The sequence below is a fragment of the Aphelocoma coerulescens genome, chromosome 3, assembly GCF_041296385.1.
Source record: "Aphelocoma coerulescens isolate FSJ_1873_10779 chromosome 3, UR_Acoe_1.0, whole genome shotgun sequence".
Classification (NCBI taxonomy): domain Eukaryota; kingdom Metazoa; phylum Chordata; class Aves; order Passeriformes; family Corvidae; genus Aphelocoma; species Aphelocoma coerulescens.
This window is the reverse complement of record NC_091016.1, coordinates 62,337,861-62,610,008: the sequence shown is the minus strand read 5'-3', so window position 1 is coordinate 62,610,008 and position 272,148 is coordinate 62,337,861. Positions and strand designations below refer to the sequence as shown.

Here is a 272,148-nt window from a genome sequence, read left to right as displayed (position 1 = left end):
CAATATTAAATGCACCTCAAAATATATGTCAGACATCTCCCTGTGTCTGTTCCACTTATTCTTCACAGCAAGACACCATACACTTAATTCATCAGTGGCTGCAGAGTAACAGAATAAAGAGCTGATGGTGGAGGTTCTTTCCTGCACCACACTCGCCAAACAGTCTTCTGGAAGACCGGGCTTGTTATTCCCATTTTGCAAATATTGAGCCAATATCCACTTTCCATCTGCAGCACTTAGGCAGCATCTATTATTATAGCATGTGAGCACCTCTCACTGGTCCTAGGGAAGTGTTATTATCCCCAAGGTAGGATTTCCACATTTCATTTGGGGTGATGGGAGGAGGGAGTGTGCTACAAAAGGTGTGAGGGAATCCTGCTCAGCTGCACTCCTCGTTGGCAGACTCTTTCTGCTATCTTTGGTCTGCTTCTTCCAGTTGCTCCAAAGCAGTTGGCCTGGTCCTGGACAGTTTTTCATCAAGGAAAACCTCCTTAGTCTGCTCTGGTGAGACCCCACCTGGATTACTGTGGCTCACTCTGGGGTCCTCAGCACACAAAAAACATGGACCTGTTCGAGCAAGTCCAGAGAAGGGCCATGATTAGAGGAATGGAGATCCTCTCCTATGAAGACAGACTGAGAGAGCTGGGGCTGTTCAACCTGGAAAAGAGAAGGTTCAAGGAGACCTTCTAGGACCTTCCAGTATGTAGAGGGGGCCTACAAAAGAGCTGAGAGGGACGTTTTACAAGGGCACGTGGAGATGGGACAAGGGGGGAATGACTTGAATCTGAAAGGAAGTAAGTTTCGATTACATATCCTGAAGAAATCCTTCATTATAAGGGTAGTGAGACACTGGAACAGGTAGTCCAGAGAGCTGGTACGTGACCCATCCCTGGAAATATTTAAGGATGGACAGAGCTCTGAGCAACCTGATGTAGCTGAAGATGTCCCTGTTCATTGCAGGGGGTTGGACTAGATAACCTTTCAGAGGTCCATTCCAGCCCAAGCTATTCCACAATTCTTTTTGAACCTACCATAATTACAGCTGTGGTGCTTGGCCTACATTTTTGCTGATCTATAAGAAAGCCCACAACCAGTTACAAGTGTCCAAAACAAAGGCATAAAATGCTTTTGTGCAGACTGTCTTTCCTGCAGATTTGAGGCTTTTGCTCACAATTCTTGAGTCCCAGTAAAATACAAACATTAATTGACACTTTTCCCAGGACTGGGGCTGGTGGAGCATCTCTCTTTCCACCTGTATTCCCCAGAGGTTTAACAGGAAAGCCATGTCCCCTCCCTGCTGGCTCTGTCATGGTCTGGATGGCTGCAGAGACACACCAGCACCAGCAGAGCACTGACTGAGGCTACTTCTTCTTTGTCTGGTCTGGCCCCAGCTCCCCACAAAGCTCTTTGTAGGGAGGATCTACAGGGTTCACAAAGAGCAGCCACAGGCAAGCAGGCGGGACTGGCAAAGCTCGCAGCCTGCTCTGCCAGGGATTCCTAACACCTCCGGAACGGGAATGTGTTCTGTGGGCATTGGCCTTGGTGGCTGGGCACTGTGCTTTAAGTGGCAATGTCAGAAAGGCGTGACTGGTTCAAAGATACCATCAGATCCAATTTCATGCTAACATGCACACCACACACCTCTCTCCCCTCCAAGCACTTGTTTGGGGTTTTGTTTTGGACCTTCAGAATCAGCTGCTTTCATTCTCGTAAGTGGAGGTAGCTGTCTTTGCAATAGGTTTTACACACCACTTGTTTCTAAAGCCATCCTTGATGCTGGGAAACATGTCATCCTTTTTTAGCTTCTATATGACCAAGTCTGCATGGCTGTGTATCAGGAGGGCTAAAAAGGGTTGGGTTTTGCACCCTTGCCGGTGTGCTGTAGCAGAATTCTGATCTGGTAACCTGCTAGCATCTCCCTGGTGAGGGCTGCCTTTAACGAGGCAGAAAGCCTGGCGAGCTTTGCCACCAGCTCCTCCTGTACACGTGGCATTTGGTCTTTAGATGGTGATTGTAGAAATCAAGTATCAACCTGTGAGTCTCATTTTGCTATTTAAATCCTCGTGTGTCATTCTTTGACTTGCTGGTGGCTAGGGGAACCATCATGCTTTAAACGTGCTAGTCCTGGGGGTCTTTTTTGTCCTGATTTAGCTCAGGTTCATTCAGTTGCAAACCCACACATAAGGAAACTAAAACAATTATATGAAATAAAGCAGGAGTGGTTCTTGAGAAAAGTGCTTTTACCAAGACTAAGCATCAATATCACACTTTTTTTCTCACTACTTTCTTAGTACAGCAAATTGTTAATGCAGCACATTTAGTTAGTTCAAATGAACAAATTTTACTAAATTAAAATTCAGCAACATTAGAGCCAGATGGGTTGCAGGGGCAAAAATGCAGAGACTTTTAAAGCTAATGTAAATGTAATATTATTTTTTTTCAGCTACAGTCCAATTAAATTGGGCTGGCAGAAGAAATGCCCAGGAAGATAGCATCTCTGTAAGGAAAATCCATTTAAAAGAAATAGTACGTCAGATGTTTTCATGGTTCTGTGGCTCACTGATTTACATTCCAGTACAGAAGCAGCAAAGCTGATGTGGGAGAGCCACATCGTCTTTACTGGTATGTCACCTACTGGGAGAAAAAGGACTTAGTGTTACAGTGCATTTTGCAAGTATTTGACTGTAGAAAACATTAACTCAAGAAGACCCCTTGTGAAAGGAAGAAAATACACATTTCTGAAAACACAGCCTGCTTGGGGAGCCCTCATGGCCCCTTCTGCAGTCCCTGGCAGCACTGGGAGCCAGGCAGCAATGCAAGGCGCAGTCCCATGCCACACAGAAATTCCTTCATGTGCACTGCAAATAGCTTGTACTGGGCTCTCTGGATGGAAGGCAAATGCACTTGGTTGTGGGATATGACCCACAAAATCCAGCTTGGCATTCTGCTTCAGTATTTTCTGTGAAGTCACTTGGAGAACCGTGCTAGCTGGTGGAAAAAAAAAAAAAAAGATACTGTACATAAGACACCCACACCATTTCTCTTTTTAAACAGTTATCCTTTCCAAAAAAGCTGAGACATTTCCTTGTGTGCTAGCTCTGTGCAGTAAATAGTTGTTTTTCCCCAAAATCAGTAAGCAGAAGTCTATGTAAAGTCTCACCTACGCAGGTGATGGAGCAGGACAAGGGGTGCTCCCAAGCATTCCCAAGCACAGAACCCACTCACTTAAAACTACTAAAATATAACACAAGATGTCTTTAGAGCTTTCCCATGAACTGCACAGTAATTATAAACCACAACCTTGACTCACACATGGTGATAAAACCCAGCGCTGTAAATCTGTGAGTGTAGCTGGCAGTCATAAAGTAAATTATGTGGAGGTCAGGTCGATGGTCCCTTCTATGTTTATTCCTCTTATTTAATGGTCCATTGCTGGAGACAGACTGAGAACTTTCAGAATGTTTTACAATGTATTTATGCGACCAAGAAGTGTGTCCTGTGCTTTCCATCCCCATTATCCTGACGTGCTGAATATAAATCAAAGTGCAGTATGCAGAATTAACATTTGGGGAAAGAACAGAGCACTTTTTAGGTTTTTTAATAATGTATACAGAGAAAATACTTCTCCTTTCTAGAGAGCCCTTAAGAGAGATCATCACCTTTTGGTTAAGGGACGAAATAGGGCCACCTTCATTTCGTGCAGCTGAATTTCACAAAAGCCCAATGTCCCAGCATGGGATATTATATCTGGATCCAGACAGACTTCATTCAATTCAAGACAAAGTGTGGTTAAAATAACATTACATTGTCAGGGGTCAGATGGTTGCAGCGCAAGCTAATAAAAATCAGCTTTTTTAAAGGTATGGAGACCTTGCTCAGCACTCAGTACTAACTCCTGGCCTCACAAGGCATGCTGTGTTTAAGTAAAATAATTCATAAAGTGAATGCATTTACAATTATGCATATATCCATGTATAGATATGTGAAACGGGTGCAAGTCAGTTGCATGCTGACCCAGGTAAAAACATACACATTTTCCTGTGTGGCCAGCATCACTGGAAACTTTCTCAGTGCATAGACATTTGTGTTAAAGCATCCTATTAATCCTATTAATTTTTAGAAGTCTGAATAGGAGTTTCAGCAGTGAGACCTCCTGCAGTTCAAATTTATGGACTGTAAGAGTTATAGAAAGGAAGATGTATCAAAGGTGTGTCTTTACCAGTCTAATAGAAAAAAATTCCGCTTTTTAAGGTATTTTGTTATTAAACTAGTAAATGAAACACTTTAATAACACTAGTAGTGTTCTTAAACTAGTATAGTGTGACAACTTACTCAAATCAGGCATTTCCTTATGATAAATATTAGGTGGTTTTATAAATAATTTGGCCCATCAAAGTAACTAATATGAGATAACTGGATCCACAACTGAAGGCATTTTTTGTTTGTATAAGTTGTCTAGCAACATTGGTTAACTAATGGACTATAACACCTTATTAAGAAAAATCCATACATTTTCTCAAGTTACTTTAGGCTTGTGTGTGTGTTAATTTTTACACGGAACACAATTTGTCTGACTGCAAACTGTTCCAAGTGACATGACATTTTGTACCTCTCAGGTTATTGCTTGCTAAAAGCTGAGTCAGTCTAAAGGACAAAAGACAACTGAGAACATGGGGGAGGGTGACCTTCTCCACAGACAGAACATTTCCGTGCCCACCTCACGAGTCTGCTGCCCATCGCGTGGTCCTGAACTGCCAAAACGAGTCATCGTTCTGCTCCTCTTTGGTGCTGTTTCACTCAGGTCACTACAATGTATTTTACTGACAGTAAGTTTGATATCTAATATGTTACAAATTTGCTGGTGCAGTAAATACCTCTAATGCTTAAGCACATGTGCAATGAAGCAGCCACATAGGAGCTCTGGGACTCCTTGTTCTCCCTGGCAAGGCGCTCGATCAGCATTCGGACTGGCTCAAATACCATGCAAGGCCCCAGGCCGTGGATTTTTCATGCACACGAAAACCCTACCCCCATTATAATTGCAATCAGGCCTTTATAAAAGCTCTACTGCCAACACCAGGCTATGCAGTTTTAGAGAGGAGATATATCAATATAATTGACAAGTTATAAAATAGCAGAAAAGAAAGCAAACATTGTGTGTCCTTAGGTATAAAGTACATTTCTTCCAGGAAGTTTCCAACTTTTGAGAGTTACAACAAAATTCTGTGTGCTCCATCTTATCAAATTCTCCTTCTTGTGCATTTTTATCAACGCTTAGAAAGCTGGCACATTTTATTACATTGGAATTCAATCTAAGAAACCTGAACACATGCTCATGCTTCACTGCTCAGTGGTTATTAGAATAATCTGCAGGAAACAACATCACAATAGGGCATTGTTTGTGAATGTGAGTAAAAGGTTACAAGAAAAGTCTGCATCCAGAGCTGACTCCTTGACTCCCATTCCCTTTGCTGTGAAGAATGCACATGTGTGTGGTGGCTATTTCCATCACAGTCAGTCCTTTCTGCCAATTGTTTCATCCCAGGAGAGAAGAAGGTAGAGCAAGAGCACATTTATCCTGAAAACATGGAGTTGCTGGAACAGTGTGCTCAGTGGGAGGTGACCAGCTATGGCATAAACCAAACCTCAGGCCCCTCCTCATTGCAATATTTGAGTACCCCACAGCACCCAGCAAACAGATCTGCAACAGGCATAATATAGGCATAGCTCTGTGAGGAATTTCTTCCTTTAACTGAAATTTGCTTGGATGCACAAACCCTCAGTTCCACAGTCCTCAACCCCTTCCTTCATTGCTGCTCAGCCACACAGGCAGCAGAATGACCTGTGCACTGGAGCTTTCATCCTAAACATCCCCCTGGGAGTACCACCACAGCTGACGGCACGACAGCAATGCCCTGCTAGCACTCACGCTGGTGGAGAAATGGTGCCCAGTCCCTTTTGGAGAGTCCCGCAGAGACTGTGCTTGTTGAGGAGCCTTTTCAAGTGACTTGGGGCTGTGCAAAGAAGACATGTTTGGAGAAAAAGCTTATCCTCTCTCCTAGGGTCCCCATTCCCAAGAGATGAGCTTAGATACCCTAGTGGCTGGGTAGTGAGTCTGACTGTCATCTCTGTTACAGGGGCTCTATTTCCAGACTTAAGCACACACACAACACCAGCATTTAGAGGGAAAGACCCTTTCTATCCATCCATGCAATAGCTTGGGCAGGAAGAAGAACAGTTTTGGGGGTGGTTCTTGACTCAATCTTATTTTCTGCCTGAAGGGATTAATTCCTGCTTCTCTGACTTTCCAATGACAGAAATAACCTGATCTTTTTGCTGGTGTAGTACCAGTATTTGAGGACTTTTATCCTGCCAGCTGGGATTAGGGGGAAACACAGGTGGTGTTTTTGCATGGAGACTAAAATATGTTAGCATAGTGGCATAGGGCTGGGCTCTTGTTTCTAGTCCTCCTTCCAAAAAACAAAAAAAAGTTCTTCTACATTCATTTTAAGTAGATGCAGAGAAGGACAGATGAGGGCCCTCATCAGCAGGCTGTATTATCATATACATAGTCTATTCAAGGCCTAATGAACTGCCTGTTATTTTAGGCACTGTGGAGTTTGCAGACACTGTCTGTGTGCTCCAAAGACAGTGTTCACCCTCACCACAACCTGCTCTGCTGCTTCCAGGTCTTTTGTCCCAGGAGGCATCTTCTGGCAGAGGTGCCCTGTGGTGTACAATTCTTAGCTGCCACACAAAGAATGACATCAAAAACTGAAGGACATGATTTAAGTGACTTGATTTAAATAATAATAAAAAGAAAATAAGAAAATGATCTCACTCTGGAGTACACAGGAGAAAGCCACAGCACCTGCGCAAAGCAATGGTAGTAAGACTGGAAAGTGTTGCCTTGCATTTTGAAGAGCAGCACCAGTAACTTGCCTCCTAAAAGCCAGGTTTAGCCAGTGAAACCTTCCTTCTAGGTGTAACACCAGGCAATGTTTAACCATGGTCTTCTCTGCAGCCATGTAAGAGTTCCAGCTACACTGCCAGGCTGACAGCAGCACTGAGAAATGAGGGTGGTGTCTGATTTCAGAGATGCTGGAATGATGCCCAAATCTGCCCCTCCATTGGAGTGAGTGGATATAAATGATGTAATTGGTTCTGCCTTACCCCGACCTGCCCCTCTGGTTAGCACTTACCACCTGAAAGGAACATGAGTTAATGCTTTGTACAGGATCTCTGGCTGGTGCTGACTTTGGGGTGATGAGAAAGAATCAAACATCTTTCATTTAACTACCTGAGCACTGAAAAACAGTATAATGGACATTATTTCAACAAGCTTTTCTGCTGCTGAGAAGGCAGGATAGCCAAAGCTTGTATGTGCCAGTGATGCCATTCCATTGTGTTTGACAGCTGGCAAATAAGGCTGATGCAGCAAGATCCAGTGGAAACAAAGCCTTTGTTAAAACTAGAAGGAGAAATTCTGAGTGTTCATTAGGAAGCATCTTGCTGGAGTCTTTCTGACACCCTCATATCCAGCCTTCTTAGCAGTCTGCCTGATGTAAATTTTGCAGTATTGTTTTTCACTTGTGCTACTTAATAGTCACCTTCCTTTTTCCAATCTGAAATACATTCAGCATCACCCATTACTAATATTTTAATCTAATATATATACACACACGCATGTTAAAGTATACATATATTATGGCTGCCAACAACATACATCTACAGAGACTTGGTGATATTTATTCATAAGTGGGAATTAAGAGGTCCAAATTCGTATTTTCCAGTAAGAAACGAAGGAACAGTTTTCTTTGTAGGATTTTTAGAGTTAGAAAGCTGCAAAGGGATATAGGGTGAGGCGCAAAGGAGATTCAGAATTAGGAAACTTTCTTTTACAGTAGCTCAGACTGAATAGCTGCAAGGCTTCCTGAATCATCCTGAGATTTTTGTGTTTCAAGGAAGACATGGGACACCAAAGGTTACTTAATATCCCAGGAGCAGTCACTCCAGTGCTCCAACTAGAGCAAGACAGCACCTTTCAATGTTGCAAGTACATGTAAGGAGTGTCTCAGATCTCTGAGACAGAGCTCATCAGCTGAACACCTGCTTCCAGCGTAACGCTATCATGCAAGTATTTTTGAAAACCACTGCCTCTCAACACTGAGCCTCCCAATATGTAACTATGATCTAATTGGTCTTGTCCCTGATTATGTAGGCTTTCTTTTGTCCATACTGAATGCATTCATTTCTTGCCTAAATATCATTTTATATTTTCTTGCTAGTCATTGCCAGTAGCACCATACAGCCTGGAGCAAAGGACCAGTTCTTGCTGGATACCTCCTGAATCACACCTGATGAGTGACAATAATTCCCAAAATACACTTGTACTTTGAAACCTGGTATTTGGGCAGTGAAGAACCCGTCTGATACATAGCATATAAGTATTGTATCATTTTAGGTTCTACAAAGCAGAATCAAGCCAAGCATCTTCTCATGCAGCAAGATAGATTTATGAAATATTTCTCTCAAACCTGTTTTTCTTCCAACCCATGTTAATTGAAATTATTTGAATTCAATCTCTTAATTCTTTCTGGCTCAGTCTCTGTATCATCTGTTTCACATTTTTGCCTGGGACTGATGTTAAACTCACTAGCTAATGCTTATGAGTCTACCTCATTTACGCTCTCTAAAAATTGTTGCAAGGCAGATTAATAATAATTTCTTCAAGAGCATGCAGTTCTCTCACAAGGGAGACCCAAGGGATACGTTGTCAACCTTACCTGGTAAACTTCAGAATGTTCCCGAGCCCAGGCAACTCGTTGCCTTCCCAGATCACAAGCAGAAGGCCAGAAAGCTGTGCCAGCTCCATCTCTGGGCTACAAAATAAATGCCAGCTCTGTGCCTTCATGTGGCCAACTGTTTGCAGCTCTTTTGCAGTACTCTTCCTACTCACCACTACTATAGACTAACACATATTGCAGCAGTCTGGGACCACCCTGCCTCTCTACCATACCTGCCTCCCTCCTATACACACAGGAAAGATGCACCTAGCCCAGCATTCCTTCTCCAAGTGGCTGAACGTCACCCATGCAAGTCAGTCCTCCACATGCTGAGGAGTGTGCTGGTGTGCTTGGGAATCATTTTTGTTCCTTTGTGTTTGCAATGTCTCTTGACCTGCATAAAGCACGTGATGCAGCCATCCATAAATATCATGAGAACACAGCTCGTTCTATAAATGAACACATAATGGAATTTGATTTAGTATCACGAAATAGGAGGAAAAAGTTGGGAGCAAAGTGGAAGTGTTGATGTGCTTAAGGATGGTAAATATCTTCTTGGACTAGTCACCTTTGACACAGCAAAAGCTGGAATAGGTTAGAGACCACTTCTCAGCTATGGGAAGTTAGTTCATACCTGTGTAAAGAATCTCAATTTCCGACATTTGGGTCTAGCCAACGTGACCAGAGAGTCGGCAAGCAGGGAAATCATGTGAAAATTTTCTTTGCTTTTTCCCTCAGCTGAGAGGAAGCCTGGTTTGATACAGGTAAGTGTTTTCTTATCATTTTGTTTCTGTTCCTAGAAACTAAGTTGCTGTTAAGATCTCCCCTACTCCCCCTTCCAAGTAGTATGAGACAACCAATGGCTGATCCCTGTTGGAAGCCATCTAAATCAGCGATCTAAATCACTGTCTTACCAGGCCTAGAGCTGAACTCAGAAGACTCAGACAAACCCCAGATTTGAGCACAGCAGCCTACTTTCATGGCATCAGTTGCAGAACTGGAGCTCTGGCGCACAGCAAGATAAAGGGAAGTACAGAACATAAGCACTCCAAACTCCTCTGCAAAGCCATGGGAAAGCTTTGTGGTTGCCAAGCTAGTAATATCATCAAAATACTTTTTTCCTTTTTCATTCTGCCCGTAACACACTGCAACTGTGAAAATGGGCTGAAGAAAAAAAAAAAAACAACAAAACCAAACACCAGCCATGCAGATTCACACAGAGCATGCAGACCAGCATGAGAATGTGAAAGTGAAGGGGACCACAGGAGTTATCAGGACCAATCCAGTGCAGTAGCAGGCACTAGATGCTTTGCTGAAGGAAGCACTGCTTTTGCATCCTGTGGACACTTCCTGAGAAGCTGTAAAAGGCAAAGGTGTAAAAGACTAGTGCAGCATGCCAGAAGCAGAGAAGAGGAAAGCCTGCAGTCACACAACTCCATCCACAATATGCCAAGAAGTTTATTTGTGGTACTTTTCAGGCAAGCATATATAGGCTGTCATGGTGGCAACCCTCTTCTGCATTAGCAGTCTGATCTACTGCATGAGATAGCACCTATTGCCCTGAGGGAAAAGCTTTAAGGCAGAGCAGAGGAAAAGGAGATCATGGCAAGAGGCAGTGATGGCACAAAAGCGTGGTTAAGTGGTAATCTCGGAAGTATTCTGATTCCTGCCTTCACCTTGATCACCCTGCAGGTGCTCCTCTGAAATGGATGCACAACTGGTCTGCATCTGAAAGATGCACACAATTTTTAACACTTGGCAGCCATCTGCTCTACAAGGTGAAAAAAGCTGAATTTGCCCTCAGAATTTCAAATTTTGCTTAAAAAAACCCCAAAGAAATCTAGCTGTGATTGCAAGCAGGGATGAGGAAACTTATCTCAGGACAATCTTTACCTCAGACAAGCGTTTCATGTCCCCAAATTTGCAAGCCATTCCATGAAGCAGCTAACAACGTTTCTCTGTCACAACAGGCAATGGAACTGCAGGGAGAAGCAGACTTCCAGACTTCACTGATGCACACATGGCATTACTACTGCAGTGAAAAAACACTACTCTCAGAAAAGTGCTCTTAAACCATAGCCACACAAGCTGCCCCCTTGGCTTAAGTGGCATATCACTGGCTTCTTCACCTGCAGTGCAGAGTAAAGAGGTAGCCTCCTGAGAGAGGAAGAGGACCCCACAATAATCCTTCTTATTCATCCATGGGAGAAGATAACATTTTGGGAAATAACTCTGGCTCTACTCTTTCTCCTCCAGCAGTTCAAAATAAGACTCTAATGGTGCTGAGCAGTACATCTACTTTGCCAGTATTATACCTTCCCACTCGTCTTTGCAGTCAGGCTTCCTGAGGTGCAGCATTAAAGAATATACACAACACTTACAGAACCTGAGGGTTTGCAAACGTGGTGGAAACTTGTGTGAAAATTAAGAGCTATGCGGAGAGCTACTCCATCTTGTCTAGTACTTGAGTTGAAGAATCAACACCTGCAGCTAAAATAATGAACACTGATAGGTATTACAGTATTTTTAGGACAATAAAATAATATAATGCACGGGTCATCACCCTTAGATGTTGCAAAGTAAGTTGTTCATCTTCAGAGACCTCAAAATCTTTCTCAAGACTTCATCACATTTAATTTCACCCTAGAACCTCCCACATGTAGGTTAAAAAAAAAAGCATTTCCCCCCCACTACCCAGACTATCTAACCCCAGCTTCTAAATAAGACAGGTAATTCATCAGAGTGGATGGCTCCTCCAAAACTGTGGGCAGGGGTAGGCTCTGAGGCCTGTTTCCATCAATTAACAGCACATCATTGAAATATTCTCCAGCTAGAACTAGAACAGCTGTGTCCTGAGCTGGATGCTGTGCAGATGTAAGGCCCTGCATCACATCTAACCCCAGCTGCCTCACCAGTCGAGGTCCAGCAACCAGAGCTGATGTGACCATGCTGTTTAGGGGCTCAGATTAATGTCTTCTGGGCAAAAGGTACTGCACCATATCAACATGCTCAGAGCTGCCTCAAGGAACTCTGGCACCGCTCGTGTTCACAGCGTGGACATGGTCTTCGTGGGGTGCCAAAGGAGAGAACAAACAAACAAAAAACCCCATTGCTGAGTTTTGTAGAACTGAGAAAAGCAAACTCTACCGTGGCTTCCCATTCCTCTTTTTAACCCCAAAGCCATCCTTGTTCCTTAATTCTGTGGTGCTTTATGCCCCTTGAAGCCACTCATGCCAAAGTAAACAGCTACTTCAACCTCTTGCAGGCATCTCAAGCTGTTGTGTAGGAATGTTTATGCCTTACAGAAGGCATATAATACCTTACAATCACTGTGCTAAGTGATACAGACTGGGGAACTTAAAAGTTATGTTTGGCAACCTGCCCTTACTGTGCTCTAATTATTCCTTAATATCCCAATTTAAGGGCAGCATATTGGCCCCATTTATAAAGTGTCTGGCTTTTATGAGTTTGTGTCACAGAATTTATGTTAAACAGTTTTCAGATTCTTTATTGAAAACTGCTGATTGTGTATTGCCTGACAAAGCAAAATGTCTCCATTAGAATAATGATTTATTGTAAATATGGTAGTATTAAGGCTGACTGTTCTGGGTATTAAAAATGCACGGAAAAAATCCATTGTAAAAAGTGTTATGTGAGCTGTCATAATTTGTCAGTTTAATATCTTTGTCATTTGCATTTCTTTTTAAAATGCCAAGAGCAATTAAACCTTATCTCACTAGTAGAAGTTGCCAAATTTCACTTGAAATTAAACCAGGATAATGTATCATGTTAGTTTTTTTAATAATATTAAACTATAAAAATAGGAACAGAAAAGAGAAGGAAAAGGAGACATACAACAACTGCAGCTACAAAAAAACCCAGCTAAAAAAACAAAGCAGCCTGTTTCTGCGATAGAATCACACTTGTGAACTCCATAGGCTTCCTCCATCAACAAACCATTTTCCCTGACAGGAAGGCCATAGCAAAGTCTTGCTGAACTATGATTTAAATGTCAATAAACAGCTCCCAGTAGCACAAATTTCATGCCTGAGATCGCCATATTTTCAGTTCATCTCTCCACATGGTTTCCAGGCAAACCTCCATAATGTAATACCCCTTGTTTTTTGGACTGACTCGAGTCCCAGTGAGAAAAACAGAAGGGACTTGTGAGTCAGCAGGAGCTGGAGCTAGGACGAATTGATCACAACTTTGTCTCCTGTGGAAATACCAGCTGCTGTCATATCTGTATTGGAACTGCATTGTGTATGCCTGCTAGCAATGGTCAAGCCATGGGTGAAAAAATTGTTTCTGGGATTGTCTCCTACTGTGTCTGCCTCTCTACAGAGACATAGGGTTGCCTTTATCATTGTCATTAAATATTCTGTTGCTTTTCAGAAATACACTGAAAGGGAATTTCCTGTTCAATACGTTGTAAAATAAGCAATCTCTGATAGTTACATTACAGGAACGGTGCTGCAGAGCAAACTAAGATTAAGCAAATATTTGGCCCTGGCCAACTCATTTTCTCCAAGCCTTTTGTTTTATTTGAAAATTGGATGCTAAGAGGGACCTAATTCCTCACTCAAATCCACTATTTGAGCCATATGTTGCCAGCAACTCAATACCTCATTGCTGACAAGTCTGGGTTAAGTTCATCTCGTCTATGAGGAAAGCAGACAAATCGCTCCTTGTCTTCTTTGCAGGAAGTCCTTCTGCTGGTACCACTGCCCCCACGAGGTGCTTGGAGAGGGTGCTTCTGTACAGGTGTCAATACAAGCCCAGTATCTGCAGTAAAGGTGATAGATCTGTTCAAATGAATACGTCTACTTCCTTCTTCTTGCGTCTCCAGCAGCACATGGGACATCCCTTCTAGTGTTGAGCTGTTCCCAAGTCATGCACACAGAGCTCCATGGGTGTAGGATAACAAATCCAGTTGCCCAGTCTTGTCCAACACCCTGCCTCTCCACAGGGCACTGGCTGGGGACACTCACTTTGGCCTTGAGGCCTCCACACTCACCCAGGGACTGCCAGGCCCCACTTGCCAGCAAGAGCTATTAGAGACAAACTCAGCAGTTTTATTTAGGATTTACTCCTGTCTGCTGGGAGAAAGTTGCTAGGTATTCTTAGAGTCCTAAGCTACTTATATTTTCCAATTATACTTCAGGAGGAAGACTCGTAAACGTTTTATGTGAAAATATAAAAAATGCTTAAATAGTAAGGGAATAATAATGCTTAAATAGTAAGGGAAAAAAATAGAGAAAGGGAGGATTTTTTGGTAAAATTCCATCCAGTCTACTTTTTGAGCCCAAAGAAATACCCGTGCAAGTCACCTCAAAAATTAAGTATCACATTTCATAAAAGACTCACTGTTAGAGACAATGAATGATGATGAAACAGCAGCAGACTAGATCCTTATTATCAGCCACCTGCTCTTTGGTCATGCAATCTTGCTTCCCCCCTTGTCACTCACTTTCAGCCCCTTCAATCTGGGGTGTGCAAAGCCCCTGGAACACAGGCTGGTTTTCTTGGAACAATTTGTGCCAGTGCCTCTTAATACGACCTTTCCTTGTCTGGACTGATTTCTTGTAATGTCAAAATAGTTGGCTCCTGCAATTTTGGTTTCCTCCTTGCTAGAAGCCTATGGGGAAGTGCTGCCTCTCAAACTTGGGTTACTACTTCCATACACTACACTTGCTTCTTCACCATAGGTGGCAGTGATGATCCAGAGTGCAGAACAGGGGTCTGAAGGCAGCTGGCCAAAAAATGCCACACAACCAGCAAATGTAAACATAAGGCAGGAACTTGGCATCTGATGGTTGGATGCTTGCCAGCTTTTACCAGGAAAAAAGAATCAGAAATTACTAGTAAGTAAAATCGGTGTTACACCATCTCTCCAAACCAGCTAGAGTTCATGGTGCTTCTCTCTAAGAAGCACTGCAGCAACTGGAATCATTGCTTAAAATATCATGAGTGCGTGTCAGCCCAGTGGAACCACAGCATTTCTAGCTAAAGACAGCCATTTGAAGCAGGGTGGGTGGACTATCTCCACATAGGAATATGCTCCATCACTTCAGTTCTACGCAGTATTTGGCTACTTCTAGTGCAAGTTCCTAAAGTCATCCAGGGCCATGTGTATACAAACTCGAAAATAACACGGGGAGCAGCAGCATCACAAGGAAGTCTAATCCTCACAGAAAAGTTTTCCAAGGTCATGGATTTATAAGCACACTGTTCCAACTTCTGGGTAAAGGGGCATAAACCATGAATATTATTCTAAAATTACAACAAGAAGAAATTCAACCTTCCAACAGAGAGTGACCTGTGATACACTAGTGTTCACTGCAAACAAGGGCATGGGTGCAAATATGAGGCAAATTAGAATGCACTATGTAGTATAAAAGAGTTGCTTATTGCTTTGTATTTCCTTGTTCGTGAGCAAACCATTTTGTGGTCTATAGAACACGGCATACGGACCCAATAAAAGACAGCATGGCATCATGGATAGCTCCATTTACATATGTGTAAGAGTGGGACAGAGAAAGGAGGCGCTGTTGCCCCTCTTAAAACACCTTCACACTTGGGGAGAACATGGACAAAGTACCATCAAAGATCAAAACAGAAGCTGCTGAAGGATGTGACTGATTTTGCTGCTGGAGTTTGGAATTGTCTCAAGGGCTCAAAAAGCTGTGGCAACACTGCTACTGTCTCCATTGGAAGTGGTTTTGTGTTAATGGGTTTCCAGATTCATAGGGACAATTCAGATGAGCTTAAGCCTTAGATGGCCAAAGGATTTCAGAGCCCTTTATAGGCAACAAATGAACCTAACCTTTGAGATTGTTATCTAGCCTAATTCTGCACACAGATCAGCTCAACTGGTTAGAAGTTCTTGAACTCTATGAGTTGATGAGAAAGCAGGATCATAATCTGAAGTCCACCTCCCAGTTTTGTTCTTCTGCCTGTTATTTTTTTCCTCCTCCTTTTAGAGAGATGTCTCGAAATCAGGTAAGACATAACAAAGCATCTGTAAGGTCAAATCCTCAACCAGCATTCGATCCCAGCAGTCTTATATTTAAAGAATGCTAAATAAGTCCTATTGACATACGGAAAGACAAAAACGACCTGCTACTTCAAAAGCAAGGGAATTTCCATCTCCAGTTTCCTGCGTCTCTTACTCTTCCTGTGAACACACGATGTCATGCAGAACACTGAATTGACCACTTGCTATCATCCCCATCCCACAGCATTTCAGGCTTTAAGTTAAAGTCTTGCTTCAATGGAAAGTTCTAAGTTTCACTATAAGTCAAATATAAAGTTTGATGTTTTTCACTGGATATTCCTCAGAGATAGGATGTACAACAGACAAGACCTCCAAGTCCCTTTAAAACACATTTTTTACTTGAAGGCATAGCCTGCAGCCACAGCTGCAGAACCTACATAATTCAGGGTAACAATTAACCACAGCTAGCTCATTACTGCTAAAATAATATTCCAAGTGCAAAGAAGTCATCAAAGTAAATCCCCAAGAAACATGAAACAAGGCCTCCTGGTTTTGTGCACTGCTGGTATGGTATGCATGACACAGGACCTCACTATGGTGCCATTCACCTCCACGAGATCCTTCCCCCAAGCCTTTGGCACATCACACTGGCATTCTCCTTAGTAAGAACAAGTGAATAAGACTTGTCTGTTTTAAGGTGAGATGCCTGTCTGAGCACAACACAGCTGACTAGGAGCTCTGGGGGAAGGGATGTTGCTGATCTCACTCCTTCTTACAGGAAATCCCCCCCAAAAGCATCACTTGGGAGCACTTCTGTTTCCGCAGCTTCTTTCTTCCTGCTACTGCAAGTTTCTTGCTGCTTTTATATTTGCGTTTTTCCCCCCACAGGTTATTTCCAGACCTTCCTAGTTTTTTTAAAATGAGTTTTGTTACATCACTGCTGTCTCCAGGTTTGATGTGTTTAGCCCAAAGTAGACGTGTGCAGCAAAGCCAGAGCCCAGGACCTGCCAGTAGTGGAAGGCAGGGGCTGCTGGCTGCCCTCCCCTGCCCAGAGCAGCAGGCAGCCTTGCAGCTGAATACCTGCAGACGGCCTGTCACAAACAGCTGATGCCAAAATAGGCAAAAAATACAACTAGAACTGTCCTGTTGTGCCCTACACAGATGGATGAATATTTTATTGTTATTCCAGGAAAGGCTTTTAAAAGAACACACGAGACAACAATTATGTGGAGCTGTCTCTGTACACAGAATAAAAATAAAAGCAATCTAACACTAAAGGAAAGAACTTTAAAAATGAAGACATTCTTTCTAAACCTCACAAAATGGCATCAACAGCTAAAAGTGTACACAGGTGACCTATTAGCAACACTGATCTTTTTAAATGATGGTTTTGGCCAGAAAATAATTTTAATGATGGAAGAGGAGAAGAGTGACAAATTACAGAGATATTTCTGTTATGTGGAGCAGAAGATGGAGTTTTGCCCAACAATTATCCATGGTCTGACTTTGGAAGTCTCTTCGGCAGCATGATGAGTTTAATAACAGAGGCCTGATTCACTGACACTGATACCAAACTGTTATTTCTAACACTCAGTAGCTAAAACACGCAGCTTTTCTAATATTCTGCAATTCTGTATTGCCAGAAATAGCATCTCTCCAGGAAGAATTCGGGCAGGTATCCAGTTTATATACATCAGCGTGTTTACATTTCAATTGGCAGACTGCTGAAGAACAAATCAATCAGGAGGTTGGGCTTAGGGATGAAAATAATCCTGCTCTCTCTGATCTCATAAGCGCCCAGATGACACTGCAAGGGTTTTCAAAGGTGCTCTCCCATCCTTGTAGAAGTCAGAGGGACAGGCCAGACATACAGAGGTATTCAGCTGCACAGTCCCCATGTGGGCATCCCAGTTAGGGATCATGATCCCTAAACATTCCTCTACAGATCCGGGTGTGTTTACCCAGCACCCTGTAGGCTCTGTGGAAATGGTTGTATTCCCTATCCTGCTCAAAGTACGGAAATGGCTGGACTCTTAGAAGAGCTGCCTGGAGAAGGGAACATGTCCATGCCACGCGTGCAGCTGAAGCCCTCTGGGGGTTTGGAGCAAGCTGACCACAGGCAGCAGGAACATCACTGGTAACCACAGAAGAAACTGGATCACAGCCTTACCCTCTGCCATGATGTCTTCAATATGGCTTCATTTCATCTGTTGTTGGGTTGGTTGGGGCTTTTTTTTTTTCCAACTAGATTTTAATTTTTGCCCAAAAGGATTATTTTAACCAATTTCAATGGTATATAGGTTGTTTTATAAAAATGGAAAGCATCAATCACTGTTTCTTCATGAGAAAAAAAAATATCTGGAGTTATTCAGCAAACTAATGTTATAAGAAGCTGTGAGAATAGTTGGCAAGTTGTGCAGACATCAAGTCTTACTTATTTTAACTTTTTGCAGATAGTAACCAAACTGGAATCTTCCTTAGAACAACAAAACCAACCAAACAAAAAAAAACCAAACCAAAAAACCAACCAAACAAAAAACCCAACCAACCAACCAACCAAACAAAAACCCACACAGAGGAAAATCTGTTTCTATGGCTTTCAGACACAAGCTTCCCTCTTCATCCCCCCAAAACTGGCCTTTAAAAATAAATGTGACTCTTTCCAGAACAGATTCTTATAGCTGGATTAAAGTGGTATCTCCATCAGGACTTCAATAGTATTAGTTGTTGATGCTGAAGTGTAAAAACCTGGAGGAATTAGCAGCTCTGCCTGCCAGGGTATCTCTTGCCCACAGGCATTCTGTGTTGGAGAGCAGGAATCCTTCTCCTCCAGCAGAAAATTCTGCCTTGTCATGCAATATCAAATACAAGTCATTATCATTTATTATGTTAAGGCTTCTTAAAAGCTTGCCAAAGCACCAAGTGCAAAGAGTATTGCTAATCTTATTTATATCCAAAAATGAATATTTTACTAGGACCATGTCAGGTTTTTTTAGATGCTGGTGATGTAATTTTCCATGATGTTACATTTTTAATTCTAGAAAAACTTTTTTTTTTTTTGGTCTTGGGCTTTATAGAAATAAAGGCAGCAAGACCCTTTTATCTGTTTGTGACAGAAGTTCATAACAATACATGTGAGATGAGAATGACCTGGACAGCTTAGCAGACATGAGCAAGAGTTCTGCTTCTACTGTAAAAAAAATCAAACCAAAACACCCACAACCCCCTGAAAATCACTGAAGCCTCCTGTAGAATAATCTTTGCCACACACAGTAGAGGTGATCATCACTTTTAAGGTCAACATTAGACAAATCTGATGATCTGAGCAGTTTTCAAAGGGCACTGAATCTACTGCAGATTGTATCTCCTAATATGTATTGCACTAGTACCAATAAATCTGTGAGATCTTGACATGTTCAAGTTTCACAACAGTCAAAGCAGCATGCAAAGTATCTGTCCCAAAAAAGCTCTCTTTTTCCTCTGTCTTGTGATACAAGGTAATGCAAAAGGGAAATGCAAATAATGCATTTCATCACCGAGGTAATGATGTGTGCACCTCCTTAGAAACCATGAAGTGCATTATTTGGGATGAAAATGCATGATCTAAAGTTGGAACATCAAAGAAAATAAAAAGTGCAAATATATTCAGTATTTTATGTACTAAATATGAAAGAGAGTAAGTCATTATACAGAGAAAATAGAGGCAGCTTAAAATAAGACAGATAGGAGCTAAGCACTATCTACTTTTTGTTAGCTTTATTAGTTACCTATCCACACCTATTTCAAACTGGGAGAGATATTTCTCTCTGAAGTACATGCATTTTCCCTTCCTGCCACATTTCGTGCATATAGCTTCCAAAATAACACTGAATACCTTAAAAAGGCAGATCCTACATTACAATTTAGGTTCACATTTCCAGGAAACAGACTTAGAGCAGAAAAAAACCAGACTGTTAAAGGGTTAACAACTTAAGTGTGTCACATTTTAGACATAAAAATTTGCTTTAATAAAGGACATTTAAAAGGAAGAAGCCACAAAGGGTAAAGAAACACATCTCCTGCAGCAAATGAGAGAGGATACAAACGAACCCCGTAGCTCCACTAAGAATGAAGATCAGTTTTATTTCACTTACCGGCATTATCCATTATTCCCTCTCGGTATTCAAAAAGCACAGTTCCCCAGAAAAGCAGCCGGTACAGTCTCAGGCTCGCTAATGAAGCTGGCTGCCCTTCTCCTGGTTATTAGACCTTGCAGGCAGTCAGAGCAGACTTCATGTACTGACTGCAGTAGACATCACCAGGAAATTTATATCTCCAAGGATGACAAACAGCCATTAGCTCCATTATAGGCTGATTAAGATTGTGTGAGCCTATCAAGTAGATACTTAAATCCCCCAGGGTTTTACATCTATGGGGGGAAAACAAAAGAACTCCTAGCCTATAATATTGAATATATGTTTCTGAAAAGTAAAAGTAATGCTGATGAGGAGAGGTTTAATGAGTAGGAAGGCAAAACCTTAAATACAAAAGGGATATATTACCAAGCAAAGGGCTGTTATTTATCAGTGACGCAACAGCAAAAGTTTTAGGGAGGAAAAAAAAGGGGGAGGAATCTGTGGCTGAGAAAGTGTTATGTTAGGCTACAATTTGCAGCCATTAGCTTTGGCTGTGCTTTAAATCCTGCAAGTTCTGCACCTGATGTTCCCTACATCAGGTGTTCTCCTTTTTGTGAGAAACACAGTAGGTGTGCTTATCTGTAAATGCATATCAATATATTAACTGACTAGAAACATTCATTATTATAGTGATCTTAGCTGAATGTAATGAAAGGGTGAAAAGTAACTACAGAGCTTTACTTCTTTTAAAGTCAAAGTAAAAAACACTGGATGCTGGAGGGATTGGACTCAACAAAATCTGAGTGACATATGCTGAAATGAAGAGGTATCATTTCTAAATTTTCCATACTACCTGAGACTTTGATGCACAGGCTTTTCCCCCAGAGAAACAAACAAACAAACAAACAAACAAACAAACAAACAAACTCAGTATAGGCTCGTAAACATTTCTGGAATATTAGGGTTCTATCCCCCATTTTGGCACTGATTTGCTGTGTAACCCTTAACCAGGCATTTTGTGCCACAGTGTTTGCCCATTTGTGACAGGGGCACCATTACACACATGGCCTTTGGTGAAAGACAATGTCACCAAGTACTGACACTGCATAAATGTTGCACAGTATTTTCTCAGTATTTGTACCTTCCATTAGATAATTCACTCCAATCCTCTTTATTGCAATGGAGAAGGAATACAGTTTTTTTTATATCTGCATTATATTGACCCTCTGCCCCACAGCATCACATGAGCAACAAAACATGTTTTCTATTCATCACCCTGTCCCTTTGATCTTATTTGTCTTTTTAAAAATTTAAATAAAAAGACGGTTGCAGCACTGAGCTATTTACATTGAGTAAGAAGTGGAAAGAATCAATGAGAGCTAAAGTCATCAGCAAGAATGGAGAATATCTAGGGCATACTGGATATATTCTGTATTTCCAGAAAGGAAGTGCTTAGAGGGCTAAGGAGAGAGTAAAGATTAGAGATCTGTCACACTTCATATTAAGCTTCTATTTATAAGTGGCTTATGAAGAGCTTATAAAAAATAGAAGTTAGCATAAGCATGTTGCATTAGTACATGTCACAAATAGCTACAACAACACTCATACAAAGGGTTAAAGATGACCAATAAGGAGCTTATTCATTTGCTAGATTCTGTATCACTTAATGACAATTGATTAATGTGCCAATTTGGGTAATTGGTTAATGTGCATTTGGTGAAATCTAGTTGCAGAGGAGCACTAAACTGGAGGCTGTGCGATGACCATCTGATAAAGGCAATCACTTTTCTCCAGCTCCTCTGTGGGAGAGAGCTGCCTGGAGAATGCTGGGTTCCTGCAGAAAAGAGAGAAAGCACAGGCTGTTGCTCTGTCTTTAAAGCCCCACATGTCCTCGAGTGAGCTGGGGGATGTGCTGCAGCACTGGCAGACAGGAGAGAAGGGCAGAGGATTGTGCCTTCGTGCTGGGATGCTACTGCTCTACTATGGAGCCAACCAAGGCAACATCAAGCTGCCGGTGGGAAAAGAAGAGATGGCTTGGTTTTGAGACGGGGCTCTGCAGAGCTGCAAATCTACAGGTGTCTGAGCTCAAACAGCACTGAGGGATGGTGACAAAGCTACTGCAGGGCAAAAGGATAGATGCATATCTTAAATCCCACAAAGTATGCAAATGTCTTGGGCTGACTAAAACTAAGAGAGACTGGTTTTGAATCCAACTTGTTTGCTTTGACTTTCACTGAAAGCTGGAAATGGGGAGCTCTGCACTTGAGAAGCCACCAGGCAATGGTGCAGCTATTGGAAACTAGTTCCTACCCTTGTGTCTGGGGAATACAGGTGGGCAACACCCTCTGCCAGAGAGCCCAAGGGAAGATGCAAAGCTGCCACCTACTTAGACTGGAAGTGAAGAACTCCAGATAGTGACTATTTTTATGTGCAGAGCAGTCCTAGTGTGCATGCCATGGCTGAACCTCATCTGCAGGGCAGATGGGCTTCATGGTGTCCTTCAGGGTGCTGGTCCCCCAACCACACAGCTGAGAAGACCTACAGGAGCACACCACAGCTCCCTTCCTGCCCTCATGCACAGGTTTCCTTCTGAAGATGCCCTGGAAGATGTTAATGTGTACCCAGGCCCCTGCCTGACATGCAATTCAGATTCACAGCTTCAAGTCAGCTAAGGATCAGGATTATAAGGTGCTAACTAGAGTATGGGAAGTCCCAATTGCAACAGCTTGCTAAGCATTGAGTTTGGGTGCTTCATCATGGCTGTGTGACAGGTGGTGTTAACGAAATTAACTGTTATTGGAATTTATTAACTCTTGCAAGCTAACTATAAATGGAAATTTCATATGATGTGATGTAAATCTCCATTTGAACAGAAAGCATCTCATCAGGAAACTTTGAAAAAGAGAAAGCTTTACAAAATGCATTCGTTGAGGTGGGATTTTTTAAAATTGTAGGTAATTCGATCATTGCATAGAAATCAACAGATGTGTATGATCAGATGCCCTTATTACAGGGTTAAAGCAATGTCTGCCTGACTGAACATGGGGGAAAAGAAAGATACAGGTAATAGATGGGGTTCAACAAGAAGACTGTGATTGTTATTTAGAAGTAAAATATACATATACTCCAGGCATAAATTTGCTTAATTTGTGAGTACAGAGCAACCCCGTCAAAATACGCAAAATGACTAAGTCTTTTAAAGGAAAATTTTTGGTAAGGACTAAGAAGATCAGATCTGTGCAGGTGTAAAACTCTCTGTACATCTTGCAAAAATCTCATACTCCATCAGACTGTATCCTGGTTTTCTTCACCTATGAGGTGGTCCTGTATCACAATCCATTTCAGCCATAGGCACTTAAGACCTGGGCTCAATTCCTTTCATCCACAGACTTCCTGATTTTGTGCAGGCTCCTCCAACATCTGACCTAGGAACAGCTTGTACTGTGCTCGCCCACACACCTCAGCTGTGTGAGGATAAACACACGGGAGGTTGTGTGAGACCCCAGTGCAGAGTTAGGAGCTGGTGAAGTCACTAACCCAGATAACCAGGGCCAAACCCCGGAGAAGAAAGCATTACAGGGTACATTAGTAGCACTGCTAATTACACAGAACCCTAATGATCCCGCTCTCCAATACACCTGATTTACACAGCCTGCTGCAGTAATGACATTTCACTCCCAGGAAAATCAATGACGATTCACGGAGGCACAGAAATCTGCCCAGGTAAGCATCAGAGAAATCAGGGTAAACAGAGACCTCAGTGCCCAGCCATCAAAAACACTTAGAGCTGACAAACCTGCAGAATCGATGGACAGCTTCAGCTGTGGTGTTTCCAATCATGACAAAGATGCCTAAGAACACATTCAGAAAATGTGAAATCTGGCTCTGTTCAGTGCACATTTGTCACTGCAAAGATCTGATTCTGTAAGATGCCATTTCAGGCAAAATGTTTCGCTTCCCTTTCACTGTGTCTGTTTCTTCCCACACAGAAATCATCAGGCAGGTGTCTCTGGGATAAGCTATACTTGTTTTTAGATGCTGTGGGTTTGAATAGTCAACGTCAATACTCTAAATAGACAACTTCATGCGATTCTTGTAAGTATCCACCAAGTCCCAGGGCAATGACTGTGCTGAATACACAGGATCTGTAGTGCTCCAGAAGGTATTTCCTTCTCTGAAGTACCTTTCCATCCACCAATAGTGAGGTGCTTTCACTGGGAGAGAGGGAAGGACAATCTGAGAAGGCACGGGAATGACAGCAAAAGATCTGAACTCTGCTACAGACATATCCCAGTATTTCAGTCGATAACAAAGATTGCCACTTGTTACAGAGTGGCTTTGGTGCTTATAAACTTAGCCACCGCAACACTGCACCAAAATCTGGAATTAGTAACATGTCTATAAATACAAAGTTGTTAGATACACATTCTCCAGGCTTTAGGAATATTAAAACCCTCTCTCCTCTGGCACGTTCTTGAAAGTTGCTAGGCAAAAGGGAAAGCCTGTTGAGGATGTGCTGAGCAGTATGCATGGAATAGGCTTCCCAGGGTAAGAGCTGAGGGTTCAGCAAAGTGCAGAAGCAACCTCCAGTAGAAACCTTCCCTAAGCCTCACCAAAAATTCCCAGCACTGATGGGAAAAAGTTTTGACAAAGGTCTTTTCCCTGCCTTACAAAGGCAGAAGAGTTTGAGAGCCGGACAGTTACAAGGATGTTCTTTTCCTGGGAAGAAGCTCCCGTTCAACCTGGAAGTATTGCTAGTACACAGGTGTAAGTGCAGAGGGTGCTTTGTTTTGCTGAGCAAACAGCAGGAACCTCTTGTTCCCTGGGAAGACTTTATCCTTGAACAGCCTGGGCAGATGCAGTGGTTCTGACTCTTGCTGAAAGCTGCAAGGGGAGAAGCAACACCTCTGAAGTCAACAGATTTAAACTGATAGAAAACAAGGAGAGAGTGGGATCCAGACAGCAATATGCGGTCGATGTAGGTGGGGAGTTTCACAGCACAGATGGGTTTTCAGAGGGAGCAGGAAGGGGCTGGGCATATGATGAGTTCAGTGCAGAGAGGGTGGCAGGGCTGAGTGAGAGGAGGGACAGGCAGTGGGAGGGGAAAGCAGGGACACGAGGAGAGGTCAAGAAGGAGGTTTCAGCATATCATGAAGAGGGGGAGCTCAGCAGGAGATAAAAGCATGGACAAGAAAAACATCTCTAAATACTTGATTATTTAAGAAAATTGTAGCTTTTTTCTGAATCCTGGATTTTAGTGAACTCATATCTATTAAGCAGCATGGTACGTATTCAGTTTGAAATGCCTGGAAAAATAAACACAAGGTTTTGGTCTTTAGTTTTCTTACCAATTCCTTTATGAAGGCTTTGCATGTGCCTAACTGCCTACCTAGCCCCAGAAACCTTTAGAGGATTTCTAGGATTTGGATATGCCTGAAAGAATTGTGCCTGGCATGACCAAAAGTAAATATATATTAACTATGTGCTGGTGTCACCATGAGCACAGCTGCATGGCTGGCAATGGGAGCCTCACAAACAAGATGTCTAATGACTTCAATCATTTTTACTACTCTTAAACCAGCCCAGAGCTATTGGCAGGCTGTCTGCCTTCAGAAGACAATTAAATCTACTCAGAGTCAGGTCTAATTGACATGCTGGTAAAAATGCCCTAAGTGGCAGACTTCTGTGCTCCATTGTCCCTCTATCCCGCCATTTCTTCTGTATTGCTTGCCCTTCTTCCCTCGTCCTGTCCTCTCCTGAGCACATGCTCGCACACAGCCTAGGCTGTGGTTATTGCTCCATGTTCTGCCCTTACTGTAAGTCAGACTCTCAGACTGTGTCATGTACCTGCTTGTGCAGAGCCAAGTGTGGCTGCTACAGAGGGAGCTTCTACAGATCTGAAACTGCCACACGTCTTCCACTGAACTGCCAAGCATTTGCTGTCAGAAGCAAAATATGCCCTTCTGTTTGCTTTTTACAGTCTCCCAAAATTGGAAATTACTTGGGAAAGCAAATGGCTACTAAATGGATTAGGGCTATGATTTGGGAAGGTCCAGAAGATGTATTTTCCTCTCTGTCACAGAAAACTGGGTAAGTGTTCCAGGTGAAAGGCTACAAGGCCTGGGCTGCCGTTTACAGTGCCTGGCGTGGGTGTTCATGCATTAATATAACATATTGCTCACATAAATGAATTCTGTCAAGCAAACTGAAATAACCTCTCTCCTTTTCTCTTTAAATATCACAAACAAATGCTCTGAAACAAGTTACTATTCCTATGGAAACAGAGATGAGCTCCAACCAAAACCTTACCTCAGAGCATGGCCTTTGTTACCTAGAATGCCAAGCTAAATCAGGTATAGAAAACAGGGCAAATCAGTTTAAAATAAGACTTTTTAGTATCAGGTAAGGTATCAGACTACTATAATCCTCAGTATTATACAATAATAACAAGGAATAGAAAAATTGCTTCCACATGTCCACTGAAATAAAGTTCCAGACTCAAACTCCATTTTATGGGCTGTGGGCTTTTCACACCTGAGCCAGACAGTTACAGAGCCTATTACAAGATGTTCTGAGTTTGAAAATCTGATAACATCTTTGAATGTTCTGAAACCATCATGATATTTGACTAGATCTCGTATTTGTATTAGAACAGATTTTCTACAAAGAGGCCAAACTGAAGCTCTGCATACAGGGACAGCCAGTTTTGGATCCCAGCTTGTCTCTGTCTCAGTCATATTGAGGCTGGTGCAGTGACACTTCCATCTCAGTATTTGACTTCACCAGGATGGTAGTACAAGCAAAAATACTTCAGCTTTTTATTGCAATCTGAAAAGTGAACACACTTTTTAAGTCATAGGGACCAGAGCACCAAGAAGAAACAAAATGCCTTTTACTCTGTCAGTGAAAGTTACAATAAAAAACAATGGTTGAAAACAGAGACTAGGCATGTACAAGTAAAAACATGGAGCTATTGCAACAGCAAATGTGATTAAGCTCCCAAGGCTATCAGTGGATTTTCTGTCTCTGGAGGTCATCACATCAGGACTAGATGTCTTTCTGGATGACAACAATAAAACACAAGTTACTGAGATCAACAAAAGTGTAAATGGGCGTAATTTAAGGGCTTGTATTGCACAAGTCAGACCTAATAATCCCTCTGGCATTAGTGCCACGAATCTGTGTAAAAAGGCCAGTCTTCATTATCCTTGCTGAAGTGAAATGTCAGACTTTTATCATGCCTTAATGACTGCATATAATAGATTTGCAGAACATTTTATCCTGCTATTTATCTCGGGACCTTATTCTTACCTTCTGCCCACCACTTTTCCTCTTGTGTCTTCTGCAGATTTTTCTCTTGCAATCTTATGTATAATGAAAAAAGAGGGAATTTAACCTCACTGAGAGGCATAAGCATAATTCTCTTTCTATTTTCCCTTAAAATATGCTAACAGATAATCCAGTAAGGAAAAAACATGGAAAGGCAATATATCCTGATCTGAGGGTCTGAGGTGATACCAGCTTATGGTGAAGCCAACAGTTAAACTTTCACTTCAGTCATGCCAGGACTTTGTTTCTGAACATAAAACACGTGGCCAGACTTAAATTAAGGATAGGGGAGATTCTGGATGTTTCAGTTTGGTTTAAGTAGTGTGGGTGAAAATATATTAATAAAGTCTTAGGTAATGGAATAGAAGACTTCATTTAAGATATTTATCTGCATTTGTCTTAACCCTGTCTCCCAGCTGAAGTAAAATTTAGGCAAGTAGGAGCTAGATAATGATCACTTAAATGTCAAATGCCACCCTTAGGAAAATGAACAAATAAATACCAAAAAAGAGAAAGCTTTTCAGACTCCAAAAGCTGACAAACAACTGCCAGTGTGCAGTTGTGTGCTGTACATGATGCACTGTACATTTAGCCAGACAAACCTCTTTGGAGGTTAATGTTTTGTAACTTGATTCATGAGACACAGATCCAAGCGGATATAAACTGCAAACAAACAGAGGAGACATTTGACAAGATGCACTACAGAGAGGTATAACTTCAGCTTGTTACCTCGCTGTCTCTTCCCTTCTGGTACTGCTAGTTTTCATATAGATCTCGCCACTAACCTGTACTGCTTTTGAACACCATAGTGCACATTATTTAAGTAAAATCCATCATCCAGAAGTGACCATCTAATCAAGGATCACTCTTAGGTGCGCCAGATATTCTGCAATAGCTGGAAAGGAGAATGACAGGAGAGTCTAACTAAAGGAGAGTGAAAAACACTACTTGAGTGTGTTTTAGTGAATGATTTTTAAAAATATCTATTTATCTATATTTATCTGTGAATTTACTCTGTATTTTACCATACTGGGACTGCATTCTCACTTAATCACCACTTCTGTTTCATATAAAAGGGATTTTCTTTACATACCCATAGTCCAAGCTGTGCTACCCATTTGAGCAATTGGTATCTGTACAAGGTCTGATGGAATTACATCTCAATTCTTCAAGCTCAGGGTTACTATTACTTCAGTCCCTGGGTTTCCTTGGAGTTGCAATGATTACTTTCCTCCTTCATTGGCAGGAGCTCAAGCTGAATGGGCTGTGTAACTGTGAAGAGTGCCCAGCATGCCTAAACAGGGTCCATGCTCTGCAAGTAGAGACCCCTGAAACAAAATACTCATTTTTTTTTTCACCTATCTGTTTCACCTGCTCTTTCCTGACTCAAAGGGAGAGATTTATGATTGAGAAATTTGTCTGCATGATCAACCTCCTCAAGGGATCCAGCTAGACTAGAATCACAGCTCCAGCTATTGTACAAGGTGCCTCTACTTGCACCAAAGGATATTTCTTTTTAATGACTAACAGTCAGAGGTTAACTTCACGTATTCAAGTGCAGAAACTGTGGTGAATTGGTTGCTGGTGGATGTGTAACTTAACTCTCAGTACCCTGGTCAGACACAGGAATGTCTGATCACTTTGACTTCTGCTAAACGCCTGTCTGAACTGCTTTAGGTGCCACATACAGGATCACTTTAGCTTGTGCAGCTTGATGATATTGTAATATCAGCAACAAAACAGATGTTCAAATGCACCTCAAAGGTATTGAAAGGACGGCTATATTTTAATTATTATAAACACATATTTTACCTGCAGAGGCTTGTTAACAACACCAGTTATTTTAATCTGATTTGGTAGCTAATATGCTTGCCACAGCTTTCTGGAAAATGTGTGGGGCAAACACAGATCCTAGCTGGTATCAGCAAAGTACATCAGGCAAACTGGCAAGCTGGAGATGTGCCACATGCAGGTGTTGGGAAAACATGCATTAGAAAGAGTTTGCTTCCGCTGAATGAAGAGACAAGGTAAATATTTTCCATTTCAGGATGTAACTGTGTCAGCATAGGCTGTACTTTTGTTAGGCCACAGCTGGCCAGTATAGCAGAAGTGAAATCCTGGAGTAATTTCAGGTAACAATGCTGATAATTCAGCAGCCCAAACTTTTTTGCTCTGAGTCAAAACTCCAACTGTACTCCAACGTAGCATGGAGCCAGAGGATAAACTGCTGTCTATACAACATAAAAACTTCCAGTGCTGAGAGGTGTATTATGATGAAATCAACAACATGCTGTAAATCTGGTTCAAACTGCTTGGTTGCCTTGCACAGAAGTGTGCATATCTGGGGAAGAAAGGCAGAAAGACCAAAGAATTTGACCAAAGAGGCAACAAGGAAGCCAGGGGAACTCTAGAAATACACCCTAAGGAAAACCTAAGACCAAACACCAGCTGAAAAAGACTGTGCTGCTAAACAGTGAAATGATGCCCTTTTGTTTAACTCCTGCTGTCTTTGGGAAACAGATTTGGTGTAGTAAAAGATGAAGAAATCGAAGACATTTCTGTTTCTATTATCAGTTTGTCATCCTAAGTGAAACAGCACATAACATTGTGTGAAAGTTCAAAAAGGTGTCAAACCCACACGGCAAATAGGTTTTTTGCAATTTCTTCCCTTCCTCAGCTGTTACCCAAAATATCCTGTTTGTTGTAACATGCCTTTCACCTAGGCATCCCTTCCCAGGGTGTCATGCAAGGCCGTTTAATCCCCCTTGTGGCAAACAAGTCAGCGCTCTTTTCCTGGGGTGGTAATCAGCTGTAAAGAGAACTCCAAAGTGACATTTGTATGGCATTGTTCCTTTTCTTTTCCCCTTACAATAGCACCCACTGGCAGTTGCAGTGCCTGTTTTGTGCACAATCTAAGATGCTGCAATTAAGTTCTGAACACAGGTCCTTCTATAAAAGCATCAACAAAGGTGTAGGAGGGGAAATTATGTATCCTGCTTCATTTATTTCTAAAAATAACAACATTTCATCAAGAACATGATGTTTGAATTTATCTGGAGAGCATATTTAGATAATGGAGGGAAAGGTGCCCTCTTGAGAGCAAGAAAAAAAACTCACTAAAGCTATTACAAAAGGTGGTTGGGTACTTCCGAGCTATGTTGTCTTTCTCTTTGCATTGCACAGTGGTGAGAAGTATAAGCTTCTTTCCTTCAACGAGAAAGAGAATATTATAGAAGGAAGCTGACAAAAATATATTTGAAATATTTTTATTTGCATTATTAATAGTGGTTTGATTATTAAAATGTAATGAAACAGCAAATTATTTTACTACAGGTAGCTTTTTCTTTTGCTACTGAGATCAGCCTGGACAATGGGATTACAATGAAGATTGTTTCCTCTTTGGTTCCCCATTTTCCATCTTGGTTTTGAAGCACAGATATGCTGTCTTTCAACAATTTCCTTCCTCCAATTTGCATTCAGTTTAGCAGTATGGGTAAATGGCATAATCATATGTAGTCTTAACCTGACAACTCTTCTGCGCTCTATTTTTTCTCTCAGGTTGCAGCTTTCAAGTCTGACAAGCCCCCCAAACTACAAGTATTTTGGTGAAGCCTTGAAATGGTACATTTCTTGTGGTAGTTTCAGCATTTCTCCAAAGCAATTTTTCAAATATCTTTAAGTCCTTGCAAAACTTTAGTATTGGACATAAATTACGTGACAGTGATTAACCTCTCAAGTGCCTTGGAATTTTACCTGGATTTTGATAATGCTTTCTTTGTGCACCCTAGCTATATGAAAACCAAACCAAAGGAGGGGTATGCCAATCAACAGACACCTGTATTACCTCTTTGCTTGAATTTTTCAAGAGCATTTTGACTCCTCTGTTCTCTCCAGTGCTTGCAACTTTGCTGGCTTGACAATATCTGCAAAATTTGCAAGGATATTCTGTAATCCTACATTCCTACATTCAAATCAGAACTGAAGCTCTGAGTAAGAGCTGGGCCAGGGACTTCCCCATGAAATATCCTGCAGGATCTTTTGGACTGACAGAAAACTACTGATACATGTTTTTGAGAGCAGTTTATCAAGCTATTGTACACCTACTTCATGAAGATAACATCTAGGCCATGTTTCCATGGCTTAAGTGTAAAACACAGTCCTGTGGAACAGTCTCAAGACCTTTTTGATGTCAAGGGATGGAGGCAGAGGAGACAGCATGGAAACACTCACTCATCCACCCCCTGCCAGCCAATCCTGGGAAAGGGCCTCCAAACAAATGGTTGTGTTGGAACACCAGAAGGAAAAAGCTTCTTCCACCTGCATCAAGGACAATCCAGGCCAAGGCAGCTGCTTGGCTGAGCAAGGGCTGATGATGCAGCACTACAAACAAAGCACAGGAATGCATAGAGAGGCCCAGCAATTGCAGGGGGAGAAAACAGCAGTGAAACAAATAAAAATCAGTTGCAGAGGTACTTGCTTTCAGGATGCTGCCACATGGTTTAAGAGATGAGATGGCAGAGATGAAGATGATCTAAAAAGAAGTTTGTGCTGGCCCCACATGACTCAATGTTTCAATGAGCCCATTTAAATTAAAGGAACAATCCTGTGAATGCCTATCTCTGGGAGAAAACAGCCGTGCAGCCCAGTGGTTCTCTTCACAGTTACACAAATTCTATAGCATTCTAGTAATTTAACATTTTTTGTGACTATGTATCCTCTTGCCATGCCCCTCTTGGAAAAAGATGATGTTTAAAGATAACTAAGCAAATGACATTGATTTCTAAACTAGATCTGCCCACAAAGACAGCCCAAGTTTAAAAATCAATGGAAATTGACATTTCCATTTTATAAAGGAAAAGTCAATTGAAATAGATAAACCTTGTAATGAGCTTAGCCAAAACCTGAAGATTCTCTGCTATATATCTCCCACGGGCTTTTAAGTCCAAATCAGAAATGAAATCCCTCTGGAAGTGGGCTAAACAGTTAACGTGAAAGGAAGAATTCAGATATTATATTGTTCTAAGCTTGCAACAAGCAGCATAGTAGGCCACCCTATTTATTGTATCTTTAGGTCAAAGTTGCATCTGAATCTAAACCAGATTAGTGCATAATTTACAAATTCATAAAAAAACCCAGACTAAACAATCAACCAACCAATGAAAAAATCTAAATAAAAAACTCTGTGTTTTTCACCCTGACATAAGAATATTATCTATTACACATTTCAAGACCTGGATGGAATTACACCATGCTTGCTCCCCCAGAGTCCAGGAATAATGAATTTCTTCCACCCTGCTCTAGCAAAAGAGTCTGCCCCAAAGCTTTCAGGAAACCTGCAGCAGTCCTGCACATTCTTGAGCCACTGGGGCTGAAACACACCAAGCGTTTCTTGGCAATGCTGTGAAGGAGCTTTGGCTCTTTAGTCTTGCAGGTGCTGCAATGGTTGCTCAGGTGTGGCAGGAAGAGTTTGGCAGCTCAAGGCTTGTACTCATCTGGATCTGGCTAAGATCTACTGTAAGGGCTTTTTTTTTTTTTCAGTTTCTCTCTCTCTCTCCTTATTCATCTGCACATATACGTGGGAGATGGCCAGGACTTACAGATGTAATTTCCTGGACATGGTTTACATTCTATAAAATGACACAGTCATTTTTCACTGAGTCACTTTTTATGATCATTTCAGGCACTATTGAATAAATAACAGAGAAATGTTTTGATAAGTTAGTAAGAGTGTTCTTGTCATGTTTCATTTGGTGATATGTCATGGGAAAACCACTTTAGCTTACTTTTAGTCATATATCTACTTTATAATTTTTATTATTTCATGTAGGAAAGAATTTCTGTTGCAGATGGACTGGTACACCAGAAAGCTTTGATGATATCTTTGACACTTATCAGCTGTATATGAACCACTTAACATTACTGTGGGGTTATTTTTCATGAAATACAGTCCAAAAGCAAAAATCTACCAGGCCCTCCTCCTCTAGGAATAAAAGAAAAGAAATTAAAAAAAGAAAAAAGGAAAACAAAAGATTTTTCCTGCCATAAAACTGTTCTGAGGTTGGAAAGAATGAGTGATGTCTCTCTTTTAGGCTTCTGAGGAAAATGGTTCCAATGCTGGAATTTTCAGGCTGGGAGAAGGAATTACTATTTTCAGTCTCGTCCAGTCTAGTCAAAGGATTCTGCATCTGCTCTTAGAGCTGCATACACCAAATCTAAATGTCTACTGGGCCAGGAAAACATCAGGGTACTTAAGTGCACAATGCTAATTGAGGCCTAGATGTTTATTTCTGAATTTTATATTACATTTTATATAGATCCAACTGAATTTTGATTTAGAAAAGACTGCTTCAGCTTCAGCCCATACAAAATTTTTAGTCCAATTATTTTAATGATTTCTTTCTCAGAAGACTGCGTAATAAATGTGTAACTCAGCCTGAGAGTCTGCCTTTGTGAACTTGCTGTGGACTAGGGTCAAAACCCTCTGTACAAATACTGGAAAACCTGGTATCTAATTAAAGCCAGATTCCCTCATAATGGGTCAATATCCAAGTGTGCAACAGGCTGCTGGCAAAGAATAAGAGCTCCTGTTAGCTCCCAAACAACACAGACAGCAGATCTTGCTCACCCACTCCTCAGCAGTTTCTCTGACAGATCAATATAAAACGCACAAGTGCTGACCAAAGTACATCAGGATCAATACAACGAGGAGATCCAATTTCACCAGCACAACCAATAATGCCAAGCTTGCAGCATTATCTTGGCTGAGGGAAGAGCAATGGCTGATAATAATATTTTGTGTTGTTTAAATATATACTTTATAGACTAAAAGAAAAAAAAGGGGGGAAGGGGGAATCAGGAAATTTAAAATGCTGACGCAGCATCCCCATCCCATCCCACTCCAGCTTAGTGCCTTTAAAGGCACTTAAGGCACCAAAACTAAGGAAGACCCTGCTGTGAGTTCATCTGAGAGGGAGCAGAAACCACGCAAAACCAGCTCAGGGCAATCTGCTGCTGATCACTCCATATAACAAGCCTATATTTCAGATCCTCTCTGGGGGCAGGTGCGCGATCCAGGCAGAAATCCAGCGCCTGAGTCGGGTTCTGCTGATCAGCATCACAACCACCCCATCTAGTGTATCGGCCTCACACAGCAGCACCTCCCTGAGGCTCAGAACCTGCGCCCAGCCGAGTTTTCCCCAGCAGCCCCTGGCAGCCCGCTGGGCAGCCGGGAGGTTCAGGCACCGAACCAAGCTGCGGAGGTGAGAAGTGATGCGAGGCACAGCAGATGGGTGGGAAGGCAGAGGGGGCACTTGGGAGCACATGGTGTGAGGCATTCAGGGTATGTGGCTGGGCTCCCGGGAAGCTCTTTGGGTGGTGACAAGGCAAGATGCTGCAGTAATTACAGTACGGATGCTCTTAGCACTGAAGTTCTATCAAAAATAACTGGAGTAAGGAAGAGGTAACAAAACAGGAGGTATAAGGGGGTTAATTCTGCCTCATGGCTGGGCAATATATTCCGTTTTGACCATACATTGATGAACCTAAGCATATTCACAAAACTCAAAATCTTGGCTTTTCCAACTTTTTTCCATTTCCCTCCTCCTGCAGGAAGGTCACTGAAGCCATTGGGTCTTGTAGGGCAGGAAATAGCACAAACAACAGCAGAAGAAAGCTCCATTACCTTATACCTTCATTACACAGGGGAAAAAGAAGAGATTGCTCACATAGCTGAGGCTTTCTTCAGGCAATTACTACAATGCAAACAATTTTTTTAAAGCCACCAACCTATTCATTTGCTGTTTTCTGTCAGTATTTTCAGACTCCTCCACAGACCTGTTGGAAAATCTGTCTATGGACAATTCTCCTCATATCTATGGCAGAGTAGAGCTGGAGCTGGTAAGGGTCCAGCACATCATCTCTGCCGACCACCACAGGCAGATGGACTCCTACAGTAACTGCTGCTAGATGGAGAGCATCCCTACTTTTCCCACACTTGGTAGGCATCATAGTACAAAAGACCTAGAGAATAAAGATTTCCACTGAATAGGAATCAGAGATGCTGAGCCAAAAGTTAGTTTGTTGGAGATAAAGTGAAAGAAGCAGAGCAGAATCAACAGATTTTTCTAGATAAAAAAAATAATTTACTCTGTTTGTGGACATAATGGCAGACTAACATAAAAAAAAGGTATCAAAAAATTTCAATGAAGTAATTTCTTTTGTTTCTGATGGGGATCCTTTACATTTTAAACCATTTCCATTTTCCTTTGCTATCTGAGTCAGTGCTTCTTTCGCCTTGATTTCTCCTGGCCCTTCCTATTCCTCATGGTACTATAATAAAAGGCCTAGCTGTGTGGAGGGAGATAATATCACTCACACTAGAGAAGAAGAGCTAACACAATCCTCTCTCCCACTCACATGCAGCAGAGAAAGAGAGTCATAGATAATCATGGACAATCCCATCCTCTTTCTGCCCCTACCAGAGTAACAAGGAACCCAAGCAGGGCTCTCCTCCCGTGAGGAGATCCTCTTCTGTGAAGGTAGGCTGCCTGCAGACTTCCACATCATCAGGTGTACCTTCATAGGGCTTTCACAGGATAAAGGTAGAGGTTGCTGTGTATTCTTACCTACTATGGAATTGCTGTAGATGCTTTGTACTTGCTCTTTGTTTAATTTCCTTTAGAAAACAATGTCGCATCTATTTTGATCACTATTGACCCTGGCCAATCACAAAACCTGTTAATGCATCTCATCCCTTCTTGCATCAGGATTTTCTTAAGAGGCTGGAACTAAAAAAAAAGCCAGTCTGCTCCCAAAGGGACTTTTTCCTTCTACAGGATTGTGATATTTGACTTCAGGCCACCTCATCTTTGTAAAGTGTTGTAAAGAACCCTTCCTGGGATAAAAGCTGCAGCAATCTATTCCAGCCCGAGCCACAGCCCTCTGAAGTTAATAGCAGCACTGCCAACCACAAGTGCACCAACATCATGAATCAAGCCCCCAGAAACACAGAGACGCCGTAGAAAGCATATTGTAACTTCTCTTGGAATAAAAAAAGAACAGTAGATTTTTCTGCCTCTTTCTCCTAACCCCTGAATGCCTGGGCAGGGGAGAACTGTGTTTTCAGAAGTTTTCAACACCAAAGAAGTCCAGCAGCCACTGGAGGGGAAAATACCATAACTGAGGATGTGACTGTAAGAGCCAAAACAAAAAATTGTTAAGCACTGGAAAGTCACAATGAAGTCACAAGCCCAGAGACACAGCAGTAGCTTCACTGGCAGTGTACTGCTGCATTCCAAAGGGGGCTGCACAGCACCTGACAGTGAAGCTTGGGTGGGATGCAGTCACAGCAACGGCTTGGCTGGACTGCTCTGACTTAGCCTGGGTGGCACGCTCTACTGGAAGGTTCTTGGTCTACTGGAATTGCTGGGTGTCCTCCCTCCTCCCTCCCTCCTGGTTCTCAAAGCCAATGCATTTGATGAGAGATCAAAATGTCTGTATTACCTACTAACACTACCTCAAATCATAGAAATGGGAGGGAAAATGACAGCACAAACTGGAGAGGGAAAGGAAAGGGGTGCCCAGCCCCTTCTTCCACGGCAATCTCAAAGTGCAGTGACTGAAGCCTCCCTGTTCAGAGCAAGGGTCCATGTGGCCAGCATTCAGCATTCCTCTTGGAGATACTCAATAGCTATCAAGCAGTTCCTTCCCTCCTGGTGATGTGTACCTATATTTCCTAGCAGAGAAACCAAGGCCCCACCAGTCTGATGTTTATATTTCAGTGGTTTAGAAAAACATCACTTAAATGAACTGGACTGAAGCTGGGTAGCTATTTTTTCATATGTACACACGTTATCATAGCCAAGAGCTCTTCAGTGCCTATGTACAGGGCACCCTTGACATGCTCTTCTTCCTTGTGTGTCATGAATTCCCAGCAGAAGAATCTGTACTGCAATTTTACAGAAAAAAAATACACAGGCTTAACAAAAACTGCCCTGCAGTTCTGTGGCAGCATTTATTTCAATGCCTGCTATCCACATGACTCAGCCAATGTTCACTCCTATTACAGAAATTCCAGGGCTCAGAGAAATCCACTTAGGGATGTTACATCCCTCAGACCGGCCCAAAAGGAAAGTGTTTCATTAAAAGACAAACAAGGAATTTTGGTTCCTTGAACCATACCAGCCTTTATCCTACAGGAGTCTTCAGCATCAGAGTGAATCCCACAGGTATCTGGCATCTATCAAATGCCATAGAACTTGGCTTCTGATTTTTCCTTGGTATAATTATTAGACTGGCCAACTTTTATGGGAATCCCAAAAAAAAAAAAAAAAAAAAAAAAAAAAAAAAAAAAAAAAAAGTTACTCTTACAATTCTGCTTCTAAAGATTAAGCTCACATGAACAAGTGGAGATTAGGACTACTGCAAAGTGCACATATTTTGGTAGCTTTTATTGACGTGTAAAAGGATTAGAATCCAAAATCATTTGAGTGTATTTTTAAAACTTTGGTCCTTCCTATCAATGTGCATAATTTGAAGCATATAATTCTGATTCTGAGAGAGATGCATACTGCCATTTGCAAAGTTCCTTCTGGATTTTTTCCCCCTCTTTCCTGTTATTATGATAATCAGTATTTGTATAAAAACATCTTGGATCGAATATCACTTCATACATGCTATACATGGAGTTTAGTTTTCTGGGATTTTTTTTCTCTATGGGGCATATATAACTGAGAAAAGTTCATTGAAGCAGAAGCAAGGAGTTCTAATGAATATTAGAATTCATTAATTAGTGCCTGAATTGAAATCTCCTTGATATAATTTCTTTAAAGAAGGTGATTGTCTTAGAAAGCAGACTAAGCTTATTTGAGGTACTTCTCACTGTCAAAACCCTATTACCTAGAATTCATCTAAATATTCTAAATATATACTTATCTTAAGCCTATGATAAAACTGTGTAACACAGCTCCTCTTCAAAATACTAAGGGCAAATTTGGCTTTGCCCTTTCATTTCACTTATCTTACTGTGAGTTATTTGTTTGCTGCTTGGGAGAATTCCTTCCCATCTGTTTCACTTCCATCTCTTTTAAAGGAGGTAGAGAGGACACCCTGCCACTGAGGTCATGGCTTCTGATTTTTCCTTGGTATAATTATTAGACTGGCCAACTTTTATGGGAATCAAAAAAAAAAAAAAAAAAAAAAAAAGTCATGGGTCATGGATGTGGCTCTTCCATCCACTGAAAAAGCAAGATCCATCTTTATTTCCTTGGCCCCGTGAGTCTGGCAGATGGATGGCTTGTATACTCAGTCCTCTGTCCCTCTGCTGTCATTCCTAACTTGGCCTAAACACAGCAATAAAAAACCAAACCAAAAAACCACTCACAACTGCAGAAGACCCTGCTCATTGTTATTGTAAAAAGTTTCTTTTCACATACTTTTCTGTGTGTTTCCAGCTCTGGTTTTAAGCGCTTCCAGCACTTGAAGGAGAGCAGCTTTCACTGTTCCTCCTGGGAGACCATTCCCCAGCCCAATAAATCTCACTCCCAAGAAATCTCTTTTACACATCCCCTCCTGTGCTTACAGCACTTTTCCAATCTTGGCTTATCATGAGTAGAACAAATAACTTATTCCCCACAGAGTTTATATAATAATGCAATAAAGTTGCAAAAGCTGTGTGCTCCACTGAGTTACTTCCACTCACCAGAAATTTATGTGATAACAACTTCTGTATTGCCAGCAAGGCATAATTCTAATTTCAATAAATCACAAGATTTCTATGGAAATGCAAAGCCATCCAAAACAGACAATATTTTTACAAACTTCATAGAAGACATAAGAAAAGAAGCATGGAAGATCTTTTAACTGCTGACACCAAGGCAAAGTCTGATGGGTCTTTCTCCCCCTAAATTCAGCAGACTGGTTACAGATATCTTGCCAGCACTCACTCTGTCCATGATGTTTTGTTTCTGCTTTCAAAAGACTGGCAACTGAGATATTTTAGAAATTATAAAATAAAGTACTTTTTTTTCCATTTTACTTAACCCAGCTTGAATTAAAAGTGATTTCAAAGTAATGCCGAAGATGCAATTACCTTGCTATTTGGGACAGTGTGTCATCTTCCCTCACCCAAGTGTAAGCAAGCCTGTGGAGCTGCCTGGCACTGCCTCCACGGCAGGCACTGAGTGAAAGGCAAAAAAAAAAAAAAATCCCCATGGAAATTGCAAGGGGGAATCTTTATTCCAGTGTCTGGTGACCATCAGGAGAGCTATCTGATACAAAGCCAAAAAAGGAGCAGGCAGCACATTTGAAGTCCCGAAGTCTTTTGCCCCTGTAGCTGAAAGTTATTCACTCTGCTGGCTCCCTCCAGGTCTGGCAAGCGCTGCACTGCAAAGGTGCAGCTTTCAGAGTCTGTTTCAGATAGACCACTAAATGCATGAGCATGCACAGTGCTCTCATTTACTATGTGTCCAGGGATAAACATCTGCACCACAGAGCAGCTCTTGGCTTGTGAGCCGAAATCGCCAACAAAATTACACAGACATTCACCAGTTTGCCATAGGAAGATCCCATTAGACAAACTCAAGATGACCACCTAAATATGAGAAAGGTCTGAAAATTACTGCATTGATTTTTTGGTAATCTTTCCCCAAAATGATTTTTGCTATTTGTAGATCAAAAGCCATTGTTTATCTCAACTTCCAAAGAATAAGGCAAAATTCATAGCAGATGTGTCTCCAAATACTAAAATAGCTGGGTGGGAGACTTTCTTTATTTGCTATTCACTAAAATAAACATGATGTGAAATTTGCCATTCAGTTTTGTTTGCAGGAAGGCATAACAGGAAGGCACCATGATTTTTAAAAAAATGTTTAGGGCTCAAATGTCAGACAGCTGGAAGAAAGATGCCATGCCCCTGGGGAGGTGTAATTCTCCCTCTTGGCTCACTCCTAAGGATACAGAATTGAGAGTCTACTCAGAAACACAGGCTGAGGTGCCTATAAACCTAAGTAACAAAGGCAGCATTGCCATGCTTCATCCTTGGGGCTAGAGCAGTTCTTGTTGTGGTTGAGGATGTCCACTAGTCCCTGATCAATTACCCTGGCTCTGGCTGTGCAAGCAAAATAACATATTTCAATTCCAGTCTTTCTGATCTTGCCTAAACTGCTTTAAATCAGAATAAAAATCAGAATTATATCTTGCAGACACTGCCTTTTCGTGCTACACATTGGTACCACTCATCTTTTTTTCAGATAAAAAAGTCACGGTTTCATTGGTGGTTTTAACTACTAACATTTACTGGCAGCCCTGACACTGGGCAAGAGAGGAATTAAATTAAAAAATGGCAAGCAGATGACTCCTAATTATCTCTTCACTCATAGAGTTCAAATATAGCTGCCTGTGTTTGAACACAAAGAAGGACTGCAATTAGGGCACATTCAATTGCAAAACCACCATGCCCCCTCTTCACTGTGCTTGTAGATGATGCAAAACAATACCTCAATACCAATGCTACTTAGTGGCTGTAATTTTCTTCAATAATGTATGTATTAGTCACAAATATATTCTTGAAAGCTGTGATTCTACCCCCAAAAACAGAAAAACCAAACACACATGCTCTGGAGGGAGAGCTTTGCTCAACATGCTCTTTTTATGGTCTGGTTCTCTGATATACTCAACATCCTTATTCTGTCAAGAAGGCATTTGCACCATTTGATATCCAATGATTTGTAAAGGAATCTGGCAGTGGTTACCCTTGCCTTGAAAGGGTGTACACTTGGTGGACAGGGTCCTTTAGGACAATCACATTTCTGTGGTGGGGAAATTCTGGCACTTCTCTGCTGATTTAATTCCTGGTCCTGGTCCCCAAACTTGAAGGAAAAAAGCCCTACACCAAATTTCTGTATGGTGAAAAGTTATTGAAACCTCAGTAAATTTTTTGAAGTGACTATCTAGTAAAAATACTATAATTATTTTAAAAAGAATTTTTTTTTGTATTTTAGCTTATGTGAAGCATTGCCACGTTGCCATCTGTGGTTGAATGCTTCCTCTTCCACATTTCCCTCCCAGCCCCACACTGTTAGGTCCTGTATTTCTCTCAATAGAGAAACAGAGCCAAGCATGAGAACTGTGAAGGGCAATGCAGGATGTGTCAGAATTTTGTAAGAAATGTGAGAGAAATGGAAGAGGGTAGAAAAGTGTCTCATCACCAAAGGATGTGGTGGTTTAAGCTGCTCTTTAGCTCCTCTACGGAGCACTCCCTCCATCTGAGAGCGCGGCAGACTTGCAAAGCACAGCAGCTTTGCAGCTTCAGGCTGTATTAAAGCAGGGCCAACACTTCTGAGCCCATTATACTAAATACTTGATGCTGATAAAATTTACTAATATTTCACTGTTTCAAAACTCAAAAATTGTGACAATATCAAAGGCACTAACATAATTTATGCAACACAACCTCTTAGAAGTCCATTTCTGCATCAAATCATGATGGGTAACAGGTTTTCTCAGCTCACCACCAAGGGAAGTGTTGACTGCCTGCAAACTCTGCTTGCATTTCAGGAAGATCACAGTGCTTTCCACATGAATGAAGAGCAAGGGTATCCCTTGTTGTGGTGGGGTTTAAGGCTGACAGTTTCAAAGATGAAGTGAGAAGGGAATGAACCCAGAATGCTGAAATCACTATTTTCTATTTTCTTCTGGATATTTTTGCTTTTGTTCCACTTGGTTTGTACATGAGAAAAACTAATTTCTGCATCTGTTAAAATAGTAGCCACATGCTAGGTAAAATGCTAGGGGGAAAAAAGAGAAAAAGAAAAGATTATCCCTAAAGATATGTTTGCCTTATGATAAAACATATTCAATGAGAGTTAGTAAAAATTCAGTAACATTACTAATACTGGTGTTATTGAAAACTGAAATCTTACAGGATTTCTGGCACTGAAAAGATTCTGGTTCAAAAAGCATAAATAAATAAAAAATGTAAATTCTTCACCAACCCTTGAAAACCTGCTAGTTCTCCCCAGCCTTTGGACCATAAGTTGAGTCTGCTTTTTCAGGAAAAAATAGCAAAAAGAGGAGGACATGCAGGAGTGGGCTGGGGAAGGAAGATAAATTATTCATGCTAATGATGGATTTAGCTAACGAAACATTTAGATTTTAAAACCAAAACAAAAGCTTCTTTTGAACAAGTTGCTTACATTCAGTAAAAGAAGAAGAAAAAATTTTCTTCAGCTACTCTTTGAATCACTTCAGCCTTCGTACTTGACGTGTGGTCTGATATTAAATGGTTACTTGCTAGAAGCCACAGAGGAGCAGGAAGTGCTAAATGCCAAAGGGCCTTGAGAAACTAAAACACGCTCGGCAGCAAACCACTGAGCAGATCTCAGCCTCAACTACTGGTCTGGCTGATGAAAAACATGCATCAAATCCTATGCTGAAGCTGTTTGGAGTTTACTTTCTACTTAGCCAACCATGAAGATTGTCATCACATGTAAAAAAAAAAATTTTTTTTAAGCCTGAGCCCAAGTATGAATATATTATTGTAAAATTTTTGTCTCAGAAACTATGCCATGTATAAATGATATGTAGAATACATGGTTTGTATTTATAAACCATGGTATTCCCAGGGTTTCCCCTTTCATGCTTAATCAGGCTGGGCTAATAACAAGAACCTACTCCAGTTATTCTGCAAGAGTTGGTGGGGAATAATGTCTTTTAGTCCAGTATAGAACAAGCAGGTTCTTATTTTGCATATATTTCGGTATAAACTCAGATTAGAAATGGCTGACTATATTCTGACACATGCTTCTTCTCCACATGCCCATCTATTTTATAAACTGAAGTGTTTTTCAGGCAGACTTAAACTTTGTCAATGTATTCAGTACAAATGATTCCTATATTTTTCCTCAGCATCATTCTGAAACTACAAGTTACATGTAAGGCTGACCAGGATGGGATCTAACATTATAGGATCATGGCCTAAATAAATTATTACAAAGAAGTAGATGCTTCAATTCTATGAGCATAAGTCAAATTTCATTTGGTTATGCTTGCTGCCTCTTCCTGATATTTTAAAATTTTTAATTGATGCAAAAATATTAATGTGAACCTAGGACAGGATGCACTAACTCTTGGAAATGACACAGTCATGCTGAGTTGAGTTTCTAAATCCCACCAAATTATTATTTGTCTTAACTTCTACTATAGATTTCTACCACAGATCATCTGCCTTGGGCTTCTTGCAAAATTCTGTACTAAAATCTATGTTGTAAACAAGTCCTGCTTAAAACGATGGAGAACCATGTTTTCCCATAACTCCCATATTTTCATAAAATGTACCAGAATCAGCTGCTTTATTTATGGTGTTCTCCCACAGCATGAATATTCTCCCTCATCAATCCCATCTTAGGACTGAAAACCAACATTTTTCTAACTCCCAGAGAGCTTGGTAGGACTCATGCTTGGTGTATATGGAAACTGGAATCTGTAGTCATTTGGGGAAATATGAGTGCAAGTGCAGAGGGAAATACAGACACACCTTAACAGCTACCTACCCACCCAAAATTTACCTAGATTCCATGCCCTCAGATAATCAGGTCAGTGTCTAGAGGTCAATGTCAATATTCTGATTTTCACCCTTTCTAGATTCTCAAATACCTTCAGCTGTCAAAAATGTGTCTTTTGCATGAACCAGAGAGTTTGTTCAGTAAAAAGACAATCTGACATTAATACAGTTTGCAAAGTGGGGTACTCTAACCATGAAAATCTTAAATAAGTCCAAAAATCATCAATTTTCTTCTCTAACATCATCCACTTTGATGCTCTGATCACTACATGAAAGCTTCCCCAGTTCTTCACTTAACTGGGGGATTTTAAGCAGTCTTTTCACCCACCCTACTTTGGAGTCAGCAGCAGATGGCATCATAGATATCACTCATGATCATTTTTTAATTAATTAACTTGCAAAAATATCCAGAATAATCCTGGGATGTACAAGTTTTGAGATAGGACTGTCATTTGCACTCAGGCTTTCATTTCCTTCTGCAATCCAGCATCTGGGCTATGAGGTACCGATGAATTCTTGTCTGAATTCTTAGGTAGGTTTTTTTTGTCTGTCATAAGAAGGACTCAAAAAACCCAATGTAAGGAATGGAAAGATGCATGAGGAGCTCACCTCTCCTCCTGAAAGGTGCATTTCTTACTAATGGAACAAACGACCTGAAACTTCTTCTTGCCAAAGAGCAAGACCTCAAGAGGAACTGCAACAATACGAGAGTGTCAATCCCAGAGCAGAGAGATTGGTGTTTTTCTGACTTCTGGTCTGAGCAGTACGGTTCCCTTTTCACCAAGATGTACCTCGCCACAGACCTCACTGCCTTCAGAGCAAAATGCAAAGCTGTACAGCAAAACCCACAACACTAAAAAGAGAGCGAACTGAAAACTGTCTACACGGACATGCAGATAAAGTGCGGGCACCGCAGCAGAGGTTGGTGCCTGAGGGCTGTCACAAAGAGAACCACCGCCTCCGCTTCGCCATCGGAGCACAGAGGTGGCTGATATGAAACAGCATCTCCTTCATCCTGCACCCCAGGACCCACAGCTCATGCTGAGAGCTACCTTCAGCCCCACAACCACCAAATCTAGATTTTGGATGAGTTCTGGGAAGGCATTTAACGGGGTCTTTTTTTTGAAACGGCAGTTCAGTCCCCATCTGTATTGGACACGTTAAGAAACTTGACTTACTTGATTCACCTTTAGGGTGGGTTTAAATCTAGTCACTAAACATGGAAGACTGCTTAAAGGTGTGTAATTCAAGCAGCTTTCTGCAAGTGGCTCTGGTGTTGCTCTGAAATTTTAGAAGAGTATGTTTTTCTTCACCCATCTCCTTCAGATGCTCTGACAAACCAGCCAGTTGTCAGCTGGGGCGTACCACAATGTTGAAGTGATGCACATGCTATGCCTGTCATAGAGGCTTTGAACTTTCCTAACATTACCCTTTTTCGGGGTCTACATCAAAATTCTAGATCATGCCACCCATACTTGTGATAAATACCACCTTATTCCTCCTAGGGGCTTACAAAAGGCCTGACAAAACAGTGAGAGAGGTGACAGCCCAGAAAGAGAAATTAAGTCATCTTCTACCACTAACACTAAAACAAAAGGTTAGCTTTAAGAAGAAAGTCCTGAAAATATATTGTCCTCACACAATGGATGGCAGCTAATGAAGTGAGATGCTGTAAAGTGATACCAGGAAGTTGCTTCTGTCAGTGTGTAAGAACAGCAGAAGAAGAAGGAGTGGGGATAAGAAAGCACAGACAGCATAAACATGAGGACCCCCCGACCAGCCTCACTGCACTATCAAGATACATACAGTACTGACCTAGAATAACAAATAGATTTATTTTATGAACAACTGCCAAAGCTGCTTTAATAAAAGCTATTATATTTCCCTTAGCTAGAAGGGTCTCTAAAAATATTGCCTTTTAATGGATCCGGCATTGAGAATGGTGGATCAGGAGGTGGTAAAATAAATGACAGTGTGATCCTCTACATGGGTACCAATCACTGACAGAGTGTGAGGAGACAACCTCTTCTCAGCACAACTCATGCCAGGTTCTAGAAAATGAAAATAAATATGCAACAGAAGCTGCAACTTGTGACTTCAACAGTTGCAAGTGACTCAGTCCAGGAACAGGCATAAAGCAAGCATTTTGCAGGTTATTTAAAATGCAAATTGTTCTTCTATACATGCAGCAGTTGGAGCACAGGTAACATCTGATGTAAATGAGTCACCTACTTTAAACAAATGATATGGCTAGATAAAAAGGTAGAAGCAAAAATAATGACTCATATTGTTTCTCTAAGTGCTTCACATTTCTGTCCCCATTACAGTTGTTCTCCAGGTTAGTAGGGGAATGAAAAAGCAGGTTATTTTAATGGCACCTCAGTATAAAACCAATTCTCTAAACACCATATTAAAAATTAAACAGCTTTGCATCTTTAATGCATTCTTTCCTTTTTAAAGAGGGAATCAACTGTTATGTGGCCACATGTAGGTGTTTTTGTTGTGTCCAGTGAGCAGCTGGAAAAAAGATACAGGAAACATCAAGGGAGAAAATACAGAATGAAAGAAAATATGACCAAAAAAAAAAAAAAAAAAAAGCAACACTTGTCCCTTAGTGGCAGGAAGCACATCCTCAAAATTAAAATAAAAAATCTAGTCAGGCAACAGGGATAATATAATGTCATGTGTAAGAAACTACAAATAACAACACATCTTTGAAAACCCTTTCATTTTACTTCCACTGGATTTGCCAGTCTCTCATAATGAACCCAGCTCATTGTCAGTAATTTTTGTACTTAAGCCACCAACCAAATAATCTACATTGATATGGTCTCAATCCTGTCAGCCTCTGTGATGATCCCTCTGTGGGGATCCCTCTGGATCCAGGGGTGTACACATCCAGTCATAGGGCATTGTTTATGCACCACTCTCCAGGCAGTGCTGAAATACACCTAAAAGTAGTCCTTTCTGAAGCACTAGAACCTCCCCCCTCCTCCCTGTCCCAAATGACCTTCACCATAACTTTTAAGTAGGCACAGAAAAAAAGTAGAGCAGAAAATTATACAGAAAATGGCATGGAGTTGTTTTTGCCAGCAGCCTCTGGCCCCATGAGCTGAATCTACTCACTCCTATGTGACTAAGCAAGTTTTCATTCCCTCTCCCCTCATCAGGCAGGCATAGCTGTATACTTGATCTTCCCCAAGCAAATGTTCTGCTTCATCTTAAGATTCCCTGAGGACCAAACATAAGAGAACATTGTGGTCCATTGCAGACCCAACCACGCACTGCACTGTCTTGTGCTGCAGCAGAGGAGGTTCCTCAGTGCACTCTGGAGCTTCCCTGATGGTGGTTCATGGATACCTCTGCAGTAGTGTGTGTGTGCATCCAAAATACCGACATCACCAGGGTGTATGTGCCTACAGACTTCTAGTCAATAGAGCAGGGCTGATTTGCAACTGGGCAAGCACACATTGTCAAAATGTGCTCAGCCCTGCGGAGACCAGAATTTCATTTTCCTTCGTGCCCTGCCTCAGGAAACAGACTGGGTAAAACTTTGGCCATTTTCAAGTAGCTGCACAGTAAACTAGGACCCTCACTTCCTCTCCTTTTACACAGCAAATCTTCCCTAAATCCTTTAGGAAGCCTACTCTGTCCCAAAGGGCCAGCTTCCACCCCCAAATCATCCTGTGTGCACTTGCAGGGATTGCTTCCTGAAGAAAGTTGGTGGGATTCTGACTTGCACATCGGTTTTTCTCACCTATTAAAATCCCGAAGCAGATATAAGGGCATGAGGTAAAATTCTGACATGCAGCTGAAGTGTAATGTGTGAAGTAGCAAGATGAGGAGTTTTGACGTCCTGAGACTTTTCTGCGCTTGGCAGCCAGAGATGCTTTGGCAAATGGGTGCGTCGCCACAATATTACCAGGATTAATTTAAATATGTGAACACAGGTATAAAAAGCCTGCAACTCTCCAAACATCTTATCAAGGAGTAGATCAAGCACCACGTACCCCAGAAATTCACACTACTGGCCACCGAGAGAAGACAAGTCCTACGTCTGGGAGAGCAGGGCAGGGTGTCGAGGCGGATGTCTTTTCCCGAATTCCCAAATTCAGCTCGGCTCCGAGGTCTCCGACACAAGGACCCTTCCCTCCCTTCCCCTTACCTGAGCCGCCCACGTTGGACCGCAGCAGGCAGGTCCTCCGGGAGGAGGAGAAGGAGGAGATGTCGCTTTGGGAGCGGCCGCGGGGACCGGGCAAGGACCAGACGGGCAGCGATGCTGTCCCGCTGCTCCCTGGCCTCTCAGCCATCGTCGATGGGGAGCCGAGAAGGGCAGGGAGGAGAGAAGAGGAGGGAGAGAAGCGGCGAGGGAGGGGACAGGGAAAGTTTACGGAGGAAGAGCCGCCCTTCTCTTCCGACCGCCCCGCCGGGACGCCGGCGGCGATTTTGGGTTTCTGGGAACATAAATTTTGTGTTTGCACAGGAGCGAAGCAAAATGGGGGGTTGGGTGCGAGGATGCAGCCATCCCCCGGGGTGTCTTCATGCTCCCGCCATTGCGATCTCTCAGGGAAAAAAGAAAAAAAAGAAAAGAGAATCAGTTAAAAAGAGCCGAGCAACCCACAGCACCACTTCTGTTTTGTGTAACAGGGTGCCCTCTCCCCCGCAAAGCCGGAAGGTTGCACAAGGCATCGCATCCCTGCGAGAAGAGCCGCGAGGGAGGCGAGTCAAATGTCCCCCCCATCACTTCCCTCCCCATCTTTCTTAAGGATTGGGTTGCATGTAAGAGACTTAGCTAACTTTGGCAGGAAGGTACTCTCCTTCCTTTCAGATCAGTCACACAGACCTAGGCAGAAGCAAAATCAACCTGCATGGTTTCATTTCCTGGTGTTTTAAAGAAACCCTTTCACAGCAAGATGCATCTTTAAGAGGAAATTTAATGTTTACACTGCTTCTTTCAGGCAAGTCATACTACATTCTACCTTGAATAAAATCCTTGCTGCCGTGCAGCCACAATGGCAAAACCAGAAAAGGCTGCACCTTATATTTTTAATGCATCCAGAGTTGCATTATCTAGCTATCCAATATGAAAGTTTCATTCAGGCTGCATTTGAACAACTATGGCTCTCCAGGTCTGAATCAAAATCTGTCAAGTCTGAAATTCGTCCATGCAAAACTCAGTTTCTGGTTTCTGCTCCCAAAAACAGGCAAGTGCCTTCGTCTCAATGCCGAGCCCCGTGCAGCTCCCCAGGCACCGAGGTTTTGTGATCTTCCCAGCTGTCACTCTCTGCATTTGTCCAAGCAATTGATCCAGTACATGTCAGCCATTAGTCAGGTCAAAAGGCTTTTTTTGCCTAGCTTGTCCCAGGGAATTGCCTTCATTATTTCCTCTCCTTATTCCCTCTGCTGACAGACCAGCCTGCTCCTTCTCTAGCCACAGAGCTTTCCCAGTGGGACTGTGCTGTGAGAGAGGCAGGGGCTTCTCCTCGCAAGGGCACGGCAGTGAGCTCCTTGCTTACAGCCCCTCTCACGGGGCCCAGAGGCTCCATGGTCACACAGGCAGGCACGCTGTACCCATGCTTAGAGAGCTTTTTGCAGCTGCACGCACCAGTCCTGTGCAATTCACAAAAGCTGACAGTGTGCTATTTTTACTATTTACCCTTTGCAGCTTGCATCATTACAAATGTGATTGTACACCAAGGACCTTTTCCCCACCAGAGACTTCAGTAGCTGGGTGTGTGTGGGCTAGTGACATTTTCTGGACCTATTTATGCCTTAATCAGAAGTGTACTCATCACTGCTATTTACTGAATTGTTTGCCACTTTTCTTTCTTTTTTAAGAGATGTGATCAAGATCATTATTGAAATACACAGTCCCTGCTCCAAACCTCACCAAAGTTTATGGCAGGTCAGCAAGCTTTGGGTCAGACCCTGCGCTTTTTAAAAATCATTTTTCCTTCCAAACATTTTGAGCCACAGAGCAATTGTAACTTTGTCGTGCTGTACAAAATGTATCCTTCAAAGTTCCCACATTATGGAGTGGCTCAGTGTCTGCAATCCTTTAGTGTGATCGAAAAGGAGAACATGAAGAAATCAAAAGATAAACTAGAAAGGATACCATAGAAAAAGGTCAAAGGCATCTAAAGACTCCTTTTGAGAAGCAAAGTGACTTCTAAAGAGGTGAAGACAAAAGAAGACATAAAGTAGGTCAACGGTGAATGTAAAAGAGACATGAAGAAGCTCCTGTTGTAATATCGAAGTGCTTTGGTAAATCAGAGTAATGTGAACAGTCAGTCAGAAAGAATAATATGGTAATCACAATGTTTTTTATCTGACTGTAACTTATTATATTAACCAAGGTATATAAATGAAAATATTACAAAATTATGTACATCTTGTTTTCACAGCCCTTTAAATACTTTTAAAATTAGATGTAACAGCTGTGGTTAATGGCTCTGGAAACTGAAGCTCTGTTTCCATAGAACATCCTTCCCAGTTGGAGAGAGATTAGTTCAGTTGCCAGCTCATTCATTTTCAACTGTTCTGATGAGATTGCCAAAGAAACTTCCATTTGTGGTGATGATTATGGAAAGTTAGTATCTGCTGACTAAACCAAATTATTTCAGAAAGACTGTCCCATGGCAGCTAGGGGCTGGAAATAAAAATACAGAATTCGGGCGTCAGGAAAAACTGGAGAAGCACCAGCTCGGGCAACAAGTTGTTGGAAGCTGTATCTGTTAAAGTGTGTGCCTGCCACCCCTGATCCGCAGCACAAACGTCAAGTGTCTTCTACGGAACTGAGGCAGCTCCAGAACTGAGGCCATTCTAACGATCAAAGAAATGTTTCCTTGACAGGCTTTGGGGCACCTCTCTACCTGGGAAGCCTCCATGTTCAAGTCGGCTGGAAGGAGCTGCAGAGCGATGTTACACCCTGTCCTTCTTAGGAAGGGGAGGGAAGCTGAGCCTGTGGTCGGAAGCAGGCGGAGAGGATGCAGATCCAAGGCTCAGACCGGGGCCCCGCTGTAGATCCAGCAGACACCGTCAGGCCGCTCCCGGGCGAGGCTGACGGGGCGTCCAGGGTAGCACGGTGGTAGGAGCACGGTGGGATGTCGGCCGAGGCATCAGCCAGTTACTTCATTTTCTTAAAATTCTTAAAGTCCAGGAGGCAATTTGTGGTCCAGCAGCCAAATAGAGCGGCACTGACGGGGACGAGCTCCCCGGCGGCGGGCGGGGCGGAGGCGGCGCGCAGGAACGGCGGTGGCGGCTGGGAGGCGCCAGGGGCAGAGCTGGAGCCCGGCACCCGCGTTCGGCCGGCGGGCTCGGCGGGGCGGGGACAGTCCGAGCTCGCCGCACCCGTGCCCCCTTCCCTTCCCCAGCCCGGCCCGGCCCGGCCGAGCAGCGCCGCAAGCCCCGCCGCGCGGAGCCGCCTCCTTCCCCGGCCCCGCCGCCGCCGCCATGTCGGGCCCGGGCGGCCGCGCCGCGCCGGCGCTGCTGCTGCTGGGGCTGCCCGGGCTGCTGCTGGCGCGGCCCCGCTACGAGCCCACCTGGGGCTCGCTGGACGCCCGGCCGCTGCCCGCCTGGTTTGACGAGGCGAAGTTCGGCATCTTCATCCACTGGGGCGTGTTCTCGGTGCCCAGCTTCGGCAGCGAGTGGTTCTGGTGAGCTGCAGCCGCAGCCTTCTGGTCGCACCGGAACGGCTGCGGCGGACGGGCAGTGCCTGCGGCCCGAGGGCTCTGCTTGGAAAGCAGCGCTCAGGGCAGGCGGGGATGGTGTGGTGTCCCCCCGTACAGTGTGGGTTGGAGCCCCTCTGCAGGCTCACCATGGAGCTCAGGTGTGTGGGAAGAGCTCTGTGTCCACCCGAGGCCATGGACTCCATGGCGCCGTTTGCGGAGGAAGTGGAGTTTAAAGTGCTTCTGGTGTGTCTGAGCACCTGTCTGCCCAGCCCTTAAACCCCTGAATACCTTGGCTGAAGTGACTAAATTAAACAGAGAGCTGGCAGAGCTGAGAGAAATGCTTTGCAGCACACCAGTGTTGGTGAGAGAGGTGGTTGGTGGAGTGGCCGAAAGAGACCCCTCCAGGATCACCATGAAGGGATGGGTGAAGGGGTTCTCCCTTGTGGGAACAGGTGTTTGGGATCGCCCGGCCTCTGGAGCAGCCTTGTACAGCTGCTGGAGCACTGTGGGGAGCGCAGGAGCCCATCACTACCCTTACTTGGCAAGCAGCCTTGCTGTTTTCTTGTGCATATGCTGTGCTGCTGATGGTTTTCTTCTCTTTTGTTACCATTATTGCTGCTATTCAAGAGTGCTTTGCTCTTAAGAGAACCTATAGCTCTGATCCTTCAAATAATTTTAGTTCAGAGGCTCAATGAAACCTTTGTTTTGTGAGTGTTCATTGCTTCAGGCCCTTTGGCTGTAAGCATATTTTTGCTGTGACCTTTCCATGCTCTACCAAGTACTTCCTGTGAGACTTCAAGTGAGGCACATCATTATTTACAATATGAAGATAAGGGTAGGTTTGTGGCAGAGCTATGGTGAACCTTAATTACAATATTTGCAAAACAAGCCAACATGTACCTAATCAATGTTTTCTGACAATATTTTACCTGTTCCTTTCATTATTCAGCTCAAGGGTTTCAGCGGGTTTTTAATGCAGACTACATTTACTAATAAATTGCTTTTGGAGGGGTGGGACAGAACTAGGTTTGGGTTCAAGCTTCACTCAGAGTGCTGAACTCTGGTAGTAGTGCACAGATTCAGGATCGAGCATTTGGTTTCTGACCCCAAAACTCTGCTTTTTATGTTCCTGCAGTCTCCCATCCTTAGGCAGGTGTGGGTATAGAGCTGCTTCAGGGCCTCCTGATAGCATATGCAGTCAGATGACCGAGGTCCTGTATTAGCAGCTCAAATGGAAGGTCATAAACTATTATCACCCATCCTGTCCTCCTTCCCTCAGAGCTGCACAGCCTTGATAAGGATGTTTCTAGACTCTATTCATGTCAGCATGGAAGTGTTCATGTTAGCAAACCATGTGACAAAGAGACAGAATCAAGGTTGTTACTTTTTAATTTAAGAAATTACATACTTTGAAATCAGAGGGTTTTTTTGTTTGTTTTTATTTTAAAAAATTTGTTTGTTTTCCTTTGTTGTTGATATTTCCTCTGCCCCTGGTTCTTTCAATGAGGAAAGCTGTCTCAGCCTCTTTTCTTTTAAGGTTTTTTTCCCTGTTGGCTGCCGGAGATTGTGTTGGTTTATGCTGAAGTGGTTTTGGGAAGGTTACAACAATGTTCACACTATGGTCTTAGAGAGCTGAGGTCAGAGTCCAGCTCTGGACAGGAGAGAGAAACTCATTTCAGTCTATTTTCATATATGTCTAAATTTGACAAGAGGATTTTTACTGCTTGGTTTCATTCATAAGAAGGTGGCAGAGATGCATTTTTAAGTGTGTGGCATTCTTGCAGGGGCCGTTTTTTGTTGGAGGACATGCCGCCTTCTAGCAGGGTGCCTTTGCTTTGGAGCCTCAGGTGTGCAGATGCTGCAGTGACCTGGTCCCAGCTCTCTCTGGCCCCAGGGCTGTGGACTTTGGGTCACTCAGCTGCAGTTGTGTAGAGGACTCGGGACTGTCAGAGAGGTAAAGCTGGTGGTCCCCATGTTTGTGGGTGGCAGGGATTGCAAAGTGGGGGGCAGAGCATAGATGCCTGATGGCTGAGGTGTGAGACTTGAGGAGGTGAGTCATGCAAGTTCAGGAAAAAAGCATTTCTCATGCCACCTGAGCTGCTTACACAGACTGTATGTGCTCTCTAGTACAGTTTTGAGGTCTAGGTATTGACCAAGACTGTAATTTTTTCATTCTTGAACTGTAGCTGCTTTTTTCATTGGTTCATATGAAATTCTGGGACCTTTCCAAAGTGTCGTGGTTCAAAGATGTAGAGTATGGACAAACAGGATAGAGAAGAGGAAATCTTTGATAATCAGTACTCTTCTGGAGCAAGTTTGTCTTATTGCCAGTGTCATATTCCTCCAAAGCCTCTACCTGTCTGTGTTAAATAGGAGCTGATAATTTCAATTCTCTTTTCTTTGTCTAAAAATACATCAGCAGACATGTTTTGTTCTGTTTTTTATAGGTGGTACTGGCAGAAGGAAAAGAGAGAGCCCTATGTGAAATTTATGGAAGCAAATTACCCACCTGGCTTCAGTTATGAAGATTTTGGTCCTCTGTTTACAGCAGAGTTCTTTGATCCCAACCAGTGGGCAGATATTCTGAAGGCTTCAGGTGCAAAATATGTTGTCTTAACCTCAAAACATCATGAGGGTAAGTGGAAGCTTTGTGAATGTTCGTAATTGTTGCATTTCTGTCAATAGATGAAAAAAGCAGGTGACTTTCCTGCCTTCTTAAGAGACATAGAGAAAGCCAGAGAGGCTTACCTGGCCCACTACAGCCAGAGAGGAAACAAAAACTACCCAAGAAATGTGCAGGTGTTTTCCTGACTCTTACACAAAGCTGTGGCCATGGAGTTGCATAGGAGGAGCAATAGATTGTGCTGCTGTTGTCTTGCTGTAGGTAGGACAGCCCAAAGTGGTGGTGGCAGCTGAGCTTCCTGCAGTGGCCATAGTTTATTTTTTGTTTCTGTGCAATTTATTGCTGAAGGAACCATAAAAGTGAATTCTGCACTGTTTAACATTTGGAGAGCTGCTGTTTGCAGGCAGTTAACAAACGCCATTGGTTTCTCCAAGGAATTTAGGAGCATGTTCTAGGAGTCAACTTCAGATTTAGGAAGGTATAGCTCTTCCTGATGTAGTGCACAGAAGCCAAAACCTTGAACCAGATCTGTAGCTTTACAGGCACAATTGTGGTTTTTTAGCACTGTAATTGGAAGATGCTTTGCAGAGAAACATAAAGAAAAAGAAAGCTTCTGGAAGGAAATACAGTAGCAAAGAAAGTATAAAATATTAAGATATACTAGAATACATCTAATAAATGTTGTTGGACTTTGTGAGATATGGGTTCAAGGCTGGCAATTTGTGATGTGTCAATTTTAATCTCAGCTCTAACACACATAAATCTTGAACTTGATGATGCCTGTGGTGAAATTACCAGTGACTTCAAAAGAACCAGGATTCTGTCCGATAGCCTTCTGCATGAATTTTTAGGTTGTTTGTGTAGTCAATGCAATTGCATGTATCCAGTTCACAAAAATGTTGCAAGATCTATTAGGCAGTGAGTATAAAGCAGTTTGAGAGTGAGAGTGGAGCTCCTCTGGCAGTGGTCTGAGTCTGCAGTGCAGTAGTATTTGGAAGTGCTTGTGCTGGACTGATGGATGTCTAAAAGGTCAAATCCCTCCTGATATTTAATGCTGATATTTTAAAAGCTGTTTCAGGAGTTTTTGCCCTCTCCTTATACACGTATGGAGTAGTTGACTGAGCTGTTATAAATATGAAGGCAAACAGAAAGTGAACATTTGCATAAGATGGAAACAGAAGAGAAGAGAACAGTCTTTGAATGCAAATGATAGCTTGGGCTTTCTGCAGCTGAGAAACAATTTTATCTTCCAGCTGCTGATCGTGTATATACAGTTCACATTTGATGTAGTTGCCTCAAAAGCTGCTGTATTTTTGGTTAATTTCATAGAGTCATAGAGTTATAGAATGCCTTGTGTCAGAAGGGGCTTTAAAAGTCATCTATTTAATTTAATTGGGACATACAAATAGACTGAATAATTAAAGAGAAGGAATAATTATCATAAGCTTTACAGAACTGGAAAATATAAATGTATATGTGTATGTATAAAAAAATACATGGTATTCTGATCTTAAAACTACTATCATTGTGCACAAACAGGTTATAGGTACACTTTATACCATGACAACAATATTATTACATATATCATTTTTATAATTTTATTTTTTGCAACAATTCCAACCATTTTCCAGAAAGAAGAACTGTAACTTCCTCTCTTCTTCTTCTCTTTCTTATCCTCTGATTTTTCTGGTTTTAGGCTTTACTTTGTGGGGGTCCAAATATTCTTGGAACTGGAATGCTGTTGATGTGGGACCAAAGCGAGATCTTGTTGCTGAGCTAGCAACATCTGTTAGAAACAGGACTGACTTGCATTTTGGGTTATACCATTCCCTGTTTGAATGGTTTAATCGTCTCTTCCTTGAGGATGCCACCAATGCCTTTAAGACAAGAAAGTTTCCAACCAGCAAATCATTACCAGAACTCTATGAAATTGTGACCAAGTACCAGCCAGAAATAATTTGGTCTGATGGGGATGGAAATGCTCCAGATACTTACTGGAACAGCACTGGTTTCTTGGCTTGGCTGTATAATGACAGGTACATAATGATGCTGGTTTAGCTCCTTATCTAAATTCTGCTCTGTGTCCAGTTTCATTTTCTGTTGGTTTTGTGGAACCTGTTACTTCTACTTAAGAGGGCTTAACAAAATATTAATTCTCCTAAAATACAGAATCAAGATCTTTCCTAGAACTATCAAAGCTAGCTTTAGGAAAAGACCGTTTTGTAGTTTTTAAACACATTTGCAAATTAATCAGTTAAGATGGTATTGGCTATCTGCTTAATCATAGTCTTCCCTAAGTATTTGCTGTTGCACAGAAACACAGGATAGCAGGACAGTTTGAGAGTATGGGTACATTGTTGTCATCGCAGACTGAACATCTGGCAGTGGATATGAAGTGCAGAGTGATTTCTGGCAGAGCTCCTGTAAAAGTCTGGAGCTTATTTCCCTAAGAAATGCCGATCTGGACCTTTTATTAGCAAAGGATGAGAACAGAATTCCTGACATTGCACTTAATCTTATTGTAATAAATTAATAGTGCAGAAGTCATCCAAAATGTTAGTTCCTGGGAGGGGTGTGTGTGGGAAGGGATTATGCTGGCTGTGACTACCTTTTATAGAATAAAGCAATAAAACTCCTCTGTTCCCAGCCCAGTCCGGGATACAGTCGTGACCAATGACCGCTGGGGAGTTGGCAGCATCTGCACCCATGGCGGCTTCTACACGTGCAGTGACCGCTACAACCCCGGGCACCTGCTGCCCCACAAGTGGGAGAACTGCATGACCATCGACCGCCGCTCCTGGGGGTACCGCAGGGACGCGCGGCTTGGCGACTACCTCGCCATCGAGGACTTGGTGAAGGTACCGTGGGGCACAGCAGCTGCTGCCACTCCCCATTTCTCTCTCCTGATTATTATATTGTGCTGGTCAATTATGTATCTGTTTTTATAAACAATATTGTTAGAAGCTCAGCGGGACGAGGAGCCCGGGCCCCAGCGAGGGGAGAGAAAAACCGTCCAAACCAATATGGTTGATAAGCGAACTCCCTTTATTAGCAGTCCAAATAGTATATAGTATATAGTATATATACTTATGTAGTATACCAGCTTGTTATATAGTATACCAGCTTGTTAGCTCCTAAGTGGCTTAAAGCTTATCAAGACACATTTCTATTTCTACATAATTGGACTTACATTGGCAAGTTTCCATAGTCTTGTTATGATCAAAAGAATTCAGTGCTCATCTCCCTCGTTCACTCCCGGATAGTACAGCTGCAAGTTTTTCACTCCCTCTCTGTTTCTCAGGCCTGCTTGTTATCTTTCACACAGGAACTCTCCCATGGAAAGTTTTCTCACACACAAGCCTAAAACTTCCAGGCCTATTGCTTGCACAGTTCTTTTATTGATCCCAATAATTCTATTTCCCAACATAATATTATTTTAATTCAGCAGTGAATCTGTGAAATAATAAATAATTTTGTCAATTTCCAGCCTAACGCTGGTGGTATGGAATATCCATGTAACTTTTCTCTTAATCGTTTCTACAAAATGAATTTCTAGTAAAAATTCAGTCAGTTTCTTAGAAGCCATTCCCCTGTGAATAACTGGCCAAGGACTGATCTGGACATCTCATCATTACCTTTTCTACTAAGTTTCTCTGGTAACTGCATATGCAAGCTGATGAGAAGCAAACAGTTGCAGTTTCAGGGCTCCTGTTCAGGAACTCGTGATTAAAGTCTACATCTTTTCCCCTTTACAGATAGAAACACTCTATGACTCAGCAGTAGTTTTACTTTGTAGTGAGACACTTTCCTTAGACATACAGGTAAACACTACCAGAAGCAGACAGCTGGTGCTGTTAGAACACTGATTCCCTCACTAGTCTAAGGTATTAAAAAAGATTTGAAGCTTAGGAAACCTGAATGCAAGTAAGACTGATCAGTCTTTCAGAATAATGCATTTAATTGCAAATTCAGCTAAAAAGGGAAAGATTCTTACTGTTGCTTAATTCAAATCTGTTTCTAGTGCTGTCCTTGCAAAAGACAATTTCAAGTTGAAGTAACCTCTTTTCAGAGGCAGAAAGTTTGAATTAATTCAGCAGCTTGTCTCCAGCTGTCTCTCAGACTTACGCATCTCAGTCCATGATCTCTGGAGGGCAGTGTGGATATGAACACAAATTTTATAGACTTTGTAGGAGGCTTCCTTGTGTTTTACAGATGTTTCTGTAAAATAGGAAAAGCATCAAACAGGAGGAAGGAGGAAGTTGCTTTTCTAAGATTCAATAAAGATGAAGTAGCAACTATTAGCCTTATTCTACTCTGGTGCAGGGAAATGATCTGTCCTATTACCCTCATGACGTTCTTGCAGAAGTTGAAATGATAAAGAGTTGTATGATCTGATTGTAATGTAGATTCAGGTAGATATATTGGTGCAAGAAGGTATTTGGGGCTGTTTTCTGATGTAAAAATTGACAGCAGAGCTTTGTTTCATGAGAGCTTAAATTTTGTATTAACTGTTGGGATGAACCCCAAAGTCTCAGTGTGCAGCAGAAACATAACTCATTTGGTTCATCATTCTGAAGCAGTACAGCAGACTTTAGAAAGTACTTCAAATATGTGATTTCATTACTCAGAACCATATGCTCTGTGTGTTTTAAAACATTTCAGCAACTTGCAGAAACAGTGTCTTGTGGAGGAAATCTCCTGATGAATATCGGGCCCACTCACGATGGTCGCATCGCTGTTGTGTTTGAGGAGCGCCTGAGGCAGGTGGGTGCCTGGCTGAAGGTCAACGGAGAGGCCATCTATGGAACGAAACCGTGGAGAGCACAGAATGACAAGGTCACACCAGGAGTCTGGTAAGGCTGCTGAGCCAAAATGCAGGCTCTGGAAAGCAGCACCAATGTTATGTGAAGCTTTGAAATCCCTAGTGACTTGATGCTACAGAAATCACCGTCGTAGTTGGTATGTGGTGAAGGCATTAACACCTTTGTTAGTGTCAGTAACTGTATCTAAAAGTGTGGATTAAGCTGTAGGTAGAGACTGTAGTTCTGGGATGATGCTGAGGCTGAAAGCAAAGCTGCAAGCATTTCTTAGTGATCTTTTGCTTCTTGGTGTAGGCTAATCTGTTAGGTAAATCTGTTTCCTTCCAGTGGGCAACAGAAATGAAAAAAAAAATCTGGAAATACAAGATTGCTATGAAGTGTTTATCTAAACAAAGGAATACTCGATGTCACTTGATGTTTAGAAAGAAAGTGGGAAGGTAACAGCAATTACTTGGTCACTAAACACAGCCAGTCTCTGGCCTCCCCTCTGCCCCTGTTACTTGTAGCTTCTCTAACACCTTAATGATCCATCAGGGTTTTGGCCTGGACCCTCTTGTCTCAGTGGGTGTTTTTGCTCCCATTCCCAGTAAGATTTGGCCATCTGGCTTTAGTGTGGAGATGCTGAACTGTTGACTGTTTAGTAAAATCACTTTCAAGAGCAATAAAAAATTCTAACTAAATGAAGGAAGGAGGGAGGAATATTTCAGGGGTATGCCACAAGATTTCCAATGGCATAATGATGAAAATGGTATTTTTAAAACTAGCTGTGCAAGGTGAAAACTCTGTCACTCATACTATTTTTAAATTATTTTAGTTTGCATGTTGGTATATAGATGGGAATTACCATGTTTTTCTGAATATAACCTACAATTATCTGTTAGTGATTCCACATCCTGCAAGCATCTCTTTCCTATATGGCTGAGTTGTTACATGTGTGCTAAAGTTACTACAGATGTTTACCTCTGAATTCAATTCTTTAATAGTTTTCATTACTTCTAGTTATTGGAACAAATTTTCAAGGAACAGTACATTATTAAAGGGCGTAATTCATCTGACAAGATGGTTGTATGTGAAAATGCAATTAATCTTGACTTTTCTAATCTGTTTTTCCAGTCTTGAAAGCACTCTTATATATCACTTCCAAAAATGTACAGAGGAAAACTGACATGCTTTTTTGTTCCCCATTTCCAACCAGGTACACTTTTAGTCCTAAAGAAGGAAAAGTCAATGCCATCTTCCTTAACTGGCCAGGCTCTGGGACTCTGGAACTTGGTGAGCCACAGGCTAAGCTTGGAGAAACACAGGTAAAAGACAGTGCACACACACACCCCTCCCCTCCTAGGATGTATCACGTTCCATCATGTTTATTTAAGTTTCTGGCATCTTTGGGAATGCTTAGCTCTTAGGACACAGTACTTTGGAAGAGACCCAGCAAAATGTTTGTTTTCTTTCTGGGACCTCCTTGTCATAGGCCTCCCAGGGGGATGTTTCTTCTCTAACAAACACAGACTGAGATGTTGCTGGGATATGGCTTTAGCTTGCAAACTAAGAATCACAGAGGCCAAGGAGCAGGGAAGAAAACTGTGCCACCCCTCCTGTTTCCTGTGTAGACTTCTAACTCAGCATGACTTTTCTTTAGAAGTAGCTGTCCTCATGACTTTGGTGATACTGGAGTTGCTGTAGTTGTGCAGTTGTTTGAAGTCAAAGCCTTGCAGGAAGGGACCATACACAGGGTTTTTGTTGCCCAGGGAGGCTGAAGAGAGTCAGTGTGACCCTAGATGTGCATCTTATACCAAGTGGAGGTCAGAAGTTGAGGACAGTAATGCCACACCTACATTGGAAAGTAGCAAGTAACCCAAAGGAAGCAGAAGTTGGTATCAACTGTGTGCATTTAAGGGGGAGATTCACTTTGGCTTAGCTCTGCTCTGCTCTCATGCATTACATGTCCATTATCTGCTGAAATGCATTAGGGGTGTTTCTGGACTGCCCCTTCGGGTGTAGTTCCATATGAAAGTTGTCTGACTGGTGCCAAGACAGCTCCATGAAAAGGGAGAGAGAGTAACTTCAGAAGTGATGGAGATGCCTCTTGAATTTTGGGGGGGCAGCTAGACTCTATGTGCACTAGAGAGTACTGTTCCTCAGCAGCAGAGACTGGTCTGCAGCTGCTCCAGCAGGTCACCAGCTGGTGTCAGAGTGTCACCATAAACCTATTTGTGGTTTTTAGTCCTTCAGATCAGCCTTCTCTTAGATCCGTGGCTGCACTCTGTAAGAGTGATGCGCTTTCAGGACTACAAGTTCCACCATGGGAAGCAGGCATTTTGGAAATAGGGGATGCAAAGCTGCTTAGACCTAAATCCCACCCCAAATACTTCCAAAAGGTGTTTATGTACCTTCTACAGCCCTAAGTACTTCTCAAGACCCAACATGAGTAGCTTTTTTACTTGCATATCTACTTGCAAATGTTTTCCCATTACTTTTAATAATTACCACTCATTTGGCTGGTAAGTAGCATTTAAGGATACTTGGTTAGTAAGGTAGCTATGGATCAGTATTTATTTTGTCAATATTGCAATGATATGTACTTAGAAAAGGTGTTGTTCTAACTACAGTGCATGTTTCTATTTTAGGTGAAGCTGGCTGGGTACAAGGAACTGCTGAAGTGGGTTGCCCTAGGAGAAAAAGGAATGATTATTGCTCTACCTCAATTAACTCCTCAGCAATTGCCATGTCAGTGGGGCTGGACCTTACAACTGACTGATGTAAACTGATCCACACTGCTGGAGCCCTGGCTAGCAGGGGATGCTGATGTTTTGCTCTTTCTTATCCCTGGTTTTAAACTTACTTGTTTGACTGAGAAACACCAATAAATTCACCTTTTCTGTGAGAGGTGAGCTGTTATTAATGGATGAAATGGAACAAACCTCACAAAGTCTAGCACTAAATAATTGATCCTCTGCATACAGTTTGTTTCTTTGAACTTGTGTGAAAAACTGAGCATCTACCTTGACCTCTACACTTGGTTTAGTCAGTTTCTGGCCAAGTTACGTGAAGAATAAGGTGGGGGAAAAACAGTCACTAAACTTTTAGAGACGAAGCTCAAGCTGGTGTTCATATGCATATAAGTCAATTGTATCCCCTCTTTAATGCAAGAAATTTAACTTCCACAAAACTGCACAGTAAAAACTGACAGTTTTAGAGAAAAGAATATACTTTTTTCAGGTGTGTTTAACTAGTGCTAGCTGGCAGTTTCAGCCATGTAGGGTAACATCTGAAAGAACAGGCCTATAAGGATTAGGAATTCATCATAAATGCATGCAGGCAATGCATATGCACATCATCATTTCTCATCAAGGAAGTGATTACTTTTACAAGTTCCTATTCTTGAGTAATTCTATCCATTATTGAAACACAGGTAAACTGGGAGAGGGTTGGATTTTTATATTTTGTATACTTTTACATGGGTAAAACTTGCCTCTTGTTTTACAGCCTTTGTTTTTACATAGTTAACAGGGTGCTTTCTGTGGACTATTAAACAAAACATATACTTCAGTGACTAACTCTTGAAAAAAAGACAAATAATCAGGAGTTGCTAGGGATCTTCAGCTTTGGCAAAGAGACAACACTTTAAGCAGAGGGTAGACTGCATCTAACTTGAAAAATTTCCAAACTCATCATGTGTCATGATTTGTAGGGATACACACACAAGGTGAAGCTTGCAAAGAAGTGGAGATAAAGGACAACAAAAAGCATGAATTGTTTCTGTTTCAGTGTAGAGATTGAAAGTTTATTTTCCCTGAGTAATGTTCATGAGTGCAACATTAGTACTCTGTAAGTTAAATCTATTCTTTCAACTGTCAGATTTTGAGTGATGGGCCAGGTCAGGTTATTCTCTTTCTTTCCAGTAATGTTAATACACATACAAATTATACATTAAAATATTTTATTACAATACGGACACTTGGGCTCAAAATTAATACAAATTAAGATAAAATATTTACAAGATAATGTGTACAGTGTAGCTGTTTGAACAGCATAAAGAAGAGAACATCTGAAAAACCACATTCCTTTAGCATTAAGTAACAGAGAGAGCAGACCCCCAGCTTGTTCAAGAAGAACACGCATCCATTGGCAAAGGCTTTCTGAAGAATGAAAGACTTTGGAACAAGATTTGTAAAGTTAGGGGGAAAAAGATTTACTTTATAGAAAGAAAAATCTGGAGGAAGAAGAGGAAAAAAGCATTACTTCATTCTTCTGCTGTGTGCTATTTTTAGATCACTATCATCAGTTCTTCCCAAAACTTACACACCCCAGGCAAACGAATGGGTTTTTTAGTAACATGCTGTAATACTGCCACCAGATGCCTTTTAGATGCAATAAAAACAACCCAGTGAATTACAGAAGAGTTTAACCACTTTTTTAATAGAAAAGTCTTCACTTACACTGTTTCTTTCAACAAATTTTTAATGGGTGAAACATAATTCTGTTAGAAGAAAATATGTGCTCACTCCCACTTTCCTCAGAGTGCTCTTTCTGCTGGTCTGCCACTCCTACACCATTATAAAATCAGTAGTCGCCAGGGATTTGTTATATATACACCACCTATTTGTAAAAATGTGCAGGTCATTTCTCTAGTTGCTGAGGGGTACTAAAAGCTTCATAAACATTAGCAGCAAAATCTTTCACTTGTTCCATCATCAACAGGTCCTGGAAGAAATGTAAAAAATAAACTTCCTTAATTAAACGCATTCCCCTCTATCCTGCCTGTGCTGTAGTACAGAATTCCTAAGAAAAACACCTGGTACTCCCCCAGGCACAGCACAAATTTCTTACTTTAGAAAGGTTTATGAGCAGACCTGCAAGTAGAACTAAGACAAGACGTTTGTGCTTCTGCACACTTCAGCAGAAGAAAGAAGTTCTAGAAAAACTGTATTTTTGGAAGATACAGATTGACAAAAAGTTTGTTATGGCAGTTGTTTTCTATTTTTTGTAAAGCCACTGAAATGAAACAGAATTAAATTATTTAAAAGAAATATACAACCTTAATTTCAAGATTTTACTTGGGATATTGTAAATAAGGCAGATTCTTACCTGAACAAAGTGACTGGGTGTTTCACTGCATACTGAATGGATCTGTCCATTTATTATGGGAATTATCTTGGCTAAAGGAAGACTGACACTGGAAAGACTAGGAAAGAACAAAAAAATATTGACTTGCTCTGACATAGATGAAGCCACTAAACTGTGATTATAGAATTCTAAGTAATTACCACTTAAAAAGGAAGAATTGTAAGACTGCAAACTAAAATGTATGGATGAAGGGTTTTTTCTCCATATCAAACCTTTCCTTTTACATAGGGAAGTACCAATTCAAATTCCAGTTCATGTTCCTATTGCACTGTTTCACACTTGCTTCTCATGCAAGAGAATTATGGTTTAGCCAGAGTCTTCACATGTGTGTATAAGTAGGCAGGTATAGAAGTGCCAGTCTACAATTTCATGCTATTTCAAACTAAACCAGGCTTAGGCAGATAGCCAAACTAAAGACTTTGGGGTATTTTAAGTGATGTAAATAGTATATATTTAAATTAAAACATAACTATCTGAAAGCCAATAGTTACTAAAATAAACATATATAAATCCAGTTATCATTCAAGGTTTTAATTTTAATATTTGAGAAATATTTCAAGGATTTGAACTCAGCTTTTGAATTTGTAATGCTCTCACCACACTGCTTAAAACCAAAGTTAACTTGAAAATAAAAGCTATTTTTAAACAGTCTTCTAGGAGGATGTAGAAAATCCTGAATGTTACTGCATTTTATCTGCATACCAGTGAAACCTAAAGCTCCATGGGTGCTTTGGCTCCCTGTCTTACCTATTTACAGAGCTGTTTTGAGAAAGGTCCTTTTCAGTCGGTCTAAAAAACTCTGCCATATTGTCCAGCAGTCGACTGAATCCTCTATTTAAACATGTGCTCAAAACTGTACTGAAGTCTGGACTGAGAATAAAGAATAATAGAAAAAAAGATTTTATTTCTGGGTTTTATTTTTTTTCAAACTAACAAGCCCTGCAAGTATTCAGTGCTACAGGTGTGCCACCCCTGAGAGATGATGTGTGAGCCAGACAAATGCCACTAGCACTGCCACCTCATGAAACACCAGCTCCCTCAACAACCTGAACTCTACCCTAACATTACTAAAACCCAGATAAACCTAAAGCATTCCTCACTTCTATTTCTTACTAAGTAATAACATAGAAGGGACTGATCCTAAAAGTGTCCCCCATTCCTGGCAATGTAATACCTTTACCATTGGTAATACCAATACCTTATAAATGGTAAGAATAGTTTGACACTTGTCTCATTTCCCTCATATCCCACCTTTATTATAAAAGCCTCATTTTTACCAGCTCTCTGGTAAAAGGACACATACAACCACCCTCAAAACCATGCATTAAAAATAAATTCCAATAAGCCAATACCGGTGTTCACTTTATTAAAGCAAGTAAATCCAATAAAATTGCTCTCCATTTATCCTGCTTTAGCAGAAGAGAAGTACTTCTCTGTTCCTACATAACTACAGAGCATGTGAGGAAGAGAGAATAGGTCTGACTGTCAAGGACATCCTGGGTATCTCATTAAGGCAGCATTATTTCTTAAAAAGTTTCAGAGCTCATAAATTTTGAAAATCCCAACCTACAACTGATAAATATAAAAATTTAATTCAGAATGGCCACATTTCTCAAATGAAAAGTTGTCAGCTTTTTATATGCAAGTAATTGTCTTACATAAACAAGTTTTCAGGAGGAGTTTAATGTGAATACTGAATATTTCTCTATACCTTTCTAGCATATCTCTAGTTTCATTCAGTAGTTTAATTGTAGCAATGTCTCTTTCTGTGAGTCCACATGCCTAGAAAAGCCAAAGACAGATACTATTTAGTAAGTGCCATCAGCAACTGTAAGAACAGAAATAGAAAAGTTGAGTATCATGGAATTAAGTCAAGATGTACAAGTGATATATAAAAGAAAATACTGTTGTAAATCAGATTCTCCATAATTTGTGTTTTAAATGGTCACTGTAGGATTTTTTTTTAACTAAAAAACAATACTAGCAGAAATACCAGACTATTTGAGCAAGTCATCTTTCCAATTCTGACCTTCGATACTGAATTAAATGCAGCATATCAGCTTAAGTTAAAGGAATAAGTGCATGTAGTCACATGCTGAAGCTCAGGTTTCCTCATTATACCAGTGTAATACCAAGTAAAGAATGAGTTTTCTCCAGCCTGTGGTGTGGATGGAGACAAACACCTTCACAAAATTAAGAAATTAATGTTACAGCTGAGATTAGATACATTTTTCTCTTGACTCCTGTTCATTTTTCAGCCCAAAGCATCAAAGGACTCCAGCACACCATTCTCTTGTGCACGAGCCAAGATGCTCCAACACTCCATGAACTTTGCTGGTACTCAAGTGCAGGTGATACAATTTAGCTTAGGGCTGAGCTAAGCTGAGCTGTGTCACAGCTTCTGTCATGGGCTAAAGGCAGTAACTGGGCTGCATTTTCTGAGCACAAAGCTGACATTCTGAGGGTGACGCTTGTTTTCTATCAAATCTGAAGAAAATACAACTGTGCCTAGATTAAAGAGATAAAGACACTTGATTTATGATGGAAGAGGCTTTGCCATTTATTAAAGACACAGATGCCATGGTCACTAGAGGACTGTTATGCACCCTTCCTTCTCCAAAAAAAAACCCAAATAAAAATGCAGAATGAAAAAAGGTAGGTGAAAGGAACTGAATCAAGTACCTGGCTAGCCAAGGGGTTTTCTTCATCTGGCATCAGATAATGACATAAGGGAGAGTAAGATGCAATCTGATCCAAATCTTTATGTTCCACTACTTCCCTGATATCCTTAAGTTTCTGTTCCAGCTCCAGAAGAGACAGGGTCTGCTTAAGGGAAATACTGGAAAGGAAAAAGAGTACAGTACTGATTGCAAAATGAGTAACGCTGCTTTCTCCTACCAATAACATGTTTGTCGCTATCTCCGGCGGCTTGTCGGTGCTGGATAGTGAGGTGCCGCCACCTTCCTAAGAGTGCCTCCTTAGCAAAGCGCTCGGCAGGAGCACCACACACTCACACACACACGGATAGCTCCAGAAAATGGGCTGATGACAAAGAGCGGGGAAGGGTCCTCGTATGGGGTTCCACGGGAGGAGTTTAATGCAGCCACACTCATGAAGGGTTCCAGGGACAAAGAACACGGGAAGGTCCAGGTTTCTAAACGGGAGTGGGGAGAGCATCAGGAACCAACGGTCTCAGGGCACAGGGGCGGTACACAGGCGGGACTAGGGAATGGGAGCCAATGGGAAAGTCTGACGGAGTGGTGATGGGGCACGGGCCAATGGGGGAACCTGGGACGGAGAACCTTCTAGGGCATGGGACACATAAGGTATAAAGGGGCAGGGAGGCCAACGGGCCAACCAGGGTAGCAGAACTGGGGTACATTAACATACCAAAGCAGTGCATCTTGGGGAAGCCTTTTCTGTCACCCTAACCTGGGGAGGTTCTTTGATACTAGGGACTGTCCCACCAGTGGACTCTCTTTGTCCCTTGTACCACAGGCTCACCGGCTGCCACACATGTTCACAAGTAACAAGATTCCAATCAGCTACATGGATTTGCACTGGCAGACAGCTTGCTATAATAAAAGCATTGTTTTGAAAAAGTCAATGTGCCTGCTTTCCCCACCCAGTTCTAATAAAACTGTTTTGGGAACAGTCATCACAATAAAACTTAAAAGCTAGCCACAGAGAAATACAGGCTCTTACCTTCCAAAAACTTTATGCACAGCTTGTTTAACAATAGTTATCAACTCAGTCAGTCCTAAAAGGAAAAAAGTAAAAATTATTCTAATGATTTGTTCAAGTCTCAAAAAAAGAATTTCGTAAGTGTAAGTTAGCTGATAATAAGCACCATACCATCTCCTAGAAGGTGCTGAATGCTTGATAAATATTGCTGCTGAACTTCAGGGGGAGCTAGTGGTGTCTGTGGGGGGAAAAAAAAAAACCCCAACAGTTATGTAACATGTCAACAGGAGAGAACAATGCAAAAATAATTTCAAAAATCATTTCCTTAATCTTTGTAATACTCTTCAGCAAAAACATTCCCCCACTCTCTTCAACTTTGTACTGACTCTTCTTGCCTGTCAACCCCCAGATCTGTTGTAAGTCCTTTGGCATTCTTTTCTTCAAACCTATACAGATCTCTCTTTCATCTTCAGTGGCTCAGAAAAATCTTTCACTTTTCATTCATATACAGGAAAGTCTCTTAAAAACCTGCATTGCAGGTGAAACTAGACCCTCCACCACCCCAGAAATTAAATCTAGTGGAGTAGTTATTTATGCTGAAATCTAACAAAAGCTTATCCGACAGAAAAGAAGCTTCCAGAAACCAATACAAGATTCCAGTTTGTCCCAATGGAATGCCTCAGAGTTGACCCTGTCAACCCACTTCTCTATTGAGAAACTAACAGAAAGGAAACATGTTTCTAGTCTGAACTCATCTTGCCCTTCTAAAACAGCTTTTTCAGGTTTTACAAAATGAAGCATGACCTCAGTCAACTCTGGCCTTCCTAATGAAAGCTTTTCTCTATCCTGCCTTGACATGCTGCTGTTCCTTGACTCTCAGCAGGAGCTATCACAGGGGGGCAGATAAGAACTAATCAGCTTGTATCCATTATTTTTAGATATGCCATCCAGCAATTTGCAGGTCCCACTCCCTACAACAGGTACTTCCTTACTGTGGGATTGATCTATTTTTATTGAGCAGTGATACACTACATCAACAAAATACAGGTCTTCCACCTTGCTTGCCCCCACCAACAGACATTTAGGTAGATGGCCTTTTGGAGTTAAACCAAATAGTCAAAATTTCAAAGACAACATTTTTCTTCTTTAATCTCAGAAAAATGTAACTGGAGGAATTAATGTATGTACTAGAAAGACCTAATAATACATATACTTTTGCTTACATATTCACACAGATCATTCACACAATATTACCATTTCACAAAAAATTAAAGCAAAGAAATAATTTCATGTTCAGATAGAAAGAAGCCTTTTTTAAGCAAGACAAATGCAGACAAAAGGTATTCTTCAATACTGCAGGTATTCAGGTAAGCAACAGTATCACCACATCATCCAAATTTAGATCCTGTCAAAGGACATCAATATATCATACTGCCAGTAATGCTTGCACGTACCCCACTCTTGTAAGCACCCTTGGTTTCATTCCAATACTCCTGAGCTATGCCCTTTTTATATCACCAAATAATCCTTTCCCTTCCAAGGAAGTGCAAGTGCTACCTCTGAACCAAAGCAAGACCCTTACTGTGCCGTTCTTGCCGAGCGCGGCGTTATCCAGGTAGATGTAACCGCCGATGATGTTTAACTGGACCCGCAAGAGAACCACCAGCATACAGGTGCTGTACACAGCGACAATACTTCGTGTGAAACCTTGGAAAGACACAACAGAGTAACTGCAAAGTCAGGGAAATGGGGATGAGTCAAGGGAGTGCTCTCCAAGACTCACAAGTGCTGATGATTTTTAAATATGCAGTCACATTTCTCTCACTGGTTGTCATAACACGTTTTCACAACACATACCCAAGATGGTAATGAGTTTAATGTGCTGGATCTACATCTAAAGTGTCCCATTTAAAGTCCTATATTAATATTATTTTGCACATTACACAAGTTATTTTGAGAAAATAAAAATCATACAAGTTTTTCCAGAAGGAAAATGTTTAGTGTCAAATCATCTTTCTTCATTAGGCCAGGAAATACATAGTCTATGTTAGCCGTCATCATGCAATTCAGACCCAACTGCATCTTGTCAAAAAAGTCACCTAAGACAGAAGCAGCTAAGATCTAAAGGAGAAAAATTAAAATGAGCATCAGCTACCAGCCAGTAGGCAATGAGGGTGTAGAGAAGAAGCATCATGAATAGATACAGAGATGGGAAGAAAGGATTCAGATCAAAAGTAGGATCTGTAAATGTGTAATGAAAAGGAGAAAAAACCAAAAGTAGTATTTCACTGCATAATTATCAGAGTTTACTTTTTCCTTCCCTTCCGCTGCTTCCATCAGCCAATAAATACGAAGATGATGCAAAGGTTTCATGAGCACTGCTACAGTGGTTCTCTCCAATAGGTTCAAGAAGAGGGAACTGCTGGCCTACATTTCTGACTGAATTTCTATTACATCCAGCACAGAATTTCTGAAACTAGTTTCATTTTATTGCAATGGCACAGAAAGGTCTCACAAAGTTTCACTGAGTAGAGTAGCAGGAAGGCAAATAAAATTCTTCACCTTGGTCTCTGAGCTTCTAACTTCCCATGGGGCTAAGAAAAGTTCCTCTGTGAAAAGCCTTTGGGGGTGCAGGGGCAGGGAGGAGGTTTGCCATGTGTGTTACACTATCTGCATATCTACTGAAACAACCCAGTGTAAAGTTTGTTTTAAATGGTGTGAAAGACATTTTAAATCTAAGCTAAATAATTATGCAGATGTAATCTTTCATTTCCACTTACTTATTATCTTTAAATCCTCCCATATTTCTAACTTGTTTGCTGGCCTGTGGGAAAAATAAATGGAAATATTAAGAATTATATTTTACTTGGAAATTAACAAGTATATTAAATGACATAGCAGTGCTCTAAGGCGAACTTATTTAGCTACCATAATTATTCAAATAATATCCAGGTCTATATCTCGTTCAAGAAAGGCCTTGTTCAAGGAAGCAGTATATAAACACCACACTAGAACGGCACGGAAAAGATATTCAAACCTTCATCTAGAAATGTAGCATTTAGTGATGTCAATTACACACTTACATGATCAGTTTTGAGTTACTACAGTATGCAGTCAGAAAAAGCCACTGATGGTATAAACTGGTCTTTTCTGGGGCCTTGACTCTCTATGTATTTAATGTAGACTCAGTCCAGCAGGACTTCCTGTGTGTAATAAATGCAGGATCAGAATTTCTATTTCCTACTTTCTTGCAAGAGTTACCATTGCCTGACGTGTTTAAAGTTTATATTTGATCATCAAAAACCAAAGAGATCACAACCATCTGTGGAAAGGAAGTCTTGCACCGTCCACACCAATACATGCTGATCTTTTCTCTTTTGTTGAGGTGTGTTCACTTCTTTGACCTGACCAATTCCTAGAAGTTTATGTTCTGCAGTCAACAACGCAAGACTGTCAATTGCATAGATACACCTGCCTGAAGTACACTGCATATTTATAACTACTATCCAGAGGTAATCTTAGCAACACAGCAGCAGTAGCAGGAATAAGAGCAAGCTAACATCCAAAATTTTCACCAGCCATTCTCACTTGTTAAGCACTGTCAGTAAAGAATGGCTACAGTTTGTCTATTGTGGAAGACATATATTGTAAAAGTCATTTAGGGAAACATTTGTTAATTTCTTAGGACCAGAATTAACACTTAAATATTTAGAGCCAAGAGTTCAAATTAACCTATACTTTACAGTAACCTAGTTTACCAAAAAAAACCCCAAACCTCAGCACTTCTCATTAGAAATCATTTCTCTGTACAGGCACAACAGGTGCACTTTGGCAGTAGTTTGAACATTCTATCACTTACACAAAGAATTTTTAAGTTCACCACTATCAAATAATGTGAATAAACTGATACAATAAACTATTATCTACAACTCTAAAAACTAAAGAGACAGATTAAATAAACAATTGCTGAAAGAGATACAAGGACCCATGGCAAACACAAAACCAATTTGCACACTTTTCACAAGCTACTCTGTGCAGGTTTTTAAAGCTTTGCTAAAGCAAAACAAAGGAAGGACTTTGTAAAAAATACTGTAATATTTCTATACATAAAACATATAATGGGACTCAAAGCTATAGTTGTTACTTATCAGGGGTAAGTTCTCCATGCAGAATGAAGAGAGATAGAGAAGCCAATACATCATCAGCCAACTACACTTGCACATTTTACATCAAAACATTTCCTAGAGCTCATGCTTACAGAGCTTCTCCTTACAGTGTAAGGCAGCAGCCAGACAACAGTTGAAGTCTGCAAATATTAAGCCTAACAGTATAAATTAATTGTTCAGTCTTCATCTCCTGCAATTTACTAAGACTCAGCTGCTACTCAAAACTCAACTTTTAGTCCACGTTTATTTATTTGGAAGGCCATTACTTGCTAGGAAAGCAAAGGACAATGCAAACAGAAACCAGAGGTTTGGAATAAAGCCAAGTGCTGAAGAGGTGGTAGATGAGCAACATCTGCAAGGCTGCAGAAGCAGGGACTTCACCTTATCTTATCCAATCACTGGGCTCTGGAAAGAGGAGGACAGACCGAGCAAGAATATCTATGGTCTTGGGTGCTGTTCCCTCTTCAAAAATTTCTCTAGAAGCCAGAAGACTTCAGCCTCCTTACACCCCTGGCCACCCCAAATTTAAGGAATTGAGTGGATTTTAAGTTAAAGATGATTACCTACCTGTAACATATGATAACATAGATCCATAGCATGTTAAGCCACACCACAGATTATGTGAGAAAAATAATACATCTTCAGGGACATTAAGAAAGGTAAATCTCTACATGTGCTCTTTTGTATATTCAACAACAACAGCAATTAAAGGTCTGGAGACATTTGATTGATCTTCTCAAATGGAAGTGGAAAGCAAAGAAATCTATACCTCCATGTGTAGCAGAACTTCTTCAAAGAATCACTTCAAAGTGGAGTGAGCTTTGATGGCTGATTCCATTAACTGCACCTTCACAACCCCTTCCCTACATTTCAGTTCAAAACTTCCAAGCACCCAGTTAAAACTTCCTCAGTGTAAGCCAAAATAAGAAGTATTAAGACACAAATTCTACTGTAAGATACACTCTAAATGGTTATTCCATGCTTACAAAATGTTGATATAACAACCATTAAAAAAAAGTTCTGTTTTTGTAAGTGCATACCAATAACAACAAAAAAGCTTAATCTCTATTTTCACTAGGATTGTGGGAATTCAGAAGTGCATCAATGTATCCCATGACTGTTTCAACTGGTCAGAAATGTTAGAGATAGCAGGCGTATTTTGATAAAAGAATGCTTACTACAGAGAACAAACTAAGGTATTCTATGTCTTCACCACTGAACAAAGGATTACAAACTGTTGCAGACTACTTGCTGCACAGTTCCGATGACATATCTGGTGATCCACAAGCTCTTTTGTTCATTCAGTTTAATTTTTTCATTGAATAAGACTTCTATTATGATAAATACATTTATATCATTAGAATTGACCTTTCCCAATTCCTCATTGTTTGGGGTAAATACTATTCAGTAACAGTTGCAAATCGTCAGGTAGTTTATTACAAAAACATCACTCAGGCTGCAATTCCCCCTTTAAATCACGCTGCTCTGTTGTGGAAGTTTTTGGACTGAAAAAAACAGTGACTGAATAGGTAACCTATTAAATGCTGGACAGCTGAAGTTATAGGTGTATAAATAAACTAGTGGGAGGTAAACTAGAAAGACAGTCTAGAGTGAGTCAGAAATCCTGTGTTAACTGCCTACATAATACTTTTACTCTGTGCCATGTGCCAAGCAATTTACATTTAAGGTATGCCATTATGCACTTTATGTATTTAAAAATAGGCTATTTGTTCCTGCAGTTGTAAGGAATTCCAAGATGTTTTCTGACAGGGAAGCATTTCTGTTAATGTATGACATTAGTTGTACTTCAAAAATAAAATTTAAAGAATTACTTCTCATCACTTACATGCCTTTGCAATCTCATCTTGGATACTTTCCACCACTACTCGTGTCTGAACTTGGTAAGATTACATAAACATTTTTACAAACACAACATCAACAACTCACACAAAATATTCTGTTCTGTTTAAGAGAGGACTAGATCCTCTAAGTACTTTTATCTACCTATCTTATACCCACTTCAACAAAAAACATGGCTCTCACTGCAGCACCTTAAAGGAAGCATTATTTCCTGTAATTTTTGGAAAATGCCAGCCTGACCTACCAAAATACACCTAACATGACAAAATATTTACATAGTGATTTCAAAATACCTTAAGACTAATGATTCAATGGGACACTGAACCAAAATTCTGCATGTTCTTTACATTATATAATTTGAAAAAAACTTGTCATCAAAACAAGTGGAGTTCAATGCACTTAAAACAGTCTTACCTATTTTTAAGAAGAGATGTGAGACTCTCAGAGTTTAACTGATGCATTAAGGCATCCTTCAATGTTGGGAGCATTGACAGTACTGTTATTAAAAGAAGAAAACCAAACAACAAAACCTGTCAACATCAACAAGAAAAACCCCCTCATAAACCCATCCTCAGCTCACACTCAACAGGTGCTATAGGATGTACATCCCATTGCTCAACAAGCAAAACTGGGAGAACAAGTGAAATAGGAAATCCCAGGAGTACTCAGAAGTGCAGTACCCTGTGTGCCTCTCATGAGCTGGGGCACAATGCTGCTCTTACATGACCATGTGGTTTTACTGGCTCGAGATGCAAATGTGTACTGACATCCTGCATATACATGCCTCCAACTCCCCAGAAAAAAATCTGCTGAAAACTTACACTGCTGCATTTCTCCCAGTGAGAAGAAAAAGATCTGAGGTTTATTTTGTCTGATGAGAACTGGAGAAAGCTATGTTCTAAATGAGAGAAAGCTAGTGGGAAAAAATGCTTTACTTTCAGAACAATGTCTGATCGGCTGTTACATGATGGGAACACGAAATAAAAAACATGATAAATAATAAGAACAAAGTATGAAAAATCTTGTCAGGAATGCATGCTGCCAAACACAAGATACTTTGTACAAAGAAGGGCAAAGAAAAACTTAGTCCTTGCAGCAAGATCACTCCCAGCAGTACAAAATGGAGAAGATGAAAATTAAGTACCAATTGGTCAGGGTAAACAGGTTGAACTTACAGCCACCCAAGAAGCCATTACAAACTTCAACAGAAAAAGAAAATGCTGCCTAATTTGTTTAATAAAAATAGTTTTGAATGGCCTGTATTTACAATGGCAAGGAATTTTTAAAAATTCTTCTCTGTCATCTCCTTTCCAAAAATCCAAAGACTGGTGCTGTAAGTACTTTCACTTTCTGCTCTCCGGCTAGTAAGGTACCTTCTAACTGTGTAGGAAACTGATGGGCCGATGTGCTTCTTATTAAAAATTACCCAGCAAGTTCTCCATGTCGCTTACTAACAATGTGCTACAATGAATAAAACAATCCTGCTGTAAATTTGATTGTATTGTTTGAATCTGAATGCTATTTCACACCTCAACACCACATGCAGTTTAACGCAAAAGGATCCTGAAGTGACAAAAAAATTGCAACCTGCATGTATACTTGCATGTGTATTGATGCGTAAGGGTTCAGATGTCCCCTAAGATCCCTTTAATCCTCTACTCTTCAGACTCTCTTTATTTGCAAAACAACTCTATTTATGCACCAGTATTTAATTAAGATTTTGAATTTACCTACATTTCTTATTCCTTTTCCATCCTGACAATATGTAGCATAAATCCCTGAACACCACCCCCTTTTTAAGAACAGTAGCTTTTTCCTTATCTTACCTGTCATATTGCACGTCCTCTGATTACTTTCAAAATGGTACTGTCTTCGTGCTTGGGCAATGTACTCAGCTGCCTCTCGTTCTTGGATTTCTCTGATTTTCTTCTGCCCATATTTTCCCAGTAAATAGACTCCTACAGAGAAATATCCATATTAGAAGGTGCTTTTAAAAAGTGAGAAAGGTCTCTTAACCCCTTTTCTTTGATTTTAAAGCATAAGGGTGCATAGTGGGTTTTTTTTTTTGGATATGAGGGTCTTGAGTATTTTAATAATTATTGACAAAGAAATACTCAGAAAAAATATTTTCAAAATTAATTAAAATGTCAAGGCTAATGACTTGAATCAGAAGAAACTTTCCTGATTAGAGGTATCTTGCCATTCACAGAGGACATTTTTGGTACTACTGCAATGTGAACAACTAGTACTGAAGAGACTGAAACGAAAAAGAGAAACAATGTAGGGTAAGAAAAACAAAGAATAGAGAAAACAAACAGAAATGCGTAAGTCCAGAGATGGATGAAAAATTGAATTTTTTAAAAGATATATTTCTAAAATTAGCAGAAGTTAGAGATAAAACTCAAGTACTGAAGATCATGTAAGAGAAAAATCTTATAGATCAACACTTCCTTCATTTGGTCTTGAAACTTCTGTAGGAAGAACCTTAGCTTCAAGGGGGCTTGACAGTGGCTCCTCTTTTTTTAACCACACCTGGTTCCTACTTTCCAACCACACTCTTCTACTCTTGAGAGTCTGACCATCCCTCATCGCCCTCATTATGAATCTTTGTTTCCATAAAGACAGACCAAAAATTTTTGCTTTGCATTTTCACCTCTTCCAACATACATCCCTCTGCAGTTTCCCCCAACCACCTGTCCCACATCACCACAGGTTCAGATATCTATCAAGGCTGCCCACAGCCCTCTTCCCATCTTTCCTCATCTCTGCTCCCTTTTCTAAGCCATTCTTCAAGACACCACTACACCTTCTAGGCTTATCCTCAGCACCTTTGCCCACTCTAAGTTGCTTTCCATTAATTTCTCCCCCTCCACCTGGGCCTTCTTATAGCACCTCCCATGTGTCAGGTTCATCTGCTGCCTCCCATATGCACTGGCAGCAGCAGTTACCTACTTAGGTGTGCAACAAGCACTTCCCATGCTCTCTCATGAAAGGTTTGGAGAGGGGACAGAGACAAGGGAGGAACAAACCCATGCAAAAAGACTATTGTACAAGTTAATCATCTTCTGTCTGTGTGGACTAATACTCTGATTACTGAAACTAATCTACAGAGAGCCAGCTCCAAATCTGTCAGGTCAATAATAGCACACAGAAGAAATCTGAATAACAAATCAAGCATTTTAAAAATTTTTTCCTCAAAGTACTTTCTAAAGTTGTAAACACACAAAGTTTTCTTAAAAGTTCAATTTTCACATTTAGAAGTCAATATTTGAACAAATGAGGCATTTAACAGTTGCTGAAAGCTGAAAGTTTCAAAATTAAATTTTATAAACCAAATCTACAAAAACTAAAAAAAACCCAAAAAAACAACAAAAAAAACCCAACCAAAAACAAACAAATGAACCCCATAAACAAACCCAAACTTGACAAGATTTTGAATTCAGCTACATTTTTTAGGTTATTAAAACCTTCCAAAATATTCCCCAAAACTATCATCAGTGCTTGAAAAGGCTTGTCAACTTTGTGCTCCAATGTCCATGGTTGTAAAAAAATCCAGCTATTCATACTGGCATTATGTTTGCTCATAGGCAACTACAAGCCAGACCAGTCTGAAACAACCACAGTCACTTCCATTTCCCAAAGGCCTCATAAAACAGAAATGGGTAAGTCTCTCCTTCACTTCAGCCTTTAGGCAGACTGACCATTTGCCATACGGAATATTCACTTCATTAGATGCAAACTTTAATATTATTATTATGGGCCCATATATGACAAATGTGATCTCACCATTAAATTGTTAACCAAAAATGAGACTTCACAATCAAGATTATTTTCATCTAAAATGTTACCAATTCCTGCTAAGAATATCTATTCAGAATACAACTGTCAGGTTACTTATTTTTTTCAGCTAATATACTGGGATAGAAACAATTTTTTTAGCGTTAGTGATCAGTTCTTGAACACAAGGTATTTCCAATCATTTTACCCCACCACATTTTTCACATTACATTAACATATAGTCATTTGTCCAAATGACTAGTTTTGTTTAGTTTTCTGCACCCTAAAATAAATCCTTTTAACTCCAGGTTTTGTGGCAGAAAAGTCATAACTATGAAAAAATACCCTTCCTGAATGTAGACAGGACATAGCAGACATGCAAACAGTTCAAGAAGAATCATGTGCATGCCCTGGAGTGATGTACTGGAGCAGCAGCTTTGAGATTGAGACAGCTAATTGCTTAACACTTGACTGTTAAGGCTGTGTGCCTATGCTGTACTAAGAGCTGCCATGCCCGGTGAGGGTAAAAGTTGCAGTAGCAGTCACCCAGGTTTAACAAGGAGTCTCCAGAAAAAAACACTTGTCCAAAACAATGCAACACCAGCTCCTAAGTCTCATTTCTCCCTCCCTTCCCTGAACTAAGCTATAACTTTGACCCACTGTTAACAGATGTTGCTTAATCCAAGATTATCCTCTTCGCTGGAATGAGATGCATTAGAAGTTAACCAAAGTAAAAGCTGCACCACCCACCCACCCACCTTAGCAAACCCACCAAACAACAGTAATCTTGAGGTTTGGTTGTCAGCAGCAGACTATCTGTGTTACCAACTGCTTGGCTTGTAAGTGCCTCTAAGTCGCCTGGAGGATGCAGCACTTCACTTGTGAAATTCAAGTCTCAGTTGTGACAGTGAACTTCTGCCCACTACACTCGTTCCTGACAACAGCAGCAGAGCCTCTGCAAGTCTCTGGCTTATGAGACATGTCAAGGAGCTGCCAGCCGGGGGGATTGGCTTGCATGGGTGTTTGCATCTTTCTTTAGGACAACCATGTGCATCTATATTAGTATGTTGCATTAATTCTGAGGACTTGACAATAATACAGACTTCTTCTAAGAAGTCCAGAATGAATGCATCACACAAAAACATCATCACATGGAGCTGGAGGCAGGACCAGAGAAAGCCACATCCAAAAACTGCCATGATGTCAAGTCAGCTAACAAACCTGTAAAAAACTAAGCTGGTATTTTGAAAGTCTCGTTATAAACATGCAAAGTCAATACCAGCTTTTTATAATAACTAATATAACTTAATTTTACCTCTCAGTATGGGATAGGAGGTCTGCAAAAAGCTGCAGCAGCAAGATTTACTCATGTCTAATTAGCTAAACTATTGTATAGATGGAAGTTCATACTAAATCTTCCCATAAGTTTCATACAAAACCAGAAATTAAGAAAATTCAGAAATAGTGAGACTGTCTATGAGATAATTCCTATGGAAGCCTTTTTCTATCTTTATCAAAATGTGAACTATACAAAATGCTATAGTCCCAACACATCTGATTTGGAGGAGTCAGAAAAAGATGAGTGATAAAAACAAGGATTACATCACTTGGTATCAGATCCTTCAAGTACAGGAACCTCAGTAAGGACCTCAAACAACAATTCATACTGTGTTACATTCACATAGTTCACATAGAAAGTGAAATGTATTTACATTTGTACGGGCTGTCTGTGCTGGATTTGGCTGGGATAGAGTTAATTTTCTTTGTAGTAGCTGGGAACAGTGTTGCTAATAGAGAGATATTTTTCTAATTGCTGAGCGAAGTACACAAAGTCAAGGCCTTTTCTGCCTATCACACCACCCCACCAGCAAGGAGGCTGGGGGTCACAAGAGTTGGGAGGAAAGACAGCCAGGACAGCTGATCCCAAAAGATCCAAGGGACATGCCACGTCAAAGGATGTCATGCTTAGCAGGAAAATTTGGGGGGCAAATGCGGAGAGGGGGTGCACTGCTCAGGGACTGCTGGGTATCAGTCAGGCCTGATTCTCCTCCTCATCCCACCAGGGAGGGATGAGTGTGTCTGTGTGTCTCTATGTGTGTGTGAGGAAAAGGCTCTGTGGTGCTTTAGTTGCTGGCTGGGGAGTGCCCTGGGGTCTACAGCACCCATATCCTGTGGAAGCAACACTTTGATTTGAGATAAACATGCTCTAATTTGTCTCCATACCCCTCTTTGGCTGTAGCACTGTACAGTCTCTTCCCACCTTAAGGTAAGTAATGGAAGAAGTTTACAAAGTCTGCAGGCTCTTACATGTTCAATCTAGTAGCCTCCAAGAGGTAGGATATTTCTCACATCACATAGTTTAAGGCTTCCCATAAAAGGAAGGGCTCAGCCCTTTCCCTTTCCTTTCTTCACAGGTGGAACGGAGGGCTGAGCAGAAGAGTGGGATAGGTAACTAGGAGGCATCAGGTTTTCAGGAAACCTCTTTTTACAACCCTAAGTAACCTCTGCCCTCACTGCCACACTTACCTCAGAAAAACAGAAGGGAAATTTTCAGTTTTAAGAATTTTATTATGTAGAAATTTGCTGACACACAGAAGCCTGCATCCTTCCAGGACACGGACAGCTCTGTAAGTTGTGGTTTGTCCTCATGTTCAAGCAAGCCATGCATCAAGTGACATACGAGCCATACAACTGTCCCATTATGGTTGAAAACCATCTTTAAAACATGCAGGCACTAAAGCCTTATTCTCTTGGCAACACTGAGTCCCACCAGAACATATTTAATGCCTCTTTGCTTATTCACAAACCAAGCCAAGTTTCTCTGCTAAGCAGAGAGATTTCTGAACTGAAATGCTTTTTCTGCAAGCCAAAGGTTGCAACAGATGAAATTCAGAAATAACTAATGCACCAATGAAATCAGAACCATACATTGCAGACACACCCTGAGCTCGTTCTTCCACTGCAGCAACAGAATTTCAATGGTGAATCATTTTGTAGTATCTACTGAACTCTACCTTGAATGCTGAGCACAGAGATAAAAACTACTTTAAACAAACTGTCCAATAAACACGTGTCCTTGTGGCTCCATCCTCTCTCTACTTTACATATTTCTAGAGGGTTTGATCCCAGACCACTAGATCTTGCTTGCTTGCTTGAAGAGATTTAAGTTTTTTCAGTATGCAACTTATTATGTATTGTTAAAGAAACAAGTTCTGAAGAAAGTGTTTGTACAGGGTCTTTGCCAAGGTGAGGCCTTCTCAACCCTGCCCTGTGGTTAAGGGGAAGTTACATATATTTTTCAGTTGTTTTTTCCCTCAATTTGAGCTCTTATTTTTTGAGATTTGTATCTTCATAAGCAGTAAAATCTGTTGTAGTGTTGAGATTGAGAGAAACTGCACGTACAATAACAGTCACTGATAACACACATGGAATCCACTTCAGTAAACAGAGGAAAAGCTACCAACCAACTCTGATTTTGGTGTGGTAATTCTTCAGTAACACAACACTGATACAACACTGTATCAGTAACCATGTAGAAACTCTTCTGTACTGTCCAATGAATCATTAAATATTCACATTAAGCTCTGACCATGTGCCAGTTAAGGACCTAAAATCATTAAATCTTGTGATGTCCCATTTTCCTTGTTATACCCTCCTTCCCAGAAAATGCACCTGCAGCTCTTAAAAAACCACCAGAGAGATGTAGATTCCAGGCTCTGCAACTAAATCAGCAGATTTGGATGCTTTCCTTAAATCATTCAGCCACTTCCAAATATTCTGTCTTCAGGTAAAAGCAGTGTGTAAAGTTGCATTCTACCTTTCAAGATTTTGCAGTATTTTCTGGAGAGTCCACCACAGATCTCAGAGTTCTGATTCAGTGGTGGTAGCATTACCATAGCTCATGGAGTTATTTTAAGGTCTGATCCATAACTATGTAGATGACCAAAGCACTCAAGATTCAGCTGCTGAACAATTATAAAGCAGCACTCTGCAGTAATTCACTCCATCTCCCTGGCTCCCTTAAAATACCATAGTGGAAAGTTGCCACCCATGGCAGCTAATGATGTTTACCTGCTTGTGGAAGCCCAGATTTACTTCAGGCTCAAATACATAAAAATCAATTCTCTAAGAGCCCTCAAATGCTACACAGCCTGAAGAAATGGATAGTTGATCCATGCTGTGGAAAATGACAGCATAGTTAAATATTTTCAGTCAGAAGTTGAAATGCTTATTAGAGAAAGAGTATGTTGGTGTTGTTTTTTGGTTTGGTAATTCTTTAAGTGACATTATATTAGTCCATAATTATTATTTTAAGTGCACTTCATCCAGTCAGTAGCATTTTAGTGAAAGTGACACTGAGCTGTATATAAACAACACCAATCATAAGGAAAAAACTGCAAATTCAGTTATGTTAGGTTGGTTTGTAGGCTGGCAGAAGGCTGTTTATACATGAGGAATTTAAGATTTCAGGCTATGAGGATTACTAGAGCCACAAGCTCCCATACACCTGCTTTACCACTTGGGAATTGATCCATGTTTACTCATTGGAACTGGGATGAGTGATTTTTTACCGTTCCCATTTGTCCACCCACCACTCTCACACAGACAGCTGAAGGGGAAGAGGAGCATCTTCCATGTGACAGCCTGGTGTATGTATCTGTTTGCCTAACACAGTGGGCTGATAGTGAGGTGGTAAACATGACTGTGTGCTGCACTTGCAGAGTCACAAAACCTGCAGGTGAGGGGGTGAACTGGAGGAGCAGTCTGACAAGTACTGCAGTAACCATCACCCAGCCTGTTATCATGGATTAATTGGCACTCTTCGGAAAGACGCAGAAGGAATTAATGATGAAAGAATGCAGACGACACAAGAACCAAGGCAAGCCAGTAGTAAATACAATTCACCTTCACAGGGGACTGCAGCTCAATATATGACAAAACATACTACAAAAGCCTTGCAGCCCTCAGAACATTCAACTGTTCAGGCAAGTTCCAGTTCTGTGTCATTTACATCGGATGTAAGTACGTCTGATGACTGAGTGCACAAAGACATGGCTGTGCCTTTTGAGGAGTATCTAATCGCCAGCTGCACAGCTACGCACTTTTAACACAGAGAGACAGATCCAATGTGCCCCTTTAAATCCAATTCCAACTAAAACCAACCCTATAATACTCCAGGGGAAGGTGGAGCTTACTAGACCATAACCACCCTATACGTTAGACAAGAGCCTTAAAGGAGAAAGAAGTGCTTGAATAATTAACACAAATCCTCTCTGTGAAAGCTTTGTGTCTGCAACTAATCTGTATTTGTCCAGAGAAAGGCAATGAAGGTGGTGAAGGGTTTGGAGCACATGTCCTATAAAGAGTGGCTGGCTGAGGGAGCTGGGGATGTTTAGCCCAGAGAAAAGAGGCTCGGGGGAACCTTATCACTTCCTACAAATACCTGAAAGGAGATTGTAGCCAGGTGGGGGTCAGTCTCTTCTCCCAGGTAACAAATGACACAACAAGAGCACATAGTCTTAATGTAGACCAGGGGAGGTTCAGGTATGACATCAGGAGGAATTTCTTCACAGAAAGGGTGATTAGACATTGGAAAGGGCTGCCCAGGGAGGTGGTGGAGTTACCGTCCCTGGAGGTGTTTAAGAAAAGACTGGATGTGGCACTTGAGTGCCATGGTCTAGTTGACAAGGTGGTGTTCGGTCGCAGGTTGGACTCGACGATCTCTTTTCCAACCTAATTGATTCTGCGATATTTTAAAATTCACCTCAACGCACAAGTCACATATGAAAGTGTAGGATTTCAGTCTGCATCCTTAAAAACAACACAAGTGTCACCCACGCTTTGCGCGTTTAAACGTTGTTTCAAAGCAACGCGATCACCCGCCGTAAGAACACCCGGGCAACCCGAGTCCCTGTCTTTTAGGGCTTAAAGGACGACGCATAGATTCCCCTTCCTGCCTCGGCCAAAAGTCCTGCTGGCACCTGGGCTCCCCGGCAGCGGACAGTGAGAGCGCTTCGGTGTCACCAGGTGGGCGCAGGGCCCGCGGCCCGGGGGCACGGAGCCTCTCCAGCCAGCACGGGACCCGCCTGGCCGCAGGGGCTCGTCGGGCCCAGCGCCAGCTCCAGGGGGGGCCTCCCCAGCGGGAGCCGGGAGCGCTCTGCGGGGAGGCCCCACGGCCGGCACCGCATCCCCCCGTATTATCGCCCCCGCCCCTCGACCGGGAACTCACCGCCAAGGAAGGTGCCGAGGACGAGGCATTTCTTCTTGTGCCGCTTAAGGAAACTCCAGAGCGAGCGGAGCATCCTGCGCGCCCGGCCCGGCCCGGCCCGGCCGCCCCTCGGGTGCCCGCGGCGGCGGAAGGGGCGGAGGCGGCGGCGGCAGCGACACCGCCCGCGGTGCCCCGGAAACAGCGCCCGGGCCCGGCATGGCGGAGGGGGGAGAGGCGGCCGTGCTGGCCTGGATGGACCAGGCTCTCGACGTGGTCAGTGCGGGCCGGGGCTCCCGCTGTCCCGCGGGGGAAGCCTCGGGGAGCCCCGGGGCCCCTCACGGCAGCGGGGAGGGGGCGGGAAATGGGGGCCGGCGGAAGCTCCTGCCTTTGTTGTGACGGTGTCCCGTGCCTCTCGTGAGTCTGTCCGTCTGTTCCGCAGGCTAAAGAGGCGCTGGAGAAAGGCGAGGTTCCCGTGGGCTGCCTGCTGGTCTACAACGGCGAGGTCATAGGCAGGGGCAGGAACGAGGTCAACGAGACGAAGAACGTGAGTTGAGGTCCGCCCGGGGACACCGTGGCTGTGCCACCCCTGCCCTGGCCCGCTCTGGTCCTGTTGCTGGGTCTCAAACGTGCTCTCTTAAAGTCAGCTGGGAGTTAAGAGTGAGAAATGACTGACCCGGGCAGCCTTTCCTGATGAAGTTCTGTCCACAGGCCGGAACAAAAAGATATTGCCTATAGGTTTTAGACCTGTTGCAACTTTAACCATCAAATCAGCTATGAGATCTTATGCTGAGAAACCTGTTAATGCCAACAGGGGTTTTGTACAAGTGGAAGTTTCGTAGAAATTAATCTGATTGCAGGATCTGGCTGTAATTTATATTAGATGTCTCAAATCTCAAAACACAATAAAAAGTCAAAATGAGTCTTTCAAGCTCAAAAATGTATTAGTAAAGATGAATCATTATACTAATTTGTTCTGCAGGACAATCTTTAATGTACTAAGAGAATTCTAATATAGCTCTAAGAAAGCTGGATGACAGAGAAGTTAGGTGTCTCATCGTTGTAAACACTGTGGGGAAGCAGACACTTCTTGGGAAAATCATGCCAGAGATATTAATATTGTGTTAAAATCACATGTTAATAGACAGAACATAACTGACAAGACTGATAACAAAATCAACTTAAAAATATCAGGGAAGCTTTCAGCCATTTTTGGTGTCAGGGTCTGAAGGTACATACTAAAATTCAAGTAGCCTGATTTTAAAAAATTCAGCTGGATTTTGGAAACAGTAATCTGTTAATATCTTCGGAAGCCAAGCTTATTTTTAATTGCTGCTTAGCTCAAGCCTCAGTTATTTTGTGGCTTAATTTTCATAAATGTTTGTATTGTAGTGATTGGAAATGCTGGGTACTTAGTGCTTCTAAATTTTTTATCAGATACTTAATTGCTTCATATAGTCTAAAAGAAAATGTAAGTTTGAAAGGAGTACTTGTCATGAAATGTGAATGCAGAAAATTGTTTTCAGTTTTCTCCTAACAATTTCTGGCATTATTTAGGGACCATCCTGGGGAAAAAAACAATCCTGTTGAACCATTGAGGCAGTGCCAGCAAACATCATAAATGTCAAGGTCTGTTTGTCCCACCTTATATTGAAGGTCTTCTCCAGAACATCATTCCTCAGATGGCTAAAAAAATGTCTGATTTCCAGTTTCAAACTTTTTATGTTCTGTTTATATCTCCCTGTTCTTGTGCTAGAATCATCCATTATTTTACATAGCTTGGATGTATTTAAATTCTTATTCCTTTTCGGCTTTTATTTTTCCCGAGCCAGCTGTTTAATTTCCTCTCAGAAGACAGGCTTGCTTTCTGTGTTCATTGTGAGGAATGAGACAACTCTTTGTAGAAATTAAAACAATTTATTAAAACAGAAAAAAATTGAAAAATTGCAAAAAAAAACTAACAAAATATAAAAATTTGGGATCCAGATGGCTCGAGAGATATGCCCCAGGAGCGCAGGGATTCAGGAACTTTAGGCTTAAGACAGCTCTGAACCTCAGGTAGAGAAAAAAATAAACTTGCAGTTTAGGTTGGTCAAAAAGAAATCTATTTCTAAAAAGCCCCTAGAAAGGGGTAGGCTTCTCCAGCACTGCCTTAGCAAGCTGGAGAGGAAGGGAAAATGAGAGACCACGTGTCTTTTTCTTCCTTTTATAGCTTTTGCTCCGCCCACAGTCCGCCCACAGCCCACCCACAGTCCACCCCCCTGGTTCAAGGCGGTTGGTGTTTTCCCCTTGACAGACCACCTCTGTCCACCAATGGCTCCTCCTGGTCAGAGGGGTGATATTAGTTGAGATAAGGGTCATGTGCTTATGGGGGGCTGGGCTGTTTGTTGCAACTGGGGTTTTTTAAAATCTGCCTTGAAACCAAGATACAACAACAAAAAAAAAAAAAAAAAAAAAAATACATCCAACACATCTTAAAACACTTGTAAAGGTATACAGTAAACACAGGAAGATCATAAAAACTTGATTAGTGTACCTGGACTGATGGATTGCTTTAACATTCAATTTAAAAATATTAAGCTCAAATTAATTAAGGCACTTAATATGCAAAGACCAAGCACAAATAGGGATTTCATGTATGACATTCATTATAATAATTCTTTTATATAGCCATTCAAGCTTTGTTTCATTTTTCTTGAATTCACTTAACCAGAACTCTGTATTTTATTCCAGATGGACTTGTGCTTTGTTCGATAACAATCGTACTTCACATTCTCCCTGGAAGGAAGTCCACGCATCTTTTCTGGAGCTTCCTTGGTCTTTTATGCTGTTTTGTTATTCTTCATTTGTTATTTTGAAATTTTTTTTACTCCCACCTAGAATGCCATCCACCTCTTGAGTGACACTCTCACCCTGTCACTTCTCATGATGTCTTTCATCATACAAAAGACATCATATCGTCAGCTGTTTTCTGTAGGTGTTTTTCCAGTCAATGCCAGTGACACAACTGAAAACATTTAAGCCAAATGATCTTTGAGTGTCTATGGTAATGAGTTCCCTCTGGAGAAGTATTTCCCCTGTCAATCCAATGTTTCTTCTTTTCTTGTTCACCTTACATTTCTTGCATTAGGCTGTTTTCCCCACTCACAACAATTCAACACATTGTGCTGTGCCAGATGCACTGGAAGTGTCTAGAGGGACTGGTGTTTCTCTTGCCTAGAAAAAACATTTGTCAAAGAAAGTTACTAGGTTAGTTTAGTGTCAGCTATCTTACTGGTTTCTTGTTTAATTTACCTTTTATAAGGACTAGTCCTTATCACACTTCTTTCAAGGTTTGTTGTCTTGCCTTTTTTACTGTTGAGACCCTCCTGGATCTGTAGGTGTCAGGACTGTATGACACCCATCCTTCCTGTTTTTCATTACAGTGACTCTGTTTGCTGTGACAGGTTGCAGTCATGCAATATTCTGCTTTGATGCATTAAAACATTGCTGGGAGACTGCCAGCCTTGTGCACAAGGTCTTGAGCATTTTTTGATGTCAATGATAATATCGACTTGGGGTTTGCTCTTCATCCTTCTTCCATGCCCTAGGCAATTTTTTAAAGGCTTAATTCTCTATCTCATATGCTGTAATTTGTGCTTTCTTGTTCTTGCTCAGCCTTTTGACCACATTCTCTGCAGCATTTTTTACTGAAAAGGCAAATTACCAATTTTCTTTTGGAATAATACTAGAATTATATTTAAGTCTCATCTCAAAGTCACTCTAGTAGAGCTAACTTTTTTCACGTGTTTTCTCTCAAGGTACTTTTACTTCTCATGTCATTTGTTTTGCAGGGTTGACATTTGATATTTCTTCCTTTAGTCTTTGCTTTCTGACTTACAAAATGCAGCTCTATAAATGCTGACTTTTTTAACTTCTTGAAAACTTTGTTCCTGCTTTGAAAAAGTGATCATTTATCCAGTTAGATCTTCAGTCCTTCCCTGCAATTCTGCCTTTGGTCAGGAACCAACTTGCTGCTGGGCCTTTTGTCAAATAAATTCTGTCTTCTCTTTAAGCAGGTCCCTGCATCCCCAGATGTAATGGGCTGAAGTTAGGAGCAGGTAGTGTCTTCTTCATGCCCTCTTTCATTATGTTCCTAAACTGCTAATTTTGGCAAAAAGATTTAGTTGCCAAAAACTCTCCAGTGTTTTCAGGCTGTCTCCTGTCACCCTGCATACTTTGTTTCTGCCCACCATGTCCACAGGAGAACGTATTAATGTCAGAGGTACTGCTGCTTACTCTGTGGAAATTATCTACAAAATTATTGATCATTGCATTCTTCTGGGAGAAGTTGCCTTTGGGAGAAGGTGTGTTTGTTTTTATTTTTTTAGGAGCATGGCTGTGGCATCAGCATTTCGAAATAGTTAGACATGACATTACTTGTCTTTGCTGGGCAACAGTGCAGCAAATGTCTGTGTAAGACATTGGTTTTCGACAGCCTGGCGATTCCTTCACAAGCTTGTGCCAGTGCTGTGTTCCCTCTGGCAGCTCCCACACTTGCTTGTTCACAGTCTTGCCTCACAACAACCTGAAAACTTTCTCCCTTACGGCATATGTGACCCTTCCCAGCTAGAAATGTTTTTTTGGCATCTTTATTCCCACATGTGATGCAATCATTCACTACCCAGTAAAATGCTCTCTGTCTTAGGTCCTTTGTTGATACACACAGACATCTCCTCTTTGTTCTGTCCTGTTGGGTCATTGTGGCAAGTGTCTTGCAGGCACACTACGGGATAATGGAAAATGAAGTATTGTTTGTCTGATGAAGCCACAAGATAACACAGAACTTTGAGCTTTGGTCCCCTTCACTCCCACTTGTTAATGATGGTCTAAAATTTAGAAAGTAATCTTTTTAGGGCAGTGATGATATCTTTATTTGTCTGTGAAATGTTTGACACAGTTTGGGGCACTGTCAAGGCTTTTACCCCACTGAGTCAGCTTTTCTCCTTGGTACACCATCTGCCACTCTGTAACAATTCTAATTTTTACTTGCTACTCTTAACCTGTTTTTGCTTTCTTGGCTTTAAAATAGCATGTAATATTTGGCAAGTTAAGCTTATGAATTGAGTCAGTAGTTCAAAATTAAAATAATCCCTCTTGTATCTTATTTTACACACAGCAAGTCAAAAAAAGGCTATCTAGTCATAGCTTAATAAAAAACAAAATCTTAAGACAGACCTAGAAGGTCAGTTTTTATCCCTTGTCTTGTCTTGTCTTTAGGAGGGACCTTTAACAGGTGCATAAGGAGGGAGCTCATGAAACAAGAAGGGAGTAGCATAAACCTTGCCCTTCCATATACTTTCCACTTCTTAAAGTGAATAGTTTAGGGATTTCCCAAGTCCAAGACTGTATCTGGATCATTGCTTCTGATAGCTGTCTGTGCACATATCCTCCATGAATTTGTCTAAACCTTTTTTGAACTAATTTATGTTTTTGGCTTCCATAGCATCCTGTGGCAATGAGTTTCACAATATAATTATGTGCTTTGTGAAAGAGTACTTCCTTTTGTTTGTTTTATATCTGCTGCCTGATAATTTCATTGAGTGCTCACTTGTTATGAGAAATAATAAATCACAGTTATAACTGTGATTTTTCCACATTTTTCTTGATTGTTTTAAAAAGCTCTACTGTAGTCCTCTTAACTTAGAAAACTAATGACTGTATCTGTTAAGAGCCACAGTCTAATTAGTCTCTAAATGGAGACTGTTCTGTAACTTGGATAATCCTTTCTCACCCTGAGGTGAATTTGTCCCGCTGTTCCTGTGTCTTCATGACATGAGATGACAAAACCAATGTGTATTACTTAAGTTATGGGTACACTGATGTGTAGTAATGTTCTGTATTAATGTAATCTCTTTTGTGTAGCTGTCTTCTTTCACTGCAGAAGCTGGTATGACCTGCAGCAGCTGCATGGCCTTTTTAAGAGTTCTAAACCATTTTTGAACTGTATTAAACATTGCAGTACGTTATGAGTCCTTTGCCTTGTGTTGTAGAGCATCTCACTGTTATCACCACAGATCTTCACAGCGCTAAAACATTAGCCTAAGTTCATGTTTTGAGAGGAAGCTATCAAGGGTCATATAAAGACATACAAAACAGAAGTACAAGTATCATCTGGATTGATTAAGTCTCACTCTAATGCTTGTGTCAAAAATACCCTATTTTTTCAGAATAGATAGAAAAAGAAGAAAAATACTAAGTCTTAATTCAAATAAGCATCAGGCTCTAACTGGAGGGTCCTTTCAAAACTAGTACTTTCTGAAATTTTTGCTGTGACATTTCATTGGCATAACACAGTGCTGCAGACATTTCAGAGCGGTACTGGGGCATTACTGATTGTTTGGTCTCTCTGCAATTAAAGTCAACGCTTCTGTTGAGGTTTTTGTGCCATAGATGTTGAGATACTAATCATTCAATTATCTTGGATAAAAAAAAGAGATTAATATTCCTTTGTCTTTTTGTAATCAGTCATATGTGACAAGCCCTGCCTATTACTTGAGGGACTTACCGTACCTGTATGTATTCCCAGGCAGCATTAAACGTGAGGCAAACTGAAAATGCTGTGTGTACAAAGCATGCCAGGCAGTTGCAGAAACATACCGAAATTATTGCATATTCACAGTGTATTCATTCCTTGCAAGCCCAGTAACATTGTCAGAGGAAGGAAAAGGTACCAGCAAGGAGCATTTTCTTGGTATTTCCAGAGGAAGTAATCCAGCCTGTATTATTGCTCTTGGAAGTAGAGTAGACTATGGGCTACATTAGTTATGCCAGTGGGCTTTGTGTGTCCCCTAAGCCTCAAGCAGAGTTTTCATGTCTTGCTACACTGTGCTGGCATGATTGAGAGAGGAGAACTTCTGAGCATGCTCCTCTGCCTAGGAAAAAGTAGAAGAAAAAACTGGCACTTGTGGCTCTTGTGTGCCGCACACAAGAGGTTGAGGTTGAATATGGTCTTTCTTGGGCTGAGTATTTCTTCTGACGTCTGGGTGGCATGGAATTTCCTTTGCAACTTGAACCAGCAAAGAGCATTACATTACTTCTATAACAAAACTGAGTAAGTGCAAACTTTTAAGAAAATAATTTTTTTTATCTCCTAGGCTACTCGACATGCAGAAATGGTGGCAATCGACCAGGTCCTTGACTGGTGCAAGCAACACGACAGGGATTATCGGGAAGTGTTTCCACAGCTGGTGTTGTACGTAACTGTAGAGCCCTGTATCATGTGTGCAGCTGCTCTGCGCTTGATGAGTATCCTTTCATGCTGACTCACACTGGGAAACTCGGTGTCACACCAGTACTCTTTTGGCAGTGAGCCCACAAAGAAAGGCTTGACAGTGTCAGGGAAAGCTGTGAGGGGTGGTTTGAGGGTCTGCACCCACCTCCATGCTGAATAGTGAGAGACTCAAGAGTGAAAGATATGGTGCAGTTATGACAAACAACTGCTCTTAGAGATGAAAAATACATTTTAGAGATGTCTGTTAGTATGTAAAATGAGCTAGGTGCAGTTCAGTGTTCAGTTCTGAATGTTGCATCTATCAGTAAACCATGTCTTTGTATGCCCCTGCTTTGGGATTCATGCTTCTCCTTTTCTGAGAAAAGCTGGATGTGCATCTTCAGCAATACATCTTACATCATTCAAAAGTAAGTTCTGATTTTATGAGGGAGGAATTGTAGCTCAAACTAATTTAGTTTGAAAAGTACAAGCACATTTTAGGAAATTTGATGACTGCCTAGATGAGGCTTCTGTACTTCCTGCTTGTTTTTCACTTAATACCTTGACTCACTCCCATAAATTCCACGGGTTGTATATGGCTGTCGAAATGAGCGATTTGGAGGCTGTGGCTCAGTTTTGAGCATCTCGTCTGATGATATGGTGGACTCAGGAGACCCATTTGAAGTAAGCTATAAAATGTTTCCCTTTGTTTTCCAGCTAGGATACTGTGCCTGTCTTCGTTACCAGGCTTTGAAAATGTTATGCATCACTTTAAGAAGACACAGATGGAAGATGATGAAAGTCAAGTAAACTTGGCTTAATAAGAAAATAATGTAAAAAACAATTAGGTCCTTAAAGAAAAGAAAATTGAGGAAAAGCCTGATGACAGTCTTAAATTATTTTAAAGGATGTATCAAAGGGGAGGGAAAGAATTATGCTTGTGAAACAAGGTAAGAATTAAATATATCTAAAATATGTGTAATACTTAGAACAGTAAGTATATGCTGCAGGAAGAGATGAGGGAAAATTATTTTAAACTGCAGAATGTACAAACACATAATCAATAAAGATCAAGTAACAGCAACTTACAAAATTACTGGGTTTTGGCTGAGCCACTGGAAATGATTGTATTTTTGTTTTCAGTCTGTGTGTTTATGAGGTAAAATGTATTAGCTTAGACTTACTTCATGTAGTTCAAATCCCAAAATAAATCTGAACTGCAAAAGTAGCAGAGGAAATTCAGTTTAGGTATCAAGAAACTTCCTGAATAGTAGGGATGCTGAAAGACTGAACAATGTCTGGGGTGATTGAGGCATCTTTGTCATGTGAGAAAGGCTTGACAAGCTTTCAGTGGAGGTAGAGTATAAATAAATCTAGGGGCTTTACAGCATGATATTACCTGTGTACCCATACTAACCTGTAAAGAGTATTTATTGCATTTTATTTATTACATTATGCACAGTTGTACATGATTCTGCCTTATACAAAGATACTGATTAGGGTTCCTGGAGTTCTTTTCCACACTTCACATTAATGATTTAATGAATGTAAAAAACAAGTAATGTATTTCAGCATTGTAAATAAGCACTAAAGGCTCAAGTCTCAAAGTATTTCAATCAGCAAGACAATACTGTTTGGCACTCCAGTGTAAACATATTAGGCATCTTTCTGTCAGGGTGTCACTGAGACTAACATCTGAATTAATTGGTGTGGTCAGTACTGGAAGAGTGTTCATTTGCTAACATTGAATGTGGTATTTAATTTTTTTAATACGTTCAGAAGAAAAAAAGGAGAAGGCTCTTGATACTATGAATCCTTTGTTTCTGTAGGCAACTGCAGTGGGATGTATAGGAGTAACTAATTATTTTCTAGCATGGGTGGAGATTTTTTTAGTGTGAGTGACATTTAAATGCCCTGTCATTAGTGTTCATAGCCTGGAAAAGTATTTTAGAATGACCAAAAAGATCTGAAAGGTGACTGTTAGGAATAAAGAATGGATATGTGGATGAGTGTTTTCTGTCAGGAATCTCGTCTGCAAATACCTAGGTGTATGTCTCTTACATTCCCAAGTGCTTGAGGAGTATGTGAGGTTGGAAACACATTAAGAAGAAAGTAATTGTAGATTGCATTAAAATTTTACATAATTTACTAAGGAAGTTTGTTTTGCCTAATTTTGAGTTATTTGGGAAATTACTTACTCTACTAAGCCTCAACATAGTATTTTTCAAAGGTATTAGGTATTAAACCTGAAAAGGAGGTTTTTTTGACCCCTAAGTTGACAGTACAGTTGTTTAAAATTATTCTGTACTCAAGGCATTATTGTGAAGCATGGAATACATTATTCTCAGATGTGCTCACTGACATCATTCTAATTTGAACAGTGCTCTTCTGGCTATCGCGCTGAAGAAGCAGTGGAGTTGTTAAAAGCTTTCTACAGACAAGAAAATCCCAATGGTAGGTTTTACATTGATGCATCCATTTTGATCCCAACCTAGTTTAAAAGAATGTTGGCACTGGAATTACTGTAGTTCGCTTCTGATGATTCTTTTCCTTTCCTGTTTCTTGGCAGCACCAAAATCAAAAGTACGGAAAAAGGATCGTCGAAAGTAGCCCTACACTGGTGGGACACAGAAACATAACCAAAAAATTATCTGTGAAGGTTTCTTCAGCATCATGCTTTTTTAAAATGTGCAGTTCAATCAAACTATGTTTAATTTTCTGTACAGAGGTTTTACTAATAGGATACTTAGTATCTGCTCCCATGTTTCTATGTTTATGACTTCTTGTAATCATAATGACAAAATGAAAGAATAAATGGCTGGTTTTTAGAAAGAGGAAAATTGGTGGTTTAAGTCCACTTGTTTACAGACAGATCCATTAAATTGGTGCTTTTGTACAGCACATTCTAGAACTTTTCTTTCCTTCTGTCTGTGGAGAAGTGTGGAGCCCTTGGCACAAGAGCCCTCTGCTCTCCCTTGGAGAAGAGAGGTCTGAGGACAAGACAATCTTCCCCAGAGATAATCAATCTTCCTCTGGGTCATGGCAAGAAAGTGAACCACCCCCAGCATGCCTTGTTTCTGTATGGTAATAGCCTGTACCCAGTTGGCTAGTTGGTTTCTACCCCACTCCCTGCCTACCCCATATAACCTCTGCCCCCAAGCCCTGCTGTAGGGAGCTTTGTCCCTAGCCACCCCTTCACAGGGACTGCTGGACAATAAAGGCTACCTCTGTGGAACTGCTATACAAGGCTCCTGTCTCTCTATCCCCGAGTTGGCCTTGGGTGATTTCACAAAGGGCTGAATCACAAGAGCTGGAATCACTTGGAGCTGAGAAATCGCTGCACTTCCTGAAATCACTTGTTGCCCAGGGAAGCCAGCCACTGCTCCTGGAAGAGTTGTCCTTGCAGGACACTCTTTCTAGGAAGGTCGTGGCACACCAGGTTGCCCATCCCCTGGCCGCCTGGAAGCAACAGAGAAGCATCTTGCTTTCAGTAGTAAATGTTTGCTTAGGCAAGTAAGTAACTCTTGGAAGGTTACATTTGTAAGTCCTTTACAGTCCGTGTGTGTGTATTTATTCAAAAGGCATATAAAGGAATTGGTACAGTCCTTGAAGACTTAAGCCCATTGTAAATGTTTCTCCATTTTTTTTTACACTCCCTCTAGCACAAACTAGATTTTCAGATGTAATTTCTGAAAGTCACATACCTGGGTAGACAGGGACATACACACAATCACTTGTCTGTGTATGCTGTTGCTTGATAAGGATAAGCAAACATCACCTGGCTGCACATCACTTTCATACAAAATTGCAGAGAAACTCCACAACTCTCTTTAGACTGTCCACTCCTCTTGTGAATATTAGTGTAAGAAATACTTCACTTTTAAGAATCCACTAAGAAGTTGAAGCTGTTCTCACTACTAAGTTATAGTAACTGAGATGGGCAGATACAAGTGAAAGCCAGGAAATGAAGTTGGTAATAACATGAATAAAATATATTTAAGATATTTATCTTTTCATAGTGTTGGTTGGCTTTGTCATTTCCGTGTACTTTGCTTGGCCATGCAGTAATTTATAATCCAGAAGAGGGCCTTCAAGTTCCACTAATGAATTAAGAATACAAGTACCGTTCAATCTTGATTGTATACCTCTTAGTGGATACTTACATTAAGGATGGAATTGTTTGTAGCTTTTTTGGCTGTTATTCAGAAATTTGAGAAATGCCCTAGCTTTTTTTTTTTTTTTTTTTGCAGAGGTGTTGAAAATTTTATGTCTATAAAAACTGAATACAATTAAACCTTTTGGATATTTCAAATAAATAGTTTCAAAAGTGTTTTTAAAAATAATATTAAAAACATTACTTTGTCACCATTGTTCTTAATAACTTAGAATTTTTATTTTATGTATTTATTTAATGTTTACAAAGTGACATGGGAGAGAAGCATTTTTACCGTAATAGCTGTTTTTAGAGTTTAGAAATAATATTTCTTTAACTTAAGCCCTTTAACTGATGTCAGTGGCCTATCTTATTCTCCTGACCATTACTTGGAGCCCTCTTTGAGTCTTTCCCATTCCATAAACAAAAGTTATGACTGTGTTTGTAGATTAAATCTGCTTCAGAGCTCCAAGGGCTTGTGAACCAGACAACTAAGCTGGAAAAGCTATTTAGGAAAAGACCATTTTTAATGACCGGGATGGCGTTACTGGAAAGAAATGAGCATGCCTGTGGTTATGATATTTGGCTGGTGATAGAAGATGGCAATTTATTGCTACAGATACATTCACATCTCAGCTGGACCATATTTTTGTTATACCTTGAAGAAATCACTGAAGTCCAAATTGAAGACATCAGACATTTGGCTTGTCACTGACATCAGTGACAGTAGGAATCGGAGACTTCATACTGTTTTGGACCAGGATCTAAATCTCTCAACATCTTTTCTTTTTCAGAGGGGCTATGAACACTTTCCTTTCCCATTGCCTTCTTTCAAAGAAGGATGTTGTTATTGGAACATATGGGACAGTAGGAGCCATGTAAATATAAGTAGAAAGATTACCAGTAGTAGGGCAAAACACTTTTTAAAAGCTGGGTCCAATTTTTCAACCCTTTAATTGGAACAGAATTTTTTTGTAATAGGAGTCAGTGGTAACCTGTCACTTAATAAACAGTTCAAGTTGTGTGCAAAGCCAAAAGAGACTTAAGAGGGTGAGAAAAATAAAAAATTCTCTTGAGAGTGATCAAGTGCATCTTGGAACAGAGGCACGGAAGATGAATAGTGTTGCAAGATAAAAACTGTCATTTTACAGAAAGGTTATAAAAGATACTTCTGTTTAATGTGTAAACAAAGAACAGTGGTCTAGTATTGAAGTGAATTTGGATGGAGGGAGGGGTTTGTTTTGGCTCTTTTTGTTGGTTGGTTGGGTTTGAGGTTTTTTAGCATAATAATTAGCTTGGGGAACAAACTGCTGAAAGATTACACTGGAAGCAAAAATGCAACCCATTCACCTGAAAATCCTGCTGTGTACGCAAGTAAGACCAAATGCAGATACTCAGGGATTTTTTATAAAATAAACAAATCAACTCATCAGAGCCATGCAGCTGGCTGCTCCTTGTTCCCCCCAGGGCAGTGCTCTCCTCCCTCCCTGCAAATAGCCTTCCCACCATGCAGCAGAAGCCCCGGAGGCTGATCCTGTGCCACTGCCCTCAGAGGTGCACCTCAAGCAGGTGTCCCAATCTGTGTGCCACAGCTCTTCCTAACCATGAGTTTTGAGTTTGTCAGTATTTTTAAGAATCAGATTTGCAAACTTGAGAGATCCACAATAAATTACAGAGATTCTGGGAAGAAGGTTCTAAGTTCAGACTCAGAGAAACCTGTCCATGACTAAGCTCAACACAAGGGTTGGAGAAAGGTAAGAGGAAGCCACGGCAATTATAACCTGATGAGCTGACTGGTTTAGGTGCTCTACATCAGAAAACAAACTTAACAAGGAAGAGAATTAGGGAATACAGAAAGAATGTTAGGAAAATAATTGAACCATTCTTGGAAGATTATTCAATGAGAAGATGCTTGCACATGGCTGCAGAAGCACAGACTTGGTTTGTAACTGCTGCTACCAGGTGAAATCCTGCAGCAAACTGGGTCGCACATACTGGAAGAAGTGTTGCTGTCTGTTTGCTGGGGACCTAGTGTCAGGCTTTGGCTCTAACTTTAGAGAAGTGTCAAGAGCAACAACTTTAATTGTTATTGACACCTGGAAAACTCAAGAGCAGCAGCCTATAAATGATTCTATTCATTTTCATGGTGCTTTTACTTATTTTTATCTATTTGATTCTAGGTTGCCACATAGCAGGCCTCAAGAGCAGCAGTAAATATCTTCAGCTGGTTTATTTAAAGAAGTTTAAATGCTTCACCATTTTCCCCTTGTTGCTTAGTAAGTAAACATTTGGGCTTCAGGGTTACATTTACCATGGACTGCATTTTTGCCAGTTCATCACAGGTAAACATGATTTTATTTCAGCCTTTGGTTTCCTTGTCAATAGACTGACATCAAAATATATTGAACCAGCTGGGAGGGCAGGAAGAAAACAACATGGCTTTGTCTCTGCTAAACCGATTACAATTGACAATCCAAGGCTATAATAAATATGTCTTGTGACTTGCACACTAGAGGAGAGCCTGAATTTAAATTATAGCTTTGGGTTTTGAAATGCTCACTGATCCATTCCATTCCCATTAAGAGTGCCTTCCGCTCTGCAAAATTAAGTGATATCTTTACATGACAGTTTAATTTAATTAATTTGTTTTTCGATACGTACGTTTATAGAGTTTCTCCATTAAGTTTTTGAAATGTCTGTAGGTCCTATGCATTAATGTAAATGCGCCATGGCCCAAATTACCTTTGGCAGGCTTAGGGCACTGATAAAAAGATTATATTTTTAAAAACTAAAGTCTTCAAACTTCCTCGGTGCTTGGCAGGAAATCTATTTCTGTGTTTTATTTGGAGCAAGGCTGTGGAGCCTGCAGCCAACAACTCCAGTGTAGGCAGTAACTGTTACATTTTAGAAGAAAATATATTTGAGGCTAAATGAGAGAAGGGGAGAGGAAGACAATTAGTGCAAGAGTACTAGAAGCAGCTGTTTGTGTGTTTTGCCTTGTGGCTGCCAATATATACTCTTATCATTAAAGTGCATCTAGAAACAAGGTACTTTCTATGAAATTGCTTCACAAAACATGGATCTTTGTCTTTTTAAGAGGCTTCTCTAAAGGGAGTTTATCTTCGTTTTTCACAATAGCTCTGCACTAGCCAAGAATACTGGATTCTCCCTTTTCCTCCTCCTCCCTCCTTTCTAAAAATGAACTTTTCAGGAAAATATGGAATTCAGAGAAGTTTGAAGGAGAGCAGATGGCCAACAGTGATCCAATAGGATGTAAAACTTCAGTTAGGTAGTTGCTTGGCAGGCAAGTACAAGTGAGCCTGTGATGTTTCCATAGTGATGTTTTCACATGGTGCCTTCCTTTTGTCTTTTAAAAATCTAAGTGATTTAAAAAAAGAAACAGGGGGCGTGGGGGTAGGGGGTGGGGTAAAATAAAACGAAGGGCTCTGCCAGGGGCAGAGGCTTGGGCTCATCTCTGATTTCTGCCTGATCAGTGATGCACTGTCCTCAGCTACGGTGGCACACACAAGCCTCAGTTACTGTGGTGCCTGTGTGGGCTGTCTTGTTGGATAAAGCAGGGACAGCTTCTGAAATTATGACTGAGACTGTGGTGTTCTTGGAGGGGCACTGATTTTTCTGGTGTCAGGATTTCACATTTACCTGTGGGGGAAGGTTTGCCATGGCACTTCTCTAACCTTGAGAGCTTTCTCTGCATGCAAGGAGGCAGTGCAATAAAAATTAACACTTCCCATGAGTTCAATTCATACTTTCTCCTTTCAAGCCTTAGAGGTAGCCATCACAGATACATTAGTTTGGGAGGATATAAACAACAGCCATTATCTGTGCAGCCGCATTGCACAAGAGAAACAAGGTTTGTAGGGAGGGGCAACATCTTTTATTAAACCAAATGACAGTCAGAAAAAAACAGGCAAGATTTTCAACATCCAGCCATAGGGACACCGAGTTCAAAAGCTTGCCAGCTTTTTCCACACACTTAAAGTAAGTAAAATGAAGACAAGTAACTATGTTCCATCTCCCTGCAAAACCTGCTTTTCTTGAAAGAAAAAAAAAAAGGACAATTTGACTATCAGCTAGTTTGAGCAGGAAAGGTTTGTTAGGAGACTGGACTCAGGGTAAACTGTTTCTAACTCCCCAGCAGAACCCTCCACGGTGTCTGCACAGATGTGTCAGCACATATGGCAGCACTCTGTGAGGATCCAACACAATTTTCCCTTCTCAAAAACTTCCCAGCAAGGTGCGGAATGCAGCAGCTCATTTGCTGAGCCCCTCACCCTTGAGCAAGTGAGACTCTTCTGAGGAGAAGCAGGTTCCTAGCGGGAGTGCTGTGGGACAGGGGGAGAGTGGTTCACATTTCCTGTGGTTTATGGATCCCAGCATGAACTGCCCTGGATGCTGAGGCACAAGCAAATGAAGGCAGTTTATCCTGTGAACAAAGTTACCTAGATGCCCTTCTGTGCTCTGGCCTCACCTGCCATTCAGAGCTGCCCAGCAAGGGAACCCACTGTTCCTGTATTGACCAGCCTGTTTTTACTAAACCTGGCCCTGGAGACAGAAAAAGAGAAACTAATTTTCTCTCCCTCTGCAACTTCTTTCCAGTCATGCTGTGCAGCACTTGTACTGGCAGCAGCCTGAATGAATCATTCAAAACTATACCTGTTTAGTGCACTTTTAAGTATTTCAGTGTGTTTATCTTGCCAGGGTGCTCCATCAGGATGCTTGAGCTAGCAGTGACAAGGGGGAGGGCTGAAGGCTCTCAGCCACGGTAGCCACAAAACCTTGATTACTCACAAAGTAGGACACTTCAGAAGCATTTCCACTGCACAGGAAATCTGACAACTTTGGTGTGGGCAACTGCAGCTCGGGGAGAGCCAGCCTGTGGATTGACCTATAGGTATGGAGAGTCCTTGCAGTGCTGCTGTGACACAGAGGACAGTTCAGAAATGGCACTGCAGTGGGCTGGAGCTGGGCAAAGTGAGACAGCGCAGACTCCTGCCCATCTTTACCTCCACCCTGTGCCATGGCTGTTTCCTCAGCACTCACTCACTTCAGCATATTGTACTGAGAGTTTATCTGCTTGTTCCTGTGAGACTTTGATCTGCCTTTATATTCTGTGGCAGAGCTACAGAGTGCTCCCATTTGGAACCACCTGCCTGCTCTTTCCAGCTTTCAGGCCACCCTTGGGCAGTGCTGCTCAACAGCCATCAGCACTTGCCTGCATGCCGAGGCTGGAGTCACAGCCCTGACTCCAAGATACCTCTGTGTCTGGTCCTGTGATGAGCCTAACTTGTACTGAGGAACACGCCCCCTTGTTCTCCTCTGCACATTTTCGTTTGGTGCCCTCGTCTCTCTCCTGCTGCCTCCTGAAAGCAGCCAGGAGCTGCTCGGCATCGCAGTGGCAAGGAGCTTCTGCCCTCCTGCCTTTCTGCTGCTCCAGCTAGAATATTGCCAGCTACCAAGAAGGAATAACCCACAAGGAGCCTAATGAAACAGCAATCTGGCATTAAGATGTGTATATAGTTGCCATTTGTTAAACTGACAGATGACATTTGGAACATGCAGCCCCAATTCATTTTTTGAAGCTAAATACTCTCTTGAAATAAAGTCGTTGCCATTAGTGTTCAAGCTGATTTGCAGCCCAGACAGGGCCAGCTGTGCTTTTACACATTTCTGGGCACCAGGTCAGATTCCTAGCAGCTGTAAGATTATTTTGCATTGAACTGGACAATTCATGAACAAGATACCCCAAATTACCTCAAGCTCTACCTTTATTTTTTCCTTCCTACCTTTTAATGTAGAATTCCTTATACATGGGAAAAACAGGGCTTTGACAAACAGATTTTAATCAACTTAAATTTCATCATCTGCTACCTAGTCCCGCTCGTCTACATTTTTATGTGCCTACAATAACAAGGTGCCAAAGAGAAGTTCCAAACACCTTCAGCAATAGTTCAAAATTTATTCTTAAGCAATAAAACCTCAGCTTTCTTAGAGACAAATACCTCAGACATTATATTTTAGGAACAGTTAAGATTGTGAAGGACTCAGCTCATCCAATTCAAAAGCATGGAAATCATTATAAAGATGCAGTATTCCTTTACACCTTCAAATTGCTGTCAACACTTTCATGATAACTTCCATTTCCAACTTCAGAAATACTCAGAAGAAATAGGTGCCCAAACTTTGATAAAGTTGTACTTTTAGACAAGTATTTGGCTGTTACCTCATATGCTGCTTCATCAGTTTTATTGATAAAGGCCCAGAGAAGTCATCTGACTTGTTTATTTAATGTCTTTTCAAAGCCATTCCATTTTAACACTAGGATGTCATTCCACTACTACCACTTCAACTTATTTTTGCACATAAAAGAGCAAAAATTAAGCCTTCTAATATGCAGAAAAGCTGGTAATTAGATGGCTACTATTGACTGAAGGGAGTGAAGCACCTTCCATGGGTGTGTGCCAGGCACAAGAGTGTAGAAGATAGCAGAGCTTCATCTCATGTCCCTTCAATGACTGACCCAAGGCTGGGAAAAGGTGAAGTCTCTTGACAGGTGCTTTCTCCAGCAGCTAAGGCAAGAGAAGGTGAGAGCCTAGCCAGCAACCTTCTCACTCTGATTTGGCAGGAGGCACAGATTTACCAGGAGTCACAGTCACACAGGAGCCACAAGAGGAGCAAGTGCCTGCAGAATGTTTAAGTCACAGGAATGTTTTCTTTCTTTAAATTTAAAAAAAAAATCTGAAATGATTTACATATGAATTGCTTCTAATGAGGACACACAAGATCAGTTTTCCAGCAGACTTTCAACAAGGCCAAAATTAAGGATACAATTACATGGCAGAATACTAGACTGAGATCTTCATGGTTTTTATGTCAACAGTGAAGTCAGCCACTGCTGGTGGGTGGGAAGTAGCTCTCTTTAGGGATGTTGAGCTGGTTGATTTTCTGATTACTTCAGAGAATTTTAAAAATAGCAAATTATAATAACATGCCTATAAGACTCTCTAGCAGCTTTCTGATTAATGTCAACCTCAAGTTATATGCTGAGTTCTTGTCCATAAGGTATGCTGCTCAGACATTTTCTAGATGCTGTTTTAACCTGTGTCTTCTGAGTCACATTAGTCAGGAGAATTGGCCTGTAATTTAATTATTGCAAATGGTGCATTGGTGAGTTATTTCCTAGGAGAGAGAGTTAAGAAAACCCAACACTGCAATCAATGCTGAAATGGAACCCTTTTGCTCTGGCCTTTCGAAAATTTTTCCATATGTCAGAAGCCAAGTGAGACTGAGAGAGTTTAGAAAATTCTATTAGAAAGTCGTCTTCACCCAGAGCTTTCCCAGAGACCAGAGGTTTTATGACTCCTTTTTATTTCTTCCTCTGCTTTGGGACTACATAACTCTTGGCTAATTTTCTGCAGAATTACAGGTATTTTCAGTTTACTTCAGAGACCTTGAGTCTGTTCAGCTGTATAAATGACTCAGACTAGTTAAAGGATTTTAGAACTCAAGAGAGATGTCTTTAAGGTCTGCAGTGTTCGTAGCTTGTACAACAGATGACCATCACAGGAATCATATAACACCCTGTGCTTGCTTTCCTTCCTGAACTGTACTGCCAGCAGTTTATAGACCTTTCCTCATGGCTCTCATTTTCTGTTTTTCTACTATTTTCTAAGCAAAGGATTCTCCACTTTTAACTCCTATAGAATCGGAATTATGATCTGAGCCCCAATAAGCAAGAGACTCTCCCTCTATTGCTTCTTCATAATCACACAGCTTGAAAATTTAGAACAGAAACATTTAGGACCTTAGCAGATTAAACAAAAAAATCAGCAGTATAAAGGATTTTCAGTGGGGTTCAGAAACTCTCACAAACTCAAGCAAGGAACCTGGAAAGGTTTTTAAGCACTGTTAAGTCCAAAAGCACCATGAGGTGAAAAGCACAGCAAGTTCTGTGACCCACCTCTCCAACCTTACTTCCATACCACCATCTTCCAACTCCACTGAGCATCTTCTGGGTACCTTGGGCCAGCCACACTCTACAGATGAGGAGCAGGCCTTGCTGCCCACACTGGTGGGCTGAGATATGTTCTGACCATGCCTGGCTGATCCAGACAATGGCTGACACACACTACGCTGGCAAATGTGCCTGGACTTCTCCCTTCAGCGACCTCCAGAGCGCAGCCTGCAGCCATGCAGTGCAGGTGCCCTAAGCTGTGCAGGTGGCACACGGAGTTTGAACAGGAATGAACTCGAGACCCCCCCTTACAGACACCTGGGTGTGAGGACTCTGCCACTTAGCAACATGGCTGAACTGAGCTGCCATTGCCTTAACTCTTTTCAATTACTGCTCTCCAGGGATAGCATTTCATGCAATCCATGGAATATCCAAGTGATACTTCTTTTTGGCCTGTAGAGTGTGTTTATCTTCTGTCTGACAAAACAAAAAGAACAGAAACAGAAGGGAATAGGAAAAAAATGACAGAAGAGAAAAATTCAAATAAATGCAAAAGATAGGGCAAGTCAGAGTGCCACAATGCAAGAATGCTAATATGCAACATCACTGAAGCCTTGATCCTGTGAAATGTGTAGGACACACATGGGAGCCTGTTTTACTCACAAGGAAACAAAACAGTCCTATTTTCAATACATTGGTTTTCTAACTTCCTTTTACTAAAAACATATTTGTTTTTAAATTAATTATGTTGAGAAAAGGCAAGAGAAATGGGAGGAGTGGAGTTGGAGGAAAAATTAATGCTAATTGGAAAAAAATGAACCCTGCACCCACAGAACATGGTGGAGACCGGGTTTCTGCTCTTCAGATATTTCTGGAGGCTTAAGGAGAACAAATGGGCTGAACTGGATCTTCTCTTCATAGCTGATTGCACCAGAAGATCTGCATCCCTTGTCCTCCAAAGTACAGAGCAAGACACAAGGTGATGTAAACACAATGAGCCACACAATCTACATACACCAGTTTTTTTACTTGATCTTTAAAACATGCTGTATTTGGAAGACTTGAAATCTGGCATGCCAAAGCTTGGGGTTGGACTGGAGGCAATCTTTCTGCTGTGGCAGTGCTAGCTGTTCAAAACTATTTCCAGTAGGCTCTGCTCTCCACCACTTCTAGCCACTGTCTAGAAATTGGTGAACTGATGCTTGTGTTGGCAAAGTGGCTTCACTAATCCAGGTGGACTCATAGTGGGAAACACCACCGGCTATAAAAATACCTTCTGTCTACCCACTCTCCCCTTTTCTCTCCCGCTAGAAGTCCTGCTGGCTCAATGTATCTATATCCCATGGGAGTCAGACATATTTCTTTGGTTGCATCCCCCAGCTCTCTCCAGTGGGTGTCCAGCAACCAGGCTGGGCTTTGGTGGTCCCACTGCGCTTGTTCTGCTCTGCACACACCAGCTCAGAGCCCCAGAGGTTCTAGCCACCACGCGTGTTTAGTTTAAAGAGCAATTCAGACTTGTGCTTGACTCATAGAGCAGACATCCCTTTTGTTTCCGGGGAACATATTTTCAGTGTGTCCTACCTGGCCACTGTTTTCAGATCAGGCTGTTCCTGTGTCACAGTATAATAAGCGAAGGCAGATGATCCAGTCCTCAGTGGTTTTGCCTGGAGAGATATAAATCACATTGTTGGTATTATTTCTTCACATGTTGTGTCATTCGCTCAACAATTAAGTGCGTGCTACTGAAGGATTAATAAGTGAGGCAAGGCTACAGAACATAATGCAACTTCACAGGGGGAGATGACAGTGCAATTTTTTAATACTGTATTGTTATTTAATGTAAAACCAGCTGATGCAAAAATCAATTCCATGCTAAATTTTGTTTTCCTCTTTGATCCTTTTAAAGTAATTTAAAAAAAAAGTGGGAAAGATACCAACAGCCCATAGACAATCTCTAAATAATGTGTTACAGACTGATGGTAAGTGGCACTCTCACAAACCCATATTTATTTTTAAAAAACCTCATATGTGTACATTATATAGACTATCAATTATAATAGCTGAAAGCAAAATAAATATCATGACTGTACATCTACTTTATTTTAATATTAATATTTTAATCTTACATCTCATCTTTGTGAGAAAATGGTATTATTCCAAGCTATATACATTATAAAGTTAATAAAAACAAACTGTACACTGTAGCAATATCAACATCTAAATACCTACATCCAAAACATGCACAATTACACAGAATTGGATTATAAACTATATATAAATTAATAAAACCCATCAGTTTTAGGCCTTTTCTCATTGCAATTCTATTTATCATGCCTTGGCAGTTAAGTTAATAGATTCATCTTCACAAAATTGCACTTCTTTCAATAAATGTGAGTCTCTGGGGTGTGATTTTGGACAGTATATTTATAATCTAGGACACCTCAGCGTTTAGATCACTGGAACCCAGAGTGGGTAAAAAACCAGTCAGACAGTTCAAAGATTTTCACTTTCGTCTCTCTTTTCAATAAGTGCTTGAGGGCCAAAGGGTGCTGGTCCCTCCCAGCTCCCAGGGTGGTATCATGAGGAGCCCATCTCTGCAGCGAGCACTGGCTCTGGCAGCCACTGCTTGATAGTACAGAGCAAACATCTGTGTAACATCTTTGTTGCTGCCATGGACAGTGGGATCAAGTGCACCCCAGCGAGTTTGCTGATGCCACAAAGCCGCGCGATGCAGTTGGCACACGGAGGGAAGGGATGGCATCCACAGGGACCTGCACAGGCTTGAGGGGTGGGACTGTGTGAACCTCATGAACTTCAACAAGGCCAAGTGCAAGGTCTGGCACCTGGGTCAGGGCAATCCCAACAGATAGAGACTGGGCAGAGAATGGATTGAGAGAGGCCCTTCCCTGAGGAGAAGGACTTGGGGATTTTGGTGGAGGAGAAGTTCAGCAAGACCCAGCAATGTGCAGTTGCAGCCCAAAGAGCCAACCATGATCTGGGCTGCCTCAAAAGCAGTGTGGCCAGCAGGGTCAGGAAGGGGATTCTGCCCCTCTGCTCTCCTCTGGTGAGACCCCACCTGGGCCCCCCAGCATAAGAAGGACATGGGACCTGTTGGAGGAAGTCCAGAGGAGGGTCACAAAGAGGAGGGTCATCAGAGAGTTGGGCATCTCTCCTATGAAAACAGGGTGAGAAAGCTGAGATTGTTCAGCCTAGAGAAGAAAGAGAATGCTCTGGGGAGATCTTACAGCAGCTTTCCAGTATCTAAAGGGAGCTACAAGACAGTTGGAGAGGGATTTTTTTTAAAGGGCATGTAGTGATAGGACAATGGAGAATGGCTTAGGGTAGGTTCAGATCAGGTATTAGGAAGAAATTTACCATGAGGGTGGAGAAGTACTGGAACGTGTTGTCCAGAGAAACTGTGGATGCCCCATCCCAGGCTGGATGGGACTCCAAGCAGCCTGGTCTAGTGAAACGTGTCCCTGCCCATGGCAGGAGGTTGGAACTAGATGATCTTTAAAGGTCCCTTGCAACCCAAACTATTCTATGATTCTATGAAATCACCCTTCCCTCCTGGCAGAGAGTGTTACTCCCATCGTCTATGAAAAATGCTCAGCTGTTGCTAGCAAAATTACACTGCAGGAAAATCCTGTTCCAAATAATTTAGTCTTTATTTACTCAGAAGAAAAAATAAAAAAAAGCTGGAAAGTAAAGGCTAATGAGGTACTGGCATGGGAATTATTATATAGGAATAAAATACTTTGCATGTTTCTAAGGGCACAACATGCACAGGTCCACAGAGAGTCCTTCAGAAGAAAATTTCCTGAGGACCTTGTTCTTGCAACTTCATAGTGGGAAAGATGCTGGTCCATCATTCCATCCCATCACAATAAGAAGGCAGGGTACAAGTTAATTGAAAGGACTAGACACAGCATGGGCAATAGGGGAAAGCAAGCAGGCAGAGAAAACAAGTAAGTGCCTTATGTTAAGATTATATGCAAAATGGGTTTTGAACCTGAAGTTGAAACTATTCCATGTTCCATCTCTGTGGCCCACTATTTGTCCGGTTTACAAAGCTCCTTCTCACATACATGCAATGTTTCTCATTTGACTGCATTTTGAGTTAGTATCTTCATATATAAATAAGCTAGATTAGGATACGCCTTACCATGTCATTGGCACAGTAAACTGGAGAATAAGCATGCTTGCCAAGTAGTACCAGGAGCATGGATCAGGCTCCTGGCAACATGGAGATTTTGGCTATTCATTGAGATGACACCTAGGAAAGGAAGGATGCAATACAGAGCTCGAGGTTTTCATGTGTTGCCTCTGCCACCATCCCTCTCAGACAGGGTGAGAGCTACTCAGTGTCTTCATTTGCTCCTCTAAATTACAGCACAGTCAGTAGCACATCATCCGAGGGGTTTGAGACTAAACTCTTGTAAACCAGTTTTGATCCCTTTCATCATGTCTCTCATTAAGTCTAAAGTGCCCCCAGGGAAAGGCAGCAGATTAAACAGATTCCTCAGTGACATAATGAATTTACAAAGCCCTCCAGTTTTGCTGGGGATGTTTTGGGAATAATATCTTCAGCCATCAACAGCAAAGTCCACTGACAGGGAGAATCACTTCATTTCCTCTGCCTTGGAGCCTGACAAACATTTCCTACCCAGCCTGGGGGCTGAGAGGAGATCCTTGTTGAGCATTAGAAGGGAGCAGAAGGGGCAGGGACATGGCCATCCATCCATCCAAGCAGACCCCTGCCCTCACATTGAGGGATGTGGGTCACAGCCTCCTTGCTTTTGTTGGCAGATGCAGCCCAGCCCAGCTCCCTCAGCTTTCTCACAACAAAGTGCTCCAAGGCAAGCTCTGCTCACAGAGAGGTATTGCCTCTCGGCACAGGAAAGAAGCGTGAGGCTTTTTCCAGCATTCAGATCCTGTTTTTAGTGTGACTCAGCTCTGCAGAGTCCATAAGGAAGACATGGGTTGTGCTTTATTAGCACTTAGGTTAATGTTTGGAAATAACAAGACTGATGGTTTTATCTGTTTAATCGTTTGGTGCTGCCAAGAGCGACCATAAGCACAGCCCAATGGTGCATGAAGGGAGTACAGCCTGACATTAGTTTCCCACCACTAAAATCCAAACATTAGCACACAAGTTGTGTAGCAGGCTGGCAGGGGCAGGCAGCCAGATCACTGCTATTGGAGTGACTCAATGACTATAATTTTTCTTCATGAAGATTTTGAACCTCCTTGCAGTGGAAGGAAATAGGGATGGATGAGGCGGGCTAATTTTGAAGTTTGGCAGCTCGTTTGTGTTTGCCTGGCTTTCCTATGCCCTCAGCTGAACTAGGCTACAGAGCTAAGGACTGAAAGACTTCTGTGGATTTCCCCCAATATTATTTCACATGCTTTTCAGTCCTCCCTCTCTTTATTCTTAAATCTCCTCAGGTACATCCTGTAGCAAGCAGTAGCTGCAATGCAGATTCACCACATGTAACCAGGCAGTGCTACTGAACTGCCATATGCAGCCAGCAGCAGCTGTAGCCATTCATCACTGAACAGCAATCGGATGGCTGGATCATGTGGTCAGCTGGCACCCAGACAACACTGGATGTGGCAGATGCCATCGGTGCAAAGAGCAGAATAAGAGACAAGAGGAGTCAACAGACACAGGTATGTTTTCTTAACAGGGGATAGCTACCTCAGCCAGTGTTTATCACCATTTATCACTAAATAAGTGCAGATGTTAGACTCACTGATTCTTTGAAACAGATGTAGAGCAGAGTTTGGTGAATTTTGGCAGAGTTACTCGGAACCTCTCCTTCTGTACACAAAATCAAGGGGGAGAAAAGCCACTGAAATAATCACAGTGGAGTTGCGCTCCAAGTCAAGCTTCCTTGGACATGCAAGCACATGCCTCATCCACCCCTGGGAATGCATAGGGCTGTACACACACACATGGTTCAGCTGCCCAACACTTCCAGCCAGCAAGGGCTGCACTGCTGGAAGGGCACTGCAGAGCTGACCACATAAAGTGCTTTTTGTAAAAGCTCCTTAGAAGCCACACAGGTGGGCTGTCATGTCACTGGCTAAAAGAGACAGAGTCTGCAGGACTGGCAGACCTCCAGCACAAGGACCCCAGACTCTTAAAGCTTCCACAATTGCCCTGCATCTAATTTCTTTCTCTTTGTATTCTGTTGGTATTTACGCTTTCCAGTCAAAAGGGCAGTAGCAGCCCATGATCTTGATGATCTCATTTGTGTGAAGACACTGTCAGGAGCTGCCCATGGCTTTAGCATGTCAGATCAACACTTTAAATCCTTTTTCCTTTGCCAGAGCTATGCTGTTTGCTAGCACAAAAATAAGCAGAGTCTGAGCTCTGCCTACTCTCCCTGCTTTTCCTCAAATACGTACCAGAAAAATAGCTGGAGCAGAACTCCCACACACTGTACAAGATCCAGACTTTAGCAGTCCTAAAACAAGCTTTTTCCTGTCCCAAGCCTATGGTGAAACTAGTCAAAATTTAACACTTGCAAGATCGCAACATTTTTAGAGCAGGGGAGGTAAGGGTGGGAAATCCAAATAAACCTGAACACACCCAAAACACGCTGCCACTTCCATAACTAACAGAATACCACAATGCTAACTTAAAATAAAAATAGAAGTCTTATCACCTCCTCTTTAACCTAACCTTAAGGCCACCTCTATTCCACAACTATGTATTTTCCCTCCAGGTTCACATTTTCAGCCTTGCCATCTTAATGAGAAACTTTTGCCAGCTGGATCCAGCTCCCAAAGCACAATCTGTAATGAGGACAGACACCTGGGGACCTACCTGCCTATCTCAGGGGAAGAATTTGGTTTGTCTTTCTAATCCCCCACACTGCAGAGTCCTTTGAGGCCATGATAAGGGAATGCCAGACCACCTGGCAGCAAGAGCAGATGAAGAGGGAGGGGACTGATGAAGTTGGGATGTGGGTGGAAGCCAGATTGGTGGAAAGGGTTAGAATTACAGAATTGTTTGTCAGAAAGGATGTTTGAAATTATCAAGTTCAGCTGCTCACTGCCAAGTCCACCACTAAACCATGTCCCCAGGCACCACATCTACATGGCTTTTAAATGCCTCCAGAGATGGGGACTCAATCACTTCCCTGGACAGCCTGTTCCAATAACCCTAAACAACCCTTTTAACAACACTTTTAGTGAAGAATTTTTTCCTAATATCTAATCTAAACCTCTCCTGGTGAAATTTGAGGCCATTTCCTCTCGTCCTGTCTTGTTACCTGGGAGAAGAGGCCAACCTCCACCTGGTTGCAACCTCCTTTCAGGTAGCTGTAGAGAGGGATAAGGTCACCTCTGAGCCTCTTTTTGTCCAGGCTAAACACCCCCAGCTCCCTCAGCCATTCCTCATAGGGCTTGCATTCCAAGCCCTTCACCAGCTCCATTGCCCTTTCCTGGACTTGGTCCAGCCCCTCAATGTCCCTCCTGTAGTGAGGAGCCCAGAAGTGGACACAGCACTCGAGGTGCAGCCTCACCAGTGCCAAGTACAGGGGGGACAATCCTTGCCCTGCTCCTGCTGGCCACACTATTGCTGATTCAGGCCAGGATGCCATTGGCCTTCTTGGCCACCTGGGCACAGCTGGCTCATGTTCAGCTGCTGTTGACCAGCACCCCCAGGTCCTTTTCTGCCTGGCCACTTTAGCCACTCTTCCCCAAGCCTGTAGCACTGCCTGGGCTTGTTGTGACCCAAGTGCAGGACCTGGCATTTGGCTTTATTGAACCCCACACCACTGGCCTTGGCCCATCGATCCAGCCTGTCCAGATCCCTCTGCAGAGCCTTTCTAGCCTCCAGCAGATGAACACTCCTGCCCAACTTGGTGTCTCAATCCCCTCATCCAGATCATCAATGTACATACTCAACTGGCCCCAACACTGATCACTGGGGAACACCACTTGTGACCGGCTGCCTGCTGGCTGTAGCACCATTCACCACCACTCCCTGGGCCCTGCCATCCAGCCAGGATTTCATGCAGCAAACAGTGCACCAGGCCAAACTGTGAGCAGCCAGTTTCTCTAGGAGAAAGCTGTAGGAAGTGGTGTCTAAGGATTTACTAAACTCCAGGTAGACTATATTCACAGCTTTCCCCTCATCCACTAAGTGGGGTTATCTGATCGCAAACTTAAATCAGGTCAGTCAAGCAGGACCTGCCTTTCATAAACCCGCCCTGGCTGGGTCTGCTTTCCCAGTTGTCCTGCATGTACCCTGTGATGGCACTCATGATGATCTGCTCCATAACCTTCTCTAGGACCAAGGTCAGACTTACAGGCCTGTAGTTCCCTGGATCCTTCTTCCTTCCCTTCTTGTAGATGGGTGTCACATTTGGTAACCTCCAGCCTACTGTGACCTCCTGAGTTAGCCAGGACTGCTGGTAAATGATAGAAAGTGGACTGGTGAGCACTTCTGCCAGCTCCCTCACTACCCTTGGATGGATCCTATCCAGCTCTATAAACTTGTGCGTATCTAAGTGGTGTTGCAGGTCACTGACCAATTCCCCTTAGATCATGGGGGCTTCATTCTGTTCCATCCTTGTCTTCCAGCTCAGGGCACTGTTTCTTCTTCCTTGTCTATTCCTTCTGATCAGTGTCCTCATATAAGAGAATCCAGTTTGCTCCCAAGCCTGAGAAGAGAGTGTAGGGTACTGGTGCCCATTTGGCAAGACAACATTTTTGTTTTATAGCTTTGTTTCTTTATCACAACTTTTTTTTTTTTTTCCCTCTCTTTCACTTGCTGCATTTAAGTCACAGCTTGTTGGGAAGGGAAGGCTTCAGCTTCTCATGAAGCAGAGATTGTTCAGTCAAAGCCCAACCTTAAAAATACATTTTCTAAATATGCACTATTCACTGTTGTCCTCAGTAATTTGATTGGCAGAAATAAGAACTGCAAAAGCGGATCTTGTCAGTCATTCTTAAGTCTTCCTTAATATGGGAACAATCACCTGCCATTTCAACCATTTTTTGCAAGGGACACAGTGGGTTTAATAAAATGCACACACCTGCAGTCTCAACCTCTTTTTATTTTCCGGTAAAAAATTTTTTGTGGGGATTGCAGATGTGGATGGGCAAGGTAAGAAACCGTTCCTTGTGACAACTGAAAACCCATCCTGGCCTATATTCCATCATTTTCTGGAAATGCTCTGCACATATGCACACTGGCCCAGCTCTGAGTGTCTGTCCAAAGGATGAGGGTGTGCTCGTGTCCTGTGGACACACTGCACGTGCAGCACCCTGAGACCACGGGATGTGAAAGTCACCCACGTTTGCTCTGTTACAGGTTACTTGGGTTCTGTGGCCCAATACGCAGGAGATTTTGCTCTTCGCTATTTCTGGGCTCAGCTTTTATCTTCAGGAATTCCAGCAGTGGAATAGGGTTTATTCCTACATGGTCATCATTTGCACGTTGTGACACAACCCCTATGCCATGCAACAGCTGCTCATTTCAGACTCATCTTTCAGAAGTGGTGAATATCCATGGCACTGCCTGTACTCTCAGAGACACGGAGACACTCAGCAACTTTAAAAGAAATCCAAGGAGGCCTGATACTGAGGTCCCAAATTATGTTTAGATAATGGTTCCAGAACAATCAAAACATTTTTTCATTAAAAGACCTCCTAAGGAAGAATTAAACTGGTAGTGCTCTATGGTAAATTTAGCTACAGTGTTTCTGGGACAAGATGTCCACAGAACAAGCATCCCTCATTTATCACCAGAACATCTCAATTCTGACCTGAAACACAAATTTGGTGACACATGTAGTAATGTTTGTGGTCTGTTGCAAATGGCAGCCAGTGAGGGAATGTGTTGGTTTAAGGCACACAAGTAAAAAGCACAGCTTTTATAACTTCAGCTTCATTTGCCTTTGCTGGGAAAGGAAATAATTACTCTATTTGTTTTGCTTCCAAGATGGGAATAGCAAATGTATTTCTCACCTCACTGAGAGGAAAAAAAATCACACCCAATATGGTTAAGGTGCACCACTTTTTGCAGAGCAATGTGACAACCTTGCAACTTGAACACAATTTTTTTTCTTTAGCTGCTGCCTTCTGGGTTTTTTTTCTCTTTAATGTGGTTTATTCTTGAGAGATACTTCATGCGTGAGCATCTTGGATTGTTTCCTACAAAATAGCAGAGCTCCTAAATAAAAGGAATGGGTAGGGCAGAAGTGAAGCTTATTTCAAACATGGCTTTAGAGGAGCTGATTTTGCTGCCATGAGAAGGCAAATATGTGGCCATGGAAGAAGAATGTCTTAAAATGAGCTACACTCCAGGAGTGAGCAGATCAGTCCTTCCTAGAGGCCTGTGGTAATTTGTTTCTTGGAGGATGGGAGCTGTGATTCTGCTGAGGCTGCTGCTTTTGTTTGTTTGCTTTTGCAGTGAACATGCTGCAGTTGAGATCACCTTTTCCAAAGCTCAGATGCACCTTCTGGAAAGCCAGGGCCCAGATGAGCATTTTGATATTTGTGTCCCGTGATCAAGGGCAGAGCCTTGGGAGAAAAACTGGAGCACAGCTGATGTTCAGACCAGGAATGCACACAGAGCTGCTGCTTTTTGACCCACTGCATGACCATTTTAGGGACCCTCCTTTGTTTTTCAGCTACTGCATGCTATGACACAAATTTCTGCCCTGTGAAAGGGGAGTCCTTTGGGACAACTCCTGCACAAGTTTCCCCTCATCCCTCCCCAGCTCCAGTGACAGCAACCTGTGTCCTCACACTGCTTCTTGGCCTCAGCTCCCTCACAGTAAGGTGATCCACAAAGTGAACATTAGACGGCATTTTCTGAGCCAAGGATTTTCCCCTGGCAGGTTGCAGAAAGGCCCATCTGCTTCTCTCGGGGCTGGTGTTGCCTCCATCCAGCCTCCACAGCTGAGTGCATCTTTTGCTTTGACCACAGTGATGCTGGTGACAGGGGAGGAAACCTGGCTCTAGGTAGAGATGTGTAGGAAAAAAGTTGCATTACACATAAGTCCTAAAACTTGTCTGACTGGACAAGGATTCCAAAGCACAAAGAGGGGTTGTTGCTCCCCAAGGGTGGTGGGGCCTCAGTTGAGGTGCAGCCTGTTTCCTCCTTGGAACATTGAGGGGAGCACGGCTCAGCTGGAGGCAGTGGGGCCAACACACCGCCTGAGCGGCCACACCGGGCACACAGTGGGTGACTTAAGGACATACTTTCAGACTTAATTCTGAGTTTCCTAGGTTTTGTCAGTTTAAGCCAGATTCCTAATGTTATTTTAATGCAGTTGTTTTGTGTGTGAATAATATGCTTTCTATGCCAAACCACAAGCCCTGGAACTAATATCTCATAAAAATGCCTAGAGTCCAAAGCTAATAGCAGTAATTCAGCTGATCGAGTGATGCCTAAAAAGTTACAGATTAACTCTGTTCCCCAAGGGGAAGTAAAATTAAACTCAACTTCTGAGGGGCTGGGTGCTATTTTGCACAGCGTCTTAGCCTGGGCCGAGGGATGCAGCTTGCTGCAGACCCTGGGCACCCCATGGCAGGGCTCAGTGCCCTGTGCGCAGAAGTTGCGGCGGGGGGTGAGGGATTTTCATAATTTTTTCCCTTAAAAAAGCCCCCACCCTTCCAGCAACACCCCACCCAGTGATGGGTCACTACAGCTCATCCTCGCACAGCCCTGCTGCTGTGGGCAGCGATTCAGAAGACGCCAGAAAGGGGCGGGGGACGGTCCCTCACTGCCCGGCTGGTGGTGTCTGGATGAGGGGCAGCTGCGGTGAGATCCGGCCCTGTGGCTGCCAGGCGCAGTGGGCAGGAGCTGGTGCTGGACCCAGCAAGGGGGCAGGTGCCCCTTCCCCTCCCAAAGGGTTTGGATGAGGCAAGAGTGACTTGCGGTGAGCAGAGAGGGGACATGGAGGGTCAAAGCTGTCCCCTCACGCTCCTTTCGGGCGGGAAAGTCGTGCCACAGGATGTCAGTGCAGCCTGTGGGAACGCCATGCCTCCCGAAAGGAACGTCTGCCTCCTCTCAAGAGCACACAGGAAGATCTCTTTCCCAGAATATCTTATTTAGGCAACTTGCATCACATCAGCAAAGCAGAATGCTTATTTGGGAATAAGAAAATGAGATGTGGCCCCAAGTGAGTGCTTGCCTGGAGGCTCGTAGCAGAAAGTTTGAGGAGGCAGCAGAGGCAGCTGCTGGCTCGCAGCACCGAAGGCAGAGCTGGGCGGGCTGGAGGCCCGGACAGCTGGTGTTTGCTGCCTGTGCCGTGTCCTCCAGCGCTGGCTGCGGAGCCGTAAGGTACCGGGGATTTTCCTGTTACAACACAAAGGGATCAGCTAGATTAGCTTCTGCAGAGGTGAGAAGGAAATGTGTCATGTTGACGGTTTATTTTGCTCTAATTGGATTCAGACCCTCTTTCTGAATAAATCTCAGTTTACTCCAGCTCTTGCGGTTTTTCATGGCTGTGAATGCAGAGGAGCTGTTCCAGGGATGGGCAAGTGATTCTCGGCTTCAGTGGGGAAAGCAAAGGGATCACGCTGTGGTCACTAGAGGCAGGCAGCCTGCAAACAGCACGGCTGTTTGAGGAAGCTCTCATGGTCACATCCCAGATGAGGCTTCGTGGACAACTTCTGGCAGCACGAGGTAAAAGCTGCTCTTTGAGCAGGGAATTCTCAGCTTTTCAGTCTTTCAGACATGACATCCACAGCTGCTCTGGGTAAGCTGCAGCAGCACAGCACTGTGACCTGGGGGCAGGGCAATCCTGCCCGTAAGAAAGCAGCGTATGCTGGTCCTCTTCTACAGGGAGAGCTGCGCTGTCAGTGAATCTTCTGCACTTCATCATCTTTCTCTAGCTGGCGTGGAACACTGTAGGAAAATTATCTTGGTCTGCTGTTTTTTTTGGCCTGCTCACTCAGAAACACGGAAAGTACCTGCAGCAGGGGTGGCTTCTCAAGTCCGTCTTTTAAATCTCTGGAAACAAAATGAGCTCAGATGGAAAAGAAAGAATAAAGAGCATAGTTTAAGAATCCTAGGTCTGGGTGGCTGCAAGCTGCTAATCGACCTTCTGTGTTAATCCCTCTAAACCAGCAAATGCTTTTCACTTCTGTGTCCCTTGCACTGTGGAAACTTCTGACATCTCTGTACTGGCCAATGTGGTTTGAATCCCTGCCTCTGAGTCACATGGGTATCAAAATACTCAGCTGGACTAAGTAATGCTCTCTTGATGAGCACAGCAGAAACCAGACATAAAATAAATCATTAAGTCAATGACATTTTTGGAGGATCTAAATTATGTCTGAATGTGTTACAGAGTCAACGCTTGATTTTGAAATTCTTCCACTTATTTCTTGTTCTTACAGGTGCAAATGAATGCTACATCAGGAAGACACATTTCTGGAAAGCATCTGCTCCTGCAGTTTCCAAAGATGTCTTGTATTTGCAAATGTCTCTTCTTGTACACGAACCTGTGACTTGTCTGAGAGAGTTTCGTTGGTCTTATTGGAACTGGACATAAAAATTATCTTTTATTGTTCTTTTGGTCATGTTTCTCTCTGTGACATTGTTGTATTTTCTGTTGGCTTTGATATTCTTTAATTGATCACTGAAGGATCAATTAAATCCAGATGCTGGGTACATTCTTTGTTTGAGGTGGGTATTGGAGTACTTTGGTATCTAGGTTGTCATATACCTTTTGCCTTGATCATTTGCTCTTGCAGAACTCATTTGTTTTAGTGCTTTTAGAGCCCATGGGAGGTGCTAAATAAATACTTCAAACTATAAAAAAAGTTACTGGCCAACTGTGAGGTGGTAAAATTAAGTAAAATAGTCGGCATCACACAGGTAAGCAGAGCAACTGTTTTTCTCTTCCTCTGTTGTCCTGATTCATTCACAGCACATCAGATCAGACTTTTACATCCTGCCTACCTCCAGAGTTTCCTACAGCAGTATCCATCCCGACTGAAAAAAAGAAGAGGAAAAAAGCCCAAGATAAAACCAGTATGATCAACGAATTTGAAGGAACTTTTTTTTTTTTTTTTTTTTTTTTTTTTTTTTTTAATATGGACAATACAGTCTGTTTTTGCTTATCTTCAGTTCTGGAGTGCCTGAGCCATCTAAGAAAATTTATCCTGAATCAGACATGTAGGATTTTCCTAGCAGGGAATATTCCAAGCTACAAAATGAAAATTAGTTAAAAGGAAAATAGCTGAAAACAGAGACTGCTACTAGAAAATATGATACAATGTGGACATTGGGAGACACTGTAATACAGGAATCCTTGCATCTACTGAAGTTTGCCACCTCTACAACAAAGATGCTTTGCTTCCACAAAGCAGTGCTACGCAGGTTTTTAGGGAAGGAAGCAAAGCAGAGCATTATTTCTAAGGGAAATCACAGGTGCAGTTAGGAGAGCTGGCAGTAAAGGCATCCCTTTCCCAGCACAGTACCCACACTGCATAGTGGGAATGGCTCAACAGCAGAAGCAAAGACAGGATGGGCTTTAAGGGTTACCCAGTGAAAAAACTGGTAGGGGTGACCAACAGGCTGGCAGTCCCACTCTTGCTGTCTGCCAGGGGGAAACATGAGCGAGAACAGGCTACTCCTCTGCAGACTGAAAGTAAAGATAAATGAATTACTTGATCCAAAACTTTATAAAAACAGCAAGATGACTTTTGGAAATGCAGAAAGACCCACCCGTCTGTTGCCTTGTTAGCAAGATGAAAATTGAAGGACACTGTATAAGCTGAGGGAAAACCCCAACACTCTCCAGCACAAAATTCAGTTAAATCTCTGACCTCAGCAGCTTCCAAATCACATAAGCATCAGGAATACTGGAGGGCTGGGGCACAGGGCCTTAAGAGGTCAGGGCAGAAAATGATGTTGTCTCCTTGCAAGAGAAGATATAAATAGTATTTAGCATCTTCAAGCAGGCAAGTTCATAAGTGAGCCTGCCTGACTGTGAACTGGCTTCTTTGACAACTTAGTATTCAGGAGAGGGAAGAATTGCCATAGCAACATTCCCATCTTCTGACATGTATCATGCAGATCATGTAGTCAAGGCAGCGCAGCACCCTCTCACACATGTGCTCTGTGAACTTTTGTGTTCCCGACATTATTAAAGAGAGAACTGTGTCTCATGATTGACACACTTGCCTGTGTGTCTTTACGATTCCTTAAAAATATATGGAAATTCTTCCCTTCCCCCATCCTCCTCCTTTGAACTGTTTTCTCTTTTCCATCCCACTAAAATGATGAGAACAGCTCCTGCCCCAGATCTGTAGATATATGTTCCTGACAGTAGTCCTACGCTATGCAAATGTGTAAACTGCAAAATGTAGAGGGCTTTAAAAAATTAAGTATATCCAGCAGAATCTAAATTCTGAGTGCTGAAAGGAACTAGAAATCTTTCAGTACCTGCATAATTAATACTCTATTAAACAAAGCCTTATATCTTTTTTCTTTTGGGGTTATTTATTTAATTTTTGCTTTGAGTTACCCTGAAATCTCCAGACACACACATCACCCATTCCTGTGGCACATGGCAGTACATATGCCACCCTGTGTGGGAGCTGAGTTCACAAGCAGAGCAGAATACTTGTTTGCAGCCAGGGTCTGACTAACCCCTGGGATGGCTTGGGCTGTGTAGGAAAGGCACAAGGACTAAGCTGTGGGCCACTACAAACAGGATGCTGCAACACTGTGCAGTGATACCATGCCTGTAACCCTGACAGCAGTGACAGTCAGGTACTTGACTTTACAAGTGCTCTTGATTTAATTGTATGATAGGTCCACCCAGTGGACCTCTTTCTAAGCTTACTGCCTAGTCAGTATTGTGGCTCCTTTCAAAAACTCTGTAATGCTAGAAAGAGTTGGAATATAATTATACCACTGTATTTATGTGTGTCTTTTAACTATGGCTATCCCACCAGGGGTTCTGACATTAAAAGTACCACAATATACTGTCACGTGCCTACATACTTTCTCCTCAGGCCTGGGATTTTACACGTTCTGCTGTCCTTGGCAGGATGCCTATTGCACCATTTCTGCATAAGGGTTGGCCTCAGTAACTCCATTCTCCAAGGAATGGGCTCAAAATTCTGCATAACTCTAAGGCCTCAGCAGAAAGAAACCAAACCCCACTTTGACTGAGTGCTCTTTCTGGACTGTATGCACCTAGCTGTGGGCTACACGTGACCGAGGTAATTTTTCTAATCAGGTTGGTTTTCCTCTTGGCTGCCTTCTTACACAAATCCCCAGGGCTGCCTAAGCATTCACTGTAAAACATTCCCGTGGGATGGCAAAAGCTCCCACTGTCTGTGCCAAGGGGGCTCCTTTGTGTAGCGGTTTGCTGGAGGCAGGTAACCTTTAGATGGTAACAGCTCCTTCTATCTTTCCCCCACCCACATTCCTGTCCTCTCCAGCACTCTTCTCCAGCATTTAAGGTTACTGTACAAGGCTTTGGTACCTTTCCTGGTACCAAGGGAACCAGGACCTCATCATACCTCAGGCAGGGTGAATGTAATTATTAGTTGTGGTCAGTGTTGCTTGATGGTTCAGCTGGGATTACATCTCCAATGAGCCATCTCCTGAGCTTCACCCATGTTTGAAAGCACTCCCTGCCTTGGTGTATACCTGCCCATTCCAAGAAATAAAGATTCAAGAAATTCCCTTTTTTATAACTTATTCCATGGTAACTCTTGGCCAGCACATGCACAGGTAGTTGAGGTCCTCCATTATTGTAATTTTTGCTGCCTTGCTAAGTATTGTGTGACTAATTGCCTCTTCCTACTCCGTGACTAATAGCACTCCTGTTAAGCCACCTCTTGAGAGAACAGTTTTGCAGCTTAATACCAGTCACAGAAGAGGGGTGACCTCCCTCTTATCCCATTACATCTGTCAGGTGTAAACTTTGGTGCCAAACTGAGAACCATTACTATAGAAGAACAACTTATTTTATTTTACATAGTAAATAAGCTAAGACAATTATATGTAGACAGCTAGCCAAGAACTGTTCTGCCTGCAAAATTAAACATACAGAAATGCAGAGTCCTGCAGCCACAGACTGTCCCTATTGCTAAGGGCAGGATGGCCAGCAGCTGACCAGCCTTATTCCCAGGAGAAAAGTAGGAGCACAAGGGGCTGTCAGTTTGGAGTTATGGTGGCCTTACTGCCCATGTCAAGAATGATGCCTTTCACAGTGCCTGACTTCTTTCCATGCTAAGCAACTGCCATTTAACATCCCACTGTCATCATTTGTTCCTGCAGAAGATCTTGTGTGCATACATACGTGCATATATATGTGTGTGTCCATGTGTGTGTTTAACTTCTATCCACACAATACACGTACAGAGGGGACTAGCTGCATATTAGGAAGCAAAGAGATACTCTGTCCTAGAACTGACTGCACTACAGCAATGTCTACATTTAGAGAGCACATTCTCCAGCCTAATGGTAGATGTTTACTTTTTAATACACAAGCTATATATAAAATGCTGAACTTGAACACCACTGGGCTATTTACGGCATTAATAACATGAAAAAGATGCTATTTCATTTCTGTCTCATTTTACACCCCTCTAAGGAACAGCTGATACCTTCTCTGGTGGGCCACAAAGTCTGTGGCCTACCTTTCAAATTTCTGTACTGGCATTTATTGTGATGAGGTTCAAATCCCTTTACAGCTGTGGTCTGAACAACAAAGGGGCACTTAAGGGAATAAGTCTACAACTTGCTCTTCTGGGTTACATTAAAACCCATTGATTTCCATCTGTTACTTGAACAAAACAGAGTGCATTTTTGATAAAAATAAAATTGCTCATTTTGGAGAATATACGCTAAATATATTTCATGTTTGTGGTCTGCAAATTGGGCAGAGCTGTTCTTCCTAGTTACTTAAATAATACCAGCAAGAGGAAGTCGCTATGCTCAAAATGCCTATTTTCACTCTAAGCCCAAACTCCTGTCATGACATCATTAGAAGCACTGCACAAAATGCCCCACATGCCAGTCCACTTGTGCCCATATTCAGCAAAGCCCCTGCAATCAAAAGCACGTGGCGTGTGCTTTGAGCTCACGATGTGCCCAAGAACTTTTCTAAACAGATCCTTTTACTTTCCAGTTTAGTTTCATTCTCCCTTTGCTCTTGCTTTAAAAAGAGGAGAGAGAGAGACCATCACCACTGTAGAAAGCTGACCAGTCAAACCTCCAGTTGTTCTTTTCTTCCCTGTGACTTTGACAGTAGTCAAACTCCCACGTTTCTGTCCTTCCCAGCAACACCTGTGGCCCCAGTTTAATCAGCTGGCTACAGCAGCAGGTGAAGCTCTGAACCACAGGAGCAAAGCAGCTGGGGTACCCTAGTGGAGATAACCTCCTCTACTGGGATGCACCAGGCTTTGATTAGGAGCTTTCTTGTGCTGCTGCAGACAGAAAACACCTGTCACCTGTTTGACCCTGCTCATATGACAGAGAGAGCATTAAATATAGGATTAGTAGCCTTTCTCCAAGACTGCATTCAGAGGTGAACCTACATCTCTCTTATTGCTTGCTCCTTTACTCCCAGGGCAGGAACACCAAACCTGCCTTGCTGATGCTAGCCTCAGGTTGATGGTTTCTTCAGGACTATGCATCAGCTCAAGTTTTAGATGATAAATCTTTTCAGCATTCAGTCTAATGGTATCTGAGTCTTCAAAGGCTACTGAAGTGTGAATCAGAGCAGACTGACCAATCCTTACAGAAAATAAAAGGCAAAGAATAAATTGTTGTTAGGATTTGAAGCAGTCTTTAAAAAGCAAATTCAATAGGAAAAATGAACTGAGAAGTGCCTGCCTTATACACTGCACTACAAACTGCCACCTGGGAGCCTGCAGAGTGGTGAGCCATTTGTCAGCCTGCTCAGTGTCCAAGTGGCTTTGACGTGCACTGGTGGTAATTTTGCTAATATTGCTCCCATGGGCAGAGAAGTGAAGACTAGGGAAAATTAGGGAAAATATTTGTCATTTTCCCTTAAAATAAGGCAATGGTTCCTACAAAAAGACAGCAAGTTACAGTTTTATCCCACACAAGCCAAATCACAGACTAAAATAATTTAATGTTGAAATTGTGGCACAAGTTTGCAAATTGTGGCAATGCTTTTGTAACAGAGTGGTATAGAAACTACAAATACGTGTTTTGGGGCACCTACATGCAGGCAGAAAGTAAGCATGAGCTTTCTAAAGCCAAATAGGGGATGTAGTCACACTGAAATGCATGACAACTCGGTGGCTAGACTTTCTAACCAGCCTTAAAAATAATCCCCCCTTTTTTTTTGTGTTCTATTACTAAAAAAAGAGACTATTAACACTGAAAAGCTGGGCATTGAAGAGTGAGGTAATGTCAGCATTTAGGCCGTCTGTTCAACCTTAATTTGGCCCCTTGTATGAATTATGATATTGCCTTTAATTAGATGATCACACAATATTTTTTCCTGTGCCTCATTCGTAACACATGATGGATGGTGCTCACTGAATGATGAAACTGTATTTTGTTTTTTCCTTGTGGTTCAAGGTGTGGCAGCCTTCCTTATTTACTGTACTCTGTGCTCTTTTCTGACAACAAAGCTAATGATTCCTTCGCCGAGTTTTCTATGGGGTTTATCATTACAGCTACAACATAACAAACATTACTAATTTAATTTTATTGCAGTCCTCAAGGGAAAAGCTAGCATTTTTTTCACTTAGTTCATCCATCTAGAACCTATTCTTGCTGCTCAGGTTGTCATCAAGGCTTTGCTTCCCTCACACTTCTATGTGAGAGCTCTTGGGAGGTATTGACAATACATGGGAAGCAAAGTTGCTTCCCCATTCTGGTCTGTCTTGGGTAGTCAAGGCATGGAGAGGGTCAATAGATCAGGGATGGCAGGGAAAATCCTATTCAGCCACAAAATGGATTATTCCCAAAGTTGATAAACACTCTGGAGAATTACCTGTGCACTATAGGGAAATGCAGGCTTATTTTTTTTCCCTAAAATTTGGACAAAGACAAGTAAGATATTCCCCATAAATTCAGAAATGCTACAAACATAAATGCTGTCCTCAGACTGAGTTCCACAGTAAAAAAAATGTTTTCCAGACCTTTTTTTTTTTTTTTTTTTAATAGATTTGCACTTGGAAATAATTACTTATTCTGAAGCTTTCCACCAAGAAAATAGTTCCCCAAGAAAAATACCTTTCAGGGACAATTTCAGCCAAGATGGTTGAAATTTGGCAAGTTTACAAGTGACTTTTATTTTAGTCATCATTCATCCATCATCTTTCTTAAGAATGATGGATTGTGTAATCCTAAAGGGAATGAACACAGTCTAGAAGAGTGCTCTCTGGGTACACAGGCCCCCAAGTTATTTATATCATGGTTCATACATCAGAGGCTGGATTTAATGCTCTAAAATGTTTTTGACTTTAAGTATGATGATTCAAAGCTCACAGGAGGTGGAGAACTTTTTGAGATGTGAGAAGACAAATTGAGTTCAAACCTTCTTCAAACCTATAAATTTCCTTAAACCAAATGGAACCCACCACACTTTGTGTCACATATATTGCCTTTGGCTCACATTGCCAACCTCAGGGGCTTAACTGAGATCTAAGCTTGGTGTCTATTCTTTTGAGGTGCTGAATATTCACAAATTCACAGATATGAGGGATGACAACTTTAAGCATCCCTGTGCTGTACCTCTGAAAAGAAGCCTTCTTTCCCTTGGACACCTACCTATGGATTCATCTATGCAATTTTGATCTCTGACATTTCTGGTCTCTTTATATTCTTACTACATTTCCAATATTGCATATAATGACATGGTATTAGAAGAAAAACCTATCTTGAGCAGGTGCAAAACTTGCTGACAAAGAGGAATCTTTCCATCAATGTCAGTTTTTGAGATCTCAGACATTCAGTACTCAGTGGTTCAATATATACAGCAGACATGATCTGAGTGTGCTCTAGCAGAATGGGTACAGCTGTGTGGCACTTTGGCACTTCTTATTTTTATTTAACACATTCTTCCCATCAGAATGAATTTTGTGAAGGAAACAATATCTGTGAAATAAATCAGTAATTAAAAAAAAGTCCTAGACTTAAAAGCAGAGCATAGGTTACACAAATTCTTCATATTACAAAAAGTCAACAGGTTTATGCTTTGGGCTTCCCACCCTAAGCCACAGTTGCTGCTGTTGGAAAGTACAGCCAGATTGTCCAGAACATTCACTGTCCACCACTACTTTCATGTGCTACCACACCTTTCAGAAGCAGTGACCCTAAACAGTTCCTGGCTCACTAAACAGGACCGAATTCATGCCTTCTTTCCTTCCTGAGTTTTAAAAGCCTGTTGCAAATAACAGACATCTTACCACCTCCAATCAAGCCCTAACTATCTGTGGATAGAGCAACCATGCTGCAATATCACTGTGCACATGTAATGGAAGCTCAGGAACAGCAAAACATAATATCCCTAATGCAAGGCCACACGGCTATGGCCATCTGCTTCCAAATTCTACTGGTTTTGTGTGTCCTGTCCTCTCCCTCTGTAGGATCATCAGAGGAGCTCCTTCTTTATCGGGCCACTTATTTCCATGAACTTTCTAGTAATTTGCTTAGCTTTGAAATCTTTGCAACTCTTGATCAGCAAGGTAAAAATAATCTAGAGGACGGACAAAGACCATATCATCACAGAGCCCTATTTTTGAAGGAAACAAATCAAAAAGCACATTGTTGAACTTGTGCTGTTTCCTATGATAGTGTGTACATAAATAAATTTTGAAAGTACTGTGGAGGCATGTAATGAGTTGCAAGAGATCAGTTTTCCCCAGAGTTGTTCCAGAGCAGAAACATTGTTAAATCATATTAAAACTCTGCAGAAATCCTGTTACTAAAAACAACACATTCACACTACACATACTCAAAGTGCTCTGCATGTGTTAAAATAAATTACTAAATACACTAATGAACAAATACGTGATATGAATATCAATATTTGGATCATAAAGCTACTTTTTAATAAATATTTTCTTGCCAGAAATTATTCTGTTCACTTTATTTTAGTTCTAGACAATTCTTTCTGCCTACTAGAGTTACTTCTTGATTGTCTAATAATTAAACAGAATCATGCCAAACTTAAACAATCGCCAGTATTTTGCAATTGAATTCCTAATACAAACAGGCATATGTTTAACTTTAAACATTCGCTTATGTGCCTTCCTGAAGTAGACTTAAATGTTCTCTCTTGTACAACACGAACAGCTCAGCCCCACCTATTGGGAACTTGTAACTTGAAAATGCAGGATCTGTTATTTTACTATGAAAATAAGAAGAAAAATTCTCATGTAGAAATGATATAATCTACAGTTGACACTGGAAAACTTGAAAATATATCATTCAAATGCCATCAATCCATCCAAAATTTCAAGAATCAGCATGAAGAAACAGAAATGCAAGGATAATTTCCTCTTTATTTAGGCCTTAAGATCTGAACACTGTAAGTAAGATTTCACTGAACTGGTAAAATCATTAACATAACGAATTTAAGGCAGCTGTTACATAGTGTTACATTAATATTTCAGTCAGACTGAACTCTTCTTTAGATACATTCATGCAATTAACTTCTATGCTGTACTTTGAAATATATAGGATTGCTTTGTCTCCCTGTATTAGACCTATCTCGTTAAGCTTTTCTCAAACAATACAGAGAATGGACTCATTGTTCTTCTTGGCAGAAGTAAAAAGATCTAATGACTTAATGTTTTAATGACTTATTTGATTCAAGAAATGCACGTTGAGAATGCCTTGGAGATAAATATACATCTCATATGTGTATGCCACATGCAAGCATGGAGAAATAGGAATGAAGATTGAAACATTAACATTATTCTTAGCTAAAATCATTTTCCCCCCATATAAAATCCAAAAATATCCTTGCACTGAGAAGTGGGTCCATTAAACTTCCTCCTTTCCAAAAGATTCCTCTCCATGCCAACCTCTGTTGGGGATGAGAAATCTTCCATGGAGCCATAAACAATCCTCTGTGTTGCCTCTTATTGTTCACTCCAATTTCGGCTTTTCTTTTCCTTCTTCGATACCTGAAAACATATGGAGAGCAGCTTTTAAAAATCTCTCACTGAATACAAATGAAGGGTTTCCTCTAATGCATTAATCTTTCCTTTTCCTTTGTCAATGTTGTTTCTCCTGCGCTTGCTCGCATGTGTTACCTCACCTGCTGTGAAGGAAAACAGCATCTGCACACCTGATGGCAGTGCTTGTCCAGGAAGGAACTGCACAAGCCTCCCTCCCTCACTCCCATTTTCAGACCAGCCTGACCCCCTGCTGCACGCCCAGCCTTTGACGGCTGCAGGGGTCTGGGAACACTTAGTTCCCTCACCTGCTCTGCTTACCTACTAGCAAACGAAAAGAGATGTTTCCATAGCTAAATCTAAGCAGCCAACTTTGTTTGAAAGAAAATTTTAATAATTGTGTTTCAGAATTGAATAATTTGAAGCCCCTCTTCATTTCAACATTGCATTTTTAAGTATTTGCAGGTACATGTCCCTTTTTCGAAAGTACAAGAATGAAGAAACAACTACTGCTGAGAGGGTGCCTCTCTCTTCTTGTAATGGCCATTTCTTTCAGTAATATCAGGAGAGCTGAGTTGAGTGTAGGGCTCCTTAAAGAACTTATTCTAGCTGCAGGACTCGTCTCTTTTCTATGCTGAGAAAAGCCTCGGCTGGGCAGCAGACTGTGTTTTTTCTGGCAATGGAAACATTCAGCTATTTCATATGCCTGTTCCTGGACAATGAATTACTACTGGTATCTGACAAAAGTATTGTTCTTCTGACTAAGCCCTCTCTGCCAGACATCTCAAATACAAATATTTCCTTTGGAGGTTTTTTGGAGGTTTTCCTGCTGCATGTTGGAAAAGAAAGACTTATGATAACCAAAGGCAAAAAATAAGCAACGCTTGAGAATGCTGAGAGGAAAATCCAGTCACAAGTAAGATCACCTGCTAGTGCAGTGTACGCACAGGCGGAAAGTACACTGGAAATCACTTTAAAAACATAGTTAATGAATTCCAATATGGGAAACAATAAGACCCATCTGCAGTTAGAAAGCACAACTGCAGATCTGCCTTGCTGAAAGAAACAACACAGAGACAAATGTGTCTGCACATTGCCAGCAGCCCAAGTACAATGGCCCTGGGTGTTGCTGGCAAACCAGCGCAATGGGAGAGCCACAGCTGAAGGTTTAGCAACCAAAACAAGAGGCTGGGACCAAAAGATTACAGAGTTTACAAGGCTGCTCCAGAGCCAATCTTAAGTCTTCTGCTTTCTCCTGGAAGGAGGTTTTCCAATAATTTTAAAAGCTGTTTAATTTGCCTTTTTGAAAGCGTCTCTTTCCTTTCTTCTGAAGCACTCTGCTGCAGAGGCATCAAATAGTTTGGCAGGAATGCAGATATCCTCAAAATTGTGGACAGACACTGGCTTGTACAAAGGGCAAATTTTTCCTTCCCTACCATGTTTGTGGTTTAACTTGGAAAAACTAACTGCAAATCATTTTGTCAGTAGTGAGATTCTATTTAATGCATCTCCAGAGGCAAATAAAAAAACTCCAAACCCAAAACAACCCCTTCTCACCCCAGAAATCTCATGGCAGACTGTTTTGATTTGCACTCTTACTGCTCAAAAGCCCCTTTTAAGTGTACAGTTTTCAAATAACATTTTCCCAGGTCTTGCAAGGTGACAGACTGGCATCATTTTACATCTCCGCTGTTTGTGGTGTTCCTGCCACGTGCTTTGGGTTAAGTTTATGCAAAGCATTTCAAGCTCAGCAAACCAGCAGGTGACTCACAGCATTTTCTGTTTTGCAAGTGCTTGAGCCACAAAGGACTTGGGATCAATATTCCTTATCTACGTGAAGGAAATGATGGAGAGGACAATAATGCCAGGATAAACCTTGAAAGATGTTAGAAGAATGACCCAATTGAGTTAGCTCCTCTAGGGCAGAGGGCTGCAAGGAGCAGGGATTTTGTTATGCATACTTTGGAATAGTGCAGGAGATTTTCCACCATCTACTTATTCATGGACTTGCTAAGAATATGTGATTCTTACCCCAGTATTATTCTTCATACAGAACTTAGGTCAAGTGAAATTATTCCTTGCAGCTGCCTTTTTAAGAAACATCTTTCCCGAATTAACTTAAGGAAGTTAAATAAATGTGAATTTGACATGAAAATGAGGACTGAATACCAGTCTTGAACACTGTGATCAGTGATTGATGGTCCTAGAGCAAAAACAAAAAGGCATTTTACCCCTGGATGCTAATATGAGCAAACGGCAGGTAAAACTGCTTTGTGCTTTTAGCATTAGATTCTCTCCCTGGTGCTGAAGGACTTGTTTAAAGAGAGTTGTGTGTGCAATAAACTACCATGTGAATTTATTTCCCTCCAGTTGTGATTTGCCACAGCAGCTACTATGAATATTGTTTGCTTATTTCATTAAATTTGATAAATGAAAAACATCTTTCATAGATAAAAGGAACCTACTTTTAATCTTGTGTTTGTCTTATTTTCCCTTTTGCTCTCCTCAGCAATGGGTGGCCTAGGCAGGATAGATGAGGTAGAGTCTGCACTAAAGTGATCTTTCATTCCTGTTATTTCACTGACAAGAACATGTTCATTTTCCCTGAGTAAATTTATACAGAGAAAATACCTTATACCTGAAAATACTAAAAAACTATATTTTTATTTTTAAGTCTAAGCCTTACCATTAATGGTGTTTGCATGGAATGGTACTTTTTTCTAGCTGCATTTAATGGGTTCATCAGCTAATAAGTGGGTTGTAAACATCTCAGGTAATTGGCAAGAGCTCTTAAATTAGTACTGTAAGTTATAAAAGAGAATACATATTCATAGCTCATTGGGCTCTCCAGCAGCCATTCTGTTCATCCGTCTGTTTTTAAGGGCAGGCAAGCAAGACGTTTCAGTGGAACTTCTGTCATTCTCCTTTGTTTTAGTCAGCTTAAAACATTCTACACTTTCAGAGAAACATACTCAAGTCCTGATGGTGTATTTCACAAGATAAATTCCTAAAACAATACTCACATTTTTGCGTATCCCAGATATAGTTGTTCAGGACTTCTCCCACCAAGTAGAATACATTAATTATTACGGTAACAGCTGCAAAAAAGATTATTTTGACACCTGGGCTGAGGTGCTCAAGAAGCGGGTACACCCACACTCCTGTAACGTGGTGAATCCAGCACACCCTGAAACAAAACAAAAATAACAAGCACTGATTCTTACATCCCTGTTTTACAAAAGTAGCTTGGCCTGTAGGCATACCTACCATAACCCAAAAAGCAATTATTTGAAAGGCCTGCAAGTTGCAGCTGAACTGGATGACATCCATCCCAAACAGACATCACAAATGATGAAACTATGACTGATTTCCCACATTCTTACTGCTTTGCTTTCAATTTATTATGAGCAGTTGGCCAATTTTCATTTCTGATGTAGGCAGGTATTTCCTTGCTGCATTTATATTTCTGAGGAAACCCCCGTTTTTCGTGCCAAAGCTGGAAACTGCAGAAGCCTCTGTTCCAAGCAGGTTCTCTATCCTAAGAGCATTCAGGGTTCTACAGGCTTTCCTACCAACTCTCTCTGATTTCTGCAGTATCCTACTTTCACTTCATACACATTTGCGTGTTTCTTTTGCTTTTCCTCGCTACACATGGTAATCAGTTTTTGGGTTTGCCAGAAGCATATGGTTTAGATTCTCTTTGAGAGAATAATTTCTTCAGCAACTGTGTTTTAGATTGCTCCTCCTTTTCTTTCAGTTACCTGCTATAATTTGGAATCTAGTAATTTTACTCTAGGTAGGATAAATATTTTTTTAAAAAGCCCAAACAAAAACCTCAAAAGTAGTGCCCAGCTCCACAACCAATATGCAGTAAAGGAAAAGGATTGATGTCAGTTCGCTGATGACACAGAGATTTTTAGCATTCAGCTACAGAGGACATTGTTGGTACACTAACTCAAGAGACAGACTACCAGCTTCACTGCAGTGCAGCCTGAAGAAGCACTCCAGGTGTGTGGTTTTGCTGTGCGTGGTTGCAATAGACACCTGTACTCTGATGGGATCGCTTTTGTGTTGAGATCTGATGCCGTGAGTGGTGAAGTCAGAGGGAGCAGAGAGAGTCCATACATTCCAGTAGGTGGAAGTTAAGAAAAGCAAATACTGGCAAACAACTGAGCAAACATCTCAGAGGCTAACTGGGTAAAGTGCTCAGTGAAGGCAGGCTGGGGCTCTGCTGGGCTCTCTTCAAGAATGTAAATATCTTCCTTTCTGACCTGGAAATCTGAGAGAAAAGCTCACAGTGAAGCACAGCTAGAGCAGCTGCACAGACTATTATAGATGAGGATTTCCATGGTTTGCTTGACTTGCTGATGTTTCTATTTGGTTAAGGAAGATTTTTGATCACTAGATCAACAGTCAAAGGCTCCTAAAGGGCAGAGACAGAGAAGTCCACACAAAATTGTTACCATAAAATTCTGTCACACAGGGAGTACAGAATCCCTATTTAACAATCACCCTGGAAATGTACATAGCTTCCCTCCTCCTTGGAAAAGCTTTTATTACAGCCAAACTCTTAACATTTGGACACTTCACTTGGGAAACTACATGTGTCAGTAAATTAATCTGCATGATCTAAATGCAGTTAAACCCCCTTTCTCCAAATCAGTTCACATATGGGAAATTATCTCTGTACTTTACAGTTATTTCCCCCAGTATTCTTCTGTGATAGAATTAACCTGACAAGATAAAATTATCTATGAAAAAATGAAGGGCTTCTGTGTAACCCATGGTAACAGGGGACACCATGTTCCTTTTGATAAAGAAAAAAATGAGACAGTTGGGTAGAAGGTACTGGGATGCCCCCTACTACCAGGTTGGGTTAGTGGGGAATGTCTATTATCACCTAACAATTTTCAGTTTCATTTGCTTTTTTCAGTTTTCATTTGCTTGTTTTTCCTAATGATCATTCTGTGAAAAACAAGCTCCAAGGAAAAAGACTGAAAAAGAGCCAGTCTCTTTTCCACTTACTTTCTCTGGTGTGATGAAACTGCCCAGGACTATAAAGTACAGAGGAACTTTTCAAGGGACCTTCTAAACAGCACCTATGTAGCCAACTTCATGAACCAAGTAGAAGTGGCTTTTACTAGAACGCATTTATGCTAGAAAGAGGAAGTATTTTCTAAACCCAGCCAATGAGTCACTGCGGAGCTCGTGAATGTCAGCAATCTCTAGTTAGTTCAGTCTTTGCAGACAGCTCATGCACTCTGCTCCCTGCTGCCCAGCACAGGAGCCCACTCCCTGCATGGTGATGCTGCTTGTGCCCTCAGTGTAGCTGTTGTTTGCCTGTCCCCGGGGTGGTCACACAGTCAGAACTGATTTGAGCACAAGAGGGACCGAGCACTGCTCTGTAGACAAGTCACAAACCCACCTGAGCCTTCTAAAAATGAGCTGCACCATGCCGCTGGCTATGCTGAGGTGGAGTAATATTAGCCTTCTCTCCACTGAGCAGTGACACACTGACTGCTCTGGCATTGTCTGGACTACAAACAGGAGCAGCAAAGGGACGACTGCTGCCATGGAAACCCCAGCTGGTGGCCTTTCTTAGTGGGTTTGTTCCTGCTGGAGTACAGGCGATCTCGAGGCTGCACTATAAAGGGCTGATCAACCATTCGCATAAAGCTTCCACACAAGAGTGCTGATTGCCAATGTTAATGAATGCCTTCAATGTTGCAATTCTAGTAACCATTACTCCGATCCAACCTCATTATTAGTTAAGCACAGGGAAGCATGCATTAAGATTTACTTACGAGTGCAAATCTAGATCAAATTGAAGACTTTGTTATTGAACAGGTGTAAAAAATGTGTTGTTTAGATAGAAATAAACTGAGGAGAAAAAGTTCAAACTAAAACTGGACTGGCTACTTCTGAGAAGATAAAATTAACCCCAACCTCCCTGTGATTTGGAGCAGTAGCAGCAGTAGACATAACTGTGTATTTTCAAAGATGAATGTGTTACAGGTCATGGAGTTCATCTAGCCATTTGTTAGGAACAGTAAAAAGAGAAGGAATGGAAATATTCACACGTTGTATTCAAATTAAAAAGTCTGTTAAAAAAAGTGTTTGTTTTTAGAAATTTTCAACCAGTTGGTGCAGAAATCAGAAAAAGCTATTTGAAAATGCACAGTATTGCTTGTTTTTAACAAATCTATCAAAAAATGTGACTTTTTATCTGGTTTTCACTTCTACTATAGAGTAGATGTTGCATATCTCTCCTATCAAACTAATCGTGAGAAAATGAAAACTATGCAGGGAACATACACATCTATTTATTCTTTGGATATAGATCATTTGTTAATGAGGAAAACTAAGTACAAAAAACTGTTGGAACCTTGCGGTTTATGTGTACTCTGTCAGTTTAAATAGTACAGCTGTAACAACAGCATGTGTAAGACCTTAGTCCTGGTAGAATCAAGCTCAACAAGTGGGTATAATGGCAGATAATAACCATGACACACCATGAATTTTTTAATGGGAGATGTTGCAAAAGATGGTGTCTCCTTCATGGTGGCTGTTCCCAGCTGTCACAGCCTGGCAAGACTTTGTGGTCTGGACTCTCAGAGAGAGTCTCCACCCATTTCCTGCTCAGCTTGAGTCCTTAATCATAATCTGCAGCCATCAACAACCAGTACTATGAGTTCTGGAAACAGAGGCTATTAGATGAGGGGCTATGTAACTTCTCAAGAGCAGCAAATGAAAGGAAACAGAATAATAATGCACGACATAAAACGGGTGAAGAGGTCCCAGTTCTCTTCCTCGTAACAGAAGAATCATCTCAACAGAACTCAGAGACAAATTCAAATCTGATAATGGAAATATCTTTCTGAATGATACCTAGTTAAACTCTGGAATGCTCTACCGTATCTTTCAGTGATACATCACTGAAATAAAGACGTTCAAAAAAGTTTTGAAGTATGAAATCTGGAAGTCTACTTAGACCACTGCTCTTCTCTAGGCCTATCATGCAACTCTAGCAAGTTTTTGAAGTCAGGAGATCGTACAAGCAGTAAGAATATGCACAATTATGCCTAAGTTTAAAGAGTACAAGGTATATAAACCATCAAGACTAAAGGATCCAAGCACCCATGTTTTGACATAAGTTTTGGAAGAAAACTCCCCTTGAAGGCTAGTTGTTTCATAATGGCCTGCTAAGCTCTCCTAAAGCATCTGACATTAGCTATACCTGGAGCCTGGGTACATGACAACTCTCATCTACTATGGCAGCTCATTTCTGGTTACTTCTTGCAGCAGCAAATCCTCTCCCAGATCTTCAGTGCTCTTCATATTTCCAGTGACTGGCACAAAGGAAGGCTGAATCCTTGGTTCCAGACAAATCGTACACCAGTTCCCAGTGGCAACTCTTTAGCAAACAATATAACATGGGCATTCTCTACGCCTTTATTTCATGATCTTTTCCAGCATCACTCTTTTCCTTTTCCACAAAGAGTGAGAACTTTACCCAGAGCTACTAAAATGTGTTAATGTCTTCCAAAGGAAGTGATGGGCTTACAGCAGCTGAGACATTCAAAACAAACAAACAAGTAAATAATTTGTGGCTGTAGTGTAGCACCAATCTTGTGCTTTCAGGGACAGAAGCACAATGACCCACTGAGTTTGTTCTGCTTTTGGTTTCTAATACTGATTGATGTGAGGCACATTTTCATAACTCCCTCAAAAGACATAGGAGAGTTTGTTCTGCATCAAATCAGAATTCTTAAGATCTCAGCTGTATTAAGATGCTGGGCTTCTTATATCAACAGCCATCCAGACCTAATACACCTACACCAGGAATGTACATAGTTTAGAAATTTTAAAGACTAAAATGCAAGTTCAATAAACAGTCATCATTTAGGAAATAACAGCAATAATCCCCTCTTGCTCAATTTTCTTAATGTTGAAGTCTTCTCCATTCATCTGAGTGGAGAACAATATATGGGTCACAGGACTGTGCTACTGGTGTGGAGTGGCTTAGGCAGCCAGAAGGAGACAAGTCCTGGGAAACTGCAGCTGCAAGTAATGTCACATCCAAAACATATTCAGCATGACATGGTGCTGGCATCCTCTGGGATGAACAAAGCAGAAATTTTGTGTTTATGTACAGGTAGCTAGAATGACAGAAACTTAGCAGATTCACTGCAAAGTGTTGTCATCTCTGGAAGTCATTTATTTTGATAAATAATTTTTCATTTTAAATATAGTAATGGTTGCTATGCCTTCTTGAGTTATATTTTAAGGAGCTGCACAAGGAAGTGAGAACATATTACCCATGCATGTCATCTGTGATTGTACTGTTGCTTTGACTGAAACATTTGAGTATGTGGAGGTGGAGGGGAGCCAGAAAGTAACAGTCCATAATGGCTATGTCAGACCTAACAGGCTGGGACCCATACAGCCTTCTCTTGCTGAAAGCACTTCTGCCCTCCCACCCTCCTTCTGGGTCAGGTACAGGGGACACTAATCTTCCCCTGGCCTATTTCTGCTGCTTCTGTTTCTTCCTACTCTTTCCTGTTCTGGGCAGATCCAGCTCCAACTCTTTTCTCCTCCTCTGCATTGTCTTATCTATCATCCACTTCTACATCAGCCTTCCACTCTGATTTCAAAGTCTGTCTCTCTCTCCCTCTCCCAGCATTCCCCACTTACTTGCATCATTTCAGCTTTGAAGGTGCTGACTTGTGAGCTGCACGTTTCCTTACCCACTCACTTCTCTTTTAACCCATGATTTTAGATAATTTCTTGTACTTGCTCCCAGGACATTTTACATTTTTGGTGTTTTCTCTAACTATCGATTCCTCTGATCTTTATTAAACTTTTACCCCCAGTGCTCACTTCCAAAAGCCTGCATGACCCCCCCCTCTACATACAAACCCTCAGCAGAGCCTAGCAAAGCCACGTTGTGTCTCTCCTGCTCTATCGGCACCAGCAACCTCAAAAATCCTTCTGGTTTTTCAACCCTGCCCTTCTTTATCAATCTGACTGTCAATCCTCACCAAGCTTCACACTCTAGCTCACCACCCCTCTCTTCTGGATGTCAAGGTTTGTCCTAGCAGTCTGTGCCAACATCTGCTCTTTCTGATCTTCCTCTCCTTCTATGGAAAATCGCTAGTGGAAATCCTACAGCAAGCCTGATAGAATCAATCTCAAATTCATTCCACATCCTCAGTGTACATTCCTTTCTTAAATTTGTCCAAGAAGAATTCTGCAAATTACCCCATCTAAATGCTCTCCCTCAGCAAATCTATGGAACTCTCCTAAAGTCACTTCAAGAAAAACTTTATCTTCGAATGAAAGTTTAAAAGCTCTTTAAATAGATTTACAAAAGAATGAAATAATTAATCAAGTCCAAGCTTGGCACATGTGGAGGCAGCTCCTAGTGGATTTGAGATAGCAACAAGAGAGCAGATCAAGTCTTTTGCTCCCAAACATGCAGCCCAGCATGACTACGGCAGTGGAGTCAGATTCCTAGGGTCTGTTTTTTTGGCATCCTGAAATGCTCAAAAGTAGAGGGAAAAGTAAAACCATTTAAAATAAACGTATTTGTCTCAGTTTATTTTAGGGACATATTAGGCTCTGATATTAGTTACCATGAGGTCATTCTTGTTACAAGGAGCAACACATTTCTGGCTCTTTTCTGTTCCTTGACAACCAACTCCATACACTCATTGGCAGAATTTTCTGGTAGTACTGGCAAACGCTTCGGTTTTCTTTTCACTGTCTAGATTTAACAATTCAATAAAAACTGTGACCTTTTCAAGCCATGCTAAATAAAGACAATAGGCTTTTCCCATCTTATCCCATGGCCTCGGTCCTGAAAGTCCATGTATGGTCTGCAACAGGCAATGCAAGTCTGTGAATGCTCTGCCTGGGCACAGTTCCTTAAGAGCATGGGAGAGCTCCCTCTCACATAGAGTGCATGAGCTAAGGGTGCCTACTCAAAAACTCTCTAACTGAAGGGAGAGCATGCAAAAAACAGAAAAAAAGAAAAAGCTTTTACTCTTCAAGAAAGGATGTTTCTCAGAAAACAAGTCTCTGAATCATGCTCAGGAGATATCAGGTTATTTAGCTATGTTCTCACAATTTCAGTGATGCTATTCAGAATTGTTTGCCAGTTTTCTAATTTACCAATTATACATAAAAAAGCACTTGCTATTCCACCATCTCTTTCATACATGACAGATTCAGTCACATATGAAATGAAACAAGCTTTCCTCTACTTGGAGTTGAAAAAAATGCATTCACAGAATCAAACCTGAACAACACCCTCCTCTATGTTCCTTTCCAGTTAAAAGTGCAACACAATACTTAAAACATGTAGAATGGTAAGAAAGGTTCAGCTGAGATGGGAAGAGAATTCAAAATTCAAGAACAAAACATGAAGAACATCTGATTAGCAACTGTCTTCGCTTTATTCTGAGAGTTGCAGTGAAAATACTTCTGCTGAGGGAAAAATGAAGTAGGCAAAAGGACAAATTCTCAAGTGGCAGATTCCTAAATTCTAATTAAAAATACATAAAACAAGAACTAAGCCCCAGCCTGGGGCCCATGGTCAACTCTAAGTTCAAAGGAAGGAAGTTCCACCAGGCTGTATGAAACTTGGTCATTTGCAGGTGTAGTCTAAGTCTAATACACTAAGCTAACCTTGAGGGTTCTGCCAACACGGACAACAAATCTGAATTTAGGAATTCCAAGCCCTCCCTACTGCAATGTGGTCACTTGGCAGCAGGAAGACAGTGGATTTCAGCTGCGAAAAGAAGGCACACCCTGAATGAGAGGGATGACAAAGTCCTCATTTTTCATACTTTCTGGTAGATTTTTCCAACCTGTGAGTGTGATATATCATATTGATATAATGGAACCAAGATTTGGCTTGCAGCCTAAAGCACATCTTGGATAGAGTCTTCAATAGAACCTGCAGGCTGAAAGCAGAACTTGCAAGGGATGGCACAGTGTAGCTTGTGTCTGCCTCCACTAACCCGCAAAGGCCTCCTTCCATAACAGTAGAAGGAGAAATGGGTTGTACGTGCATAATTTAGCAGGATGAACTTTTAAGATTGTCTCAGCCCATTTATAGAGAAACCACAAATTGGAAGAAGGTGAATCACTTGAGAGTAGCCCTATCCATTTTGGAAATAATGTATGTGTAGGCAAAACCAAAAAACAGCAAAAGCAAAGGGAGATGACCATAGTCTGTACCTGGGTATTTGCTTAGTAATTAATTTAATGCAGAATCTTCTCCTCCTGCTTTACTTGTCCTACAGTTTTCTTTTACCTTGTAGCTGCAGGATACAGATGCACTGTAGTAGGCACGTTCAAGCCAGATGAGTATCACACTGATACTGTAGCAGATTCTTAAAAGATTTAAAGACACATCTGGTTTTATTTCACTTGTAAAAGTGGATTGTTTAAATTTAAAATTCTTATTAAATACTATTGCATGTATCTACTTATATAATTTTGAGAAAACAGGAGTTGCTGGAGAAGGTCAAGTCACAGGTAACTCTGCTAATCTGTCTTCAGGTACCATCAGAGGAAGGTCAAGAACTATCACAGTTAAGCATTACTATATGTGGGTTAAAAACATAATTCCGTTTTTCCTGAAGAACAATCATGTGCCTTTTTGCATGAGACTGCCTTTATCTTACAATTACAAATATTATTCTTTTTTAAGAAGGACATGTATGTTTATAAAAGCAAATGGCAGAATGTGGCTGTTGTCCTGGGACACAGCATCCCACTTCAGCTGGATTAATAGCATTTTATGATCACTCAGTGTGCATGGATATGTATGAATAATGACTTCTCTTTCACTGGACTAAAGGGAAAAATTGCACAGTTGAAGCAGTGTGATAGTACTGTCTTGAGACCATGTTCTTCTCATATTAGTTATATCTCACTTGGTTGGTGGAAATTTTGGAAAATACCTTCTGAGCTGAGAGAAAGATGTTGTGAAGTGAAAAGAAAGAATATGAAAAGTAAACAGGGGGTCATGAAATGCAGAAAGGATAAAGGATAGATGGTATCAAAGGAGAACTATAAATAAAACAAAGGTTTAGTGAAAAATAAATACTAGGGTGACCAAAGGATATTAACTCTGTCATGCAAGTCAGGCACTTGATTAGAAACTGCCCAAAGACTTAATTTAATGTTGTGTAAGAAAGATTATTTCTGTTTTAGTTTCATTTCTCACCAACATTTGCATTTCTTAAAACAAACTTTAGAGTGTTTGGATTACTGACTTATTCTGTAATCAATTTCACAGATAGAATTTATGAACTAGTAAAGAAAAAAGACAGTGTTCTATCTTTTCTGTTGCCGCCTAAATACTGATGCAGGAAATCACTTGCCTATTCTCCATTTTATTTGATAGAATAAAAACCCTAGGCAATAAAACTAAGGTCCAAGAAAAACATTTAGCTTGAAAAAAGGTTGAAAAATGTACCCTTGGAAAGACCACTGCTTACATGGGATTGTTCAACAAATTCCTGTTGTGTGAGGTTTGGCATATACTTTCTAAAAATATAAGCATCTGGGGAAACCAGACAAAGCCCAGGTCTTGGACCAAACGAGGCATGCAGCGTGAATCTGTTAGCGATTATATCCATAATGAAATATGTGCCCAAATTTAGCAGTACAAAACCCCCAATACAATGTGAAAACACAGCATGTACAGCCCTTACCATAAAATATAGCCAACAGCGAAGGTGCACACTGCAGCCAGTCCACAGCTCCTGCTGGGATACTGATGATGTGTTGTTCTCATCTCGATTAATACAAAGGGCAAAACTGTTGTGTGCTGGAAAAAAAACAAAACAATGGGGAAAAACCAGGTGATATAAATGGTTCTCTGTATTTTCATTTCAATTGTACAATAAGAAACTTAATCGCAGAAACCCGAAGACAATTCTTGATGGTTAGAAAGTCAAGGTAAAATAACTATAAAATTGATAATAACCCAACCAGTATCATCTCTATAATGTCTGTTTGAGAGAGCAGAGGAAAACTGAGTGTCCAGAACGTGCTTTTCCTTTTGTTCAGGAATCCAAGGCAGATACTCGGTGAGTAAAAAGGGAATGTGTCATGAACGGACACAGGTCCCAATCCCAGTCTGGCCCTGAATTTGCTCTGTGATCTCTGCCACATCACTTCAGTTATTTTGACCATTATAGCTAGGAGGCAATGCATCTGGTTTTCAGAGACTAAGTACAAACAATGCCAAATGAATGAATACAAATGGAGGTATTTAATGCATCTGAGAATTAGGTTTAAATGTATCTCAATCTGGGAACTTGAAAACAGGGGACATATTTTCAAATGATAGCATCAATACCTCTGTTCCTCCATCTGCAAGACAGAAGCAATTATATTCAGAAAGGTGTTGTGAATCTTAATTTGTTAGTTGTGCAAAATAGTTTTAGATTCCCAAATGAATCATATGAAAGCCAAAGCTGTAAAAACCATTTTCAGCCACTTGTCTTTATTTAGCTGTGAAACTCCTTATTTTGTTATTTTCCCATACTCATTTCCTAAACTGCCCCTTCTGAGAAGGCCTGTTCATCCAATTAATGTCAGCAGCATGAAAAACTGCATCCAGCCTGCGTCCAACACTCAATGTCTACATTTCAGAGTGCTGGCAGGCATGAAAATATACATAAGTAAAAAACAAATGTGCCAGGAAAGAAACCCCATAATTTCTTAGTATACAGCTCACTTAGGACCAGCATTAGTGGCAACTCCAGAAGCATACCCTGCCTTGCCTCCATGGGGCCAAGTTATTGCAGGCATCTAAAGGGAATTACTTCAGTTGAGAGCTTGGCTCTGGGGCTTGATAAGACCGACTGTGAACTCTCCTGCCCACTCCACAGGAAGACCTGCAGGTGTAAGGATTGCAAGGGCAGCCTAAATCCTAGTCCAGGTTCAGTCCTTCCCCAGGGACTTGATCACCAACTGGAAAGGAAATTTATGGTGTACACTGGCCACATTTTGCCATCATGTAGTTTTGGGGAAAGCTGGAGAGTTGTATTTTTAAGTTTGCAATAATCAAAATGTAAACCCACAGTGACTTTCACCTGAATGCAGATAGGAAAGGCATGGAGTAGAAATATCCTTGCGTGGATTACAGGTTCAACTGAGATAAGCATAGTGGGGTCTGAGCCTTTAAAAACTGCAAAGAAGAATGGTTTGAATGGGAAATGGTAAGATAATGGAAATGCTCTCGCTGAGAGATGTAACATAATTGAATTGGATAACTGCTCTGATTTTCAAGGCATTAGTAATTAATGACTAGCATTTGGAGAATGACAGGTGGATAATACAGCTGTTAGGGGAGCTTTCAATTTCTTCATCTTTTAACAACTTGTTCCCCATCCCTTTAAACAGTATAAATCAGCATCAAGGGAATGCAGAGATGTTTTACAAGTGGTCTGCTATAAAGGTGCCCACCATTAGATGAGAGGTCTATGAACTGCAGAGGACCTTCAGAATCCATAATCAGGGACTGAGAGCAAAGCAAGCCCTGGAGATTCACCTGCTTATCTTGTGTCTGTATGGAAAAGGTCTCCAGGCAGAGAGAGATCAGTGCCTCACTTTGAAGAGCCCCCAAAGCAGAGCAGCTGGAGGCTGTGCAAATGTCTTCTGCCCTGCCCCCATAACTTACTCAGAGAAAAAACCAGAAGACAACAACGACTATTAATTCCAAACTCCACCCTTGATATTCCTTGTACAATGCATTCCTGTGATCCAGTCACTTAGTTTTACCTCTGCATTCTATAGATGATTGTTACAGAGCTTGTGAGCTTGGTTTCTCCATGTAAATGTTTATCACTTTCAATACTGCTTGTTGATGAGCTCCTCATTGATGATAACAACTCAACAGCTTGCCAATTAAAAAGTAGTTAAAATAATTTCAGCAATCAAGCCTTAATCTAGAATACTCTTCTCCTTTCCCTCCTCCCAATTCTTGTGGTTATATAATAAAATAGGTTATTATTTTCCTAAATTCTCACTTCTGCTCTTTTCTAAAGGTAAGGGGTGGGGGGAATAGCAGATAATGAGCTGTTCCACTGAAGAGTTTGTGTACGAAATCCTTTTAAAAGTACAGTGGAATTAGAAGTGTAAGGAAAAAATCAGAGATGTGTATCTTTAATCTCAGTCTGTTAGAGTGAATGTCAATGCTACATGCAAACACTGCAGTTTTACAAATTTAGATGAACTTTGGTTTAAAATGTTTTTGTGAAAGTGCCACTCTAAAAAGCTGCTTCAAACCCTTTACTAAACCACAACCAAGATAAAATTTCCTTTCTCTACATTTCAGCTCCTCCAAAAACCTTGATTTAAAAAACATGAAATTTTGTAGTCTGGGATACCTTCTATCCAACAATTAAAACTCTAGACTGAAGCATAGTGAAGATGATCGGGGATCAAATGTGCTTGCAGTGGGATCTATCAGGGCTGGGTATTCTGCAGGGGGCCTAAGATTTCATATCCTCTAATGTTTTTGCCACCTGATTTCTGAATAAACAGGCCAATGGGAATCGGAGGCTTACAGAGAAAATAGCATTGATATTTCCTTGACCTGCCTAAAGATCACGCTGTGCTGATCAAACATACCTGACTGGTACCTCTGGGACTGATCCTTTTTACTTACTGGCACATAGCGGGACAAAACCACATTTCTCACCTTGTTTGCCCAAGTATCTCCAGGGGCTTGCTTACTTCAGAGAAGACTAAGGAATGAGGAAGTTCAAATAACAAGGAGGTTTAAATGGTAAGGATGATTAGCTGCTCTAACAGCTTTCCAGTAGTTGCTATTTTGCACCATTAAAAGTTTATAAGAAAAGAACAAATACATAATCAGAGTATAATGATTAGGATAATATTATAATAGTAGTAAACTATGCTAGCACTACTAAATAATGCTATATTGATAAGGCACTTTTATTATGGAGTCAGTAGTTACAAGCAAAATTATATTTTTACCTGGATACCCTATTCTCCTCCAACTGAGACCAGGTGACCCTGTGAGATAGTTTTGCCTGTATGACTGTGCTGACACAAGAGACTTGTGCTGAGCACTGCTGTGGCCACACCAGGGAGCACCATTCCCGCTGTCAGGAAGGCAGCTCTCGCTGCACATGTTCCCTGTGGTGACTGCAGGCTCAGGGTAGTCCCTAGCCTCCAGGGCAGCCCAGGCAGCAGTGGGGGAGATAACAAACCCTATATCATTAGCAGGAGCTCTTAGACTGAACTTTTTCAGGGCTCAGTAACTGTATCTACTTGCAAGAAAATGTACCTGGTCAGCTTCTCCAGCCCTGACTGTGGAGCTACCTGCAAGGTGTCCTCCCAGCTGCAAATCCTTTTTTATTCTGGAGTGCCAAGACAGAAGCCCTCAGACCCATTTCTACCCCTCTCTGAAGGATTCATCTGCCAAGACCACTTTGTGAGCTGAAGAGTTGACCGTAAGCCCCCAATTACCCAGCCACAGCATTGCCCTGCTCAGACCCCATCATTGCCTGCCTCTGCTGCTGCTGGGAAGACAACTTTGACAGATCTTTTTGCTAGGAAGTGCTGGTCTCAGCACAGCAGAAAGCTGCAACTTTCTCCCATTCTGTGTCTACCACACAGCATTGCTTTCCAAGGACCCATCACCTACAAGTGGTGAAGAAACATGGCTTGCCAAATCTCCAACTGCTAATAATGATGCATGAAAACAGAGAAACCAGCACAATGCACAGAGCCTGGATAAAATGTGCAGGAAGGTTATCATATGGAGAATCTGATCCACAAGACACTCTGGAGACTGACTCCACAGAAGCAACCTCTGAGTGAAGCTGAATTAGCACCCACTATAAAAAAAGCCATCCTGGGATCTGCAGGTGGATTAATTCTAGAGCCACCGTCACAGCTTCCTGAGAGAAACTTTGCTCATTAATAACTCTTTAAAATCTATTACTAAGATATGTACCTCCCCCCACATGGTATATATGTGCCTAATGACATTTGAGACCAGAAAGTCACATTACAAATATGCACCACAACTGCAGTACTTGGGAAGCTGAGCTTTGATGGAGGACTGCGCTTCCCCATTTTAGATGTGTTCTGCAACAGTTTGTTGGAAAAAAAGATTTTATGCAAATTAGGTACATTAACAATGAGTTCTGTAATAGTCTTTAGGCAATTAAGTGCTCATTCTTGAAAGCCTGATTATATATTTTATCTTCCAACCAGTAAGTGCTGCTTTTTTTAACACTGGTTTCAACAGTACCTTATTTGGCCTTTTCTCCCTCCCTTAACTATGTTTTAAATGGAATGTTAAAACTTTTCAAAAGATGCTAAACTGACTGCTTTATGTATTGTATCTTTAGCACAAACATGGTAGTGATGTCTTTCCAAGTCATCCTCCTGATCTGCACTGACTGTCCAGAACTACCTTTATGACAAGGAGTTCAGTCTATGGAGGCATCTCAGATGCCCAGGTATCTTGCAGAAGTTCTGTACAAATGGTTAAACTGTTTGAGCATCACAAAAAATGTGATTATAATTCACTTCAATCAACAGACTGTGACTTGTTACTCAATTTGATCAGACTAAAAACTACAAGGTATAGGACATTTTAGTTCAATGGACATACTGTGCACCTCAGAGGCCGACATCATGGGACTCCTGGGAGTGCTGGTACGCCCTGCAACAAGGAGGCTGCAGATAGGTTTTCACCCACAGAACCTGTGCAGCCAGGGACCTGGAGGGCTACATCTGCCACCCAAAGCTGAGTCCACGTCAAAGCCTCTGCCCTGGCAAGGGCAGCTGCTCCAGCATCTGCTGGGGAAACCACCCTGCAGCACATTGCCACTGTGCCTGAGACTTATGCTGGTACAAATTTGGCAGTGTCCCCCTCCTTTGCACCCTTCTGTGCAAACTGCTGTTTGCTGGCTGCCTCTGCTTTCTGCCTTTTAAAATTTGCCTGTAAAATATAGTTTCCATCACCAGGACATTACCCTTCCCCTTTTTCTTTTGAACTCACAAAAAGATTATGTTGCTAAACAGCTGCTCCAGGTCAGAATGAGTGAAAAAGTCTGTCTGCCACTCCTTCTTCCCTCTCAGGGGTTTGTGCAGCACCTTGAGATAAAGGTTTTACAGAAACCACCAACTAACTGACCTATGCCCATTCCTCTGAATTTAAAACCACTTCTAGTTGTGTTCACCCTGGAAACCAATACTAATAGGCCTAAAAATCCCTACAGTTGTAGTCAGTGTCATTTGTAGAGTAACAGCAGCAATAAAACTCCTTTTTCTGCATGCTCCTAGCAGAGTAGCATGGAAAACCAGATCAGGAACTAGTAAAATAGGGACATCATTATGATTTACTCCTTGAGAAACTTCTGAGAAAGGAACAGCTGGCAAGAGAGTATTTATGTGTCATCTGAAGGATGATACCTTCTACCAAGGCAGCCTAATCCATAAAGAGAGCAGCAGGATATCAGAGCTGGGTGCATAATAAATTGGAATCCTTGAGTGAGTCTGAGCCCTTATGAGACTGAAAGCGCTGGTAGCACTTTTCCTCTTACAAATGAGAAATTATGACTATTAAATGAGACATGCTGATGCACAGGATGCACTCCAAGGCAGCCACAGACGGCTTGCTAATTGTTATGGTAGGTTGGAGGGAGGAAGAAGTATTATATGATCTAAACAAAGACCAATACTTTATAAAACACATAAGAGCCAAACATAACCATTTTCAATCAATATGAGAGTGTAGAGTTCTTTGAAAAGAAAATTAACACTTCCTCTTTAATGTTACCCCCTCTTTTCCTCTTTTCTGTAGATAAACACAGTGGACATGGCATTCCTGACTTACGAGGAGTTGTATCACTTTCTCCACACATACCTGATGTTGACAGCTTTGTTTTTGTTTCTTCTGACACATGCAGTATATACAATATATTGAAATAGCAGTGTCAACCTGATCTCACCCTATGACTGTACTAGTGTCACAGAGGTTATATATAGGCGTTTATCTATAGAATTTCCACAGTGCCAATCACTAAAGCACTTCAGCACCTCAAAAGCATTACTAAACATACCCTCACAGCAGCCCTGGTCTGTAGGGGCAGGATATCCTATCCTCATTTTGAAGAAGGGCAAGATGAAGATAGCATGCCTCACTCAAGGTCACACAGGGTAGCTATGGAGGAATGAAGAACCACATCATATTCCTCAGTTCCATTCCTGAGTGTTAGCCTAAGATAAGCATGCATATATAGAGAAATAACAAAAATTTGGTATGAAAGCCAATCTAATCCTTCAAGTTTATAGCTCTGAGACATCTTGGCCCTTTCAGCATCTATCAGCTGTTACCCTGATTGACCCCCTGTCCTGGTTCCCCTCTGCTTTTGGAGGCTTCTTCAGTTGCCTCCCTCTGAGCTGTCTGTCTCTCTTCCATCTCAGCTCCTGCTGCTCCAAGCTGCTTTCATGCAGCTCCCATCCTTAATACCTTAACATGACACATAAAATCTTGGTCACTTGGACTTGAAACAAGATGATGGTAGGAACCTAACACAGCACATACAGTATAGCAAAACTGTGTAAAACCAGTGCCATGTTGCCAAATGGAACAGCATTGCTACGTTTCACTTTCTTTAACTTTGTTTAATTCAACATAACTACTTTTGATGCTTGTCATGTATGCAGGTATCATTAAATACATGCCAAGTGCAATGTCACATAAATCACCTCTCTCCCTTTGCTGGGATCCTTTAGCCAGGCTTTCATGTTCGTTCTGTGCTGTGCCCAAACTCTCCAGTCAGCTCCTGCCAGCAGGCACTGCTTGACCCTTAGGAGATTTTTAAAATACAAGACAATCAACAAAGTCCTGGTTCTGTGCACTCAGCCACAGCTGAGCAAACCCTGCAGACCCTAATTTACTTTCAACCTCCAGTCTTTATTTTTGCCATGAAATCCTTAGAAAAAACACACTATAAACAACATGGAATATACACACAGATATATCCTGTGCAAGAAGCACTCATTAATCACAGTGTTATGCAAAGTAATTTTTCTACATATTTTGCTCAGTTTATTTGCCAGTTGAACCACCTGCCCTAGAATTTCTCAAGCTACTATTTGCAAAAAGGTTTATCTAGGCAAAGAAATATATTGTTGTCTCTTACAATTATCCTTAAAATCAATGCTTATATACACACACACACAGACAGACTTTTACATGTATTACCAAGACCTAATTTGCATGAATGAATATTTTACTTTTTTGCAGGTCATGCCGAAAAAGTGCTTGTAAAGTCATTGAGCCTCATGTATTCCTAGCAAAAAAATCACTAGAGAGCTTGAAGATGTATTTTAGCAATGGTTTAAACAAGATTACTCATATGGAAAACAGTATTCCTCTCCCTGAAAAGCAAAATCTTTCCATATCATGACTCCAAGGCCTCAAAAGGGGGAAAAGAATTTGTATCAATATGTTTTCTAAATCTCTTTAACTGACTTGAAAAGTTTATCAGTACATAAAATATTCTATATTAAATTCTAATATCTGGCAGTCTCCTAGAACTAGTACTAAGGCTTTCACAGGAGGATATTTTTGGTTTTGTGATAGCCAAAGTATCCTCTTTCTAACCTGAAAACATTGGCCTCTGAATCTGTCACTGGTCCAGGACCAAATATTGCTTGTCCTGGGCTTTGGGCCAGTATAATTTGGGGAAAGAAATTCCACATTTGGGAAAATAAAAAAACCATTATTTGTCAGTTTCTTTTTCAAGTGGTGACTCTTTGATGGTATTCGGAAACCTAAAATCTTGGAAGTGGTTACTGAGGGACTGGATTTATTGGGTGTTGTGTAGGTGAGCTAGCCAAAGGTCAAACTTTGGTCTATCACATGGTGATTGCAACTATCTGCAATGTGGTTCAAACAATTTATCTCACAGACCTTGTTATTATCTTTATTTAATTATTTCTTTACATTGCACATGTAAACTCCTTTAACAAATAGCTCTAGAGGATGTAACCTCCTAAGCTTTTTTGTTGTATTACAGAAAGCAGTAGCAGACTAAGGTGAGAACAGTCTCACTGCTGCACCCAACACTCTGTCTGTCTGTCCAGTTTTACTGGACGTGCATTGCCCTGAGTCTTCTGAACAGCATGTACTCCACTGCAAGGCAGAGCTGCATGAGGGAAGAGTTCCTCAAGCAACAGTGCATGTGACCAGAACACTGCCCTACCATCTCTGCATCCCTGAAGCCTGTGCAACGGTGCAGGGCTAAGCTGTGTGCCAGCAGCTGCACACACACCGCTACTGCTGAGTGACCCAACACACGGTGACAAGCCGTGGCCAGGCACCAAGGCAGCTGCTGGTCTTGCACTCTGTGCTCAGGATGCAGAAGGCCAAGGCTGGGTCTAGAGGCATCACAAGATTATTAAGACCAGGAGTGACTAAGGCACTAGCGTGTGTTGAGGTACAGGGAAGAGGGGGTATGTGGTGAGGGTGCAGAGAAACCAAGAGGCATGGGCTGGGTTCCCGCACTTGTTGAAAGGCAGATGGAGTAGCAGGTAGGGCTGAAAAACTTGTTGAGGGTGAAAATGAGTTTGTGCAGAAAGGCAGGGGAAGATGAACAGAGATGCAGCCTTGCTTGTGGGTCTCCTATGCTTCTCCTCTGCAAAGAAGGCACGTGAGCAAACAAGCCTGGGGAACATCCTGAATGAAGGCCTTCTGCCACAAAAACACACTGACATTCCCTACTTGCTTTCCACACTGTATGACACACTTTATTTAGGAGAGTCATTTTGCTTCAAATGCAATTAGTTCTAAATGCTATTGTTCATCTTAAAACAACTGTTATTTTGATTGATAGTAAAAGCCTACACACCATAGTAAAGACAGGATTGTTGGGCACAAAGACATTATAAAATCTATAGCCTGACCCTTTAAAACCCAACTTGAACTGTCAGATTTGACTTATGAGACTAGTAACAATAGTGCTTCATGCAAAAAGCATTAGGTTAAGGCTGGATCAGGCTAAGTTGCCAAACACACCCTGGCATAATTAATCAAGAATATTTCAAAAACAGATTGCCTCCAAGAGGTTATTGATTTCCTGTCACGACACGTTTTCCTCATGAGGTGCTACAATGCTATGTATCTGAGATGTGCTGGCGTGTATTTTTCAGTGACTAAGCCTTGATCTATCTTCCTGGATTCCTGCCACTGGTGCACTGACATCTGCAACTACTCATGTTTGACAGTCTCATGCATGAGCTATGTGGCTTCCAACTTGGATGGGATTAGTATAGGAGACTTTCAGAATACTTCAAATGTAATTGAAAGCAGATAAATACAAGGGTCTCAAGAGGGTGGCATGCTTTTTACAAATGGAATCACATTAAATCACGCGTATAAATGCTTGGACTAAGAAAGATCTCAGTGCTAACCAGTATAGTATGCAAGAAAGTGTTTGTCCTTCTTCTTAAATATGTATGAATCCTGATAATGTCACTTCTTTCTAAAATCTAAATACAGTGCATGGCTGAAGTGCAGTTTAGACAAGCATGAAAAGGTACACATTTGGGGAGAAGGGCAGGAGAAGAGGAATGTATTCAGAGACTGACAGGTGCTCTGCCTTTCACCCATGCCTGCACCAAGGCATTCATATCTTCTGTGAGCCATCCCTGCCAAGAGATGAGATCTGAAAACAATATACATCATGTAACTTAAGGTTATACTGTTACAGTGTCAAAATCAGTAAATTACAAGTGATGTTTTCTTTTAGAGCAAAATTCAACCACGTTCCCTACACAGAACATATTTTTATTTATCTGTTTTTTCTCAGAAAATGTGGACATTGATATTGTAATCTGCAAATGTATTCTGCACATATTTACTGAATACTGTAAAATGGAAGATGCAAATAAAACTGACGTTAACACTGCTGTAAGGAGTTTATCTTTCACATTTCATTACTTTTTTAGACTCTGAACTCTGTAAACATAAGTAATCTTGCTTTAACACAGATAATGCAGAGCTTGATAAAAAGAAACAAAAAAACCTTTCAGTGGGAAATGGCCTTTCTTGCTGTCAAATACCGTTCTGAGGATTACAGTGATGGGCAATATACAAACATCACGAGAGGACAGTGATACTGAACATACATAATATCAAAGGGCTCCAAGACGATCAGGTTGCAGTGAAGCTGTGACATCTGTAGTATTAAAGCTATGGGCTTCTCTGGGTTCATTGCAGACTCTGGCCTGGTTTTCTTCTTTTCAGTTTAATGTTGGTATGCCTGTCTCTGCTTTCCTCACTTACAGCTCTGTCCCCAGCCAGGCTGATTTCACTGAGCTGTTAGTGACCTGCATGGCTTTTCTATTTTAAATGTGAAAAAAGGAGGAGAACTGGAGACAAAATGTGATACCATACTGTAGCATTTTTCCTAGCAAGCAGAGGAGCAGAACAACAGCAGTTACCATGTATAAGGTCAGTTGTTGCTGGGAGAGCAGTGTGTGCACAGCAGGGTTGCAATGGGATGAGTGGTTTCATGTCTCGTACTTGGGAAAACCCTGAAGGAAGGAGGACCTCTTACTCTGCTTGGTATCACAGCTCCTGTCGTAGAATAAAGTCCTCAAGAACTTCAGCTCCAGCCTCCCAGATGAGGTTCAAGGTAGTTAAAGTGAAGTACCCCTTTCCATCCCACAGCCTTGATAAATGTGGCCTCAGGAATTCATTACTTTGGTGATAATTGTAGTATCATAATGCATTTCTTTGGTACTAGAAATTTTATCTGTATTCTCCTATTGCCACAGGGATTCCAGACAGAACTTCCTTTGCAGCACCTGCTCATAAAGCTGTACAATCAGTCTTCTGTAAAGTTTTGTTGTGCATGCTTCAGCTGGTCTGAGCTCTTCTGTGCTGTGGGATGGATGCCAGCATTGGGACTGAGGTGACCCACATATGCAAATGGTTCATGACAGTTTTTCTTTAAACATAAGAAACACCTTTTTTTGACTGTGAAGGTGATCAAACACAGAAAGTGGTTGCCCAGAGAGGTTGTGGAGTCTTCATCCTTGGTGGTATTCAAAACCTCACTGGACACTATCCTAGGCCACTGGCTCCAGCTGACTGTGCTTGAGCAGGGGGTTTGGACAAAACAATATCCATGGGTGCCTTCCCACCTCAGCCACTCTTTGATTCTATGACCCTAATGGCCTGGCTGTTACGGTCACTGGCCTTTATACCCAGTCTTGTCAGCCCTCAGTGCTTCTTGTCCATCTCCACTCCCTGGCCAACAGTGTAAGAAGGTGCTGCATTTTGTACACTGTCTTTGATACCACCCCTTTGGTTCTTGGGTAAGAGCAGAAAAGGAAAGAGAGATGAACCAACCTGATCTGCAGTATTTCTGCCCTCTGCCCTTCTGAAGTCTCTCTTGAGTATTCTCTCTGGAAGAATCTCAGTATTTTCTTTATAGAAATGTAACTCACCATTTTTTAACTGGGGAGCAAAAAGATGACAGAAAAGCCCCAGTTCTACATGTTTGCCTCATTGTTAATGGTCATATTAATGGTGTGTGGATGTGTGTTTGAAGCAGAAGATTATGGAAATGCCTTTCAGGTGGGAACGGACTGGCCAATCACTACATGCATGTAGTATGTATAATGTTAGCTATAACATTGTTCTGTTGCAGTACTCAAGTGCAAGAATTGTGGTCAACCCTTATAAACAAGGAAGATCACTATAAATGTGTAATTGAAGGATAATTGTGATCCCAAGCTGCCTGAGACTATCTGATTGACCTTATATTGGGGAATGGTGTCTGTTGGGAATGGGAAAATGCACATTTGATTAAGAGCACTTGAACTCCATAGCAGTCATATTTTCCACTGGGACGAAGTGCTAAGGAAAACTTTAAGAGAAGGTTCTTTTCTAAGAGAAAGACCAAAGAACCACCTCAAGTGCATTCGGCTGCAGTGCAGGTGTGGGAGCCAGCATGGTGGGCTAGGTGAGCCCAGGAAGCTGGGTGAGAGAAGGGAGACTTCTTCCAAACAGCAGACTAGCTGAGAGAGGCCTGGTTAGAGCCTCTCTCTCCAGAACTGGAGCTGCAGCCACCTCAGCTGTGCTGGCTGAAAGACTGACTGGCTCAGAGTTGGGTCTGTGCCAAGCCAAGGCAACAAGCTATGAGGAGCACCCCCCAACCCCCCCCCCATTCCCCCCGTCCCCCAAATAAGGCTATATTTGCTTGGAGCCACTGCTAGCAAGCAGTTAAGCACTGCTGCTCAAGGGCACCCACGTCTGTAATTCACTTCTGCAAGTTTCTAGGCGGGGTCTTGTGCCAGTGTTATTTTCAGCAAGAACACCTAAGTGATCGAAGCCGCCTGTGTGACTGGCAGCAGCGCTGGGTAGAGAGAGGGTACATAATGTACACACACTCGGCACTCTTGTTTCTTCGCTGCTGCTGCTGCTGCTGTAGTGCATTCTTAATAGGTTACTAAACTTTGTACTGGCACTCCTGCAGAAGGGACCTGGCAGTAGTGTTTGTATTTTAATTACTTGACCTATTACTTGGCCTGCCTTGTTGGGCAGGCTTCTTTAGCCCTATAACCACCTTCTTAATGACCTTCACTATTGAACAAAATTAAAATAATAGGAAAAGCTTGCTTCTCTGATGAAAAGTCCAAGGGCAGAGGAACTACTACAAAAAGACTTAGTATTACTTTATGGTCCTTAGATAAATCCTAAACTTTAAACAGCTATCTCTAACACATTCTCCAGTGCATGACACTGCTTTGTCATCTCAGGAGTATCAACTACCATTCTGCAATTTTACTGCAAAACAAAGGAGTGAAATAAACCAAAACCTCAAAGTTTTTAGTGAACTGGGACAAGAAGTGCAGTAAGAGACCCTTGACAACCCTATGGGACCAGCTGTCAGGATTATCAGAGTATAATTCTTTGTAAGTCTTATTAAATAAACAAAGTTCTGACTGTCAGTATGCTTTATAAAAATTCCAATTAACCCTTATAATATTTCTGTGAGACAGTGGGGAAGAGAAACAAAATTATCAGTGAAGACATGCACACAGAAAAAGCATCTGGTCTAAACCAAGGCAAAAGGCAAACAGTGATGGATTTTGAACTGGAATGCAGGTGCTGGCAATGCCTTCCACTGGGCTCAGCCCACTATAACACTCCCTTGTCAGGAGGTCAAAGTCGGAACAATACTGGTGGGAAGCGCACAGCTACTTAGGGGCATCAATGTGCTGACTTCTTACATTCATGGCAGCAGAAGAAAATGATGTGGATAAAATCCAGTAGTTTAGGCACCCAATCAAAGCAGATTATTTCAAAATTTTTATTAAATGTGAGCTCATCTTCCTCTCTAAATGTCAATGTAAACAAGCTAGAGGGAACACAAAAAGGCCAGAGGAATACTTGGGCTGTTGCCTGCTAAATTTATTCTTGTTCTGACCCCTCTCTTCTGGTGAAAGCAGAGAGCAACTGGGGGCTTAAAACCAATGGACTTCAGCTTCAGGGCAACTTAGACAGGTTCCATGAACCTGATCCCAGGCTTAGCAGCACGCATTGTAGTGACTGATATGGTTGAGATTCAAGGATTCATGTCAAGTCTTCAGTTGGGCACATCTCAGAAAGCAGAAAGGATGCAGCTCCCTGACTAGGGAGCCCAGAACATCATCATAGTATTTGTGAAGGAGTTTCTGTACTGTTTCCCATCTCCCCTTCCCAGGAAAAGTCAACAACACCTTTAGGAATAATCACAAGTCTAAAGAAGCTAATAGAAACTGTGTGTTTTAGAAACAGAACCGAGTTTTCGTAAGTATAAATTATTTACATAATTAAAGTGTGTAAGTGGCGGCACTAACACCTGTGCCTTGATCCTTCAGGAAACCCCTACTGATCCTTCTCCTCTACTGGTAGCTGAGACACAAGCTCTTTTCCCAGGCAGAAGGATTGAAGGAGATCTCTACTGTACCTCCCCCAGTGTACTTGACAGATGATGGGGACTGTTTTGGCCAAAAAGTGGAGAGACCTTCTCACTCTGCATCTGGGAGAGGTCAACAGTCCTTCTGGCCAGTAAATCCCCTTCTAAGTGTTGAGAGTTGCAGAAAATCAACTGTTTACAGCTGTTTTTGTGGTGCATGGGTTAATACAAAATTTATTTTTGTGAAATGCAAACAATGTGGATTTAGCCCTTTTCAAAAATTTTAAAGTAAAAAAAAACCCTCTACTTTTTCCTCTCAAAAATAAAAAATTGTTAAAGTATTTATTTGAGTCAATCAGAAACATCTTTTTACATTAAGAAGTATAGAAACATAGAATATCCTGAATTGCAAAGGACACACACAGATCATTGAAGTCCAACTCCCCAAGAGCAACCCCAAGAGTCACCCCATGTTCCTAAGAGCCTTGTTCAAACACTTCTTGAACCCTATCAGGCTTTGTGCTGTGACCACTGCCCTGGGGAACCCAGTCCAGTGCCCAACCACCCTCTGGATGAAGAGCTTTATCCTAATATCCAACCTAAACCTGCCCTGACACAATTTCATGCCATTCCCTTGCATCCTGTCACTGTTTACCACAGAGAAGAGATCAGTGCCTGCTCCTCCTCTTCCCCTCACAAGGGAGCTGTAGAGAGCTCTGAGGTCTCCCCTCAGTCTCCTCATCTCCAGGCTGAACAGACCAAGTGACCTCAGCTACTCTTCATATGGCTTCCCCTCACTCCATCATCATGGGGGCTCCTGATTAGAAAGGTGTGAAGGCTGAAGGCAGCAATGTTGGTGCCCTGCCATGATTCCTTTGGCATGACTTTTCCAGCCCCTGTGTCCCCTGAGCTGAACTGGCTTGCTGAACTCTAACCCTAATCCTAACAATAATGGAATCTTGGTGCTAAGGCTGAGGTCCATTATCACCATGGGTGACCCAGACTAGAAAGGTGTGAAGGCAGCAATGTTGGTGCTCTGCAGTGATCCCAGTGTCATGACTTTTGCAGTCCCGGTGTCCCTGGAGCCTTAGGCTTTCTGTCTCTCTGAACCCTAACTGTAATGGAATCTTGGCACTGCTTCTGAGGTCCCCAGCACAACGGTGACCCAGATTAGAAAACTGAGGAGGCAAAAAATGATGGTGCCCTGCTGTGATCCCCTTGGCATGACTTTGCCAGCCCCAGTGTCCATGAAGCAGTAGGCTTTCTGTCTCTGTGAAGCATAACTTTGTTTGAATTTAATATGTGACCAGCTCTGGTGGTAACTTAATTGACCAATGATGTTGAAAAAATGTCCCAATGCCTACTAGAATTCCTTTGAGAAGAATAGATGCATGTAGTGGGACTGAAATATAGTTGAAATTGGAGGAAGTATTTGGAAGATCTTGCTAAAAGTCATTTTTCATCACGGCCATTAGCACTCTATTTGTCAAAGCATTCAGAGAGCTCCTTAATTTTGTTAGACTCATTGCTAATGCTGCTGCCTATGTTGGGACAGTAATAATCTCCTATTTAATAGGAAGCCACATTCTTTCATTTTGGGTGAGGATTTGTAAATGGCAGTCTATTCATTCATTTATCAATTCCAGATGTATTTAATAGTCCTTCAAACTGAAAGTGAGAAAACAAAAATTAGATTAATTGTAATATGGTAAAAGTCTTCAGTATTTGATACCATGCTTTCTGCCCTCTAAGGACTCCTAAATCACTTCAACTACTGTTTTGGTGCCTTGGTTGTACTGAGACCAGGGAAACCTCCAGCCAGCTTCATTCAGATGAGCCACTATAAGCTGAAGTGTTTTTTCTCCTCCCACCTTTCACCTCTTTTCTCTATAAAATCCCTTTCTCCTTTCTGCTTCCAGCCTCACATTGCCTGGACACTGCTCAGCTTCTCCACTCTCTCTCCACCTGTGCTGAACAGTGTGAATTCGGGTGTTAACAAGGTCTTTATCAGTGGAAGATCTGTCTGGCTTGTGATAGGAAAGAAATTCCCTATCTTTCTTCTTTATGCTCTATTCTGGTATCACACACAAGACAAGGTGCTGCTTCATTCACAGCCACAGCAACAGGCAGGCTTTATAGAGACAGTGCAGCTATGAAGTCCTCCAAGGAGAACAGTGTATGGAGGTTGGAGAAAAAGCATTGTTTATGGATGTTCTATTTTAAAATGTTGAATGGGAGAAAAGAAATGAACCACATCACTGGTATTTTTAATATTGTGAAAGTCTTGCAAGGACAGGAACAAAAAAAGGAAGCAGTGGCAAAAACCAAACCAACTGGACATCCAGAGCTCAGGGAACATGAGGGTAGGCAAAGTGCATAAGTCACCAGAGACAATGCATTGCACATCACAAGTGCAAGTTCTTGCTGTTAATGTGGCAAAAAATATTTATGCTCTCTGCTTACTTCTCAGTGAGAGATGGGCAACTTACCTTGCATCTCGAGCAGATGTATGCATGGCAAAAAGCACAGATAGACAGAACAGAACAGATGGAGAACATGTGAGTCAAAGCACACTCTATAAACAGATATTACAGAAGTAGATAGGTAGAAGACTTTTTTATTAAGTGCCCTTAGCATTTCCTTGGGAACCTATTCCTTTAGCGTAAGTTCCTTTCTTGTAAGGAACCAAAAAATATTTGCTTTACCAATTGCTTTGGTGCAGATAAAAGTTTTGGGAATCAGACCTACAGGATGGAAGCTCAGCACTGCTAATGATATTTATGTAAGATGTATGTATCTGTAGTGGGTTGACCTTGGCTGGACATCAGGTGCCCACCAAGCCACTCTATCATTCCCCTCCCCAGTGGGACAGGGGAGGGAAAATAAAAAGGAAAACAACCAGTAGGCTGAGATAAAGCATTTTACTAAAGCCAAAGTTTGCACATGCATAAGCAAAGGAAAAAAAAAGTTTAATTTCTACTTCCCATTGGCAAATGATGTTCAGCCACTTCCTGGGATGCAGGGCTTCAGCACACACAGGAGTTGCTCCAGAAGGCAAACAATGCAAAAGAACAAATGCCCCCCACTTCTCCTCCCTCCCTTGGCTTTTATATCTGTGTTGATGTCATATGGTATGGAATTTCCCTTTGGTTAATTTGGGTCAGCTGGCCTGGTGGTGTCCCTTCCCAGGAACTTGCCCACTCCCAGTCCCCTAATGGGGGGGTAAATGTTAGACAGACAGTGCTGATACTGTGCCAGTGCTGCTCAGGGAGATGTTTTGTATTTATATAATTTCTGCCATTTTCAACCTAAGATACCAGCAATTTTAAAGTGCCATGCACCTCCAAAATAACATACGTTGTTGTTTTCACCCATAAGCACATATGTATGAGAACTACATGGATCGTCTTCAAATCCTGATGAAGTATTTTGGTTTCTTGAGGCACATCACCTCTTTGTAATATTTTCAGACAGAAATCTATTGTAAGCTTTTCTTAAAGCCTACATGCAACCACCCAGTAAGTATATGTCTCCTTGCAGGTCAATTATTTTCAAGGTTTCCAGTCAAAGATGAAGTCCTCTAAGATTCACTCTCATTTCCCTTCTCTCTCTTTGCCATGTTTGAATTCTGACATTTGCTTGCTGAAAGGATGAATGAACTCATTTTATCTGCCTAAAGAATGGCCAGCAAGGAGGCTTGCTTTATTTTCCTCAAAGCCACATTGCCATAATATCATAAGCATCTGCCCATGTTAGATAACTCTTAAGAGTCCATACACAAATGGAAATGATCCTTCCACTTCTATGTCTCAAATAATCTTTTTCACAATTACTGGATTACCTAAAACCACTAAGATAACCTTGGTGCAGTTTAGACATACAAGAGAATTTAGCATAACCAGGGTTTTTTTCCAAATGTTATTTTTTAACACTTCTTCATATGAATCCTAAACAACTTTTTGTTATTCATCTCACTAACCATTCATGGATGAATAGCAATTACTGAATGTCTTAGAAACAACACCTTGAAAATGTCATTCAAATCATTTTTTCAACAGCATGAGAGGCTAGGAGGTAATTCACACTTCTTTTATAATAATATTCTATAAGAGGTACTGTAGTCATCTGCCTTCCTGCCACCTCCCCCAGAAGTAAAAGATTATAAATTCACTCTGATTTAATGCAGCCAAATGTACCAGGCAGAGAAAAACACTGCAGACAAAATATGCTATTAAGACTGGTACATTATGAGAAAAGCCATCTCCATTATTGCCCCAAAACTAACTTGTTCCTCCCAGTTCAGCAAAAGCATGGAAGAATTCTGCAAGACAGAGCTGGAAAATGTCTTTCCTTCTGTAAAGAGCATTTATCCATGGACAACAACTCCAGAAGCATCCAAGCCTGGTATCTTGAACACTGCTTCTTTCTAATGAGAGAAGTTCAGAACCCTGCTTTGGCCTCCTAAATATCAGCTGCTTAATAAAATCCATGGATTTCCTCTTCCTGAAGTGGTGCATACACCTTAGGGGTCCACTGAACCCTGAATCCTCAAATGTCAAGACAGCAGTATTCCAGCCTTTGCCCATACCCAACTCTATCAGGACTCTAAAACCAGCAGCAATGCAAGCCCCACAGCTGGGACAAAGGAACTAGAGACCTTATGGCTAAAAGATTGTTTAATCCTTTCAAGGGATTACTGAGGAATGAGGAGATGCCACCTAAGAAGCTCATGCCACAGTATCTGTCACACATCCGATGCTTGAGATCAGTTTCTGCTGTTGGCACAATGTCCCCAGACCCCTAAGCCAAAGCAACAGCAGACTTGAACCATGGCTGAGGAATGTGTGAAGCAATGAAACCCAAACCATCTACTTTCAAAGTCTGCCTGTATTACTGAATGCAGTTGTAAAAAAGCACCAGCACTGCTACTGCTAAGCTAATTTCCACAGTATATTCTACATACACACACAAAGATTAAGCCAAAGGAATAAAAAAAGAGAGGGAAATATTGCCTATTTCCCCATATCAGATATGCAGACCAGGCATCTTCCTGTAAGTCAGTTCCTTTCAGGCAAAACCTCTGATAAATCTTACAGTTAAGAGTGAACCCACTTTTTAGCTTAACATTTGAACCTAAGCTCATTGCTTCTGATGACTTCATATGAAGGATGCTGGCACCACCCAGTCAAGGACGCTGTAGTTCAAACTCCTCTCAAGGTGGATGCTGCATAATCTCTCTCTCATTTGATGTACAGAGCAGCATGTACTTGCCTTACAGGGCTGCTGGAAAGGCTGCAAATATTCTGCTGTCTTTAGGGCCTTCTCCAGTTCTCCTGATCAAAAGAGTTTAACACTCTGTCAGTCTGACCAATGTCAGTGCCTCACACAGGGAGATTCCTTTTCCCTTCCATCACACGGGGAAGCAACAAAGCTGACAAAAAAAAAAAATCCCCAACCAGTTTCAATCCTTCTATTTTTCAGCATGTTTCAGGACAATTTCTGGTCTCCATCATGGGGCTAAGAAACTCAACACATGCTACCTGATGTAATATCCTCTTCCTCATACTTCATCTGCAGGCACTGCTGAGCATGACCACCACTCTGAGCAGCACTTCCCACATGATGAAAGACAGAGAAAAGAGACTTCTATGGGGCCTAGTTTCTGGGCTGCTGCAGGGCCAAACAGGTCCCTCACGCAGATCAGGGACCTTCAGAGACTGCACAGCCTGAGAATAAAGATGTAATGTTTTGGTATAATTTTTAAAATGACTTCTTCATGTTGTTTATAGGCTTGAACCTTCCCATTATCAAAGCAGCTGAAGATTTAACCTTCCTGTGGTGCTCCCTACTAGGTGCAGCTACTGAGCTGATCACATGTTATCTGTCTGTCCCATTGGAGAACATTTCCTGTAAAAAGAATTTTTGGCACGGCTGCTTCATTCTGTGCCAGGAGCAGAAAGTCAATGCAGAGATTAGCAATCGATTTTCTAAGAAGTATCCCACAAATCTCTCTCTCCTCTCTCTGTTTGCCTTCACATTTCTGTTGGAGCCTCTATAATTAATTTAAACAGATACAAGCACTTCTCCTCCTCTCCTTTTTGATGAGAGCTGTTTCAACAGACTGTGCAGAGAAGCTGCAGCAATTTCAAAGGCTTCCGCTCCCTGCGCAGAAGGGAGCAGCTGCAGGAATAGCTCTTTGAAGAGGAAATGGCACCCAATGGGACTGGCAGGCAGCTCCAAGCTGAGCTCAAAAAGCCCCCAAAGTCCTTGGGAGCATCTGAGGACATCAAAAGAGGAAAGAACTAGGCTGGGAGAAGCCTGAAGAATGACTTCCCCCCATCCCTGGAGCCTTTTTCTGTGTAAGCAGCAGGGTCTGAGAGGAAGAGTCTTCCTCATATTTGGCTCAGATGATCCTACTTATATTGAAAGACTGGAAATAAGAGCTGAACATGATTGCAGTCCTGGATTATTCATTAAACTATAAATGTATAAATCTGTACACAAACACAAACATATCTATATAAATTTTGGACTCCTGTATATTATTAAAAAAAGCCACTATATTTCTATTAATGCAAGTAAGTATGCAACCATATTTCAAAATGACTATAAAGCACTCATGGGGCTTCATGCATGTTTAACTGGTTAACTGATGAACTCACTGATGTGATTTATCTCAATGAAATGGCACTTTTTATGATGATTGCCAGTATACTCCTTTGTTATTTACAGCACAGGAGCACTTTCCTACTGTCCCATTTAAGTGATTTATAGCAAATTCAATAGACAAAACAAAGACATCTTTGTTTCATGTATATCAATTTGTGTACAGGTACATACATACTGTCTCTGCCCTCAAAGCAGGTAATATCACTGACTCATTGCTGAAATTCATAAGTGATAGAAATTTCTAGTGCTGATTTAACAGGCTTCAGACCTAACAGGACTGTATCCATTGAAGCCCTTTGGTCTATGCCACTCCTGAAGCACTACTCCAGCTGAGGGGTTGTTCAAACAGCAGCCAGTTTTTAGTGGCATGCCCACAACTGCAGTATTAGACTAAATGTGTGTTCTTTTATGAAAGCTGCATGCTTCCCTAATTATTTATGTATAAATAAATGTCATTTTACTACACTGCTACAGTGTGTAACTAACATGTTGTCTAGAAAAAAGAACTGACACAACACATCCTGTAAATGCCTCTTCCTTGTCAGATTGCACTAATTATACACTGCATGAAACTTCTCCATCTTTGTCCTCCTAAATGGCAAATTCTGACTTTCCCTATCAATTTCACACTGCTCTTCTCTCTTCACTTTTCAGTTTTACTTTTGGAACAATTTAAGTTCGTGGACATACAAACCTGAGATAAGTGGTGCACAGATATACTGTGCATGTATTTATGCCCACATTTCTGCACATCCTTTGGCACAGATGTGGATAGCCTTTATCTGAGACCATATTGAGTTTGGCAGGACAACCTTGCATCCTGGCACAAATTGCCCTCAAACAATTTTGCTCTATAAACAGTTTTGCTCCACTATTAACATTAGGCCCTATTGTTCTAATATTGCTCAACAAATTATGATAAAACATTATATTGTGACTATTTTATTACACATTGCAATTAATTGGCCAATGAACTCTATTAAAAACACTTCTCTTTTCCTAAGCGTATAGGATGCTTAGCTGAGTTATTAGATGATGTGGAAAAATATAAGGAACTAAGCTGAGATCAGTGGAATAATTACCATTTTCACTTCTCATGAAGTGAAAGGTTTGCTGATACTCCTTGACACCTCATGATACTCCTTGACACCTCATGATACTCCTTGACACCTCATATCTTAGCTGTACTTTCAATGTCTGACGGGGTCAGTTGTTGAGAGACAAAACCTCCACAGCCAGTTGTTTATACTTCTGACAGCAAAATTAGAATGCAGAGCAGGAAATAAACTGAAATGGTCTCATACTTGAATGGAATATAAACATTCTGCTTAATTAGGTCACTAAGCATATGTTTGTTTACTTGGATATTTTCTCTCTGGCAGTTCATCTCTGGGTAACCTAACTATTTCACTGGAGAGTGTGGAATTCCCATGGCAGATAACATGAGGTCAGTAATTTGGGGGCCAGAAAACTATGCTTATTAGCACTACTTTAAATACCTCACAATGAAGGGAGTGAGAGTGTGAGAACAATACATGCCTCACTGGCTTCTGTGTCAGGTTGGTGTCCGCACAAAGGACAGCAGGGCCATTAGGGAGCTGGTTATAGCTCTCTGAATTTCTGCCTGTCCCTGATTTACCTTCTTGGTTGATTATAATGCAGAGGAGGGTATATATGCTAGTGATGCCTATTCCACAGATATGGAAAATCTTCCCTTCTTGCAAACCAAGAGGCAATATTGCCACCTACATTCATCTCTATCACTCTGTATTTTTTTTATATTTTATTTTTATAATTTTCTTCCACATCCATCTATGCATAAATTTTCTTCTTGGTTTTAAGGCTACTTGGAACATGTATCTAGCCTTTCTGTCTTCAGAAGTCCAAGCACACTTCTGGTGGTGCATATAAAATCCAGGAATTTCTTTTTCTGTTTGCATTACAGGCCCAAGCCACAACTGAGACTAAAGGAAATCCTTCAGAGACGGTCCCAGTACAGACGAGTCCGCTCAGGCGCTGTGGAGAGAGCAGATCCCCTCACTACCACCAACATGTCCTTTTATGGGCCTGTGTTGAAAGCAGGACAGGGCTTACAGAAAACCATGTGTGCTGTTCCCTCCAGACCACAGTTCCAGGGCACGGTGCTTTACGGACAGGAGTGTTTTTCACAATGAGCCAGTGTTTTCTCGAGGTAGCACCTCAGCAGTTGTTCCTCCACTATCAGTCTCACGTCAGTTCCTGGGATGAACTCTTCTGATTTCTCAATAGAGATTACTTGCACCTGGATGGGAATGATGGGGTGCTGGCAGGGACATTGAGCAGACGAGAGGAGAGGGGAGAAACCTTGCCAGCCTTTGTGTGTACAACTGCTGAGTCAGTTCAACAGCATCAGAAATCCCCGCCCCCACAAACACAGGTGCAGATGGCCATGTAAAAGTAATCTGAATTTGGCCGCTACCCAAATTCCACATTCCTCTTGGCTCCACTGGAGCCTTTTTCCCACATGACCTCATCTCCCATACCCTTGCAGTGGACAGCCAGGCAAGCAATGTGCAGTTTTTCTCAAAACATCCAGGAGTTTTTGCGGAAGTGGGAAGGAGATGGGAGTCTGATACAGGCAAGAGGAAGAGCATATAGGCATGCCTGGGTCTGGGCCTTTGACCCTCAGACCTCCCACACAGCCACTGAAGTCTGGAATCCAGATCCTTGAAGCTACCAGGCTGCCTTTGTGTCCTTCCACTCCAGTAATGATGCACAGGCTGCAGGAAGTCCCTCCATGTGAAGGACTCTGCCAATGTAAAGCTGCTCTGCACAGAGCCTGGCAGTTCCTGCTTTGTCCCCTTCTAGGACAGGATTAGAGAGTATCAGGATGCTCTTGTGGGAGACTCGAGCTGCTGCAAGCCAGCTTCAGCTGCTGATGGAACTGGTCAGGCCCCTGCCCCTCTCCATACACAGCTCCAAGCAGCTGAAGACTGATATGCCGCTACTTGAACAACAACTTCAGTGCCAGCTGGAGGTCTGAGGGCTAATTCCCACACCCATCTCAATGCCTGAGTTAATGCTGAGTACAGATACAGCATATGGAGCTCACAGACTTACTGAAACACAACCACTGAAGATTCAGGAAGTTAAGTTTAACCTACACAAGCCTTATTGATCCTCTTGACTACTGTGGAAGCTTTACTTACAAGTGACAACATTCACCAGTCTACAAAAGAAGAGTAAACTCCTCATCTTAACTTCACTTAAACAAATAGCAAGTCCACACATTCACCATTTGCCAGGGAGACTAATGAAGCCAAGCCAGTGGCAATGAAATACAGGATATCTGACCAAAGGCTGCTTCCATGCTGTATTTCAGTTTCCAGAATGAAGCCACTTTGTGTGCACAGCTAACAAACTTTGTAATTTGCCTGATTTGATTTTGAGGGAGTCTTCAATCATTCTTGAAAGAAAAGTGAAAAAAAAAAAAAATTGGTTGACTTTGATTAAAATAAAACAGAGATAAAGCCTGAAGTACTTCAGATAGCAAAAGTTTCAGGAATTCACAAGCAGTTTGAAAAAGAAAACTGGACTAGAAATCATGATACAACTTCACTGTAGGGACCACTGCTTCAGCTGCTATGATTGGTAAAGGAAAATCAAAATCTGTAGCACTCAGATATGTATCATATTTCATGACGGATATCTAAGAACCACCCATTCCTTCATCTCATGTTTAGCATATCCCATGTGTTAGGGCAAAAAATAAAAACCTGAGCAGTAGGCATGAGAATGACAACACCATCGGGAGCCTCCTGCTGTTGGAGGCTTTATTGAGGGGAACTTTGACTGTCAGCTTGGCTGAGCTTCAAATTTGCCCTAAATATGGTGCAACTGGCTGAGAAGAGCTGGGACGACAGGGTGAGAACGCTTGCCACCGGAGAGCTATCAGCATAAGAGGGTGGCTACCTTCCTGTTTGCTGGGCTCTCACACAGACTGAGCAAAAAGGGAACACTAATACAAACTACAGGTGTTAAGTACAGTGTATGCCAAGCTCAAGCAAGGCTGCTAATGCAAAGCACAGGATGTGTGCAGAGGGGGCACAGGCACAGAGCAGCACACAGGTGTTTGCACAGGCACAGTGGAGCTTGTGGTGGGAGAGAAAAAATGAATTGCAAGAGGAATTCTGTTTTTAACAAGTTGTTGGGAGGTACCTATGTGCCTATTTAAATCTGAACTGTGTAAACAGTGGAAACAGAAAAGGAATGGTGAGCAAGGTTAGGACTGTCCATTAAAATTCCTGGACTGGCTAGGAAAAAGTCCTGTCTGGCATCTGAATATGCTGCAGGAAGCATTCTTGATGTTGTACCTATGCCTTTAGCCTCCTTTAGGGCTATTGCTGTATGTCACAGACCTTCCCATGGTAGCCATGAAGATGCTTCATGAAAGTAGAAAGCTTTATTCTTTCTGTCAGTCTCAATTATGGTCATGGCAACTCCCTGTGGCTGCAAACTGCTCCACTCAAGCTCTGAGTTAGGCTCTAGGCTGTAATCATGCTGTGAACTTGGGAGAAGGGAGGTGTGTGGGAAGGAAGAAACAAGAACAGAAGGAAATGACACCACAAGAGCCGACAGCAGGATGGAAAAATGGAGATACACAAGAAACTTGTCCTTATAAGAAATGCAGAACAGAAAACTGTTGACATGACACCCTACATGAAGCAGCTAAACAAAATACTATTAGTAGCTTTGGAGGTGTGCATAATCAGAGTAGCAAGGAAGAAGAAACACCCTGAATCTGAATCACTCTACCTCTGAAACACACAGCTAATTAATTTCTGGTTTTAAAAGCTGTAAGAGATCACTGATCATTTGAGCATTTTTCAGCATAATTGAAAACAAATAAGGAAAAACCTAGCTTACAAGTACCAGCAAGCTATGTTTGGGATGTTTTGTTTTTATTATAATTTTTTTAGAAAGAGCATTTATAAAAATCCAAATACAGATTTGTGGCTCCATATGTATGGTAAGAAGAACATTTGGTTGCACTGTGGTCATCTCAGTGGTATTAATCTGCAGTCTCGTCATTCATTATTTATAATATCACTGTCTTTGTGAAGTACCAGGTCACAATCACTATAAATCTCAGATATTTCACTTAAGTACTGAAATTTAAATCAGTCTTTAAGAGTGAAAAAGAAAGAGAAATTAAGTCACTCAAATCGACAGAATAATCAACTCTGTGGGATCATACAACAGGACAAGAAGATCATGCCAACAAGAATTTTGGCTCTAATACACAAAAGTGTGAATAAAAACTCTTCTGCCATGCTCGTTGAAAGACCACACGCAACAGCTTGGCCATGTAGGCAGCTACCATAACCTTCTGTGGACCTGTAAAGTATTCCAGAAGTGAACCAGCATTACTCATCTCAGCTAGTAAAATTCAGCCCTGCTTCCACTTCTGCAAGTTGTAGCTGTCCATACTCTCATTAGACAGCAAGAATTCAGGGCAAGGATCATCCTCTAGTATGTGCTTTGTACAGTGCCAAGCACAAAGGGTGGAGGACTCTAGCTGTCACACAATATAAATAACAGTGATTCATCTTTCTGATGCCTCCCTATTAGCTTGATTACCTGGCTTGATTCACTTGAAATCTGTAACAGCTTCCGTGGGCTGTCAGAAATCTTATTTCCTCAAGCTGTTTATGTTGGTGAAAAAGACATCAACACACCTGCCTCCTGAGAGGATGGATTTGAGACAGAGCACAACACAGCCTCCCCTCTTCATGCCTGAACGCAAGTTTGCCCGAGCTGCTCTTAAGGTGATGATGAAGAGTGGGAATCCAGGCTCTGTATCTGCTGCCAAGAGTAGCTTATCTGTAGCCCAGGTGAGACTTATGTTTTGGGGAAAACATAATCCCCCAAATTGTGTTACTCCTTCTCACCCCTGCAAGGGACTGGAGGTTCCTTTTGCTCCCTGAGCACACAGGGGCATGTGCAGGAAGCAGGTCCTGTTGCCCCTACTCAGCACTAAATCATGTCCTTGGCTCACTTGTTGGTGCAGCAATTTTAGGGAAGCATATATTTGTTCATTTTAAGAAAGGCTTGTCTCTATTAATTGATCCTGTCCACATTCTCATCAAGATCCAGACTCTCACTCCGTCTGGGACTCCAAATGTCCCAGACATTTGGAACAAAAAGCAATGCTTTGTTGCTCCAGCCACTTTCATCTATTGTTTGTTTTCACAATGACCCATGGCACCTCTTTTGTTTCTCTATAAGCCCTTGTCACAGCTTTATCGACCCACTACCTATTTCTACCTGTCCTTTTTTTTAAATTTGCTTTTAGGTATTGTGCCTTTACCTGTACTGGACTAGAATGTAGCAATTTTCAGCTTGCTCAGGGCCATGGTCTTTCCAGGTTTTTCTTTTAGGCTATAGTCTAGCCATGTGGTTATTCATCATGTCCCCCTGCAGCTCTTACTTCCGAGAGCTGATGATTGCATGGAAACAGCATCCTTAATCTAAGAGTACTGTTCTTTTCAGTGGAAGGAACATGCTGGTGATGAAAAAGTAAAAATACCAAAAAAAAATTAGATTTTTTTTAAACAGTCTTCATGCCTGACTCTTTTACTGAAATGCTAACAAAGTCTCTACCTACCTCTGCAGGTAAAAGTTGTGAAAGGGTTGGTATTTTTTCAGTAACCAGGATTTCACTGAGTAAATCCTTCACACCAAGACAGGATTCCCTTCTAATTCCTACATCCCTTCAATGCATGCTTTTCTCTTCATCCTTCCTGGCATTGTCCTTTAAACATGTTTATGAAAAAATACTTGTGGAAAAATCACATTTGTCTTTGGCCTCCACTATTTTCCTTCTCTTCTGTCCAAAAACCATGACCAAACCCCTCTTAATCATTAAGAAGGCTGCTAAAATGTACAAATACTCAAAGAAAAACAGACACCTTTTTAATAAGCACATCACAAAATTAAATTGTAATCTACAGCAATTACACACACAGCATCAACCTCAGCTAATGATTTAGTTATGAGCTGTTTCAAATGCCTTCTTCTCACCCTCTAGCTAAAGCAAGTGAAAACCTACGAAATTAAATACTTGCAACTTCTAAAAGCAATGTCATATCTCCTCCTGTTGAAGTTTGATCAGTCACTCAAACTGCAACTCCAAACACCTGCTGAACATTGACAGTGTGGGGTAGATGTTCCATCGTACACTCTTGAAGAATAAAGACCATAAATCTCTCCTATATAGCCAGTGAGAAGCAATTCCCTGTCAGCAGACACAGAAGAGGAGACATGAAGATAACCTTTCCCTATCTGTGTTGCCAAGGCTCCAAAGGCTGTAAATCTCTCCAGAGCAGCCACTACAGTGATGGTTCTGCATGTTGTCCTTGAAGAATAGTGACATTTCATCAGCTGCCTACAAGAGATGCAGAATCAATGGAGAAGTATTTTACAGTTTTCCAAGGGCTCACAAGGCCAGCAACACATGCTGCTATTGCATCTGCTAAAGCTTTTGCACTGCCCACTCACATGTTACTAGTAATTTTCCCATGTGCTTGTAATGGACTTGTCCTGACACCTCTGCCAGACACATCTCTGCAACTACCCTGCTGTGCTGCAGAACCTCTGCTCAAATAAACAGGTCAGCAAATGCACACTTTGGCTTCTTGCTTTCCTGGGCTTGCAATGATGGCATGCAATGATCTACTTCTCATACTTGAAAATAGCAAAAGCCAAATGACAGCATTTTAGGACATATGCAGTCAAGCAAAGGCCACCTGAATCATGACTGATGTTAGTTGCTTTGTTCTATGGTCTGAAAGATTCATGTCGTAAGTTGCTAAGCATAGAACAGACTTTTCCAAAGCTGCGGTGTGAAGGGACCTCTGGAGATCCCCTAGTCCAAGCTCCCTGTTCAGACAAGGTTTTACCAGAGAAAACTGCACAGGGCAGCATCCAGTTGAATTTTGATTATCAGTATGGATGGAGACTTCACTGGGCAACCTGATCTAGTATTCAGCCACCTTCACAGTAAAAAAAGGTTTTTCTTATGTGACCTTAGCTCAGTATACTCAGTATACCATCTGAATATTTTTTCTCTCCCCTCCAAGGAACTGCAAAGGAGGGGAACTTTCTGCAAATACAGTATGAGCAGGAAGGGTGAGTTCCCTGTCATCCATACATAATTCTGAAGTTTTTAAGACAAGAATTCACACCATACGTTGCTAGCATTGAAAAGGGATATTTGTTATCAAATGTCCTAGCTCATAGGCAGCAGAAATTACACAAATATCACAGAGCCAATGTACCTAGAAAGCCTACTTCACAGCAGTCACCTTTTTCTCTCTCTTTGCCAGTTTCCTGTTGTGGAAGGAGATTTATGTATGATACTGATGATGCCACCTGTCTCTGAGTTTCTTGAGCAGGATGAAAATGATGCGTTTACTTTACCCATCCCTTGGTACCTTAGTTCAGTACCTCAGTTCAGACCATCATACAATGCACATCTGAAGAGGAATCAGGACTTTCAAATGGGAATTATCCACCAGAGGCAGTCTTGCAGTCAGCCACAAGGTCAGTGGGATTTTTCACCAGCTTGTCCATCACTCTTATCCTCTAAAGATATTTTTGCAGCATACTTAATACTATCAGGACTGGATAAGGAATCTTCCACACCCTATCTAGCATTTTTTTCACTAACTGCGTTAACTTCAGGGGCTCGTTGCTCCATTTTATGATACTTAGCTACCCGTTATAGGTCTTAGTTGTGTTTCAAGGTCAAATCAAACCAAACCAAACCAAGGAGGTCGGAAAGAAGTTTTCTGAAGTTTGGGAGCAAAACTCACTGCTATGTACTGGATTACTGCTAAAGATCTAACTGATGTGATCTGTATACAGGTAGGATTGTTTGTTTGTAGTTGTACTAGCTGTGCCAACCGTGTTCTCTGCACCCTAAAAAATACCTAATTATGAAGGAAGCATAGGGAATGATGGGCTGACATGAACATAACCAACTTCAAAACAGCAATTAAGGCAATGCTACAGGATAGGCCATGGTCAGGGAGGGACTTACCAGATTTTCTACAGTTAAACCAAGAAGCAGACATGTTGGATAAGCCATAGAGAACAGCAAAAATAAGAGAGCTTCCAAAGTAAGTACAAAGCATAATACTATTTGCAAAGGTTAAAGGCATCCGAGGAAGAAAGGATTCTTTTCCCTGAAATTTTATATTGAAAAAAAAAGTCAGCTGAAGACAGCCTCATCTGTACCACAAAATTACTGTCTATTAATATGTAGAAAGTACCTTAAAATGAAAAGATTAGGGCAGACAAAGAATACTACATTTAAGGGAGCTTGAAGCTAACCAGAACAACAGATGATGATACGAAGTTAAGGATGACATGGCATGTAGTTAAGTGCTACATGCCATGTCAAATTTAGCTCCTGTAAACTAACATGATAGTTAAAGGATGTTCATGTATAGCTTCCAGATGGAGGAGGGAAGAAAAGTCAGAAAAAACCTTGCTTACTATGATTTCTGATGACTTTTTTACTGGAAGCACACAATCAGCCAGTTAAGACTATGGTAAAAAGAGAACGTAGTGTCTTGCAGGAATAATATCCCACCAAACAAAGCAATTTATCTTTACCTATATGCACAGACCTGATGACATTTAATGTGACAGAGTAAATATAAATAGACAAAATTTACCCACATTTATAAATTTAATTTTTTTTTTCTAACTTTTAAAAATTCTAAAAAATGCAACTGGGGGATGGACATAACTGAAGTAAAGCCCAATGTGCCAGTTTCTCAGTCCAAACAGCAGTCGTTTCTGACTTCATGGGCTCTCTCACTGTTCACCGTTGCTTTTTGGATAAGAATATGTTCCATGCTGCTTTTTAAGTAGAGATTCCAAAAATTTCTAATTGAAATAGATACATTCATAGTGTGTCTTAGTAAAATCAAAATGAAAAAATATGAAAACATCTAGCATTAAGTTATTAACATCTGAGGTACAAAACATCTCAGTTAAAGAGCTATACTTGTTAATCAAAAGATACATGCTTTCATTACAGACAATTATATTAATGTCTGAGTCTTTAAGTGGAATTTATTAGATTCCTGCAGCAATTGACATACAATAATACCATTGTCAAATACATTATCAATTAAAATATGTATACCAGAAACAGTCTGACTTCCACAATCTAAAGTACAGCATTCACTCCTTAAGCAGGACAAAATGGTCTTTAAGCACATCCAAGCACTAGAAATGGGTATTAGGTAATAATTTCTGTCTTGGACTATGGCTAGTAGTTTATTTCAGATAACAGCTTTTCACTGATAAATACAACAACTGTACCACTACCCTCATTACAGAGTAGGAATGTAAAAGGAGGCAAGACCTATCCTGCAGCAGAGAACAGAAGTATGGGATTGAAACACTGCCATGCCTGACCTTCTCTCAACAGGCTGAGAGACATGTTTCAAGGCTGTCCATGTCGGGGCCAAGACACCATGCTGAAGGCGAGAGAAGGACTGCTATACTGAATTTAAAGGTGACAGTAAGGGCCCAGTTCTTCATCACACCCATGCTCTTGTCAGCATAAACTCAGAGCAAGTGCTGGCCTGCAAACATACAAACCCTTCACCTTTTGCATTACCTGGTCCTAACTAAAGCCACTGGTGTCAGTCTCCCAAAATATAATGCAGACTGTGAGATGTATCTACACAGATACTCCATATAACCCTAACTCTGCACAGGCTGTTTGTGTGGGCAGAAAATTCCTTGACCAAAATAGGCTACAATGACAAAAATACTTTTAGGAGCATAACCACATCCACTTTGGTATAGAAAGGAAGCAACACTGGGCAACCTAAACCAACACTGCCACAGCATCAAGAGTTTCATAAAGAGCCAGCTTTCACATGTTAGCTACCACATTTCTTCTAAATCAGTCTCAGATATAAATGATGCAAGGAACTGGCAAATGGTGGCTGTAGAGGAAGAAAAGGACTTTGTTACATTCAGAAGAAACAGAACTGAAATACTGATCTTTCCTTGTAGAACACTATACTGACTTCTCTTTTTCCGATTCTTACACATTTTCAAAATCTCTAACTCAGCTGGTTTGAGGAAGAACTTAAAATGTGACCATTTTATCAATTAATTTTACCCATTAACAGGAGAAACTGAGAGTTACACAAAGGTTTTTGTTCTTGTTGTGTTTTGATTGGTATCTCTGTGTGGTTTTGTTTTCATGTACAATGGAAAGAAAATGATGTGTTTCTATAATTGGCCAGCATTTCTCTATCACATCAGAAAATATTTTTGAAGCCTGGATAAAAAATGAGAGTGAAAATGATTAAATGTGTTCCCCTCTCCTTTGAAATTCCTTGGTTTTTTCTTTAAAAACCTGTATTTTTAAAGAGCTGCCAGAGACTTGACCCCACATCTTCTGTTATTATTAATAAAAATGGTGTGGGCAAACCTTTTCATGCAATTTTCTGAAAATCTCAACCCTTGATAAAACAGTATGCCAAAACAAAAGTAGTAATAATGTGGTTGATGTAACTTGAATGGTTTAGTTGTTTAAGATTTAACTGATCCCATGCTTCCTGAGTATGAATAGTTTGGTATATGGGATAATAGCAATTTGGGTAGTTATTTCATTATTTCATCTCAGTTGGGTTTTTGAGGAAATGTTAGTTGATTTGTGGGTATGTTGTTCTTATTTACCAATGAAATACTATATTCAAATACAGCACAGGGTTTTTCCCATTTGTTTTATATAAAAATAATAACAATTCAGCTGTATCCCTAGAGGAGTAATTGACAAAATCCTTCTAAGAGTAACTTTATCTTCCTTTTTTGTTCATGCTTCCAGTTTGTCAGCAACTGAAATAGTAATTAACTTGGACTGTCATGTTTTCTGTACCATAAATAGAACTTTTAAACAACCCTGAAAAGCCCTATTTTCTTTAGGTTACACAACATCTCAAAAAAAGCAAGTGACTGAAAACCACCACACAATGGATTTTAATGTTTTGAGTTCCGAGAAAAAGTCAGCTGCAGGACATCCATGTCTGTTTTTCAGAGCCTCAGGGTGAATAAAAAGTCAGCACTCTTCACAGGTTTTCTAGACAAGTGTCTAGCAAGACACTGCTCTTTGCTTTTTCACTGCCTATGGAAGTGGTGCGTTATTCCTAGTCTTACAAACACCTTTGATCTGGATCACTGAGTACCCATCAAAGAATCTGCTTTCTTAGGGGCTCAAAAATGATGACAACAGACAAGTTTGCAAATAAATCATTCAAATGCCAACATGTGATTGCTATTATCAAAGACAAATGTATAAACTATTAAATAAATAAAATAAGGAAAAAGTCCTCTCTTATCCCCTCCCTCCAAATCTCTACAGCTGTAGTAGCTGTGCCATGCTCTTTCTTAGAGAGTTGGGACAGTGTATTTCTTATTATTTTAACAAGATGGGAAAAACAGTAACATGACATCAGTGGATATAAATGTGGTTGTAAGACAAGTTTATTGTAGCTTAAGACTGTCAAAATATTCTTGCTTTATGAAAAAATTTCTCCTTAGTTTCAGAAGGGTTGAACTATTATGCCTCATCATGTCTGATATATTTTGTTGGGGGGAAAATACACTGAGAATAAGGAATCTGCCAGAAATATTGACCACAGTGTACTGCATTTAAGTACATAGCGAGATGTGATCTTATTTCGGGACATATCCTGTATTATTTGGACTAAAACAACAACGTACCACTGTCAAAAAGACAATGGAATATAATTACTGAGGAGGCTCTTTTGCAAAGGATCACATGAAGACAACATAAAAGCATAACCCCCCTATTATTAGACTTACAGTTTTGTCACTATGGGCTTTCCTGCACTGAAGTTAATTTACCGCAATTTTTCTCCCTCCGTGGTTTCTCAAAAAGGTGGGGTGAAATCTGTGAAACAAACCCACATTTTCTAGACTAAGAGATGAACAGCCCACCACACTTCAAACACTCCAATCTGGCTCTAATAGTTTAATAATCCTTTCCCCAGGGGAAAGCTAACACTGTAAAAATAGCAAAACAGAAACAACACTCCAATACAGCTTGGGTTAAAGATTTTGCTGTTAATTTTGACTGTAGAAGGTCAGTTTAGGGAAACCACCTTTTTATGAAGTAACTGTTTAATAAACAGTAAAGAACATTCCCTGCTGGCACTGGCTGTGCAAATATACACTTAAGACTTCAGTATCTGCAATATGCTGTCCTCACTACTGGGGACCTGGCTGCCCTCTCCACTCCTGTATCATAAGAAGCAGCTATGCAGCAAGTGATTTCATGACGATCCTTCTCATGACATTCTGGAAAATTATTCAACTAATGGCTTGGTGGGCAGGTCCAATTTTTTGCTTCATTGTCTGTGTTCTGACTCCAACTCCGTACAATATTTTGGAGAAAGTTCGCCTTCTTTGCACTGTGCTGAGTAAATATTTTGTCAGTTGTTAAGGATGAGCTACAAAGTAAGTCCCAGCAACGTATCCAAATTCAGCAGCAAGACTTGGAACCATATTACAACTTTTTCCAGATTGTGATTTGTGAAGTATTTCAGAAGCCAGAAGAAAACCAACCACTTGAACTATTACGGAAAGGTTGAATGAACCCTTTTCAGAGCTGTGAAAATGTTTTTCCCCACAGTTAAAAAAAAAATTAAAAATCAGTAATGCCAGGAGAAAGGGCTGGGTAATGAAGGGGGAAGTTTCCTTTCAGTGCAGCATGCTCCCCAAGGAAGAACGAAACTGCGACACCAAACTGTCCATGTCAAAGACACATGCACACCACCGGCTGGTGAGCAGTGAGCAAGGAAAACACTTAAAGAAGCTGCCCTCCATCCTGCCTCTACAGTGGACCTATAGAGAAGCAGATGTAAGTGAAGACTAAACAAAGACTTGCTTCAGGAACATAATTATTTGATCTCTGCTGAAGCCAGGCAATTACTAGAAGTGATGATCACCAAAACTGAATTCCACTATTTAAGTAAGAAAACATTCAGCTTATAAATTACTAAATAAAGAGAAGCAACACAAACACAACTGTAGGGCTCACCACACATCTATAACAACATCATGGTAACCACTTGTAATTCTAGTGTTATGTTGAACATAAAATGTCTACAGTAATAATCTGTGGGAAAAAAGCCCACAGACCTATATACAGGTGCTGTTGTTTGGACCAATGAAGAAATGAAATCAAATAGAAATGCACTTTCCTTTCCAATAGAAAAGTCCTTCTTCATACAATTTTGGATTAAAATAATCTTGAGTTTTGTATGCCAGAGATTCTGTCTCCCTTATGGTATTATGATTGGTGCTAGAAAAATATTTTTTTCTGTCTGCAAGGCAAGGTACAAAACCCCTAAATTGGTGAAAAGAGTGCAAAGGATGAAGAGGGTCACAAGGAATGCAGAGACAGTGAGAAGACAAAATCTGAAAAAATGATGTTGATATACCTGAGGAAATTTCTGTCACTACCCCAGCTACACAACACTAATACAAATGGCAAGCAGTTCCCTTCCCTTCCCTTCCCTTCCCTTCCCTTCCCTTCCCTTCCCTTCCCTTCCCTTCCCTTCCCTTCCCTTCCCTTCCCTTCCCTTCCCTTCCCTTCCCTTCCCTTCCCTTCCCTTCCCTTCCCTTCCCTTCCCTTCCCTTCCCTTCCCTTCCCTTCCCTTCCCTTCCTTTCCTCCTGGGTTGCAGTGCATTCTATTACCATCCTCACGAGCAGTGGAAATCAGGAGGGGCAGTGTTTTCCTTGCCTCCTCCCCCCAGACTATCTTGCTGTTAATGGCCCATCATTGTCCTGCTGCATGACTCAGAGATAACTCCCTCCGGACCATCTTCTGTTAACGAGCCTAATCAACACTTGGCCTCATGACTCATTACCCCATTGTGAGATGCTCCACCCAGAGGGAGGAACCAAGCATCCCATCTGTGGATATAATCTGAGATGCTGAACACCAGAGACACCCCTTTCCACTGGATTTCCAGAGGATAGGAGCTGCACAGCCACCACTGGACTTGAGGAAGAGCAGGCCCTTTTTTCTACAGGATCACCACTTCAGAGGGCTGCAGCCACCATTCTACCCAACTGCTACCACCACCCTGACTAACAGGGACTCAGGTTGTATCTTGACTCTGCCAGTTTGAACCAGTGTTTTTTTTTTTTTTTCCTTTTCTTTAATTTCCCCATTAAATTGTTATTCTGACTTCGTACCTCCAACTGGTTTGTTTTCAAACTAGTACACCTTCCCTTCCCTCCTTTTTCTCTTTCCTTTCCCTCCTTCCTTTACTTCTTCATTTCTGGTGCTTTTTTTGAGATAAAGACTTTATATAGGACACTTTAGTAGGCTTTTTTTAGAGAAGAGAATACCATTTATTTAAGCAGGAATTTTTTTTGGACAGCATTTGCAATTGAGCCTGGCTAACGGTTCTAGTCCCTGACTGACCTCTGCTACTTCTGGCATGCTCATAGCAAAGAACACCAGTCCTTCAGGGAAAGCCATACCAAAAAGCTAGTAGAAGGCCAGAAGGATTTAATTTTGGTTTCAGCTACACTTTGCTATTGGCACTAGCATCCATAATGTCTCACTGATTCATGAGGCAATAAATTGAGGCATAAATTGATAAAATCTACCATGTTCAATTTTTAAAAGAGTAATTCTTGACTATATTTACAATTTGCAGTGAGACAAAGTTCTCCACTTCTGTTTCTTTGGCACATTCATAAGCTACCCTTCAGCTTCTGGGATATCACATCAGACAAACATAAACACTGGTTTCCCATTCTCCAGACCAACATGTTGTCTATATTGGTTTAGCCCAGAAGTCCTTTATGTGGCATCTTCCCGTCGGATTTTAGGATCTTCCTGTCACACTCTTACGCCAGTGGCTCCTCCGTATCACCACTGTCCTTGTCCCCATTGGTTGGACTGGACATGTCTTCTGCACAGCTCTTCCCTGCCATACCCTGAGCCTTGGCTGTCCTTTCCCTGCCATGTCACAGCTCTCTCTTCCTCACCCCTGTTGCCTGTGTCATCCCTATGCTCTCCTCCCTCACTCTTTTTCCTTTTCCTCCAGACAACTGCTCACATATCAGTTTTTTCTGATTTATCAGAAGCAAAGCAGAAGTGACACAACCAGCTGAAAAAGCCACAACCAGGTGTTTGGTTGTGTCTCGCCTTTCTGATGCATCTCATGCACTGGCCCCTGCCTGTGACTGGGGGCTCTGCAGCACGGCCAAAGTGCAACCAGCCAAGCTTCAGAGAAACTGAGCCACTGGTCAGACACACAGATGCACAACATACAGCTCTGTTGGTGCTGCTCAGAAAGGAGGAATAGAAAACTTGTAGGGCAAGACTGAGGAAAAAGACTTGTGTGCCTCACAGCACATGTTGGTTTTTGGTATAAGAATAGCTTTTTGATCACCTTTCAAAAGCAGTCAAAACTACAGATAAAAAGGGAAATAGCGAGATTCTGAGCAGAAGTTCCCTTTTTTTACCGACCTGTCCTTTTCTGGCTCAGTTTTACAACTTCACTACAGACCAACCAGAGACCAGAAAGTTAACAGAGACTGGAAGATCCACCTAGGCCTCATGGTACTTCAGCTCAGGAGAAACCCCACTGGGTTCAGGGATAGAACAAGGGAAAAAAAGGAAGGGACGCATTTTGGAAAATGTTAACCCAATTAAGTCACAGAATCACAGAATGGTTGGGGTTGGAAGGGACCTCTGGAGACCATGCAGTGCAATACCTGTGCTAAAGCATGTTCACGTACAGCAGGTCGCACAGGATCATGTCCAGGCTGGTTTTGAACATCTGCAGAGAAAGAGACTTCACAACTTCTCTGGGCAACGTAAGTGCTCTGTTACCCTTAAATTAACTCTCTAACCCTTGAAGTGAAGGAGCTTTTCCTCACAATCAGATGGAACTTCCTCTGTTTCAGTTGGTGCCCGCTGCCCCTTGTTCTGTTGCTGGGCAGCACTGGCTGGTCCCATTGTCTTGACATCCACCCTTAAAGGTGTTTGTGTGCATTGATAAGATCCCCTCTCAACTGTCTCTTCTCCAAGCTGAACAGGCTCAGCTCCCTCAGCCTACTTCATAAGAGACATGCTCCAGCCTCCTAACAGTCTTCGTAGTTCTCTGCTGGATTAGGGAATGAAGTTCTAAGAATGTACTTAAATACTCTAAAAATTATAGCTCAATTACATGTATTTATTTTCAGACAAAGCCAGCAATTATTCTTAAAAACTAAGTACAGTCCAAATAAAAGTTGCTGTTTCAACAGCAACAAAAAAAGTTATTGCTTTCCTCAGTAGTCTCTCTCCACAAGGTATTCCATGTATATAAAACTTCACTGAGGCCAAGTGAATGAAGGTATAGAGTCAGTGACTAAGAGAGGAGACAGCAGGTAACAGAATCAGGAAATCAGGTGTGTGCCAGCAGAGTACATATATACATAAGGTGTATGTATATAACTATACAGACCCAGTCCTCAGATGTACTCTGTTTGGCTTCTGACCTAGAGGAATGCACAGCACCTGTACACTCACTACCTACGTCCAATTTCTGCTATGTACAGGCACTGCCTGTCCCTTCAATTCTGCCACATTTCTGAAAACTTGTCCTTTTTTGGCACATGCCATGTTCAAGGCACTTGGTTAGAAGAAATACACCACTTTTGGGGTAGATGGCAATTCAGACTTCAGTACTTAACTTTTTAAGCCCAGAAATTGAGACCAAGTTTCTGCAATTTTGTTTACTGCTGTGAAGAAATTCACACGGCATCTTGACAGCACGTAAGATGACAAATGATGAGGAAAGACCCTAATAAGGCAGGTAAATATCAAACAGCAATTCAGTTCAACTTAAGAAAAACATTTTTAAATTTTGCTTAGAAAATTCAGTTATATTTAAAGTCTGTGATGGTGTTTCTTAAGAATGAAACCACTGGACAATTCCTCACTGCTCTGAAAAGAATGGCCTAACTTGTATTGATGACAAAGGGGTAAGGAAAGATGCAAGAGAGCCTTTATAAAACCTATCACCTCCATTGCTTCTGTGTTCTCTGGGATGAGTTCAACCCTTTAGAAGCTTACTGTAGAAATTTGCCCACAGCTCCAACACCTGTGAACTATGTATTTCTTAATTTTTAATTTCTAGGTGTCTTTCTCATATTGCCATCTTGCACCCAAAGATCTAGTCAAGTCTACTTCTCCTAGTAATCTGGAAGGACTGGAGTGTTGTGATTCAAACTTTGGATACATCTTTCACTTTCATCTAGATATGCTCTTGATTTTGTTAAAAGATTGCATTTGGGAAGGCTGAGAAACTAAAATCAAGTTAACAACAGCATGGACTTTAAAAAAAAATTACCTCTATGGCTGTTCTCTGCCCCTAATCTTAAGAATTACACTGAATTACAAATCTATGGAGGAAAATTGATGAATTTTTAACCACTTTATTCCTTTCAAAGTATAATTTATTATTGTTTCTAAAATTATCTTCCGCAGACTACTACACCACCAGTCCATGCTGATCAGAATATCATCTCACTGGCTGATCTGATCTCACGGAGAGAAAGGGAGGCTTATAAAAAATGTTTTAAGACTAAACAGTACAACTAGTGCCAAGTTTCACTTGACTCACACTGTATGGAAGCTGAGGCCCAAATAGCCAATGATCTTCTCTTCCAGGCGCCCATGTTCTCAAATTTGAACAGATTTTATATTTGCCAGTAATACTTACAGTAATCACCAAGTTCTACTAAAGAAGACATTTAATAATTCGTATGACACCATATACTATATTTAATTTTCTCTTTAAAATGCATTAAGAAATATTTTGAGAAAAAATCAAATTCTTTATAAACAAAATGTAATCAGTATGGGTGTGTGTACCCAGATGTGTGTGAGAGAGATTTTGGAAACTAAAGGCCCTAATTTCTCTTTTCTGAAAGGCCCTAGATTTTACAAGGTCAGAACAGGAACCTTCAAATAAGGAAAAAAAACCATGAATGCACAGAAGGGACACACATCTGTTATGTTGCTGTTCATGCTGCAATCCAAAAACAACACAAGCAGAGGCATGCAAACAACATAACAATTTTGGTGTTCTGGTGGGATTTTAGATAACCAGTAAATTTTTGGTTAAGAGCAAACTAGAAAAGGTATGAAAACTCAGCATATTCCAGCTCTACCTCCTACAGCTACATTGCTCTAAAGAGGCTGATGAAAAAAATATAGAAACCTCTGACATTTCTATTCCTCCTTCAAGAGGGAAGCAGAGAGCCTGTGAGTCTTCCTTGTCCCAGTTTGGAGGCTGTACAAGTGCACATTTATGTTTTAAGACAGAACAGGGATGTACCAGAGGTCAGAAAATCCCTTTTCATAGGCTGTCTCAAACAAAGCAGAGCTGAGGGACAACAGTGAGGAGAAGCAGTCTCAGGTGGAAGCCCACAGTTTGGGAAGAGTCCAGGCTGCCAAGTACCTGAGGTGCCCTAGAACAAGGACCCTGACTTGCACAGGGTACATCTTCACTTGATCTCATCTAGAAGGAATCCTGGAAAATGTAATCCCAGTATCTGCTGGGATTTGCAGACCTCCACAGAAAGGCATATTTGGAAAGAGTTCAAGATAGATACAGCTTCCTTTCTAGTAACTTAGGAAAATCTGAAAGAAGCTAAAGATCATGCTCATCTTCCCTGTAAGCCGGGAAAAAACCTCCTTGTTTGACTTTCAATGTCAAAGCCAAGGAGGCAGCCATTAATTTAACTACAGCAACACCTGGTATAGTTTTAAACCCAATGAGCAGGCCTTTTTTTTGTTGAACCTACTAAAAGGGGTTTTACTTGCTTGTTTGTTTAGACTTTATCACTAGAACTCTGGGGAGAAATCTCTCTTCAGAAAGAAGCTTTTTATAAAATAACTTGATGGGCAAAGCCTGTGGGGAAAGTTGGCCTGTAACATGCAGGAAAAGCAAACGAGTGGTAATGGATTCAAAGGTTAATGTAGAGACAATGAAGAAATTAATTAGGTTAATGAACACACTCTGCTACCCATCCCTTTATCCCAATATAATGGCATGGCTGCACCCCAGCTCTGGGTACATCCTCAAGAGGGATGAGAATCAGATACACAAACAATGTGAGATGCAACACATGGGAACACACGCAGGCTCCCAGAGTGTCACCCAGGACAGGTGACACGCTCACCTGCTAGGCTGCAACACCAATACCTTGCAGACTGCCTGCCTCCAGGCTGGGAGGGCCCTGCCGATGGCTGTTTTACCTTCACCTGTGCACAGACCCCAGAACTCTGCAAGTGAAGGAAACCATTATTTTCAAACACGTGCATCACTGAGCCCAATGTGGTACAGCTAAACTACACACCATTGTGCAGGTGCAAGATTTACCCATTTCCCAACTCATCTTTATAGCTGGATTTTCTCGCACTAGCTCCTGAAAAGCTTAAAAGCAGCTAAGTTCACTTCCCAGGGCAGCTTAAATTCAGGTGATATTTCAGATTCCTTCATTTCTGAAGTGACTCCCCAAGCTTCTTTTCCCCCATTTGGGATTTAACAAACTCCACCCAAAATTCCAAAACATATCTGGCAAACAATTTATTGTGACTGGCTTATTTAACATCATCCCTTCTGTACTTTCCCATACCTCCATAAACTACCTTGAAACTGTAAGATGCTTTAAAAAGCTTTTTATCTAAATTAAAAAACCAATAACATTCTGACAATAAATTCTATAATACGATACCAAAATCAAACCTCAAGGTAACTCATGTATCCCCAAAGCTGAGGCTGAAAAAAGCATCACACTTAAAATAGTCACAGAACTGCGTGTTTGGGTTCAAAAAGGTCTTTTAAAATAAATTTTTGACAGGAAATTTTGTTTGGGCATAACTGAGATATTGTCATTTTTTCATTTTAAAAAATGTTTCCATGCTTATAAACAATCTAAAAGATCCATCAGGCTACTTCACTATGGCTGCATTGGGGGCATTCTGCCTTCTCCCAGCAGTTCTCTGGATGTAGCCTTGGGAAAATTTGGGGAAACCAACCAGTTTGGAGAAACACAAATGCAACCATGAAGTACCCATATGAAGATGCACTTCAGGTTTACACTAACTCAGAGGAAATTATTTTCTGACTTACAGATTTTAAATGTACAAAATAATGGAGAAAATCCCATCCAACAACAACACCACCAGAAAAACAACCAGAAAAAAAACCATTACCATTTTTTGCCTCCATTAATGATATAAAGAGTAAATACAACCTATAGATGTATGAAAAACTGGTGAATAATGGCTATTCAGATTTCTGGGCATCTGCAGTAGTGGTGTGTTTGGATTTGTCAGATGTGAGACCTTGGAAAGCCCTACCTGTGCCGCATTTATGAGTAGATAAAATATATTTTTGTTAAGCTCTATCATTCTATCCAAGTAAGAGACTGGCTTATTTGAGGCTGCATAAGAAAAAAAAGAGGAATAATTAATGCAAACTGACAGGTAAACTAAGCTGCAGAATTTGCTACATGCAATTCCCCTCACAGGGAAGATGTTTTTTGCATGCAACAAGAATAATGGACTGAGAGAGATTTAAAATGAGTTTAAGCAAAGGAACTGCATGCAGACATAAAGTGGCATCAACACGTGGCAAGCTCACATCTGTCTGTAACAGCACCAGAAGCAGCTGAAGCATTACAGCTGGTAGTTAGGTCAGCCATGTGTAAACAGTTTACCGTATATAGCTTATTTTCTCTGTCAGGCATTACTCCTAAAATAAACAACACTGGGCTTCATTAAAGGTAGGTGGTGACCATCTTGCCCTGTGTGTGTGCTGATTTGCTAGGGATGATCAAAATGACCTGCGAGGTGATACCAGACCCATGGGTTCACGTATATCACAACATAACACAGCTCAGGTGCCCTCCATTAAAAGCAGGTATGGGAACAGGGGTAATAAGAGATACTGGTGCTACTGTGAGATTGTAAATCATTTCCTGAGATGACACTTTCAAGGGTCTTAACCTGATCAGCTTATCCAAAAGGAGACACAAGATCTCTCCTCATATGGAAAACCACGATACAAGATGAGGAATAAAAGACTCTTTTAACAGTGCAGTGGAAAGCATAACAAGCTGAAGTTAGACAACTTTGAAATTTGGAAAAGAATTAGCAGTAACAGTGAATAATGACAGGAGCAAGCTGCTAAGGAAAATAGAAGATTGTTATCTTTTCAGATCATGACGAAACACCTTTCTGGAAGACAAACTTCAGCCAAATGAAAATTACTGGGCTCACTACAGGTGTAAGTGAAATGTTATGGCTTTTGTTAAGAAGGAGGTCAGACAAAATCACCTAATATTCTTTTCAGACCTTAAATGCCATGGATGTCTGGGTTTGTCTGGGTGGTATTTTGTTGGTAGGTGAGGACTCACCTCTCTGAGTCTAGGTGAATCCTTGCCAACAATGAACTAGGAGTGTGTAGCTGTGGTTAGCATGATGCACAACCAACCAATAACTTGCTCCTGACTGGGCATCAGCCAGCTCACAACACAGAATCAGGCTGCATCTCTCTGCAAAATACCATCCAGACACACCTACCTCTAAGTTTGCAAGCTGGCAAGCCAGCCAGCCTGGATAAGGAGACAGGAGGCATGTCTGTGCCACACCCTGGTACGTGGTGCAAGGATTTCTGAGATAGCACCCATGGTGTTCACGCTGGAGCCAGCAGCAGTACAGCCATCTCAGCCCACCAAAAACACCTGGCCAAGGGAAAGGCCAACCTAGATGCAGTGCCTTTAAGACCAAGAGCTGTACCACACGGGGACAGGCCAGGCCACACCAGGACACAGCAAGCCCCAATGACTACCCTGCTGCAGGGTAAGTGGGCATTAGGTCCTCTTGCTGCATGTGGCACTCCGAGGAAAATTGTATCATGGATTCTCTTCTTCTGAAGCAAGAATGAGGGCTCAAGATGGGCTCATTGGATATAGCTGGAGCTTAAATGCTCTGAAAGAACAACCTGCATTCCCTTCCATCAAACTCTCAGCACCTGCTTGGTGACCTGTCTCTTTTTCACAGCGTGAAGTGAACCAAAGCAATTCCAAGTGCAAAACAATTGATGTAGTTACATTGTTTTCTGTGCTCGGCATCTAAAGAGTAGGATAATGAACAATGTGATAAGAATATGCACTGGACATGCAAAGAAGGGCAAATAAAGTGCATGGTGATATATCATTGCCTCCACATAGTCTGTCTTTACAGAAAGCACAATGAGCAATACACTGAAAAACCTTGGTTTCTCAGCACAGAGCTCTACACTGACAAGAAAAACACAACTTGAGGAAAGAAGACAGAACATGGTCCTGAGAGAAGAATGTGGTCCTAAAGGGCTTATGCCACAGCACTGAATTAATGCTGTGAAGAAGTTTTGAAGAAAAAGAGCAAACAAGAAGTGAAATTCAGATGTTTACTCCACTTGGGACAATCTGACTCAAAATGGTGGATGCTGGGAAGGAATTAATATCAGAGAATAGATTAACTACTTCTCCAGAAACATAAGTACAGAAGAACACTTTTGAAAATACCTAAAGATTTGTAAGAAGCAGCAGAAATTTACATTATACAGAGAACTCAGTAGAAGTGAGAAAGACAAAGGTAAAAACAATGCAAGTTAAACTTTCAACCAAAACCTTCTTTGTTGCAGGATGGACTTACTGAGACATAGTCTCCCCTGGGAATGGCTGGCACTGCGCCCCCTCTGCCCTCCTTTTTAGGGTATCAGATACTCAATTTACATGATTAGTTGATAATCTCAGGTTTTATTCAATAAAAAAGGTTTTTCAATCCTTCATGATGTGAAGAAGAGCTTAAAACTGAGACCATAAGGATTAACCTATCAAGACAAAATTCGCGAACTTGCATATTTCTGGGCCTCTGCTATTTTTAATCCTGATCATTCATACCTTAATGCTTGCAAATTTACCCCTCAAGACCACTGACACTTCGTGAAGAACCCCAAAATAACAGCACCAGTGTAGGATGCTCAGGGTTAATCTCTGTATTTCATGGAGATATGTAAAGAAATGCTCAAGAAGGACTAGTGCATGAGCAGTACTAGCACATATGATGAATTCCACAGGATAGCTCCTGAAAGCATCCTGAGTCACTGGTTTTGTGGGAGGATAGTTCCTTGAAAGAATAATGTCCATCTGAAAGGGCAGAGTAATTGGAAAGAGGCACTGGGGTAGGATTTAAACAGTATCACAGCTCCTGGATATAAACTATAAAACATGGTAAACATTTCAAAAATTACAAAATAGAAAACTTTAGAATTATAATAGCGACCTTAAAGTTAAGTTTTTCTGTAATCACAGAACCTTAAAAGCTGAAAACTCTCCTCTCTCTGTTGTGTACCAGTATGATTCTCACAAACACATCACTTGAGTTGCTGTACTAGGAACAAAAACAGGATGGATATTAGACATTGGAAACACTCCATCTGCATTTACCACAAGGGTATTTTTTTCCCATGGATCATAAGAAGGGCAGACGGGCATTCCCTCGAGGCAAACAGAGATGTTTTCAGAACATCATGCAACAGGAATACTCCCTGGCAACATGTCTATAATATTATGTTCTAAGTACAACTTTCTGTACTGCACCTTAGGCTATTTGGTGGTGGACATACTTTCTTGTCCATTCATTTTCCCTGAACTTGTGTAGGGACCAGCTGAACTAAACAGCCTTTTAAAAGCAGGACATCTCATTTAGCCACACAGATGTTCCTTACAAGTCAACAGGTCCATAAAATTTTCTGAAAAACTATCTGTGTATCATCATTACCCAGTTTCTCAATCAGCAAGGTGGAAAAGGTTATGATGAAAGAAATGCACTTAGTCACAGCGTATCTTGTGAGCAGACAGATTCCAACCCACTCCTTGTCCTAGCATCCAGTTTCCCTACAGAGCCTCTATGTGGCCAGAGTTTGATAAAGACGTGAAAAATGAGACAGTGTCAAATGCCATCCAAGGCTTCCCGGTGGACAGACTTGCAAAAGAAAGGAAAGAAGATTCTGAGTTCACTTCAGTCCCACAAGACTTCACTCAACACACTGCCACTGCAGGAAGCATTTCCCCAAGCACTAACAGGCAAACATCAATCCCTGCCTTGAGGTGTGCTTGAGAGCTCAGCTTGGTTCTCCCTGGGTAGCTCACCGTTCCTTCTTTGCACCTCTATTAGCAGAGCAGGTTTGGTAAGTGCCCTGCCATGAACACAGCAAGTGAAAGAAGATTGTTGACTCCCATGGTCTGAGCAGCTACCTTCCCTTTGCATCTCCATGAATTCCAGAGTTGCAGTAGCCCTCCTCACCGAGAAAAACAGTTTTTCTGTGCTGCTGATGGTCCTTTCCATTTCACATCTGGAGATCATTAACTGTATCCCATGTGGTCTGAGTTTTAGCAGTAAAAACACTCCAACGAATTCTAGTAAAACTGATTTATTTATATTAACTGGACACTGGATACCCAGATAATACTGTACAGAATCAGAATATCCTGAGTCGGAAGGAACCCATGGGGAACTGTATTTCCCTTCCTCTTCACATTGACATTTCACCTTGACCTGTCCTTTGAAATCAATACTAGGGAAACCTCATGTTTTAGTGGCTGGAAGTTCAGAACTAAAAAGGTTAGAAGCTGAAAATAATTTAAGCATGACATCTCCTCTGGTTAGGAGACCTTAAGTAGATATGAGTGGTGGAAGTCCCAGCTAAAACTCCAACTTGATGCTGTGAGGCTCTGACTTCCCCTCAGCTTACAGCAAGCTCTCTTTCTGCAAAGTCAGAATTTGCTGCCATGGAAAGAATTATATCAGCAGATACTGAGCACATTGCTTCAAATCTTTGAAGGACAAAATACTGCAGGAGGGAAAAAGATACATATACATATATACATGTACATTATGCAGCTACAGAAGAGAAGAGATAAATAAAGCAGGGGGAGTGCTGAGTAGAGCTGTAAAAATGGTTTTAAGTTGCAAACATGAAGAAAAATTACTCAAGTGTTGGATATTAAAATTTACTACCGTTCCAGAAGGTGGACAGTTATGAATTTGATATCAAAGACTTATTTGGTGCAAGCACATTTCTGCACAAATATCTTTGTTTAACATTTGAGCTGCTCTTAGGTGAAAGCCAGAACGCTAATTTAAATGCTCTTCAAAAGTAAACTACCACAAGTAACGAAATAAACCAAAATAATATACTTACTTTAAAAATCACCACTAACAGGGAGAAGAACCAATTTAATAGTTGCAGAATGCTTTCAACTCCATTCAAACAAGAAAATCCCTCTTGGATTAGATCACCAATGTGCCTAAGCCATGTGGTGGAGAAACAATCCTTAGAACTGAGAATGTGAGAACAAAGGAGATGAACAAGTCAAATACTTGTTCTCTTATTTTACTTTCTCAGTTTAACTTAGTTGTGGGTCCATCACTGCAAATTACCAGCTATCAGAGCTCTTTGCTGTCCTCAGTGCTATATCACAGTGTTGCATGACGTGGCAGAAGACACAACCCACCCACCCCAAGGCTACCGCCTGAGGCTCGCTGCTGCTGCTGCTGTGTTAGTGGAGCATGCTCTCACTCAGACTCTGCCAGGGAGCATGTATCATTTTGGGATTCATGTAATGGATAACGATGGTGTAGTGCAGGATGCAGAAAGGCTGTGCTTGGCTGCCTTGTATCTAATTTATGGATGGGTGAATGAAGGCATGAAGTGTTAAGAGAGTGCCACAGACCACACAAGGCTGCAGCCGTGCTGTGGCGCAGGAAACTTAAACAATGCCTTTGCTTCAAGCAAGGACTGGCTCCTGGGGAAAGCATTTATTGCCCAGAATTCATCATCAGGAAAATTAAAGAGAACAGGTTTTATTTGTACTGTAAATCACGTACAGGACCAGAACACTCCACTGCAGTCAGAAGAAAATTGAATTTTGGTGTGGTATCTGACAAAGAGGCAATTTTTTGTTTTGTTTTGTTGGGTTTTTTCAGGTTTTTTTTTTGTAATGGAGACAAGTTGTATCTTTGAGATAAGGGAAGCAATTAGCATTTTTGAAGAGTCTTGTGTATCATTATCACTTATGGAGGAAAAGGTATTGAAATCATAAGATGATGGAGAGGGCTCAGTACTGTAAGCAACCAGGTTTAAGAATTTGAAAGCACTACAACTGAGCCTTCTGGTTTGTAGGCCAGTGCAGGAAAGCTGATGCAAGAGCTCTGGCAGGGAGTGAATGCCTGCAAATTCCTACTAATTGGTAATAAGGATACCTGAAGAAACTGGCCTCTGAAAAGAAAAATAAAGCCTGAAACCTCAGACCAACTTCTTCAGGAGCAGAACTACTGCTGAAGAGAGTAGTAGATCCATGTGTGTGGATAGATATAGGCTAATGCCTATAAATAGCTCCAAGCTGGCAGCACTATGGCAGGAACAGAAGCCAGACTGTGGTAACAGCCGGCTTTGCTATAGAAATTTTCATCTTAATGCCATCTTCCTTCTTCCTGTGGGAGATGCATTAAAAACAGGCCTGGATAGTATTTTAAAACTCTATCAGGCTTTCAACAAGGTTTCATAAGGTTACATGAGCAATTTTTAAATTTCGCTTTAGATATTCAGTTCAATCTCAACGCAACACCTATTAAAATCCTAGGTTTCACTGTTTACATGAAAATGCCAAGGAACATGACCCTTAAATACAATTTCTACATTTAGTCTGGTAAGTCTTCTCTACAAAAGTAGCAACAGTGGTAAGGAACCTTATACTGAAAGAATTTAGATAAATTCACCAGATTAAAGAAGCAAATACCCTTTACTCCTTTTGCTGCTGTTAATTTAAACTGCTAGGGAATTTTAATCCTCCAGAATTAATGTCACACCTCTCAATTAAGAAAAGAATATATAAGCCTAAGTAAACCGTCTTTAATACTCTTGTAAAGTTTAAGTCCTTTGTTTGCAAAGTGATCTGAGCTATCTGGAAGATTAAGTACTATTTTCTTTTCCTTGCAAAGGTTAGAATATGGTTCAAAATTCTGCTGCAGTAATACACATGAGACTAGTTTCCATGAACATAACAAAAACACTAGATTCTCAAGTACGTTTCATCTGCATTGAGTGCACTGAGTTATACCAACAAAAGTAAGAGAGAGGAGGAAAATTGAAGCACTTTTCTACCCTTCTGAAGTTGCTGGGGTTCACATTTATTGCAAGAGGATACTCATGCTATTCTAACATGTACTGACAGGAACTGCCAGGTCTGTGTCACCTGTGAAGGGACCAAGCAGGGGCTAGTTCTTTTTAAATGCTGTGTAGTTAAAACACTGTCAGAGAATTTTCAATGCCAAGGAATTTTACATATTCCTATTTATATTTTGAAATTGCAGTCACAGAATGTTCAGACTTGCCCTTCTCTGCCTAGCAATGTATAGGTGGGATCTTCCATGAACAAGTCAACTCAATAAAGTACACTTTCAGGTTCACCACAGAATGTTCTTCCTGACACTGTAAAACTTACCAAGAGGCTGTACAGTATTATATTACATGGTAATGATATTTCCAGAATAAAAAAAGAATTGCACATGAATAAGGCAATGAAAGTATGCAGGTAACCATGGCTACTGTTGTGAACTAAATAACATTTTTTATACAGCTGTGAATATTTGTATTACTGCCAGCTAAGCCGTAGAGTTCAGATTTGAGACAGAACTGGTAAACACTGAGTTCTTGCCTGAAGAAAGGTACTTCCCAAAGTGGATCCAGGCCTCTACGTCGTGCTGCTACTCATCCTGGTGTAACTTTGTCTAGTAAACACACACCTTATTACCCCAATCAAAATACAACTCTTTATGGCCACTACTTATATTTTACTGTCAGTGACCCACTTTTGCACAAGCTATTTTCTATCGTAAGGGTATTTTTATTTCCTCTTGCCCACAATCACAGCTATTGACATAACTTCTGAAATAGCTTTGACTCTATAAAAGATACTTTTGAAAGATCTTTAAAAAATTTGCAACTTCTCAACTTTCCTTGATCTTGGTTAGTAGCAACACCCATCCACCCCCTTCAGCCCCCTGTCCCCCACTTTGGTCCCAACAGCATTCCTGGAAAACAAAAGAAAAAACAGTTCCGAAATGACAGGGCAGGCACATATGAGGGGGATCTCTTCTCCCTTGACATATTTTCAATTTCCAAATTCATCCTTCTTAAATCATCCTTCTGTTTGCATATCAGCATCTCTCTTCTCAAATCAATCATCATCTGAGAAGGAATGGAAACCTAAGGGATTTTCCTCCTTACAGAGAAAAGGTACGCCCAAAATCAAATTATTTGGAATAAGTTGTCAGTAGTTGCTATACTAAAAGAAAACATAAACACAAAAGCAGTTGGTGAGATGAACCTGTACTTCCAGTGACATAAACAAAATGAAAATAATGAAACGCCTATTGTAACTAAGTGAAGCAGGACTTAGAGCAACATCTCCCTACTCAAAAATTGAGTCACTTCTTCCTTCCAATAGAGCCTAAGTTTGAAACCCAAGTGAATGCTCGCTCATTCATTCATGATGAATTTGTTGTCTCTGCCTGGTTTGTAGAGAGAGAATCATTTCTTAACAAAAGTACTGGCTAATGAAGCAAACAGAGATTCACTCTGCAGTTCAATCTTTAATAAACTGCCTGTAGCCTCAGGTAAACAACAAATTCCATGTTTTAGTTTCTCCTCTGTAACATGGGGAAAATACTAACTCTAGTCTGCTGGTCTTTACCTGTCCATTCATTTAGGCTGAGAGAAATTTAAGGACTAAACATCTTTTATCTGTATCAAAAGAAGTCAGCTTAGATAGAATTATAGATATTCTTTAAAAGGGTACTATCTACCAATATAATGAATAATAGTTGAATGGCAATATATATTATGTATTTCTCCCTATGTATGGGGGGGGGTGTATATACATACATACATACATACACATAAACACTATACATACAGTATATATACACTATATACACTATATATACATATGCTCATGATAAATATATTACCAAAGATATACAGTAATCCTACCAAACTGATGTGATGGAGAATATATCTATGGGAGGCTCAGTAGCACAGTGCTCAGGCAAACAACTGGAATATCTAAAGACCCACAAACTCTGGCAACAGTAGAGGCACCAAGTGTGGAAAGCAGGGCATTCTTTTAGTTTCTGCATGCACAAAAATTCAGGAAAAAGAGAACTGTTCCATAAAAACAGTGGTCACAAGAAACCAAATGAAGCCAAAATTCTGCATGTTGGTCTTAAATAAACAATGAATGCCATTTTCAATATACACTGGGTACTTTAAACTTCTCTCTCAGTGAACCTTTTTCTCAGTGAAGTACAGTACATACAATTATCACCTCCACGTTCTATGGCTCTCTCCAGCTGACTACTATTAGCACCTCTTTATTTCAGCATTTGGTTTCCTCTACTTTGTTTTCTGTCTTCTCCTCCTTAACAACCTATAAGGCTATCACTTTTTCTCTTAGCTTCTGACACATGATTTTCTTTCTCCTTCAAATTCCCCCTTCTTTTCCATATTTCATTCCTCTGCTTCAGGAGCAGAGATCAAAATGCCATCCACCTTGGTCTCTGATCTAAGAGCATGTATATTCATCTCCTAAAATGATTTGCAGCTATATGAATTTTTAAACAACTTGCAGCCAGCAAAAATTTGTTAACAGAGACATCAGTAAATCTGTTAGTAAAAAGACACTTTTAATGGATGTTTCCTTAATAGAAAACTATATCATTTCCCATTCCTTTATTTTAAAAACTGCCTTGAAATATGAAGTTCAGTAGACCAATGTACATATTTCCTCTTTCCCACAAATAGTTCATAAAAAAAAAAATCTACATTACATATTGCATTTGCAAAAGAAGCCACAAAAATGTGCATTGCAGTGACTCAGCAAGTTGGAACCCTGTATACTGGCTTTATAGAAAGCTGGTAAAGCTCAAAGTAACAGAATAAAAAGCTAAAAGCCCCAAGAAGCAAATAAAATTTCTTCCTGTTGGAAATAAACTGAAGGATGTGATTTGACTGTTACAGCCATCTTTGTAAAGAAGAATTTCCTTTCTAAGTATATTTGACTTTCTATAGCATGCAGCATGTCAGCCTAGAATTTTTATGATATACCAGGAGCACTAAATTTGTACATAACCACAAGTAATGTTATTATTTGGAACAGAGGCCACTTGTGTTCTGCAGCAGAATACCAACTCTAACTCCTGGTTGCATTTGCATCCATGAACCTCAGAGGAATCTGCAGCAGGCAATTCATCTCTTCACCATAACTGAATGAATGGGATGCTGAGGCATGTGAACGGGAAATCCCTTGGAGACCTCAGCAAGCCCCAGCACAGTGAGGAGCAGAGGGCAGGCACAGGCACTCTGGTCTGGCACAGAAGCCCAGACCCATCTGGGACACTTCACAGCCAGAATCAGAGGCACAGTACCATAAACCCTCTAACAGACAGCAGTGTTTTCCAGCTATCGTTACAAAGCCCCACAAAACACAGGCGTTAGCTAATGAAGACTTATAAAAAATGCTTTTGATCAAACACTACATAATTTCTCTCACATTATTTAGTAAAACAGATCTAGGAATAAAAATAGAAATATAAAAATGGAGTTTAAAAGCACTTCAAATATGCAGTGTTTTTTGTTTTGAAGAGAAAGCAAGCCGTGAAGAATTGAAGGGTATCAGTTAATAATGCAATGGAGATGTAAGAGCAAATCATGTATTGGCCACTGGTCTGCCTTTTGCCATTTTGAGACACTCCACACCATGTGCAATCTCTCCATGGTCAGAGCTGTTTCCTGCTCAGATAACTGTGGTGTCACAGGGAGGCAAAGGGTCACCTCAGTCAGACTCATGGTCTCTGACAGAAACAGACACCTCTGAAAGGTTATGGCTTTTCCTGAGCAGGGCACCAGGATGGAACTTGGGTACGTTACGTAAATGTCCAAAGGTAGAAGGGACAATTATAGAACTGCATGACTAATGGCAATGGCTTACACATCTGTCAAAAACATCCTCCATGCTACATCCTGAGTTGGAGCCTCTTGCATTTGAGGAGTTACTAAAAATGTACACTGTTTTTACTTATTTGTATCTATGTGGGAGATCTTAAAATATGAGGATTGAACATAAAGGGTTATGTTAAAGCTTACAGTCTTCCACAAGCAAAGGTCCCAAAGTTGTCCCCAAATTCTTGATTTCTGCCTATCAGCATGTATAAAACATTACTGCTGTGGCACTATTTCAACATATTAATCATCTGAATATGAAATGACTTCTGCAGAAATGATGTCTGTTTCCAAATACAAAGACACGTAGAGACAGCACTTAACAAAGAAAAATGCTAATTCTAAAAAGTGGTAATTTTTTACAAAAACAATGTCAAAATATTTCCTTGTATTAGTTTTCCTTAAGTAATAATGATCTCTGGATACAGGGAGAAGCTGTATTTTTTATTCCATCAACTTCAAGGGCTGGAAAAAGCATATAAGCTTTTGGGCTTAGATTCCCTTCACCAGGTCTGCTGATTCTTCTGGTATTGTGTCCATGTGAAATAACCCACTTTCCAATGATAAATAGGTAAAAATCTGGTCACTGAGTTACTACATATGCCTTCAATTGGAGGAAAAGCTGTCTGCCAAGCTTCAATCAAGTAGATCATAGGTCTGCGAAAAAAAGTCTAAAAGGATGGAATTCAGTTGCTATAGTGGCACATTAAACAAATAAATGAGATACCATGGAATGCTGCAAAATATTTGTGGTCTGATTAAGTCATATTTGCCACATGTGTGAACACTAACAGCACAGTTTAGTAAAGTGGGTACATTATAGTACAGTCCCATTTTTACTGTATGCAAAGTCTAATTCTTACCTGGGTGCTAATGGTAATGTACACCAATGTGTCCAAGGGTACATAAAACTGCATTTTACTGTAATCATAAGGCAAAGCATAGTCCCTTAAATACATAAAGGTAGACAATAAATGCTTATTACACTATTATACTTTCAAAGATGCATTTGCATCCACCCTTGTGTTTACAAGACCTCCTAAGGAGACAAAGCTCTTCATTGTGATAGCCTTCAGGATGACTTACATATGAAGTGTTTAGAGTACGTAACTTGTAGCTGGCAGCTGACTTATTAAACCTTCTTCAACATAACCCATCCTCCTCCAATTAATTAATTTTTTTCCAGTAAAATGCTCTATTTTCTTGATAAATACTTTGAATATACTCATTATTAATCATAACAATCTATCCTGTAATGTTTGACTCTACTATCTGCCTATGTTCTCTGGAAAAAAAACTCAGGGAAGGAACCAGAAATCTATTCTGTTAAAAGATAAAACAAATTCCTGATCTTAACAGAGCGAAGAGAGGAAAGCACGTCTTTTTATTGAAAATGCATACCACTTATTAATGCCTTTTGCACTGATTTTAAAGTCAAACATTTAGTTACATTTATAACCTGTAACCATATATCTGATAAATGGTGCAGTAGCACCAGAGAAATGTACCATCTTAGGCATTTCAAGAGTTGTGCACAGCTCCAGCAGTGTCTACGGCAAGCAATGTAAGCTGCCAAAAAGTGAACGGTGAAACAAAACCAGCATTCCTAATATTGTCAAAATTATGTGAGTGAACCAAATGCATTTCCATCCCACATCACTGCTGGTGTAACAAACAAACCTAGCAGGTCAGGGCCAAACTCTGCTTCCAGGAAACATAGCTCAGTACGTACTCCACACTTACAGAAAGGCTGAGGTTCCCTTCATGTGTCCTCTTGGGGCTTTTCTTTGGTTATTTGCTGTGTGCCCATAGTAATCACTTTAACAAACATTTGTATGAGCGACTTCAGCTGAAGAGCTGGCTTTAAGCTCTCATTATCAGTATTACTACCATCAGCATAATTACTACTTCTAGAGTTACACCTAGCTTTGGCTGTTAAAGCAACGCAGTTTGAAATACAGACAGAACACCTCCTTACTTCTGGTATTTCAAATATGTGACCTTCCAGCACACCTGCAACCCTCAGCAGACTGCATCTGTTTTTCATGTTCATCATGTTCATTTTCAATGTTTTAATATGCAATGCATTTCACACTTCACAGCTGATATGGAAAAATAAGGGTCTTTTTTAACACAGGACTCCAGATTTGAGAGTCAAACAGATAATGAAGATCATGTACAGCATTGTCAGATAAAAATATAGACAGATGCAAAGACGTTATTCTACAGATGTCACACAGATAAGTTTTATATGAACACAGGCTGCACACTGTTGTGTGATTGCAGGTGGTTTTAATCTTAAACTTTTTCCAAGTTTTTGAAGTTTCTGGCATGTCACTGTGCAAGTATTACTCTATCTGACCTGTAAACCTACATCCAAGAGCAACAGAAGCAATTCTCCTCCTCACAGCAGCATCAATAAGCCATTTCCTTGCTCACAATTCCTCAAACTAATACATCTCAGGGAAGTATACCCAGTGAAGAGGTGGAAGAAAACATACTCTTCATTTCATCTTTCTTACTGTTTATTTCCTTGCTTTTCTCTTCCTCCTCCCTTAAGTCCTCCAGCATTTTGAGTCTCTTCCAGCTTGTCTACATTATTCTGTGGCTCCTTTTTTATTCACTTGCCTCACCAGTTTTTCTTTTTTTTTTTTTTTTTTTTCCTCTAGGTAGGAGTTGGAACAGCATCAGCTGACTTTTTAATTCATCTCTTTCCTCTCGCCTGTCTCTTCCTCTCATTCAACCACCTTTCCCTAGCCTCCCTTTTTGTGCCCTCTCACTGGCTCTCTCCCCTTCTTGCTTCTTTTGGTATTAACCCTGCAGCTTGATGTTGACACTAGACGCTCTCATGCTCTGGGCTAGCAGACTGAGTTATGTGACCTTGTCAACAGAAGGTGGTTAAACTTCTTGAAAGAGATTTCATCTGGGGATTTCAGCTCTCAGGCTTTGTATTTTCAATGTTCACACCCAGAACAGGGCTTGCATGTTTTGCTGTCACTAAGTACTTGAAGACATTTTAGAAAAGGTTCCTTGTTCCTGAGGTTTGGGGACATTTATACCAGGAAGAGCCTCTGTGTGTGTTTTCTCCAGATTAGTGGAAATAGCAAACAATCAGAAAAATTCAGCATCTGTGTTCAGTTAAAAAGCTGTCTTCACCTTACCCTGATGAGTGTTCTCTGGCAGATATGTTACACGGCTAAGGCCAGCTTCCTACTTCACAAAAACTGCCGTGCTGTTATTGTGTTAGGTAAAGGGGTTTTCCTAATGTCCTTAGAGGATGCCATTTAGACAATTTGGACTTCTTCACCCTAGCAGCCTCTCTCAATTTTCAGGTGCTATGCTATCATAGGTTTTGACACACCACCAGTTTCCAGGCCCTTCATGTAAGTAAGAGAAAATCAAAAAAATCTCTTAAGCTGGTGCTGGTTTTCTCCCCAGAGCAGGGAGATAATTGATACCACTGTAGTTACGCTCCAGTGGTGGAACTGGCAGATAATGAGGAGAGATAGCAGACAGAACCCCGTAACTGCAGCATGAACATGCAAGAAGTGTACAAATTCAACATTATTTTCACAGGCTTTGCAAATATCCTGAGTCCCCAGGCAACCAGCTTCAATTGCTATTCTTTCCATCAGATAGATGTTTAAATAATAGCCATCTAGGAGTGGTTAGTCTGTTGGAAATTAAATTAAAAATTTTCCCTGATTTTTATCAGAAAACCTTGCAACTTATGTAAAAAGTGGGAACGCCTTCCTGGAGCAGTGAAAATTTTATTCACGCCTAACATATGATAATATTGTAAATAAATTAAGAAGAGCACTTGAGTTGTAATATCCTTGAAACACTTAAATTGGATTTAGAAAAAAATCTCAGAAAAACAGAAGTATCTTGTAGGCAGAAGGATAAAGCATTATGAAGGTGCAGTCTATTCTACAAAAAGAGCCCATCCGTGGGATGTGCTGTGTTAGCAAAGCATCCCCAAGGAGTAAAATGCACTGTATCAAATTAGCAATTTCTTAAAAGGATTTTTAGGCCTACATGGAGAGAAAGAAACACCTTGATGAAAGAAAGGATATCTTCTTGTTCATCCATCAGAGCGACCACTGTGTAGCAGTTGACCAGTGAATAATGGAGAGATGGGTTTGCCAAATAACTCATCAGTTTTGGACATTCCAATCTTTATGTGTCAGGTTACTATGGATTTTGATTTTTGCATGCCTTTTCTACTGTTCTTGTTAAATCACCAAGGACAAAATTATTTACACCAGAAAAATAGCTTTCATAAAATCATAGAATGATTTGGACTGGAAGATCATCTAGTTTCAACCACCCTGCCATAGGGAGGGACCCCTTCCATTAGATCAAATTGCTCAGAGTCCCATCCAACCTGGCCTTGAATACTTCAAGGGACGAGACATTCAGAACTTCTCTGGAAAACCTGTTCCAGTGCTTCACCACCCTCACAGGAAAGAATTTCTTCCTAATGTCTCATATAAACCTGCCCTCTTTCAGTTTGAAGCCATTCCCCCTTGTTCTATCACTACAGATCCTTGTAAAAAGTCCCTCCAGCTGTCATGAAGGACCTCTTCAGGTACAGAAAGGTTGGAAAAAAGTCACCCTGGAGCCATCACTTCTCCAGGCTAAACAGTGTCAATTCTGTCATCCTTTCCTCATAGAAGAGGTGTTCCATCCCTCTAATCATCTTTGTGGCCCTCCTCTGGACTCACTCCAACAGGATTATGTCCTTTCCACCATTAAAACCAAAAGGCACATAAGCCATGGCTGCCAGGCCTAGGACAAGGCTGCTAGGACAAGCAACTGGAGAGGTGGTCGGCGGGACTTGGTACCGATCTCTGGTGGGCTGAACTTTTCAGCTGAGTAGTCAGCAATAAGAAAAGAGAGACAACCTGTGAAATAAATAGAGACATATCTCTTGGACAGGCTCCTTCCTCTCCACTAACTTGTCTTTTTCTGCTGTTTGTCCCAGTTTTTGTGCATTCTCTTGAATACTAGGACAGAGGGTAAGTCTTTCTAGAAATGCTTTTGTTTCCGATTTCCCAAAAGCAGCATAAAAACTAACAGAGTACAAAACGGGAAGAGGTTATGTAGACTGCAGTGGCACAGAACCCAGACAATAATCATTTTTCCAACTCCACAGATGCAGAGCATATTTCTCTTTCCCCCTCCCTGACCTTTCCTCTATGGTCTTCATATTAAGACACTACTTTTTTTCTGACCTCCAGAGCATTTAAACTCCTCAGTAAGTAATTTCTATCTCTTTATTTTACTTTCCTTCCCACAAACAAAAGATGGTTCACATTTTTAAAACAAATTTGAGACAGTGTCTGCAAAAAATAAAGAAGAACTCTTGCTGAAATGGTATGCTAACTTGGATAGATACTGCAGGCAGTCCTGCCATGTAACCTGGCTCAAAATCAGCAATGCTCAAGCTTAAATTAATTCAGTCTACATATCTGTTTATATGGGCATGGTTAGAATAGGGGCAACCTCTAGTTGCCTGTGCTAATACTGAAGAGAATATAATTTCTGAAAGCAAATGTTATCCATGCACCAACCTGCCCTGCCCCAGCACAAAATGGTGCAAGGAATGAGCTGATAAAAATCTTACTACAAGATACATTTATTTTAAACACTAAAGGTTAGTCTTCAGTGAAAAATTCCTCATACTGGTAAAGATCAGATAGACAGCCATCAGAAACAGGAAAGACTATTTCCCATGGAAAATATGCCTTTGGAATTACAAGCTGATATGGATCCAAACTGCAGGACAGTCTCCAGAAAACAAATTACATCTTTGATGAAAGAGTTTAGTAATTTGGCAACTAAAATTGTAGCTCACAAAGATGAATTAATCTGCATAAGTAATAAATCCAGGAAGTGCACTTGACACTTCAGAAACAGACCAAGGCTGAGACACAGCCTTATTCTCCAACAGCTCTCTTTAGACAGGTAGTTATTTCTACTGATAGAAGCTTAACTTCAGATACTCAGATGTGCTCCTTCGAATAATAAAGAGAGATGAAATCCTTGTGTTAGTGAAATCAGCAGCAACCCTGCTATTGACTTCCCTGGTCATTTATCAAGTCATAGTGCTACCATTTGGTTATGGATTAATGAACTGGCTGAGATGATGAAACACATCAGTTTCATGGCACAGTACAACTCTGTTAGTGATACCTTTCACAGGTGTATCAATCTGCACATATATGAGGTACTATCTGGCACCAAAAAGCACCACTTAATATACGGATTTTCCCATATAAAGGAATTATATTTTTAACTATTACAGAGTGTGTGTATGTATACATATACATATATATATGTAATAGAAACAGTGTTCTTGAAAATATATGCAATTTTATGGTGAATAGTTTCTGCACAGCAATGAACCTCTCCTCTTTTTCTACGAAACTTTATAAAAAAATATTAAAATTGAATTGGTAATGGGACTGCATATTTCCGAAGTTCATTTCCATCATGTTTCCAGTTTCTAGAAAGATTTTTTACTATAATTCATTTTTTTTTTTAATATTGAAAAAGTGTTGCTATGAAGGAGTGATGTCTCTGAGTATTAACAAGACATTACTGTGTGTTCGAGAAAATAGGGGTTTAGGTATAGATGGTATTCTAACTGCAAATAAGGGATGGGAAAGGAAGAAAAGAAAAAGGGGAATGAGAACTAATTATTGTAAGCTTAAAGAGCAGCAGGCACTGCAGCCCAAACCAATTCTTCCTGGGCTAATGCACTGGATTGGATGAGCCCTTCAAACAATTTCTTCCCAAAGCTTTCAAGATAGGCAACTTAAAATGTTCCTAAAGTATGAATACTCTCAAATATTTTATTACATGCCCATATTACTAATGCAAATATGATTGCTATTACAGCCAGATTTCATCACTTTTCACTCCTTTTCCATATATGGATTTTGCAGGCCAATGTTGACATTTGAGCAAGTTGTTACAGCTCGTCATAATACATTTGTCAGAAACTTTTGAAAATATGACTTTTTAATCAAAGTAGAAATCTTTTTTATTGTGCAAAATGTATAGTTTCACATTTTCCACTTCTTTTTTTCTAAATAAATATTTTGGGGAAACTGCTATGAAAAAAATCTGGATAGAGTGTTCACAGGTTAAGTGACATTTGACCTCAGATCCTTAGGAGCTGTACCAGGTACTGCGTGGGAAGCTCACACAAAAGTGGGATTAATCAGCAGTGTGACAGAAGCTAAACAACCCACCTCTCACTGACAGATTTCACTCTGCCAGGGGTAATGAGTCTCTTGTGTGAGTTCTGTTGTGCAAAGTTGAGCTCCAGCATGGCCACCCTTGCATTCAGAAAAGTTATCATTGCATGTGCACAACTGCTGTCAAAATGTGCAGGAACGCATGGGAATAAATGTTTGTTTTGGCATAAAACAATAGCCAGGGATCCTACTTTTCTAAACTGTATTCCCAGAGGTCCTGCCCTTTCACCTAGTGTGCATCTAGCATATTCCCTAAAATTTGCCATGTCAAAATTTTAACTACTAATAAGTGAGGTGCAAGCATTCTCAAGGTAGTTTAATAACCCTTTCATACTATGATGAGCAATGCATTAGAATTAATTAGCACGAAAGCTGGTGAGGATAAAATGATAAAACATCAGAAAGAATGTGCTAAAATGTGGTGAAAAGCCCCACAGCCATAAGCTGCCCCTGTGATCTAGGTAAAGAACACTTGGATAAATGGAGACTGACACAGAAACTAATTCCTTTACAAAAGTCTTTCAAAAATGCTTTCTACCATATTTCAAGCTGGAAAAAAAGTCTAAGATACTTGCACACAATACATTTCAGCAAACTCTATGATGTCCAAAAATCTCAAACAAAAGCCCTCTTCACATATTTCACTAAATATACATTTCTAGAAAGCAACATGAGCTTGAGTTGCCTTTTAATTACAGCACAGAGAAGACTTCCTGAATACCTACCACCATTTGCTGCCAACAACAATGTACATTCATGAAAAATGCTATGGGTTAAGCACTTCCAGTATATGGAATGTCACCTGAAAGAAATGTCATCAGAGCTGGCACTGATCTGTTGTGGGGAAAAAAATCAAGATGTGCATGGTTTGGCAGAGTTTGCAAGTGTTCAGCTCGTAACCTCAAAACTCAAGGGAGGACAGCCTGAACAAACATAGCAGGAATCATCAGACTCTTTCCTCAGCTCTAGACATATATAATATCATGCTGTTCCTTTCAAAACATCATAAAACAGTACAGTATCTAGCAGAAGCTGATGCTCCTCTTGTCAGCAACAACTCTCATACTGCTCCTTTTACACAAAATCTGGGGAACAAATAAATAGCAGTGCCATCTGCCCTGCTCCACAAAGGACCAATTTATCAAGCCCAGCAATGGTGGACAAATCTTGATCTGCTGTGGTGATGAAGGGCACACACCCAGAAGGATGAGCTCTGCTGTCATCTACTGATGAACAGCAGTGCCAAATGGTTTGCTATGTCTTGATGAGGAAAACAAAGTAATAATGAAACATTTTGCACAGATGCAACTAGAGAAGCAAACATGACACTTTTCAGCTCCAAATGCTGCATAAACAGTGGAAAGTACCTGATGGCAAATCGTAGCCGTAATTTTCCCTTAGCATTTAAACATATAGTTGAGAGAAAGGATGTCTGATTTGACATAACAGAGAGGGATTAAAAGGTCAGATTTCTTCTCAAGAAACTACCTCTATGATTACCAATGCATCAATTTTGAAGCTTTGTGTTGATACATATAATTCCACATTATTAAAAATATTCAGATACAGGTTCTGCTACATAAGTTTGGTGTGCTTGAGTTATTTTTCTAAAAGCACCCAAGTCAAAAAAATAGAGATTTTTTAAAAAAGCATTTTAACCAAAAGGTTTTCATCATGAATTATACTTTGGCAGAATGGTAACGAAACATTCAATTAAGTGTTTCTGTCGTTTTACAGCAAGATTTGTCAAAGTCAGAACTTCTGTTTTATGGAAGAGTCTCTTCTTCCTCATGACACTTTTCTGGGAAAGATACCTTATACAGAAAAGAGCTGACCCCCACAACAAGCCTGGATATGTAAGTTCAAATCTCCAATTTCAATCTAATAAGGATTCAAATATGACTCCAGGAATCAAGGAAGGAAAGATGTCACTCTTCCTTGCAAATCACATTCCTTAATCACTTCTGAGGAGATTAGTACCAAGAGTATGCAGAATCATACACAGAGAAATCAGTGTCTTACATTTTTGTTTATGCAAGGAAGTGTTTGCATTACTTTACTCACCATTCCGTGATTTAGCCATGCTGGTATAAAATTATCAAGCAGCTTTGGGTAAACCAGTTCCCTGTCATAGATATAGATGCTCCAAAACATCGTCACAACAAACTAAGGAGAAAAAAAAAGACAAGAAATTTTTAAATATATGCTTCTGAAAAATTAGTTGCATTCTTTAGATAGCAAAATGAGTCACTTAGCAAAGGATTTGTGGATCGATATGGACATTATTGTTCTTTGACCAAATACTGCTCTAATCAACAGTTTGAATCTGGATTACTCTTTGCATTCACTGAGGTTTTAACTTTTCCTCTCTTTTTTTCCCCCTTAACTTTTAGCCAGGAAAAAAAAATCTCATTTTGTGACTTACATGCCTGTGGCCAAATTACAAGTGAATACTATACTTTAGTAGCAGATGTGGTACATAAATAATGTTTTTCCACTAAGAGGATAGAAAACAAATGGAAAATCAGCTAAAATATCACTTGGAATTCATAGAACATATCAGTATGAAAAATTCACTCCTGAACAGAAGCCTGTAAAGTCATATTTGCACTTTTCTTTGTCAGCCATCAAAACAGCATTAAAAAAAACCCAACAAAACCCTTTGACAATTCTCCACACAATTCAGGGACTGGGATCCACAGAAATGAGGTCTAGTATCCTGCACATTTGTCAATATGAAATTTGACTTGGTTCTTCTCAAAAACTGTTTACTGGGGGCCCAGAAAAAGACCATTATTTCTTCTAGACTGAGGACAGGACAGATGGATCAGATAAAGTTTACACTAGGCTAAATTTTTGCCGAAGTGTTCATATAGATATCCTGATATCTGAAAGGTAAAGACAATATAAACCTACAAAAATGTACAGAAATAACAGTTTAAGCTTACCTTAGCTGTGGCAAGTAAGTTATTTTCTAATTAAAACACCACTGCTTTCTCACCTTGAATTTGAGTCATAGTTTTCTAGTAATAAAAAAGGCTTATTGTTTATAGCAGTAAAACCCAATACCTGGGCCAGGAGCTTTTCAATGACCATTTACAGGGGATCTCTAAACAGTAATGATAAATCCAAGTTTACAGCTTGAGAGCCAAAAGATAGAACTTCCACTGAGATAGAAGGGAAGTATTCCGTTATATCCAAACTGATGTGGCACATGATCTTACAGTTCATTTAGAGGGTCAGTTCAAGAAATACTGGGTGAGCATAGCATGGACTGCAGATTACTAGCCATGTATAATGTGTAGGCATAAGCTCTTTCATATGCTTCTGGCTTTAGAACATTAAAATTGAGGTTTGCAGTTAATCAATGGCACCTTGTTCTAACCACAGACAGGCAGACTTCGGCCAGCCAGTTATGTGAATGACCTGAACCAGCACACTGTTCCCTCAGTGTGCATACAGGACATAGTTTCTTGGTTTCCAACACAGTTGTCCATCTGTTATGACAGCTATCGGTGCCTGCTCAGAATAAGCTTGGACTATTTGACTAGTGCACAGAGGCCAGGACAAAAAAATAGGTTATGATGGACAGCCCAAAAAATATTGCAAGTGTGAAGTACCCCACAAGAAATCTCTCTTCTGGGCCAGTCTTGGCATTGGCACAGTGCAGCTCTTTACGCACCTGCTGACACGTAAGTGCCAAGATATGAATAGCTGAACAGCAGGAAAAATGGAAGCAAAGTATCCTCTTCTCTATAGGCTTCCCAGAAGTCATGTATTATCACAGTGGGTCTCTGAGAACCTGCTAAGATCAACTGGGGCATAAAAACATCTTTGCAGGCACATGAAGACCAAGATTGACAATGCTTTCTTCCCAAGGAAGTCTTAAAACAAGAAAAATCAACCAGGATTAGGTTGAACTTTATTACACTGAACACGACAGAGCTGGCATGTTTTGACCTGTGATTTTTGTGTGGAGCAGAATAAAACAATAGACTTTGTCAAGGAGGTAAAGACAAGAAAAGAGGGGACGTGCCATCTGTCCCTTAACCAAAGTCAGCCAATGGATAGAACAGGATCAGCCTAGCTGGTTGCAACCATCTGGAGCTACAGACGGCAAACGCTGCTTAGCAAAGCACTATCACAAGGCAGACATAAGGTAAAGGAAGTGCGCAAAACCAAATGTGTTACAGAACTAACCTGTCCCAGAGGATGACCTGACATGAGACTTAAAACAACACCCTGGGGAAGATTCCTTCCAGTGTCTGAATGGCTCACCTTACCCTTCTTTACAATTAGATCATTTGGATAAAATTTGGATAAAATTATTTGGATAAAATAAAAAAGCTATAAAAATTAACTATATGGATAAAAGTAATTATAATGAAGGCTTGCTACATAGTTACTTTGGCTGCTTCTGAATTTGTTTACTTTGATTAATGAGCAACTGTTGGTCTGGTACTTTTAAATCCCCTCTACTATGCTTACATTTTGCTACTGGTAGACTTTTATATGGGCTGGGCTTTCCTAAGATCCCACATGATCATGTAGTGCCAGACCATGACACAACTGAGCTGCTTCTTTACACTGCCTCTTATAAAGTCCTGGACTTGCTTGACGAGTTTCTTATGTTTTTTTTAAACCCAAGGCAGCACACAGGAGAAATGAGACAACATTCTCAGGAGATTAAACAACGAACTTTTATTGGCAAACTTCAGAAAATAAGGGTACCTGGCAAATTTTAAAGCAACATTCAATCACACAGAACGATTAAAAATCACTGCTTGAATTCTGGCATGATCTCAGCTACTGTAAAATCCTAACAGTGGGCTGTGACCACGTGTGTCTGTGCAACTGCTTTTATCTACTCTGGTCTCTTGGGGCATTCCCCCCTTGGTGGGGCTTTTGCTGTGCCAGTGGCTAATAGCCATTCTGGGGCTGGACTAGAGGTTTCAAGGGGGTGGGGGGTGGGGGATGGAGCAGTGCACTATCCCACCTAGGTAGGACATGCCCTGCCCCCCTTCCCTTTAGTTGTTTTAAGGCAGTAATCGTTTTCTCCAGTTTCTCACACAACCCTGAGGCTCAAAACAGTGACTGAGACCAGAACAATGGGCAACAGGATCTTCCTCTTCCATGGTGGCAGTGGTGGGATTCTAACCTAGCACAGAGAGGGAGAAAAAAAGTAGAGGAAAAAGAAGAAAGTGTACAAGAAAGAGCGGACAATTGCTGCTTCAATAATCAAAAATATAGGTCCAGTCAGTAAAGAGATTCCACCCTATGCAAGCCATCATCCCCCACCCTGTGAGTTCCAGAGATGGCAAGAAAGATGCAAATCAGGACCGGGGGCAGAGTTCATGAAACCAATCTTTTGGCTGCAGCAACTGGAAGAGTTCAGCAGACTGGTTGGAGGTTTTCTTCACTTTTGCTTGTGCGTCTTAAAACAGCATTTCCCTTTGGTGAGGTTCAGCATTTCACATATTCCTTGCCCATTTAGTAACAATTTATCAAGGATTAGACAGTTTTATAAAACCATCTTTGATACTTGCTGGACTTGTAAATTGAGCTCCAAAATGGCTCCAAAATGAGTCCAATTTAAGATTCTCTATTGCAATGTGATTGCACACCTCACCAAAAAATACAAACCTTAAGGATAGGCAAATTTTCAACAGTTAGTCTGCCTTACGTTTTGGAGCTGGTAATCTTAAAAGTCCAGGTATTGTTGCAACCCGAACAAATACACATTTCCTGTATTACCACCCTTACTTCTTCCACCAGTGTGATTTCAGGGGGGTCCCCAGAACCCATATTAGAGTCAATTATCTTATTACAGTGCTAGGGTTCCAAATGCCAGGATAAGGGGGAATATCAGGGTGCATCATGGGAAAGTTACATCAAATAAAAGTTCTACAACATAATAGTCTGGTTGCCTCAGTGGGATTAAAGCTATAATGAAAACTCGAGCCATTCCTATCTAGTTTCATATTTTTCTAGTCAGGGTCCTGGGTTCAAACCAAATACCTTCCTAACTTACTAAACATTTCACTGGTTTCCAAATCCAAATTCTTTCTTCTGACATCTTAATGCCTTATGACTTCTTTGCCTACAGCTGGAGAAAACTTTCCAGCTGCCACCTCAGTCTCTGTCATCAACCCCCTTCTCTGTATGATCACAATTCATACATTGCTTTCCACTACTGCATGTGGTTCCTTTGGCATCAAACTACACTTCCTTCTCAAATCAAAGTAATTTTATACCTTGCTCTGAGGAGGTAGGAAGAGGTATACAAATCTGATTTCATAATCATATGGAATCCTGTCTGAGCTTCCAAGCTAAATTCAGGAAGGAATCTTTTCCACCTGCAGTGGCAACCAGAGAGGAGACACAAACAGCCCAAAACAATGCTTTTGACATTTATATACATACTGCAAAACTACTGAGACAAAACACACACAAATATAAACATCACAAAACATAGTAAGGTAAAAACATATAAAAAAAATCACTGCAGCGAAGAACTGTGTAAATCTTCAGTCCTGTTGCCACTTCATCTTCTCACAGACACATCTTTTCATGGAATACCTGTAGAAGGAGTGAGTAAAGAAAACTCGATCCTACTTTGACTGGTTTTAAAATGAAGTAATTATCCATCTGGTGTTAATTTTGTGTTCTCCGGCATGGGCATCTGTGGTTACTCATGCATACATGTTATGGGGTGTCTTTAAGACCAGCAGGACTTCCCCAATAGTTGGCAGGCCTACCAGCACTGGCTGACCTGGAAAATGTATGGGCTTCCAGGGATCATCAGTCCCTTGGTTTCCAGAAGGGGTAGTAGGTGCCATAGGGCAAAATGCTGTAAGTCATGGACATCCACTTATTCTCAACAGGTCACTGACTTTGGTCACAGTGTCCCACAGTTGATTAGGCCACTTTGGATCCTGAGGTCTCAAAAACCATTTTTGGAGACTTTGTCCTTTCAGCTATCCCATTGGCTTGTAGATACAGAAGGGGGTATGGAACACCCACAGTATCCCTTCAGTTTTTGCCCATTTCTGGACTATTCCTGCTGTGAAGTGACTACCATTATCTGATTGCACTGATTTTGGTTTAGGCAGGAAACTGAACCATTATTTTAATCCTTTCACAGTACTTTCCCCTGTAGACCATGCCACCACTTTAGCCTGCATCAAACTTGAGACTGTTTGAACTCCCATCAGCACATATTGTTTTCCTCCTGATTTGTTAAAAGGACCAATGCAGTCGACCTGCCAAATTTCCCACAACCTCTCTCCCATCCTTAGGTGCAGGGGAGGATTTTGCAGGGGGTGTTTCTCCAGTCTGATGCAGCATTGGCTGCAGTCAGAAATAACTATTTCATAAGCCCTTTGGATGACAAGCCATCCTCTACTTACCATCTCTCTTAACAAGTCTTTCATTCCAGAGTAGCTGCATGCTTCACATGCAGCCATTCCAATAAGTATCTCCATTTCTCTTCTTGTTCTGCTTCCTTTTCCTCAGCTAAGACAGCCAACGGAGTGATGAGTCTACTTGGATATTTAAGATGTGGGCTGGATGATCCCCCTTCTGATGGGCTGCTACCCATCCAACTGATATCATTTTGGCTCTTGCACTTTTCAGAATTTCTCCCCACTTCTCTTTCTGCCACACCAGCACTCTTTATACCTATGTGGGCCAGTGGCTAATAGCCAGTCTGGGTCTGGATTAGAGGCTTCAGGGGGGTGAGGTATGGAGCAGTGCACCATCCCACCTATGCAGGACTTGCCCTGCCCCTCTTCCTCCCCCCCTTTAGTTGTTCTGAGCCAGTACTCATTTCCTCCGGTCTCTCACACTTACGTAAACCTCACGCAGAACTGTGGCTCTTGTGCTCATGTTGCCCTCCTTGTGGCACAATTCATGACTCTTGTGGAGACAGTCAATGTACTATACTCACATGCCAGGCTGAATAGGCTGCTCATATGAAGCAGAAAAATTTCAGGGAGCCCAATATTTTATTTTCCTTTGTTCCCAAGGCAAAATGGCACAAATATTACCTTCCATTTCCTCTGTAGATGAACTCAAGGCATTGAATTCAAGGAAGAAAACAGGCACCAGCAACTGTTTTTACATTTCTTTGCACAGGAGCCTCCTGAGATTGCCAGCTTTGCAAAGATAGTGAGTACTGGGTTAAACATAAAGTTAAGCAATGTATAGAATAGAGAAGTCCCTCGTTTGCTATGTATCCCTGTCTAGGGTCTGTAATGATTATCTGTCTAGGGTCCAGTCATTACAGACCAAAGGAAACCTCAAATTTACAAGAAGACCTTGGAACCTGAAAATATGGAATAGCTCACTTATTACAGGCATCTGAAAGACTGCTGAGCAAATACACAGCAGCAGAAAAAAGGTAAGGCTGAAAACAAAATGCTGTCTTCCCACTTAAGGAGTTACTCCTTGAGTGTTTGTCCTCTGTCTCTGAAGCTTCACAGGACAAGAGAACAGCATGTGGCCCTATCAAGAGAAAAATTGTAAAGGACAAGTTGGGAAACAGATGGATATTCAAAAGAGAAATCAAATGGCTTTGTTAAAACACTACAAATGGAAGCAAAGAGAAACTAAGAAAGTAAAGCCAATGAAAAGAATTGTGTAATTCGCACTTTTACATGAGTCCAACCAAGAAATGTTATGGAAATGAAGAATGAACCCAGTGGAACTTTATTTTCCTACACTATGTGTTTTTGGTTTTGGCTGGGCTGCACAGTTCAGTCATTTCCTGGATGGCTAATGACAAAAAAAAAAAAAACAACCCAACCCTTGTGACCCTCACACAATTTGTTTTAAGTACAGTTAAAGGTAAGCTTTCTGGCTATCTCCCAAGACATTTGTGGTTAACTGCAAGTATAAATATGTTGTTTGTGAACTTCTCTGACAGTTAGAGCTGTTACATCTAGAAGAAAAGTGTTGTTAAAGGCAGACCACAGTTGGTACAAATTGGCATGGTACTGGCTTTAGGTGGGATTGAGAGCTAGCACAGCAATACACTGAAGATATTTGAAAAAGGCCAGTGACAGAAATCACAAGGGGTGGGAAATAAAAACCAGGGAAAACCCCTCTTGGAAAATAGACTTCAGGGGGCAACTATACCACTACTTGCTAATGTTCCCATCACCAGTCATCTCATCACAACAGATGAGGGTAAAATCTAGAAGAGAGATTTTTTGCATGGTTGAGTCAGTTATGGAAATAAAATTAAGTTGTAGTCTGGTCAAGTAGCGAGGTAACTAAGAAACTGCAGAACGCCTACACATTTTTCTTGGCATAAGATCACAGATCAGCATAACTGATGATCTACAGAAGGGTGATCAGCTTTCCTTTTGACTCTACTAGTACAGAGAAACATGAAATAAGAAAGCATGCCTGGCATTCCCTCCTTTGTATCACAGGTTTTTAAACCCATAAAAATGTAACAGAAAAAACAAGGTAATTCTAGTCAGTTTAGAGGCAGATTCAAACACAGCCATTAATGCTACATGATATAAAATGTCTGTGGTAGAGTTTGTGATTTTCTAGGTAGCAATCTCTCTTTTAATATGTAACAAGATCAATTTTTGTTCTTCCTACTTCTATTAAACACAGGCTTAAACAACCAGAAATGCCTGTTTTAGCTCTTCTTCCTTTTGTTCGGCACAAATTACAAGAAACATATTGATAAAACCATATACAGTTTATACAAAACACTAATTAACTATAGAAACTTGGCAACTTAATGATCTATGTCAAACAGATAGAAAAAAAGTAGGGATAAGCTAAACCACTGGTGAAATGTCTGACTTTTGAGCATGTCTCACATTACTCTAGGAATGTAAATTACTCTCAATATGTATCTCTTTTACACAGATAAAGGGGATGGCAAGCCCAAGTAATTATTGATAAAAATTGGTAATGAACGTCTAAAATACCTAGGCAAACAATTTTCTTCAGTGGATGCTTCCTAATCTCTTAGGCATTTGAATAGTATTGCAGGCTTACAAGAACTAAAAAAGGGTTAGGAAGTGCTGCCCACAGACTTTCTGTAGCATAAGGCTTTACTGCACAGAAAAATAATCTGTTGATTTTGGATTTGATTCTCTAAAGAGTCATGTTAAAAAGAGCAACAATAGGTAAATAGTAGCCGTTATGTCCTTAGAAGAGGTTCATGCTTATTTCTTAACTCTCCTGTGAAATATAGGCTGGCAATTCAGTTTATTCAGAGCCCCTGAAGATACACAATGCATATCACAACACTGGAGAGATGTGATTTGCTGCACAGATTTTTCAAGTTTTGATTTGTTTGCAAGACTTGATTCGTTGTGAAGCCACAAAAGGAGATTATTTACCCCCGGGTTATTCTTCCCCTCCTTTGGAAGGTGGGAGGAAGCTGGTGGTCAGACTTCCCAGACGGTTTGTATGTAATAGTTTTTTAGGAAGTACTAAAAATGAAAAACTTTGCTTTGTTGCGTTTTTTTTTTCACACATCATTGTTTGACCTGGGAGTGGAAACCTCTTTTCTCATCTGTTTTTCAGAACAAGTCATCTCAAGAGCTCCAGTAAGCAGGAAATACAGAAAAAAATGTGGTGAATTGCTCTTGAAAAGCTGCAGTTATTAGGCTTTAAAATGTTCCCCTAGTATTTGCATTATTGCCTAAACATGCCCTGTGTAAAACACTGAGCAATAAAAATAATTTAGATGTTAATGAAACTGACAAGTACTTAAGCATGACCATACTGTTACATTAGAAACCCAACAAAGATTTTATTCACATCCGCCCCATTTTTATGTGTGAATGTTCCCTTGTGTCACTACTGGAAAACACTGAGAAGCTCCATGGAGAGCTAGGTGGGTGAGTCTTAAGGAAAGAAAGTTTGCATTTCAAATTATTTCCTTTTTTCCTTTTTTTTTTTCTGGAGTGAGGAAGCTGTTAATATGAGAAATGAGGGAACTCTTTTAACTTTTTTTCTGCAGACACTCTGGTGTTTAATAACTTCCTTCTAACGAGAACCTCCATCATTGCAAAATTTCACTGTTTTCTTCCACATAAATAGTTCTTCAGACGACAAAATCTGCGTTAGATGTTTGCTGCTTTTGGGCCCTGTGCTCTTCCTATCTGTAATCCCTCCAAAGCAGAGCCTGCAGTGACTGGCAGTCTCTAAAGCACTGGCCAGGCTTTGGCAAGTGGTAGCTGCAGTGTGGTGAGATCTCTGCTGCTGGTGAGCATCAGGTTTCAGGAAGGAGCTGAGACCAGTGCAAAGTTGTGAGGTGCTGCTGTTTGTCTCTCGGTAGCCAGGAGAAAAAATAACAATGAAAACAACCCTTTTAGGATTTCTCTGTAAGATGTAAAGTGGTAAACAATTGTTCCCTCTCACCACAGAAAAGTCACACTTGGAAGTGGAGCGTATCTGTACGATGAACGTGGCCATTCCTTACTATGTTTGTTAAAGACACAATTTGTTCTTGTATGAAACCCTTGGGAAAGCAACTATCTCCAGGTACGCAACACATCTCTCGGGAACTGCTAATATGTAAATGCTGAACAACACCTGACGTGCAGGCAGCCGCTAACTGGGATTCTTCATGTACTGGTGGCAAGAGAAACATTGCCTGAAAAGAAATGTTCAGAATTGCCAAGACAAAGTGAAGCTGAAATTCTCCAACATCTTGAAAAGTTTCAAGATCAGGAGCATTGCAGGAGCAGAGGAGCACACAGACAACAGTATGGAGCTAGAACAGTGGCAGGAAAAAATCCCTGAATCCTGAGAGGTGTGAGACAGCCAAAGAGGGTGTGCTTTCATGCGAGTGAAGTACACTTCTAGAGTGAAAAAGGCACTTAAATACTTTAAGCACAGACAAATAGAATGATGTTTGCTCTCCTTTTTCACTTCTACTACCAACACAGTAGGAAAAGCATCTGTTACTAATAACAACTACTTCTAACTCCCCATCTCCTTTAGAAATACAAATGTAACATAAATCTCTGCACCCATAAAATGCATATTTGCAAACTTGTCTATGCACAGATTTTCTACTAGCTGTATTAGCTGACCCATTCTCCTCTACCATTGCTGGAAAACTGCAGTTTGCTACCCCAACATGAATCGTGGTAGCTCCCAAAAGGCAGGCCAGCAAGTATAATAAGGGAAGGCTACCAGCTGGGTTTTTATTAAAGAAGTACCTGCAGTGTTTCACATATGCTTTCCCTTTTGTAACTTTGCGAAAGCATTCTGTATTTCTTCATGTATTGTGAAATTCCACATAAATGGTAAAATTAAATTCTAATAAAGCATCTCTGAATATATGAAATTATAAATGATAGATTGGTATGCTAACTGCTGTTAACTGACAGAAAGTGATCAGCTTTTGTGAAAGTACAACTTTAAAGATCTCATACAGCTCTCTAATAGTCCATAAAAAAAAATTTGCTTCTAGTGAATTTATTTTAAACTACTGTACAATGAATTTAATAAAAGAGAATTAAAGTTTGATCCTGAATTACAATAAAAGCAGTACTTTTAATGAAATGTTCACACATTTTTGCATTGCAACCTAAGCTTAGAACTAGACTGACATAGATGACACTTCCATGTAAAAACTCATAAAATTATGGATTTTCAGCTTCTTTATAAGCTATGTAAAGACATTGAGCACCTCTTGTCATTGCAAGTGACGTGCAGTGTCCCAGCAGAGCAAGGCCTGATCCAAAGAATAGTTTTCTTTTGAAAAAGATATGTCAACCCCACATACCTTCTGTGTGCTTTCTAGCATTACTAACAAAAATCTTTTTTTCTACCTCAATTCTTCTGCCAGCTCTGAATACCCCATGGAATTAACAAGGGCCAACCTGGACTTTTGCTTCTCTTCTTGCCCATGTTGAAATGGCTTACAGCCCGAATTCCCTCAGGTCATTATGGTGTAAAACGTGCCACAGTCAGCACTTTCACTACTCCTGATGATGACATATAGTGCAGAAAAAGTCTAAATTGAATCTCAAGATGCTGCTGGTACAATACACATTTAAAATTACTTGTACAATCAAGCTCCTATTGTAACATATCTTTTTTTTTTTAACAAACCAAAAATTATTTCAGCAGCACACTGTATATTCTGTTCCCTTATACCTGTGAAAAACAAGAGAGTAATAAAATCATCTCTACCATTTTTGCCTTTCTGCATAGTCTTTTGCATGGTGATGGGGAAGCCTTTCAGGAAGAAAACATTCAGTAAGTAACACCGTTCACCCAGCTTGCAAAGACATGCACAGATTAACATTGTACTTACCACTCCCACAGGGAAAGCTAGAACAGCCATCATCCAGTCACGGAGGGAAATGAGTTTTTTCAGCTGCCTCTCTTGCTCTTGACTGTCATTCCCTCGAGTGAGAAGACTGGACAGGTCAGTCAAGACGCAAATCCCGAAGAAGACGGCCTGGATAACCTGCATGGAAGGGGAACACACTCTTGAACAGATCCTAATCTTTCTGTGTTCCTCCCCCCATTTCTTCTTCTCTGAACAGAGAAGACCAGCCTTTTGGCAGGGAGCATGTCAGACACAGGCACTCCTGAAGAATATTGCCACGGAACTGACATGAGGAGTGGGAATACATCAGTCCCTTAAATATGGGTAGAGTTTGTTCACATAAAAGCCACGTGTGCTTCAAAGTCTTGCATGCACCTTGCTCCTCATCTATAGGGGGAATCACTGTGAGTGGTAGGACTACGCCAGAGGTGGAACTTTCCACCCTCACCCCAGAGGGTCGTATGTGCCATGTGCTGGGGACTGAACTGCAGCCACCCCTTCCTGTGTCGCTCCATACAACTCATCCCCAAAGCATTTGCCTCTGAGGCGGAAAAAGTGAGGAATGCTCCCTGTGAGATGAGAGGAAAGAAAAAGAAACTAGTGTTTCTTTCCCTTGTGACAGGAAGTCTGTCTTGGAGATTCTGCCTGCCCCAGACACTCCACCTTACGGTGCACTAAGTGCTTGAGACTTCCTGACAGACACAGCACATGGCCCAGGCTTCAAGCAAATCTATCTCTACTTCATCTCAGGTAGTGATTGATAGAACAAGAAAGCTGCAGGAGTTATTCACTTTCTTTTCCTAATGGCAGACTGTCATTTACCTAACTTTTCCTTTTTTGCATTTACGTATTTGTGTGCAATGTAAGACTATCTGTTATATTAAATTGTTAGTTTAATCACCTGAACCCACTGATTTGGTTCAAACTTGACTCGATCTTAATTTGATCACTGCGTTTTTCTCCCTTAATTAGCTTAGTAAAATTGTAATAAGTTAGCTTAGGAATGCTCTTGCCTGAGGACTTGCACATCCTTTCTAGTACAGTTCAGAGAAGTGCATGCAGCTTGTTTACTCCCCAAGCTGGAAGCCCGGGTCACAAACCCACACACATCAGGTAATCTCAGGTAAAAAGTTAACAAAACATGGGCTTGGTTCCCAAATTACACAGTGATTCGTCGAAAGACATAAACATATGCTTAAAATTCATACAGTATGTTTTTCAAAGCAAGCATGGAGTCCTAGTTTAGAAGTCTTACTGTAAACCTAAATTTTCCACTGACTAGGAGTCTCTGACTAAGCAGAAGAACATCCATAAGAAATAAGAATAGCACGTACCCAGATTCTGCAAAATACAATTTATTATCTGCATACATCTTTGCAGAATTTGTACTATAATAAGGCAGACAGGCAGGCAGGAAGGAAGGATGGAAGGAAAGAATACCAAACAGATGTTGGCTACTAGGAAGAAATCCAGAGATGTGTAATGATTGGATGGATTAAAGTACATTTCCTTCTTCAACAATCCTTATATGACCCAAACACTTGTAAATTCTGGCTGTAAAGCTGTAAATGACAAACATTCAAATGGCCCCTGGACGTGCTTGCAATTCTGCTGCCATTGCTCTCCCCTCTCCAGGCTGTAGCTACATAGAATTTGCTTGATAAATAGATGAAGCAACATTACAAAACATTCCCTGAAGCTGTGAGATGTGACAGACTATTAGTGCTAGAGCTGTATACTGCGCTAGAAAAAGGTATTACTATTTCAAATGACTGCTTGGAAAAGTTACAATCTTCTACATAATTTTTGAAAAGCCTTTTAAATGTAAGTTGGGGCTTTTTGGAGCTACTAAGAACTCCTAATGCACTTTTTCATATTATTTGTTTGAAACAAGCACTTAGCAGAAAAAAATCTTCCCATACTCAGCCCTGCTTTCCACCAAACAGATGGCCTATTTGGAGAGCTGAAATAGAGGAACTAATTATGCATTTACTTGACTTATGAGGAGATATGATACCATCTACTATTCACTCAAGAGTGTGAATGCCAAACAAGACAGAACTGGGGGAAAAAGTATACCTAACAGTAATGAGATCAATCTGGGTGTTAAAAAGTTTAGGCTGAGTACCAGGAAATATTTCCTAACAGTGAGCTCTGTCAGACCATGAAATAGTTTCTCAGAGGAAGTGGTGGAAGCCTCATGGCTTGAGTCACTCAAACCGATATTGGACAAAACACTCAATAATGTACTGCAGGGAATAGTATTACGCTGGCAGGGCTTGGAAGAGTGACTAATGGATTGTTTGCAGCTCTAACTATGATTCCCTGAAATGGTCCCTCTCCAAAGAAACACAGATTCAAACAATCACACACCCACTTTCCAAGGGAATTGAGATTGCACATCCACTAATCAATCACAAACCGAACAACTTCTCTCCCTATTATCCTGTTATGAACACAGAGCTTCAAGAGAAAATATAATGATATCATTGGGAATAAGTGAAAACTCCTAAAGGGAAATACCCAAAGATTTCAAAGGGTAGGTATGAAGCAGACTATTCTACAAAAAGATTAACAAATAAAAATCCATATAGGAAAGAGAAAATTACATCTTTATTGAGAACATTCAGAGCCAATGAAAAAATTGTACAGTGTTCAGGGAGGAACAGCTACAGCTTATTCATAAAAATAATGTCCATACATTCACTCCATTCATTCTACTTCCTTTCCTTTCTAGAATGCACAAGAAAACTCTTCTGACACCTATCAACATTTAGGATTAGAGTGAGGACCTCCAGAGCTGCATGAGTCTCAGCAGCATTACAGTAATAAACAGAATCGGTAATGATTTACATCCTTTTTGGGCCTGGCATAGGAAAAGCATAGCATGGAGGTACTGGTGGTTTTTGGTATGAAATGAATTTTTGAAGTCCATGCTCCTCAGTGTGAATGCTGTCTAACAGATGTGAAAAAAATCACAGCAAGGAAGCAGAAACTCCCTCTAAACAATGTTCTCCAAGGTGCCCTGGTGTTACCTCAGATTTAGGACCACATTTTCAAAAGAGAGACCTTATTTTGAAAATCTGCAGGTGGTCAATCTGTACATGAGACATCCTCACATTGTTAAACAAAGAGCTGACATTTTTTTTCTCTTGGAAATGTAAGCAAGAAGAGCATTTCAGAGGACATACTTTCCAGTTTTGCCTCTAACTAGAGCTTGAAGTAAAACAGTGATTTAGAAAATGACAAATTTGACAGAAAACAGACATACCTTCCCTATACCATGTAACAGTATAGATAGATAGTACAGATAGAAAAAGAAACTTCTAATCAGAGTATGCAATCCCAAGAAAATAACTGAACAGGTATAAAGCACTTATTGCTAACCCCCTTTTCTCCTAGAAGCCTAAAGGGGCCACTGTCACTAGAGTTGATACTACAGTACCTTTGAACTGTGATAATGTAATAACAAGTAATAACAATGGCCATCTAAAGGATATCAGCAAACAAAACTCAGAGCAGAGAAGACACATGTTAAGTTGCTGCATAAACAGGATGAAACCAAGCAGCCCAGAAACCTTCTCAAACAGTGAGATGTATTGAATTACATATCACAAAAGATTGTTCCTATGAACAATTAGAATAAACTAGTTGTACATGTCTGTCTACTACAAGAAGATAAGGACTTGCTTCTGTAGGACAGTTTTTGCACAAGGTGTTCATTTCAGGGCTGCAGCTAACAGCCTCCTCATACTCCCCCTAATTTGACTTCTTAGAGTCAAACAGAAAACCTATTTCCTTATAAACCTATTTCCAGGGCATGAAGACTCCCTTCTCCCCCATGCCATGGGGCTCCATGGTGTAGACAAGATCTCTGCACAACGGACATTATGAAAATTCTGTTACTAGTCTTACCAAGGCAGAAAACCCCCCATTAAATTCACTAACTCTAGATTTCATTCTCTTTCAAGTTTGCTCTCATAATCAGAAGCCGTCTTCAGAGCTCAGGGCAGACGAACTGGAAAAGTCTCTGCAAGCACGACTACTACTCAAGGGTATTTTTTCCTCTGCCTACCTGTGATTATGAAAAGTCACTGTCCTCAAGTTATCATTTTCAAGATTAACAGCACTTACTTCATGTAGCCCTCTTATGAAATAAGGCATCACTCTAGGCTGGCAAATAGACAGCACTGCCAGAATAAAACATGGGAGTAACACTCACAAAATCCACAGAAATAACAAAAAGCACTAAGTAACCAAACATAACCCATATTATAGGATGACTAATTCACAGAAGGGGATCAGGGAGGCCTCACTGCTCCTTGGGGGCTGGGAGTGGCAGGGGGAAGTCAGGGCCCATCCCATCCACATCCAGAAGCAGGGCAGCCAGTGGCACAGGGCCAGTCCCAGCTGCAGGGCACCACCTCCCTGGGAATGGGCCACCAGCTTGCAGGTGGGGAGCAGACATAACCTGACCCATCAAATCATTCAGACACATGTTGTATTTCCATAAGAAGATGGAAGTTTAGCTCTACCAACGTGCAAAATCAAATTGCTGAAGGCTGTAATTTCTCTCGTATTTCAGATTTTACAATGTCATATACAGAACATGGTCTGATTTTCCTCTTCAAACAATGGAAAATTATTTATAACCTTGGAGTATCTATTACTGTTCACTGTCATCTTAGCTTTAATTTCTCCAGCCTCTAGACATCATTATTTGCTGTACAAATGAACTATGCTTCAGCAGTTAAGACTGTTTCAAGTGTTGTTGTGTATTGGGCTGTTTGCAGGCATGTGTGGACAGCCTGCATCCTGTAAAAACAGCTCAGTTATCTGTAGTTGCAACATACAGAGCAAGTCCAGGTTAGGTGGAGAATAACAAGGTATTTGTAATAGAAAATGCTTCGAATGAAGTCATGGGTCGTAGCTGCTTAATAAATATATTACTGTTCTTGATCGCATGGAACGACTGATTCTTCCTGTCCATTGCCATTCCACCATTACTCACAAACACACTGATTTATTCTTGTCACTTCTCCTTGCCTCACTGTATCTTTATTAGTTATAATAGCAAGCAGAAGCTGGACAACACATAATCAAGTACTAAATCTTTGTATCAGAGAAGCTACAGACTTCAGATAAGAAGAAGGCAAATCTTTGTGTCTACAGACAAATGACAGAGAGGCATAAAGAAATAAATGCAAGAAGCAGCAGCCTTTTAAGTACAAAAATACAGTGTAATGCATCTACCCACTAAACCTACAATTAATTAAGGTGCAAGCACCATGAAAAGCACTGTGTGCTACCCAGAATCATTATTTCTGTGCAAGGAAAAGGGAAAAAGACTCGTATCTCAAAGGTCGGGGTAAAAAAGAAGCATCACCCCAGAAGATTCATTGACAGCAAGCTGAAGCAAGCAGGCAAAGCTCGTGTTGCATTTTCTTCCACACCAGCTGCAGTACTGGGGTTGTTTTAGGTTGCTTTGTTTCTTAAGCAGTTTTCAACATCATACGCCACTTCAACACAGAAAAGGAACACAGCCCCTGTCCATCAAAAGCCAGTAGCCTCAGAAAACAAATACATCACAGAGAGAAGAAAAGTAACAGACAAGGCAACGAAAACAGAATAAGCCAAAGGGAATAGTTAATGCAAATGCCTTTTATTTCACTTTGAATTGTTGCTGGTTAGGAATCTTGAAATACGTATTTCTTCTACTCCTCCTGTCTCTTTTACTTACACCAATTAGAACTAAAAACTACACTAGTAAAACATGACACTTATTTCTATCGGAACAGACAACTGGATAAAGGCACAGCCTTATAAATGTCCAGCACTGCCTTTACCCAAACTAATGATTCATGTCTCCCTTTACAGACTTCAGTGGGGGGATGGCTCTTCTACTCAGGATGTTGCACATGAAGACTAGTCCTTAGTAGGAAATCTAACTTCATTTTCATGGTTTAGTCATATGATACAAATCAACTTACAAAACATGCCTAATCCCTTATCAAATGATGTAAATTCAGGGACTCCTTTAAATAGAATCCTTTACTTTCTACATAACCTCCTGTGGTCTCTTTCTTTGAAGCCCACCAGTATTGTCCAAATATAACCAAGGATGGGGTTTTAAACCACTGAGATTTTATAGATATACAAAAGAATAAAATCTACTACGAAATTAATATGCATGAAAGAAAAAATTGTTTGACTCTTGGGTCTAGTTTTTATATGTACTACACGGTTTAATTCGTAGTGTTTAAGCACCTGTTATGGAGCTGAGGAATGGGGACCAAGCTGTGTAAGGTAACAAGATCTTGTGTTTCCATGAGGAGAGATGACTTTTAAAATACAGCCTGTTGGAATAAAAAATGTGTTTTAATCTGGACAGGCAAAAAAGCAACTCAACAGGCTCTTCCTTTCTCTCTTCATCTTCCCTCCACTTAACCCAGGAAAATCCCTTACTCTGGTACATTTACTGAAAAGGTTAAGTCTCAGACCATTCTGTCTTAGCATGATTCTTGACTGTCTTGTAAAGGTTTCCAAAACTCTGCAGCCCAGTTCTTGGAGAGGTAATGCATTTGTGCTAACAAAATTTTAAAAGCAGCTTTCATAATACTTTTAGTACTTCTGTAAGGACAAATATTCCTTACTACAGCAAACTAAACTGAAATTTGGTACACCATCAAAAATATTTGGAAATGCTTTATTTTTTGACAGCAAAAAAAGCATCTTTGTTCTTTTTACATGGGTGCAATACCCCAAACAAAAAAAGAAAAAATCCACAGTGGACAACTGAGGAATTCATTTTAAAGTGCTACTCTATCTCAGTTGAGTTGCATAGATGACATTTCTAACATGATCTCAGCATGACAGAGTGTATGCCATCTGGCTCAGAAGTGCTAACAGCCTGGAATCCACTACCACATATCAAATGAAGAGATGGAATGGACAAATATACAATGTACTAAAGAAATATGAATAAAAATTGGAACAGATGCTGAGAAACTACTACATTTTCTTGAACCTTTTGCAATTATATTAGCTGTGTCATTCTTCTCCAACACCACGTCAGTCTTCTTAGATTCATATATCTTACTTTGATCTTGGCTAATACACTCAAAGAAGCATGAAGCTCATTGTTGCAGTACTTAAGAAATTATTATTCTATTTTTATCTTTATCTTTTTAATTGTTTTGACTAAACTAATTTTCTAATAATCCCCATCTTCTTCCTTGCTCTCTTATATTGTGAATAGAAAAGCTGCCATTACTACTTATTGTATCCTGCTTATAAGACAGTGTAATTTCATTAAATTTATATAATCCATTCAGTGAACATGTATAATACAGTTTATTCAGAATAGATTATGATTTTATTAAGTTATATATTTTATGTTTTTCTTTGCTAAAGCTTAATCTTATTAGGATTATACACTGCTCAGAAGGTTATGTCATTATTTTGGCTTAAATGATAATTTTACACATTTCAGCATGATTGGTACACTCTCTGCAGCAGTGCCCTTACAGTCAAGGAAGGAAAAGCAGCTCTCTAGACAATGTTTGCGATAGATACCTAAGAAGGTAAGATTTGTTCTTCAGCTGTTTGTGCTAAAATGAGCATTAGGATAGGGTTTCCCATGGCTGGAAAGCCCCTAGCAGCTTGTAAGTTATTTACCCCCAAAAAGTAACTGCATTTTTTATCAAGTACAAAACTTTGTCCAAAAAATGGTTTTCTTAAAACTCCAGAAACTTCTGCATTGCACCAACTTTTTCATGTTTAGAAGTACAGTTTGAAAATCACTACAAGGAAGCAATTTTCACAGATCAAAGAGTAACTGATTTTGCTTTTCATTTCTTCCCTTTTTAATGAATAAGGTTATAGCTGTCTTCTAAATTGCTGAATTTAGATAAGGCCATTACAAATGTATCTCAGCAACATTGTGACAAAGCTGGAAATGCAAATGAGAAAGTCACTACAATCTTCTGAGATACAGTAACCTCAATGCTGCCCTACTATGGCTGTAGGAAAAAAAAGGTTTTAAAGGTCTGTTTCCTGAGCGTTGTGAAAATAGTGATGAATGACTCCACACATAAATCCAGCAAGACAGGCTTTTAAGTGATACCATCTCAGTTGGGCAATTCTCCTTCTCTCCAGGGAAGGTAAGGGAAGGAAACATTGAGGGCTTTATCCCACTTCTTCATTCATCCAACAATACACAAATAAGTCAGTTGCAAACCCACTTTGTGAAAAACAGCTCAAATCTCTGATCAGGCTCATCTTTGGCTTTTGCTTAAACTTTTCTCCCTTCGTGCACTGCTGCAGCAGCTGAAGTATAATTTATGACAGGTAAGTAAAGTACATTAATAAATAAAGTTATTACTAAGATAAGGATTTTCTGCAATTAGACCACAGCAAAGGACGCTGCTATTCAAGCTCCACTTGAAAAAAAGACAGGACATAATTTTGTACATTAATCATAAAGCATGTGGTTCAATGAAAGGTGATCTAACGTGTTATACCGTCCTCATAAACATGACTACTCTTTACACAACACTTCAAGCAAGACACTGTTCTAAAGAGTTGCATCTCGGGAGAAAAAGAAATCTCACTATCTTACCTCTCTAAAGAAACCATGGGAAAACCCCTGATATAGACCAACTGCATTTAAATTAAATAATACAAGCAGGGGTTAAGCGTTCACTAGGTGTGTGGCATTCCAACCACAGATGATAACACTTCCTTGCTTCCACTGTCTTTCTCATGAATCAGTCTCAGAGGAAATGAAGGATTTGTTTCCTGATTGTTGTTGGTGAAAGCAAGGCGCAGGGAAATGAGTTGGCCAAGGCAACAAGGCAGCAGGGGACCTCGGGGATGAACTCAGGTGTCCTGACCCCTGTGCAGTTCTCCAGGCTTTATATCAAGCCATGCACCTACACTCACTCTTATAGAACCAGCCATTTCCAAGGCACACACCTTTTCACTCCCTCCAAATGCAGCCATACTACTGTTAGCATAAATCCAAATATTTCTCCTCTTACGCAGCTCACAGTGATCAGAGTTTTCAAAGACCTGCTTTAGTGTATTGTGTCTTTCATAGTTAGATACTATAATTATGACCAGCTGATCTATTTCTGCCGACAAACTAAAGTAACCAAGGTCTCTAATAACTTTGGAGATCTTCTTGTCCATTACACCACTCCCACCTTCACCATTCTTACATCATAGTTCATACAGCAAAAATTGATTTTTAACAGCTAATAGTGAATATGTATTTTTAATTTTTCCCCTTGTTTTGCTCTGTGTAAGTTTGATGTGCTGCAATTTCAGTGTGGTGTACACTTAGCTTCTCAGCATCCTCATAGGACAGGTCACTGAGTAGAAGAAGCACAACCACCCTGTCTGCTCCCTGGAGACTGTTTTTGGAGAGAGTGGCCTGAAAAAGAAAACAGCATGGAGCCCTATCTTGCCTTACATGCTCATGAACACAGACACAGCTCAAACCTCTCTCACTCATTTTTATTCTAACCTACTTTAACTGTTCCTTGAGTTTCCAAACTAACATTTCAGACATGTCTGTTTATTGTCCTTCTGGCTCGCTCACTACTTTTCATTTCATTTGCAAAAGAAAAAGGAGATTAACTATATGGAAGTTTAAATTTACATCCCCTTACACATTAGGGGAAGTCACTTTTTAACAACTACCTGACATCACACCAGGTTCCAAACCCATGAGATTTAGATGTTCTCCATCAGCAATAAACATATTTTTTTTAATCAGTAAGCACTATGAACTCAATAATAGGCTGCCCTTTTTTCTCGAAGAAACAGAAGGTTCAAACAACACCTGTTGTAGCTGGTAAGAAAGTAGCAAATTACTCCAGTAAAGAGACTTTGCTGAAGTCTGGTTCTGGTGACAGTGAGCATGGTGGTTTTGATTTTCCATGGCAGGAAAAGCACTTTGTAGTAGCTTGTAAACATGGCAGCCCAGCATGGAAAAAAAGGCATCTATGCCTACCAAAGAACACAGCCTACTGGTCAGCTGAGCAGGACACACCAGGAAATACCATCAACTGGCCTCTGCGAAAATGCTTGGTCCTCCCAACACTCCTGCCTTCATGCACCAGGTGGGTACATGCACGTGCACTCCAAATTAACACAGTAGCTGTAATTGTAATGCAGCTGGGGACAAGGGCTGTGCCCCTGCACATGCTGGGTGTGCTGAGTCACCCATAGAAACTCCCTGGGCAGTCCCGGGAACTCCCCAGCTAGTTTCTGTACAGATGAGATAATTGATTGATAGCTACTGGAACCTGCCCTGGGCAGTCCCAGCTCCACCAGAGGTCTGAGGAATCGATAAAAGAACCCCACAGGCAGTCCCAGTCCATGTTAACAAGATAATCAACTGCATGTCAGGAACTGGGGAGGCAGGGAGTTCCCAACAGCCCTGGGAACAACCCAGGCGGGTCCTGCTCTGCTCATATGAAGTAAATGGTGAACTAATAGACACTATTTATCTGTTGAGATACATATATCATTGAACCGGACAACTTTTTGCACACAGATGAGACGATTTTAACTAGAAACTCATCATGCATACACTGCAGTGTTGACAAGGAACTACAGGCCGCCTGGAGCAAACCAGAAGTTTGGAGGTTCTCATCCAAACAAGCTGAAAACACTGTTACAAGGGTACTTATCATGGAGACTCCTATCATCACCTGGTCAGACTGACCTTACTGCCACAACAGTGACAACAGCAACCTAAGAGTGTTAGCTAACACGTAAACCAATGTGTGTGTAACATGAACCAGAATGGTCTCTTAACAAAATTAAAGTCTACCACCACATAAGCTGGCCACAACGAAATGCCCCCCAGATTTAAAACATTACCCTAGAGTGTAAGAGCATTGGTCCAAGTAAATATATCTGATGCCACTGTCTGATTTTATGTAAGGTAACTCTAATTCCGATTTGCAGAATACATATTCTTTTCCCAAAACACTTGGTAAATAAATACTTTCCAGTATTCTGCCCTGCTCTTCGCAACACAAAAAAAAAGCTGTTTACTCAGATAATGTTCATAAATGTTGGAGGTTTCTGGGCCGTGCCCATTTATTTATAAGTTGGCAGTAGCCCATTGCAGCACCAGGCCCAGACATCCCTGCAACAGAACAAAAACCTCTCCAGTCCAGACCACCTGTAACAAGAACCTTCACACCAGAGTCTTGGAGCAGAGCTGCTGACCAGCCCCTATCAGCATGCCCGTCTTGAGACATGCAGTTCTGACTAACAGTGAGACTGGGTCACATTCAACCTCTAGCTTGGAATCAGCCAAGAATCCTGGCTCAAAAGACGTGTTACAAATTTTATATGACAGAGCATGACCAGGGCGCTGGATCCTTCCACCCCTCTGTAAGGAAAGCAAGGCCAAGTACTTAATGCAGAGCTGAGCTGAGTCCACCTGGATTTTGAGCGCCACCACAAGGGGCTGTTCTGTTTAAACTCAGGAAAGCTTGGTTTGGATTATACCTGTATTCACCAGGAGGTTCAGGTGCAACACTGCACAGGGTTTTTAGACACCTGGCTAAAGTGAAAACCACAGCTCTCACACAACACTAATTTCCAAGGAGCAGACCATAAAGTGGGATGAAATTAAAGCAGAAATGAACTGAATATAGTAAAGAAGTATGTCTGGAATCCCAACTTCTCCTGCAAGGCACATAAACGTAGAATTTAAGTGACCTCAGTCAATTTCTTGTGTGAGATCAGCGCTCACAGCTTGAAGCCCAAAGACCAGCTTTAAGGAATCCAGTGTTTAACTTTTGGGACTGCTTACTGTAACTGCATGGTGGAAGGAAAAGACAAATTCTTGGCATCAACTTTTATGCAGTATCAAAGTGCATTACTTGCTGACAGATGCACCTTCTACACCCATTTCAACCCAAAATGAGCCTAAAGAATAATTCCTGTCTTCAAGAAGATATATATTACTGACAATGTCAAAGGGTATGATGCCCACCTTTCCTGATAAGTTGTGCTAGCTTAGGAGAGCCCACAGATGTCTTTGGAACTTATATTGAGGTTCCAGCCCTTTGCCTGTATTTCACCAGGAAAATTATCTGCTAAAATACTTTATCTGGAGCAAGGAATAGTAATCAGTAACAAGGACTACTTCCTCCTGTCCCATCCTTCTCCACACAACGTGTAAACTGGAAAGCCGCTGTTCTAAGTACAGGCCTTGGTGAATGCTCTGTCTACCATTTTGCCACTAAAATGATTGTTTTTCTTGGTGCGAAAACCAATATATTTTACAAATCTTACTGCACAGCTCATAAATATCACATTTCTTCATGCATTACTGAAACCTCAAGAAAAACACATGCCAGAGATGTTTTTCAAGTTCCAGTTAACTCAATCAGCTTACTTTGTTCTTCCCTCTCCAATGAAGGGAAGAAACACATGTGAACTCTGGCCATATCCAAAGCTTGCTGTCAAGATCAGCCATTTTACTTCTTCATTTCTATTTATAAACACAGTTAGGTATTACAAGAGCCAGACTATTTAGCCATGAAGACTGTCAAAACAGATAACGTATTGTGTCTCACTGAATTACAAACTGGCTGGGTGCCTAGCCTATTGACTGCAAAAGTCCACTCCATTACAGCTCCAGCAATGTCTTCTATCTACTTCAAAAAGGTTTTGAAAAGCAGACAACTGTGAAATTACTATATGGATCACACAAATTGTATTTGTAACTCCTTCTGTTGGTTACCTGCAATTATTGCTTACTAGTTCTGATGCCAACTCAGGAAGAGCAATACTTAACCAGAAAATCTAACTGATGACCTTCAGTCTAATGAGATACCACTCAGCAGTGATCTCCCACAGTATCCACACAGATGTGTGTTATCTTACTCTGCTGGAACTAGTGCTCTGATAAATTGTGTGCCTTATTTATTTAGGGAGCGCTCTTACAGCCACAGTGCAATCAAAATTAGTATTACATTTAGAAGAACTGAGTCCTTAGTGTAGTAGCAGTTACAACACAGTGATAGTTGTTATGAGAACCATGAAATTTTATTTGACTCACTGCAGGCATTGCTTGCATCTGCTTCCAAAATATCCAAAACAGATAACTAAAAAAAAAAGGTAATAAAACCTACAAGTATGGCAAATTGAATACAGGTAGGCAAACATCTTCTTTTGAGTGGAAAATACTGAAACAAAACGATAACCCAGAAAATACACATTGACGCCATGTTAAAATACCACAGCTTGCCTCTATATTATCTTTTAGAGGAAAATACAAATTAAATACTGCTTTTTTTTTATAAAATGCTTGACATCCAATCATCAACTAGCATATATGCAGTAAAGTAAAAGCACATTGTGCTCCCCTAAAAAGGGTTTTCTTTTAAAGAAGCAGGGTTTATCTAGCTATGAACAGTCAAAACATGTACTTTATCTAAAAGCAAAATATGACATAGTATTGCAATACAGTAGTATTATAATTAATATAAAACTACTTCAGAAATTCCATGTCTATAATTACAACACCTGTATCAATGACAATTAGCCCACTAATCCATAGTCAATTTGAAAAATAAGTGAAAAAAATCTACAGCAGAAATGGTCATATTCTAACCAAATGTTTATCGACCTTGTATGGTAAAAGGATAACATGATGTCCATATTTTAAGTGTATTTAGCTTAAAAAAATTAATCAATCTGTATATCACAGTATTACTACGGCATTATAACTGCCTCTCTACAGACCTTATTTTGTTTTTTGTCATTACCACTTCCCAGATTTTCAGACTGAAGATGGAGAAAGTATTAGAGAGACTCTTGCCTCTCTAAACAACTCAAGAAATCAGAGAAGGGATCTGAAAGGATTTAATATACTACAGTTCTAGGTTTGCTTTCCCTTAATAGCACTCAGTCAATTAGCAATTATTTTGCTGCTAAATACAGAGACAACCAGCTTCAGATAGGGTTTTCTCTTGGGTATTATCAGACCTTTATCATCTTTTGAAGAAACTTGAAATTGATCAAAGAGATGATCTGTTTACTTATCCATCTCTTATTTAAATGATTCTAAGTGTCATATAGAAAGGGTGCTTTACATGGAACTGTCATAAACCAGCCTAAATGCTATCAGTACCTTATTCAGCAGTATAAACTGACTGTATATTGTAATATTTCTATCAAGCTATAGATTTTTTTTAAAACCAACAGAAAATCCTGAAGCAGAGACCAATAAATTGCTAACTGTCTTTAATAAAATCTGTCTCAGTCCTCAAAAACAATGAAGTCTGCTTCCCTGATTTTAGTTTCTTTCCTCTTATTAATGGTAATCTTTTTAAAGAACTAATAAAAGGGATTTTTCATATATGATTTTTTCATAGGTCATAGTATTTATTTAGATCAAAAAGAGGACTAAGATTTACAGCAGAGATGTTCCCTATCAGTGGCTATTTCATAAGAAGGCAAAATAGTACATCTGTTAATGTCGCTGTTGCGTAATAGCACAGGAGGAGCAACCAAGAGCAAAGCAGACAAATCCTCAGAAATCCACTGCTTTGTAACCCAAACCAGTGCTTTAAATTCAGCTTGAAAAAAATACAGGAAACACTACTGTAGCTGGACAAAACAAAAACAAAAGCAATTTCTTTGTGGGAAGATATACTTGGTAAGCAGACTGCTACGTTCTGCACGACTTGCCATTTTTGGATGAAGCCTCTGATGAAGAAACCTGCAGAAAAATGAGGCCTAAGGCATCGATGCCATGTGAGCATTATGAAAACGTCACACTGAACACAATCCCCTAGTCAACTACAGGCAGAAAAAAAGACCCCAGTGTTTGGGAAGGTAACCAGATTTGTAAGAGCCAAAACCAAGTAACAAAATGGCAAACACTCCCCCTAAAGAAATTAAATATTGGTTTTGCTATACTCCTTGTTTTTTATTATATTAGAAAACAGTGTAAAATGGTGCATTTATTTTATTTCTGTTACATAAGACTGGTGATAAGCTGGAATATGCTAAAATATCTCCAAGCAGAATTCTGAACCGTTTTAACAAATAAATGATCTTACTTTAGATGTGTTGCGAATGCAAAGAAAAGCTTAAAACAACACATTATGTATTTAAATGACATACTGAAGAAATGATACATTTTTCTGTAGTAAGTAAAACCAGATTTAGTGTTTCTTTTCACTATGCTCTACAAGATTTTGGAGGTAGTCGATATTATCCTCCCACACCTCATTGTTATTCGCAGGTGAGTAGGAGGAAAACCAGTTTTCCTACTTTCTAACTCCCAGCTGGTTTCTCACTGAATTGATTTCTCTTATTTCTCTATGAATGAAATAGTTACTGAACTAACCTAATGAATAACAAGAAGAAATACTTTCTCTCCATCTGCAGAGAAGAGCAGTGTTGTCAAAAAAGCAATTAATACTGAAGGAAACTCTAACTCTGGTGCTTAACCATTACCTTTAGTAGTTCTGTGGTGTGGTTCCTGTTAAAAACTTCAATAACACACTCTTCACCTAGATTTAACTATTGAACTACTGAAAAATCTGGATGTGTAATACATGCTTATAAAAGTACCCAAAAATATGCTGTACTGGGATACATGATGGATTAGGAGTGTGTTACATTATCACACATCCAGCAAACAGAATTATCACCAGTGAGATCCTTAGCAGACAATGTGATTGAGCAGTTCTGTACAACACAATAAAGAGAGATGGATGTACAATTGTGGAAGAGTGGAGGTTTCCAACTTACTAGTCAGAACTCAGGTGGACAAGGTCCTAGGAAACCTGGGTCAGTGTTGAGCATGATCTGACTAAAGGATTGGACTAGATGACCTCATGGCTTACCTTCCAAATCCTATGGTTACATCAAGTCTGGGGCTTCATGTAAGGAAAATGTTTTGTTGCATCAAGGATTGTGAAATCTCTTCATTGTTTGCAAAATTCACATATCTCTTGAATGACTCCAGCTGATCACAAAATTTTAAACACTTCTGAACTATTTTCACAGTTTAATGAAGGACTTTTCCTATGGTCACTATAGGTTTAAGCTTCCCATGTGGCTTCTGGTGAACAGACACTACTTCAATAGTACTTAGTCTTGTATGAGTGTCTCCCTGCTGGTAAGACTTCAGACATGTTACTAAGAGGGAAAAAAAGGGAGTCAGGGGACATAGATCAACTGAAGATTTGAGTGTAAAATTGTATACTAGACTATCACTAATAGGTACTCAGTAGCACCTAGCTGCTGCTTTATATGTGCACATATAAACAATCAAAAAAATTCAGACCCTATCCAACTTGTCACCCATGTAAATCCAGAAATCATTCTGTGATTACAACATCTGCAACTTGACAGGCTCAACTCACCCATTAGAATAAAGAGGAGTTATCTGTGCATGTTTAGGCATGTACCTTACTGACACTCAGAAAGAATGAAGACAAGTAGCTGATTCTTTCATTACCATTTTCTGTCTAAACAGGTCAGGAAGTTTTTACATACACACATACCAGGACTGCCTTTCAAGTCTCTAGTGACTGTTCAAAATCTGTTTCTATCTCCATGAAACTGAAAGACATTGAAATCAATAGCTTTGTCTTGTAGATGTAATTTTACAGTCCGCTGTTTTTCAGTCATACAAAGAATTCTTACACCATGTCAAACTTCTGGTTCATATTAAAAGGATGCTATCCATTCTTTGGTGAGGTTCTCATCATGGAATTTTTTCCTGGATCCACCTTGCTGGTGTCAGCGCAAACTAATACCAATTTAACTTTTAACCAAGATGCACAACATGGATAAAAAACTTATCACTTCAGTATCAGCCAGGCAAGTTGCATATGAAATGCAGCACTAATGTAATTTCTTGAAAAATCTTATTAAAGTTTTGCAGGTAGTCTTTCCAACAGCTAATGGTATGTTATGAAAGGGCTTATCAACTGGGAGAGTATTTTAAGAATTTGAATTCCCATAGGTGGTTGTTCATATTTGTGTGCAATACAGACAAGACAATAACAAACTAGGATGAAATTTTCTTTTCACTTTGTTGAGTCTTCTGTCAATTAAAATGTCAGAGGCAAGACACAGATGTAACCAAAGTTATTTCCTCTACTGCTGATAACAACTGAACCCAAAACTTCAGTTTATCCTGGGATATTGGAGTCTTCCAGCTTAATACCTTGGGCATGCACACTCCACAGAAGGAGCCTACCATTCCTCCTGAAAACTAGAGCTAGAACACTGATTCTTAATGCCTGTTTAGGGCACAATAATTACATTTCTTTCAGTCTGAAGGGTTAAATTCAGCTAGAAGAGAGAACAAGAACAAAGAGACTGTGGTAGGAGGACTGTTGCTGCCTTCCCTTACAACAAGTTCAGCTCTATATAGCCTACATATACTCCACAAACAGGAATCAACCATTCTCATTACATGTCCTATTTGGGGGAGTCTTTCTCCTTTATTTGGCCCTGTAGTACACTCTGGATGGATCTCACACGTATGCAACGTTCTTTGATCTTTCTATTTGTGCTGGTTTTGGATGGGGTAAAGTAAAGTAGGTAGTATGGGACTATGTTTTAGATTAGTGCTGAAAAGTGTTGAAAATAGATGTTTTGATTATTGCTGAGCAGTGCTTGCACCAACTCCAGTCTTCTTCTGCCTCTCACACTGCCCCCGCAGTGAGGAGGCTGGGGGTGAACAAGAAGTTGGGAGGGGACACAGCTTGGACAGCTGATCCCAAGAGACCACAGGGGTAGACCATAGCATATGGGATCATGTTCATTATATAAAGCAGAGGGAAGAAGGAAGAGGGGGATGTTCGGAGTGATGGTGTTTGTCTTCCCAAGTAACCATGCTGTGTGCCAGAGCCCTGCTTTCCTGAGGATGGCTGAACACCTGCCTGCCCAGGCGAAGTGGCAAACAAACTCCTTGTTTTGCTCTGCCTGTATGCATGGCTTTTGCTTTTCCTATTGAACTGCCTTTACCTCAACCCACAGGTTTTCTCACTTCTACACTCCTGATTCTCGCCCCCATCCCACCACAGGGGGATGAGCGAGGGTTGCGTGGTGCTCTGTTGCAGGCCAGGGTTAAATCATGACAGTACTCCACTACTGCTGGTGGTTACTGAACTTTAACTGCAGCAAAGTTCCTGAAAAAACCTCATTTTCTTAAGCATAGGAAGCATGAAAGCATAGGAAATGTCTACATGAAGAACTTTCAGATAAGCCGCACTGAAGGACCATAACCGATTCCTCTCCGTACTGTCAGGTAGGATTAGGCTGCTGTTTTGCTCTTCTTTATTAATTTTTTCCTTGATGTTCAGAACATTTGATAAAATATCCTACATATTAAAGCAACAAATATTCTCTAATGTAGTTAAAAAATATTGTAATACTGATTTATTTGAAGAAAATGTGAAGAAAAATTACAGCTAATATTTCAGCAGAGTCTCTACAACCATTTAACATTTACAGGCAGGACTTTAAAAGAAACTGAAAAGGAAATCTACTAGAATTCATAGCTCAAGGTACAAAGCAGTAGAAAATCATATTTTACCTGAAGACATCATCCAGGGAAGTAACAACAGCTAACTTTATTGTCAATTTTATAGATAAACTGAAGCTCAGAGAATTTACTCCCTGGGATGACATCTTAAAGCTCAGGACATTCTCAAAGAAGACAGTCAAAACTCTTGACTGATCACGACTCATTAAATCATCCTTTTGACCTTGACAGAAGACAGCTGGTAGAAATTCTTCAGGATTTGATTATCTCCCTCTCCTATAGACATCTTTGAATGCTCATATTTAAATATAGACATGCACACTTCTAAATAAACACCACTAACATCTTTCTCTTGCTGATAAAGCAATGCCCATATGATAATTCTATCATGGCAAAAAAAATTTTCAAAGTATTTTGACAAGGAGTGCAAAAATTTAAATGACTGCTTCAGTTTGCCTGTTTAACAGACTAAACAGGTATTTCTAAATGGTATCTGCTTCATGGAAGAAAGAAAATTAGACCAAGGCTGGATAAAGGCTATGGCTTGAACCTTCAATCTCCTCTATGTCTCCATACAAAGTGAAGACAAGATATGAGCAATATCAGATGATAATGATGTGTACTCATATTGCTAAGATGTGAATGGCAACACAGGATGCAAGCTAGAGGCCTTAAAACTGGATGAAGAATGCATAGAAATTCAAGCAGTAACAAAGTTACATCCTCATTTGGAAAAGAGTAGAACAATAATAAAAACAAGCCTAATTTTCAAAGTAAAATTGTTAGAAGCAAATCTGGACTATGATTAATAAAATATAAACACCTAGAATTCTTTTGCTGCCATGATTGCTTACTACTAATTAAGCAGGTAATTTTTTCACACTCCATTTGCAGCAAGATCTTCTTTTTGAAGTGTTGTGAAGATGTTGTGTTTGTCCAACACAAGCACTTGTAAATTTCACTTTTTGATGGTTCTACACTTTGATCAATTCAGTGCCTTTTATGAATTCAAGAAAACTGGATTTTAGAGACTTATGCAATTTCCTGAGAACTGGCCATATGAAACATTTGATGACCTCTAACTTTGGCTCTTTACAGTGTTGTCCATGTCACAATTGAGGTGAGAAAAATAAAGCTGTGGTAAAGTCATATCAAGGATAAATATCAATATTGCTTCCCTTTGTGGCTATGGCTCTTTATAAAATACTTGGGCATACCTCATGTATGACAAAGGTCTGAAGCAGAGTTTGTTCACAGACCCACAAGAAAATGAAGAGGGAAGGAAGGATGTTTATAATGGAAGTCTGATAGCTGTAAGCTTAAAGCTCAAATCAGATTTATCAGTAGACTTTCAACTGATAAAAATTTGGAAGTCACTGTCATATGATTACAGATTAAAATGGCAGCCACTCTCAAAATCAGGTGTATCTGGAAGTCATCCACTCTGTTTAACTGGCATACGTTTAACTGTGGAGGCAGGTACACCTTATCTGAGTGCAAGAGCAAAGGCTCTTAGGACAACACAGGACAAACCAAGCACTAGCACAGAGTAAAACACCTGACACCAAAACTGACTCTCTGATTCTAGAAGTTATTAGGGTTCATGCCTTTTTGATATTCTTCTAACAGAAAACTTTAGATCTTCAGAATTTCTTTTTAGACCATTTTCTTTAATTAAGTCAAGGAGCTTTTTAGGCCGCATAGCTCAAAGAGATACTAGGGAATTATTCAGAAAATACTGATTTCAAGCTCTGGGATGGGAATGCAAAAAATATACACATAATAAAACATGCTTAGAAAACATTCTTGGGAGAAGAAGAATAAGCCATAAACCCTTATTTCTCATAGAAAAGTGTTAGTTAATGAGATGGCTGAAAGCCATAAACATAAATCTAAAGAAAACATAAAACCCAAAGGAGGTTGTGAATTAACTTGACACTATCCACTTCACTACATAAATGCAATACTTTCTGTTGTGTATGGCACATCCTCCTCTCTTTTATAAGTACATATACATATAGTCTCTCTTATGAATCATGAAACCTTTCGGCTAGGATTGGCATTACCTTTTGTCCTGAAAAGAGGCGGAGCACTCCACAGCTATGGAAGCTGGCTCTCCTCATGGGCTGCCCTAGCTCAGCACCACAGGCTGCCTTTCCAAGCAGGGAGAGGAAGGCAGGCACCCAGGAACTGAGCAGCAGGCTGCCTGTAGGCAGGGCTTGGCTGGGAGGCCTCAGCAACCTGTCCCCGACTGCCCCTGTTTCACCATGAGGAAGAGGGTGAGCTGCACACCACTGCCTTTAGCCAGGTCTCACCCCTGGGCATCACTGCCAACCGGTGACTACAGCAGCAACAAAACACAGCCCTGACACACAAATGCCAGTGGTACATAGGCTTAAGTATTTACATAACCATGGACTACAAAATGCACTAATAAATAAGGGCACACACAGAATTCAAGATCAGAAATGCTGTGAAGACAATGCATTCCTCTCCAAAGCATGCACACAGCTGCCTCACCCCAGCTTTCAAGATGGATCCTGCAGGCAGAAGGGCCCAGATCAGGAAAGCAGATACTTGATCCATGAGGATCCAGGACTGTCAAAATACTGATGCTTTGTCTTTGCAATCTCCTTCACTGCAAATCACTGATCCTTTATGAGTTTTCAAACAAATAATGAGTATTGGGAGAAAAAAACTGTCCAGCACAGTGAAGCAATAATCCACGGACATGAAACACATTCCACATTTCTCTCCTCATTCAACTCCGCAGCTACAAGAAGACAGTAGCACAGTAAACAAGCCTCCTCCTCCTCAACACACTTCAACTCATTCTTCCCACACACAGCTGCCACTATCATGCATATTTCAAAGCTTCCATCTGGGCTTGACAACTGTACCTTCCTTTCTTCCAGCCAACAGAAATACACGTCCTACTCAAACAGGCATGGATGATATCGCACTGCTTATTTCAGAAAAGAAGCTGTTCCACAAGTAGGTCATGTGGGTGGAAGCCTCCATGCTAACCTACATGTTCACCGTGTAGGTTAGAGCTACCCTACATTCATTTTTCCCTCTTTCCAGCTAGAAATTGTCTTCAGGCAGCATGGGAGGATTTGTGGTACTTGTCCAGGCTGCTGAATGCCTGGTTCTTCTGCATAAACACCTACTGTTCGCACAGGGATTAACTTCACAGTATACACCCAGCAGGTTCAACATTTCCCAGAGATTCTTCATTTATGCCACATATGCTACACAGTGCAGGTACACCTCCTTCTGTCCAGAAATATGTCCATAATTCCAACAGCTGTTGCAGACTGAGGACGTCCTGAACTCAGCATGCACATAGGCAGATCTCCAGTCTACGGCCTCATCTTTTTTTCTCTTAAGGTCAACTTGACCTGCTGGAGCTATGCCTCTTGAAGTGCTGCTGCAGCAATCACCCACTCTGCACCCACAGCAGCAGCCTACATTCTACCATTTAAATAGCTGTGTCTCTTCCTTTATCCCTCAGCAGCCTGTACTCAGATCACCCTTCCTGTACCATCGAATGCACTTGCCTACATCCAGCATGTAAACACGCACCCTGCCTCTCCCCACCTCTTGTTCTGCAGTGGCTGGCTGGGTAGGCATAGGCTGAGGACAGTGCCTCTTGCAAGATGGAGAAGGGCCAAAGCTATCCGAGGCTGTGGTTCTTATCTTGGACAGCAGAAGAAGGTGGAGCTAAAGTGGAGTTAGGAATTGCTCCTCCTCCACCAAGGGGGTAGCATCTGGGTTCATGCACGCCTGAGGGCAAGGTCCACACATTTCCCATATCTTTGTGAACAGCAGCAGCAAATGAGTCACCAGGTGAGACAGGGCAGACTGGAGGTGATGCTTAACAGTCTGGGCAGAGCAGGCTGAATAGCCAGTCTCACCTCCAGCCCCACCCTGCAAAAAACCCCTCAGACTGAATAGGAGTAATCTGTGGGCAGACTCTGCCCCACATCACCTCCTGGGATTAACACTGTTTTAATATACAGATTACACAACTAAGGTAATTCCTAAAGGATTTTAATGACTATATGTCCAGCCAATTTCAGTGTCTCACCTGCTGGGCTTGCATTTGGTTCAAATCACACTTTTCTGCAGAGAGATGTGAGGCTTAGTTGGCAAATATTTCTTAAGTGCTTTGAGATCTTGTAATAAAAGGTGCAACGGCACTACAAAGGAATTTTAGTAAGACACTTGCTATCAGAAGATGTTAATTTTTTTCAGAAGATCTCTTATCTGTGTGTGACTGCTTCTTTCTTGGAATAAGGAGAACAAAGGAGATGGTACACATGTAAGCATCCCTAAAGAAAACAGAGAAGATTGATCATTTAGAACGGTCAATCAGCTGTTTATACTATTTACCAATGCTTTCCTTTGGGAAGACCACCAAGGAGAAAAACTGCAAAGCAAACTCCAGTGGAAAGATACTTTCCACGCAGCATACTCATTCATTTAGGTCTTACGGAAAAAGATGTGACCTAGATCTTCTGCCACTCTGCAGGCACTACCTGTCTTCCTACTTTAAGAGCATTTCCAACAAACTGAGATATGGCCTTAATTTTCCTTAAGCTGATCATACAGGTTTAAAATTTTTTCTTTGATATTTATCATAGTGCTTCGGAGGTCACCCAGGCATTTTATGCAGACTGCCGGTACACTTAATCATTTCAGTGTCTTCCTGCAGTAAATCAGAAGACATTATATTAATAAAAGATGGGTCTGTTCCAGGTCTGATTCAGAATGCTGAATCCCCATCTACCTGGCTTAAAACGAGTCCTTTAAAAAGGTCAGTTTACTCTATGGAATTCTGAGTATCAAGGATATGTCTTCTCTCACACTAGATATATACATTTGAGACCAGCACGAAGACACCGGAGTGATTCAGAATGAGAGCTCAAGGCTGTCTGCACCACAGCCTAGCCAAAGAGACCTTGTTTGAAAATACACCCTGAGATACAGGCACACCATGCAAATAAGTATCTTACAAAACATGTTTGCCTCCATCACTACAATTCTTTGTCTGGCAAATACTGTTTGGTCACATTCACTTAGCACAAGAAACAAGACAAGCAAAGTACAAGGTCTACGAGGGAAAGACTGGCCAGAAATGACCTCCTCTTGCACCATATTATTATCTTTTGGTTCCTTCTTCAAAATACTTATTAATCCCTGTAATCAAGCTGTACATACTTAAAAGAAAAAAAGAAGAAAGGTTAAACAGTTGTTCAGTTATTTTCTGGGCTTGGATTTATCACATCCACCTCTGACTCTCACTTTTGTATTTCAAATTTAGGTTTGCATTGACCATCTCACACAGCATAGGTACAATTCCTATGAAATAAGGTAATATTTATGATTAAGTCACAACTTTCAGGGTTATGGTCCTCTTGTTACATCAATCTATCCCTTGCTAAAGGAAAATTTAACACATTTTCAATTAATAGTGCTGACAAAATATTTCTGAATAACAATTGCTCACTGCAATGGCTGATTCCTTTGCAACACAGTTTTGTCTGACTATTTTAATGAAGACAATCAAATGTCTTGTTTTCACTTCATCAGTTCAAATGCACTGAAACCATAAATTTGAAATACTTTTTCCAAATCTTTTTCCTCATAAGAAATTGTGAGATTTATTTTTTTTCTTCCCATCTGGAACAAATACATAATTTCTAAATTTAAAATCATACCAGAAGAGTCATTAAAAAAAATACAGAAAAAACCTCCTTCAGTATTTTTTGTCTTATCTTGCAATTTGCTGAAAAATCACATATTTCTAAGTCACATGCATATATGGATGCTTTGTATCTCCCAGAACTGGGAGTCTGACCTCAACTCCTGTCCAAACTAGGCAGAACACATGTGAATAATACAGAGAGACTATCTTCCCATCATCTGTCAAAAGTAACATCAAAATACCCCTCTAGATCAAGATCTTTGCTACCTTCCCAATAGCTGTTAGAAGTAATATCAAAATATCTCTGCAGATCTAGACCTTTGCGAGATGTACAGACCTCCTGTGACATTTTATCATGAGGTAGTTGTGAAAAGTGGTTCCAGTGATGTGCCACGCAGGTCAAACCCCGTGGTAGGGCTGGACTCTGACAGAAGTGGCATCAAGACCAAAGTGCTCCCATCGTAACATAGCCCTCTGACTGCTGCCCAGCCCTGTGTTCAGCACAGGAAGGCTAACTAGGCAGGATACAGACTCTAGGTGGGTCGTATGTTGAGCACTCCTTGTTCCAAACATCACTTGACGTCCTGGCTGACATATTTAAAAGATACTGACTCTAAACCACCTAGTCCAATCAGAATTTTATTTGTATTGACCTGGATTAGAGGCAACCTGATTTTACACTTCTGCCTTTGTATGTGTCCACTGGGCAGGTGTTCAGTCTTGCTTGTGGTTGGACATGGGGGAGTGGAGCCACAGCAGGCTCATCTGCATCCAGTAACCTCTAACAAAAATGAGTATGTTTTCATGTGGGTTTGAGAAGAAAGTTACTGTGAAATGTGTATTTCTCTCTTTCCTTACTCCTAAATTGCACCAGGTGTGTCTGCATACAACCAAAATTCACACCCACAAACAAGGCATAAGAACTTATATATGTTCACGTGAAAAAAAAGAAGCTTCTTCTATTAATACCAGTAATAGCTGACAAGCTAAGCAATGTTCAAAAATATTTTTGTTCATCTCACTGAAAGTAGTAGATTTCAATATGATTGTTAAAAGACAGGTTTTCCTATTAGGAAATATAAAATACAATTTAAATAATTTCAGTATCTCATTTAAAACAAGTACATTAAAAAAAAAAAGAAAATGTCTGAATAAATACTGATTGCTGATTCTGTACATAATTTTGATTTTTCATGTTAAACATTAGTTTCTATCAAGGACCTGCTTCTGAATTGGAAATTTTATCATAAAAAAATTGAATGGCGGACTACCAAGAAATGACAAGATTTTAACACCATAATAAACATTAGGATCATGATCCATTATGCTTAACACTTACAGGCTTTTTTTTCCTGTAACCAGGATGCTTAAAAACTTGTTCAAAAACAGAAAGCAAAGCTAAGAGTCTTATGTAACAGCATAATTTCCAAACTAGTTTATTTAAGGCCACACCACACCAAGATCAAGTTTTTCGAACGGAAGATGGCTTATTTTTTATTGGTTTGGGTCTATACAAGCTGCTTTAAAAACACAAGAGAATGAATGACATTGAGTAGGTCTGGTATTTGGGAAAGACAGGGTGAGGATGCAGAAGAATACATGAAAGTGAATGCACTGGGGGGAAAGACAGTATGTGTGAATGGTGGGGAAGGAGTGTAAGGAGTAGGTGGGTAAGAAAAGCAGCACTTGACAGGAAAACACAGGCTTCTGGAAGAGGACTGGTTGTGCAATTGGAACTGCGGAGCAGAGCTGAAAGATCAAGGAGACTGCTGGGTTAGAATATATTAGAACAGGGACAGAGATATCAAACAGGGGGATTCCTATAAGGAAAAAAAAAAGGCAGAAAATACACTGATAGCTGACAGCAACTTGTAACTGAGAGCCTGTCTGGGAGATAAGGGGCACAAACGGATCACGGCAAAGTGGCAGCACTTTCACTGACAAAGCCAGCAGTGGATGAACAGACTCATCCCTTGCACACCCTCAGAAACATCCATATTTTGCTTTTATGTTGCAGGTTGAATCTTAAAATCAAGAAGTTCAGATCCCACTGGCCCAAATCCTCAAAGTAACAAGAGGTTCCTCCACCCTTTTCTAAAATGCATTTCTAAAATGTCATTAAAAACATCTTGTCATTTGAACTCAGCCTTGTAATTAATAAGGAACAAAACAGCTTTGAATTATTTTGGTAATATTTGGTAATAATTTTAAGTAGCTTCTGCCCCGAACCACGAGAAAAGGAAAATAAAACTTAGCCTGAAATGACATAGGACTTAATAACATAGAATACAATCTATGGAAAACCAGAGGTGTCTAGCTTCTGAAATTATTCTGGCAATGAGTCAAGGAGATTTGAATGCTAATCTTCCATAATAATGTATTAGAATTAGAAACATCCTTGATAAATACAGGAATATCCCTTTCTAGCCATGGTAGGTCATGAGACAGCTGACCCAAAAGCTGTCTACTCTCTCCTGTCCTCTACAGCTAACACTGAAAAACTTGAACAGCATCTTGGCCCACTGTAATCTTCGACCCATAGTTCATTAATTGGTCACCTAAACTGACTTCAGTAGTAGCAGACTAATTTACTCTGAGATATGCACAGCATATGGAGAGGCTATGGAACAGAGTAGTTCTTACAAACAGGTTGGTATTTTCAAATAATGTGCAGCATAAGTAAATAACTATTATATCGAATGTACACAAAGATGTATATCCACACCCAAAAACCCGAAATCCCTTTCAGCCTCTGTTGGGGTTTCAGTTTAGTCCTAGTTTTTTTTCTGTTAAAGGAATTTTTTCCCATAGCATGTTGCTAGGAGATAAATAGCCATACTTAAGAAAGACAAAAGGGCCCGGCCAGGCTTTTGTTCTCACCTGGCGGGCAGTTCAGTTCGCTCTCAGCGTCTGGAGAGAGAAGCCGCGGAGAGAAGAGCTGCTGGTTCCCGTTTTCGGCGTCTTTCCTTTCTGCTGGGAACAACACCGGGGATCCCAAAGCTGCTTTTCCCTGCCCTGCTGGAGGCTGGGCTGTGGCCGCCCGCCCCGCTGCTGCTTCGAGCCTTCGCTACGCTGTAGCCGTGCTTACCCTGCCTGCCTGGAGCCCCGGGGGGTTCCCCTTTTGGATACATCTCGTCTGCCACCCGGGATTTGTGTTTGTGCCTGCCGCTCCAGCCTACCAGTCCAGCCTGCTGTTTCCGAGAACCCGGGACCAGCTGCCCACCGGTTTCTGAAGCTCCTTTGTTCCATCCTTCCCCGGGATCCCAGGGCGCCAGAGCAGCCGCGTGTTCCCCGAGCTCGCTCCGGAGCGCCCCCTGCAGCCGCGGGGGAACCATCGCACCTGCCCTGCTCACCGGGAGCCGCCAGCGATCCCTGTCGGCTGCAAGCGGAACTGCACCCGAGGGGAAATAGCCTGACAGCCGAAAAGGCCGGGACTGGGTTTGTGTTTGCTGTTACTGTCATAGTTGTTGTTGTTTTGTTTGACTAGTTATATATATATATATATATATATATATATATATAGTAAAGAACTGTTATTCCTATTTTCCCACATCTCTGCCTAAAGACCCTTGATTTCAAAATTATAATAACTCAGAGGGAAAGGGGTTACATCTGCCACTCCAAGGGAGGCTTCTGCCTTCCTTAGCAGACACCTGTCTTTCAAACCGAGACAGATCTTGGCGCCCAACCGTGGGGCCTGAGGGCATTAAGAGAGAGAGGTGAAAAAGGAATAACAGTTCCTGAATAACTTAAGTTTGTGTGTTGGATATAGGAACCTTGGTAGGCAGCACTATGTGGTCTACTTTGCCCTGGTTCGGGTGGCATGTGGCCGTGGCTATATTCTTCCCCTTTGCAGCTCCCTACTTGAATATGGGTCCTCTCACTAAGGCTACCATTGCTGTTATCCAGCTTGTGCTATGGGTCGAGAAGGTGAGGAATTCATGGGTTTTTAACTTCCTCCGGAATGTGGGCACGTGGATAAACGGCTATCACACACTGAGCTCATGTTTTTGGGGTTATGTTAACAATGGTACCTTCTGTGAGGAAATGACACCAGGGGAAGTTTTCCCCCAACCCCTCAACCAGTTATTTGGACCCACCCCATCAATTTTTGAAGGGTTTAGATTCCCTCTGAATACTAACCACCTGCTGCTGGTAGGCCTACTCTATTTAGCATTCAAGGATAAGTTGAGATTGGCTTGGATAACTACCCAGACACCAGCCCCAGAGACTAGAGATCCTGCCCCGGAGCCTGACCCTGCCCCAGAACCTGACATGGCCCCAGAGAGTAGAGTTCCTACCCCAGAGCCTGATCCTGCCCCGGAACCTGACACAGCCCCAGACACTAGAGATCCTACCCCAGAGCCTGATTCAGCCCCAGAGCCTGACACAGCCCCAGACACTAGAGACCCTGCCCCACAGCCTGATACCGCCCAACAGCCCACCTCAGAAATGGACTACCCGAAATGGGTGGGGGTACTGGCGAAAGGGATGCAGGAGATGTGCCAGGAGATGGGCCAGGTGCGCAAGGAGATATGCCAGGAGATGGGCCAGGTGCGCCAGGAGATGGGCCAGGTGCACCAGGGGATATGCCAATTGCTAAGGGAATACACCTCCTCAGCTAGTGAAAAAACCTCTCCCTGCCCCAAAGAGGGTGAGTCCGATGGTGCAGCAGTGGAACCCACAGATGTTACAACCGCCCAGGTTTCAGCTGAACCCCAAGGACAAGTACAGCCAGCAGCAGTCGCCCCTGTGCAAAGGAGGAAGTGTAAGACCAAATCAGTACGACCAGTTAATGATGATGGGGAACCAGGGCCCTCACAACCAGCAGGGGAGCCAGAGCCAGAAATCATCATTGAGTCCCTCTCGTACGACAGTCTCCGTGGTATGCGAGACGACATTGTGCGAAGGGGGCGTGAGCCTTATACCACCTGGCTGCTTCGGGTTTGGGACCTTATGGGCACAAGTGTGCAACTGGATAGTGGTGAGGCAAGGTATCTGGGATCGTTGACCCAGGACCCAGGTGTGAACCAGGTATTTGTGAGGGAGCCAGGACCCCTTTCTCTCTGGGACCGGCTCTTAATGAGTGTGAGAGAAAGGTTCATTCACAAAGAGAGAATGCAGGAGTACCATCATAGAATGCAGTGGAAGACACTTGAGGAAGGGATCCAACAGCTAAGAGAGGTGGCAGTATTAGAGGTACTCTTTGGGAGGGATGGACAGCACGGTAATGACCCCGATAAGGTCAGGTGCACAGGACAGATGATGTGGAACCTGGCAAGACTAGGGCCATCGCAATACACCACCTTCATTGCAACCATTGATGCTGACAATAACCGAGAAACAGTGGGCTCTGTTGCCAACAAGCTCAGGAATTATGACAGTATGGTCAATGGTCCACTGAAAACTCATGTCTCTGCTGTGGTCCAGGACCTCAAAGAGGAGATAAAGGAGATAAGGGAGGAGATGAGGAAGGTCAGTGTGGCACCAGTGCGAGTCACAGGCCCCCAGGTCAGAGCCCGTCGTCCCCCTGCTAGAGAGAGAGGGTACACCCCACGAGCTGAGCTGTGGTTTTTCCTGTGTGAGCATGGGGAAGACATGAGAAGGTGGGATGGGAAACCTACCTCTGTCCTGGCAGCGCGGGTGCGTGAACTCAAGGAGGGAGGCACTAACCGAGGGGGTTCCGCTAAGGTGAAAGTAGCCTCAGCCTCCCGTGACCGAGCTGCCAGGTATTACAGACAGGAGGATGATATGTCAGATCCCCTCGAAGGTACCTCTAGTATGTATGCCCAGGGAAAGAATGATAACCAGGGCTAGAGGGGCCCTGCCTCTAGCCAGGAAGAGGCACGGGAGAACCGGGTTTTCTGGACAGTGTGGATCCGATGGCCTGGCACATCAGAGCCACAAAAATATGATGCATTGGTTGATACTGGGGCACAGTGTACTTTAATGCCATCGGGACATGTGGGGGCAGAACCTGTATCCATTGCTGGGGTGACCGGGGGATCACAGCAGTTGACCCTTTTGGAAGCTGAGGTGAGCCTGACTGGGAAGGAGTGGCAAAAGCATCCGATTGTGACCGGCCCAGAGGCCCCGTGTATTCTGGGCATAGACTTCCTCCGGAATGGCTATTACAAAGACCCAAAGGGACTCAGGTGGGCGTTTGGGATTGCTGCTGTGGAGGCAGAGGGCATTAGGCAGTTGAACACCCTGTCCGGACTGTCTGAGAATCCTTCTGCAGTTGGGCTCCTGAAAGTGGAAGAGCAACGAGTGCCAATTGCCACCTCGACAGTGCACCGCCGGCAGTATCGGACGAATCGAGATGCTGTGATTCCCATCCACAAGATGATTCGTGAGCTGGAGAGCCAAGGGGTGGTCAGCAAGACCCACTCACCCTTCAACAGCCCCATTTGGCCTGTGCGCAAGTCTGATGGGGAATGGAGATTGACTGTGGACTATCGTGGCTTGAATGAAGTGACTCCACCGCTGAGCGCTGCTGTGCCCGACATGTTGGAGCTCCAGTATGAGCTGGAGTCCAAAGCAGCAAAGTGGTATGCCACTATTGACATTGCCAATGCATTTTTCTCCATTCCTCTGGCAGCAGAGTGCAGGCCTCAGTTTGCTTTCACCTGGAGGGGTGTGCAGTACACCTGGAACCGACTGCCCCAGGGGTGGAAGCACAGTCCCACCATCTGCCATGGACTGATCCAGGCTGCACTGGAAAAGGGTGAGGCCCCAGAACATCTGCAGTACATTGATGACATCATTGTGTGGGGGAACACCGCAACAGAAGTGTTTGAGAAAGGAGAGAGAATAATCCAAATTCTCCTAAAAGCTGGTTTCGCCATCAAGAAGAGCAAAGTCAAGGGGCCTGCCCGAGAGATCCAGTTCCTGGGAGTGAAGTGGCAAGATGGACGGCGTCAGATTCCCACTGAGGTCATCAATAAGATCACTGCGATGTCTCCACCAACCAACAAGAAGGAAACACAAGCTTTCCTAGGCGCCATAGGTTTCTGGAGGATGCACATTCCCGAGTACAGCCAGATTGTGAGTCCTCTTTACCTGGTTACCCGCAAGAAGAACGATTTCCACTGGGGCCCTGAACAGCAGCAAGCCTTTGCCCAGATCAAGCAGGAAATCGCTCACGCCGTAGCCCTTGGCCCAGTCAGGACAGGACCAGAGGTGAAGAACGTGCTCTACTCTGCAGCCGGGAACAATGGTCTGTCCTGGAGCCTCTGGCAGAAGGTGCCTGGTGAGACTCGTGGCCGACCGCTGGGATTCTGGAGCCGAAGCTACAGAGGGTCCGAAGCCAACTACACTCCCACAGAGAAAGAAATCTTGGCAGCCTATGAAGGAGTCCAAGCTGCCTCAGAGGTAATTGGAACTGAGGCACAACTCCTCCTGGCACCCCGACTACCGGTGCTGGGGTGGATGTTCAAAGGAAAGGTTCCCTCCACACATCACGCCACTGATGCTACTTGGAGCAAATGGATCGCCCTCATCACGCAGCGCGCCCGAATTGGAAACCCAAGTCGCCCTGGGATCTTGGAAATAATTACGAACTGGCCAGAAGGTGAGACTTTTGGGTTATCTTCTGAAGAAGAAGAGGAGCAGGTGACGCGTGCCGAAGAAGCCCCACCATACAACGAGCTACCAGAGAGTGAAAGACAATATGCCCTCTTCACTGATGGTTCCTGCCGAATTGTAGGCGCTAGCCGGAAATGGAAAGCCGCTGTATGGAGCCCCACACGACAAGTTGCACAGGCTACGGAAGGAGAAGGTGGATCGAGCCAATTTGCTGAACTCAAAGCCGTTCAATTAGCTCTGGACATTGCTGAAAGAGAGAAGTGGCCAAAGCTCTACCTTTACACTGATTCATGGATGGTAGCCAATGCTCTGTGGGGTTGGCTGGAAAGGTGGAATAAGGCAAAATGGCAGCGCAGAGGAAAACCAATCTGGGCTGCTGAGGAGTGGAAAGACATTGCCGCTCGAGTAGAGAAGCTATCTGTGAAGGTCCGTCATGTAGATGCTCACATTCCCAAGAGCCGGGCTAATGAAGAACATCGTAATAACAAGCAGGTAGATCAGGCTGCGAAAATAGAGGTGTCCCAGATAGACCTGGATTGGCAACATAAAGGAGAGTTGTTCTTAGCTCGATGGGCCCATGATGCCTCAGGCCATCAGGGCAGAGATGCCACCTATAAGTGGGCACGAGACCGAGGGGTGGATCTGACCATGGACAGTATCTCCCAGGTCATCCATGACTGTGAGACATGCGCTGCGATCAAGCAGGCCAAGCGGGTGAAGCCCCTGTGGTATGGTGGGCGGTGGTCCAAATACAAGTATGGGGAGGCCTGGCAGGTTGATTACATCACACTGCCTCAAACCCGCCAAGGCAAGCGCCATGTGCTCACAATGGTAGAAGCCACCACAGGATGGCTGGAGACCTACCCTGTGCCTCACGCTACTGCCCGGAACACCATCCTGGGCCTTGAAAAGCAAGTCCTTTGGAGGCATGGTACCCCTGAGAGGATTGAATCTGACAATGGGACTCACTTCAAGAACAGCCTTATAAACACCTGGGCTAGAGAACATGGCATTGAGTGGGTGTACCACATCCCTTACCATGCACCAGCAGCTGGGAAGGTTGAGCGGTGTAATGGACTGCTTAAAACCACCTTGAAGGCACTGGGTGGGGGGAGTTTCAAAAACTGGGAGGTGCATTTAGCAAAAGCCACCTGGTTAGTTAACACCCGAGGCTCCACCAGCCGAGCCGGCCCTGCCCAATCCGAACCCCTACAAACAACAGATGGGGATAAGGTTCCAGTGGTGCACATGAGAGGTATGCTTGGAAAAACTGTTTGGGTAAAGTCTGCCTTGAGCAAAGACAAACCCATCCGTGGGGTTGTTTTTGCTCAGGGACCAGGTTGTACCTGGTGGGTGATGCAAAGGGATGGAGAGACCCGATGCATACCTCAAGGGGACCTTGTTTTAGGGTGAACTACCCATGGCTCTGTACTTGTATCAGTATCAGCATGTACATATGTATATAATTTAGGTGATGCTTGTATTTATATGGTTAAAAAGTTAAGTTTCATGTAACATGTTAGTATGGAAAAAAATTCGGGGTGGATAATGTTGGGGTTTCAGTTTAGTCCTAGTTTTTTTTCTGTTAAAGGAATTTTTTCCCATAGCATGTTGCTAGGAGATAAATAGCCATACTTAAGAAAGACAAAAGGGCCCGGCCAGGCTTTTGTTCTCACCTGGCGGGCAGTTCAGTTCGCTCTCAGCGTCTGGAGAGAGAAGCCGCGGAGAGAAGAGCTGCTGGTTCCCGTTTTCGGCGTCTTTCCTTTCTGCTGGGAACAACACCGGGGATCCCAAAGCTGCTTTTCCCTGCCCTGCTGGAGGCTGGGCTGTGGCCGCCCGCCCCGCTGCTGCTTCGAGCCTTCGCTACGCTGTAGCCGTGCTTACCCTGCCTGCCTGGAGCCCCGGGGGGTTCCCCTTTTGGATACATCTCGTCTGCCACCCGGGATTTGTGTTTGTGCCTGCCGCTCCAGCCTACCAGTCCAGCCTGCTGTTTCCGAGAACCCGGGACCAGCTGCCCACCGGTTTCTGAAGCTCCTTTGTTCCATCCTTCCCCGGGATCCCAGGGCGCCAGAGCAGCCGCGTGTTCCCCGAGCTCGCTCCGGAGCGCCCCCTGCAGCCGCGGGGGAACCATCGCACCTGCCCTGCTCACCGGGAGCCGCCAGCGATCCCTGTCGGCTGCAAGCGGAACTGCACCCGAGGGGAAATAGCCTGACAGCCGAAAAGGCCGGGACTGGGTTTGTGTTTGCTGTTACTGTCATAGTTGTTGTTGTTTTGTTTGACTAGTTATATATATATATATATATATATATATATATATAGTAAAGAACTGTTATTCCTATTTTCCCACATCTCTGCCTAAAGACCCTTGATTTCAAAATTATAATAACTCAGAGGGAAAGGGGTTACATCTGCCACTCCAAGGGAGGCTTCTGCCTTCCTTAGCAGACACCTGTCTTTCAAACCGAGACAGCCTCCTAAATGTCCAGTTTAAAATACAGTGCCTTGCAGTTCCACACAGCAGAGGTTTCCATCGTGACTCACACGTTCTTGGGACTCACTTCCTGGGACCTACCGGAATGCAGACAATTGTGTCTACAGTCCTTGGAACATAGACAGAACAAGTAAACCCAGGTTAAGAAAGTTTTCACAGCATGGAGTCTCAATTTGTTTGTAAGCTTAAGTGAACAGCAAATGGGGACCTCTGCATCTGTCAGTGCATATGGCTTCTAACTAGGGACAAGCTTTGCAAGCACCCTGCGCTGAGCAGAGTGTGCTAAGCCAAACACGTATGCGCAGGGAAGTGGTGCTCTGGCACCAGTGTCCCCAGCCAGGGGGGTTGTGTGGGGAGACTGTGTGGGTGTGTGGGAGGAAGAAATGACAGAGAGGAAAAGGAAAGGAGGAAAGTCTGAGGGAGCTAACATACGCTGGTTTAGCCAAGAAATACCAGCCACCCTGTATCGCCACCCCTTGCTTTCCCTCACTTTGTCCTCATAGCCAGCAGTCAAATACCTAAATACCTGTTTGTCACAACACAAGACTGGTCAGCATGGTGCACTCTGTCACCTACATGCCCCAGGTACAAAGTGCTGTCATGTATGATTCCTTTTATCTCTCACTTCCCTACTTCCTTTCTTTACACAGCTGAGCCTGAGCAAGCACTGGCCATAAATGACTTGTGTCTTCTCCATGGTCAAGGGCCCCACTGCAGTGCCTCAGGATCAGCCACTTGCCCCAACATCAGCAGTATGAAATGCTTCCACCACTTCAGGCACAAACTTGTTAAGCGCCTCGCAGGGAGAACATCCCTTCTGTATTCTTGCATTTTACTAACTCATAGAGAAGCACTTAAAGTCAGCAGTTTCTTTTTCTTCCTCTTGCATCTGATCAAGTACATTTAGGAACATATGCCACCTGTGCTTTGCATGTGGAACTCCCACTCCTACTGAATTCTAATAATATTAGCAATAATAATAAATAATGATTTGTTACTTATGTGCTGCCAGGACCAGAAGGCTTCAAGACACATGACAAAATATATGCAAATATAGGGAAGAAAAAAGTGAATTTACCCTCAGGTACACAAACCACTAGGTTTAAAAAAATACACAAATACAGACAGCACTGCCTGAAATTAAAAATGAGCCAATCAATCCCTTTAAATTCTCAGCTAGGTCCCTCCCTGCACAAGCAGCTCAAACAGTCTGAAGAGTCTAGCAGCATTTGTAGAGTTAAGATTCAGCCTCTTAAATTGTTTCACTTAGACTAATTAATAGCAAAAACACACCACTGCTCGTGCGTTGCTTTACAAGTAAGGAAGGAATCAGTGAGGGATTTTACATCCTGCTCTCCTGAACATTCTACTCTACCAGGACACCTAATATTCAGCTAGGAAAAATGCAGCAGTACTAGTTTTGTTTTAAGCTACTCATGCACTTTAAAACAACTAACCTGACAGACAACTGCGGCAAAAATACCTGAACCATGTCAGCTACACACAGATCTAAGTGGAAACTATTACATAATTGCGCCTTTTGCATATTTGTTTGGAAAACCTACCGTAAACTGGATGCTTGCAAGGGCAGTGGCAAGACAAGATGTTCAGGGAATGCAACTAGAGGCATTCAAATGTTACTTTCAAATTCTCAAGGGAAAATTGCATGGATTTAGCTAAGTTGCCAGAAGGAGCCTTCATACAAATGAAAATTAGTAATATCAGATAATCAATATCTTCCCCTAACATTTCACACAAGTTTAGGCTGTTTTCAACCAACAGAATCCCCACAATTTGCAGTATAAAAGCAACTTTGCAATATTAAAAAAAAAAGAAAAAGCTTAATCACAGTTCTAATTGGGAAAGAGGCTTGTTTTTAAGTCTTAACAAAACATGCTTATAAATTTTAATTTACTTTAGTTTCTTCCTGTCTGAAAAGTCTGGAAGTTTTACTTTAGCTTCCAACAGATTTTGTTTGCTTCAGACTTGGGTTAACTTTTCCATCCACTGAAGTTAAACCCAGCTTTTTCAGTGGCAGCATATTTAACTATGCTGAGTTGAAAAAAATCTTGCATTATACATAGTAAGAGTAATGGAACAAAGCCTGCAAGGCTTTGAAGACTAGCAACAAATTCAGAGCCTTGGAAAATACAGTACAGGGAAGATGTAATTATACAAATAAATGCTGGTAAATAAGACAAAATTTGGAAAAGCTTTCATTGGAAGGATGAAAGCTTTTCATATTCACCCATTCAAAGAGCTGGTCTACAAAGTAAGTCAATTGTCAATTTTGTTTCTACCTTATATGCCATATATATATATATCCATATATCTAAATATAGCAGAACATAAAGATGAGAAGACTAGGCCTCAAACTCAAATACTTAAACCCCATCCTCCAAAAACCTACACTGAAAGGAGTTTGATGTTTTGCAAGCAGTAACATCACTTATTTCAAGTACAGAAATATCCAGTGTGAACTTTCTTATACACCAATACTTATTTCACTCCTGAATTCTGCAGAAAGCAGACAAACCTGCCACTGGTGGTGATCTTTTTTACATTTACTGTCTGGAATTGCATTAGCAATTAGAACTCCAAATGACAAGGAATTCTCCACCCACGCTGAGCTTCTCCCAATATCAGAGTCTATATTAAAGTAGCACAATTAGAAAAATGTTTTCTAAATATTGCATTAGGATATGCAGGCACTCACATAACCTATTATTAGATACGGAGGGTTGCAGCACAGAAAATACTTCATCTAATGGAAGGAATCTAAGATTGTTTTTATTGGTTTGTTCAGGTATATACACACTCAGCATAATCCTCCACAATGGATCTAATATATTGTGTTCAATACATGGCAGAATGGCCTATTTTTTTTTATTAGATTCTATTGTGGTTTTACTTTATTCAAATCTGCAAACTTATATCTGTGGAATGTGAGGGTTGTGAGGGTTTTGTAATTTCATAATGGTTTGTTGTTTTTTTGTTTGGTTTTTTTTTTTTTTTTACTTTTAGATCAACTTCAGTTTTGTTGTACAGTGGCATATTAGCACATTTGAGATTTCCATCACACCAATAATAAAATGTTTTTATCATGTGAGGGTTTCGCAGTTTTCAGATGATCAAGTTTCTTTTTCTTCTTTTTCAGCCTAAGGACAAAACAAGTAACTACCCACATGGACATCTACCCTACAAGTCTTTGTATATCCTAAGGTTCATGTAACTGCAAAGAATCAAGCGGAATTTGATTTTTATTACAAATATATTTAATTTAAAACACTACATTTGCAATTTTCTATACTGGTAAATAATATTATTTGATAGGTTATACACCTAGGTATATAGGTTATATACCTCAAGGAGGTCAATCTTCCAGAATTTATTTCTTGTATGAACTCACATGGCTGCATTAACATAACACAAATATAAGGTCAAAAATACATTGATTAAATAATTTTTATATACTCATATTCACAATGGATTAGGACAGCTCAGAACCCGAATAACTTCAGCAAAGAACACTAACATAGAACACGAGATGTGTTGTCCTTGTTTAAACTAATTGTTTAAAACAATTTTGCCATATGAAGGCATATAAGATTATCTGAATTACCCTTACCACTATAATAAAATTTGAAAGAAAATAATTCAACTGTAATACAACTTAAGTAAATAGGATGTTTTTCAAAGGGCAACAGAAAGACTACTAAACCAATTTCTTTAAGTTGTCATCATTTGAAACTGTTCTGGCAAAACTCTACAGGCTGTACACTGGTGTAAAATACAGCACTGTTATGTACCACTTACCTACTCCAAGTTCTAAAATAATATTATTGACATTAGTTAAATATATCATCATAGAAAGTGATCCCAATTTTTTCTCTCTTCCATTCTCCTGCTTTATGCTGCCAACCCCACTGCCAACACAAATAGTTCAAGACAGCCATAACTTCCCTGAGAATTCCCAAATTAAATGTACCTCATACTTAAGTACAATTGTAAAATAAAGGCAGACTAATGCAATGTGAAAACGGAACACTTTCATGTAGTGCTGAAAATTCCACTCAATTTGTAATAGTGCTACCAACAATGGCAAATGGAAAACACGGGTCTATGAATAAAAAAAGGGTGATACTATTATATTTTTATTACTGCATCGACAGCACTATACATTACTGTTCCCCAGACATGTTTACAGCCTGAGAGTAAAAAAAAAAAAAGCTCTGAAACACTTAAAAGTCTCTCCTATGTATATTGTTGCCTTTTCTCTCAAATATATTAAGTATCATTAAAAAACCTCACCTTGTTATTCCTAAAAAAGCAATCCCTTTCTATGTAAACTGATAAATTCTCCATTGACTGTGTTCTCTGCTATACTAAGACCACAAAGATATTTAGATATGATGGTAAATTACTGCTGGGAATAATACACAGTAATATTTTACACTTCTGTAATCTTTTCACTCAGAAGCCATAAAGCACTTGAGTATCAGGGTAACTTTACAGATGATGAAAAAGGAAAGCAGAAGGTGAAATTTATTTTACTAAAGGAAATACTGTAAAAGGAAATACTGTAAATTGTTATCTTCCATAGAGTGTGGGATCTGTTTTCACTTTTGTCCTCTGCTTATGGCAAGTGTAACCCATATAGCTAGCAGTGAAACTTGCTCAATTTCAGATAATACACCAATGGTACAGTTTATTATTCCTTAATTCTGAAACTTTTGGCCTCTAGTATTTTCTGGTCATTTTATTTCCTATCAGCTTGACTAAATTAAAATTTGGCACAAATCACCAAAAATTTTTCACAGTGCTTTGTTGATACCTTTTTTTGCTGTCTAGTAACTGCATCCCACATAATTTAATAACTAATACACTAAATAAATAAATAAATTGTAAGTCTAACAACTCGAGTTTCTAGTCCTGTTGATAACATGGCCCTCTGAAAGTTTCAAAGACAAGGAACTAAGCTCTGATCACTTATTTGAACTTAATCAAACTAAATCTAAATGTGTTTTCTGAAAAAAAATACAGCATTTACTGGCAAAAAATATGTGCTGGGAACAGAGCACATACCTGTTTTTTGTAGAACTCAATCTGCCAGACAATGATAAAAGTTCACACAGACATCCTGCCATTTTTTTCAAGAGAATAATAAATGTATAACATCAGGCAGATTTATATATGAGCAAAATCTGTTCCTCTCTAGGTTTGGCTGCCCTGAATCAAGTCACAGGAATACCCAGGTTAATATTCTGATATTCAAAATGGGACCATTAATTTTATGACCATTAATCATAAAACACAACACTTGAGACTGCTTCCAAAAATCTGGCCTTGCTTTTTGTCTCTGTGCAGCCTATCAGAGACCTTAGGATTATAAAATACAAAACCAAAACCCCATAGATTTGTTAATACATGTGCACTAATATCTTGGTTTACTCTACTTTCTTTGAGGAATAACGTTTCCAGAGAAACTGCACAATGAAAACTACAAGCCATTTAGATCAGCACATCCCTTACTAAGGAGGTACATACTTATTTTAACTCGAAGTTGCCTTCCTGCTAATTATTGCACACAACCCAAACACAAAAAGTAGATTTGGTCTTCTTCTGGCACCCACAGGCTCCACTTTATTCCAGAAGACAAATTCTATTTGTTTTTGCCTCCTCTCCCACCAACAGTAAGAGATCCAAGAGAAACTGAAGAATAAAATGCAATAGCAACTTTTAAACAAGTTGGTGCAATGGATTCCTCAACAAATGTGTATTTATAAAGGCAAGTGTGTGATTGCAGTGTATGCAGGATGACCTAGTTATCTTGCAACCAAGTACTATAACCTTTAATCCAGCTACTTCAAGTACCTACAGAACTGAGTAAGGAAAATTTCTGAGGGATTTACATAGCTGACAAACTTGTTGCAAAGAATCACGTTTGCTGGCATCATTTCTGGCCTACCTTAACTTTCAGCTATGAGGCTCAACAATGAATTTATGGGATGTGGCACAGGACAGTGCTGTCCTGCAGCATTCTACTAGTAAAGCACAAAATGGTGAATCTGAGTTAAACAAAGGCAGCTATACAAGAAATTTTAGGCCCATCTCTTGAAATAGCCCATCTGAATCCAATTCTTTGCTGTTTTCACAGGAACTAACCTCGAGGCTTGGTTTGTGTTTTGAGTTTAAATGAAAGCAGCAGGTAGTTTTGAACTAGCCTGAATATTCAGTTCCATAATTCCATTTGCTGGGGCCACCGACTGATTTTGGCAGCAACTCTTTACCTCTTCATACCTTGGTTTTCCACTCTATACATGAGAAAGAAGACACTGCTCTCTTTTCTGTGTGGGCTTTGTAATACACAGGTCCTAGTCAGGTATCTTTACCACCTTTTGAAGAAGGAGGGTAAGTATCTACCACCTCTCTATACCAAGAAGAAAGTCTGGAGATATTACTATTAGTTGCAACAGTCAGAAGCAACTTGAGTGTAATGTCAAAACATATTGCCTGTGCATTTGCTTCATAAACCACAAAAATATTCCACTGACACAGGTGTTGTAGGGAATGTTGCCACCACATTTGCAAGTGAAAAAAACCCTGTAAGTCATCAGAATAACTCATCGGTTGCACTTATTTTCTTTCCTAATTCAAGGACAGGAGAGATTAAGAATGAGCACTGGCATCCAAAACATTTCTTAGATAAGAACATCCAAAATACTTTGGATGGACCAGCAAATTACATTTGTATTAAACAACTTCCTCATAATGCTCAACTTTGTGAACAGTGTGAGGGCTCAAAGTCTACTGTTCAAATCACTGCATACACTTATAATGTTTTACTGTCCTGTGTTTTAGAGTCCAAACTACTAGATTTTCATAATTCAATTCAAAAGGGTATTACCTGCGAATAACTGTAAATCATTTCCCACAGCACCTCGCAAAGTCAGCTACTTAAAACTCCAAGAGATTTATGGATGCTGAGACTGGAAAGAACATCCCTTTACAAATGGACAGATGGAAAAAATTTCAAATTACTTTTCAGATTCAAGTCATAAACTGACTTTCTCAAAAACTGGTAGCAGTTTTTGGAAGCAGAAAGAACTTCTACGTGCTTCTGTGATGTCAAAGATGAAATCTCTGTTTGTGGAGGTACAATCTGTAGCAAGAACACACGTCTGCCAAGACTCTGGCATTGATGATATTTTGTCTAGACAGCCTTTGAATGTGACTGACACAGGAACAGTGCACATGGCTGAGCAAACTGAAACTTATGGAAGAGATTTGCAAGACTTAGGCAAGATACAGGATTTTGGAGATGTGCCTAACATCCTCCAACCATGCCTCCTGGTATCCTCCTCAGGAATCTAACTGTTTTTGTTTCGTCAAGTCTCCCAGTTGTCCCAGGGAACAGAAAGATAGATTTGCTTACATAAGATGGTAGCAGGGCCATTTGGACATAAGGAAATATTGTCAGCAAGTGGAGAGGTCTGTGTGCTGGCTAGTCACTGAGAAATGCATTCAAGCCCTTGAATTGTGTGTTATTTCGAAGGATTGAAGACTAAGAAATTGCTAAACCTTTTCTCAACTACTGGGCTTGACTGTGAGAAACACAGGGCAACTATTAGCTAAAGGACAGACATTACTAGCTGCAGTTGATAACTGTTCTAGATACTTTAGAAAGCACTACATATTTACCTTGATCTTTTGAGCCCTGACAGAAGTAGCCTGAACAATGTACATGGTTTGATGGAAAAGTCCAAGTGAACTTGCCATAGACAAGGCTATAATTTTTGGGAAATGATGACTATCATTTACAGTTAAATTTGTAAACTGTGTGACAGCCCTGGTTGACTTAGTCCCCAAGTAGCTGTCAGGGCTAGGAGAAAAGAGAAAAAGGTGAAGGAGACTCAAAGAGATTATCAGCTTTTAGCTTTAGCTGGTTCACTTCAAGTTCAACTGTTATTGAAGTCAACAGCTACCCCCCTAACTTACTCAGATTTTATGCTAACTTCTATTAACCAATATTAGAGACAGTACTGTTCAGCAGCCCAAAAGGAAAAAAAAAATAGATTCTAGTTTGTCCTGCAGAGAAACATCAAGCCTTAAGACACCAATTTACAGTTCCAGTAAAAGCACTAGTTACTGCTGTCAATCCTCAGAGCTCCAGCAAATTTTTGCACCTACAAAAAAAAAAAAAAATTATCCTGGCTAAGTGAAAAATACAATTGATGCTTCTTCTCTGCATATAAAATATGGACCTCAGTGATCCTTAATCCTGATACAGAAATTTCCACACTTGACCTGCTTGGCTACTAGGGTTTGAGTTTGCTCTCCAAGCCCACAAACTCAACCTATTGAGCCAATATCACTTCTGTAGGCAATAGCAGCAATACTTGTGAATCTACAGTGAAGTTCTGAAAGGTGTTATCACTGGGAGGCACTGAAATACTTGCATTTTGGGACTTTTCAGTAACTGAGTTGGAGCCGCAAAATTTCTCACCTAATTACACCATGGATACAAAGAAAAAAATATATTTTGATATAGGTACTAGGTTTAAGTTGGCTATCATATTTCCGAGCCAGAAACCAAGTTTCTCCTCCCATCTCCTCTCTTCCCCCCGCCCCCTCTCCTCCCACCTGCACTAAGGGAACACTTGTTGCGGAGGCAGCAAGCCTAGGAAGCTCAGATTAAAAATAGCTCTGGCTAGCACCTGGTGTTCTCCAGCAGGCCAGCATGCTGGTGACTCTTCCAGATCTGGACCCTTACGAAGAAATATGATGAAATGATACGTCTTTTATTTCATACACTCGTTTATGGATTTGCAACCAAAACTAACTGGATCTAGCAAGTTGGAGTTGCCTGGCACTTTCTGCATCACTGACACACTTGCACCTGTCACGGATGAATTCCTCAGAAGGGCCAAAGGGAGGAAGACATATATTTTATTTTGACAGCACACGGGAGCCAGATGCTGGGCCAGCAGGTTCTGGTGTTCACTGTCGGCCATTAGAAAAGCCGAAACACATCATCAGCACTGGCGTGGGTAACAGGCCGTCAGGCGCACCTTCCCCACGGCTGCTGACACGCAGCAGCCGCTCGGCTTTGTCCGTGCCTCTCTCCGTTCAAACCACCCGGCTCCGCGGTGTCCGGCTGGCTCCTCTCACGGCCGGCCCTGCAGCCCCAACATGTCGCCGCCCCGCTTTAAGGTCACCGCATGGCGAAGCCGTCGAGCGCCGGGGGCCGCGATGCGCCCGGGCCGCGGCCGCTCCACGGGCAGCCCGAGGGAGGGGGCAGGGCCACGGCCGCCGCCGGGGGCACTTACCAGGTCTATGAAGGTCAGAAATTTCCAGCTGCCTCCATAGGTCTGATGCGCGGGCATGTCAATGGCCTTGTAATTGCACAGGATGGAGCAATAGGACAGGAGGATGGCGGCGCGCAGCACCTGGCAGGGCACCAGCGCCATGTTTGCGGCGCGGGGTGCGCTTCCGTGTGCCTGCGTCCGTGTCTGTGTCCCCGTGTCACCGTGTGTGTGTGTCCGTGTGTCCCGGCGTGTGTGTGTATCCCTGTGTGTGTGTGTGCGCGCCGTGCGGGCGGGACTCCGAGCGCCCCCACGGCCCCGGCCGGGGCGGAGCGCAGGGCCCGCGCGGTGCGGCGGCGGCGGCGCGGGGCAGGGGGGCCGCAGGGCCGGCCGGCAGCGGCGGCCGCGGCCGGGCGGGCGGGCTCGGCGCGCTCCCGAGCTTCAGCTCCGCGGCCGGGCCGTTCCCGAGGGAGCGGAGGGACGCCAATGTGAACACGAGTTAATTGCAGAACCCGGCTGCCTGCCGGTTTTCAAGCGAGAACTACAATGGGTCAGCAATTACGGGTTGTAATATCCTTGCTCGGAGGAACGCTGTGTCTCGTGTGTGCCCCCGGGGAGGGCGACCCTTCCCCAGCGGCCGGCGCTGACAATGGCCCGGCTGAGCAAGTGCCTCCGCCCCGGCGGCGGGAGCGCGGCCGGGGACGCCCGGGAGAGGCCGCCGGGGGGGGCGCGGCTCTGGCCGTGCGCCCTGCCTGCCGCTTCAGGGCTGCTCTCCGTGTGTCCGTACCCTTCATGTGTCAATAATCCACGTGTATCCATACCCTACGTGTGTCCATACAGCTGCCCCGCCGGGCAGAGCATTTGTTCTTCTGCCCTCTGTGTCCCTGAGGCACCTTCAAGTTTCTCAGTGTTTCCACTCGTCCCACGCAGACGTTTGCTTGAATTGGGCTCTCCAATGCCTACAAGCCCTGTGAGATGGGAGCCTTCTGACCCCTGGGTTGATATTAGGTACCAGCATTATATAGCATGGATGCCCTGGGACATCATGCCAAGGGACTGGAGCATTTTTCTTGCAATGAAAGGTTCAGGGAGCTGGGCCTATTCAGCCTCAAGAAGTCATGACTGAGAGGACAGCTCATAAGTGTCTGAGTATCTTAAGGGAGGGTGTCAAGAGGATGGAGCCAGGCTCCTCTTGGTGGTGCCCAGCAGTAAGACAAGAGGCAACAGACAGAAATTGATGCACAGCAAGTTCCACCTGAATACGAGGAAGAACTTCTTTACTGTGCGGGTGACCACACACTGGAACAGGTTGCCCAGAGAGGTTGTGGAGTCTCCCTGACTGGAGATGTTTGAGAACCATCTGAACACAATCCCGTACCATGAGCTCTAGGATGACCCTGCTTGAGCAGGGAGGTTGGACCAGATGATCCACTGTGGTCCCTTCTAACCTGACTCATTCTGTGATTCTGTGATTCTGTGATTCTGTCCTGTCAGCAGAGGTTTGATCACCACAGGGATCCTTGATACTAGGAGAAATCAAGGGGGGCTCATGTTTGGACTCCTACACCTTGAAAAAGAAAGCTCTTAAGGTGCTTGACTGCAGGGTAAGTATTAAATTGCTCCACTATCTGGAAAAGTTATTTTAAAGGAAACCCCCCTGCCCTGAGTAGTGATGTCTGAGCTTGGATAGACAAATCACTTCTATTAACACCATTTCCATACATCTGTCTTGTGAAATAAATATTTGAACAATAAGGTGCTTCATCATAGTTAAGCTACTGGAAGGCAAAAAGAATCAATGATTGTGCAATGCATTCCCTGCTTCTATTCCACTACATAAAGTCAAAGCTTCTTCATCTGATATCAGCTGTGCTCAAGTTTTGCAAATATGAAGGGCTTTTAGGAGAGCACATGCTAGCAGCTATCCTTGATAAATTTAGAACTGTTTAAGGTCTCTCCTTATGCAGAGGAATTGTATGCCACATATATGCATGTACCAAGAATCCTCTAGAAGCATGGAGCACGAATTTAGCACCAGATGCTTTAGATAATCTTATCCATCAGTTCACAGACCCAGCAAGCACATTGGGCAATAGCACCTTTGTTGTTTGTGGCACGTATTTTAGTCTTGCAGGCTAAAAGGCTTTGGTCTCACTGAAGCCTCAAGGTGCAGTGTAAGTCATCTGAGTGTAATGTAATGGTGTGCAATACAATGGGAGACCAGAGTAGTAACATTATCAGTGTGACCCAAGAGAAGGGAATCTGTAAAGCAGCACGGTTGCTGGTGAGGACCTGATGTCTGTTCTGTATGTATGCAGGAGGTTTCACTTCTCTGGATCTGTGAATATTCATTAGTGGCTGAGGTGTATTAAGTGAAACCCTGGAGCACATCTTCTCTTTTGGTTTTATTCAAAAGGAGTCCAGCTTGCTTTCTGAAACTGTGTCAAGTTACAAAAGCTCTCAAAGGGAAGTTACTCTGTGCAGAACTACAGCACGACTGATTACATATCCATGCACACCCTTGAGTGTTGTGATCAGCCTCTTGACAGGAAGAGTTCGGGGCTGTCTAAGCCTTAGGCAATCCGTCCCCTACTTTTCTCCTGCACCACCTCCTACGATGTACAGGAACTCACTCCTTCAGTCACCTCTCTGTCACTAATGAGGCACTGCAGACACTAACACTCACTGAACACCTTTAGCAGTTTTCATTTTAGTTGTGTGTAGTTTAAACAGTCGCCAAGGTTACAGCACCCTCAAAACTTTTTTAAAACTGAAAAGCTACCCAGGCTTTTTGGAGCCCCATTTGAACGTTCTTCAGTTTTACCCTCCACTCTTCAATAGATGTCTCAGCAAGGCTCACAGAAAATCTTAACCTCTTTAAAAAAGCTTTCACTGAGCCTTGTAAGTCAAGGTGAAAGTCTAAATGAAGCAGAATGTTGTACATTATAACACTCTTGTTCTCCATATTTTTTTTCTTTCAGTGAGGAAAAGCTCAAGGCAGGCTAACTATCGTGCCAGGCCCAGCCAAGCTTCTTCCTGGTCAAAAACTCTTCTTTTATATGCATTTCTAGACATTTGAAAGGAAGCCTAAGTCCGTTGTGGGTGGGTTCTTTGTGCCTGTGTCCTTTCTAAAGGAGTATCTGTTGAATCTCTGTACAGTATTATAATAAGGACTAGATTAGATTGAAGGCTGCCATTAGCCTGTATGTGCTGATATGGACTTCATACTCTGTTTATTGAAGGATAAGCAGCAAAGTCTTTTGTGACTGTCATGAAGTTGGCTTGCAGTGGATTTTATTTTCCTTTGGATTTGATCTTAAATATTTTTCAGCAAAGTAAAAATTAGAAGTTTACTGCTTTGCTCTTTACATTGCTGCATGAATGCAACTTTCTTGTACTTTGGTAAAATGTTTACATTTCAGGTTTTGGATTAAATGCTGAAATCATAGTTAGGTAGACTGTAACCATGTAAAATCAGATATTCAAAACTACCCTGTCATTTTTCAGATCCCAATGTTTAAATACTTGTTTGTATGTAAATTGTGAAAAGACTCAATTTTCATAAGCCACATACTGTAAATTTACTTGAAAGTAGGATTTTGACACAGGTCATAGTTGTCATTCAGTTGAGATGAGAGATGGCATTAGAAAGGAGAGAGAGTTCAAAGTGCTTGTGTGTCTGGGATGGGAGATGTTATTAAGAGCTGTCTACTAAAGGGGAGAACACAAGATGCCTAAAAATCTGTGAGAGAACTGACTGGAAAAAAAATTTGAAAAGGGGGGGAGGTGTCCCATCCAATTATATAAAATGAATAGCATGGTGTTCTTGCTGCTTGGCACCTTGATTGACTAAAGTGTAACATCTTGGAGTCCAAGTTTTGATCTTTTCTAGGCAGACTAGCAGATAAGAATGGTGAAGGAATTTTTGGTGGGGATTTTTTTGGGGGGGGGGAGGGAGGGGGTTGGGTGTTTATTTGGGTTGTTGTTGTTATGTTTGTTTGGGTTTTGTTTTGGTTTGGGGTTTTTTAAATAGTTTTGGGTTTTGTTTGCTAAACAAATGACATTTGAATTTCTGAATAGCATTTTATTTTGTGAATATCAGAAGATATTAGTGAATTATCTCTGAGAGAGATTTTGAGACCCACAAGGTGCCTTTCCTTAATTGCTTTAAATGCAGATTAGTTGTCTACAAGGAATTATGCTACAAACAGTTTCCTCCAAAGCAATAATGATGACAACAACAACAACAACAACAACAACAATAATAATAATAGTAATAATAAAAATAAACATAATAATGGTTATACTGGTAGGGAATTGGTAATACTGCCTCAAAACAAGTGCTCATGGTGATGCACCTGATACTGCAATTTCTAATATCTGAGGCATAGTGTACAAACTGTGCCAAGGTAAATACTTGGATGTGTGGGAGTGTGACTCCCACATAAGCAGACATGCAAAAGTTAAGCTTTCTTGCAAGGAACATAAGTGAAATTACTGAAACATTGCAAGTTAAAAATCAACAGGAAATATTTGAAAACCTTCTCAGTGCCTAAGAGAAGAGTTTTTAGAAATGTTCTCGGTTAATGTGTATGTGTTTAGTATACAGCTCTTCAGCTGAATGAACTGCCACTTGGGTAGGAAATGGCCTCATATATCAGGGGAGGATTCAGCTCAAAATGTTTGGTAAAGACAGCTGCTGTAACTAGGCCTGTTGTTAAGAGTACTAATAAAGTTTAGGCAAGTTTTTATTTCTTCATTTACTTTGAATATGTATAAATTACCTATATAATAATGATTGAAGGATGGAGGAAAAAAGATAATAAAAATTAAAAGACCACTTTCATACCTGAAGAGAAAAGTGTTTAATTAGATTTCTGGAATCAGTTGGTTTTCTGATGACTGATTATTGCCAATTTACCTTCACCTATCGGTTTAAGAATTACATCGAAGTTACTAATTTGGCATATTTTGTACTGCATATTGTACTATATATCTATCTATATGTATTTAACAATGGGAAAAAAAGCTGGAGCGGAGATGACCAGGAGATTAGTGAAACTAAGCTAGGGGCAGATGGAAATTGAGTCATCCTCTCTGAAAGTTAAACTTGGCTTTATCCTGAAAAAACATGAACTTTCTTGCTATAAAGATGAAATGAGTGAAAAAACTCACTACATTCATCTTGCCTCTTAAATTATAGTGCCCCAAAGGGATGATTTTATAAAGAGAAAGCTTATTGTACAGATCAGGAATTTTGACTATGTTAGTGATGCGGGAGCTGTGTAAGCAGATTAACTTTTCTCCACATTTGGATCAGATAGTTTGTGTGCAACAAAGCTGTTTCACGGTTAGGATTTAATATCTCAGTTTCAGATGCTTTCTGCTGAGTACATTGGACAGTGTTAGGGCAGAAAGATGGCAGGTAACAGGCCCTGAGGCACAGAACTGTGCCAGTGACTGGGACTATTCCACCTGCCCACAGATCATATGGCCCTCTGTAAACCAGAGCAAATGTTCTGCTGCTGTAGCATGCAGTCTCACAGGATGTGGCTTTTGGGAAATGGTTTAGGAACATGTAGTGCACAGTTATAAATTATCTGCTGTCCTGTTTTAAGAGTTTATTCCTTACACTACATCTACCTATTGTCAAGTTCTTGGAACAGGCTGGATATTAGCACCGTGCTCTTACCAGCTGAGCTAATCTCGGGGTTGAAAGATTCACTGAATATTCTGAGTTGGAAAGGACCCACAGGGATCATCGAGTCCAGCTCTTGAGTAAATGGCCCATACAGGGATTGAACCTGTTGATTAACACCCTTGGTGTTAATTACCCTTGGTGTTAATTAACCTTGGTGGATATGCATTGTTGTTTAGGAATATCAGTGAACAGTAAAAAAAGCAGAACTGTTTGCCAGGGGAAAATATGAGTCAGCTTCTTATTCATTAAAAATGTACAAAAGAAGACAAAGCAATTTTCCATAAATAATTGTAAAGACAGAGAAATTAACCCTGTGTGGACCTGCACACTAGGGGTCTGCCTTCTCTTCTTTTGATGGAAGACAATCCTGGCATAAGAATTTTTACTAGGTACCTTTGAAACACAAGAAATCCCATCTGAACGTAAGAAAATGCTGTTTACTCTCAGATTGGTTGCACATGGGAAAAGGTTGCCCAGATAGATTCTACATCTGTGGCGGTATTCAAAATCCATCTAGACATGGTCCTGGGCAACCTGCTGTAGCTGACCCGGCTTGAGCAGGGGATTCAATGATATGTTCTCAGAAGGTCCTTTCCAACCTCAGCATTCTGTGATGTGTTAGTGTAAATGGAGATACATATGTGACTAATGCATAGCTCACCAAGTCTGCCCAAACCTTCTAGATTAAAAGTTGTTAAACTGTAATTTTAACAGTTAATTTAAATTGCTAACTTTAAAAATTAATTTACATTCTTAAGTTTAAAAATTAACAATAAATGAAATTGTTGATAGTTAAAATAATTTCTCTAATGGCTTAAATCCCTGGAGTACATCACCATGCTGCCTCCTCTGAACTCCTGGGCAAAGGAGTTAGTAGGATAAGAAGAAATGGGAGTGGTGCTCCACACCACACCACTTCTGTAGCACTGCTTGCTTAAAAAAAAGTTATGTAATTGTTAATTTGTGCTGGAGACTTAATATGTGCATTTGACTAATTGAATTGGAACAAATCCCTACCCGGAAATTGCCCATCAAAAGTTAAAGAATTATTTGTCTGCACCCTGTCTGTACCCCAAATTCTCATCCATAAATCTGGACTAGTAAAACTTTATGTCTTATGTCCTGACTGTAAGTTCATCTCAGCGAGAGCTGTTTCTTAATTTATTTTGAAATTATAAATAGTAATTTTACTTCACCCAGTTGCATCCTGGACTTCTGAGGAAACTGAAACACTAAAAAGTACAGAATTTTCTTAAACGAACAACATTATTTTCTGTGACAAGCAACTCATAGGCAGCACTGGAAAATAGAGTAAACATAAAGTATCATCTTTTGTGAATGACTAGATTTTCTGGTTCAGCTGCAGTAAGATTTAGCTGATCAAGGGAGAGCAGTAATACATATCTAATACAACAGCCAGGACACAGAGAGAGTGTTTTCATTCAGTAGCAGAGAGACAGCACTGGCTATTAAGGACAGGAGTAACTGAATACCCATGTCAAAGATGTGGCATGGCCTGTTTTTTTAACTAGTTTTGCTTTGATGATTTTGCAGAAGCTTTTATTGTGTTTGGGCTGCCAAGCAAACCTAGAGGTGCCTCCCATCATCTGCCAGACCCCCTGCAGGGGATGCTGATCCTTGCCAATTCCTCCTCTCTTGGTAGGAGTGACTCTCAGCAGAATGCCACACTTCTGGCTTTTTGCTATCTGCCAGACAATACAACAGCAACCAAGCTCTCTCTGTCACCAGCTGGAAGCTCTCGTTCTATCTAATTTTTTATTCTAGTGCTTATCCTCTGTCTTGGGGTGACGTTATGATGTGTATCCCATATCGCTGCCTATGCCCAAAATTAATTTTTGTGCCTTTCTGTGCCTCTAAACTGAGCCTGAGAGGGGGAAGGAAAAAACTGAGCAAAACTTTTTCAGGGCAGTTTGCAGCTTGTTCAAGGTCACACAGAGATAGCAGGTTTTTTTTTTCAGCTGCGGGAGGAGAGCGAGGAAGCACCCGGCTTGCTGCTTTCCAGTCAGCTTTTGACCAGTTGTTTCAGCTTCTTGTTCTCCGGAGAGAGAGAGACTGAGAGCTGGACTTTGTTTTTCCTTCTCTGGAATTCCGGATTTTCTCCCTTTTATACTGGACTGTTTTTTTTCAACCTCAGAGCACATCGGGAGGACTTTCCACCGGGCACAGAGGGCCTGGCCCTGGCCCAAGCCCCAGCGCCGAGGAGACCAAAGGGAGGACTCTTAACACTTTCCCAGGTTTTTTTTTCCTCCACAGTGAAACATTTTATTATTTAGCCTTATTTTCCTTTTCCCGTGTGTTTGGTAAATAAATAGTTTTATCTTCTTCACTTTCCTTCGAGGAAAATTTATTTTTTCCCGAACCTGGGGGGGAAGGGGTAGCTGTGCCTTCTCTCAGAGGATATATTTCTAAATTTGGCCAAACCGGAACAAATTTAGTGGCGCCCAACGTGGGGCTCGAAGGAAAGTGAAAAAACGGTGCTAATTACATTTTGGTTTGAATTTGCTTATTCTGTGTTGGGGTAAAGTAATCACCATGGTGGTTGAGTTCATAATGTCTCTCTGGCTTGATGTACTCATGTCTTTTTGGTCCTTAGGCTTCATTGAGGTACTGGTTTTTTTTTGGTCCCTAGGGTTGTTTGCCTATCCACAACTTGCTCAAATCTTGTCCCTGATATGTAAATTTTACAGAGCAGGGAGACGAATCAGGATTTCTATCTTGCTGTGCTCGGTGATAATGATTTATAAGAAGTTGACAGAGGTACGGGCAGCTGTTCGGAGTGTGTATGATAAGTGGTTTCTCCGTCCTAACCCCAGTCCTAGCTTCAGTAGCCTGTTTTGGGAATTTATTAGTAATTGCACCCAGATTGTTAGAGGAGGAGGAGACGAGGTTTCCCTTCCCTTTAAATTTGATAAGTTATCTTTTGAGAATGTTCAGTTTCCCCTGGATGTTAAAGACATCATCTTCGTGGTATTGTATCTCCTAAGCTTCCTCCATATGTCTCGCAGCTTGTCTAGAATGAGAGCTCAGATTTCCAGGGTGACTGCTGAGACACCTGACCCAGAGGTGGAACATCCTGAGTGGTGTGGGGAATGGGAGGATATGGGCCAAATCTTGAAGAAATTCTCTGACCCAATGGTTTGCAAGTTTCCCCCTGAACAAGTTCAGAAACCAGCTGAGGTGGCGAAATATCTGAAAGAGAAATATAATGACAATTCCAATGAGAACAAGCTCCTTGCAATATGTTGGGCTTTGGCATATGCCTATCGCACACTGCAGCATGTAATGGTAGAGAGACAGGAAGATAAATCAGCAAAGCCTGCAGATACCCCAGTCACTCAGGCTGCAGATAAACCAGACAGCAAGCCCAAACCAGATGGAGAGTCTAAGCCACTGACAGTGGCTCCTGTTACAAGGAAAAAGCACATAACCAAAACTGATCGCCCAGTGAAAGATGAGGATAATGGAGGGGAAGGGACCTCAAAAGATGCAGGGGAAGGAACCTCAAAACCACCATCTGACTCAGGCACAGAAACCATTACTGAGTCCATGTCCATAAAGGACCTTCACAGCCTAAGAAAGGATTACACCCGACGGTCCGACGAATCCATAATAAGTTGGATGGTCCGTATTTGGGATGCGGCAGGTGATGATGTGATGCTGGACGGTGCTGAAGCGAGGCATTTGGGATCCCTGTCACATGATCCAGTGATCGACCAAGCGATGAAAAGGGGGGCTGATTCTACCAGTGTCTGGAGACGAGTTTTAACAGGCGTGGCTGAAAGATATATGTGTGGAGATGATCTCTACATGCAGCAAACCCCATGGAAGACCATAGAGCAAGGGATCCAACGCCTGAGAGAACTAGGGGTGGTAGAGGTTGTCTTTGCAAATGACCCAGGATTGAGGAGTCCAGACCGGGCCAGAGTTATTCCATACATGTGGCGAAAACTCATACACCTTGGGCCACCAGAATACGCTTCTGCTTTAGCAATAATGAAACCGGACTACGGTGCAAATGAGACTGTGAAGGATATGGCAGTGAAGCTCCGAGCATATGCAGACTCTGTGCATGGCCCAACACATGCAAGAATCGCAGCTGTGGAAACACGTATGCAGAAAATGGAAGATAAGATGGAGAAGAATCACCAGGAGATTAAAGAGTGCCTTCTCCGCGGACGTTCCCCAGAGAGAAGGCACATCCCACGAAGTGAGCTGTGGAATTTCCTGTGTGACAGTGGGGAAAACATGAGGAAGTGGGGTGGACAACCCACTTCTGCTCTGGCAGCACGAGTGAGTGAATTGAAGGAGCGCAAGTCTCAGAAAGGAGGATCTACCAAAAAGGAAGTAGCTCCAGTTGCCTGTAGCCAAACTGCTGGAAATGATGGAAAAGACGATGGCATGTCCAATTCCCATGAAGGAACCTCTAAGATACAGGCCCAGGGAAAGAAGGATAACCAGGCATAGAGGGGCCCTGCCTCTAGCCAGGTAGAGGTCAGGGAAAACCGCGTTTTTTGGACTGTGTGGATTCGTTGGCCTGGTACATCAGAACCACAAAAATATGATGCCTTGGTTGACACTGGTGCGCAGTGTACAATAATTCCATCGCAGCATGTGGGGGTAGAATCTGTTTCTATTTCTGGTGTAACGGGTGGATCACAAAATTTGACCTTGGTGGAAGCTGAGGTGAGCCTGACTGGAACTGAGTGGAAGAAGCATCTCATTGTGACTGGCCCAGAGGCCCCGTGCATTTTGGGCATAGACTTCCTCCGGAACGGGTATTTTAGAGACCCAAAGGGACTCAAGTGGGCTTTTGGAATAGCTGCTGTGGAGACAGAGGGCAGTAAGCAATTGAACACTTTGCCTGGGCTATCAGAAAACCCGTCTGCAGTCGGCCTTCTGAAGGTGGAAGAACAAAAAGTACCAATTGCTACCTCGACAGTGCATCGCCGACAGTACCGGACAACTCGAGATGCTGTGATTCCCATCCACAAGATGATCCGTGAGCTGGAGAGCCAAGGGGTGGTCAGCAAGACCCACTCACCCTTCAATAGTCCCATTTGGCCTGTGCGCAAATCTGAAGGAGAATGGAGATTGACTGTGGACTATCGTGCCTTGAATGAAGTGACTCCACCACTGAGCGCTGCTGTGCCGGACATGTTGGAGCTCCAGTATGAGCTAGAGTCCAAAGCAGCGAAGTGGTATGCTACTATTGACATTGCCAATGCATTTTTCTCCATTCCTCTGGCAGCAGAGTGCAGGCCTCAGTTTGCTTTCACCTGGAGGGGTGTGCAGTATACCTGGAACCGACTGCCCCAGGGGTGGAAGCACAGTCCCACCATCTGCCATGGACTAATCCAGATTGCACTAGAAAAGGGTGAGGCTCCAGAACATTTGCAGTACATTGATGACATCATTGTGTGGGGGAACACTGCAGCAGAAGTGTTTGATAAAGGAGAGAAAGTTATCCGGATTCTCCTGGAAGCTGGTTTCGCCATCAAGAAGAGCAAAGTCAAGGGACCTGCCCGAGAGATCCAGTTCCTGGGAGTGAAGTGGCAAGATGGACGGCGTCAGATTCCCGCTGAGGTCATCAATAAGATCACTGCAATGTCTCCACCAACCAACAAGAAGGAAACACAAGCTTTCCTAGGTGCCATAGGCTTTTGGAGGATGCACATTCCTGAGTACAGCCAGATTGTGAGCCCTCTCTACCTGGTTACCCGCAAGAAGAACGATTTCCATTGGGGCCCCGAACAGCAACAAGCTTTTGCCCAAATCAAGCAGGAAATCGCTCACGCCGTAGCCCTTGGCCCAGTCAGGACAGGACCCGAAGTGAAGAACGTGCTCTACTCTGCAGCCGGGAACAATGGCCTGTCCTGGAGCCTTTGGCAGAAGGTGTCTGGTGAGACTCGAGGTCGACCACTGGGATTTTGGAGCCGAAACTACAGAGGGTCTGAAGCCAACTACACTCCAACAGAGAAGGAAATCTTGGCAGCCTATGAAGGAATCAAAGCTGCCTCAGAGGTAATTGGCACTGAGGCACAACTCCTCCTGGCACCCCGACTACCAGTGCTGGGGTGGATGTTCAAAGCAGAGGTTCCCTCTACCCACCACGCCACCAATGCCACATGGAGCAAATGGATTGCTCTCATCACACAGCGCGCCTGTATCGGAAAATTGAATCGCCCTGGGATTTTGGAAATAATCACAAACTGGCCAGAAGGTGAAAACTTTGGTCTCGCTGATGAAGAAGAACAAGTGACACGCGCTGAAGAAGCTCCACCGTACAACCAACTGCCATCAGAAGACACACGCTACGCTCTTTTCACCGACGGTTCTTGTCGCATCGTAGGGATGAAACGAAAGTGGAAAGCAGCCGTATGGAGTCCCACACGACGGGTTGCCGAAGCTACTGAAGGAGAAGGTGGATCAAGCCAACTCGCTGAACTCAAAGCTGTTCAACTAGCCCTGGACATTGCTGAAAGGGAGAAGTGGCCAAAGCTCTACCTCTACACTGATTCATGGATGGTAGCCAATGCTCTGTGGGGATGGTTAGAAAAGTGGGAAAAAGCTAATTGGCAACGTAGGGGAAAACCAATCTGGGCTGCTGAAGAGTGGAAAAACATTGCTGCCCGAGTAAGAAAGCTGGTTGTGAAAGTCCGCCATGTAGATGCTCATGTCCCCAAGAGTAGGGCTAATGAAGAACACCAAAACAACAGGCAGGTAGATCAGGCTGCAAAGATAGAAGTGTCACAGGTAGACTTGGACTGGAAACACAAGGGAGAGTTGTTCCTAGCTCGATGGGCCCATGATGCCTCAGGCCATCAGGGCAGAGATGCCACCTATAAGTGGGCACGAGACCGAGGGGTGGATCTGACCATGGACAGTATCTCCCAGGTGATCCATGACTGTGAGACATGCGCTGCGATCAAGCAGGCCAAGCGGGTGAAGCCCCTGTGGTATGGTGGGCGGTGGTCCAAATATAAGTATGGGGAGGCCTGGCAGATTGATTACATCACACTGCCTCAAACCCGCCAAGGCAAGCGCCATGTGCTCACAATGGTAGAAGCCACCACAGGATGGCTGGAGACCTACCCTGTGCCTCACGCTACGGCCCGGAACACCATCCTGGGCCTCGAAAAGCAAGTCCTTTGGAGGCATGGCACCCCTGAGAGAATTGAATCTGACAATGGGACTCATTTTAAGAACAGCCTTATTAACACCTGGGCTAGAGAACATGGCATTGAGTGGGTGTACCACATCCCATACCATGCACCAGCTGCAGGCAAAGTGGAACGGTGCAATGGATTGTTGAAAACCACTTTGAAGGCACTAGGTGGGGGAACTTTCAAGAATTGGGAACAGCATCTAGCAAAGGCCACCTGGTTAGTTAACACCCGAGGTTCCACCAATAGAGCTGGTCCAGCCCAATCTGAATCCCTGAATACAACAGATGGAGATAAGGTCCCAGTAGTGCATGTCAGAGGTCTGTTAGGAAAGCCTGTGTGGATAAATTCTGCCTCGAGTGCAGACAAACCCACCCGTGGGGTGGTCTTTGCTCAGGGACCTGGTTGCACATGGTGGGTAATGCAGAAAGACGGAACAACACATTGTGTACCACAGGGAGATCTGATTGTTGTGTGAAATGCTTGTATACCCCTGCTTGCTGATTGTCACTGTCACTGTTCGTATATAGCTGTGTATATATATATATGTATTAATGTGTGTGTAGAATTAGAATATCTTAGTTTGGGCATTGAGCCAACAATATGGGATAAGGGGTGGAATGTCTTGGGGTGACGTTATGATGTGTATCCCATATCGCTGCCTATGCCCAAAATTAATTTTTGTGCCTTTCTGTGCCTCTAAACTGAGCCTGAGAGGGGGAAGGAAAAAACTGAGCAAAACTTTTTCAGGGCAGTTTGCAGCTTGTTCAAGGTCACACAGAGATAGCAGGTTTTTTTTTTCAGCTGCGGGAGGAGAGCGAGGAAGCACCCGGCTTGCTGCTTTCCAGTCAGCTTTTGACCAGTTGTTTCAGCTTCTTGTTCTCCGGAGAGAGAGAGACTGAGAGCTGGACTTTGTTTTTCCTTCTCTGGAATTCCGGATTTTCTCCCTTTTATACTGGACTGTTTTTTTTCAACCTCAGAGCACATCGGGAGGACTTTCCACCGGGCACAGAGGGCCTGGCCCTGGCCCAAGCCCCAGCGCCGAGGAGACCAAAGGGAGGACTCTTAACACTTTCCCAGGTTTTTTTTTCCTCCACAGTGAAACATTTTATTATTTAGCCTTATTTTCCTTTTCCCGTGTGTTTGGTAAATAAATAGTTTTATCTTCTTCACTTTCCTTCGAGGAAAATTTATTTTTTCCCGAACCTGGGGGGGAAGGGGTAGCTGTGCCTTCTCTCAGAGGATATATTTCTAAATTTGGCCAAACCGGAACATCCTCAAAATGTCTTTCACACAACTTGTGGAAACTGTAATTTTTCAGTGTGTATCCTTCCCATTGATAGAATCTGCTGCTGAAGGCTCACATTTCTCTGGGCTAACAATGGCAGGGGGTCTCTACCATACTGTGATGATATTGCACTACAGATGGCTCCATAGGATGGTTTTCCTGGATACTGATGCTTTTTTGTTTTGTTTTCTTTTGTTTTGCTTGTCCGTGTATCAAAAATGTTTCATATTCTGGAAAATAAGAACATGAACAAGAAATCTTCGGGAAAGGTATATTCATTGTCAAGATCAACTTTCGGTCAGGAATTAAGACATAAAGATTTATGTATGAGAATTTGGGGTACAGACAGTGAGCATCCTTTTTTTCCCTGCCTTTTTAGTTCAGTCTGTGGATGGATTAAACTCCTTCCCTGTTCACTAATTTACACTCTTCCAGCCTGCTTTCAAATCTTGTTCTTAGACACACGAAGCCACTGTGGAAATAGTGAACAGAAAACTATTCCTGTAATTTCCTCACTTATTAATCTGCCATGTGTCTGTATTTCCATAACTAAAACCCTCTCTTAAAATCAGCTTGAAAAAAAAATCCACTATAGAAACTTCAAAATGTAAGTAAAAAGGGAAGGAAACACACATACTGATGTGACACCAAAAGTGAATTGCTAACTGGGTTTAGGGAAACAACCATGAATAACTTTCTCCACTGTTTGTTCAGCTTTGTATGTTTTTATAGTCTGATGATCATTTGAGATTAATTGCAGAGGATGGAAAGATAATATGTGTTAAAGGAGAAAACGAAGGGAGAAGCAGGAGGTCTAGACCAACCTCCAGAAAGAAACCAGTTATACACTATTGCATATTTGAGTGCTTAGGTAAATCGCCACAAATGTGAATAAATGAACATGCTGAAGTTACTTCAGACTTTCTTAAAAATACCTTTTTCCATGTTAGGATTATTGCTACCCACTTGCTAAAACAAAAATAAAAATCAAAATAGTTTAAAACTATTCAAGCTAAATTATGGGAATTTCTCTACAAGTCAATGAGATAATCATAATCCTTGCTTTCCTGGATGACAGCAGTGTTGCACAATGTTCATAACCACTGCAGAGGACACAGTGTAAAAATGGGTGTTTGCGAAGAAAAACTAGTACTTAATATCCTTGGGAAAAGTTTGGCTGCCAGAACTCCTGCACATGAATCTCAGACTCACTAACTGAATGGACTAACCACAAGTCACTTTGCCTTTTTTTTTTCTGTTTATAGAAGGAACACAATTGTGTACACTTCACAGATGCATCATGAAGAGACAGCAGTTTAAGCAGATGCAGAGCAGTGTTACTATAAGGCTTAGCAGTATGATTACTAGCTAATAAAGTGCAATTGAATGAACCAGAAGAGGCTGAATTAGGATGTCTTTGCTGGAAGTAACCCTGGAGACTGTAAATATGATAATTAGAATACCTTTGAAAGCCTTTAGGTGCCTTTTTGGAGTATATAAACTGGTAAATCTGACTAGTTGTGCTAGTAATATGCAACTGCTAGGGATAATTGAAAATGCACAGGACTGCAATTTTTTAACCAAAATATTTGTGTGAATTAGAGTGAAAGAAATCCTGTTTATGAACATTTTGCAAAAAATATAATATATTCCCAAGC

General features: G+C 41.4%; 4 protein-coding genes and 1 long non-coding RNA gene across 6 annotated transcripts; 2 read left to right on the top strand and 3 right to left on the bottom strand.

Moving 5' to 3' along the window:
• Window positions 1–50,120: 50,120 nt before the first annotated feature.
• On the top strand, window positions 50,121–61,992 carry FUCA2 (alpha-L-fucosidase 2). The gene is given in 8 exon segments (XM_069010550.1): window positions 50,121–51,142; window positions 51,144–51,440; window positions 53,903–54,090; window positions 55,775–56,114; window positions 56,726–56,936; window positions 58,741–58,931; window positions 60,094–60,202; window positions 61,526–61,992. Coding segments are annotated over 8 exon segments (1,731 nt in total). The 5' UTR covers window positions 50,121–50,888; the 3' UTR covers window positions 61,667–61,992.
• Window positions 61,993–62,651: 659 nt separating this feature from the next.
• PEX3 (peroxisomal biogenesis factor 3) lies at window positions 62,652–83,883 on the bottom strand. Its single transcript, XM_069010551.1, has 12 exons — window positions 83,742–83,883; window positions 75,562–75,693; window positions 74,150–74,231; window positions 70,490–70,533; window positions 69,292–69,416; window positions 67,881–67,947; window positions 67,731–67,785; window positions 66,708–66,864; window positions 65,737–65,807; window positions 64,773–64,895; window positions 63,987–64,083; window positions 62,652–63,602 (listed from the first exon to the last, which is right to left on the bottom strand). The coding sequence occupies exons 1-12, from the start codon at window positions 83,812–83,814 to the stop codon at window positions 63,519–63,521; spliced, it is 1,110 nt and encodes a 369-aa protein (XP_068866652.1). The 5' UTR covers window positions 83,815–83,883; the 3' UTR covers window positions 62,652–63,518.
• Window positions 83,884–83,886: 3 nt separating this feature from the next.
• Window positions 83,887–93,809, top strand: ADAT2 (adenosine deaminase tRNA specific 2). Its single transcript, XM_069010552.1, has 6 exons — window positions 83,887–83,993; window positions 84,160–84,264; window positions 90,854–91,004; window positions 91,547–91,653; window positions 93,351–93,423; window positions 93,539–93,809. The coding sequence occupies exons 1-6, from the start codon at window positions 83,937–83,939 to the stop codon at window positions 93,577–93,579; spliced, it is 534 nt and encodes a 177-aa protein (XP_068866653.1). The 5' UTR covers window positions 83,887–83,936; the 3' UTR covers window positions 93,580–93,809.
• Window positions 93,810–101,010: 7,201 nt separating this feature from the next.
• Window positions 101,011–109,795, bottom strand: LOC138107263 (uncharacterized). Of its 2 annotated transcripts, none has more exons than XR_011149360.1 (3): window positions 109,509–109,795; window positions 104,676–104,758; window positions 101,011–103,571 (listed from the first exon to the last, which is right to left on the bottom strand). It is a non-coding gene; the product is annotated as an uncharacterized lncRNA (long non-coding RNA). The 2 variants fall into 2 exon arrangements; XR_011149361.1 differs by lacking the exon at window positions 109,509–109,795 and adding an exon at window positions 107,260–107,330.
• Window positions 109,796–125,559: 15,764 nt separating this feature from the next.
• Window positions 125,560–256,649, bottom strand: AIG1 (androgen induced 1). Its single transcript, XM_069010549.1, has 6 exons — window positions 256,342–256,649; window positions 212,657–212,812; window positions 201,415–201,516; window positions 138,926–139,041; window positions 129,221–129,384; window positions 125,560–126,206 (listed from the first exon to the last, which is right to left on the bottom strand). The coding sequence occupies exons 1-6, from the start codon at window positions 256,480–256,482 to the stop codon at window positions 126,169–126,171; spliced, it is 717 nt and encodes a 238-aa protein (XP_068866650.1). The 5' UTR covers window positions 256,483–256,649; the 3' UTR covers window positions 125,560–126,168.
• Window positions 256,650–272,148: the final 15,499 nt, after the last annotated feature.

Excerpts from the sequence above, each read along its gene's own strand:
- AIG1 (XM_069010549.1), bottom strand. The coding sequence starts at position 256,482 with ATGGCGCTGGTGCCCTGCCAGGTGCTGCGCGCCGCCATCCTCCTGTCC. Across the intron at positions 212,813-256,341 it reads TTCTGACCTTCATAGACCTG|GTTATCCAGGCCGTCTTCTT; the intron begins GTAAGTGCCCCC and ends CCTTCCATGCAG. Across the intron at positions 139,042-201,414 it reads CATGGCTAAATCACGGAATG|CACACAACAGTTTTGCCCTT; the intron begins GTGAGTAAAGTA and ends TTTTTTTTCCAG.
- PEX3 (XM_069010551.1), bottom strand. The coding sequence starts at position 83,814 with ATGCTCCGCTCGCTCTGGAGTTTCCTTAAGCGGCACAAGAAGAAATGC. Across the intron at positions 69,417-70,489 it reads GGAGGATTTAAAGATAATAA|GTTTCACACGAAGTATTGTC; the intron begins GTAAGTGGAAAT and ends TGTCTTTCCAAG. Across the intron at positions 64,084-64,772 it reads CAAAACAGCTCTGTAAATAG|TCTTTCCAGTGTCAGTCTTC; the intron begins GTAAGACAGGGA and ends GTTCTTTCCTAG.
- ADAT2 (XM_069010552.1), top strand. The coding sequence starts at position 83,937 with ATGGCGGAGGGGGGAGAGGCGGCCGTGCTGGCCTGGATGGACCAGGCT. Across the intron at positions 91,005-91,546 it reads AGCTGCTCTGCGCTTGATGA|AAATTCCACGGGTTGTATAT; the intron begins GTATCCTTTCAT and ends ACTCACTCCCAT. Across the intron at positions 91,654-93,350 it reads ACTCAGGAGACCCATTTGAA|TGCTCTTCTGGCTATCGCGC; the intron begins GTAAGCTATAAA and ends TAATTTGAACAG.